Consider the following 282,027-nt stretch of genomic DNA (forward strand, 5'->3'; position numbering starts at 1 on the left):
AAATATATGAAATAACTAAAACCAATACTAAAACTAAACTAAACTAAACTAAAACTAAGCATTCAGGAAAAAAATGATAACTAATAAAAACTAACAAACCTGCTCTAAAAACTAATTAAAACTAACTGAATAAGAGAAAAAAAAGTCAAAACTAATTAAAACTAAACTATAATTAAAAATCCAAAACTATTATAACCTTGGTCAGTAGCTGATTTTTGTCACTGGTGACTGTGATGAGGCAGGGTTCAAAGATGGACAAGCCCATTCCTCCTAAAAACAAAAAAGGTCAAATATTACAGTGATATCTGTAAAGACTGTACACCAACAGAACTGCAGGTGCAGAGGTCTTGTGTAACCTCAGACCGCTTAAGATTTCAAAATGCTGGAGGGTTAGTATGGAATTGATGCTCACTGATGGCAAACAAATGTCTACACATGGACATGAGAAGAGTCTTATCAGGATGTAGATAATTCAAGACTAGTAGGGAACCAAGATAATACTGAACATAGCCATTAAGTAGGAAACATACCACAGTCCTCTGGAATGTGACTGTTGACCAGACCGAACTCCCATGCCTTCTTGATGATGGGGAAAGGATACTGTAGAAACATTTGAAGATTACACAGACATATTATTACCTCTACCAAGGAGATTATGTTTTCATCAGGGTTTGTCTGTTTGTTTGTTAGTTAGTTAGTTAGTTTTGTTTTTTTACTGTTAGCAAGATAACTCAAAAAGTTATGGATGGATTTTCATGAAATTTTCAGGAAATGTTGATACTGGCACAAGGAACAAATGATTACATTTTGGTGGTGATCGGGGGGACTGATTATCAGAATGATTATCTCCCTTTGCACAGCATCTACTGTTGTTTCGTTTAACTTTTGTACAGTCTCCTCATTTTACATTTGCTGGTCAATGTTCATCTCCTGTTCAATTGAAGGCTTCTGTCCACGTGTCGAAGTGTCCTTGAGCATGACAAGTTGCTCTGGTGTGTGTCTGTATTTGTGCGGTGTGAATAAGGTGTGAATAAACTTGGACTAAAATCGGGGTTGAATAAGGCTACAGAAGTACATCCTCTCCCATATTAATTTGTGTTACCTTTTGGAAAATTCCCTTTGTGGATCTGTGCCATTCAGTAAAATGCCAAGTGCTCAAATGACAAAAACTGCTGTAAAGAGTAAGATTTTGGCCATGATGTAAAAACTAGAGCCTATAGATTATATTGTCACACTGTATATATGGTCATATTGTACAGTCCTCAGTAATAATCAGCTCCTTTATTTGAAATTCCTGTTCATTCTTTGGCCTTAGAGCCACTGGAAAGCTACCAGCATTCCTTTGCATCATCCAGGTTAAATTGCAGGGGGAATGAATTGTACTATCAAATGAAAAATGAGTAAGAGACAGTAGTAGAAGCTGTCAGTAGTGTCCTGGAATAACATCATTTCTCCATGGGGGATATCACTGCAACCTCATACAACCTGATCTTTTAAAACCCACAAACAGCAGCACAGATTAAAGTGATCAATGCTGGCTTTAGCAGACTACCACTTATGTTATAAGTCATATGGTATGCAGGATGATAGATTGAGTCTGACAAGGGAAAATAAAATCATTCAGCTATGGGGTGCCCATAGATAAGCTTCAGAACAAAACTATACATCTTAAACGGTGGAAGAATTAAAAAAAGAAAAAAAAAAACATATATTTTAATTGCCTGGGCTTGTGTTAGAGACATACCAGTGATTGATAAATGTTGGCCAGGGATTGCTTTCTGAACAAGCCAGTGGATTAAGTCGGACTGTTTTTATTTTGAAATGCGAAGACCAAGTCGAGTAGTAATGTCCACTGCAAAAGATTTAAGTGTAAGATTTAAGCTCTAGTATAAACCTGTCTGTGGACAAAATATTTTTGTGTTCTGGGAAATTCAGTCATCAAAGGATCTGAAACCATATATCTGCTATGATAAGAATTATTGTTGCACGGGTGTAGATCACACTTAACGTTTCTGTACATGCACTCTGTTTGCCTTACTAGCTGAGACATCCACTCCTGTGTCCCACAAATCAAATTATGTAAATGCTACGATACGGTGTGAGTGCAGGAACACAGAGCATATTCAGTGCTCACATTTGTTTTATTGATAGAGACCTGAGGTGAAAATTCCATATTTCTTTTATTACATGTCGAATTGCTAAGAATGTGAGCTAAAACATCCCATATGCAGGCGGCTTTCATTTCTTTTTATATAAATGCTTTTGATTTATGAGCCCACAATGTCTTTTTCCTGCATGAAATAAATTATGGAGGTGAATTCCAAAAAAAAAAAAAAAAAAAAAAAAAAAAAAAATGGAAAGGGAAAGGGAAGGGAAGCAAAGCGAACTGAAGGGAAAGAGAGACAGAGAGTGAGAAGTACTTGAACTACAGTCAGAGAAAGACTAAGGAAGTCCTCAAATCAAAGTCAAACTATCTGCCAAACTCAGTGCATATCAGCCGTCAGGTTTTTATAAGAAGGTATGAATATGAGAGGGAAAAAAAATGGGACCGTTTCAGTTGTTTATCTTTCTTCTGCTTAGCAAGGAGATTAATGAGGGAAGTGGGTATTCATTAAACATTTACAAAAATAAACTTTGGTGAATTTTATCATGAAACATAGTTCATGTTATGAAAACATTACATTTAGGATATTCAGCTGACACACTTATCCAAAACAGCTGAGTGAGACATTAGCGTCTCCGTATGTATATTCAGACAGAAGGTAAATGACTGTGCTAATGTGGGAGCGGGTTGTGTTTTCAAGGCTTTATGTATTAACACTTAATACTTTTATTATCTATAAATTGAAAAGTTTCCTATTTAACTTAAAGTTTCCTCTCTAAACCATGAAACGTCAAGGCAAATTAAGAGATAAATTGGAAATTTTCTTTTGGACATACCTAGTACGTTTAAACGTGCCAAAATAGTTATGATATACATTAAGCAAGTAAATTGTTTCGCATAGTTTTTCTTTGTGCTGGCGTTGCACCAAGAAGTGGACGACAAAGATTAATCCATACAGGCATATAAAATGTCATGAGTGTGTGAAACAGAAGGAAACCAACATGTTATGCATTTACCGTGGACTGTCACAGCAGGAGTGAAGCATAAAATTAACCCCAGGAAAGACCTGAAAATGCCGGATCACATAACTGGGTTCATACAGTCGATCTGAATAATGGTCTGTTTCATAGTGTTTATACAAAGAGGAGTTCATATCCAGCATATATCATCAAATTTGACTCCACTCACACATGTAGTGAACTGACTTTTTTTATGTCGACATATTCTTGATGTAATAATTGTACGCTGCTTAACCTTTGATTCCTGAACAAGTGGGTTTGATATTTTAAAAAAAAATTGTGGGCTGTAACGTCACATTGTCAACTTTGATCAGTGTGCGTAACAAAAGTCAAACTGTCCACCTGGGTCCAGTTTGTGTACCCGCTGGATCCGAGTGACAGGGTGCACACCTGGCTGACACATATTTACATACTCGTGTGATAGAAAACATGTGGGTCTGCACCTGGCACAAACATACCTGCTGGTGTTGTCAGAGCTGCTGAGTACTGACAGAGCACTGACTCAGAGGCCCATGAGAATGGAAGCTGGATAAAAGTAAATAAAGAAAAAGTGAAGGAAACGAACCTAAAAACACAACCATTCTGTTACAGGAAGCAGAATTCTGAGCTCTGCCTGAGTCATACTAAAAGCCTACTTTCACCTTCAATTCACCTTCACCCAAGGGCATAATTTACATTTCAACTGTTGGGTAGAAATTCGGGAACTACGCAAAAACCTACAATTAAGGTTGAATTCATGCGCAGAACCCACCACACACAGTACACTACACAACCCTTTGGAGTTCAAAACAAATGAGTGGTATAAAAATGTTATTTCTAACAGATGTTGATGCAAAATGTTGACATTTAGGATGTTAAAAAAAGGGAAAATATTACAATCTGTGACCTTTGTTGACAGATAAAAATACTTTGGTACATCACATCTACTGCTGTTAAGACTTCCCATTGATTTAAAATATTATCATGATAAAAATGTTTATGCCAGTTGTCAGTTATTATCATGATAAATGATGAATATCTTTTCAGCTGGAGGGCTGATTTTTCTACCTAAACAAGAATTAAAGAAACCAGATCATTACTTTTGATTTGAAAGTTTTATGATCAGAATGGGAAGAATACACTGCTGCCCATAAAGTTGGAATATTTTGTTTTCAAATACATTCTTCTTTTCATTTTTATTTATACACATCAGTAATTACCTTTGACCGGGTATAATGATTACATATTGAGTTCCAGTTATACTTTATTTATACAGTAAAAAACAGTGTCAATTTAACTCTTAGAGAGTTGAATTTAACTCTGTTTCAGATAACATTTGGCCCTACTCAAAATTAGAGTTAAATTTACTCTATGGCCAGATATAGAGTTGTTTTACTCCTAATTTAGTTTAAAAATGACTCCATAATGTGTTAATATTGAAACAATGTATATTTGGGTTTCATAGGTGGGAGTCATGAAATGAATTTCAGTAATTTCTTGACGTAGCTGTTTGATTTGTAACAAATTACACTGGTCAACAACAAATTTATTGTTTAAGTTTTTTGAGCTGATTTAGGATAATTTGGGTGTGCTGAATCCAAAAATCACATTAATTTTGCTCAATCAGGTCAACTTTCTGAACTATGCCACATATTGGCTTTTTAACATTTTTGCTTACATTTATGGGCATTTTCACATCATATGATACAAAATTCTTTCATATTTCTTGCAATAAACAAGTTCTGAAGATTTTACTTTTGCCAATTTCTGATTAATGTTTTTTTTAATATTACAGGTGAATGAAATGGCTTTTGACTAGAAGATCTTGCAAAAATAAGCCTGACGTATTCTGCTACATCTGCGGTGAATACACCAATACACCATTGATTGATTGATTTTTTTTTCTCTTAAAACCTATTTTGGGTGAGAACTATATAAAAAATCAACTGATAAAGTTACAAAGATGTAATCAATTTTGTGAGAAGATCAAATTTTTCAAAATCAAATTAGCAAAAAAACCTGACCTGACCTCATTTTTGGATTTAGCGGTGCAAAATGGTCCTAATTCAGTTGAAAAAACCTAGACAACTTGCAAAAAACATTTTTTTGTAACCCAGTGTTATTAAATAGACGACTATTACACATGAAAATTAAAAAGAGATTGCTTGTTACATGGATTTCAATCACCCCCAGGAACTACACCTATTTTGTAAGAAGTGAGTCCTCATAATAAACGCATCTGTAGCTTTACAGTGACAATCAGGTAAGGCATTGTTTTGCCTACAGGTTTAACTAACGGTGTCACATTAATTTAAAAAAAGTAAACATAAATAGGCCAATAAACGTTGTAAAACCGACATATTAGCCTAAATAAACATTAACATAAACCCCCCTTAAACCCCTGCACATAAAATAGAACACAAATAGTAAAATGTCCAATACTCACAATGCAATGCAGCAGACTGGCATTAATCATCACTTTGTAGAGTTGAATTTTACACTGCATCTGTGCTTTTTTTTTTTTACACTGACTTTTAACTCTACTGTTAGAGCTGGTTTACTCCTCATAGAGCTAAAAATAGTCTATCTAGGTTAAAATATTTTGACACTGCATTTTTTACTGTGTACCATGAATAAATCACAAATCATTTCATGAGAAGAGGTAAAAAATATTTTATTCCAACTTTATAGGGAACTTTATAGTGTATTTCAGAAATCTAAAGTTAGAGCACTGAAAAAAATGATAATGTTATAAAAAAAAAAAAAAGTTTAGTAAAATTAGGAAAAAACTGAAGCATTTAGTGATCTTTTTAGATGACGCTGTAAACAAAATTAGCCGTAAAAATTTAATAACAATGTGTATGACAATATTTATCGCAACATAAAATTATATCATGACATCTATCTTTATTATTATCTGATCCAACCCCCTATATGCAATTAAAAACTGACCTCCAATGCAAAGTTTAGTAAAAAAATAAAAATAACATGGATTTGATGTGAATGTATTTGTTTGGTTCAATCCATCTTTTATCCTAAGGTGAAAAAAAAAAACTTTAATCACTGGGTTATCATTATACTCACACGAGAGTGCATTTTCTTAGAAGTAGCAGAGATTCGATTGTTTAATGGAGCAGGCATCTAGCGCTCGCAAACCACACACACTGTTTACACCAGGGAGATTGTTAAGAAGTATATAAACAGATGCTGGCCAAAATTACTATTGTGACTCAACTTGTTACCCTCAGTCCATAAATACACACTTTATTAGGATCAGGCCCATTTCTTCTCCATCAACACAATGGCAAGGCATTTGGAGGGTGAGGCTGGTTTGGGCTGGTTTGAACAGTTTACAAAGGAATTATTTTGTCAGATAAACAGCTCCAGACCTCAGAGCTGATTGGGAGGTACTGCAGTCAGCCAGAGCTCCATAATCTGTCCTTAACCATGGCTCTACCACTGACAGTGAAAGGAGTGTGATTAGAGGTCTGACATGCTTATAGGCCTCATGCATCCATATGGTGACTCCATTCTCTAAGGACTTACAGGCCTGCTGAGCTCAGATTTAACCCTTTATCGGGCAAGTGACTATTTTTGGTAATTTCCACATACATTACAAGACAGTGACAGCAACAATTACAGTGAGGACAGGGAGTCAACGATCTCAGGTCCAATGTGGTCTACAGGGTCTGTAAGGTCCACCTCTGCATGAACAGTGAGTGGACCTGCTTTGTTAGGTACCATGAAGAAATGGTACTAATGTAAGGAATGATGTTCAAAGGGAGAATGTGGATGTGGACAGGGGTCTGGATCAGCACTAATGCTGGTCAAATGTTCTAAAAGTAATGTTCTTTTCACCTTACATGTGTATTTCTCCTATTTTATATATATGTCAGGGTAGAGACTGCGATCTGGTAGGATCGGCGATTCTACCAGTAGAGACTCCGATCGTTGTCTCTACCAGTAGAAACTCCGATCGGAGTCTCTACTGGTAGAAACTCTGATCCTACCAAACATTTAATAGGATCGGAGTTTCTACTGGTAGAAACTCCGATCCTACTGGTAGAAACTCCGATCGGAGTCTCTACTGATAGAAACTCTGATCTTACCAATACAATTGCCAACTGCAAAGTTAATGTTGAAATTCCAAAGGTTTTGAGAAAATTGTTGTCATTTTATATTTCACAAATGGTTTTAATATTTGGTGCTTTCCATAAATTATTTATATATTATGTGAGCATGCTGAGACTAACTAAAAAGTCCAGATGTGGGTTAGGGGTTAGGGTTAGGGTTAGGGTTAGGTAGGTAGGATCAGAGTTTCTACCAGTAGAGACTCCGATCGGAGTTTCTACTGGCAGGATCTGAGTTTCTACCAGTAGAGACTCTGATCGGAGTTTCTACCGGTAGAGACTCTGATCGGAGTTTCTACTGGTAGAATCGCCGATCCTACCAGATCGCATTCTCTACCCTGACATATATACTTCTTGGAATTTTTCTCCATTTTTTTTTGCCATGCAAGGAACCAAATATGGTAACTTCACTGATCTTGTATTTTATACATATACTTTATTTCTTGGAATTTTTCTCCTTTTATTTTTTATTTTTTTGCCTCGTAAGTAACCAAATATGGTAACTTTACTGACCTTGTACTTTATTTAAATACTTTACTTCTTGGAATTTCCCCCCTTTTTTTTTTCCGCCACGTAAGGAACCAAATATGATAACTTCACTTGTATTTTATATATATATATATATATATATATATATATATATATATATATATATATATGTATATGTATATATATATATATATATATATATATATATATATATATATATATACTTTACTTCTTGGAAATTTTCTCCTTTTTTTTTGCCACGCAAGGAACCAAATATGGTCACTTCACTTACCTTCTAGTTTATATATATATACTTTGCTTCTTGAAATTTTTCTCCTTTTTTGTTTTTTTGCCATGTAAGGAACCAAATATGGTAACTTCACTGGCCTTGTATTTTATATACATATACTTTACTTTTTGGAATTTTTCTCTTTTTTTGCCACATAAGAAACCAAATATGCTAACTTCACTGGCCTTGTATTTTATATATATATATATATATATATATATATATATATATATATATATATATATATATATATATATATATACTTTTTGGAATTTTTCTCCTTTTTTGCCACATAAGGAACCAAATATGGTAACTTGACTGACCTTGTATTTTATATATATACTTTACTTCTTGGAAATTTTCTCCTTTTTTTGCCACACCATATATATATATATATATATATATATATATATATATATATATATATATATATATATATATATATATATATATATATATACACATTACTTTACTTTTTGGAATTTTTCTCCTTTTTTTTGCCACCTGACAAATCAAATATGGTATCTTCACTGACCTTAATTTTCTACATAACAATAAAAAAATTCTTCTTCTTCTTCTTTTTCTTCTCCTTCTTTTTCTTCTTCCTTTTCCACTCTGTCTTGAACATGCTGTATATATATGTCTTTCTCTGCCTAAATTACTCTTTTCTATATCTAATCCCAATTTAATTTGACAAATCATATCCTCACCTTTATGTCTACCCTAAAACAAATACATGCATGCACATATGTATGCAGGTATACACACACACACACACACACACACACACACACATACACACACACACACACACACACACACACACACAGAGAGAGAGAAATGCACAAACACATATGTCTTCAACACCTTCTAACTGTTAAAATGTTATGAGTCCCTGCTTGTGTCTGATTCATCTTGTCTTCATCATTTGTATGCAAAGCTAGTATGTTGTCCTTCACTTGTCATGTTCTGCCTTGCATCACTCAATAAGAAAAAAAAAAAAAAAAAAAAATTTACAAAAGCAAAAAAGTCTTGTTATATCCTCCAATAACACACTAAGGTTGAAATTCTGAATTTCAGAGTGTATCAATGAATGGCCTTTCAAGAGTTAAGAATCAAGTCACTAAAAGACAAAAACAAAAGTTGCAAGTGTATTCTTTTATGGGTCCTCCCGACATTACATTCATACAGCACTTGGTTAAGTTTAGGAAATATAGGAAAAAGCCTGCAAATATGCTATAAAAATGACAGTATATTCAGCAATATTTAACCAAACCATAATCTATTCCCAAGCCTGTGTGGTGACAAAGTCCTGGATTTTGTATATTGGCCACCCTCTTCCAACCACCTCCTGCCCGCTGAGGAAAATTTTAAAAAGCACAGCAGCCAAAATGCAGGGACATACAGAATATGTAAAAATGTTGATGTGAATTTTTAGTAGTTGCATGCATTTTTTCCCCTGGTGACCGGGTTGGATATAATACTACACAAGAGGGGGTGGGGGCTTATGCACAGTTTGCGTGTTAAGTGTCTCCTGCTGAATATCAGATGCAGCTCCAGTTCAAGGTCAAGTAGGAAGAGGAGGAAACAAGGTTGACTAAGAATGGGAGGACTCATCTGCGCTGTTCCAGGTATTCCAGGGGAAGGACTCGGCTAAAGCGTACTAGCAGATGTGGCGATTTGGGCTGAACTAGGGAGGAGACCGGCACACAGAAACACGTCAAGGTCACAAGAGTGCATTTAATGTGCATGGATGTGTGGGTAATTTATCTCACACATCTCAGAAGTGATGACGGCATTTCATTAGGATTACCGCAGTTCTGTACACCAGAAGAGCACCAATGAACCGTCTACCCTCACTCCCCTCATGCTCAATCCCGTTGTTCATTTTTCTTACCTGCCTTGCTCTCTTTTCTTCCATATTTTTGGGCTGTATCTGCTTCATTCTCCCAGTAATGACACACTGCAGGATTTTTAGATCATTCAGCTCATTAATAATATACCATATACACCCACCCATAAGTTATATCGATCACAAACACACATATGTCCACAGACAACCCTGTTCTGCCTCTGAGACGCTTGATCATGATTATTTTTAACCCATAAAGACCCAAACATAGGTGCAACAGCCCAAAAAAATTGTCCACTATAAGGAAAAAAAGAGAACAGCTCAAAAAAATCCATATAAGAAAAAAAGAGAACAGCCCAAAAAATTATCCACTATAAGAAAAAAAGAGGACAGCCCAAAAAATTATCCACTATAAGAAAAAAAGAGGACAGCCCAAAAAATTATCCACTATAAGAAAAAAGAGAACAGCCCAAAAAATTATCCACTATAAGGAAAAAAAGAGAACAGCCCAAAAAAATCCATATAAGAAAAAAAAGAGAACAGCCCAAAAAATTATTCACTATAAGAAAAAAAGAGAACAGCCCAAAAAATTATCCACTATAAGGAAAAAAAGAGAACAGGCCAAACAATTATCCACTATAAGAAAAAAAAAGACAACAGCCCAAAAAAATAGCCACTATAAGAAAAAAAGAGAACAGCCCAAAAAATTAGCCACTATGAGAAAACAAAGAGAACAGGCCAAAAAATTAGCCACTGTAAGAAAAAAAAGACAACAGCCCAAAAAATTATTCACTATATATTTTTAAAATTACTATTTTTAGCGAACCAACCTCCACTTCCGGTGAGTTACTTCGTTAACGTTAGCCACATTAGCTCAAGGCCTTAAAATTTAAAATTTTATTTTTTTAATTTTTTTTTTTATTTTAAAAATTTTTTAGCCTAGGCTTTTACTTTTTTCTGGTGGCCTTAATTTTAAAGCAAGAGACCTTTTGAGTAAACAGCGCCCCCTTAATTAAAAAGGTGGATGATGCTTTTTTTTCTGATACTGGATACATTTTTTTTGGGCTGTTCTCTTTTTTTTCTAATAGTGGATAATTTTTTAGGTTGTTCTTTTTTTTTCTTATAGTGGATAATTTTTTGGGCTGTTCTCTTTTTTTTCTTATAGTGGATAATTTTTGGGCTGTTCTCTTTTTTTTCTTATAGTGGATAATTTTTCGGGCTGTTCTCTTTTTTTCTTATAGTGGATACTTTTTTAGGCTGTTTTCTTTTTTTCTTATAGTAGACAATTTTTTGGGCTGTTCTCTTTTTTTCTTATAGTGGATAATTATTTAGGCTGTTCTCTTTTTTTTCTTATAGTGGATAATTTTATAGGTTGTTCTCTTTTTTTTCTTATAGTGGATAATTTTTTGGACTGTTCTCTTTTGTTTCTTACAGCAGATAATTTTTAGGGCTGTTCTCTTTTCGTTTTTCTTATAGTGGATAATTTTTTTGGGCTAGTGGATATTTTTTTGGACTGTTCTTTTTTTTTTTTCTTATAGTGGATAATTTTTTGGACTGTTCTCTTTTGTTTCTTACAGCAGATAATTTTTAGGGCTGTTCTCTTTTCATTTTTCTTATAGTGGATAATTTTTTTGGGCTAGTGGATATTTTTTTGGACTGTTCTCTTTTTTTTTTCTTATAGTGGATAATTTTTTGGGCTAGTGGATAATTTTTTGGGCTGTTGCACCTCTGGACCACCGCACAAATATTCACTGGCGACCAAATCATCTACTGATCTAAAATGTTGATGCACTAATTTTATCAAAACATGTCAATAATTGGTGTAAAATGCAGTTTGTCATCTTTTCATGGTCATCAGATATGACCCATTTGGACTGTAAACCAACAAAGTGGAAGTGCTGCTGGGTCTTCTTGGTGAAAATCCACAGGTGCTCTTTGGAAACTTGTGGTGTGTCTTAATGTTTGGAGTCAAGAAAAATCCACATTCAGAGGAAGTGACTGTGTAAAAAGATTGGTCCAATGGAAGACTTTCTGGATTGTAGAACTGCAAGCAACAAAACATCCAGGCCTTAATGGAGATGTGGATCCCTCTCCTTTTTTGTAGAGTGATATTTCATGAGGGGTATGTCGTTTTGTGGGACTGATAATGAATTAGCATGAAAACATGAGTTAAACAAGATTTTAAAGTATACTGTATTTGACCATGTGGCACTAATAATAAGACCTAACTTTAGAAGTGTGAGATTTAAAAAAAAAAAAAAAATCTTTATAAATGTATTTTTACATTTTTTAAATGTATTTTTTATTTGTTTTATTCTTAAATTTCTTTTTCTTTTCTTTAGTTTTTTTCTTTTTTATTCTCTTTTCTTCTCTCTTTCTCTCTCTTTCTTCCCCCTCACACCTCCCTCCTTCACTTCATTAAAGTGATTGTGTGAAGGTGTGTAACCCACTGGTGAAAAAAGTCCTGATGTAGCCCAGAGGCCGCTTCACATTGGTTGTATTTTAAATGAATGCCATGGAGAAATAAAGGCATTTTATTTTTACACAAATCCTACAGTGTGCCTTGGAATATTTTTGGAAATCTTGCATGTTAATGTGGATTTTTCTTGACTCCAAATAGTATGACCCATTTGGGCATTCAGAGGCTCCGTAGTGAACATGGAAACACCGTCATCCTCTACAACATTGATTCACCAGTAAAACCCATGGAGTTAGATCAATGGCAGTGGATGGAGATACTTGTTTTGCTTCTCAGTTATTGATATCTTTGCTGAAAAAGTCCCTTTTTCTTTAGTTTTCTCTGTTTCTGATATAATAAACTATGAATTTACTCTGAGGTTTAATGAACATCTGCATGATCAGTGATTTAAATATAGGAAAATGCATGACTTACATTAAAAATGTAAAATACAGATATTATAATAAATGGTGATAAATCGCTTGAGAAAGGTTACGTAGACAGAACAATTCATTTGGGAACTGACACAATAGTAGCACTGGGTCTTTATGGGTTAATTATTCAATTCAATTTTCAACTTTATTTATAGAGCACATTTCATGCACAAGGCAGACTCAATGGGTATGGTTACATGATGTTTTTAAATCTGATTTATTTTTCCAGAAGAAATTAATTCGGAACTAAAGTATTTTCTCTTCTGTTTACATGGAAATGTTAAACCTGAATAAAGGTTTACATGAGGTATTAATGAGGTAGATAAGTGAGCAAAAGGGTTTGCGCTGCAGTGCTCACGTTGCCTTGTTCTTGCAGCCCTTCTGTTAGCTTAGCTTAGCATAGTCACTGCATTTCCATGGTCACACATAACCAGTTTTTTAAAGGTGATTTGTTGTCTTTTGTAAGTGATTTTCTGAAACCCGATTCTCCCTAATTATTTCTTTAGATCCGCGACTTACTGCACTCATACAATCTTGGGACTGTTGTGTTGACGGAAGTTGGAAATCTTTTTGTTGGAAGGGATGCATGCGCTAAATTAGCTTTGCTTTACCGTTTTAGCTTTGCATTAGTTTTTATTTCCCAAGATTTTATTAGTGCAGTAAGTCACATCGCCATGATTTGAGCCTCAATTTGTGATCATATTGACCCCACCGGACTAAAGTAATGATTAGGGAGAACTGAATTTCACAAAATCACTCATAAAATACTACGGATCACCCATGAAAGCCTGGCTACGTCTGACCATAGGAATGAAGCCATTATGCTAAACTAGGCTAAGCTAAGCTAACGGAAGGGCTGCGAGAACAAGGCAGTCGGTGCACTGCAGTGCAAACTGATTTGCCCATTTATCAAACTCATTAGTGCATGACAAATGAATGAATAAAAAAACAGGTGTTGAACTCTTCCTTCAGGGTTTTAGAGGCTGGTAGATCCCATCAGAATAGCCCACTGGAACGGTTTGGGTTGACTAGACTGCATTGCATATTCTTCCGCCAGCGCAGAATGTGTGCGTCATCGCGACAAGACAACGAGCATGCGCAGAATGGCAGGAATAAAGTCCAAACGGAATAAAGGAATGTCCGAGGAATAATTTAGATCGGAATTAAAAGGGGATTAAACCAGTGACTTTATTTGGAATTAAATTTATTCCGAACTGTTCTTTTTAAACTGGAATAAGGTGTTTACATGGTCATCTTAAATAGGATCTAACATTTATTCAGATTAAACCAGGAATAAAAGTTGTCATGTAAATGCATGGAATGTCACAACAAGTATAAAAACAAAACAAAATTTAAAAAAAGACACACAGGGCTTTACAGAATTAGTTGGATATGAAAGCAAACAACAGTCAAATAAACAGTAGACGAAGAATTTATAACATGGCCTTTAACTGTAGAACTGCAGCAGTTACATAAACGCTAACCCTGATCAACCAGCTCCCCCAGACCTCCGTCATAATGCTAAAAACAAACACAAATCGCCTCCGCCACAAAATGCACGTCAGCATCCAGTGTTACCCCGCCGTGATGTCATGTCCTCTAAATGCTCCAGACGGTTACGGCGAGAGAGAGTGAGAGCAGGAAAACCACATACATGAAACAAACTCACGCAAAAGGCCACTCTAGCAGCCTAAACGTAAATGCTCTCATGTGCACTGATTCGATTCAACATGATTTTATCTACATGGCGCCAAATCACAACAAAAAAATAACCTCGGTGCACTTTACACTGCAAGGTCAAGATATTGCGCTATTACAGAGAAAAACCCAACAAATCCCTCTTGTGCGTGCAGTTGGAGACAGTGGGAAGGAAAAACTCCCTTTAACGGAAGAAGGAACCAGGCTCAGGGTGGGCGGCCATCGGCTGTGACCGGTCAGGCTGAGTGGAGAGAGGAGAGAGGAAGGAAGATACAGAAAAGTGGTGATGGTGGTTACTGAGGGAGAGCAGGAGGATGCACAGGGTTGTGGTCGATGTCATGAGTGAGGCCTTGGATATTCCTACGGTCAGGATGGTAATGATGGGTGAGGGCAGGATGAGAGAGGGGTAAGAGAGGGGTGAGTGGCGGACACTAGGGCATATAAATGTCACATTGCAGCAGTGATTTTTCTGTCAGGGTCTGTGGTTGAAACCTTAGCCTTCCTTTCACTGCTCTGCTATGCAAAATAAGGGCGTTGAAGTCCCAGGGCCAGGCATACACAGAACATGCGGCTCATCTAGTGGCCAAACACACACACGCAGACACACACACCTTTGGTTACTTTGGTTATGCACTCATATACTCAAATGGTCATATATAGATTAATATAAACCACACAGAAACTATAAACTTAAACCCTTACATTGTACATGTCCCTGTGCGTGTAATCAGTAGTTCATGAAAAAAGCCAAACCGACACACACACATACACACACACATGCACACACACTAATGTGCCAATAAGAGCAACCATTTAGTCCTGTCCACACTGAGTTCATAGAGGGTTAGCAGGAGTAGCTCTCCAGATGGGGTATAAAGATACAAATCAAACACGACAGATGGGACACACACACACACACTTTCTTTCTCTCACACACACACATACACAGACTTCTATAAAAGTTTGATGTAACCACACCGTGCCCAGAGACGCCATGTACAAAAAAACACTGCATCAATTATCACATCAACATTCAGCCTTCATCAGCACGGCAGGGATTTATAGCAACGAGGGGGCCAACAGCCAACAGCCAATAGTCCTTAACTCATTGATTGCCCTCGCATCCAAGACAAACATGGTGATGCTGATGAGCTGTGATGCGAGGAAACTCTAAAACGCTCACAATACTTTTAGCGGTTCTCAATCTCAATCCAGTGCAAAGACCTGGGGACAAACTGAGGCTTGGAGCCAATGGTGTTGCTTATTTTGAGCTATGATATCGTGAGACCACCTACTCCGCTGCAATCTGCCGGCTTTTTCCCTCCGTTGCCTCCCTGACCTCCAATCTAGCTTTACTACTTCCCTCCCGCCCCTCTTCTTTCTTCGCTCCTGACTGTCCGTTCTATTAAGCTGGCTTGCACTTTAAAAACAGCCTGGGTGCATTTGAGTGGCAGAGGCGAGGCAGGGGGCTGCTGGGTCTCCATTTAGCCACTTCCTGTTTGAGGGAGCCAAAATGTATGTCCCTCCAGGCCATTGCTCAGTTTGCCGTGTGTAACCGAATGAAGCTCCTTCGTAGACTGGCAGAGTTCAGATTATAGCTACAAAGACTCTGCTGAATATGCTAATGTTGAAAATTCTCCCTCAGCTTGTTTGCACAAACACACAGAGGAATGCTAAATATATGCCCATGATTTGTTCTGGTTTTGTTATTCAATATTTGGCAGATGAGGGTAAGCCGCCTGTCTAAGAGAAAATTGATGAACTCCAAACTGATGATTTATGTGTATTCCTCTCATAAATATATACCGTTGGCTAATCCTAATCAGAGCGCAAAAACAATGAGATATAGTTTCTCTGTTTCTCACACTTACTCTCGTAGTTTTTCTCTTTACACACACAGTATTAGTACAGCTGGCTGTCAGGTCCTCGGGCTCACCAAGAGGTCTATAAGTACTGAAGGCTTTTCTTCCTGTCACAGCATGGGGTACCCAACCAACTCTGTGTATGTGTGTGTGTCAGAGTGTATATTTTCAGCTGGCACCTCTCAACCTTGGCAGCGGCTTGTCTCCTGGCATCCACAGGAACAAATTTGTCTTTGGGGTTTGGTTCGGTTTTCGTCTCCGACGTGTGTGTGTGTGTGTGTGTGTGTGTGTGTAGGTGCATGCATATGTGGGTGAGGTAGTCGAGAGGTCTGGTCATTATCACCACTACAGCCTAGCGAGCATGTGGCCAGAGCTTCAGGGAAATAGGTGAAGCAGGGTGGAGAAGAAGGAGGTAAATCAGGACATGACTTCAAAAAAAAAAAAAAAAAAAAAAAAAGGCGCCCCAAGCAAAGCAAATATGGATTCGTACAGATTTCACCGCAGATGCACAACCAAAACAATACGACACAATCATTCTGAGCAGAGGAAACACCACATTGAAGTATAAATACCTCATGTTAATTCATTTTTCTTCTCATTGTTTTAGATATTCCTCACTGTAAGCCAATCCTTAAAGAAAACCTACACACACACTGAGTTGCAGAGGCTGAGATTGTGCTTGTCACCCCATGGAATGCCAGCGGAATCGTATGTGTGTTTTCCCAGCTTGTCTTAGCCGTGGCGTGTTGTGGTCACCGGGCCTGTGTGTGGTCCTGGTGTGGTTCAGCTGCTCAGAATCATTTCCATTTAAACATATCTGTGGTCCTCAAAGCAAACCACCAATGTTATCCACTCCATTGGAGGTAACACCAAAAGCTTTGCCCTCTGTGTGACCGCTTGTGTGTTTGCATGAGTGTGTGTGTGTGTTTGGCGATATAGCTTACATGGTCAAAAGTGTGAATATGTGTGCGATTCACTGTCATCTGTCTTCGAGCATATTAAGAGAGGAGATTTCTCATGTAGTCAAGATAATGGTGAGCAAACAGGGTGAGTTAAATGTGAGTGGTGATGGATGGGGCTGTTTTGAACTGCAGGGCCCCTTGGAGGCATTGTGTCTCAGTGATCAGTGACTCCTCTCTCAGGGGTTCCTGCCCACCACAAACAGCAGCAAAGATCATTTCATTGTGAAGGAATGTGGACTCGACATAAAATACCTCCAGAGATGTTTCCTTCAATTACAAAATGTGTCTCTTTGATGGACGGTATTATGGTTTCAACTAGCTTGTCTTAGTGGATCTGCTGCAAACATGTGTATTTCACTTATAGGTACCTTTTAAAGTGGATTTTGAACATATATAGTTGTTTATAGTGAATTTAAGTATTAATTCTCATTTCTTATTAACCCATAAAGACCCAAACATCCACCAGTGACCAAAAACGTCTACTGATCTAAGATGTTTAATACCTGTCAATCCATTAATCCTATCAAAACATGTAAATAATTGGTGTAAAATCATCTTTTCATGGTCGTCAGATATGACCCATTTGGATGTTCAGACACTGTCATCTTCTACAGCATTGATTCAACAGTAAAACCCATGGAGTTGTATCAATGACAGTGGATGGAGACATGTTTTATCTTCAGTTAATGACATATTTTTACTAAACAAGTCACTTTTTCTTCAGTTTTCTCTGTCTCTGATATAATACACCCTTAACTTTAATTTGAGGTTTTATGAAAATCTACATTATCATTAAATTAAATGTAGTAGTAGTAGTTTATTTCGAGTACATAGCATCATCAGATAACAAAGAATCATACAACATGGTAAAAAAACCAAAACAAATCAATACAATTTTTCTGCGCTCGAAAAGGAGTGGGAAGAAGTATAACTTATTGACTCCCACCCCCTTTTTACAAACTAATAACCAAACTAGATCCGCTTCCTTTGCTTTGTTAACACACATTTTCCTCTGTATATTTTTACAATAACACAAAACATCCATACAAACCATTCATATACATGTTTTCAGTCACCTCACACACAATCAGATTTGCGTAATCAACCGTTTTTAACATAAACTATAATATTTATATACACTTGAAATATTTACTCCAAATACAATGATCAAAAAATATGATAGTATCTTCTTATAATAATAGCCAATTAACTACAATATCTTATTTTATGCGTACTTCTATAATGTTCTTTATTTTGTTATTATAGTGGATTTATACATCCTTTTAAATCAAATTGAAGAAGACATTTTTAAGTTTTTCTCCAGATTATTCCGCAGATGTACCCCTCTAACAGGGATACATTGGCTTTTTATGTTAGTTCTACACTTAATTTTCTTGTAGATTTCAGTTCCCCTTAAATTATAATTACTTTGCCTGTAGGAAAATACCTTATTTTTCCTGAAAAAAAAAGTAAAATGTGGAAGAGAATATTATCATAAATGGTGATGAATAACTTAAGACAGGTTGAATAATGAGAAAAAAAAAAAAAAATCGGAACTGACACAAATGTAGCACTGGGTCTTTCGTTAGTTTCTTTGTGAGTTGTGCGTACTGTTTTCTGTGTCTTAGAATCTAAATGGGGTGCTTTGTCCTTTCCCTGTGGGTGGGGATACCAGTTTTACAGAAAACAGAGATGTGCATGTATCACCCCGTGGTGGCAACAGCACTGACACTGTGGCAGCTCTGCAGGAAGAACATTGCATTTCCAAGTATGTCTTTTGTACACGCATTGGATAGACTTTCCCATAACTCATCTGGCAAACAGGAAGGAATCACAGCCTGGATTGGATGTGTGTGTTGACCCAAAACAGCTCCGATCCCATTATGCAGTGATAAATGACTAGTCGGGGAATCTTTGGACCATAGAAAAAGGAAGAGCAAGAGAAACTGGGAATGATTAGAGTCACAAAGTGCTGCCGGAGGGATAGGATCGTGAAAAGATTAGAGAACAGATTACACTGCTATGACAACGACCTCTACCTGCTTTAAGGGAGGCAGAAGCGTATTATACCCTACTATTGAGACTTTTGTGTTGACATAGAAACCACAACAGAAACCCCTTCTAACATTGACCCAGGTCTCTGAGAATTTTTCTCTCGTTTTTGTTGCTTATTGTACATGCACAAGCACAGCAACATTGGCCTGGCATAGTAATTGAACCCCACTTTTGCATGTATGTGTGGCTTCTATGGTTTGTCAGAAAATGTTGGCTTGTTTGTGTCTGTTTCCTAAAGAAATACAGAAGTATGTTTGTGGTCGGCCTTGGATTTGTGTGTCGTGGTCCTTATTGTCTGTACTTGCGTGGGGGTAGACCTCTGGGGCAAAAGTCTACATGAGTGACAAAAGAACAAAACCCCAGATTTGCACACAGACACACACTCACATCTCTGCTCATGTGGAGGCCAAAAACAGAATCAACCACTACACTAATCAGTCAAATCTGCCAACAACAATAGAACTATATATGAAAACTGATGCTTCATATTAAGTATTTGCTAAGAGCCTTTCAACAACATGACTTTAACAAATTCATAAATTTTGAACAACATTTTATTTCAAAAGTACACAAACAGGACCAATATCGTTCAATAAGGCAAAGCTCAAATATTAACAACCACTCACATCAGAGGACTCAAAATCTCATAGTCACAGTTTATGGTTACCACTTGCAAATCATAAATAAAACTCTTTTTTAAAACTCTTTTTTTTTTCATCATATTTATACTAGAACATATTTTTTCTTATCATGAAAAAAAAACAACAGACAAACATTTCATTACAACCCCAGCCACTTATAATCTTCTTCAACATCAGTATTTTTTTTTTTTTTCATTTTATTTTCATGATTAGAATTGTCCGTGGAAAGTGTGGGCCAAGGGGAAAGGTGCGTTTGTCTTTCTCCGCATGGGTGTTACGTGGCTCTAATGTCAAATTCCAAGCCCAGCCACAGACCCCAGCCCTTATGCTACCTGAAAGGACTGAACATAGCGCTCAGAGTGTCTGTGGTTGATACTAGACCACTTGTGCAGTTTTTAAGCTACTAAGTGCATTGTTAGCATTAGGTTATTACTATGTTCAATACTTTGAGTCTCCCCAAAAACGTCCTCGTGTAGCTTACGTGGAATTGCTAAAGCATCTTATTAATCACTACTTTGCAGCTGTAATAGCTATCCGTTATCAATCCTTTCAAATAAGTGTCTGTTAGGGATCGTACTACTTCAGGGCTAGGGGCTTCGTAGATGGTGTTTTGGAATTGGGCGCAAATTTATAAGGGGTGTCGTTTTCTGTGGCGTCGTTGCGGTTCTTTTGCATGCCGAGCCAAGCCGATCCATGTGAGATCTGGATGGAGGGGCGTGGCCAGTTGTGGTCACCTAGGGAACAGCGCCAGGAGGACACAGAGCAGTGTCGCTGTGAGGGATGGAGTGAGACCCACAGCACCTCCACACTCCATCGAGTTCTCCTAAAGGTGAAAGACAGGCGTGGAATATTACGGAAAGAAAAACGACAACACAGTAACAGTCGGCTCACATGATGGTTTGTGCAAATACCTCTGGGTGGAAAGGGTGGCAAGTGTCTGGGCGTCTCCTGTCCTTTTGCATCTTCAACCTCTCACACTTGAGAGATTCATTATGTATGGATGAAGTTAAGGCGATAACACAGTTTGAGTTCCCTTCTGTGCCTCATGAAAAGAGGTTCTTTTTGCACACAACATAGTGTAAAATTACTACAGATTTATACATTGGGTAATGTTTGATGAGTTTTCTTTAGTCGCATAGCAACAGGACAGCAGGATTTATGCAACAGCAAGCATTCCTCAAAAAAATAAACAGTGGTGGACGTGTATACATAACAGACAGAACTGCATAAAATATCAGGAAAATGCACGCAGTTCATGTATTCAGCCTGTGTTTGGGACTAAGCGGCTTCGGTCTAACTCCATTCTGATCTGTGCCTGTTCCTGATCAGTGTCCCATCGCAGCTTGGACTGTTGTGTAACGGTCCAAACACAGAGACATGCAGACACACAGGGCTGTGAGAATAACTGGTAGAAGGCTTCAAATCTTGTCTCCCACAATGTATTAAAGTCTTTCATCCACCAGAAAGGCAGTGGGCAAACAAACTCCCAAAAGCCTCCCCGCAAATTAAAACAATCTACTCTCTTACATTGCAGTCACATCGATGGACACGTACTGACTTTAATGATTTTCACTCTGAATCACATGAAGCTGAAGAGAATAGACCTATCCACTCTTAAAAACGTAATCTGGTAATACTGTTAATCTTCTCAGTCGGGTGGAAGGTCAAGCTGTCTGGAATGGGTGCACAGTCTGGAACTGTAACTCTGAAACTGTCCATTGTTAACGCTTTCTTTCTTTCTTTTTTTTTTTCCCAAGAATTAAATTAACCCTCTGGTATCCGGGTGCACCTTTTAGGCACACTTTTCACTTCATTTTAAAAAACTTCATATTATTTTTCATAATTTAAATAAGGTTAGAATTCTAAAGTTGCTCATTTTTGCATGATCTTTTAAATTCTGGCCACCAACTAAAATTTGCACATTGTAAACAAAAGAAAACTAGAAGCACTCGGAGAGCGCAGACCTCCGCCAAGGCAGATCAGTGGCCCCCCCCGTGGGCCCCCCCACCCCCGATCACCACCAAAATTTAATCATTTCTTCCTTATCCCATTTCCAACAAACCCTGAAAATTTCATCCAAATCTGTCCATAACTTTTTGAGTTATGTTGCACACTAACAGACAGACAAACAAACAAACAGACAGACAAACAAACAAACAGACAGACAAACAAACAAACAGACAGACAAACAAACAAACAAACCCTGGCAAAAACATAACCTCCTTGGCGGTGGTAATAATTACAAGACTAGCATCTGTCTCCCAAGTGTGCCTAAAATGCACTGTTTTCTTCCATTTGATATGTATGATTAGGGCTGACCTTGATTTACTAAAATAAAATCTAATTAGAGCAGAAAAATAAACCAATATATAATATTTAAGTTTGATTTATAGGTGTGCATTTTACGCACACTTGGTGACAGATGCTAGTATTTTTTAACATTTGACCTAGCGCCAAAAATAATAATGCAAATTAACTATTGTTGGAGTTAATCATTGACATATGCCAGGCTGCAAAAATCAAATAATATGTGATCCACTTTTTACGTAGTATATTGAAAAAAAATTTTTTGTTGTTTTTTTGCATCCAAAAAATGGTTTGTTTACATTACAAACAGCATTTAAAGGGTTAAAAAATGTGACAGTTATTGAGTATTTGGTATTTTTATTTACGGCTCAAGTTGATGAAATAGAAAAAAGTGTAAAATAATTAAAAACAAACTGTATGAAAATTTTTTTTTGACATTATTCCACAAGTGTGCGAAAAAGGCACACTTGGTTCTTAGTAAGGGTCTTGCTGGACAGGATAGTGGAGGGTTAATGAAAAAAACTGCTAGTTTTTTTTCTGTTCATCAGTACAAAACCAAGGAATGCCACAAAAATTCCACAGATTTTTAATCTTATGAAATTTTAAGCAGGAAAAATAACTAAAACAATCTACCTCGTTATTCTTAAAATGGCTGATTTATTTGTTCATCCATTCACCAGAAAGTGAGTGCAATCTGAACATGAAAGTTGATCAATCAATTTCGATGGTATAAATTACTATTCATTTTCTGTGCAGTTAAAGAACTACTGTAGGGTTATAGGTACAGTACTGTGCAAAAGTCTTAGTCCAACATTAAGTTTGTTGGTTTAGTGAAGTTATAATGATCACACATATGCATTTCTCAGTCTCTGTATTAAGATATATGAAGTATGTACAGCAGAAAAAACAGTTTCCATAAATCAAAGTGGTCGTATTTAGTGTGACCTCCCTTTGCACTTAGTATTTAACCCTTTTGTTCAGACAATAGGAGATTTATTGCATTAATTTTCTGATGTTTTACACTAGGTTTCAACACGTCAGATGTTTCTAATTATTTGTGCTGCTTCTTGTCATGTGTCAGGGGTCACACTAATAGTGCCTTTAACCTTTAGAACCCAGTTAGTTCAGTTTTTTGTGTGTCTTTTAAGGATATGCACATATTTTTTGTATTTATTTGCTGTATCTGAAGAAAAGAGAATGTGAAATAAATATACAGTTGTGGAAAAAATTATTAGACCATTAAAAGTCATCAAAAACAATGGTTATGGAATCAAGTACTAACTCCTGTGTGTATCATGTGACTAAAACAGACAGAAAAGAAAACATGGAATGCCTAAAAGCACTGTTTTTGTCAGTACAATGCCACAGATATTGATGTAAGAACTTTAGTGATTTTGGTTATTATCAAGAAAACATGGAAAATGGTTAGATACCAACTCTTAAATTAAACTCTTATGAGCTATTTTTGCTGTTATCATTATATTTATACCTTTTGTTGTACCGGGCATTAAAATGAACAAAAAACTGAAGAAAACAAGGGTGGACTAATAATTTTTTCCTCGACTGTATATGCTCATTTCAGCCAAGTAAAAACAACAAAGATAACAGTGGCCAAATACTTTTGCATAATACTGTACATGTCCTCATATTCCTTTCTTTTGCACAAATCTCGATTCAACATGCAGTCCTCCCCCCTTTTGGCCTTTAGTCAATAAAAGGATATACATGATTTCAATGGGGTCCATGGTGATTGGCTCGAACATGCTGCAGTCACACTTGTTGTCCACCACCACCATGAAGAGATTACTGCTGGGGATCTGCTGGATCACAAAGGACCTGCCAATCAAGCGAGAAACAGAGCAATGAGGAAGGAAAGGGGGAGAATCTGCACGAGGGGAGAGGAGGGGGAGTTGAGAGTTGGATTGGCAAGAAGACAAGACGCATGGATGTGATGTAAATTTCCATGTGTCAGAAGATTTGTGTTATGAGTATTCACATTCTCCCCTGACGGAAGGGAGATGCACTGAGGAGACTCAACTGGACGCACGTCAAGACGATGACTTGTCTCTCCACCAGCTGTCAATAAACACACAGACAGGCTCACACATACAGTTAATGTACACACTCTTCCCTGACTCACTCTGTCCTTTTCTTTTCCTCATTCTCTTCCTTTGCTTTTGTCTTTGTTATGTCCTCTCCAAGGCAAGCACCAATGAAGTGTTGCCGAATATAAAACACTCCAAAGAGAGACAAATGAGAACCACACTTTTGTGCATTGCAGCTTCCCATGGTTATGTTTTACTGGCCTGAGAGATCAGGCCTCGCCTCGGCCTCCTGGTCAGTGATTTATGACCATGGATAAGCTTTATGAAGAAGAGAGGTCGTAAAGATGATCTCTTCTTTCTGTCACCCTTTCTTTCTTTATCTGTTGCTTCACTCCCACTCTACGGCTGCAGCTGTGTGATTTATCGAGTTCACTGAGAAGCATTTATCAGACACGTATGAAAACATGCATATGTGACTGAGTGAACACACCGATGCAAAATACACACACATATAATTTTCTTAACTTGTGAGGGAAAGCAGGGAGTAAGTCAGAAAAGGAGAGACCTGAGAGATTACACCGGACCAAGTATCTACAGGAATATCTCCATCTATTCTAATTCAATACCATGACCAATTTAGTCTGACCACAAACAGCATACAATCCCTGAGTAGCACCAATCCACCACACACTAATGCAGTTATCCCACCATGACCAACCAAACCCCACCAAACCAGCCCAGCAAATAGACCAAGCCAGTCCCAATCAGGATAAATTAGGATCTGCTGATATTTAATAATCCGTGCTCACCCCTGCACAGCGCCAGGCCGGCCGAGCTCTGCCTGCTGATAGAAAGCAGAGCAAGTGTTCTTGGAGGAAAGACCTAAACACATCCTGACAGCCCAGCTGCTGGCCTTGAACATACCCAGTGCTGGGAAAGGCAGCAGTGCACCGCATATGAATGCAGGCATATACACACTACCACACACAGAAGGATGTGTACAGTATGCACAGATACATAAAGGTATACTTACACAAATACTCTGACAGGAAAGACTGGACTTTTTTTTAATGTTGGCAACAACTGGGACCACAATGTTGGCAAAAGAAAAATGGACCACAGAAATGTCAGATAATACATTTTGTATGTCTACGAATGATAGAGAACGATAGGGAGAAACATGTGACTGTTTGACTGACATGAAGACCTACAGAAAAGACAAAGCTGTCAAAGAAAAGACACTGAGAGCTAGATAAGCTGATGTACTGCAGGAAAACAGGAAAACATAAAGACACCGTGACAGAACAGATCTCTTCTCAAAGTTCTGACAAAATGAATCAAACAAACTGCAGCTGAAACTAAAAGAAATTGGGCCTGCTTATCAACACTTCTTGATCGTGAGGAAAAATACTTTATCTTTCTAGTGACAGTTGTGTTGAAGATAAAGTTAGACATTTTAGGGCTACACTAACATAACAGGGATCCACAGTATACTTTATAAAGTTTGCATGCTTTGTTTCTGATGCAGAACCGTAGCAAATTTTTAGTACCTTTCATGGTTAAACCTATTCTGTGCTCAGTTTTGAGTAAATGTAATATATTTGTGTGTCCTCTTGAGAATGTTCACATTTTTCCAGTGATTTAATCCTTGCATAACTTAACCATAACCATAACTTCAAGGATAGTATGGTTTTCAGAGACATCTGCCATCAGAGTTAGGAAATTTGACCAGTAATTACTGTGTGCAATTTAACAATTACTAATTCAATGAGTTGAAATTACTCCAATAAAATCTCAACAAACAGACTGGCATGTTTTCAGAGCAGTGCTGTCATTTTATTTCCATTTCTCCTATTACTTTTGCAGAAAAAAAAAACAAAACCCGCACCACTATTCCAGTAATTTATTTTTAAGCTTTTTCACACGTTTTTCATGGTTCTATTAGAGAATCTGGCAAAAACATTTTTTGAAACTTTATGCCAAGATTTTAGATATAACCTTTAACAGGCTGTGTGCGCAACAAGAAGCAACAGAACAGTAAAAAAACAAGAATAAAACCCCCCCAAATCATTAACATACAGTGGATGAAAAACTGCCATTTTATAATCTGCCAAAAATGATGAAGTTGGACAGAAAGTTGGTTGAAAATGTATTCTAAAATGAAGCATTTTGGGTAATTTGGTATCTTCAATGTGACATTAAATGTACATTGCTAGTATAAACACTGACATGTAAAGTGCTTTAAAATATTAATTTACACTGACACTGTTATATCTGTGTTTCTATGTATTTTAGAATATATTTAAAAAACATATTTCTATTATAATTTTATGTTTATGTTCATTTTCTGGTGAAACAATTTATGAATTTTATTTGATAAATGAACTAATACAACTACTACAAATCTATCATAATGAGGAGCAATATATATGTTAGTGTTAATGTATATAAAGAATATCCATCAAATAAAACCATGAGTCAGTGTCTGGCTGCAGAACTGGGGCTGCAGTTCAATGCAGCTTTGAACCTCTCTGTCTTTTTGGGGTATGGCTCATCTGGGATGTTTGAGAGAAACAAAAGGAGCATGTGAAGGGGTAGGATATATGGCCACAAGTATTGTTGCTAATAGTCTCCACAAAGACCTTCACTGGTTAGAGACATGACACACACTTCGTCCTAAATCTCATGTTACACTCTACAAAAGCTCCAATGCAGTAATAGAGGTTAAATCATCTCAAAGAGCCACTTAAAATATCATATGATTTCAACGTTTCTAGTGTTCCTTCTCTATTTTTCATCCAATGGGAAGTAATGGACAAATACAAATACTGACATTACACACACAGTCAAAATACAGTAAAGAGAGCTTTAGCAGTTGAGAGCTTAGGGTATATTTCCTCGAACATAAAGCACACACACGTGTCCCAATGAAAATATGAGAGAAAGACCTAAGTCTGCCTCTAACGTGAAACAGATGTTTATCACCAATATCCTCTATTACTAATATGAGCTATAAAATTCCATATAACCGAAATAAAAACTCCATTTTACTTTGTCAAATTCATTGTGCTTTAAAAAAGATTTATTCCAAGGCGACATGTTGTTCTGAGCACAGAGCCACGGCAGCTAATCCCTGTTCTGGTGTCATCATTGGAGATGAGGCCATTCCTCTCTGTCATGTGTGAGTCTGTGTGTGCGACGGTGCTCTGTGTGTGTGTATGTGTGTGTGTATTATGTGTGTGTACAGTATATATGTTTGGGTCTGACTGTATCCCCAACCGCATTTTACTCCTGGCACCCAGGGCAGTGGTTACCCTGCTGACCTTGTGGCGCAGACACACAAGAAAAACACACACTCATATGCACACACACACACACACACACGCACACATATATACACACACACAGGACTCTGAGCTTCCCTGGCAGTTCCACAGCTGGGAGCAATGAAGGGCCCATTGGAGGGATCCAGAGAACACCCCACAATTGCCTGACAGAAAAGCCCAAATTGTTAATGGGGACCACACTCATTTTCCCATTTTTAAAGGAAGCCTTTTTTTCCACCTCTCTCCCTCATCTCTAAATGCCTCGTATTTCAAACTGCCTGAGGAGAGAGTGAGTGTCTGTATGTGTCTACATGTGTGTCTCTGATGGATTGCCGGGATAAAAGTGTTTTCAACAGACAACAAATGATTTAAATGTGTTTGTCATTATCAGGGATTATGCAGACGAAAAATTTTTGGCCAAGATGAGAGTTAACAAGATAATTCATTCTGCATTGTTAACTTGCTGTGTGGACTGTAAAACTTAGCTGATTTCTAATCTGTTTTGTAGTTCAAGTGTCGTCAGTGCATTTCTGTGCGTCTCATACTTAATGCAGCCGTCACAGTCGGTGTTTCCTGTGTTCTCCTTGATGGTCCTCTCGGAGACGAAGGCTGGGTACTCTGTATCACATGGTACCTGCATGGACCGGCCTATCCTCTGAGCTGGAGAAAAGAAAGACAGGAAAGAAATAAAGTAAGACAGAAAAGAGAATGGAACAAAAAAAAAAAGAAGAAGCCAAAGAAAGAGAAAAATAAATGAAGAAAAACATAGGAATAACAGGGCAGGAAGGGAACTGGTGAGAAAGTCATGAACTATCCAATTCCAAGTCAAAGTCATTTAAAAAGTTACGCAAATAAATTGCAAGAGAACATTAAAACACACCACATCCTTGCAAATATACACGTTTTGAAAGAGAGCAGCGCTTCTAAACCAGAACTCTTTCTTGTCCTGCTCAACTTATTTCCAGCGCTAATCTAGGCCAACCATTCACACTACATTGCTTGAACTCTCCTGCCACCCAGAGGTTTGAGACAATTCTGCAGGATGAAAGAGGAAGCACTTTTCTATTTGGGTCAATATTTTCAAGGCTCTCAGCTTATTAAAGGCAGGACTGGTATAATCCACATTTGCATATTAAACGTATACATCTAAAGACATGGTTTTAGTTCTGTAAGCCCCATTTTATCAGAGTGCTCTACACATTTTTTCTACAACGCGTACAGATTTCTAAAGATGGTGGATTATGTGTTTGATTCGAATGAAGTGGTTTAATTACTGGGTGTCAGCAGAGCAGCATTATTGTGTGAAAGTATGTATATGTATGTGTGTGTGTGTGTGTGTGCACGTGCGTACATATACAGTTGTATATAAACTATATGCCTGTAAGAAACGAAGCCTACAAACGTCTGGGATTAGTTCAGCTTGAGAGGCTGTGTAGATTAGGTTACCGGCTGCTAAGTTGGGGTGTTTTAGCTGTGTGTCACAGGCCTGTGTCTCTATTGTAAAAAGATATAGAAAGTGCTGCTAAGACCTGAGGTTAGCCAGCTGTGAAATTGTCTCGACTGCTTGGTGAGCAGCAGTGCCCGGCCTCACTTCATTTGGGATAAGCGTGTGCAAGGAAAGCATTTTATAGACTTCCATTTTGTGGTCCTTCACTGTAACTCTCTAATTCACTGAAATATTTTCATATTAGTTTTGGCTAAAATTAATACTACAATATGATGCTGCTTATAGAGTCTTAAATTTCAGACAGGCAAACAGTATTCAACACTCCATAAAGCATCAGGCATCATGGTGTTCATAACTTGGCAGGAATAATATGAGTATGTGTGTGTGTGTAAAGTGAGCAAAAAAGAAAAGAAAAGACATAAAACTAGAGAAGGAGAGATAGAGTGAGTGTAAAGCAAGACAGAGGGGGGGCTTTTTTCTCTTGTTACAAAGCGGATATTGCTTCCCACCACTACCAATATGACACACATCCTTGCAGATCATAAAACCATCAAGTATAACCCCTCTGGACACACAAACAAATGCAAGTGTGTGTGCAGACAGACACACACTGTGTAACACTGAGGTCACTTCAGGCAATCTTATGTTCTGCCATTTTTACATTTAGGTTTTGGATTGTGCCTCTTTATTCTGTTTTTCCAGTGGTCACACTGACTCAGACTGAGAGGAAATGAAGGGGAGATGGCAAAGATGAAGACAGGTCACTGCTGAGGACACTGCTTGTTTATTCGGTACGCAAATATGGTTACAATTGTTATCTTTTTTAAATGACATGTTGGATGGATAGGATAAATATAAAAGGATAACATTCTTTTAATGATCAAAACCTAAAATTTGCTTAATTTTCATGTTTGCTCTGTGAAAGGAAGGGCATTTTTAACAAGTTTTTAAAGTCAGAAAAATAAAAGAGAAAAGAAAAACACAAACTTTAAAAGGAAGTTCTGTCTGTTTTTTCTTTATCTGCCCATTGTTTTTCTTCTTTTCTTCTTACGTTTCTTGGATTTAAAAAAAAACAAACAAAAAAAAAAAACATAGTCTTTCTGGTGATATTTAACCTTCTAATGGAAAACAAAGCCACATTTTAGCTCTATTTGTATTTTTAAAGACATTATCATTATCACATTTTCAAAACCTGTAACGGCTGCTGAGCTGTTCTTTTTATAGCTTTGATGAAACACATTTTTATTCATAGCTGATGTCTGTGAAAAAACTCTTACTTCCAAAAATGTACAACAATGAGCCATTTGAGTATTGGGAATCTGCAGAAATGTGTGTTTCTGAAATCATACACTTTTGATTAAAAAATATCAAGCTGTGCTCTTTTGTGCATACGTTTGCATGCATTTGAATGCTCATACAGAGACAAACCAGCAGCTTTCCAGTGAGTGCATTTTTACCTTTTGCAGTGAGGTCAGAGTACCACCAGCTGTACAAGTTGAACTCAACCAGGAATCTAAACATGGAGACATCGAACCATTATAATGCACTTATATGCTTATATAACACACACATAATGCTCTGTAGAGTGTGAAAATCATTCGAATGCACAGCGGAAACTTCAGCGGAAATAAAGAATAATTGTTTATATTCATTCGATTCGTTTTGATGCTTTTACAGCATTAAATCAAAGTTATTCACTGGATCTTTTTTCTATACAATGCAGTGCGACTCAGACAATAATCTGCTGAAGCCTGCTGTTTCTGTGTGTTCTATGCCTAATTGTAAGTCAGCAGGGTGAAACTTGTGTTTTTCTATTTAATAAAAGTGATTAAACTGAGCCAAAATCTCATAACATAAATCTATTCTTTAGTAGCTCACATACTCCTTATTCATATTATTCTCATTTCATATAATACGGTGTTAATTCAACATAATTAAATATCAGTCATATTAACTAACTGTATTGTGAATTTACCCATAATGCTCTACAGCAGGGGTGTCAAACTAATTTTAGTTCAGGGGCCACATTCAGCTGAATTTGATCTGCAGTGGGCCGAACAAGTAAAATAATAACATAATAATATATAAATAATGTCAACTCCAAACTTTTCTCTATGTTTTAGAGTGAAAAAAGTAAAATGAAAATCTTTACATCTACAAACTATCCTTTCAAAAGATGTGAATAACATGAACAAACTGAAAAAAATAAGTGTAATTTTAACAATATCATGCTTCAGTTTATCATTTATACATGTACAGTACATTATATATAACTTACAGATCACAGTAGGTCTACAAATACACATTTATTTACAGGTGGAATATTGTTAAAATAGCACTTCTCTAAAGGCATTTCAGGTTGTTCACATTTTTTGGGGGGGAAATTATACTTTGTTTTAGTGTAAATACATGAAAATATTTACATTTACAAAGAGAAAAATTTGGAGTTATGAGTATTCATAAGTTATTGGGTAGTATTTTACTGATCTGACCCATTTGAGATTGAACTGGTCTGAATGTGGAACCTGAACTAAAATGATTGTTAATATTTTAGTGGAATTTTAGCATTTCACAATTTCATCCCAAGGGCCAGACTGGACCCTTTGGCAGGCCGGATCTGACCCCCGGGCCGCATGTTTGACACCTGTGCTCTAGGGTGACAACAGACCACCCAAAAAGACTCTGAAACCACAACCTGCCATCATCACAGGAATATCTGAACTATATACATGTACAAGCACCATCTGCACACATATGGATGGAATTAAAAAGACAAAATTAACTCATTTGGAAATGCCACCATACAAGCCCTAAAGACCTTATGCATGCAGCGAGCACATGTTGTTAGGGATGAAACACACATAAAGCGCAGACTTGAGTCTTACATGACAAGTTCTGTTAGGATCCATTTAACAGCAGAGAAGAAAGCAAAGTAAGGCTACAGAGAAAGAGAGGAAAAACACATCAGTTAATGAGAAAAGTAGAAGCATAATGTGAGTATTATCTGGGAACTGCGTCAGACGGCACATAGACAGGTCGAACAGTGTGGGAAAAAATGCACAACTTACATCCAAAAGTGTGTGTCCACTGCCACTGCTCTCTGAATACACCCAGCATAGAGCCTGGTAGTCATACAGGGTGACCCTTAGAGGAAAAAAACAGGAAAGAGAAACACAAAGGGTGAGACACAGACAGCAGAAAATAGTGATGAAGTGACGCAGTAAGAGAATATTTTTATAGATTTGACTTTCCATAAGTAAGGCTTTTGTCAGGGTGATAGAGGCTGGATGAGGAGATATAAGTGTTGATTCTCTCTATTACATGCCTGCGGGGCCTGTTGGACTGCTGTGTGGGAGCAGGAAGGAAAGATCCCACCTCTGCTGCTTTACCTACAGATAATATATTGGATGGATGTGGCAAAAATGAGAAAAGGAAAGCAACTGAAAGCCGAGAGCTTCCCAAGAGGTTCCTCAAAGTGATGTAGGAAGGTGGGTGTGTGCGTGTAGATGATTTGGGGATATTGAGGGGGATATCACTGGATTTAAGGGCTTAGTAGACCCTGAGGGTGTGAGGTCCGGGTCTGTCTGGGTGAGGTTATTGAACGGGTTCCTAACACACATGTATACACTTACGCACAAACACTGGACACTCTTTCTCATCGCATGTGGACAGGTCCGATGGGCTCGACAATTCTTGTGTGTGAATGTGTGCGCAGGCATGTGTGTGATGTCTGAGTGGGCCTGGTCTATCCGCAGCCCTGGGCCATGTTCAAACCTCAGTCAGTGTCGGTGACACACAGCTCCGACACACCGCCAGGAACCAATTAGCACTAAGCCAGGCCGCATAATAGCGTTAGCAGCAAACTTAGACCGGTGTAATATGTGTGAATTAGCATGAATGTGTGTGTGTGGATCAGTGTGCAATTATTTCATGAGTGTGGGAGCATCATATCAACATTATGAAGGTTTTGCATTATTTTGTTTGAACTCACTTGCAGGTTAATTCTTTTTTTTTTTTTTTTTTTAAACTTGTCTTGTCCAGCATCCTAACAGCAGAATGGTAGTCTGGCTGCCTTTTGGTGCTGGACAAATTTGCTTTGCCAAGGGAAACTTCATAAAGTATATGAAGCTCCCCTTGATATTCTACTGTGTTTATTATGAGTTTTGTTGAACCACATTTTGATGCTGGACCTGACATGGGAGGGGTGAAGGGGAGACAGCAAGAGAGAAGAAGGTGGCGAAGACCCTCACAAGAAAGTATCAACAATACAAACAGTAACAAACATGGTGATAATTATAATGGTAACAGTAAATACAACCAGAATTGAGTAAACTGGGCAGACAAGAGAGAAAAACAAACAAACAAAACTACAAAAAAATACAATAAAATACATAAGACCTTGCAGGTTGATTCTAATTAGCTTATTACATTTTTAAAATTTCTTAAAAAATGCTTAATTTCAAGTGTTATTTTCAGTTTTTTGGTATTATAAAGAGTGCCGGACTGAGGAAAAGAGGAGTAACACGATCTCAAGACAGAAAAAAAAAATTAAATTAAACTAAGCAAAAATAAAATTGTAAGGTTAATTTCATATCCACATAAAATACTGAGTGTATATGAAAAAAGATGTACATTTTCTAACCAAATGTCACAATTCTACAATTAGAATTAGTTATAGAGTTGTTTTTATTTCTATTCACTTGAAAAAATTGTTGACACTTTTCATTATTTTGTTAGCTTTCATTAACACTAATAATCCAACTTTTTGTTGCATGTTTAAAAAGATAAACACTCAAAATAATTTGTCATCGTTTGCCATCATCTGACGTTATGATGCTGACAGAAAAATCAAGGCTCATGTCACGTCTTTAATCAAGACAAACACTAGAGTGGGTCGTCTTTACGTATTAATTCTCTACAGATGGCATTGGGTTAAGACAGACCGTACTGGATTCATTAATGCTAAGATCTATAAGCTGTATTACTCATCATGCTAATACTTCACTGACACAAGTCACATTATTCATTTATCATACGTCGTCTTCAATATTAAACAATCCCTCATCATCTGAGATTAAAGTGAAAGCATTTGTAGGCCTCTTTGTTTTTACCAGTGGGACTGTAAACCATTCGCTGTCATCTTTTGAGGTTCATCCCTGTGATAAACAGGCGTAGTTTTCTGCCTGTGTGATCATTTGTCACCCATGATTTTTATACACTTAGACATCACAGCAAAGTCCTCCTCAGCCATGCACTGACAGCAGAATTGAATTCTGGGTAAGCGCAGCTGCAGCTCTGGAACTGTAAGCTTCTGTGCAGTCAAAACGTATATATTATTATATATTATATATGCAGGTGAGTTCTCTACAGGTTTATACTTACAGCTACTACTGTAGTTTGTTTCTGCAGTCAGCTCCAATGTCTATTTCTGTCACTTTGCATTTCTGTTCTGCAATAGTGGGAGCGCTATCCTCCTGGGTTAAATTTCCAAATTAATTGCAGAAAGTTGCCACCCACTGCTCCTGGCATTTTCCAGGAGACAGTGTGCTGCAACAGGCAGTGTATGCGTGAATGTAAGTACGTGTGTGTGACTTCCAAGTTTCTCCTAATTCCTTCGTTTCAGGAAAAGATTTGCTGTAATCCCCTAACGGAGAGCTCTGCTGAGCGAGGGGTCAAGGTTCAGCGATGAATAGCTCAACACGATCAGCCAAGTCAAGAGCTGTCAGCGCGAGGGGAGACATGCTCTCATTCTGTGGCCTGCTTGTGTGTCTGATATTATGCACATACATTTACACATATTCAGTTGCATATACACACACACACACACACAAACGTACATACGCTTGTGCTGGCATGTTTAAGTGCACACTCACACTCACACACACATACACACACTCTGAAATGCTTACCTCTTGAAAGAGCCCATCTGCAGAAGCTTATTCATTACAGCTCCCTCTGCTTCTCCAAAAAATTTTCCTGTCTGAAAAAAAAAAAAAAAAAAAAAAAGACGTTTTCTTTAATAAAAGAAGACATGCTGCATTTACTGCCTTTTTGGGGACAGTACTAAAGACGGAGTATCATACAGAAACTTAAACTGTTGTCGTTTAACAAACACATATACAACAGTCTCGCCGCTCACAAAAGCGACATCTACCCCATCTTTAAATTTAACTGAGCTGAGTTTCATATTCAAATTCTTATGAAGGCAGTTAGGAGCTACACAAGAAGAGCCGGAAATGACATGGAGAGCTTGATTTTCTATCCCACACACCTTTAGTAGCATGCAATATTTTCATGCCTGACAAAGATGAGATGAAATAATGTGACAAGCGTAACCCTGGGTGCTCTGTCACAGCCAAATTAAGATCAAATAAAAGATACAAGCCAAAAAGTGAGAGACGTATGAAAAGAACATACAAGAGAAGGCCAATGACTGCCAGCGGACTGGCTTCTAGATGAGCCAAAGCCAGAGTGACAGCATGTCTGGTGACAACTAAGCACAGAGTATATGTTGAGGCCAGCACCAAGTCTCCTTGAGAGCAGTCGAAGCAACAACTTGCATGTGAAAAACTGTTACGTAACAAAGAAATGAGTATCAAAGTTAAAAATTAAAATTATTCTCAGCTCTGGAGTACTCAAATTCATTACTGTCTCCTCATAATTTGGAAAAAAATCTCACTGGGATGTCTACATTTTAGTTGGATTAAATGACTTCTGCATCTGTATTATAACTCCGAGGCAGAGCAGGCATGAAAAACATCATAAATACAGACTCTGGAAATGTGACACTGTGATGTGACTGTCTCTGTTGTGTCTAGTGTCGGTGTGTTTGTGAATATCTTACCAGAGTATAGTCCTCTGCAACCAGAATGAAGCCGTTATTGTCGATGAGGTAGCAGTTAATGTTCTGTTAAATGGAAATATTGTCTTAAATCACTTATATGCAGAAAAAAAAGAGAGAATTATTGGATGATTAATTGAGAAAATGAAGGCTGACCGACCTCATCATCACAGCTTATGGAGCACTTCCCATCTAGAGCTGCACACTTGAGTATAAGAGAGATTCACAGTGTCAGCACATATGGGTGTCACATCACATATTCAGGCTGTTTGGTCCAGATGATAGATGGTAGCTGATATCCTTTAATGTTCCTACCAATCGTTCAAATCTTCTTGATAGTAAATGAAATGGTGATATTTACATGTCAAACATTTTGTTGAATCATTAAATATCAAAGGGATGCAGAGATGTCAAGTAACAAAGTACAAATACTTTGTTACCTTACTTAAGTAGAAATTTTGGTTATCTATACTTTATGGAGTAATTCTTACTCTGAAGAATGTTTTACTTCTACTCCTTACATTTTCACGCAATTATCTGTACTGTCTACTCCTCACAATTTAAAAATAACCTTGTTACTCCTATTTCATTCCAGCTTATCATCATTCAAACAAAAAAAAAAATCTATCCAGATAAATGGAGCCATCTGGATAGAGTGAATTGGATTGTGGTTAGATGAGAAGTATAAACATATACCATTCCGACATCCTGTTGGTTGGTACCTGAATTTTTGCACCATTCCAATACTTATATGCAACTTGTCATCATATCTTCTGCTCCGTAAACATGTTAATGCTCAGTAGTGCACATATATGGTTCTTTAACCCTTTCATGCACACTGGTCACTACAGTGGACAGCTATTCTACAGCTGTTCTCTTGTATATTCATGGATTTTATTGTTCTTTTCATTGTTCATTTTTTTTTTTTTACACATATCTTTATTAAAGTTTTAAGACACTACATATCTTTTCTGGCATGAATTGGTAACATTATGTAGATCTCTCCTGAGCATAAAGCCCCAGAATCACAAGCCCTCCCCATAGTTTTCACACAATTTATCAGTAAATACATATTTCTGTGTCAAAAATTAAACGTGTGGTGTCCAGCTGAGTGGACATTTTTGCAACTTCATGAAAAATAGGTTCATAAGATTTTTTTTTTTTTTTCATTTTTTTAATTATTTTTTTTATGTATTTTTAAATTTTTTTAAAATTATTATTGTTATTTTTTTTTTTTAATTATTATTATTTATTTTTCAGAAGAAAATTTTTAATCGCATTGTTTTTTTCATGCCTAAAGAGGAATAAAAACACTCAGGAAAAAATTTTGATTAAGGTTCTAATAATTCGTGCATGAAAGGGTTAATACATCTGCCTTGGACTAAACTGTGTTCATATGTGCATCTGAAACAGGTGGCCTAGTGCATCCCAAATGTTTCAACATTAATATTTTAATAGAACATTACAGTCATTATGGCCTTTAGAAAAATGTTTTTTTGGGGAGGTGGGGTAGTGCACTATAGGCCCCTGTGGCACCGCCTAAGCTTTTGTCCTAATGGCAGTTTTTTCCCCTTAAATTTACTTTTATACTTTAAGTAGTTTTGAAACCAGTACTTTTACACTTTTACTTGAGTAAAAAGCTTGAGTTGATACTTCAACTTCTACAGAAGTCTTTTCAAACCCTAGTATCTATACTTCTACCTGAGGAATGAATGGGAATACTTCTGACACCTCTGCAGGGATGAGTACAGTCAAATGTCACTGAAGGTACAGATGTGTGTTGTGTATGTTTATGCACCTGTCTGCTGGCTGTCCAGAACTTCTTCTGAAAGAACTCCAGTTTCATCTGGATGCCGACAGCTGCAAGATAGATAACATATCATAGTCATCATCATGTGTAAGTGTGCATGGTCTTTTTTTTTTTTTTGTCACTAATATAACCCTACAGGCGGGATCTGTCATATTTAAAAAATGCCACAGACCAGCATTTAATAACAGAGGGAGAAGGCACACAAATGTGTACGAAGCAGCAAACCCCCTCTAGACAAAGTGGGTCAAAAGGGCAAATGCAATCATACATGTGTCAGTCAGACTAAATGTGTGGGGTGTGTGTCGTAATGCATCTGCACACATGTGCACAGTTCTAGCTAACCACACTCAAAACGCAGTTTCAACCAGACTTTTTTTGCATGCCCACATGAAATCCATCTCACTCCTCAGTCTGCCTCCCTGTTGTTATCCCAAAAGGCATTTCCACAGTTGGTACACAGAGCTGCTCTCACTTCCATAAGCTTCATCCCAGCAGGTCCTTAAACGTACAGATCTGACCAGAATTTTGTGCTTGGAAAAAAACAGTCTCTGACATTTATATGCGTCAGCTTTTTGAGAAAAGATTGACACATTAACCACAGGCTTTAGCTTCCCTCTACGTCTCATCATCCTCTTCTCCCACTACCCCCTGCTGTTAAGACTTAGAAGACCCTAACTCTGTCTCAGCAGGAGTTTGCTAAGCTTAAGGGGTCTGTAAGTATTTCCAGAAACAAAATTAGAACCTCATTCAAATGCAGAACAACTTCCAGGTAGTAAAATGAACACATCAGGATATATAGTATTTGGTTGTTCTTCACAGGTTAGAAATTAAAGTAGAGTAGATTTACATAGAATGGGCAAAGGAAAACCTGTGAATTTAATGTATTTGTTCATAATTATCATAGTCATAATACTGTTTTGTGCTGCTATTACATACACACCAGGAAGAAAGTATATCTACTCAATAGAAAAATGCTGCTTGAAACACTGGGGAACGTAGAAATTACATTTTGTTGCATTCATGACACTACTGTGAAATAAGTTTACAAACATGGGAGTGCAAAAAGAATATGAAGAGGGCAGCACTGATGGAATATTAAACAGTGTAAAGCAAAATTTTAAAATTTCACTTTTAGTGGCACAAACTGTAAAATTTAGGCTACACAGCTCAGTAACTGCATAAGTGGGTATTGTGGATTTAATATAACAACACTTGCAATAATAAAAACAATAGTAATAACAATAATAATAACCACAACAGCAACACTAATACTAACACTACTTGTACTTCTACTATTACTACTACTACTACTACTACTAATAATAATAATGATAATAATAATAGCCTAATAATAATAACAGTTCAGTAAGACTTAATTACAACATCTGCATAAAATAAAACAGAAACTGAATGTCGTCATAAGGGAAACATTATCATCAAGAAAAATATTTCCTTGCTTTGCACTTCTTTCAGTGTGATTATGTGTTTGTGTGATTGTTTAAGTGCAGTGGGGTGCTGCTGTGGCCTGTTTTAGCCCTCGCCCAGAGGAACAGGTGCAGATTATCCCGTCATAAGCTTTGCCAGATCCTTTCAGCAGCCCACCATTTCTACACCCACATGGAAAACCCAGGAGGAGAGGCTAAATTAAGACGCTGGGCAACAGCAATGGAAACACACATGGTATAAAACCAGGGAGAACCTAGATCATTACGCCAATAAAAGATGCAGGATCATTTACTCTAAAAAAGCTGTAACAACCAAGGAAATACTGACTTAGAAAGAAATCAATATACGTAATAAGATAAGGCAGGTATATGGAATTGTCAGGAAAACAGTTAAAAAGGAACGTACGCCCTCTTGTGATTGAGGGGGAAAATAATATAAAAACAGAAGTAAATCTGGTACGTGACATGTAGAAGGTGCATGTCTGTAAATTTACAGGGTTTGTCCTTGGTCCATCAGCTTTAACAACAAACTAACTAGAATGCCATTCCATAAGTGCATACCTCTGCCAAGGCCTCAGAGCTGTGCAATGCAATTAAATGCCTTGCCATGCAACAAGAAGTAAAAAAAAAAAAAGACAAACACATGGTGACAAACATAGTATACCTTGCAGAGGTAACAAACAAGGCAACAAAGGAAGGATGCAATACACGATTTCTGCCAAAGTGAGAATAAAAACCCAAGGAGGTGCAAAATACACACAAATAATAACACAAAATTTGATCTCTTTGACAGGGTAACAAAAGGACCAACTGATGCAGGTGATTGGACTCCCTCCTTAGTGGAGGTTATTAACAGGGTTCATTTAGAGCCTTTCCGTCTAAAAATGCTATTAGAGGTTAAAAGTGCTCTGACGTTGGCTTCTCCTGGAAGTCAGCTGAGAACAAAAAGGCTAAAGCCCAAATCAGTCTCGCTAATGCTCAGGAATTTTCTGTACTATGGGGGAACATTTAATTTCCCTAGGTATGATTTAAGAACTTGGGGGTATTTATGCCCTGAGCTGGGTTTATGAATCCAAAGATGAAGAGGCAAATCCACTCCAAATCCAGCACATCACCAATCTCCTATCAGTGCAATCCCAGGCAGCGGGAGATGACAACTGGTTTAAAGCCTACAGATATTTTGGATTCTAATGAGGATTGTATAAACATATACGTCCATCAGCTAAAAGCTAAATCCAGGTGTGTGTGTATGTGCTGTTATATGCAGCAAGGTCAAGCTTAAGTGATGATTATATAGCATGTGCGTGTCTGTCTCTTTATCTGAGTGTGAGGATACATCCGTTCACATCCCTGTGATGGCAGAAACACCTCTCAGAGAAGCATACACACACATACACGTGTCATAAACACACAGACCTCTCTGAGATGTGATTTGCAAATTTGGTGGTAGATGTGTTCGGCAGCGTAGCTCCGTGGCAGCTGTACAGTGCAGGGGTGGATCATGTCAAGATGCTGAGTAACATTCAGAGGATGAGCAGAAAAGGAGGCTGTTGTTGAACACAGCAGTCGTCAATGCTTGGGCTCCACTGACCTTTCATCGTGTGTGTGTCTTTGTATAGATTTAGACATGACTGCTTTTTGATTTAAACCAGAAAAAAAGACAGGACTATAAATTTTCTAAATATGAAAGCAATTTTTAAAATGTATCTCTATTGATAAAAGTGTATAAATCCTCTTTGTGGTTTGCCCATGAGTCAGATGGTGATAATAATAATGGGAAACAGGTCAGAGGATGAAGAGTGGGGTGGACTTACTCATATTATTTATTTATTTATTTATGTATCTTTTTTTTGATGCCTAAAATTTTTTGATGTTGTAGCACAAGTACAGCATTGTGCCAGGACACATAAATCATATGGGTTTTAGTAAACACAAAGGTCTCACTACACATTTCCAGATGCGTGCGTGCGTGTGTGTGTGTGTGTGTGTGTGTGTGTGTAGGTGTACACTTCTACTCAAGTGTGTATGTGCACAGATGCTTGCACATGCATTTATGTAATGCATGTATGCATTAATTGCTCAGGGCTACTAACTTCACACCTCTACCACAAAAATCAGCTTAATATAAGCTGGTGATATAAGTGGCATATATTTTTTACATGACAGAATCAAAATAATAGAGCCCTTCAGCTGGATTAAAGATATAAATATGAAGTGACAGGAGGGCAAATACCAGAGAAGGTACAAGTCAAGGTCAGAGTATAGGCTTAATCATATTCATCTTTGAAAATAATTCAATCATTAATCTCTTCCTGTCTAACTGTCCACTTTTGCATCTCCTTCAAGTGACCCATGAGCTCATATAAGCTTAAGTGTCAATCCCTTTACAAGCAATGTCCAATGTACATTTGTTGCAACAGCTTAGTATCCTGCTGTGTGCGTGTGTGCATGCGTATTTGTGCATTCGTGCGTTCTGTGTTGCTGTGCTGGGGGCGTGTTCTGCCAACCCTTCTGCCCACGGCTCATGCATAATATCAGCAGAGCATGCCACAGCAATGGGCATCCTCTGACTGCACTCCCTGTGTGCTGAAGTATTCAAGTATTTGTATAGACGCACTGAAAAACCAGATCTAATTTTGTCTTGTCTAACCCTGCCAAAGCAATAGGAGGTAAAGTGAATGCCAGGTTGTATGTGTGCATGCACTGTGATTTAAGAGGCACAGCTGGGAGATGACACACAGTCACACTCACCAATACATGCATAACTGGGTACAGAGGCAGAAAAAATAGAGAGAGGGAGGGGTAGAGCAGAGTAGACAAAGTGTTGATTTGTATCTAAGAATGTGAGTGAAATAATATCAAAAGAAGTCAAGTGAAAAGAGAGACAAGGCACAAAATCAGCATGAAGAAAAACACAACAGAGAGAGGTTGGGAGATGGTAGAGCGCAACAAAAGAGAGAAAGAGGGAGAAAGAGCGAGGGAGATAGAAAGAAAGACAGAGAGAGAGAGAGAGAGAGAGAGAGAGAGAGAGAGAGAGAGAGAGAGAAAGAGAGAGAGAGGCAGAGCTCCCTAACTCCAGTGATTCCCAGACTGCCTGGCTGGCTGACAGCAAGCTCTGTGCTCTGATCTGGCCGCTCTGATGGGGTTTCATGCCCGTGTAGGCAGGGTTGGGGATCCTAAGGGCATCACAGGGTTCTAATGCAGATCTCAGCCTACACAGGTAAGAATCAGAACATCTCATCTCAACCTCACAGACTGGCTGATGGATCATCAACCAACAACCATCACTAGAATCCAAAAAGGGAGCTAAGAAAACACCAGACTACAAAGCTCAAAGGACGACTGGCAGTTATGAGAGGTAAGACATTGATCAGTTATCAGTGTCATTATAAGTGCATATGGGTTTATGTGTGTATGATTGTGATTAGGTGGGCTGTTGTATGTGGTTGAATGTGCTGTATGATCTGTTGTATAATGAAGTGATACCAAATTTCTCACTGTGCACCTTGATTTCAACTTCCTGGATTGTAAAATGTTGGAAGCGTCATCACACTTTGCTTGTCAGAATTACATTCTCAGTTTTTCTTTATACCTTTACATTAGTATGCTTCCAATTACAAACCTAGCTGATTTACATGATTAGGTTGTGTATTCATGTCATTACAAGCTCCTCTGTGTGTACTTGGTGGTGAAAGGACACATCAGAGCAAAGAGCCATTGCCTTGTTCTGACCTCATTCTGAAGCTGCTGTTCCAACGCTCCACTGGGCTGATGCTCTGTTTATGTGTGTGTAGGTACACATTGTATGATCAAGTTTGTTTATGGCTTAATGCACATATGTGTAAGCACATCTGACTGCATGCATGCTCATTTCACTAACAAGGATGTGATTATCACAGAGCTTTGCACTACACTACACTAAATGTCCACCCAGCCATGATCTCATATTTTTGGTTGAAGCGAGCAACATAATATCGTAACAGCAACAGTGCCAAAATCAGTGTACCAAACTAACACCTAAGGTTAGACCTGGAAGTACAGTTCATTAAATCACACTTCAGAGCACAAAGTACACCATTCAGACAAATGAGCGTAGCATGATTTGGAATGAAAAATGCTCTCATTAGTATGTTTTGTTAGTATAATGTTTCAAGTCTGTGCTCCTGTTGAGTATCACTGTTTTATGGTCAAATACTAAAAGCCTATAATGTTTCTCTTTAACAGATAGGGCTTCAGAGAGATAAAAGTTTAGCTATTTTTCTCCAGTGATGCTAAATACTAGTTAGAAATGACAGTGGTATGACACAGAAATGTAATTATGATGATGTTCTGTCTAATTTAACTTCACATCCTCAGTGGTTGGTCAGTTATCACTGTCATTATAACCCTGGAAGTGTATCTGACTATGATTCTAAAAAACAAGTAAGATATAAGACTTGAATAGGAATTCATCTGAGCTAATATTATAACAGGAGATGCTGCCTGAGATGGTGGATAATATCCATTTGAGATAACAAATAGGAAAATTGCTTTGATAACAATTTAAGCTGCTTTTCTCGTGGATGTAAACATGCTGAGCGACTTCTATCTATTCCGGATCTGTGAGTGTAAGTTGTGAGCATGCTACATTCCCAGGCTTAGGTCTGAGCTTCATTTCATTGAGCCTCGAGCTAGTCCAGCCAGTGCTATAAATACTGCTGCAATGTTCCAGAAGGAATGGACATGTGAAGTCATCTCAAAGGGAATCAGACACCCAATATCTGCTGTGTATGGATTTGTGTGTGGGTAGAGTGTGGGTGAGGGGTTATGAAGCTTTGGTAGGGTCATCACAGGCCACTGTTTGAGGGGAGTGGGAGGTAGGAGTTAGCATAATGGTAACTCCGTCATGAGATAGCAACAGTAAATAAATGACTGAAAATGAGGGGAGAAGGAGATGCTGAATGACATGCAGTTAAGCTTCCTAGCTGGAGGCCTTCCGCAAATGTTTTGGCTGGTGTTTATTTATTTAAGATCTAAAACTGATATTATGTTTACTTAAGTCATTTGATGTCAGTTGTGGGAAAAGCTGAGACTGAACTTCTCCTTTCTCCTGCAGTGGTACCAGTGTGTGCCCTCCTCCCCCTCCTCCTCACTTTGTCACATGCCTGTCCAAAGGAGTGTACCTGCAACAGCAACACCAAAGTGGTGGACTGTCGGGGTCGAGGCCTCTATGACATCCCCCGACGACTGCATCCAGACACTCAAGAGCTGTACCTCCAGGATAACCGTATCCGAGGGTTGGGATCCATGGCCTTCCGGGATATTCCCCTTGTTCGCATTCTTGATCTATCTAATAACTCTATAACATCTATATCACCAACGGCTCTGCTGGGTCTCAGAACTTTGCAGCGCCTCAGCCTGGCCCACAACAGCCTCAGAGAGCTCGACAAGCGGTTGCTCGGACCTATCCGCTCGCTTTCGCACCTTGATCTCTCACACAACAGGTGAAGAAACAACACTATAACTGTTACCACACTTTAAACTAGAACATGAAGGCACATGAACTCATTCCTGTTTTGTTTCCTTCCAACCAGCTTGTGGGGTTTGCATGGAGCCATGGGAGAGAGTCTAAGAAATCTAAGCCATCTAGGCCTGGCTCACAACAGGTTAACAAGACTGGACCGGTCTTTGTTGGAGAACCTGGGCCACCTAGACAGCCTCACACTGCGAGGCAACCCCTGGAGGTGTGACTGCCAGCTCATAGGCCTAAAACTCTGGCTGGAGACCTACCTCTTTAAAGGTTAGTCCACTAGTAGCTCTAGGCGGTTACTATTTTCAATTCGATGGAGTATATCGTTTGAGATTATGTTAATATAAAATATGGAAATGGTAATACTGACCTTTACTGTAAGCAAGTATTCCTCAACTAGTTTAGCTAAAATGGTTGCACTCTTAAAATGAAGTTGGATTGTGAGAAAGGAGGCCTTTTAATGGATTAAAAAACCATTCAGTTCAGCTCCATAAAATGGGTACCCTTTAATTCAGTGGTTCCCAACCTTTTTTGGCTTGTGACCCCATTTTAACATCACACATTTGTGGCGACCCCAGACATTCAAAACGGACTTTTTTTTTGTGCTAAAATTAGTTTTTGATCGTGTAATAGTTTGTTATACTATGTTGCAAATAAACATAAATTTTACATGACATTTAAGCTATATAATGTATATAATGCAGCGTTTTACATTTTTATTAGGAAAAGTGTGTGGTGTTTTAATTATAATGACATATATTGAATTATTCAAACATATTTTTTATAAGTAATTTTTTTTCTTTTTTTTTTTTTTAAATCAATTACTAGAAATTTCAGGCGACCCCATTTGAATTCCAGGCGACCCCACGTAGGGTCCTGACCCCAAGGTTGAAAAACTCTGCTTTAATTCTTTAGCAATATAGATACAGTGGAAATAACACATGGCTAAATCCTCTACATTATGTAACATGGTAGAATAACTGTGTCTGTTCTTGTGAACTAGGCCATTTTAGATCCTATACTATCATTAATATTTGATGAGTACCCACTAAATTTGGGAAGGACTCCACATGCATTTCAGATGATAATATAGTGATTAACAGATCTGCATTTTACAGCACAGTCTACATATGAAACCCATCAAAAGCTCTGATAAAGCCTTAAGGATTTTCCGTATGTTGAAGCTCATGCTGGTGTTCTGGAGATCTCTTCAAACAGATATACAGAGAGTGTGAAGAGGATTAAGAGTTAAATAGCCACCCTCATTAGTTTCCATGCTAGAACAACCCCAGCATGCATTAGATAACAAAATAACCACTGTACAGTGAAATCTTGTGAAAAGCTTGTGGTTGCTTTGCCCTCCCACATGCCTGTGTTACCCTGACACAGCTTTCGTTTTACAGGCTGAAAATTCTAATTACTGCAAAACAGAACAATGGTGCCTGATACGATGATGTGCTGCTAATAGAAAGCTACTAGTTAATCAGGGAGGCAGGGAGAACGCGTGTGACAGGGTATGCTCTACATGAATACTGAGGGAGAAATAATAATAAAGAGATTTATGGGACACAGAGGCCAACTGATGAAGTCGTCACTCAGCACTTCATTCAGAAGCCTCAAATCATTCAGCTGCAGCGATTCAACAGAGACTCCACTTGAGCTGTTAATCATATCACACATGCTAATACACCCCATTAGAGTAAGCCATTACATCACAGATTAAAACATATCATAAGTCATGGATTGAGTTAGTTTGAGTTTATGAATGTGGCCTCTTCCAAAAGGCAATGGGCAATTAGCTGGAGGTAATGTGGCTCTAAAACAGATCCTCTGAGTGATGCATGGTGCTTCCTTTCTGTCTGTTTTCTCCTACACCAGTTTGATCTAAGTTTATCTCTGATCATAAGGTGGAGTGGTGGATGAGGTGCTTTGTTCCCAGCCGGCGGAAATGAGGGACAGAGACCTGCAGAAAATCCCGTACCAACTTTTCCACGCCTGCATGACCACAAGTTACCACTACCTGTTCGCCAACATACATCACCTGGAGTCTGAGAGGCTACTGCGAGGCCACACCCACGGCAACCATGTTCATCCTTCAAGCCACACCCTCCACGTCCCCATGGCAATCGGGGAGGGCTTTGGTGGTGGGGTAGGAGGAGGAGGGGGTGGGGGGAGTATGCCAGAGTGTGAACCAAAGCAGAAGCAGAGGCCTGTCAACTTGCGCCACGCCATTGCCACGGTGATCATCACCGGCGTAGTGTGTGGGATCGTGTGTCTGATGATGCTGGCTGCAGCAGTGTACGGCTGTGCCTACGCTGCGATCATGGCCAAATATCAGCGAGAGCTTAAGAAGAACGAGGAGTTGGCAGCAGCGCAGGGGGCAGATCACGCAACAGCAGATGAAAAGGAACCACTGGAGAACGCTATCGCCTAAAAGATAATAAAACAATCCCTGAACTTAAAAGCTGGGTCTCAACCCTTTAACCTAAAGTTCCATGGATGCCATGTGTGTGTGAGAGGAAAAACAACAGAGTGAATGAAACATTAATGTGTGTGAATACGTGTGTCATATCATCTGAGACTTGGGTAGCTAAATTCCACATGTATCTGACTATGCACTGAAGAGAACTGATACTTCTACTGTATGCGGGTTTAAAGGGGCAGGCCAAAGACGTGTCATTTCCATTTTATCTGAAAAAAAAAAAAAAGAAGCATATCAAAGATAAAGGCAAACTGTTCTATATTTATAAAGGTGTATTTGTAGGTATATTAGTAAAGTTCTGGTATTTTAAAGAAGTGGATTTGAAATTTTTTTTGTCTTTTAATTGTAGTTCATAGTTCTGATTTTGAGTTCATTTGGGAAACTCATAGTAGGCAGCTGTCGGTGAATTCTGTCCTACGTTGTTCTATAATGATTGGGAGTGTATGAAGAATGTGAGTTTTTGTGTCTGTACATTATTTGTGCTTGCGTGTTAGTATGCACATATTTAAAGAGATTTTAAGAGACTGTGCCTAATTATTTACATAGTTTAGAAGGGAAAATGATTTTTTCTTAAAGCGTATTTTTCTGATGACTGGAGCGAAGGGGAGAATTTCGCTGAAGCAATAATGAAACAAACTAAAATGAAACGAGAAGTAATTGTGGGCTTCTTGTTTTTGTATGAATATAAAGAGTCTAACTTATTATTCTGATACACAGTCACACATAAGCTGTTGCACAAACATTTTTTAAAGCAAAGTCATGTTTGGGAGACAGTGATTATATAATGGTAGTCATGTCTTTCACCTGTATTATACGAAGAGTAAATAGAAACATGCTACCTGATCACTGCGCTAAATTAAACAGAAATATTTGAAGCACGTGTAATATTTTGCAAGGATTTTGGAAGAATTTCTGGGTTTTTTATGTTTTTTTTTTAACCTTTGCCATATCTGCAACCTACTTGATCTGCTACATCTGCAAAACCGTGTTAAAGATCTGAAACTTTAAGGTAAAACCCCGAAAATGCCCTTAATTTACAGTGTTTTAGAGATAATCTAGAGATCGTAATCACATGGAGATTTGAGGTACTCATGGTTATATTTTGACACTTTCAATAAGATTTTATGAAAAATTAACTGTGTGGCTGGAACTGTGACATCTTTGTTTTTTTATTTTATTATTATAATATTATTTTTTTTTGGCTGATTACATTTCTGTACAATTGTATTTGTGTGAAATAACTTGACAAGACAAATGCTGAAACAGGCACCTATTTCTATGAAAACATTGTGGAATATACTATATATAAAATTTAATTATTTGATTATACATAAAATAATATTCAAAGTATGGTATTTATGACATCATATTTCTGTAACATTAGATGATTGATCCTCTTCATTTCTGTCTCTAAATTATTTTTATATATTAAAATGTTCACATGTAAGCCTGTGTTTTTAGATTTCAATTTAATGCAGTCATGGTAAGCACTTACATTATTATTTAGATTATTTTATCGCAGATTTATCATATATGATCATAAGCCATTACATATGATATAGTTAAGTGTTGAAGCATTGTGTGAAAGCACATAAACGTGCACATATGTGTTGGTGTTAATGCCTGAGCTGTCTTTTGCAGCTCTGTGTGTGTTACAGCAGCACACTCACTGCACGTGGATGAGGATGTGACTACAGACAAACACACAGACACACACATTCATGGATGTGCGCACACGGTTACAGTGTGACTCAAGCGATGTCTGCAGGGCCCGTGGTGTGTGATGTCATCAGCCTGTCCTGTTAAGTTAGTGTATTAGCGTATTCACAAGTCTACAGCTCAGTGGAGCGCAGGGCAGTGAAAACTGGCCCTAACCGGCCCACGCTAAATTTGCATTCTAGCCTACATCTCTCCTCCCATCTGAGTCTTATATAAAATCGTCCGAACAGACATCCCCCGATCTGTCGAGCACGATCACTATTACTGTACTGTACAGCCACTGAAACCGTCTGACTGATTAGTTATATGTATAGATACTATATATGATTTTAAGGAAGGGATCTCATAAGTGATCAGGCTGATGGGATCCCACAGCGGTTGTGGGCTGGTGTAAACTGTGGGTTGATTATGTACCGCTCTACTAGAAATATCATGAGTGTTCTGTGCATGTGTGTGTGTATGTGTGTGTTTGTGTGTGCATGCTGTGGCACTGCACAGACTCTCCCATCACTGTCCTTCTGCTCCAGTGGTTTCCCCCAGGCCAAGGGTACCCACAATGCACTGCTTTCATGTCAACGCATTCAGGCACCATGAAATAATTTTCTCTTCCTCTGCCCTTTTATTTCCTCTCTTATTTTATCGCTGCATTTCCAAAAAAGATTTTCCTCTTTCTCCTGTCTTCAGTTTTTCTCTCCTCTGTCCAGATCTTTCTCTGTGATTTCTCTGCTGGCATTGCTAGCCCTCAATCGTTGACAGGAGAGGTTACATAAATGATCATCTCAAGAGGTTTGCAATGGAAGGGAAACTGTGCTTCACATTGGTCCTCTGTGCATATGGCAGTGGAAAGCGAATTGTTCCTATAAATGCGCAGCAGATGAATGCAGTAAGTAGGGCTGCAATAATGATTACTTTTTAACTATCAGTTGTGATTTTGTCAATGAAATGTCTGAATTGTAAAGACTTAGACTAAAACAAGCATGCTACTATTATACCACTATTATTGTTCTTGTTTTGGTTGAATACTTGAATGCCCGAAAGGTAGTGGGTTCATGAATACTGAATCCCTGCTTCTCCCAAACTTAAGAGTAGGAATCTGAAATGGGTCACGGAGCTGTTTATATTGGGGCATTGAAGGTTATGAATAAGGCCCAAAGCCATGTGAATAACAAAGAGATAAAGATGCAACAACAACAAAAAAAAAAACTTAAAAGAAAAGACAATGTAAAAGATGAAGCAAGACGAAACCATGTAAGAGATGTAAAAGATAAAAATGACTTAGAGGCACTTGGAACACGAGGAACGGATTATTTGGCGTATTCTCATAATTTAACAACTGGGACAAACCTCAAATAAATAGCTGCAAATTATTTCCTGTGGACTGTCCATTACAATCTGCTTGATATGTCTGTTTAACTAATTTGTCCACATCACAAGACGATTGCATTACATTTCATAAGCAAAGTTTACGTCAATTTCTACTGCTCTCATAAAAAAATACATCCATCCCAATCTGTCTATTTCTGTTGCTGTTACACACTACAGTAAGAGTGGCTAAGCGTCATCATGTACCATAGGGAGAAGTGGGTAATAGATGATGTCACATCACAACTTTCCAAAAAATAGAACCATAACTACTGTGAAATCATGCATATATTCCTCTGCCCCTTCCCTTTTTCCCTTTTATTCCCTTCAATTTGCTTTCCCTGCCTTCTATACGTAACTTGATGGCTAACAGAACAAGGGCCACACTTCAAACCATCAACTTGCTGATTGCACTGAGTTGCATTATATGGGCGTAACATTCTGGGGCTTCTGAGTCACCAGGACGTGAGATGAGGCAGGCCACAATGAAATCCTCTAGGCCGCAATATTCCTTAAATAAGCACAGTGGCAAAAACACAAACGCGAGAGAGGCGTTTATGAAACAGGATTCTATTAATATATGTAGGCATGCATAAATACTCTTGGATGCAAATGTCTGCGCTATCAGTATACTGCATGTGGGCAGTGAGTGTTTCAGCTCAGAAAGAGGAAAAGAAGGACACAAAGACAACTCAAGACCAGAAAAGCCTGCATAAAAGTGTAAAAGAAGAGCATATTATGAGTTGTGTAATTGTAGAAGTGTGTGTGTGAGAACGAAAGGGCCTCTTGAGTCCTCACTTACCCGCAGCTATGGGTGATTTCCTCTCATCCAGAAGTTGAATGGCTGTGCTCGCCAGTACAACACTCTTGTTTTCTGATCCTAAGGCACACACACATAAGCAAACACAAAAAGTTCACATCACAGTCGAATCATAATTTATTGTGTTAGTTCTGAACTGACCACAGGTGACTGGAAAAGAAACACTGAACATAAATACCGCAGACTACTATTTCATGGCTACAGCAAACTGCCACAGTCCTGAGAGGAAGAGTGCATCCAAGGCAAGTCCGGCAAGTAAATAAGAGGCTTTCAGATCACTTGTATTAGCTGGCTCTAATGGAAAGCCTGAGGCTGAGGACAGATGAGAACACACTCTCCCTTTGGAGGAAAAACCATTTCTTAGAGACGTAGTTAAACTGAATATGCGTGAGGTGCTTGTATAAGTATATGTGTGTCTTTTTTTGTGAATTGTGTGTTTGTGTGTGTCTATGTGTTTGTTCTGGCCAAGTCACTATGGAAAGGGCTGAACCTCCTCCTAACGTATCTTATTTCAACCCACAGCAATCAGTCCTGTCCACAAGAACACAGCCCAGAATTAATAAGAGAGGAAGGGGTGGTAGAGACACATGGTGCAAGAAAACGACCAAATACGGGGAAAAGAGGAAAAGGAGGGATGGTGAAAATTCACAAATACAAGTTAAAGTTCTATCCGTGTATTTGTTTGCATCGTTTTATTGTGTGTGAAAATGTTTGATGGGTTCATTTTCAGTGAACAAAGCATCAGATTTATGACATGACATGTGTCTTATTGGACGCTATAAAGGCTTTAAAACAGGGGTGTCAAACATGTGGCCCACGGACCAAAACTGGCCTGCCACAAGATCCAATCCGACCCATAGGATGAATTTGTAAAAATTACACTGAAGATATTAATAGTAAAGGATGCCAAACTCATTTTAGTTTGGGTTCCACCTATAGACCAATATGAATTCAAGCAAAAATAATAACACTGCAAAAATCTAAATCTGAACAAGTGTATTTTTCTAATTTCTAAACAAAATATCTCATCACACTAAAAATAAGACATAATCACCTAAAGAGTAACTTTTCAGTGAGATATAAAAACTTATTTTTTTGATTAATTCAAGCAAAAAAAAATATGCCAGTGGAATACGTGAAAATTATCTTGGTAAGATTTCTTGAAATAAGATTTTCAAGATCTATTGTTTAAAAATATTACATCTCTACATCTCACTAAAAAGTTACTCTTTAGGTGACTATGTCTTATTTTAAGTGTGATGAGATAGTTTTACTAGAAATGAGAAAAATACTATTGGTAAGATTTAGATTTTTTTCCAGTGAACATAATAATCAATAAATAATAATGACTCAAATTTTTCTCTTTGTTTAAGTGCAAATATAACAATAATATTAAATTATGAAAATATACACATTGACAAACTATCTTTTAACAATTAAATGTGAATAATCTGAATAAATATGAACAACCAGAAATGTGTAAAGAAAATGAAGTGCAGTTTTAACAATATTCTGCCTGTTACTAAATGTTTTGTGTCCTTGTATATGTATAAATGACAAGTTGAGGCATAATATTGTGAAAATTACACTTACTTTTCCTAAGAAATTTCAGTTTTTTCAAGTTATTCTTATCCAAACTTTTTTGTTTTGACAGCTTGTAAATCATCATAATTTAATGTTATTTTTGTGCACTAAACCAAAGAGAAAAATTTGGACTTGTCATTATTTATAGGCTATTATGTTATTATTTTACTAGTCTGGCCCACTCAAATCAAATTGGGTTGTATGTGGTCCTTAAAAGAAAATGAGTTTGACACCCTTGCTCTAAAATAACTGAATTTTTCTGTGAATCTGAGGGGAAGTTTAGTTTATTATCTTTTCCAAAACTGAACCACTAACCTATATTAAAAGGCAGGGAGTAGACAAAGGTACCAGGAACTTGTTCTGCTGCTCTCTTGTACCAGAGGGGAAAGTGATCAGCGTTAAACACCCCCTCTTTGTCTTCAGCTGTCAGGAAGTCTCTTGAAGCAGACAGGAAACAGAGGTGATGATACAGATGATGAGCACACAGAACACAATAATTCATGAACTACACACACAACAGCGGAGGCACTAACCACTCTTACTCGTACTTACTGGTTCGTGAGCTCGTCGGGCACCACAAAGAGGTTGATTCTAGAGAGGCCTGTCCTTGTACCCAGATAGGCGATCTCCACCCCTTTGTCAGAGTTCCTGCACAGTTTTACAAATGTATAACAGGATTTTTATGCTGCAATTTCTGTTTATTATCACTACTTTTCACTAACTTTACTGGTACTTTATTCAACATTTGAGTCACTAATAGAGAAAATTATTAAAATGTGAGTTGGTGCTTTAAGATACAGCAAAAAATGAACTAATGAGAGAATGGGTATTGATCAAAAGAATGCTTCAGAGCTAGAAATGCATACTATACAATATTAGTACAATACTAGAATACATTCATTTTTCCGATTCCTTCCATCTTTCTTATAATATATATACAGGGTGGGGAAGCAAAATTTACAATGAACATTTAGTTGTTTTTTCTCAGCAGGCACTACGTCAATTGTTTTGAAACCAAACATATATTGATGTCATAATCATACCTAACACTATTATCCATACCTTTTCAGAAACTTTTGCCCATATGAGTAATCAGGAAAGCAAACGTCAAAGAGTGTGTGATTCGCTGAATGCACTCAGTCACACCAAAGGAGATTTCAAAAATAGTTGGAGTGTCCATAAAGACTGTTTATAATGTAAAGAAGAGAATGACTATGAGCAAAACTATTACGAGAAAGTCTGGAAGTGGAGGAAGCAACAAAAAAAGTACCAAAGCTTTTATTAAAGCTCTCAAATCCAAAATCCTAAAGGATCCAACCAAATCCATGAGAAAAATGGCAATTGAACTTGAGGTAGACAACAAGATCGTTAGAAATGCAGTAAAATATGATTTGAAGTTAAAATCTTACACAAGAACACCAAAACACTTGTTGACAACAGCAACAAATCCAACTTTAGCAATTTTTGGGAATCATGTTTATGGCCGCCTTCTAGCCCAGATCTAAACCCTCTGGATTATGCTATTTGGGGCATTTTAGAACATGCTACCAATAGAACATCACACAGCAATGTCGACTTTCTTAAAGATACTATTAAAGAAGAATGGGAGAAGTTGTCACCCACATATTTGAGGAACACTTGCGCAAGTTTCAGGAAGTGTGTGAAGGCAGTTATTGAGAAAGAAGGAGGACACATAGAATAAAAACATTTTCTATTATGTACATTTTCTTGTGGCAAATAAATTCTCATGACTTTCAATAAACTAATTGGTCATACACTGTCTTTCAATCCATGCCTCAAAATATTGTAAATTTTGCTTCCCCACCCTGTATAAATGTATGCATAAATATAATAACACTTCATCATATATTGTGAAAACATCAGCCAACTGGCACTTTCAGTTCATCACATCAAAGTATGCAAGATAATGTTAAGATCATTTCTTAAAAAAAAAAAAAAAAAAAAAAAAGTTCTCCAGTGTAATGCAAATAAATGTTGTCTAAACTCATTTCTAGACATTAGCATGATTAACCTCAAGTGACATACATATTTTAGAAAATCCCTGCTGACCATGACATAGACATGGGTCAAATAGAACAGAAGGAAAATATTTTAATTAAAGTATGATGGTGTAGGCGTGCATATTAAAAATAGCAGATGGACTCAGTGACATACTCAGACTTATTAAGCACCAAGCTGGTCCAATAGGCCTCCAAGGGGGCGGTCACTACTGCATCGAAGAGCACCTCCTGAATCAGCTCCTTGTCACCTAAAAAAACAAAGTAAATTACATATTTATATTTATTCATTAAGAGTATTATAAATGTGCCCATTTTATGAACTGAGAGAAAACATGGCTGACATTGTAGATGTGGTTCATGTCCACTGAGGTAGAGTTTGATGGCTTCTATTTGCGACAGGTAACGGTGCTCTGGGTGCTCATCTGTGTTGCAGTAAGTCCTGTTATGTAACAAAAAACGGGCAATGAGGACGCTGGATGCAAAACCACACAAAACATGAATTATTAGACCATCAAAAGTCATCAAAAACAATGGTTATGCAATCAAGTACTAACTCCTGTGTGTAGCATGTGACTAAAACAGACAGAAAAGAAAACATGGAATGCCTAAAAGCACTGTTTTTGTCAGTAAAATGCCATAGATATTAATGTAAGAACTGAAGTGATTTTGGTTATTATCAAGAAAACCATGGAAAATGGTTAGATATTAGCTCTGAAATTAAACTCTTATGAGCTATTTTTGTTGTTATCATTATATTTGTCCAAACAAATCTACCTTTAGTTGTACCAGGCATTAAAATGAACAAGAAATTGATTGGTCTAATAATTTTTTTTGTGACTGTAATATGCACCAATAAAAGATCTGCCATAACCCATAAAGACCCAGTGGTACTTTTGTAGCAGTATCCAAATTATCTTTTCTCTATATTTAACCTTTCTTAAGTGATTTATCACCATTTATTGTAATATTATCCTCTTTGGGTATGTTCCTATACTCAATTCACTGATCATGTAGATGTTCATAAAAGTTCAGAGTAAATTCAAAGGTTATTCTATCACAAACAGACAAAACTGAAGAAAAAGTGAGTTTTTTAGTAAAATCTATCATTAACTGAACATAAACCAAGTGTTTCCATCCACTGTCATTGATCAAACTCCATGGGTTTTACTGATGCATCAGTGTTGTAGAAGATGGCGCTGTTTTTGCACGTTCACTACGGAGCCTCTGAACATCCAAATGGGTCATATCTGATGACCATGAAAAGATGACAAACTGCATTTTACACCAATTATTTACATGTATTGATAAGATTAATAGATCAACAGGTATTAAACAGTTTACATCAGTGTTTGATTTTAGTCACCGGTAGATGTTTGGATCTTTATGGGTTAATAAGAATGGAGGATAACTATGTGTTTACTATTGCAATCACAGCTAAAGCTTGCTCCCATAACCCAGTTGCTTTTGTATTCCAATGTGTCAACAATGAGTCAGATCTGAAGTAAAACAAAGACGGTTTCTCCATTTACAAGCATTAGATTGAAATGCTTTTACTGTAATTTGTTTAGATGTTGCTTCCCAATGTTGGTGACCACAAGTCATCAAGTGACACAAACCATCACGTCAAAGTTTGACAGATCCACAAAATGTTGTATAATTATTGTAGTAGAGTGAAATCAAAACAATACTTGATTTTATAATTCGGTAGTATAATAACTATATTCCAATCACAATAGAACATGAATGAAGGGCCAGCATGATATTATCAGAAGAACACACAGCACTGTTGAAACACTCACCATTCGTCTGCCAGCGCTACATCAGGATGCTCCAAGTCATGAAGTCCTGTAACAAAATAAGAACTATATATCTCAAACTAAATAAGCAGAAGTGCTCAATCTGAACTCATAATAATAGGGCTAAGCATCTACACTTCAAATGCACATTCACTTAAACACACACATACACACACCAGTGGTGAAAAATGTGTTTTTTGAATGGTTGTGACAGGTCTGATTAGATCAGGAAGAGCCAAGTCATGCTCAGAGGGCTCTGCATGATGGACATGTTTAAAGAAACACACAGACAGACACAGAGACGCACACACATACACCACCACATGAATATTAACATGCATGAGGCTGGACATGAAAATAGACACAAAGACGGAGGCATACATAGGCAGGGGCAGATATAGACTACACACACTGTCAAGACACGGAAAAGTACAGCACACCTAAGGGGCCACTAAAGAAATATTTAACTTCCTGTCTAATTGTGGCTTTCAAGTTCAGTATATACCACTAATACCAGAGCCATAGAGAGAAATCGAGAAGAATAAAGTGGGCGAAAAATTACCGAAAGTTAACTGATCGTGTTTCTTGTAATAATAATGAATGAGAAGAGACGATAAATTAACTTTCCTGACCGTTTCTACTGCCATTTCAACATCACCTTACATTATTACTTTAAGTTGAGTAGGTAAACCACCCATTTTGAAGCAATGTATGCTTGATAAATTGCAAGTTAACCCTTTCATGCATAGTGGTCACAACACTGGACAGCTGATCAAAGGTGTTTTCTTGTGTATTTATGGATTAGTTGTTTTGTGCATCATCCCATATGCTGCAATTTATACCATTACTGTAACTTTGGTGTTCTAGATAAACCTGATCTGTAGTAACATGTTTGAGTGTAAAAAAAAAAAAGCTAATTGTTACTAGACTGTAACAAACAGTATTTTTTTTTCTAAACAAAAAGTTGTTTGTTTTTTTGCACATTATCTCCATGCAGGTATGTTAAAATGTGAGAAAACATCAGATTAGCACCATTAGCCTCCTCAGACCCAGCTATGGGTTTTCTGTCCACATTTGTGGACAAGAGTTTCACAACTTTATACTAAAAAAAAAAGAAAAGAAAACTGTCCACCACAAAGGACATTCCATAAAAATGTTCAAAACTGCATCTGACAAAACTGTTGCATTATGATGTTTCCAATATAGGCACTTATTTAATAAAAAACAAAAAAAAGCTTGCACGTTGCTGACATTTCCTGGGTCTTAGGAGGTTAAAATGTTTTTATTTCATAGTTGTTATGTAGTATATCAGTAAATACATGTTTCTTTGCTTCTAAAATTAAACACATGGTGTCCAGCTAAGTGTCATCAATCATAAACTCCATGATTAAACAGATTAATAAAAAAATCCATCTTATTGTTTTGTTTTTTCATGCCTAAAGAGGAATAAAAACACTCTGGAAAAAAATCTTGATGAAGGTTCTCATAATTCATGCATGAAAGGGTTAATATAATGGATGTGTCATTGAAAACATATACATACTTAAAATACTGTGTAAATGACACCACAAGTAAATATTTTCAGGAGGAGGTATCAGACTATTCCATACTTTTTTACTTCCTCTTCTCACTTAAACAAATGTTTTGCAGAACTTTCCGAAAAAGCTCTCTCAACTGAGTCCAAATAAAAAGACTAAATATAGTAAATATAGATGACCTGACGTTATTTCATGCCATTATGGAGCTATCTGAAATGAAGCTATTTTTCCCCAAGCTTCTATGATGCAAAGTAGATCAGCAGAATCAAATCCAGGCCATGTCTAACACAATTTGATCAGCGATTGGAAATGACAGCTGGCAGTCACGTATTGACACCCCCCACCCCCCTGTCTGAAAATGCCTGCAATTGGCCAAAGTCCAGACAAGAGGTACAAACAGAAAGTTGATGCAGGAGTCCCAGTTGATTTACTTTTTCTTTTTTTTTTTTTTAAACTTGTCTTGTCCAGCATCATAACAGCAGAATGGTAAAAAAAAAAGGTCTGGCTGCCTTTTGGTGCTGAACTAATTTGCGTTGCCAAGGGAAACTTCATAAAGTATATGAGGCTCCCCTTGATATTCTACTGTCTTTATTTTCAGTTTTGTTGAACCACATTTCGATGCCGGAGCTGACGTAAAGGAACAGGGGGACGGAGAAGAAAGGGGGAGAAGAGAAGGAAAGAGTGAAGGGGGGAGAAAAAGGAAAAAGAAGGTGGCGAAGACCCTGTCAAGTAAATATCAGCAATACTAACAATAAGAATCATGGTGATAATTATAATGGTAACAATAACTAGAACAAGAACTGAGCAAACCGGGCAGAAAGTCCCAAATGATTTACAATATATTAAAAGGTCATTACTGAGACTAAAAATGTTCCAATGCTTCAGTGTTTAAGTTCAACAATCTGAACTTGTTGCAGACACTTCAGTACAGGTTTGTAGTCATCCTATGTAATAACTATAACCTTTACACAGGAACAGATGTTATCAGGTGGTTCCCAACATTCACTGACTGTTTCAACTCCTAACCACGACACTCTCCAGCTGGTGGATCGGCAGTTGTGGCCGACTCACTCTCTTCTCTCTTCTACAACCATCCTACTTCTACTCCCTTTCATTTCAACAATAATACCACTTATTACTGTGAATAACATCCTTCATGTTTGTTTTAAATGTGTACAATGCTAATTTATTTGGTCACTTTGGAAATAGATTCTGTGTCTAAGTCACCCTAGTGAACGTGCCTTTAGATACACTTTTAACAGAAACCTTACGATATTAGTGAGTAGAAAATATGATACAATATAATGCAGTGGTTTCCAACCTTTTCTGGCTCGTGACCCCATTTTAACATCACAAATTTCTGGTGACCCCAGACATTCAAAATGGAGATTTTTTTTTTTGCTAAAATTAATTTGTTTTTGATCATGTAATAGTTTGCTATACTATGTTGAAAATAAACAATCTTAGACAACATTTAGTCTATATAATGTATATTATTATGGACGGAGGCAGAAAAGCCAGGTGTAGATTACTGCACAAAGTGAGGATTTTATTTTCCTTGGTCAGGATATGTACAGTCAGTCCATCTTGGATTTATAAGGCTGACAATTAATACTGAACAAACAAGAACTCAAACTATGAATTATGAAAGAGCTGCAGCATCTGAAACTGACCACAATGAACATTTGAAAGATAAACAGTACCACAGTGCTTCAGTTTCAGCTTCACAGTTTGTCATGTATTTTATGTATTGGGATTGTGTCTCTCAACTCACCAAGTAATTTTTATTAGTAAGTTGGGTTTTTTTTAATTATTTTTATCAATTACTAGAAATTTCAGGTGACCCCACGTAGGGTCCCAACCCCAAGGTTGAAGAAACACTGATATAATGACATCTGTTTGTGTTTTTGGTGAACATTGTTGCAAACCATTCCCTCTCTCTATTTCCTCCTATTTCCTCCTATTATTATATTTTAGTGTTTAAAGTGCATATAATTGGATTCACTGTGGCATGTTTCAACATTATAATTCAGCTTCAGTCTTCAGAGATTAGTAATAATAACATAAGGTCCAAGCTATTTAGTGTAATTTTTAATACTAGATTTTAATATGAGAATTTTGCTGATCTGCATTTCAAAGTTAGCAAAATTTACATTGTTATTGACCTGTTTAATTTATTTATTTACTTTCTTTCTTTAACAGCATCAGAATGCACTGTCTTCACTGTCTATTTAAGCGTGTCTTGTTTGTATTGTATTATTTTTTTTCCCCTTGGGTTCTGTTTATTTATCATGTCCGGTGTCAACCTCTGTATCATGAATACATTACTTGAAATTATAAATGTTATATTTGTTAACTGAAAAGTTCTATAAAGTTAAAAAAAAAAAAAAAAAAAAATTAGCAAAATGAAGACTTCATGACTTCATGTATTTCCAAAACACAGAGAGGTTCTGCAGCTCAGAAAGGAATGTTAGACAAAACAAATAATTAGGGTGAGAGAAGAGGGGGATAATAGGTGGATGCAGTGCAGCAGAATAGAAGGGAGAGTTTCTAACCTTCTTCCACTGTGACATTCCCTCTGAAGAAGAACTTCCCGTGGCCTCTGGAAAGAGCTACCCCTAGACTAAAAATAAACATTTGTACATTAAAACATACAAATCACCAGTTGTTGTGCAAAGGAAGCTGGTATTACTTGCTGACATCTCTTCCCTATTCGCTGAATATACCTCTCACCTGAAAGGAGTCCCCTTGATGTCTGTGTAGTAGTAATCATTATGTAACACCAAAACACGTTTCTGAAACAGAAGAGATTAGTAAACTTCAGCGGACAGTGGGTTGTAGGATTCTAGTTATCTGATCTGATGTCCTGCAGTCTGGCTCCATCTAGTGGTGAAAAGAGGCATCAGTGTCACTAGTGTGTCACAGATTATTGCACAGATTGAAGTGTTGTGTGTTATCAGGTCGAGTGTTCGTGTAGGGATTATGAATATGCATACCTGTGTGTGAATGCATGTGCAGATATACATTTACATATTGGATGCTTAATAATCAGACTGATGCTCCTTATTAAGCTTTGAATATCAAAAGTAGGCACACACAGACACACACCTGAACACGACACTCTCTCTCTCTCTCTCTCTCTCAGACAGGCAAGTAGTAAAAGAGAATCACTGGGCTGCTGTCTGTCTCATATTCAGCAACATGTGCTCAGTGGAGATAAGGGGCTCACACACACAGACAGACACACACCCATTCATGCAGTGCAAACCAAATCAGAAACAAAATCCCCAAGTCAATCCCATACATCACCGTGCCAAGTGTTACAACCCCTTGGCAGAGTGGATTCTCCCTGCTGAGTATTTTCTCTGGCGCACCCTTTGGGACTATCAGAAAAGTGCTTGTTTGTGTGTGTGTGTGTGCGTGTGTGTTTTCTGCGTAACCGCTCACCCCTTTGTCGACACTCTTCGTCACTTCCATGGAGAAGGTCCCCGTCTTCCTGTTGACCATGGCATTTCTCAGCTATCAATACAAAGCACACCAAGCCTCATACATCCAATATATAAAAGAAGAATTGTGAGGATGACCAGTTTAGGGTTTTCATGAGCGTCTCACCGTATCATCCTTGTCCTCCCATTCCACTTCAGAGAGATCCACGCTGCTGTAGTTTGGCTTCCTTCGTTTCTTTCCGTCACCATACTGGACATCCAAATACATACATGAACACAGAAGATAATGAGAGCCTTTCCTTTCCTTTCCTTTCCTTTCCTTTCCTTTCCTTTCCTTTCCTTTCCTTTCCTTTCCTTTCCTTTCCTTTCCTTTCCTTTCCTTTCCTTTCCTTTCCTTTCTTCTACTATGCCTACTATATGTGTCTGTGTGTTTCTACTATGTGTGGACCTGTGTGTCCTCCCCTCCATTCTTCTGTCAGTCAGGACAGCCTCCCAGCCCTCATTAGCTGCTAAACACTATTCATTAACATCTTTAATTATCCCACTATTAAACCATCTGTTTGTCTGTCTGTCTGTCTGTGTGTCTCACTATCTTCTGTTTTTTTTCCCCTCGCCTTGTCTGCCCTCATCTCATCCTTCTATGTCTTTGCATTTTCATCCCCCGTTGCAGCCTGCTTTGTCACCCTGCACCTATTCTAATATTATTAAACAGGTTCCTTGCTCTCCTCAATCTCCCTCTCTCCATCTCCCTCCTCATCCTCTTGTGAGAGGACCGGCTGAGTACAATAGAGTTAATCACAGCCATTCAGTGGCTGTATCTCTGTCTATTCACAGCACCGTGGAGTCCTGGAACACACTCTCCTCATCTACATACCACCACACAGCCAACACACATACAAGCGCGGTGCACCTACACTAATTTTCAATGTCAATCGACATCATAATATGACGATGAAATACGGAATTGGCTTGACATGAACTCAAGAGTGAGCTGCCTGTGCAAAATAAATGAATACATGCGAACTCCGAGCTCTGTGCCCTAAAAGAGATTGTTATGAAAATCAGATTTGTAGTACGTAAACGTGTTATACAGCATCTGAGCAGAGCTGGAGGTAATACTCACAAGTGGCCGTAGATCTGGGTGGGTGAGGATGTAGCCATTGTTGGTGATTGCGAAGGCGTAGCCATGAATGCCCAGCTACAAGAACACAAATAGATGATGACAAAGTCTGCATATAATTCTAAGTCTGGGCTAATCAAGGTCTTTGTTTTTCTCTGGCTGAATCTGGTCTGGTCTTTCTAATAAAATATAGCACTAATAACCCCAGCACATAAGGCTAAGTACTCTGACCAGACAGCTTGTTGGAGGTCCTGTGGAAGTACTACGGCCAACCACTTTCACATCTTCTGGGACTGTCCTTCTGTGCCTCCATTTAGGAGATGTGTCCTGGGCCTCTTGGAGGCTGTTTTCAGTTTAATATTTGTTTTGACTAAAACCATGTACCTCAGTGATTTAGAAGAATTCAAGTGTGCAAAGAGAGATAAATGTTTATTGAGATTATCTTAGTAGCAAGTAAGAAGGCCCTGACCAGAAAATGGCTGAAAAGAGACATACCTGCTATAAATGACTGGATTAATGTCGTTTACAGTATATATGTTATGGAGAGAATCACATTTAAACTGAGATGTAAAATGGATAACTTCGTTGAAAATTGGTTAAAATAGCTCACTTACGTTTCAACTGTAAGGCCTGATTTTGTATGATAACAACGTACCCCTAAGGGGGGGGGCATATCCTCAAACTTTACCATAAAGAAGAAAATTAATATGGGTATATGAGCATATTGATGTTTGTGTGGACTAAATGTTACTTGAATGTTGAATTCTAAAGAAAAAAAAAAAAAGAAAAAAAAAAAGTATATACAACACTCATAATCTACACAAAAGGATGACATCATTAACAATAAAAAAATGCGAAACCATCAAGTAAAATGAATCATCATAGTAGATGCGTTGATGTTAGGTGTTTAAACATACTGTGTACCCCCTCTCTTAGTTCAGTTAGTCCATCTACTATATTTTGATGATGTGACATTTTCCTAGAGGGCTAAAAGTTAATATTTGTTGGCATCGCTTTTAAATAGTGTAAGCTGAATCTAATGCTTGGGGTAGCCTTCCACAAACTTCACACAACTCTGCAGGAATTTTGGCCTTTTCCCTCTGGCAAAACTCATCCAACTGACTCATGTTTATGGGCCTCTTTGCACAAACCCACTTTTTTGGTTCTGCCCGCAAATTTTCAATTGGATTAAAGTCAGGGCTTTATGCTGGCCACTCCAAAATGTTAAACCATGTTGTTACCATTTTGCGTAGGATCATTGTTCTGCTTTAAGACCCATCTGTGTCCAAGCTTTAGCTTCCTGGCTGATGTCAGACGAGGTTTCAAAATACCCACATAATTCTCTTTCCTCATACCATCACTTTTATGGGGTCCACAAGTCCCTCTGTAGCAGAACCACTCACAACAAGACGCTCCACCCCAGTGTTTTATAGTTAAGATGATTTCAAGCTTCAGCCTCCTTCCTAATATATACCAGTGATTTTTACGCTAAAGCTGTTCTACTTTTGCCAAATATGACCTGAGAACATTCCCCTAGGAGGCAAGATCTTTGGGTCCAATCAAGCGGTAACACGTGGACACATTTGGTGCTCAACAGTCTCTGTCATGTAAGCAGAGTAACTTACATGCATGTATTATACATATTTGAGTAGGTATTTATAAGCACTTTAACATAATGCATAACAAAATTTGGGGAGACAAAACTTTTAGGTGAAAAATGTCAAATTACTGCTTGGTAACACGTGGACTTGAAACAGAAATTAATTTTTTAAGCTTTACGCAAACATTTAAAACGTGGTTCTCGGCAGAAACTAATATCAAGTAGGACAAAACCTTTTAGATATTATGTTCAACTATGCTGGAAATAAATTTTGAAGTAAAATATTGAAAAGTTTCTGTTTTATTGACATGAGAATGTGGTAACACGTGGACAGGCTGCCATAGTAACATGTGGACGACTCTTTACCATTGCATGCATCACCCAAAATGTATTAAAAGATCATTACTTTCTGAAAGTTTCACTCAAATATCTGAATTATCAGTAACTTCAAAATAAAAAAACTGGTATTTTTGTTAACATGGACAGGGTCTTTTTAGCAACTCACAAATGTTCAAACTCATAAATATCAATAATAGTCACAAAATAATGAAAATCTAGTACTTGAAACTTAACAACCACCTATATAATCAACAGACTGAATAAATTTTCACATTTTTTTTTAGATACAATTTTAACATCAGGTATGGCTATGGTGTAAAAAGTACAATTGATAAAATCAGTTGAAACTTTTTGTCTACAATGGGTATTTTAAAAAGGATAACAGTTCCATAAAATAGAAATCTTCAGCTAAAAAATGAGCCCACTTGATAAATGATGAGTACAAATTTACTTTTTCATGCTGACGTTCACTTTTGGTTGATCGGACCCATTTGTTAAAGTGCTCATGTGCATACTTTAGCCTTTGGTAGTAACTTTCCCTTTGAAGAACAAGCTCACAAGCTGTTTTGTTTGTGAAGTGTCTTGAGTGTCCAAAAAAGCGCTATATAAGTGTGATGTATTATTATTATTATTATTATTATTAAGATAGCACTCTCTTTACTGTAGATGATATATATTTTTATCAGTTACCTCCAATAACTTTACTAATTCAAAGACTGTTGACAATGGGATGGTTTTGAGACTGTTGCACCAGAATGCATTAATTTCTGAATGCCAGTACACATACCCTTCCCAAACAATTCAATGGCTGTCGGATCCTATTATGTTTCTACCTGTGTACAGATGAACATTTATACATTTCTCTAACAGAAACTAGCTCATTTAATAAAGTCTTATTATCTGATTTCTTTAGCTTTTCCCAATATGATATATAAAAAGACCCCGGGTCTGAGGGATAGAACTACATGCAGTAGAGGACAACCTGGTTGATTTAACAAAAAGGTAATTGAAATATTCCCAGACCTGTATTATACTGCATGGCCTAAGGCACTGTATCCAAATCTGTTATTTAGAGAAACATAGCTGAGTGATATTAGGTGTGGTACCTTATATTTGGGGATGGTCTTGAGCAGCTCTGAGACAGGCACATCAGTTCCAACCACACCCAGCAGGATGCCTCGGTTTCTCTGGAAGCACAAATATATGAAATATATGTGAGTAGCAATTAAAAGGTTAGTTAAATTGTACAGTCTCTCTCTATTATGTTTTCATTTAGTCATGCTCTTCTGTTTCAGTATAATTTACTAAGTCAAATTAAACTGAAATTAGTGTCCATCAAATACAAACATAATCATGATTTCACAATTTGTGTCTATTCTCTCAAAACCTAATTCCTTGTGATTTATGCAATAAGTAATTGCATAGTTTTTCAATTATACTGCAACTCTGTTTGGACAGAATTATTTGAGATAAACATGCTGGCAGTGGAAATGAATGTTCTTGGTTTTTACAGTACTGTATGTGCACTTACAGTTTCATTCTTTGTACTGAACACTGGCATTGCCACTGTTGTCATCAGAACTGGACCTTGACCATCGTCCAACTGAGTCATAAGAAACGGACATTAAAGGACAGAAAAAGAGAGAGAGAAGGAAGCTACTGATGAAACACTATTGATGCTAAAGAAATGCATCGGAACAGCATATTAAATAACATCATGCACATGTAGAATCAATTCCACACGAGACAACTCAATGATTAGTGAGTGATAAACTGCAAAACACTCATTCCTTAAGTAGCCAACCTGACAGGAAATCTGCAGCAGTTCTAGACATATTATCTTCTTTGGGGAGCTGCAAAAGTTCCATGACATGTTTTATTCATGTTTATTATTTGCCTTAAAATGTGTTCAATCACAGCCTGGCTTTGATCTGTAGCAGACTAAGGCAGTGCTTCTAGGTTGGATCAGGGTATCTTCCCTCCCTTAAGACTGCTGGAATAATTATGATATTTATCTTTCCAGCGGCTGTCTGTATCTAAAGATGATATCCATTAGAGATGAAAGCTTGACACTGTTATGAGGAGATCGGTGAAAGACTTCATACTCTACAAAAACTGCTCTGTCCTTGTCTACCCAGGAAATGTCAAAACTGTCTTAATGTCAGTCACTCATTCAGCTTGTATTTAAGTCCCCACAAGTAATTTGTGCAGTCAGGGTGATATGAATTATTTAGACCGGGGGTGTCCAATCCTGGTCCTCGAGAGCTACTATCCTGTATGTTTTAATAATAATAATGGATTAGATTTATATAGTGCTTTTCTATGAACACATACACATTCTCACTCTGGTGGTGGTAAACTACATATGAAACCACAGATGCCCTGGGACAGGCTGACAGAAGTGTGTCTGCCAGTTCGCTCCGACCACCACCAAACATTCACACGCATTCATACCAAGGTTATTATTGTTAACGAAAACTAACGAAATGACGAAAACTAGAACTGAAAAAACATTTTCGTTAACTGAAATAAATAAAAACTATAATTAAAAGAAAAAATGACAACTAACTGAAACTGTATTGCGTGCTTACAAACCTAACTAAAACGTATAAAAATTATGGATAAAATTCCCTTCGTATTCATCTTTGTCAATGTCAGATTGATGCGAAATCGATTTATTTTGCTCTAGAAATTTTAGCTAGTGGCACCATACGGCGCTTCACAGTCCATCACTTCTCGTCACTTGTGGTTCAGAGTCGTCTTCTCGTCCCCACTCTACCTGGAAACATGGAGACTAAAGTTGGGAGAAAGGAGTAGAGTCCTGTATGGGATTTATTTGAATATGACAGCGAATAAGATAAAAGATATGACAAAACTAAAACTAATATTACAACTAAACTAAAACCAAGCATATAGAAAAAAATGAAAACTAATAAAAACTAGCAAACCTGCTCTAAAAACAAACTAAAACTAACTGAATTAGAGAAAAAAAAGTCAAAACTAAATTAAACTAAACTATAATGAAAAATCCAAAACTATTAGAACCTTGATTCATACACCAGTGTGAGTAGCAGCACATGACTAGGACAGAGCAGGATTCAAACCACCAACCCTTTGCTTATTGGACGACCCGCTCTACCATCTGAGCCATGGCCACCCCAGATGATTTAGATGTTTCCCTCTTCCAGTCCACCTGACAGTCGTTATCGGGCTTCTGCAGAACTTGATGATAGGCTTATCATTTGAATCAGGTGTGTTGGAAGAGGGATACGTCTAAAACCTGCAGGATAGTAGCTCTCGAGGACCAGGATGGGACACCCCTGATTTAGACGTAGATTTTTTTTTAGGCTGCAGCATGGCTTTATGACTCCATTTAACCAATAGTCTTAACTGAACTTAGCATGCCTTCTGTACACTCTCCACCCTCCAGAACTTGTAGGCCTTTACCACCAGTAATAATAGGTAATGACAGGAAACTGCTAGCGTCCATTCTGTCTCCCTCAGATATTGAAGAGAAGGGAATTGGTGACTTGAGCTTAGACAAACTGGTAATAGCAATCCAGGATATAATATTGGACATCAAAGAGAGAACAAAGCACCCCTAAGTACAGCTGCTGTAACAATGAACGGGCTTGCTGCTGGAGATTGGGATCGATCAGAGGACAGGAGAAACAAGCAATGCGTCATCTAAAAATACAAAATCTATTTCCAACCTCCGGTCCATTGGGTCATATATCACTAGACTGTAAATGTAAAGACTCACATCTAACATGTCTCCCCATGAATGGTTGAACAGTCCCATCAAATGTGTTCTCTTTGTAATAACACTAATCTACAGTAAGTTTGCAACACATTTGCAACGTGTGCATTTGGTAAAAGAAAATCAGGCTGGCCCAGCTGCTCTGACCTACTGTAATTAAGCAGATAACAAGAGCTGCATAGAGAACAGGAGACAGCAAGTGCATGTGTTGGATTCAACCACACAGCTCAGGAGGGTCCTCGCTTGCCCTACCCAGGAGAGAAAAGACCTTTAAACCTGTGCTTTATTATCCTAAGCCAGCAGAGGATAGAGATGATTCCTTGAACCCTAAATGAACGTCCTCCAACGTGAGCAAGCCTCAACTCCCAGAGGGAGCGTTCCGCATCTGGAGTTTGACTTATCATACATAACCCACAACCTCTAACGCAAGGTCAGGACTCAACACACATTTGGGCCAAATCTGCATAATCATTGCCTCTGCGTCTGTATCAGTATCAGTCAGAGCAAATGAGGTGTGTAAGTCCTTTCCCCCACTGTGAGTCAGAGAATGAAAAAGAGCCCTACTGTGTTATAATGCAATATAAATACACACACATATACTCACAGTTATACCCTTTAGAGGGCTCAAATACACACCCCTGACCTGTGTTCGGTGCCTCATAGGACACCTCGTAATCTAGGTTGCTGTGACAAATTATGTGCTGGTGGATGAGGTGACCCTTGTTTCCTTGGAGACTAAGTTTAATGATGTTGTGTGTGTACCCGCTGGAGTCAAAAAACTCTCTGTGGAGAAAAGTGAAACATCCCCGATAGGGACCAAAGTTGGCACAAACTCAGCATGTTTTTTGGGTTTTTTTTCTTACTGCAGGTATTTTGGGATTACCTCTGAAAGCTCTCAATTTCTTCAATCAATATTATCACTTTTGCTTTGAAGTAGTGGAGTTTATTCATCCACCATGACATTTTGAACAGCTTAATACTACAGTTTTTCATCAAAGGAAATGAACCTCTTCCAGCTTTCCTGTTTCTGTTTTCATCCTTTACAAGTATCAGTCTTGTTCTTTGAACTTCAGCACAAAAACCTCCTCTCAACCCTGCATCACTCTTTATATCCTTTAAATTCTCTCTCAAACTTGGACCAATCTTCACATCTCTTTCTCTCATCATCCTTACACCTGTCCTCAAATATCCCCCCCCTCAACATGTTCCTCTCACCCCCACCTCCCTCCATTCATCCCTGAGCTCCAGTGTCAGTTTATCCGACAGAGTGGGAAACAAAGCCAAATGAGCCAGAGAATGATGGATGAAGCTGGTGAGACGAAGGATAGGCCGAAGAGAGAGGAGAGAGGGGGGAAACAGGGGAGGAGGGAGAGCATAGGTGGACGAAAAAGCTGAAGAGGAGACGCAAAGTGAAACAGAGGAAGAAAGGGGAGATGTTGTTAGCAAGAAAGATTATTGGGTTTCACTGAGAAGGATAAAGAGGGGAAAGATAGGAGGGTACATTTGGAAAGATGATACACATCAGCCCTGCACACAAATCCCAGATGCTCATCACTTTCCACATGTAGCTAATCCCGGTAGTTTTACTAACTTTTTATCATTATCATCTTTCTGTTACTGTCTGTTTTACTTCAACATGGCTGTAGTGTATGTGCGCTCATAGAACATAGTCCAAAGCTGTGATGGAGTGATTTCATGCAAAGAAGCACTGCAGATTGCTTCCTAATCCCCATTACCACGTCTGACAATGTGATATCTATTTCTGTTTTCTGCTGAGCCCTTTAGATGTCAATCAGCTCAGGTCTATCACACCATCAGTACTATGTCAGACATATGGCTTGCCAGCTGTCTAATGGGACTGCTCTGTGCTCAGCTCATGGTGATAGGGGGGCAGAGCACTCTTCTGTTGCACAATCATCATTGTTATGATTATAGAGCTGCTTATCTCAACCCACATATGATTCATAAAACACTGAAAAATAAAACACTGAAAACGATAAAAAGGCATCAGAACAGATCATCCTGCCAGTCATTATAGGCTATTGGATTTTCACCCAAACAACGACAAAGCAGATTATTCTGGAGAATTCTGCCAAAACAAATAACACAGGCAATCTTGCTTTCACACCAAAATCACACAGGCAAGAGAGCAAATGTAGCCTCACATTTACACACTTGATCACACTGCTAGTCCCAGAGATACTGGCAAAGCACAGCCAACACAACATCACCACTGATGAATGAGTGTGAGCGTGTGCACAAACATGTGCGTGTGTTTCGAACGGACGTGCAAAAGAGAGCAATCAACGGAGCCCACAACGACGACTATGCATGGCTTGAATCTGGAGGTTGAAGAGCACTGACAGACAAACAAATGCCATGGGTCAGTATGGTAGTTAGTTCACCCAATTACGCCTTCATGTTGCAGAAGAGATCTGAGACCAGAACACACATGCACATGAACACACACCAGGCCTCGACACAGCACAATACAGCGATGACCTCATACCAACTTTTTTTTACCTTTTGTGCTTGGGGGAGCTAAAGAGAACACATTACAGAGGAGAGGAGGAGAGAAAGGGTCAGTACGTTTGTGGGTACATTTCAGCAAGTGATCCAGTTCAATATCCACTGAATGGAGTGCCATTACCAGTGGGCACACTAAATCCACTGATAGTGGCTTTGGTGGCAACTTTAAGAAGCACCTACTGTGTCAAGAGAGGAGATTTTTGGGCAAGAATAAAAATAATGAATAAAAAAGTGGCACTTGGGTAAGTGTGAGGAGAAAAGGAAAGAAATAATCAGGACAAAAAACTGTAAAAAAAAAAAAAAAAAGAAGGATATGAGGGAATAAAGGCAAAAAAAAGTGTCAGTTTTCTTAGTAGTAGTGTAGTGTTGATAGCCTGTGCATATGTCGGCTGGGTCTCCTTCTAAATCTATTCAACTAGCAAAGGACAAATGATTTCAGGTCATTCTCTATCGTCAAACACAATAACTAAAAAAAGATATATATACATAGATATAATGAATACTGTAATTTGTGGATTTCAGTGAATTCTGTCAGACATTAAGAGGTTATATTTTGGGGGTGTTTTAGTTTAGTGCGTGTTGACTATAATGCACACGAACATTCACAATTCATATGTCCTTTAAAGTGTTTGTTTATGGAATATGACATGAGTTGTCTGTCTGTACAAGTTAGGGTGGGGTTAAACTTGAGACTGATAAACTCAGATCTAACTCACCATTGTGACCCAGTATGTTTCTACTCACGCTACACAACTCCCAAACACACACAGGAGGCTCATTCACTTAATGGTCCCATCTGCTGCACACACACTTTCGCACATTCACATTCAGAGACATTTAAATGCAAAACACATTGCCAACCTTCTGCTTGCTTTATCACTACTACTCGTTTCTGAAGAATATATTTCATCTGTTGTGAAAATGCAAATGTACTTCTGTCATCACAAGCATAAACAAAGCACATTATGGTTTCTTAATTGAAATAAACTCTCAAAACATCAGAGAATGGTGTGAACATACAGTGCATATAACAGACTAGGTGTTTGTGGTCAGCAAGGACTGTAGCAACAGGAGTCCAGTGCCATGTGAGGGATCAGAGACCGCTGTCCACTCACAGTGCTATCGATGTAGGCCTCGGTCCAAACTGTATCATGCTCCCGGTCGATCACCTTGGGACGACTCAGTACGTGGAGATACTCCATCACATTCTCTTGCACGTCAGCTAATGTGGAGATCTGAGTGAAGTAGCCTGTTGGGTAGAGAGTGAAGATAAAAGAGAAATGATCACATTTAGACTACAGCAGATGAAAGGAATGATTTAACCTAGTCTGGTCTCCCCACTCATTCAGTCTTTGTGACTCAAAACAGCAATCTAGAGTGAAGTTTCTACCTCCAGAACTGTTTCACATTGCTGTATGTGTCATATCCAATATCAGTATGGATTTATGGAGCCAGCAATTTTTTTTCCGAGCCATCACTTCCATTGTACTTACCTTAGTATCAAAGCATAGAAATTACATCTGGAACACAACACGGTAGACAGTAGATATTTGCTTGATGAAGCAGATAGAAACCTGGATACATGCATGAGTAATAGCTGAAGAATTCCCTGCAGTGATGTACAAGTGAGAGCAAACCAGCATGGGTTTGTGAATGGGTAAGTGGTATGTAAATGTAATGGAAAAACTATCTCAGTTAAACCAAATGTGATGCCATTTCCTACAATGGTAATGCTGCCATTATGATGCTAATGTGCATGTGCAAGAGGGGATATACTGTTATCTCAGCAAGGGATGGAAAAAGAAAGAAAGGGAATAAGGATAACATTAAGACTGAGAAAGAGAGGGAGAGAACAAGAAGTGACATGGAGAAAGAGGGAAAAAAGAGAGACCACCACATTTTCACCCATCCATAAAAACAGCAAACTGCCTCCATCACCGTGAGGCAGTCAAGGAGAAAATCATAGCTGGAGGAAATAGATTTTAGGGTCATCGTTTCTGGCAACGACCTTTACACCACAAGGAGAAAAGATGAGTCTAGACATAACACTAAGAACTATGGGAAAACCACATGGACAACAAATTAACTATATGAATCTGTCACTGATAAGCTTATTTTAAATTCGTGACCAACTCTTTAACGAAGTGCCAAAAATCAGGCACTTTCAGTACATTAGGAGAAGCAAAACCACTTAATTACTGCAATCACCATAGCAACAAGAGTGAACTTCACTCCAGACTTGACCTGGAAGTGAACCTTGACAGATTCCTTCTTTCAACTTTAGAAGAATTCAAATCCAGCCATTATTCCACCAGACAGTACAATGACATTGCGCACATACAGACTCACATCACATACAAAGCAACCTGCCTCAGTGTAACTGCATCGTTCATCACAGTGCTGAGTGAAGAATGACTACTCCCTCTGGAAGGCTGAGGGCGTCCTTCGGGCTAGGGCCAGTGAGATGAGCAGGGATGAGAAAAAAATGAGCGCTCGCTGCTTTTAGTGACACAGTACACCTGTCGTACATGCAGGACAGGACAGCCACAGCATGGTCTGGTCAGAATGCAGCAAGTCATACATTTAAAAGGACCTTGGGTAAGGTGATATGAAGTGAAAATACATGGCCTGGTGTGCAAAAGTAACAGACGAGGCCTATGAAACTAAAGCCACCGTGTGACACATACAGTAGCTATAGAAATGTATGTGAATGCGCTTACGTTACATCTGTATGTGAATGTTGATTGTCTAATTTCAACACTGTGGGACACTTGCTGCATCTGAGCTCCCAACAAGATTTTGCACACCAGCTGCAGGGATCTGGTCCCATTTAGCCACAAGAGTCATGAGCGAGGGACACTAATGTGTGATAAATCCTGGCCCACAGCTGGAGCGCCAAATAATTTCAAAGAGTGTTGGGTGGAGTTGAAGTGCTGGTCGTTTGCAAGCCAGATGAGTAAGTCCTTAGAAAATTTTGGAAACCAGTTCTTCATGGATCTTTCTTTGTGCACAGTAACATTGTAGTGTAAGGATAGCGTTGCAGACTAGCTTAAAGTGTTAACTGTGTGCTAACTTGGCAATACAAAGTGATACATTCAATAAGAAATAAATAAAGCAGATGGAAGATGAAGTTCAAAGATGGAAAAAGTCATAGGAAATCTGAGTCCAAACCATGATATATTCTATATTCTAGAGGAGTTTATACATGACTGACATCAAAGTGTTTGATACTGTTCTGTTTGAAATGACATATACATCCATCCGTCCATCTTCTGAACCGCTTTGTCCTTGAGAAGGTCACAGGGATGCTGGAGACTACCCCAGCTACCTATGGGCGAAGGTGGGGTACACCCTGGATGTGTCACCATTTCATCGCAGGGCTGACATATAGAAACAAACAACCACTCTGTTGGACAATCATAATATCAGACTATTCTGTGTAAATACCAGGTGTCCAGAGCACGAATCATGGATGAGTTGTAATGACATCTTCTGTAATGTCTAATGTCTAAACATATCCACTCAGGATATGTCTATCATTTCTTCTCTATCTGCCTGTTTCCCATCCAGTTTGGGACCAGAGTGGCCTGTTGCCCTTGGGGAAGATCAGGCCATAGGTGGGTGGGGGAGGAGTGCAAACGTGGTCACTGAACCCATGCATCACCATGTTTTGGATCACTAAGCCAATGGTGAACTTGATTGACATCATTATGTTTGGACACTTGGACCAATGGTTGTAATATACATGTTCTTTTATAAGATCTTAGACTTCCTGGTGTTAGTCAGTCAACCGCTGCATCTTGCTGTATGTACTTGACTCCTTCCAAGTAAAGTCTTCTGATTCCAGAATCCAGTGACTCTGTCTTTTGTCTCAGTGTGTATCACAGAATTTTCCTATCACACTCATCCTCACATTCACACATATATTGACAGTTTTAGCTTGACCAATTAACCTATTAGTGTACGTCTTTGGATGGCAGAAGAGCCCCCGGTACTCCGCACAGAAAGGTCCCCCCAAGGAATCGAACCCAGGACCTTCTTGCTGCAAGGTGACAGTGCTAACCATTGCACCACCGTGCTGCTCCATGACATATACAATTAGCTTCACAATTGCACTACTATCATAGCTCTCCAAGTTCAGCTCAGTTGCTGCTGAGTTTCTATGATCACAGACTCTATAATGTAAAACATACTTATAAAACATACACATAGACATGACAGCAGTTGCAGTTTGAGAGGTAGTGAAACTAGGACTGTTCTACACTGTTCCTGCAGGCAGGAGACGATGTCACTGTCACAAGTCTGTAGCATCATCCAGCACAGAAACACAGAGATATTTACTTAATAAGACAGACACACACACGCACGCACGCACGCACGCACACACACATAGGTCTCATCATCACCACTAACACCCTTAAACTGACAGGATGGATTCTCAGATATTACTCCAAAGCAAAACTGTGGATTCCCTTGTCCTCTTATCTGTACACATACACACACACACACACTGTGCACACCTTTGTCTGACCTATGGCTTGCCTGTCTTATCTATGGCAGCCTGAGGAAATGGAGCCAGACTGCCTCTGTCACCCACCTCAGCTAAATATAGAACCTGAAGGAAAGTGCTCCACACACTGAGACAGCCATGACCACACACAAAGCAGATGTAAAGTAGTGGATCTCTAAGATAGTTTGGACTCTACGGCTTAGAAGAAGATGTAATGTGACATATCTGGTCTGTGCAACTGGTACCAGCTGCCTTCTGTCGCATCCACGTGTTAAAACTGATGAGCACTGACAAACACATGTCTGTGCAACCACATGCACACACAGACATAAACGCCAAACAAACCAAACAAATCCTGGTCTCCATAATGTATTCAATCTTGCCTGGCTGACAGCAACATGCAGGAACTTTCTTCTTGGGGAAAAAAAACAGATTATAAGGGGAAATAGTGCAGCGGCCAGTGAATATGTTGTAAGATCCCACCTTTGTTAGCACATGCCATCCATTTCAGATTATCAGCGAAGGCGGACTCCCGACCAATCAGGTAAGGGAATATGCGGACCTGCAGAGGGAAGGCAGATAGCTTCCGTCAGTCATTTTAATCGCATTTCGATAGGGCCCACCACACCAGTATAGAGCAGATAACACTGTCAAAGCCAGGCAGAAGACTCATTCTTTATCTGCTGGTGATTAGCAGGCCCTCTTTCCACATTTAATGCAGTCAATTATAGACTAATAAAAGTTTCAACTTTGTCTATAAGATTTTATTTTAATTCTAAATAATTCCGATCATTTATCAACTCCCGAAACTGAAAATAGTCGGGGATTAAAGATAAGGGTTTTAAAATAAGATAAGAGCATGGAAAAACTCTAATTAGAATGAATAAAAATGAAAGACACGAAGTAAATATTTTTGAGCTGAAAAAAAAAAAAAAAGAGACAACTCCAGGTTTTATGTACTCAATGAAGAAACCTTCTCAACTCTCAGCTGCCAAAGCCATTTTTGCCCAGCAGTGTTCAGTTGGCTCTAACAGCAGGTGTAGTTGGCAGGTGAGTGTACGTATGTGTGAGTGTGTGTGTGGAACACAGGTTGCCAGATTGGACCAGATGCAAGCCTCTGGGGGCACAGCTGCCATAGCTTCCATGCCTGCATTTTTCACTGCCTCCCTTCACCCTGACAGCATGTGAGTCTGTTTGTGCATTTGTGTGTATTTGTGCATACACACAGGTAAATGTGTGTAGAAGTGGACATCTCTATATGATTTGAACAACTGAATTTGAAGGCATTGAAGATTACAGAAACTTAGTTTATATGTTAATTTCTTTTTGAGGAATATTTCAGTATTCAATTAAATAAATAAACTAGAAGCACTTGGAGAGCACAGACCTCCACCAAGGCAGATCAGTGCCCCCCCCCCATGTTTGTCTGTCTGTCCGTGTGCAAGATAACTCAAAAAGTTATTGACGGATTTCGATGAAAATTTCAGAAAATGTTGATACTGGCACAAGGAACAAATGATTAAATTTTGGTAGTGATTGGGGGTGGGGGGTGGGCACTAATCTGCCTTGGCGGAGGTCTGTGGTATATTTTCTAGAAAAGCACTCGTAGAGTGCAGACCTCCACCAAGGCAGATCAGCGGCCCCCCACCCCCGATCACCACCAAAATTCAATCATTTGTTCCTTGTGCCAGTGTCAACATTTCCTGAAATTTTCATCCAAATCCGTCCATAACTTTTTGAGTTATCTTGCACACAGGCAGACAGACAAACAGACAGACAAACCAGCGCTGACAAAAACATAACCTCCTTGGCGGAGGTAATAACAAATTAAATAAATAATAAACTCCTACTATGACTAAATAATCTCATTGTTACTTCCATGCATCATAGATAGAACTCCTTCTAAATTTAATATTGATAATGGCAACTTTAGCTGACAAAGATACAGTACAAACCACAGACGGCTAATTCAAGCCTCTCACTTTCTAGCATGGATAGTGTTGGTCCATTGTCAAGTGTAATGAGTTTCCCAGTGAATAAGTGCAGTTGTCAAACTGTCATTTTTAAGCAGCCCTCATCATCTAGACCATAATCATCCTCTATTCATACAAACCTCAGCCATCTGAATGATATTAACAGAGTGACAGAAAAACACAACACGACCGATACACTTATAACTGCTGCATGTGGGGCTTTGGGCAAGAGACTGGGATTTTCTGTTAGTGGTGACATGTTTTCCTTCACTGGTATCCAAGACAGAGGTCAAGCTGCAGTAAACTGCTTATTAAATATGAAAGAGGTTTACAGCTGAGTTGAGTAGAGCCAGGACAAAAACTAGTCGAGGCTCAAGCCTTGGCATGCAATCTTCAACCTCCCTGACTGCACATATTTTATATAGAAATAAAAATGCATGCACATGCAAGAATGCAAGCACAGATGTATTAACGTCCACACTGACTATTAATATAAGGCCATGGCTAACCCGGTCACATAATCTCTAAATGATGTACTCAGCACTTCACTCAATAAATTATTAAGTTGTTCAGTGTGAACATCCACTACTTGTGCAAGGCTACATGTGTCTTCATAACCATAACATCATACTATGCAGAGTTATAACTACAGATGCTATCAAGTAACAACAGGATAATTGTTTTTCTGTTTCTAGCGCTATGTAGAGGAGGGCGGGTGCTGGCAACTTCCGACAGGGACGGTGCCAACACAAATAAACCTTTATGCCCTAACACTGCAACATTCCACATCACTGTCCACTTTCACATTCTCTATAAGATCATTTGTTGTCAATGCTGTTAAAAGATTAACCTGAGGCCATAGGAGCATTAAAATGTATGTGCAGCCTTATGGTCACAGTCCTTTGGGTAAGATGTGCTCATACACAATGCTTGGAGTGTATGCATGTATGAACCCTTTTGAGTACATGTAGCATGAAGCTTTTAAAGGTAAAGACCCAGTTAAAAACTAGATGTGATTTTACATACTTTGGTAAGACATGCTTTCATATACAGTACTGTGCATAAGTCCTAGGCCAACATTAGGTTTGTTGGTTTGCATATGCATTTGTCAGTCTCTGTATTAAGATACAATCTGGATATATGGGAAGTATGTACAGCAACAAAAACAAACGTTTCAGGGAAAAAAAAACAGCTTCTAAAAACCAAAGTGGTCGTATTTAATGAGACCTTCATTTGCACTTAAGATGTCGCTTTTGTTCAGACAATATGAAATTTATTACATTTATTTTCTGATGTTTTACACCAGGCTTCATTCAACACCTCAGTTGTTTCTAACTGTTTGTACTGCTTCTTATCATGGGGTTAGAGGTCACACTAAATACTGACTTTAACCTTTAGAATCCATTCAGTTCAGTTTGATTGTGTGTCTTTTAAAGCTGTGAATGTATTTCTTGTATTTTCTTATTGTATCTGAAGAAAAGATAATGAGAAATAAATATAGATGTTTATTTCTACCCTGACAAAAAAATTTAGAAGTGGTCTACACAGTACTGTAACTCATCATCCTACACAAAGGTTACAACTGCTGACACTATCAAGTAACAACAATTAGTTTTCTCCTTTTACAAATTTTATGCAGTGAATTCAGTCAGGCGAAGCTCCCATCTATGAATAATTAGTATATTTCTTAGGATACTATATGGGGAAGCAAAAGCTGATGATAATGTTACTGTTAAGTAGCATTATGGACAATTTAAAGTTATAAATGACTGTTTTCTGGCTTATAAGAACTAAAGAAAAAAAAATACATTTCAGCAAACTATGTTCCAGACAACAGAAACACATGCACAATTTATAAATTACATAAAATTACAATTGCATTTTGTTTTTTTTGTTGAATGAGTAAAATCTCCAAAGAAATTCTCGTGATTTTGCAATTTGCATTTTTCACAGAGCAAAACCTTGATCAACTGAATTAATTCTACATATTGCCCAGATGTTATTCTGCTTAAAACAAATTAATTTACCATAATAATGTGACTGCAGCATTTTAAAGCTTAATATGTCATAGGCATGTAGTTTATTCCTTTAGCAGTTGGTGGACACATGCTTTCTGTGATTTTAATTATTTTGACAGAGATGGAAAAAAGCTAACAATGTATTAAAGCATACATTTTATTGACTCAGAATGAAAAGTACACAATTTCTAAGAAACACTGTTAAAAACCAAACTGGTGACGCTTTGTCCAAAAGTATGCTGACTGTATCTACCAAAATGGACACTGGACATACGGTATGTATAGTGTATCAATGCCTGCGTTTCCATAAAATGTCAAGCAAATTTATTCTGACTGGTCTCTGAACACACCAGAACATCTAGTTCTTTCTGTCACTTCCCTCCAGTTCCTCCTCTTCTTCTCTAAGTGTGTGAAGCAGACCAGAAAAGCCTCAGGGAACAGTATCAAGTTGCTCGACCTGTCTCTGAATCAGATTGTCCTCCTCGAGACGTTTTACGCCCACTTGTAGATTTCTATTGATTTTTGTATGCGATCACACTGTCTCTAAATTGCACATTCTGTCTGAACACACTAGGCAACATCAAAGTGGCTTCTTCATGGATGTTTGATCCATTTTTGGTGAGGTTCAAAGCATAAAAATCTGCTTACACAGAAGAATAACACATAAATGAGATGAATTTGGCTTTCCAAGCTTTTCTCAGATGACAGTGTCTCTAGTGGTGGTGGCTCACTCTACACTGTTGACTCTTACATGGAACAGGCACATGTATCTCCAGGATCCAGGATCTGGGTCCCAGGGTCCAGTCCCTCCCGAAGGTCCTATCACACATGTACCTGCTGCCACTGTTTCCCATTAGTGGAAATGAGCCCAAGGATTCCCTAACAGACTACTGTGTTCTAGGTGTGCATTCAGATATTTACAGTTATGGGAGAACAGAAACAATACTGGCTGAAGGTGTGTTTAAGGACCCATGATGCATTGCCAAATGGTAGCAAGAGATAACGTAGGGACTGTGCATAAAGAACAGGGTGTCAGTGGGCATGTGTTGAATAGCCTTGTTTCCACTGGGCTTCCAGAGCTGAGGGGAGTGGGGGTGGGGGCCAGAGTTTTACCTGTGGGAACACTTCAAACATCCAGAATCAGCCCCGGCTCATGTCGTCAAAAGTGTCACATGACTCCGGTCAAAAAGTGATTTTTTTACAATAGATTTTCCCCATACACTTCTGTAAGTCGACCTCAAAAACGTACCCACTAATCAGTTTTATTCAGAATGAATTCATTCTTTCTCGGGGCATTTTATTCAGCTCTAATAAGAACCAGTAATTGTCCAATCCAGGTTTTTGTCCTCAAGGGCTCTCCATGTACCAAAGTCAAACAATCTGTCATTAGAGCTGCTTTTAACAAAGTTGTCCAGACCCGCTGTACCTCCAGGGCGGTTGGGAAATGTGGACTAAAAATGACCAGTCACTTTGAATCAAGGGAATATTACCAGCCAAATATTTGCAGAATACCACATGTTCTCAACATTTTTATAATCTGAGACAGTTCACATTTATTTTTCTCAATGTCACCCACTGCAACCAATGATCTGTAAAGGCTGCTCTGATCTGAATGTAGGGAGCAGCGAAATTTTTGATGGGTAAGAGTTTGCATGAGGTTGGAAATTAAACACTTTTTCTCAACATACATGATGTGTGGTAGGATCATGTGACAAAAGATGTGAACATAAGACTTGAAAAAAAAAAAAAAGATTCTGTGCATGTCAGTTGAATGCATATATTAATGCATAATGTCTAAATACATAGATACTATATGTGCAAACATCACAGTGGCAAGAGTTTCTTGACCCATAAAGACCCAGTGCTACTTTCGTTAATGTTTCTCTCTATTTTACCTTTCCTAAGATATTTATCACCATATATAATAATATTATCCTCTGAATTTTATATTTTTTCCAGTGAAAACCATCTATTCTCCTATGTTTGATTCACTGATTATGAAGATGTTCATAAAAGCTCAGAGTAAAGTCAAAGGTTATTATATCAAAACAGAAAAAAATGAAGAAAAAGTGACTTTTCCAGCCATAATCCCAGTGTGTCCATCCACTCTCATTGATCCAACTCCTTGGGTTTTACTGGTGAATTAATGTTGTAGAAGATGACAGTGTTTCCACGGTAACTACAGCGCCTCTGAACATCCAAATGGGTCATATCTGATGACCATGAAAAGATGACAAACTGCATTTTACACCAATCATTTACATGTATTGATAGGATAAGTGGATCAGCCATTTAGATCAGTAGATGCTTTTGGTGGACAGTGGATTTTTGGGTCTTTATGGGTTAAATGATTTATTACCATTTATCACCATTTACTATAATATAATCGTCTGTATTTTGCATTTTTTCAGTGAAAATCCGGTATTTTCCAAGGCTTCATTTACTGATTATGTAGATGTTCATGAAAGCTCAGATTAAAGTTTAGGGTTATTATATCAGAAACAGAGCGAACTAAAGAAAAGGTGACTTTTTCAGCAAAGATATCAATAACTGAATGTAAAAACGAGTGTGTCCATCCACTGTCATTGATCCAACTCCATGGGTTTTACTATTGAATCAATGTTGTAGAAGATAACCTTGTTTCCACATTCACTATGGAGCCTCTGAACATCCAAATAGATCATATCTGATGACTATGAAAAGATGACAAACGGCATTTTACACCAATTATTTACATGTATTAATAAGATTAATAGATCAGAAGTTATTAAACATTTTAGATGAGTAGATGATTTTGGTCGCCAGTGACTGTTTGGGTCTTTATGGGTTAATGCGTACATGATCATATTTCTTAAAAGTACAGTGTACACGATGTTAATTCCAATTACATCCTGAGTCCTTTGTTGAGTATTATCTGTCTATGTTTTTGTGTTACGGCTTTATGAGGCTGCAAAAAGTTAAGTAAAATCAAAATGTTTCTAAAGCATTCTTTATCTACAAAAGGCAGATATGACAGTATCTCTGAAAATAATCAGTGATAAAACATCAAAGAACTCATTATGGAATGATTTTGTGTTTCAGCATTTTTATCAGAAGATACCGATTGTTTTTCTCAGTAGTTTCTTTACTTTCTTTTTTATATTAGGTGTTGGATAATGAATATTAACTGACATAATTTCTGACTCAAAAAATGGCTTTTCTTTCCTTTTTTCTGTCTAAATGCCATCTACATACAGATTTGCATTTATTTTTTTCCAAAGCACATCCTTATATTTAGTGTGATGGTATACAGTGGTGAGGCTGAGAGGCTTGTTGGAAGGAAGCCATTAAAAAGCAGCCACATTGGAGGAGAAAGGGAGAGACAGAGACTGAAGAGAGTGACAGAGACTGAAGACTTCTATTATCAGCGGGGCTTCTTCTAAATGGAACTATCTAGCAGCCTTGTCCCCTCTCCACTCACTGCTGTTCAGCCTTGAGGCATGAGTGAGAAGGGAGGATGAAGCGGGTGGGAGACAGGGGGGAGAGTGGGGAGTGCTGGCAGTTCCAATAGGGATGATACCAGACACACATAAACACATGGGAGGCACTGCATTAGTTACAAATAGGTACCTTTATGACTTAACATTGAAATCGACTGCTATATTCCACAGCTCTATCCACTTTCACATTCTCTGTAAGATCATTTGTTGTTATGGCTGTTAAATGATTAACCTGAGGCAATGAAAGCATAAACTGTATGTGCACCCTCATGGTCACAGTCTGTTGGATAAGATGTGCTTATATACAGTGTTCAGTGTGTACGCATGTATGATTGCCTTTATCCTCAACCTTTTAAGGGCGAAGACCCTGTGGGCTTTCCTTTACAGAAGAAAATGACCTGAGAATAACCCCCTTTCTTCCTCTCTATCACTTCTCTCCCTGTCTCCTCCCATTTCATTTCATGGCCTGTCAGAAGAGCACCACAATTACATAGCAGGACAGGGGAGAGACAGCTCAGTCCTCAGAGACAGGACCATATTTAACTGTGCTTTAAAGCCCTCAGAAAGGACCCCGTACTGGGCCCACTCAATACTGTTTGCTTGTCAAAAAGTTTTTCTAACAATTCAGCCAATAGTAACACTTAGCAAAACACACAACAGCGGTGTGCCCATACAGGAAACAGTGACACATTCATCCACAAGTCCAAGTGAATGTTTGGGCCAAATTTGAAGAAATTTTGTCAGACATTCCTAACTTATCATATTCACAAGAATAGAACAGAGGATGGATCCATCCTGCTGGATGGATGATCCAAAACCATAATGTCTCCAGTCATGGCTGCCAATGACATAAATAGTTATGAGGGCAAATGAAAATTAGTATTCAATGTCTAAAACCCAGCTCTCTTAAATGGTAGGTCATGACCCAAAAATGGGTCATGGACTCGCTCCAAGTGAGTTGTGGGGAAAAAAACAACAACTTTTTACTGCCTTTTACTGCTTTAAATGTAATCTGATGTCAGACTTTTACTCAGACAGACATGCATCAAAGATATGCAGTACATGACTTTTGCTCTGGTAAAGCAGATCAGCATCTTTCATGCAGAGAGATTTCAGTTTTAGTTTACTTTGTCATTTATAGGCAAAATACAGTGTGAATATGATCCAGATAAACATACAAATATAAACATACAAATATCAAAAATAAAAAGGAACTAATATTCAAGTCTGTTTTGTGTGCCAACTCATATGTGCCTTTGCAATATTCTAGTGATATGCACTGAATGCACTGATAAAAATATGTGTATTAAAACAAAATCCTCACACTGATACTGAACACGAACCAATGTAATGTGAAAATAGGCTCATAACTATTTTTCAAAAATGTTTTCTTGGTTTGGCGTATCTGAAAGACCAACTTGATGACCATGTAAAAACAAGAACCCTGAGGCTGGACCAGTACAGAACCACTGATCTAAATTGTTTTAATTCCAAGTGGATTTCTTTTAACTGACATTTACACAAAAATACAACTTTTATCCAAAGAGGTTGTAAGACATTAGTTAACTGCTCTTAGTTGCTTACATTGCACCGATACACATGGTTTCAGATTAATGAGCAAGGCATAATAGGAAACTGAGCTTAACCAACCTCATGATACAACCTCCTGCAACACAACTCTATAATAATGTGACGTGTGTATTTGAGGGTTTTATACACTACCTTTCTCTCTGGCCAGTTGTATTTGGCAAATATGGCGTCATATGTGTCCACTGCCCCATCTGTCACCAGCATAATGGCCTGGCTACACACACTGCCCCTTCCAGTCTCATTGAACTGCAGAGAGAGGCATAAAGAAACCAAAGGATGGACAGACAGGAGTTACTGCAGGTGAAAAGTGACAAAATGAAGCTTTCCATCGATCAAAATGGAAACTGACACAGTTAAAATCAAATGTTGTTTGAATCATTAACAAATATTACATGTACAGGTCATGATGTTGATTCTCATAAGTGAATTTAATGATTCTTATAACTAGGCTTGTCAGAATTTCTACATATTTAATTTACATATTCAATTATTTGATCAGTTAGTTTACATAACTGTAATAATCTATAGTATTTCACCTATGTAAAACAGCCAAGGGAATTAATAGAAATATTTTCTTTTCTTTTTTTTTTTATTTCCACATTGTTTTCCACTGTCTAGCACATTTTCAATTACATCAACTTGTTGCATCCTGTTATTCCTCATTTATTTTACTTTTTGTACCTTGGTCTGTTCCATATTTTAATAATGGGCTATGTATATTTAACTTATATCATATCTGCCACATTAACTTTTAAAAAAAAAAAAAAAAAATATTGTTTTTCCACAGTGCATGGTTTATTTTGATTTTGCACCTTGGTGGAATATTTCCATAATGGGCTTTGTATATTTAAGTCACATCATATCAGCCATGTTCAGTTTTTAACAAAAGGACGAGCGAAAATATAATTAATTTTCCACTACATGTTCCTGAGTTCTATGCCAATCAATGCTCTTCTTCTTCTTCTTCTTCTTCTTCTTCTTCTCCTTCTTCTGTATAAGTGGCCCGTGCATAATTAAACTATTCTTAGACTTACACTACAGTTGTGGCATCAAGACAAAAGAATAGACGATCATTTTGTTAATTGCAATTATATGTATGACATTCATGACAGCCCTAGTTACACTTAAATAATTATGCAGTAACATGCAGTAAAGATAATAGCATAGAGTAATAATAACATGCATTGTCTGTTACATGCACACACATGCACCCAAGCTGTAAGTCCATCTACTGTGCAAGTGTATAACTACGTCTACACTACCGAGAGCAGTTATTAACCACAACAGAGACTCAGTGCATACACACACATATATACGTGGTTGAATTATAAGTGCATGAGTGTGTGTGTGCCTGTGTTTGATTAATTTCTGATTCAAAATGAGGAATGTCAAACAAGTAACCTGAGTCATCAAGTGCCTTGTTTACTTGGTTTTTGCATGTTTTTGTTGATTTAGTCATTAATTACAGCACACTAATTAATTTTGTGCATGAGACGGTGTATTCATGTGGGTGATCATACATTAGCGCATTACTTACGTCGCTGAGAAGATTGAAGGCTTCAGTCAGAGCGACGTCTAACATTCCAATGCCTTGAGCAAACAGCTTGTCGAGGTGCTCCCGGAAATGCTGGCGAAATAAATTTTAAGAACAGAATCATCAGGACAAGAGTATAGAAGAGCTGCAAAAAACAGGTACTGATACGTACTGAAAAAACAATGTTATTCAAGTCTATGGAGAAGAAAAAGAATGTAACAAAAGAAGAAAAGATATGGGAAAAAATGAAAGAGTTAAAATTTGTTTTCCGCACAATGCAAAAACCACAATACTTCACTCCATCAGCTGTTCCATCATTCTAGTGTGATTGCATCAATGGTCTAATAGGCTCTTTAACTTTTAACTCAGACCTGGGCCACTGTTGGCAACAAATTGCCACATTATCGTTAAGGGAAATGTCACACACAGACAGAAGGAATGAAATGTTCAATTTTTTCCTCCAACACCTTTTATTTGACAAATCTCTGTGTGTGTTCCAGCGTGTTCACATGTGCTTGGGTCTGTTCACGGGGGTGATTACAAAGGGTACATTACCTCTGGCAATTAATGATGAGTTTAATGTTGTCAGCAACCTAACATCTCATGTGCATGTCTCATTATTTGCAAGAGTCTGGAAGCAAAACACACAAACACTCACACAGACTGTGGAAACAGAGTCCATTATCCTCATCTATTTTTAGCCGTTTGGTTGTTGGCATTTGCAACATTTCCTGATTATTCTGGCTTTGTCTAAATACTTACAAAAGCCATTTCCTTAGAACTTATGCATGTTTGAAACAAAACGAGCTTTGACACAGGTATGATGTTACATGGATAAGTTGTATGATAAGTAATACGACTCTTTTCATGTACCCTCTGAGCTAGATGCATAATGCCCAAAAAGATGACACACTGTGCAAAGTAAATAAAAAACAGAATGCACTGATTTGCTAATCTCCTTCCTCCCTATCTTTTGAATCTACTTTATCTTCACTAGAGTTGCAGGGGGTGCTGGAGCCTAACCCAGCTACCTATGGGCAAAGGCGGGGTACACCCTGGACGAATTGCCAGTTCATCACAGGGCTGACATATTAATTCACACTTATGGGCAATTTTAGCTTGACCGATTAACTTTGGGTGGTAGAAAGAAGAGAGCAGAGGATCCACACAAACACAGGAGAACTTACAAACTCCACACAGAAAGGTTCCTGGTTGGAATTGAACCTAGGACCCAGGACCGTATCGCCCGATTTGCTAATCTCATAAGGGTCAAAACATGGTATTCAAAATCTCTCTGATGGGACATTTTGACAGATTAGTGTTACTAAATGACCCACATTTGTACTTTTAAATTCATTTTTGCTTTAGTTGGACCATAAGAGATTATCCAAAACAAGGAGCTACTTTATATTGAAACAAATGTTGGAATGGTAATCAATTAAAGTTTGCTTACTGTGTTTTCACCCATAAAATGTTATTTATAATAGAACATAGAAAACATATCAAATGTTTTAAATGAGAAAATGTACTATTGTAAGAGGAGAAAATAGGTAATTTTGTACTTGATGGCAGCAACATGTCAAAAACTTGGGGCAGGGGTAACAAATGGTGGGAAAAGTAAGTGATACTAAAAAAAAATAGCTATTAGAAACATTTAGCAACTAATCAGGTTCATTAGCAACAATTCAGCAACACCATTAAGTATAAAAATGTATCTTAGAGAGTGAAGTTTCACCAATATGCAAATGACTGCATCTACCAATTCTGACACATTTTCAGAATAATATCAATGCTGGTTTTTAATTTTACACAGTCCCAACTTTTTTTGGAATTGGGGTTGTACATTTTCAGAATAACCCCACCTACATTGCCATTCTCCGCCCCTTCATCTTTATTCCTTGTACTCGAGTCTCCTCAAGTCTTTTTCACTTTCTGATGGGTTTCTCATGGTGCATAGCAGGGGGCAAGAACACTGCATGCCATATCAGAGCATGCATGCATAGGAGCGAAGACAGAAACAGGCTTAGATACCTGCCAGTTACTAGTTGACATGTGCACAGAACAACCTCAAGTCTAACTAGATCCACTTTGGATAAAATTTTAACCCTTAAAGATCCAGTACTACTTTTGTAGCAGTTCCCAAATGAATTTTTCTGTGGTCAACCTTTCTTAAGTTATTTATCACCAATTATTCCAATAATATTAACCTGTATATTTGTCATTTTTCACTGTAAATCATGTATTTTCCTATATTTAATTTACTATATTTAATTTAGATATTCATGAAAACTCAGAATTAATTCAAAGGTTATTATATCAAAACAGACAAAAATGAAGAAAAGGCAACTTTTTCAGTAAATATATCAATAACTGAATGTAAAAACAAGCATCTAAATCCACTGTCATTTGTCAAACTGGTGAATCAATGTTGTAGAAGATGACGGTGTTTCCACGTTCACTACGGAGCCTCTGAACATCCAAATGGGTCATATCTGATGACCATGAAAAGATGACAAACTGTGTTTTACACCAATTATTCACATGTATTGATAAAATTAGTGGATCAACAAGTATTAGACATTCTAGATCAGTAGATGCCTTTGGTTGCCAGTGGAGGTTTGGGTCTTTATGAGTTAAAAATATTAACTAGTCAAACAAAAGGTTCTACCCTGGAGCACATCAACCTTTTTATATATTTACCTTTTGTATGATTGTGTGTGAGTGTGCGAATTAAGATCAAAGTGATATGTCTCAGCACAGCGGGCTATGTTCAGTTCCTGGCACAGCAGTCGGCTGAAGTGTCAGACCCAGAACGTGTATGTGCATGTGTCTGCTGTTGTGTGCATGTGTCTACAGTTGTGTGCATGTGTCTACAGTTGTGTGCATGTGTCTGCTGTTGTGTGCATGTGTCTGCTGTTGTGTGCATGTATCTGCTGTTGTGTGCATGTGTCTGCTGTTGTGTGCATGTATCTACTGTTGTGTGCATGTGTCTACAGTTGTGTGCATGTGTCTGCTGTTGTGTGCATGTGTCTACAGTTGTGTGCATGTATCTGTCGTTGTGTGCATGTGTCTACAGTCGTGTGCATGTGTCTGCTGTTGTGTGCATGTGTCTGCCATTGTGTGCATGTATCTGCTGTTGTGTGCATGTGTCTGCCGTTGTGTGCATGTGTCTACAGTTGTGTGCATGTATCTGCCGTTGTGTGCATGTGTCTGCTGTTGTGTGCATGTGTCTGCCGTTGTGTGCATGTGTCTGCCGTTGTGTGCATGTGTCTACAGTTGTGTGCATGTATCTGCCGTTGTGTGCATGTGTCTACAGTTGTGTGTATGTATCTGCCATTGTGTGCATGTGTCTACAGTTGTGTGTATGTATCTGCCATTGTGTGCATGTGTCTACAGTTGTGTGCATGTGTCTGCTGTTGTGTGCATGTATCTGCCGTTGTGTGCATGTGTCTACAGTTGTGTGCATGTGTCTACAGTTGTGTGCATGTATCTGCCATTGTGTGCATGTGTCTGCTGTTGTACATACGTGTGTGACTGTGTGCGTGCATGCTACCCTAAACGTGCCCAACCTTTTGTACTGCACGACAAGGCTCTATAAAGTACATTGGACATGAAGCTCTTTATGCTGTAGACACCTTTTGTATTTAAGAATGATCACAGGAGTCAGCTTAATGAGGCCTGGCCACACGGAAATTATACTTAATGAACATCATTTTCTACTGTATGCAGTTTTTTCTACTGTGGATTTTCCAAAAATTTATTTATTTTACTGTTGTAGCTGTCTCAGTAATGTAAAGCTCCTTTTTCATTTACAGGGCGTAAGAGTCAGGAATGTAACTAGTTAACAAAAAGCTTACTGGCACAATTATGAATATTTAAAGAAATTAAAGGACATTAATAATATTTGACTAAAACTGCTGTGCATATGACATTTGTAAAAACCCAGAGGACAGATTTCATATTGGCAATTATGATTAGATAAATGACTACTCCTGGTGCAGTAATCACATAATTTTATGTTAAAACTGCACAGTCCAATGCAAGCTTGACAACAGGTGTTTATGACCTAGTTTCAGTTTGTGTCTAACAGGTTTTTTGGAAAAGACAGATTGGTTTGTTTAAGTCTCCAGCGTGACAGTCACTTCCTGCCCCCAGCTGAAGTAAAAGACATTAGCCTTATCTAATAGTGCAGACTGCCTTCTCCACTTGGCTGACTGACTCACAGTACATTAAACTACCATCTGGAATTAAATACATAATACTAATCCATATGCATTAGTGTACACTCACTTAGAAATAAACAGAAACTAACTTAAATCCCAACTGGCAGAAACACAGATACGTTCACTCACATTTTTAAGCAGTACTTGCATGTGGTGCATGGAAAATAGTTGCTCCAAAGTTGGGCTAAGGTGAGGAATTCAGTGATTAACTATTCAAGACCTAGAACAATTTTTGTGTAGACTTCCAAATTAATTTTGCTCTATGTCTAACTTTTTGGTGATTTATCACTACTTATTACTTACTGCATTTTCTAGTGAAAATCAGGTATTTTCCTACATTTAATTTAGTCACCATGTAGATGTTTGTTAAACATTTAAAGTTATTATATCACAACAGACAAAACTGAAGCATAAGTGGCTTTTTCAGCAAAATATATCAACTGCACGTAAAAGCAAGCATCTATATCCACTGTCATTTGTCAAACTCCATGGTTTTATTGGTGAATCAATGTTGCTGAAGATCATTGTTTCCATATTCACTACGGAGCCTCTGAACGTCCAAATGGTTCATATCTGATGCTGGTGAAAAGCTGAGAAACTGTATTTACCTGAATTATTTAAATGTATTGACCGTGGGTGAAAAGTTACTGAACATTTTAGATCAGTAGATGCTTTCAGTCGCTGGAGGCTGTTTAGGTCTTTGAGGGTTGGTGTTTTATTTCTGGACTTTCAGTGAGCACCTGGAGATGAAGTCTACATACAATAATCCAGACTACATGAAAACACCACAGCAAGAACAGGTTTATCACATCATCATTGTGAGTCGTATTCCAGAGTGGGTTGGCCTGCCCTGTCCACCAGGAGGCTGGGAGACTGGTACACCTTTATTTACAAGGCCGTACTTGGACTATTGCCTTCCTATATCTGTAGTTTAATAACAAGAAGAAGTGTTGATTCTTAATGTCTGTGATCAAATGAGCATTTGTTCCTGTTTGTGCCATTTGCCCATACAGAGCGGGGTACAAGGGCATTTGTCTTCTCTGCTCCATGCACATAGAATATGATGCTAAAAGACTGGAAACTGACTGAATTGATCTCCTTGAATGCTTTTAAATCCAAACTCAAAGTGCTAGAGACTAATGCAATGACTTGTACTTGTTTTTCATAGTTTGACCTGTCCTGTAAATTATTGTATGTTGTAACTGTATGTTGTAACTGTGTTTTGTATTTCATGCTGCCTCTTGGCCTAGACTCCCTTGGAAAAGAGGTTCTTAATCTCAATGGGATCATTTTTTTCCTGGTTAAATAAAGGTTAAATTAAAAAACAAAACAAAACATGCATATCCTTGTGTACATGTGTACCAGTGGTGATTTCTCTAAGACTTCAAGGGAAGCCCGGCTTCCCCTAAAATTACGAAAATTAAATGGTTAAATATGTACGGTTGTGTTGACATTTCATTGACTACAAATGTGTTAGAACATGTTCATCTCAAAGATGAGTTTGTTCAGAATCAGCTTTATCACAAATCAATGGACTGGATGTTGTTAACTTCTCATACATTCCCGTTGCGCTGTTTTCTCATACGATCTATGGTCAATGCATTTGCTCGTAGACTCCCGGCATCAATGGATTTCAATGGGACTGAGTGGAACAGTTTTTTTCATTGCCTCAAAACTGGACGGTAATTGGATAAATGCCATGATGTTGTCCCGCCCCCGGATGCTTGGCGTCTCTGGGGGTGAATGGAGCTGTGGGCGGAGCTCGGCCGGGCTGGACGCAAGGATTCCACATGCTGATTGGGGGATCAGTCGAAAGGCTGAATCCCGTTTGATTGACAGCGAGTTTGAGATCTACCCCTTCACTTGACAGAGTTCAGTTTAATACCGCATTCTGCTGTGAAATCAGAGAGAAACCACTACGAAATTACTTGTTCATTTCTTGCACTGTAAATAAAACACACTCATTGTACTTCCTTGTTTAAATTTAACATAATTTCAGCGTTTTCTTGTTTACTTGGTACGATAAGGTCACTGACCATTTTCTTAAAAAGGAACGGAGGGCCGAATTTATGTTTAAATAACTTGACTTTTTTTTGATGTAAGCCGACAATGAGCTTCCCCTCTCTGAAAGACGAGCAGCCGCCACTGATGTGTCCACAGCAAGACAATCATAAACATCATAAACACATCTGCGGACACAGATTCATTATAATTCTCTTCCACTAACCCTGAACCTGGTCAAAACCTTGGCCTCAAAAATGGTTATTGATTCTTATCTGAGGTAGAACAACAAAACAGTAGGGGACACACACAGAAATAAGACTCACATCTTTGTTGGTGACATCTGCCTGGACCAGAGTTCCATTCAAGCACGGCTCCACATAATGCAACTCTTCATTGTACTGAAAGAACAGAAGAGCAGTCACAACAAACAAAAGTAAATGGGTAAGATGGTACAAACTTCAGTCATCCTGATGAAAAACACCCAGATACACACATGCACACACACATGTGTACTGTACACAATGCACTCATTGCCTGCCACTCTGTGATAAAACTCAACATTTAACGCATGAGTGTGAATTAAACTTCAAAGTCCAAGAAAGAAAATGGATGTGTGTTCTTTCAAACCCAGCAGTTTTGCCCTTATTTGAGCTACTACTGTATGTATTAGTGCGTCTGTGTCTTTGTGTGTATACTGGAGCATAAAATCACACAATGAAATTTTATTCTCAAGTGTGCACACAATTTGTACCCTTACTGCAAATACATAAGCCCAAACAATTCATTTCAAAAGTTAACATTAATAAAAAACTCAGTGAAAGGAAGCAAGAAGAAAAAGATTAGTTAAAACAACACACCCTTTTAAAATTCTTCAACAAAACAATATGTTTCTGCCTGATTGTCTAAATCCGCTTTTTCTCCATTTTTCAAAAGAATAATTTTCAAAATAATACGATTAGGATATCAAATGATAATGTACACTTTGTTCTGCGGAAAGAAGGAGTGGAGGCTGGCAGTGTGACTAGGGATGTTTTGATGTGAAACAGCATCAGACACACACATGTGCATGGTCATGTGCACACACATACACAAACACTCCGAGTTTCATCAGGCTGAGATGCGATAACAATGGTTTGGGTGCCCGAGGCAGGATCCAATCACAACTGTCTCTTTTGCAATTCAAATCTTCATACAGCTGACTGCTAATTGGTTGTGAGCGTGACAGGGGAGAAAGCTGATTTGTTCCAGCATTTCCTCTGATCTGTGTCTGTGTGTGAGTGTGGGTGTGTGACTGAGAAACATAAAGGTTAAGTAGCTCATGTACCCTCCTTATAACTGCAGACATACAGTGGGGATGAACTTACAGCAATAATGTTGAAGAAGTCATCATCTCCAAGAGTGTCCAGTATGGAGGAGACAGTCTGTCTGGCAATGGTCAGTCTGAGGCCTTTCATGCTGCCGCTGACGTCCACCAAAATTACAACATCCTTTGGAGAGGTGGCCGCCTGGATGTACCACTTCCGGTTACGACAGTCAAAAGCAATGACGCCATGTTCGTCTGGCTTCCATTTGATCCCTTATACAGACAGAACACAAGCATGAGGAAAGGATAAATAACTAGAGGCAGTTTTGGACAGTTAGAGCAGTTTGTGCAGAAGGAAAACAAATATACAGTGTTGGAAAAAATCTCCCTTTTAAAGCCCTTTTGGCTAAAGTAAATTACTTTGGACTGTTTATTTTACAGCCATTTTAAAATTCCTCAATTACCCCTACCGCTATGAAGTCGCAAGAAGCTCTGCAGATAGTTTTAGTTATGGGTTTATTTACACACACATACATATATATGCTGCTGACAGTCGGGGACCTGAGTACAACGTTTCATTTCTGTGTATTCTATATGCTGAAATGACAAATAAATATGAATCTGAATCTGAATATATATGTATATAATTAGTCCCATTAAAAATGCAGTTATCGAGTTAAGGATTTTCTATGATGAACCCTTGCTATGATCAAAGTAGTCTGAATAAGTTAAAAAATACACACAGTCCATGTTTGCAACCCCCTATAACATTAACCAAAAATGTAAAATAAAAACATTTCACTTGAAATTTATTCATGGGAGAGTTTCCTGATTTTGCTCTGACACACAGCATCCCTGTTACCATAGTGATTAACTTTCACTTTTGCCAGTGTGTGCAGATTCGCTGCTTCATCTGATGGATGCCTTATGTTGTGTCAGTGCTGCCTTTTTGCCCCATGAAGTTGTCATTTCTGAAGTTATTTTCACCCCATGAGAAAATGGACATTTGGTATGAGAGATGGTACATGAATTTACATCTTAACCTCCTGAGACCCAGGAAATGTCAGCAAAGTATTTTTTTTGTTTTTTATTAAATAAGATCCTAAATTGGAAACATCATGATGCAACAGTTTTTTCAGATGCAGTGTTTAAAATTTTTATGGAATGTCCTTTGTGGTGGACAGTTTTCTTTTCTTCTATTGCTGTGAAACTCTTGCCCACAAATGTTGACAGTAAACCCATAGCTGGGTCTTAGGAAGTTAAAGCAAGAAATTGGGTGGAATCAAAATAAGCATGGACCAATTTCTGTCACTGTATTGAACACACAGACTTACACAAAACACCTGTTGGCTTCAGAACTTATTTGCTAATATATGATAAATGTTAGCAAATTTTTCGAGGGGAATAATATTTATGATTTTCCAAAGTACAGCATTGTTAATGGTACTGAGTTTGTTTGCTAGCTGCTTTGGAGGCACAACTAAGCTCACTGTAACACACCAATCACCAAATACTGGATAATCACAAAAGATAACTAGAGAGCAAATAATAATGATGATACTGTTTGTCAGTAACATTTATACTTTGCTTATCTTATTGAGTTAGATTGATTTTTACATTACACCTGCAGCTCTCATGGTTCAGGGTCTGGCTCGGTTGTGTGTTATATTCACAGGCATGCACACTCATGTATATATTGTAAAATGTTGTTTATGTGGTTAATTTCACTTTCATTGCTATACAATGTAATTTTCACAGCATATCACAAATTTGTCCAAAAATTAATTTACATTATTAGCAACATGGTTAAGTGAGAGTCTGCTCGCCATTGCATTTGTGGTTCCTTATCAGACTGACATGGAGGAAAATAGCCTTTGTGGGCTGCCACAGTCTATATCATTAATGGCTAACACTGCAGTCCACTGTTGTCATAAAATATGGACTTTTCACTTCATTCTGTAAATGAAGAAAGAAAAAAGCTTTTGCATTTGGATGAAGTGATTCTGAGCAGAATTAATTTTGTAGTCTTTATTCAGCAATGAGATTGGAGCCCTCTAGGTTACAGAGCTGACAATAGACAGTGGAGAAATACTTCTGATTGCCAGAACGTACTGTACATGACAGATGTAGACTGAGGAGTGCTGAATTATTGGAATAATGAGTGTCAAAGGTCAAAAGATTAAAATAGATAAGAGATGAAAAAAGGCTTTTCATTAATTTCACCATTTACATTTTCAAGAATATGTATTCAACTCCAGTGCACCACTCAACGGGCTACTTTTCTTAATTATACTGCTTCATTGTACTTCACCCTCATGTTAATTCAGCTTTTTTTTCCCATCTAATCTCCACAAACTCTCCCACCTGTCTCTCTACACTCCGCCTCTCGCTTCTTAACTCGACTCCCCTCCACCCAACTCTCACTGTGCTGGCCTCTAGTCTCCAGCTGACAGTCACCGAACACTCCCACACAGACCCTCTTTATGCTTTTGGGAGACAGTGACTTAATTACAGAGACACAAAAAGCCACTGTTCAGTACACAACAGCCCACGCAAGCAAACACATACACACTCACAGACACTTACCTGGGTACTGTCTGAAAAAGCCTTTGGCACTGCCAAAATATTGCCAGATGAGTGATGGGTCTCTCTCAAAGTTATCCACAAACACTTTATTCAAGGCCTCAGACCAGTACACACCGTTGACAATAGCAGAGTCTAAAAATGAAAGGGAGAAAAAGGAAGGACAGAGACAAACATAGACAAATACACAAAGCACTGTTTGAAAAAAAAACACAAAAAAACAACTCAACACTGATCATCAAACCTGAAGCTGATATTACATTCACTAGTGTCCGCTCTTCCAGTCATATCATGTCATATTCTGCACCAAAGCAGATCATGATCAGTCCCAATTTTTTTCAGAGATACAAGAAAATGTTGCAAGGAAAAGTGACAGAAAAAATGAGACTAGAGAAAAGAGAGGAGAGATAAGGACTAGATGTGCGTGGAGAGACTGTAGACGAAATGTAAATGTGTCCTGTAAACAAATGCAAGCAACGCAATGCAACAGGATGCATTTATATTGTTTTTTATTCATTCTTTCACTCATTCGTTATCCAAACTGGTTAATCCTTCAGAGGGTTGGCTTTGGGTTTGTATCACAAAGCTGGAGGACACCCTGGACATACTGTCAGGAGTTTTGTTTTTTTTTTTTTTCCCTTTTTTTCCCCCTCATTAAAACGTCTTTTCAATTTACAAACTGAAAAGACCATGGAGCCAGTGAGTTAACAAGGCCTACTGCCAGAAATTTGGAAATACAGGAGTTCAGGAGTGGAGCAGAGAGAAAGAAAGTAAAAAAAATATATAATCAGAGAGTCCTACAAAAACAGTCATATAGTAGGACTGACGCAAACCTTTGAGAGAGAATAAAAAAGGCATCAGGAAAGGCAGACAGTGAGCCTGGCAGAAAATTACAGAGAGACAGACAGAAAAGCATCTAATGGACAGAAAGAAAGAAAAGCTGATAACAGATTTCCCATCATCTCCTATGCTTGCAACATTGTTCTGCTGTCAACAGTCATGCCAATAAGCCGTGATTGAATTAGTCTTCTGGAGGCTAGCACACAATAACCCTCTCTCGATAGTAAACACCCATCCACCTCTATGGAGTGGAGTGGAGAGGAGGCTGGATTTGATCCAGGCTCCATTTACACAACAATACATTTGTGTGGCGCAGTTGGAGTGTCTATTACGCTCTGAACTCACCACGACAAGGGAGTGAGTGTACGGGCTCCACTTTCCCTCTAAGCCGCCATTTAAATTCATCTAGATTAATGCACTTTTCAACTCAATCTGAAAGAAGCTCACAGAATTCTGCAGGTACATTTAAAAGTGAGCTATGTAGGTTAAGCACTTCACCAGTCGGAACAATCTGAGCTGAAACAAACTTCTCCTCTATTATTTTATTAATGATGATTAGGCTGATGATTACAAGAGGAGCTGAAAGCCAGGAGTGTGTGTGCTCATCTATTCACGGTCACTTCATCTCAGACGTCGTAAGAGAAAGTGTGTGGACATTACGCTATCGACCTGCTGTAAATGTGCATACGGCTTTGCTGAATCAGTGGTGCATGTTCTTGTCATGCAGCCCCATAAAAGATGATGGCACGGGTTGTGTTTTAGTTGTGGAAGATGGATGTTTGATGTAGCACGTTCCTCCTGCGATTAATCTCCAGGGGCACGAAGCTCTCCGCCATCATGGACTTAACCTACAATTCATCACTGTTGTCACCTTTCCATTTATTAAGTGTACGTGGCTCTGGTCACATACACGACAGCATAAAAACATGGGCGTACATGACAAAATGTTATGGGATGTCACACGTGTGAAGGGTTTCAGGAGGAAGAGTCAAAGAATGTGGCTCCCTGTTGATTTCAATGAGACCACCGCATTGGCGCAGGAGAACAGAACCTGGCTTTTTGTCAGGAAAAATAATGTAATATGCGGAAACACACTGCGCTGGCAAATAATATATATGCAAGGGTTGTAAAATCTTGCCTCATAAAGCACAGTGCCGTGTTTTGGGTTCCAAAATGCATTGAAACTTGTGACATATTACTCAACCAGGTCTTGATGGATCCAATTTCATCCTCTCACTGAGCATCTCGCCCACACTAAAGCAAGTCCTTTCTTTTAGTTTTTTTTTTCCCCCTCAATGCTATTTGTTTTAATATTGGCTCAAGTCATGGTGGAAAATATTAGTGCAAGAGCAGTAAATAAAAATAATGCAGGCATTGGAGTATTCTGTCCCCATAATAAATACATACATGCACATAAATCTCAGTTACAGTTCTAGATACAAAAATACCATATAGGGAGTTTGAGGTGGTGTAAGGAGAGTGTATACTTTATGGAGGGATATAAGGTTTAAATGCTGCTGTTGCGTTGTACACTTGCTTGGATATGATTTATTTTGTGAAACACATGTGGAACAGCTAAATTCGAGCGGCGTACAGAAGCACGGTTCTGTCGTCTGCCTGCTCGACTGCAGCGCCTCATTGAGATTCATTGCTCACTATACTGATAATGCTGTACTAATAGACATGCAAGCTTTGGCAAATGTATTTCAAAGGAGAATAATTAAAGTCTGACAAAAATGTTTCCCAAACTTTTGAAGAAATTTCACAAACTGCTTCCTTTCCCCTGTAGCCAAGCAGTGCTTTTATTTTTTTCTTTTCTTTTTTTTTTTTTTTTATAACTCTTAGTCTTTTCGTCTGGAGAACAGTCAGACTTTACCCACCAATGGGCTCCCTGCAGTCCCAGCCAATACATCCACGTTATCACCGCCAGTGAACAAAGCCTGCAGATCTAAAACTCTTATTGAAGGTCCTCTCTTTGTGTGTGGATGTGTGTGTGTGTGTGTGTGCGACTTGACTCATTTGCCTGTGAATCAAATCAAAATTACTCTTCCCCTCCTTGTATCGGGCTGCCAGCCTGCCAGCTTCACTCTCCTAGCACTTTCATTCAATTCCTTTCCATTTCATTCATTCCCGTTCTGTCACTCTCACTTACTTTTCCTCTTTTTTTCCACCTAGCTGTAATTAATATGTTGCTCAGAACTTCCATCAGTCTGACTTAACCTACTTTCTTTCTCATTTAGTGTCTCTCTCTCTTTTCCTTCTGCCCCGTCTCTCTCTCTCTCTCTCACTCTGCATATAATTTCTCTGCCTCTGGTAGCTGGGTTAAGCTGACATGACATTCACTCTGTCCACTGAGCATTGTACAAGGCCATGACTTCATTGGTCGGACTCGAGTGCATGGTAAATTAGCAGAATGTCTGATTATTTAACTGCTAATTAAGTTAGTGTGTGGCAGGGATGATCCAAAGAGTTACAGTTAATGAACTGAAATCCTCCTTCTGACGCAGGCGAACATCCGTGTAAACGAAGACAAAATGGTTTTATTTTACTGGATTTCCAAAAAGCAGCAAACCTATAAATTTCATCTATCTTGTTTTCTATGTTTTTGGGGTTTTTTTTTGTTGAATGTGTTTTTTTTCTGTTTGTTTTTTTTTCATTTGATTTTTTCCACATCTTTATTTATATATTTTCTTGTAAACATATCCTGTTGTATCACTGTGGGATGTTTGATGGGTGAAGGGAAAGAAAAAACAATAAAAAGCGAATTACAAAAAAAAAAAAAAAAAATCATCTATCTTTCCTGCTCATTAAATACACTGTACCTTTGTTGTACATGTTGGTGGGCACTTGGACGACGCTGAGGCTGAGGTTGACCGACAGATTATTAAAATGGTCATTCGGCTGTAGGATGAATTCTCCTCCCAGTTCTACATTGTTCCCCACCTCATCCACTTCATTGATCAGCACCGCATTGAAGTATTCATACTGTAGATAAGAAAAAAAGTAGATATGAGACAGACAGAAGAAATGAGAAACTGAGAGACAAAGTAGAAACAGAGATGAGATTACATATATGCCTAATCTTTCAGAACCAAGAGTCTCCATTTCAGTGTATTTGACTTGTTCTTGTTATCAATATATATGACAGGGTCACTTCAGTGCTGAGTCAGAGGAGTTCGCGAACTGAGGTAACCTGAATCCCTGGATCATCCAAGACGTGCTTGTTGTTTCGGTCAAAAGCTGCTGAGTTGACAAATCCATCCTCAGCCTCTGCACAGTTTCTTCACAGCTAGATGCTGCATGTGGTGCTCTGCCTCAGATGTATTTTTAGTCCTGCGCATACTGGGGAGACTATTAATAAATCATAAAGCTAGATAAATATAGAGCACATGACTGCCTGCATCCCAGAGACTCTGAAGTTTGAGATGCCACACAGGGACTGCACAGGCTTACCAAAGCAAAAGAACAGATGACAAAGAGACCGAAAAATGGCTAAACAAAGAAACGTAACTTGATATTTTAGAAGCAGAAAAACAATGGAGGCATATTTTCAAAGTGTAGATGTAGCTGAACTAAGCAGCAAACTTATATATTAAAATAGTCTTGTGTGGTGTTGTGACTGTAGAGGTTGTTACTGTTGTTCGGTATTCAGTCTTAAAGACATGGCATATTTAGAGACAACAGTCGCAGGTGCAGTCTAGTAAAACTGTTACTAACTTGGCCCAAAAAACTGTTCATGCTCAAGTCAGGATTTAAGTTTGTGCAACCATTAATCTGCACGACATCTGAAAACAGAGCTCTCAACTGACAAACCTGAAGTTTGTTTTTAATTGGTAATGAATGCCTTAAATTGAGTTCAATACATTTTAAGTTATGTGGGTTGTTGGAAATATCTTTAAATGTTCTTTCTGCCAATAACTATGGCAGGTGAACTGTGGTGATTACATGGCTTAAGGACACATTGATTCCTCTTGTAATGACCAAAAGAATGGGATTTGAAAGGAGCCCCTGAAGAGGATGAATTGCTATTCTGCAGTAGTTCGATACACAGCCTCAGTACATGTACTATCACAGACTCTCTGGGCTTTGATTTCTTAGAGTTTTCTAAGATGGGAGTGAAAAAACTCGATATCCAAATAATACGTGGATCTTTACTGAGAGAACAGTAGAGGATGCACACGTCAAAGTCACCATGCTTCATTGATTCATCACCACTGGATCCTGACACAAGCTTTTAGACCATTTTAAAAGCCCAACCTCTTAATGTACAACAGTTTTCTGTTTCTATTTGCAGGAAATCCCCTGCGTATCTCAAAACATCATTTGGGCTAAATATTTCCAGCTCCTCCCGAGGAACACCATCATCTTCACAAGCCCATGCAAAACACAGATAAAGCTATCAATTAGGCTGGCAAATGCCTCACCTATCGGTGTAATTAATCAGGCTTGATTAGGCTTATTAGCCTTTTATCAAGGGGAACACTGCCATTTCAAGGTGAGGGAGCACAGGGTTGCATATTTCAGCATTATCTCCCCTCCCACTTACACTCTTCTACTCTGGCCTGGACACAAAACCTGTTTGTTTGTTTGTTTGTTTTTTTGTTTTTTACAGCCTTTTACTCTTCATTATATTCTTTCTACTTAAAGATTTAACAAAATACTAAACCTGATAATGAGGAGTTGGGTTTGTCCATGACTAGAGACTACAAGTAGAATTTAAAGACAAACTGATGGCTACCACAAATAACATCCAGTGTAGAACAAGGACTTGTTCAGTCAGCATTTTAAGGAACATCAGTGCAAAACATTAGTATGCAACACACTACTGGGTCCTGACCCTCCAATTGTGAAAAATCTGATCTACATTGACCTTTAAAATGTTTGGGATAACAGCCATTTTTACAACCAGTATGGTACTTATTTTGAGTGCAACAGTTCGAACAGAATACAAATGAGCTGACTTTGACAAGGACTTTTGTTTGAGTTGTGTTGCACGGCAGAGCTAAGATTTTTTAAAAGATAGAATAAGCATACGGTACATAGTGGAGGGAGAATGAGGTGTGGTAGAATGAGACAGGATTAGAGCGGCACAATATTTCGTTTGTGCATCATCATCGCAATGTACGTGTGTGCAATAGTCACATCGCAGGTCCAGCAATGTAGGAGGCAAATGACCTGAATGTGTTGTCATCTAATTTCAAGGGTACCTGACACTTTGCACAGTGATCCACCAATCACAAATCGTTCTTAATCAGTTTGGAGTGAGTTGCTGGTAACAACACTGAAAAATGAGCAACAAACAAGAGAAAATCACTGTTTGTTTTTGGTGCCAAAAACAAAAGCAATATCAGCTATCTGCAATTATTTCGGCTACAAGGAGGATGATACTGAAACACGTGTTCTGTGTCGATAGTGCCTTACACCTGTTGCCACAACGGGAGGTAACACAACTAATTTGTTTGATGATTTACGTCAGCACCAAACAGCTACTATACACTCCTGAGTATTTTTTCATATCGCAATATACATCACAGGGTTAAAAAAATTGCAATGTCAGTTTTTTCAAATATCATGCAGCCCTACACTGGACGGAACAGGCTAGGTAGCTGAGTAGATTACATAGTGAGTTAAAATAAAAGGAAAACTACATTTTAACAACTTATCAACCTGCATAATCACACATATTACATTTACTTCCTGTTTTTTGGTCTTACAAATAATATATGTAGGATTGTTTCCAGCCTATAAATTGGATTAAAACCTGTGAAATGATTCAACTGTATAAGCATCTTATTTTTTTGGACTTTTTGTCAAGAATCTAGACATTTATTCGGTGTTGTCTGCTGGATTGCAATGGATGAATGAAATGAAAGGATCCTATTTTGTAGTATAAAACCTGGTGAGTCTGCAGGAATAGCAACCTTCACTGCAGGGGAAAATCTGGCACAACTGTTACATGTCCGATTCACCTCGTATTCACCCCTCACTCTTGGCTCCTTTTGTACCTGACTTGCCCTCCTTTGAGACTGGTCTCTTTATCTTCACTGCCAAGAAGGCCATGGAGTACAGAACCATGCTTAATTAAGCCTGATTACCAACTAACAACCTCCCCAGCTCTGTTTCAGTCTATTTCTCTCCAGTTCAGCATAAAAAAAGAACACATGCAGTCAATAAACAAACAACATTTCAACTGACAATGTGACCTTGCTTAATCACTTTCCTTTACAGACATTTTTCAGAAACCTCCCTGTAAATGGTGTTATCATCAGTACTTAGGAGAATTTTAGGAGATTTGGTGCAAACTCTTCAATGGCCGAAAACAAAATCAGGATAAAAACACAAATGTACAAAGGTAGAGCCAACTGCACCTGCCGCAGACAAGCCCTCATTGTGTCTATAGCTCTGTTCCCTTTCTGCCACTGTCTTATTAGTACCTGTTTTATCATTCTTTTTTCACTTCCTCTGTCCCCCTCCCGACCTGATCCATCTCTTTCCTTTTCTAGCTCACCCTGTTTCCCACTGCTCATTGTTCAGTGCCTATATACGATCCTCTTCAAACTCCTCAGCACCCTCCCCTCTCTCTCCTCCCCAGTATTGAACTCTTACGCATGCAGCTCTCATTTGCGACATTTGACTGTTCTCAGCTATAACTGAGACCATTGTTACAGTTGCCCAGTTATCTCCATCTAGTCGTACTTTTCACCTGTTTTCCTCTCCAATCTCGCTGGCTGTGCTCCTGCTTTAGTCTCTGCATGTGCCAACAGATGCATGTAACAAGAAATGAGATAAATCCCAGTCATGTAACATAACTTACTTCTATGATTGCAACTCTGTTTAAGTTTTTTCAACCACACACAACAGAAAAGAAAGGTAAAAGGGCATTTCATCATGTAAAGACAACTCAACTGAGAAATATTTTTGCATAATCATGACAATGGTCTCTATTCATCTATATAAAAACAGATAGATGGAACTGACAAACATATCATACCTCCGTGACTATTTTCATATAATTTCCCACCATTTTAGATTTGACATGTCACTGCTCTGTTATCTTGAGGCGCTTCTTTTCTATTGGTTCCTGTCACTATCAAATCATTCTATGTATAGCTCAGTGATACCTTTGTATATTTATATTGTGTATGTCAAATCTACCCTGTGCAATTCTCGTTTAAAAAGCCAAGAGGGCAAACAGAAATGCAGCTTTAATTTGTGTTCCAGTTTTCAGTGCTGAAAAGTGAAGCCAATGCAGTAGTGTTAAAGTCTGCAGTAACTGGACTGTCCACTCGGGGCTGACTCCACAAGTGAGTCACTCCCCACTGACCTTCATGTTAAAATGGCCAACTTTACAGCAAAAATAAATAACAACGATTACAACATGGTATAAAAATGGTTTTGGCCTCTACAGTCCATTTCCTCTTCCATAAGAACTGTACAGAGTGAAAATTTGGCCTCCGTGTTTATTGAATAAAAGGGTTTTTTTTTTTCCCTGACAGACGGCTCTGTTGTAGCTGCGTTTAAGGAGATGCATTCACTACACCGTCAGTGCATTGTGCTGTTAAAATGTTCTTTTGTTGGAAAATTCAATGCATATCACTTTTATCATCCTTGCAAACTGATCTTCAAATTCTGGGCTGACCCCCTTGTGCTAGGTGGGCTAGGTCACAGAAAATGGAATAGTGTCATCTGACTCTAAAGTCAAGCAGATGTGATACCTCAACTCTATGTAAAACCCCACATTGACAGTGTTTACGTCTTATCTCTTGTTGTTTACGATCGTCTGTGGGCATGTGTATTTAAAAGTGTGCCTAAGGTAAGTCCTGTGATCATAAATCTGTCAGTTTAGTATGTTGACCAAGATGTGACCTATCTAGTGACACAAAGGAATCCTAACTAATACTGACTAATATGTGATTAAACTTAAGAATTCAACTATCTAAATTAAAATAATATTTCAGTGTCAGGAAGTTATTGGTATTTATAAAAATCGCAGTAACAGCTGCATTAGCGGATGTTAACATTAATATAGAGGTACTAGCGCGTTCTAGATGTGGTATTTTTATGCTGGAGAGAGCTGACTTTTGGGAAAATTTGTTGGCCTATATTTAATAAGTACTGACATAAAAAATGTTTGGTATATCATTCTTTAAAATGTATTAATACATTAATACCAATATCTAGGGACTGAAGCTAGTAAATGCAGCGTTGCTGTTTTTAACTTCATTTCCTGTCATGCAAGGCTGATGGGAAATATATAAACATAGACACAGACATAGACATATATGGTCTGTTGGTTGGACTGCTAATTAGCTCATTAGTGTGTTCATACAATTCATGACTTTGACACTGACTATTAACAAACACTGTTTGTTTTTTTACTAAATAGCTGAAATTACTTGATAACATTTAATAATAAAATATATATATATATACATCAAATATATATCCTGCATCTGCTGATAGTTTATCATAGCTTTGTTAGCTTAGCTCAGTTTTTAGGTGGTTTCACTGCCATTTCCTGCATCATTTGTGTTGTCAGTTGCTGTGCTCCAGATCCAGATTTTAAATCGTCCAAACTAGGGATGCACCGATACCACTTTTTTCCAGACCGAGTATGAGTACTTACATTTGAGTACTTGCCGATACCGAGTGCCAATACGAGTACTTAATAACCCCATTCCAGTTCTTAGTTCCTTTTGTAAATGTGCTTTATTGTTGTTGTCATTAGTCTGACTGGAAAAAAGTGCTGCTGCTGACATTTAATGTGTTGGAATGAGCGTTTCTCAATTAATCCACCAGGGGGCGCCACTCTGAATTAACCATACTGGACAAATACCATGAAGAAGAGTAGTTTTTTAAGAAGAAGAAGAAAGTCAGTAATAACAAACATGGAGACGACAGAGGCAACACTAATGTGAAACTAGTATTGTAGTGTTTTCACTGGCAAGGTTTAAAAGCTTAGCTTCAGCAGAAGAGAAAAGATATATGAGCGATAAGTTTTGTTTTCACTTCTGTTGGCGGCAGTCCGCACCGCTCTGTACATCCGCTGGTATTCTCATTCTGTTTATGCATCCGCAAGCACCTGGAAAACAGATGGAATGAATGCTGCGTCCGTATCTGTCTGTGTCTGTAACGTTACTTGCAGTCAGCGTTACTTTTATCACCGTCATTTATTTTGAAAAATCTCTACACTCTTCACACTCCCCACTCATTATTCCACTGCCGCCTACCTGCTGCACTGAACTGGGAATGTCACAAGTGGTATTGGTGCATTTGTATTGGATATCTTTTACGAGTACGAGTACAAGTACACACTGAGTATCGGAGCATCCCTAGTCCACACATCAGAACTGTCATAGGTTTGAAAACAGCAAACTTAGCCAACATAATGACTTAATAGCTTCATGAGCTTCATGATGATTTATTTTGAGCATCAATCTTGATTCTTTTCCTTTAGAGCTGTGTCCAGTGGTAGAAACAACAGCAGGGCTTCTAGCTTTTATCATTTTGTGACTCTTTCACTGGCTGTTAGCACATCTTGTCATGTTCTCATTGACTGATTTTGGTCAAAGGCCCAGTGGCATTTTCTACACTACGAGAGGCTGACAGAGTGACTCCCTACTCCCTCTAGTGGTCACATAACTCTGACAGTGCATTTGTAATAGATTTAGGAAGTTCACAAGGAAGTCTGTGCTGTACAGTTTTTCTAAGGTGTGAGTGTGTTTAGTTATGTTTTTAGATTATAACTGTTGTGACAAAATCTGGAAATGGAGTTCATTTTCTTTACGTCACTGTTTTTATTTCTCACTGTTCTACTTGCTTGTGTAGTTTTGGTTTAAAGGTAGAGTGTATGATGAGTTCAGTAAAACATAATAAGGGAAAGGGTAAATATGGGAAAAAAAAAAAACAAAAAAACTCACCAGAGGCTTATGCATAGTATGGAGAATTTAAAGGAAAGTGTAAAAAGTAAAACAAACAGCAGTTAATTAGTCTGCGAACAGACATATTTAAATTCACAGCATGTGGGTTTTAATTGTGATTAAAATTGCAGCGATCAGTTTTTGAGTTTCATTAGAGTGGGAGTAATGGTGTGTGTGTCAGTGGAAGCTGGGACAGACCATACCGTATGCCTATGTGCGCATCCATGCATGGTCCTGATTATCATCCTAGGCTGTGTGTAGAAATGTGTATGTGTGTGTGTGTGTGTGTGTGTGTGTGTGTGTGTGTGTGTGTGTGTGTATAGATGTGGGTGTATGTGTCAATTATGCCATTCCGGCATTACAGTGAAGGAGTGCCTAGTGCCACTAATGCATTCCCTGATCATGGTGTTAACGACCTGATCTTTAACGCTGCAGTGCATTACGCTGAGAGATCGCACACATACCATCAGCACCCACTCACTCAGTGAGGTAGAGAGAGGCAGAGAGAGAGAGGATGAGGAGGGCTTAGCAAAGGTAAACAGTGAGGCACATTTCAGTTCACTGTATCAAAATATAAACCAGGGAAACAGATCCTTTTAGGGTGATATGTGTACTAATTTAACACCAAAATACCATTGATGTCTTCAATATTCATATATGGTATACTGCATGTTGCTCTTCTAAAGTTGGTATATTAATAAAGGCCCATACTTATATATTCTTTCTTAGTTCTTTGCATTACAAATTACCACATTACCGATCAGCCATAACATTATGACCACTGACAGGACAAGTGGTTTTAAAACTGTTTAATTCATCACATTGGGACCTTTCGGTGGGTTGGATATATTAGGCAGCAAGTGAACATTTAGTCCTCAAAGCTGATGTGCTGGAAGCAGCAAAATTAGCAACATAAGGAACTGAGTGACTTTGACCAGGTCCATATTGTCAGTCATATTGTCAGAGCATCTCAACATCTGCATGTCTTGTTGGGTGTTCCTAGTCTGCAGTGGTTAGTACCGGCCAAAATAGACTAAGGAAGGACATCCCAATCTCAGGACAAATGATCATCTGTGGGAGGTGTTGGACAAATAAATCTGATCCATGGAGGTCCACCTCTCCACTTCCAGGACTGCAGGGATCTGCTGCTAACGTCTTGGTCCAGATACCACAGCACACCTTCAGAGGTTTGGTGGAGTCTAGGCCTCAGGTCAAAAATGGTTTTGTGGGAAAAATGGGACCTACACAAAATTATACATGTAGTAATAATGTTCTGCTCCCACAGGTGCTTGATTGGTTGAGATCTGGTTGTTGTTCTTTAGATACTTTTGGTAGGTTCTATCAACTTTACACTTTTACACTGGGAATGAACAACAACATCTGAGATGCTCTGACCCACTGATTTGACCATCACTATTTCTCCCTCGTCAAAGTTGCTCTCATCCCTATTCTTGCACATTTTGTTGTTTCAAACGCATCAACATTGAGGGCTAAACACTCACTTTCCGCCTAATATATCCAACCCACTGACAGGTCCCATTGGAATGAGATAATCAATATTAATACCACTTTGCCTGTCAGTGATCATAATGTTATAACTGACCTCAGTGCCTTTGTGGAAGAATAAAAATATCAGGATTTAAACATAAAGACCTATGTGGGAAGCTATTACACACATCCACATTATTAATGTTGAATTTAAGTATTTGTACTTCCATTCAATTTCAAAGGTAAGTAGCTGTCATTAGTGATGTTCAATACCACGGATTTCCTTCCCAACCTGATACCAAGTAAAATATAGGCTGGTATCGTTGATACCAATCCAAGACTTTGTACAAATACACTTAACGTCTGGAAAATCCCCCCCAAAAAAGTGTATTTCAAATCATAACTTCATAAAAAATACAAGATATGACTGCAATTACTGTTTAATTATTAAGAACTATTCTAAAAATGAAAACTTTCATATAAATTTATATTACATGAACGTGTTAACATTAAACATGAAAATACTAAACATGTAACACTTCAACAAAACCATCCAACATCGACACGTTCCCTCATTCACAAGGTTTTGTTAAGGAACAATAGCATATATTACTGTTTTTCCCTTTAATCTGTTCTGTTTTTTGCTTAGTACAGACTAAGTGAGTCAGAGTTGACTGACACAGTACACACTTACACAGGTGGAAGAACAAGTAGTTCCCACCAATCACATATCATTTGGACCAGATCCCAATAGTTTAGCTACTTTCCACTGTGTTCCTGATGTACATTACCTCAAATGACCAAAGTATCAAAAGTATCAATATTTTCATTTGTGAATCGATTCTAGAGTGTAAAGATCTGGTTTCGGAGATATCAATATTTCAGTATCGATCCGCACATCACTAGCTGTCATTCCAGTGTTGACATCCAGCTGGTACATGATGCTGCTTACTAATAGAGTTAATTTGGATGCTAATGGTATTTGACCATTTTTTTGTTAAAACATCTGGGTTATTGTTCAAATTGCAGCAGTTAGTTGGTTAGTTTAGTTTTATTTCAAGCACATAAAATCATCAGATAACAAAGCACCATACAACGGACTCAAATACAGTTTTTGGTGCTTCAAAAGGAGTAATGATAGACAAAATTGTGCTTTCGGTGACAAACATCTGAACTGCAAAAACACACATGCTTACACTGAAAAGAGGGTCCATGGAGTTTTTTTTTTTTTTTTTTTATCTCACCTGCACAAGCAAAATCATCAAAGCCCTGTGTGCATACCTACTTACATACTGCATGAGTGCAAAGTCACTGTTAAAAGAAGGGGAAAAAAACTGTTTATTTTGATAAATAGTCCTGCTGCAATGAGCACAATAGCCTCAAGGGAGAGAGAAACAGAAAAGGGACCCCATGTGAAGCAGGGGTTTGACCGTGACGCTCCACCTTCTGGTGTTCACTTTTAACTCTCATCTCCAGTGAAACCCTCCTCTTTTCATCATCCACCTCCCTGCCTCTACTTCTTCACGGTGAGGAAAGGAGAAGACGCCACTTTTGGGGGGTGGAAATATGACTAAAAAACAACCAGGGGGCTTGGATACAGGTAATCAGTGAGTAAACAAGAAAGCAGATTGAGTGAATAACACAGAGGAAAGGCAAAAGAGGGGTTCATATGCTACGTTACACAACTTAACATTGACCTGAAAACAGGTCTGCTGCAAAGAAATGAGCAAATGTGCCACTTTAATATCAATGATGATAATATTATTATAAAGCTGGGGATTATGACTGTACAAAAAGTGCTTGAGTGTTTGAATGTGTGTGGTGTATTTGTGCATTATGACTTTTAAATAGCTGGATCAAAACTTCTATCAGTACATCACTGGCCATGGAAGTAGGTGGTAAAGAGGATTAGAGCTGCACGATATATCGTTTGAACATCGTCATCGCGATGTACCTGTGCGTAATCGTCACATGGCAGGTCGTGCGATGTTGGGGGCAAATGAACTCAACCTGTTCTCATGTAATTTCAAGGGTACCTGACACACGGCGATCCACCAGTCACATTCAATCTTAATCAGTTTGCCGAAGCAGAAGAACACCCCCCCCCCCCCCACCAGGCCAAATTGAGTGCGTTGAAAAATGAGTAACGGACAAGAGAAAATACGAAAAAAAAAACCAACCCCGAAAACGAAGACTTGGTGCCAAAAAGAAAAGCAACATCAGTTCTCTAGAATTATTTTGGCTGTAAGAAGGATGATACTGAGACACATGTTCTGTGTCGACAGTGCCTTGTACCTGTGTCCACAACTAGAGGAAACACAACTAATTTGTTTGACCATTGACCATTCACCATGCGGCTATTATATCCTCCTGAGTATTTTTTTCATATCGCAATATATATCGCAGGGATAAAAAATTGCAATGTCAGTTTTTTTCCCAATATCATGCAGCCCTAAAGAGGATATACAGGGACACTCGCCTCAAATCATTTTTGCTAATAAAAACAGAAGTAAATTGGCAAAGACAAGCATGTAGCCACTACTCTAAACTTGGCGGTAATAACAGAGGAAGGGTACTATATGAACAAAAGGATGTAAAAAAAAAAAAAAAAAGAGAGAGAGAGAGAGAGAGAGAGAGAGAGAGATTAAGCATTTCTCTCCTACTGCTCCCTCCTGACTGGGGCTACATTTTCAGTCAACATCAGCCTTGGCAATTGGTTGTTTGTCTCCAACCTCCAAGGAAGGATTTCATTGGCTGCAGAGGGCATGGGAGACTGCTCTCTGCTTTCCTATTTACAGTACATGAGCAGTGCGGGTAAAAGAGCGAGGGAGGAAAATCGCAGAAGATTACCGTGCCAATTTCACATGGAAGCAGAAGAGCTCTGGAAAGGATAGATAAGGAAATTCCTATCAAACCGCTGCCAGCCAAATATGTATCCAGTAGCAAAAAAACACACAAACATTTTATAATAAACCCCAAATAGTGATGGAGGAGGTTTCACCCTACAGCGTGGATGTGGTATTTTTAGCACAGCTGGTGATAATTACCATCTATTCACCATGTTCTGCAGTAAAAAGCACTATTACAAATGCCACCATCAGAGCAGTGCAGACACAGACACAGACCTGCACACCTACACAGGTGCACACACAGAGCGCACACACATGCAGGTATACACATGCATACGTACATCTGAACTGCAACACAAAAAACTACAGCTGTTTGACACATCTAGAGAATACCTAATGATTTCATTTTATGCTCAGGCAATTCCAAACACAATTAGTGATGAAAAATTAACAGCTGTAACATAATTTGCCAAGAAATACTGAAAAACCTGCTTAACTAAGGATAAACAAGAACACGTAAATGTCTTATAGATGTGCACACACATCTCATCATAGGCACATGGGTTACATGAATGCAGAATGATAGCCATGTGAAAACAATTTCTTATTATTGCTATTATGAGTGAGCCAGTGAAGCGGGAATTAATTTGTGCTGCCTGAAAAGGAAGCAGAACCTCCCACAGTTGGACTGGGATCTAAATGCTGATTCTGGGACCTTTTTGTGAGTATGAAGGTTACGTAATAAATTCCATAAAATATATAGGATCTGTATGGGATCTTACTAATGTTAAAAAGGTTACAAAAAGGTTAACTCGCATTATTATCCCTGTAGGGAAATTCGGCCTGTGCATTGTACCCATGTTAAAACACACAGTATCTACCATTAGCATTTGAACATGGGAAACACAAGGAGTAGTGAGCTGCCCTTGAAGGGGCTTGGAGACCGACTCCAGATCTACATCAGCACTGAGGTCAGGGACACCTGTATGTAGTGGTTTTTAGTGGTGAGGGAAACCGGAGGACCTGGAGGAAACTCACACACCATGGAGAGAACAGGTAAACTCAACACAGAAAGGCAGACTGAGAATCGAACCCTGACCCTTAGCTGGGAGGCAGAAGTACTAAACCACTATACCCCACCCAACCCAACCATTACAACCCAAATTCACCCAACTTCAACTTTCATCAAATTCAAAATGATCTTACTTTTTTGTTAAATTGTACTTAGTTTAAACACTGTGTTAAACATATATCAGTGTATGTAAGTTAGGTCAAACAGAAACATGTTTTCTATGTCCTACTGTGAATACAATGGGGATTTATGACAACTGCAAAGCAAATCATGCATTTTACACTTTTTTTTTTTTTTAAATGGGGTTCTCCATACTGTACCAACACTTCATTTAAAAATAGGACCAATGGCCCTGTAGCTTACCGGCCAAATTAAAAGCTCTGGGAAATGTATCCAGATGCCATTTATCACCCAGTTATGCATATTTATTATATTACAGAAATAGCCCATGTTTTGGTCATATTCCAAACAGATCTGTAAAAAATTCAAATTCCAACTTGATATCATTGATACTGATTTACTGCATCAATCCACTTCCTATCTGTTATAATGGGAAAATTTTTCAAAGTCGCACCAAATCCAGAATCAGATCCAGATTGAAATAATTTCAATACCTTGTGTTGACATCATCATAAAGAAGCTGTATACCAAGTTTGAAGTCAATCAGAACTGGAGTTTAGGAGAAGAAGACGATTGAAATTTTTTCCCCATAAGCGCCCATGTTAAATTTTCCATAAGTTCCCAGATCCAGAAGAAGATCCTGATCAGCATGTGGACATTATGTTTTGGTCATCTCCCCATCAGAGCTGGACTGTAGAAATTTACACTGGATATCATTTATATTTACTGAGTTATTGCAGCGATCCACTTCCTATGTCTTATAACGGGGAAATTTTTCAAAGTCGCACCAAATCCAGAATCAGATCCGGATCCAAATAATTTCACTAACTTTTGCTGACATCATCATAAAGAAGCTGTATACCAAGTTTGAAGTCAATCAGAATTGTAGTTTCGAAGAAGAAGATGATTGAAATTTTTGTAACGGATGACAGACGACGACGCCGGATGCTGCATGACGACAACAGCTAAAAAGTAGCTTTCCTTGTCAGTCATCCTCTTTAACTGACCTAACCAAACAAGCAGCGTAAATAGGTAAAGTGTTACCAAAGTGCTTGTGGTAATGTTAAATCAGTGTCACTCATAGCAGACAATGAACAATAGGAGGATTATACAGACAGGATCTTGGAGTGAGACTGAGATAATGATGAAAATGAGAGGAAAGTGTGATGAAAGAAGAGTGGCTCATAAGAATCTGTAAAGGGTGCTTTTCTCATCAAGTAATCTGCTGATTATTTGGATAATTCCGTGATTGAATTCTGCATTTAACTTCAGAAAACACAGGGGAAAAAATCCAGAACTTAAAGTGATATGATGTGCTGTGTTTTATCTATTATTTTATTTTGTTGTATTTTATTGTATTGCATTTTATCTCATCAAATCAACCCATAGGTGCTCATACATACTGATATTTATACACCCAAAGGAATAAATGGGAATATTACCAGATTTCTTTGTCAGTACTTTTTTTGACTTATCAATAACTTATTTACTCAAGTGACAGTTTCTTTACCACTAACTTTGTATGTGGAGTCCAATTTTTTTTGACTCAGGGGCTGCTCTCTCCTTTTGGTTCAACTCAAAGATTACATACAGTATAAAAACAGATGACCTGAGAACATTTCATGCTGCCGTGGAAGAGAAAACCCACTTTTCCAAGCTTTCATATCAAACTACAAGGTCAAGGAGTCGAGGGTCTGACTGAACCTGATCAGTGATCCGTAATTGGGTGCTTCTGTGAAACTGGTCCCTAAAAACAGGACATAGGGGCAAAAAATTCAAGCCAGATATAGAATAATGTTATAAAGCAAGTTTGGAAGCACTTTGGGTCTGTTTTAAAAATAAATATTTACTGAGATAAAAGAGAAACTTTTTTCAGAAAAAACACATTTTTATATTATTTTTATACAAAAATCCACATGTAACAGTAAAAAGGACATGAAAATTACATGCTACTGTTTTTTGGAATATCCTTTCATTCTCTCACAGGTACATTTCAGGAATCAAACTTATTATGAAAGGCAGAGTGTTTCACAAAAATGACCGCTGTTGCAAAATCATTCACGATTTATATGTGTTTAAATGGGCAGGTTCCACATGTAACGCCAGTGGACACAGTGGGTTACACGCGGAACTTGTAATGACACATTCATAAAAAACCCACGTCTGGATTAGAAAAACCACTAGGATCCTTATATTTAACACATTGGGCTAAACCTAGTAAGATCCCAATTTGCGTGTAGTAATATGCTTGCGCAATCTAGAATTTTGCATGTGGGGTGTGACCACGGTTTGCGGGTGATTTATAAAGATTGCTTGTGCAAATTACAACAGGTGCAAAGTCTTGGAGACCACCCTATTTAAATGAGAGTTTTGCGTGCGCTACTGGAGACAATATGCTGTAAAAACTGCTGTGGGATAAACCAGCACTAATGGGAACAGTGACTGAATGATCCAGATGCACGGAAACGTAACGTTGGAGGAGTTTTGTCATAGACGGTATTGCATGACTCATTCATTCATTCATTTTTTTTCATTTTAAAGGTGTGTGTGTGTATGTGTACGGGGGGGTAGTTGGATTGAATGACTGTCACTCGCACATAATTTTGTCACACTGTAGCCGAATGTCAGTGCGTATTTTTAATTACAATCATCAGGAGTGGAAAAGAGTCCCGTAAAGTGTGTGTGTGTGTGTGTGTGTGGGGGGGGGGGGGGAGGGGGGGGGGGGTGCATATGTCTCAATTATTTTCTCTTCCATCACTCCAAAAATGTTCACACAAGGGTGAAAAATGCGTTCTCTGCATCTCATTTCATCATTTCGATGTCTCCTAACTGCAGCCACGTGTGCACAATTACGCATCCAAACCATTTGCACCTCCTGTTGAGACGTGTTAAATATAGACGCAGTTTCTATCAGCAAAATTGCTTTCGGGTTCGATAAATCACTTTGCGTGTGCTAAATTAATATATTTACATTTTCTCCTCCCAGCACACGCACAACTCCGTGTAAACGCCCCAGACTGCATATTCATTGTGGCAAATGTACTAACTGGATCAGACGTGCTATTTTGCACCTTTGAAAAACGCAACCCTTACTGCGCACTGTTAGTAAATCAGTTTGTACATTTTTTTTGCGTGTGCAATGAGTTTGCACATGTTTTAATACGCGCAAACCTTTGATAGATCTGGCCCATTGTCTTTATTTGTAGCAGTATATAAGACAATTTCAAGCCATGTTTTCCAGATCAAATGCACTGACACCTAGGTAGTTTTTCATGTCCCAATTTTGGCCCCAATATTTTATTAAAAATTCATTAATTTTGGGATGGCTCAGAGCAAGACTATTATTTTTTTGCATTTATCTGAGGTCATCATTAGGTACATCCTGGGGGGAAATATGTCTAAATTTCTCTTTTATTATTAGGTCTAAAAAAGCTGGCAAAGTACCAGGTACCCAAATTAACCCAGTTTCATAGTAGCACCCATCTCACTCTTCCATAGATGTGGGAAAACCCTATGTTACAGTAGAGATTCTCCATCAGCCCTGTAGCTGTGTCATTAAGGCTGAAACAAAGAGACGATCACTTTTCTGGGTTTATCTCGATGCTCCAAAGTAATTACTGCCATAAAGCACCGCTGTGAACAATGTTACTGTCCCTGAAGCTACACAAATGGATTACACACATACTGACTGATATGTTTAGATGCACATGCAGTGTTCATGATCACACTGTTTATACTTATACTTTCATTTCACTAGCATGGGCAGGGTACTAGCTTACGTACTAATGTATGTAAAGCACTAAGTTGCATGAGAGCATTTTAATTTAGTGTGTGTGTGTGTGTGGTGTCCATTAATATGATGATATACTGAATTTAAAAATAGCGCTCAATGAACCTACTATAATAAGCTGTGATTGATTGTACAAGTGGACTCCACATGAATGTACTTATGATGATAAAGAGACACGATCTGACCAATTCATAAAAAACACCTTTCAATCAAAAAATTTTAAGTGGCTGCATTGTTTTAGGGATTCATCTTATTGCTTATCTTGGACTTTAGATAGAAGCAGGTGATGTCTTCCTATATATTAACCCTTTCATGCATGAATTATGAGAATTTTAATGGGTCAAAACACGGCAATGTCCAGTCAGAGAGCGAATTTTAATTGATTGCCATTCCAATGTTTATTTCACTATAAAGTAGTAAAGTAGCTCCTTGTTTTGGATAATCCCTTATGATCCAACTGAAGCAAAAATTGGTCAAATTGTCTCTAAAATGTCCCGTCAGAGAGATTTTGAATACCATTTTTTGACCCTAATCAAGATATTTTTCCCAAGTGTTTTTATTCCTCTTTAGGCATAAAAAACACAATGCGATTGAAAAATTTTTTATGAACCTATTTTTCATGGAGTTGCAAAAATATCCACGGGGCTTGACATCACGCATTTAATTTTTGAAGCAAAGGAATATGTATTTACTGATATACTGAGCGAAAACTATGAAATAATTGTTTTTAAATGCTGCTAATTTGTTGTTTTGTCACATTTTAACATACTCTAATATTAGTTATTACTCACTTTATTGATAATATGCACAAAAAAACTACAGTCTAATAACAATAACAAACAGCTGATTTGCACTCAAACATGTTAGTGCAGATCAGGTTTATCAAAAACAGCAAAGTTACAGTAAAGCTATGAATTGCAGCGTATGGGATGATGCATAGGCGTCCACTGTATTGGTTGATATGGAACTAAAATAATAAAATCCATGAATATACAAGAGAACAGCTGTAGAATAACTGTCCACTGTAGTGACCAGTATGCATGAAAGGGTTAATTATCAGTCTATCTGCACTTCATGATGCAATAGGATGCTTGGATAAATGTGAAAATAATACACCATTCAGACAGAACTGGATCACAAACAACAAGTTTAAATACTCTTTGAGATGTTACGTAAGCACCAAAGGAGGGAAAAATCAAGTAAGTGACCAAAAGAGAGGAAAGAGTGAGATGAAGTGAAGAAAAAGAGGGTGCTATGAGAGGGAGGGTTCACAGAGGGACAACAGTAAGGGGTAAAATTCAGTAATTGATCCTTAATGGTGCATGACAGCAGAAAACCACAGGGCATTCACTGTAATGCCTTAAAGAGCTGACAGAATAAACACACACTCACCACCACAGGCACACGTAACACACACGCTGTACAGACTTCATAAGTAGTTTAGCAGAAAATACTCCCAAGTCAGCTTAGCATCATATTTCCTCTTTAAAGCTCAAATCTGTACTGTTGCTCCTCCTACTTTAATAAACGCAATTCAGAGATGAGCGTGATGTGCACAACTCCGGCAAAAACATCACACATCCACACTCACACTCACACACACACACATATACCATGCATCGCTCTCTGTCACACATACCCTCACACAAAAAATTAAAGCTGCTCAAATGGATTTGAGGCAGAACTATGCGCGCAGAGGCTGGGTTTGGGGGTGTGCATACAGATATGATTAGGTAAATACATTTGCACTTCCACAAGTGTTTAGAACTGAGGGTGCAACTCAGGGAACAGTCTAAAAATTTGGTGAGCGTTTGAGTAGGAATTTGACTTTGATATAATGCAATAAATAATTCATGATTTATGTTTCAGACTGAAAATGTGTTTGTCTGACAAAATAGTTCAGATGCTTCCCACGTACATTCCATCTTGGGTTTGTATGACACATTCGGAGGCTTCATCATGACACCTTAACTGACAGTTAGATTTGTTCTACTGAAATTTGGGGGTTACACTGCAGCATAGACAATCCATGTTTTTAAAACAAATGTGGTTTAACCCAGAAAGAAATTCAGAAGGAAATTCCAAAAAAAATTTTTTTTTCTCTCTCTATTTAACCTTTCTTAAGTGTTTTATCACCATTTATTATAATATTATCCTTTGCATTTTGCGTTTTTAAGTGAAAATCAGGTGTTTCCTTATACTTAATTTACTGGTATCATAATGGTTTTGCATCATTTCGTCAGGTATATATTTTCCTATGTTTTGTACTTCCTGGACATGTAGTTTTGCGCTTGGTTTTGTATTCATTTTGTATTATCTTTGGATGTATTTTGTTTGGTGTGTCTGACTTTATACAGTATGATTGTATAGCTAGTTGTGTATGGCTAACCATTAAGGCTATTATTGTTTAGAGGGGGTCAGGAAATATAAGATTTTCTTCATCCTGCTCCTTTTTGAGCATGGGTGTGTATATGTTTGTTCACTCGATGATTATTGAATGTCTGCTGATGAAATGCACAACCATGAACAAAATAAATGAAGTGAAATGATCACATAGATGTTCATAAAAGCTCAGATTAAAGTTGAGGGTTATTATGTCAAAAAAAATCAAAGAAAAAGTTACTTTATCAGTACACGTCATTAACTGAACATAAACCAAATATCTCTATCCACTGTCAATTATCAAACTGGTGATAAATTGTAGATTTTTACTGGTGAATCAATGTTGTAGAAGATGACGCTGTTTTGCACGTTCACTACGGAGCCTCTGAATGTCCAAATGGGTCATATCTGATGACCATGAAAAGATGACAAACTGTATTTTACACCAATTATTTACATGCATTGATAGGATTAGTTGATTAGTCTGCATCTGATTTGAATTTTTAGGTACCAGTTTCATAGAAGCATCCATATAGACTTTCATTATTTTAATTAACAAAGCAGTGAATCACAAAATCAGACATTATGGGGGTTACGCTTTGTTACATGACTTTAAAAAAAGTTTTGTTTTCATCTCACTGTTAGTTTCCTTAACTTTCACAAAACACAGCCTTTAAAATTTATTGTGGTAATATCATAATGACAATGTTTATTGTGATATCATGGTACTTTTGCCATGACACCCAGATATATAGTAAATGTGATGATATTTGTATGTCCAGGTTGCATATAAACATACATACAAACTAACACATACCTGTAGGTTTGGATCCTCTTCATGTTGTAGGTGGGCCTCTTCTGCTGCCTCCACCAGCCTCTACAGAAAAAAAAGAAAGAAATATAAATGTAATAATTTTATTTCAAAGCTGAATTGATTAGTGGGTCAAAAATAGGAGCAGGAGCAACATCCACATGAAAAGTAGCTTTCCAGCTTCCATTAAGTACCCCTTAGAGCATCACTGAAAACCCCTCAGGACGCCACACAGATACACTTTTTGCCATCTCGTGTAAAGAGCCTATTTTCCTAAACTGTTCGGTGGTCGAGGAAATGACTGCCTCAGGTTCTTTGGACACTACTACAGCAAACTCATCATCGGTTTATACTGTTTTACACATGCACTCTGTTTCACACACTCAAAAACACCAATAAACATACAAGAACCAGCCGTCATCATCATCCTGCTGCTGTGTGTCGGTCGTGTGTTGTTGGTATCTGTGCGCCTTTAAATTAGTGTTATGCCTTTTCTATTTCTATTTCTCCTTTTTCTTTTTCTTGCTCTTAGGTCATCAATCATTATCTGAAAACAGTTTTTGTAAAAAGTAAGCTACATGTTACTACTGTCATCACAATAGACAGTAATCAGAGTGAAATAGCCTTCTTTGAAAGCAAGGTTTTCTCACTGTTAGGGAAAAAAATCATGCAAAAAATTGAGGCAATTTACAGTGATATTATACATTTTTTAGCCAAAACAGAGCCATATCTAAAACAGTAATTTCCATGCATAATTAGTATTTTTTCTTTTTTTTTTTTTAGTTTAGTTTATTTCAAATATGCACCAAGATAAAGTAATCTTCCTTAGCTCTAGAAATAAAACAGGTGGTAAGAAGTCATGGAAAAACAAAACAAAACAAAAAAAAACTTATACATATACATGATTTCATTTGCACATTTGAAGTATAACTGTTATAATGGTGTGCAAAGTATGTGTCTGTGTATTCAACTCAAGTGAACATTAGACCTAACACACAACTTAATTAATTATGGACCTCTTGATGAATTAATCCACAATAATAATGTTGTAAAAGTGTTAAAACAATTCATGCCTAGCACCACTACACTAGCATTACAACTAAATGAACTATGGAATAATTTTGTCTTTCTGTCATGTGCTCTCTTTCTCAGACACACACACACACACACACACACACACACACACAAACACACACACAAACACACACACACACACACACACACACACAAAGGCACTTCTATCTACTTCCAACTGTGTAAGTTCTCATAGTAAGTCATTTCTCTCATTCACAGCTGGCCCTGGTGTCCATGAGTTTTGGTAATGCACTTTCCTTTTGCATTTCCATTCAAATGGCTTTAGCCATAAAACTACTGCAATCAGCCAGCTTATTTCAGCTTGGCCACATGTGTGTCTGTGCGTGTGTATGTTGTGCAACAGCTTTGTGTGCGGGCAAGCCTTTTTGGGAAGCGAACACTATAATCTAGTGCCTGGCCAATCATTTCCTTCACCATAGCAACACACCTGGTCATTGCATATTGTTGCATTTTATTTTGCGCTTTCTTCCATTCCACTATCAATTCCTGTATACATTAGTTCTGCTTCCTTCCCTCTTTCTGGCATGCTGAGACCACCACCACAAAAGACGCAGTGTACTCCTCTATGTCCTCTATGGCAGTAAGGGCATGGACTCTTTCGATTTTATTTAGAGTCATGTTATATAGTCTCGTGGCTGTGTCAAACTATGTGAGCGTGTATGAGTGTGAGCAGCAGAGCATTAAGAGGCACCGCAAAACCCTGGGCAGGTGCACATGCTGGAAATCCACAACAAAGCAAGCTCCAGGAACAAACAGAGATAAGGACGGTGGAATAAAGAAAGGATGAGAGAGGAATGAGAGAATAACATTCACTAAAGGTCTGAACGCTTAGCCTCACACTCCCAGCGAAATGTCAGACAGTGCCTGCAAAGCGGGTGTTGATAGAAACACACTTTTAAGCATTTCTGAGTGGGTGATGCTGCATGTGTATTTGTGTGCATGTGTGAGCGCTAATGTATTTCTCAGTTGACACATGTTAAGATACTAGCCCTTTGACCTATTCTGCCTTGCAGCCGTTTTTGTAAATGCCAATCATTGAATGTGAGAGTATGTCAGTGTGTGCATGATAAAAACTAAATGCACATAAAAGACTAAATGTATGTATGTGTCAATATGAAGCTGTGAGATGGCAGTAAAAAGACCACATTGTAGAAAGTAAACTGAAATGAGGCCTTCTAGTTATGTGCATGAGTACGAAGTAACCTGCTTTAGCTCATCTCATAAAAGCGACACCTGCCCCTCAATCTGTCCTGCACTCTGTTTATCATTTAAACGTTTTATTCTGACTTGCATGTAATTGGTTCTGGCTTATTATTCATGTTGTGTAATTTAACATGCATGAGGATTTGAGTTAAAACTCTTGGGTAAAAATAACTCCCATGCTTGCAGGGAGTTTTTCCAATTGAAATATAGATTAGAGATAAGTAGGTGCTTTTCCCTCCTGTGAATTTCAATTTCAACATATCACAAGGATGAGCACTACAGGTGGTGTGTTTGTTTTCCTGTTACTGTGGGTGTATGGAAGTGTGACTTGGCTGACTCTGAATGTGTTTGCGTGTGTCACTTATATTCAAATGGGCCTGCCATGTCTTTTTATCAATAGGTGGTCCTGCCAAAGTGTATGATGCAATTTAAAAAGAGAGAGGAAATGACTTTTCTTCTCAAGTCATTCTGTCGAGACGCAGGCTTGGTACGAGATGACAACAATAATTAAACTGACACAGTCAGAGAAGCAGGGCCTGTTGTTCTCCTAGAAAACACACACACAGAAACATACACATTCACAAGCCTTCACTTCAGCTGACAGGGTAAAAGCTGAACACACAGAGCTAACAAGACTTGCTGTGGTAACTGGATTAGATTTGTTAGCGCTAAAAGAAGAGTCTGGCATTTCCCTGATGTGCCTCTGCTGGTCTGTGTCTTCACTACAGAGCTTTGATTCTTGGCACAGACCTGATTAGACCCAACCTGGATGGTCTGAGCCAGGTCAGACAGCATTTTCTCTTAATTCCCTCAGGCTCATTTTATTTGTCTGTTTGTTTCTCTGAGTGGGAAACAATGCATTGAAAGTTCACGCATTCATTCAATCAACCTTTATTTTAACTCAGAGCATTTTAAGGTAAAGGCCTCATTTACAATGGTGCTGAGTGAATAATCATACTCACATTGCGGAGAAAAAAAAAAACAATTCAGAAAAGCAATAAGCAAAATATCAAGGAAATTAATAAATCAAAACACAGCTAAATATTAATGAATTTTGGAATGCCCTAAAGATGAAGGACAAAGGTCTTAATTTAGTGACTAAACCTGGATTTTCCTATTTAGATATTTACATAATTTAATCAAATGAAAAATGAGGGTCCATATTCAAAGACAGCATCTACGTTACTTTTATAAAATTGTATCATCAGCATAAAGATGCATAATATACTAAGATACAAGAAACAAATAAGAAACATTTATAAGAAGGGAGAATAAAATAAGCTCCAGGACTGAGCCTTCAGAAATACCTTTTGCTTTTGATACCTGTGCACAACCTCAGATTTGACATTTCAAAAACCAACACACTGCTGTCTGTTCTTAAAATAACTGAAACCATTTATAAGCAGCTTCATCAAATCTCACACTATGAAGCCTTTTTAAAAGTAATGCATGATAAATAGTATTGAATTGAAAGATCAATAAAAAAGAGCTGCACCATGTTTAATCCTATCCAAACCATTATAATGTCATTTGAATTGAAAGTGGTGGCAGGAATAGTACTGTGTTTTTCTCTAAAAGCTGATTGGTGCATTCTATTACATTCTATTTAGGACCTCATCAGACCCCGAAGATACATATAATAAAACATAATATACAGAATATGGCCAGTAAAAAATATCAGCGATCATCAGTTACATTTTGGTGTTGTTCTGATTAAAAAATTGCTTATCATATAATTCCATCCTTAGTCAGACTCAAGGTTGAGTCTGACTTGTAATTAGCCTCAACTGTTGAAAATATTCATCCACAGTTCCTTTGTATAAATTGAGGTGATAGCTTCTTCCCCAATTAAACACAATCCCTGTTCTTATTTCATAATTTTTCATTCCATCCCTTTCTACCCGCCCAGTCCATTTCCCTGACATTTGTACTTATCTACCCCCTTTCATTATCCGACATCCTGTGATTATGATTTGCTTGACAAAGGATTAGGCTTGTTTACACTTTCAGAAGTTCATAAACGATCCCCCTCATTTAGCTGTCAACTTGATTGGCTTATTGTTCTTTCAGCATTCTCGTGGTGTGCTGGCTTTTCTGACAGTTGAAGCTGCTGACCTTAACAGATGCCTATCCATTATGAATGCAACACCAAACTCGTAAAAGTTGGCGAGAGCTGTCATATAGAGCTGAGCTATGCGAACAACTGCCATCAGAGAAGAAGAAGAGGGTCGGGAACTTGGTCACATGCATTATTGACTGGTAGCACAAGTCTAGGAGTTTTTTTTTTTTTCAACCAGTACATTAAGTCTTGCCTCTGCACATTCCCCTCACCAAAGGGAGGGGAGGGCAGTGGCCTGATTCTGAATGTTCTCCCAAGGTAGCATAGAACAAGACCATAGTCAAATAAAGTTCTAAATAGGCTCAAGAAAAAAAAAATCCCAGAGGTGCTGAGTGCTGTCGGCTCAGCAAGCAAGAGTGCATGCATTTGTGTTACTTTGGGTTGAAACTTAAATTCTTTCCATAATGTATAATCTACTCTTGGAGCCATCATCATGTGCTTTTTTATTTATTTTTGATGATCAATGAATTGATTAATTTAGAAAATAATACAATATGATCATAAAATATAAGACAAAAGACGGCTAAAAGTATCCCTGTTGTGCACTCAGTAGAGAGCCAGATATTTCATACCTTGGCCTTCAGTGGCATTGTACCTGACTTAAAGCACCTTGTAATATCATTGCGTTACAAAAAATGCAATATAACAGCACATTGCATCACAGACAGGTATCTCACACATTGAGAATAAATGCTGTTACCAACGCAAGAAACACAATGAACACAACTGAGCAGGTCTCCTGTTACTACAGCCACAGCTGCACCACATACATCATCTCAAGCACAATCATTAATATTTACTGAATAAAAGGACAAAAACATAAATGTTCATAAAACACATTAGCCTATACTTACCAAAACTATTGCTTATTTTTTAGTATGTCCGCTTAACAGCTATTAAATTTAAACCAATATGTTTCAGCTCATGCAAGTTGCTACAGATGTGGTTTGCTAGCTGAGTGTTCTGACTAGTCATTCCAATCACATAACATGAAAATGCCAGTTGTATTGTACATCTAGATAGATTACCTCCATGTGGTCAACATGAAATCTGATTGGTTAAAGCAACAGGTCCATTGCCCTTTTATTTTAAATGACAGATCCTGCACAGTTGATTCTGGAGACCTCAAGGCAGATTTATTTTACTCAGGAACACATAATGGCTGAAATATGATTGGACAAAGGCTCTCCAGTGGAAGCGGTGGACCAGGAGAAAAGCTACCAAAGAAAGAGAATAGACTATTGGGAATAATTTAAAATAAATAATATAAATATTGGTCAGTGATTCTGATTCTTTGGACCAACAGAGAAGGCCTTGCTGGACCACCACTAGTATTTATACAGCAGAGTAGCTTACATAAATGGTGTTTGACAAGATGTATGATGTGAATATTCCTTGCTTGTCCAAGGAGATGCAAGCTAAGGCTTGACCCACTGTATTAGGGCAGGTCCTGGGGGTCCTGGTTCTGCCAGATGCCAGATCCATCAGGACCTAGGCTGGACTGAGCTGGATTGGCTTGGTTCAGGCCATCAATAGCAGTGGGGACAGCAATTAATATTGTCAAACCAGCCAGTGGAGAGTTGCAGCATCAACAAAAGAAAAAGTGCTTGGTGGCACTTCCTCTTTTTTTTTTTTTTTTTTTTTTGCACATTTAGATTGGGCATATGCCAAGTAGACAGAGAACGGTGGAGAGACAGATACAAAGGAAGACAGTGAGAGAGAAAGACAGAGAGGTGGGGGAGCACTGTACTTTGAAACATCAGGTCCCAATAATCAATACTTGACAAGTTCCCAGAGATTCTGCTGACTGAAAGGAAATATGAAGCTCTTAACCACCCCGCCATCTCTCTCCTCTGAGCCTTTTATTTCACCCATTCTCACACTTTGTTCACTTTTACTTCATGCCAAGACTGAACCTCTGACTGATGTCTTTTCTTGACATTGACTTTTTCCATTCTTCTTGCCTACATTGTCATTTCATCACTCCTTGAGAACAATTCCTGTTCTCTCACTCTGATCCCATGTTGACAGAAAAACAACCAGAGAGGAGCTGGGAGTCAAAAGGGTTGTTGTCGTTACATTAACTGGATGGTTCCACTTTGCCATTAGTAGCCATCACTCTCACCAGACACATGCATTCAGACACAAGGATGTGGCGATGATACGAGACTGAGGACGGCTAATGAAATGAAGGAAATGAGGGAGCGGTGTTGGCAGCTCAGCTTGACATTGTGGTGTGTCAGGGAGGAGAGACGATGAGAGGAAAGGGCAAGAACAGGCATGACTCCAGGAACAACCACACCATTATAAAGCTTATCAAAATGATAGTCTACACCAACTAATGAGCACTTTAGTTGGTTAGAAAACATTGAAATGGCAACAAGACAATAAATGAAAAGGAGGTTTAGCTACAGTTTGTATTAGATTCAGAACTGCCTTAGTAGACAGTACAAAAATGAAGATGAATTGAAGTGACTAATAAGTCTTTCGGTGTGTATAAAGGCCTAAGTGTAGTATGTTAAGGCATGAGAGGATGAAAGCTACCCTTTCAACACTGTATTGACTGAAGTTGCTGGAAACCTTATGTTCTAAGAGTTTTGAAGTCTTTAGTTTTTATTTTTCTTTCAGTTTTGTTTTTGAATTCATTGAAAAAAAATCTAGGAATTTTAGTTACTTTTTGAGGTATTATGAGGAAAGCCTTCATTAATAGAAGCTAAAAAAAAAGGTAGGATGATCAAATGCATTACAGTAGATATGTTTATAAAAGGTTTTTATTAAAGGTTGATATTTTGCTATAGCTTTTACACTATGACCCTTTAATACGAGTGTTAAATGAAAACAACGCTGATTCTGTTGTATTCATTATAGTTTTTTTTATTAGGTATTAGCCTTAGTTTTTATTAATTATACTCCACTGTGAAAAAATTCACACTGATATAAAAAGGAGAGATCAGACCTGTGGTTCCCAACCTTTTTTGGCCCGTGACCCCATTTTAACATCACAAATTTCTGGCAACCCCAGAGATTCAAAGCAGAGACTTTTTTTGCTAAAATGAATTTGTTTTTGATCATGTAATAGTTTGCTATACTATGTTGCAAATAAACGTTAATTTTAGATGACATTAAGTCTATATAATGTATATTATTATGGACGGAGGCAGAAAAGCCAGGTGGAGATTACTGCACAAAGTGAGAATTTTATTTTCCTTGGTCAGGATATGTACAGTCAGTCCAGCTTGGATTTACAAGGCTGACAATTAATACTGAACAAACAATAACTCAAACTGAATTATGAAAGAGCTGCAGCATCTTTCATCTTTCTGACCACAATGAACATTTGAAAGATAAACAGAACCACAGTGCTTCAGTTTCAGCTTCAGAGTTTGTCATGTCTTTTATGTATTGGGATTGTGTCTCTCAACTCACCATGTAATTTTTATTAATAAGTTTTGTTTTGTTTTTTTTATCAATTACTAGAAATTTCAGGCAACCCCATTTGAATTTCAGGTGAATTCCTGACCCCAAGGTTGAAAAACACTGGATTAGATCGATCAGAATTGTTTTAAGTGGTGAGAAAACCAATCTGTATGCCGACACGTCAGATGTTTAAGCAGCATGTTAAAATTGTCTGAAAAAATATTTTTTTCTCCATCGCTCTCACTCATAGAGCTGTCACTACAGTGACTTGTTGATTATAAAGTTATCATTCCTAGAATTTCCATAAACTAGTGATAATGTTCTGCTCTAAACAGAAAATCCATCCTCAGGAAAATCATCTCCCCCAGTGGATAATTTGCCTCTGATAGCTGAAATGCTAAACTGTCATTTGGAATTCACACTGTATTTCAGAAAATGAAAACTATTCAGAGAAGTTTTGCAGATGGAGAATTTTTCATTTAAAGTGCTTTTTGTGCCTTTTATTTTAACATACACCCATGCTGACTTCACCTGCTCTACACTGGTAATCACGTTGAAGACTACAGAGGCGTAGCTGCCACAGGTAAATGATATCAGCAGGTACAGAGCAGAAAGTGAATGCCATTACAGGAGAAACAGCCCTAGCAGCAAGGCATCCACTCTGCTTTGAAGTGCATTTGTCACATGAAACACAGCCGTGCTTGACTTCAAAGAGGGCATTACAATAGCTCCACGCCTTTCAACTTTGATAACAACATGTTCACTGTTTCTTTAACCATGTGCCGTTGCCATCATTTCCAGCTTGCAGAAAAGCTGAGGAGAGGAGAGGAGAGGAGAGGAGAGGAGAGAGGAGAGAGGAGAGAGGAGAGGAGAGGAGAGAGGAGAGAGGAGAGGAGAGGAGAGGAGAGGAGAGGAGAGGAGAGGAGAGGAGAGGAGAGGAGAGGAGAGGAGAGGAGAGGAGAGGAGAGGAGAGGAGAGGAGAGGAGAGGAGAGGAGAGGATGCTACCAAGAATAAACTAATAAAATTACAAATGCACACCTAAAGATTTACATATCAAATAAAAGTCAAGGGCTCACACCATATCCTTTGCAGCACCAGTTCACTTTCCAACATTGTTTTAGTGTTTTTTTAATTATTTCAAATAGGGATGGAACCATATGAAAATTTCATATCACGGTAATTGTGACCAAAATTATCACGGTTATCATTATTATCGCGGTATTATTGAAATTGTGCTCAAAATGTTCAAAAAGTAATACACACACTGAAATAATTTAACCAAGTTGTATTTTGAAAAAAACAAAAAAACAAAAACAAACAAACAAACAAATAAATAAAATAATTGGCACAATGTACTTTCTGTTGGCACAAACATTCAAAGTTTAACCCTTAGGGGTCTGAGCCTATTTTGTCTGTTTTTTTAGTACTTTTGATTTTGCCTTTATATACTATATAAACAAATGTTTACTGTACTGTTTACTATGTTTGGTATCTTTATTTTCAACATAACTTCATCTATATCATCCGCCTATTATTTTTTTCACTTTAACCTACTATAAAACATAAAAGGACAAAAAACACATAAAATATTAAATCTGATCTGAAAAATTTATATAATTTATTGCATAAATAACACAAAGATGCTTAATGAACCTTTTCAAAGACTTTAAAAGTGAATATTGGTTCCAAATATTAGGTATATAAAATTAAAATTGTAATAAATTAAAACTATGCTCAAATATTTGACATAAAAGCAGATCTTTACATAGGCGTTTTTTCCTCTAAAAGTGTGGTAATCCAACATGGTTATCATGATAATTAGAATTTAAACGGTAATACTAACCGTCTGCAATTTTACCGTGGTTTATCGTTATACCGGTAATCGTTACATCCCTAATTTCAAAATGTCGAGCTACTATTGGCTGAAGCTACTGCTAATTAAAACTGCTTTTGCTAAAAGTTTTTTTTTTTCTCTCTCTCTCTCTCTCTCTGTCTCTCTCTCAGACTGAAAGGGCCATGCCTGCCACAATAATGTGATGATAAGTGAAACACAAACACAATCAAACACCAATTCTAAATGCAATTACATGCATGCACTCTATTGCTACCCCTCTTTTACAAACATACAAACCCTTCTACAGTGGTGTAAAGTGTTTTGAATTAAAGTCAAATTTGGCACAAATATTCCTTTTTAGTCACTATTCTTTCACCAAATCAGGGTTTTATCTCAACACACACATATTCTAGTCCAATCCTTCTCTTACCTAAACACATTTTAAAAGAATTACATCACATCACATACCATACACATACACACTTACAGGTGCACCCTTTTACTGGGGCTCAGGCTGCTGTCTCTCAGCAGGTGGTGGTGAGCGATAAAGAGGGGGAATCGACGTGGAGACGTGGAGATAAAACCACGTTGACAGACAGGGGAGAGCGCCCGCACGGAAATTGAATTGCTGAAGCGCCACATATACTTTAGCAAAACGCAGAGAGATGGGAAGAGGCGGAGAAGAGAAGGGAGAGACAGACAAAGGAGAGATAGATGCTTAAAGAGAGCTGGAGTGTGCACAGTTGGCCAGAAAAATGAGAGTTTTTGTCATAAAAGCACAGAGAAATTGGAGAAACATAAAGGTGAAGAAGGAAAAGGCCTCATGGACACTTCCATTGTGTGTTCATGTCTAGAAATTCAGTCCATGGTCAGTGTCTAAAATGAGGAGGATGGATGTGAAGTGGGATCATGGTGGATCCTGATAAAGGTTAAATTGTCCATGGACTTTTGCATTGAGTCCTTCCCACCTGTGTGTTCATTCCCCACTTTTATCTAATCTTTTCCAGCAATATTTAATCTTCCTCTTCCTCCCACAACTTTCATCTCTCTTTCCTAAAGTGCAACCCCATTACCTCTGTGACCAGTATTTACTCTCATTTTCTCATCATCTTCTCATCGCCTCCTTAACTTTTATTCCATGCACACACACAAAAGCCTACACATACCCTTGAGATGCACAATTATTGGGCACACAGTATCCAGCTGACAGTTGTAGAGAAACCATTAGCAAGGCGAGTCTTCATATGTCCTGGGATTTAACACACTCTCAAGGGGACGGCACATTTACACCATGATATTAGTAGACTCATATTCAATAAACTGTATACACGCATTTATATAAGTCATGGAAAAAATGAGGTACATAAACTAAATATTTTAATAGTGGTTTAGTATACATCCAGTAGTGGATGCAATTCCAGGGAAATATTCATTATTGTTATTAGAAAAATGATTATAATCTGTTTTCTGTTACAGAAACTAATAAAACCAAAAACAATACCGAAATAGGACCTTGCTCTTATGTCAGTATTCATTTTGTAATATTATTTTGAAATGTCAGATGACTCACCATCATGTAGCATACTTTATCCTCACTGTGTGCACTAAAGAGTACAACACACATGGACACACAATGTGACAGGTTTTAAAGTAAATGTAAAACTTTGAAAGTAGACATGGTCATGCAAATATGTCGCACATAAGACAAGGATTACTGCACACATAGCATGGAAATAGTTTGTCACTATCTGTGCCCCGGTCTCTCCCTCCCTCACTTTCCTTTCAGCCTGCATTCTTGGACCAGACTCTCAGAGAGAAATCCAATTTCTGTTAACAGCATCATGTTGTCCTGATAGGATCTATCACCTGGAGCTAGAGCTGTAGCCAGAGAGGCAGAGCACCATGGACACATCCTGAACTGCACCTGTTACAACACCAACTCACACAGATACAAATATGTGTGCACACACTGTAGATGTACTTACAGAAATGGTCTAAGCACTCTGTGATCCTTTTAAGTGATAAACAGGTTTAATTTTCTTCTCACCAGTATCAGGATTTGATGTGCTCCTTCAATGTAATGAATATGGCCACTGTTGTGTATTCTAAGTTACACACACAATGTGTTAAAAGAGTGTTTGTTTTGTAAAAGGTTTCCTATTTAGACTTGGTTTTATTTACAGCTATCAACATTTTAGTAGCATTTGAATAAAACATAAGAATTGTTTGATGTCAGTGCTTTAATGGTTCAGTGAATTAATATACAGAGCAAAAACAGACAATGTAACATCTAACCATTAAGGAATAAAGTATAGCATTACACTGGTCCATTCACTGCCATAGAGGACATGAATGTGCTTACTGACATCCCATTGACTTGAAACATGAAGAAAGAGGCTTTTACAACACATATGTGTACAATAAAATATAACATAAACATGAAACACTGTTGTTTGTCAGAGCAGATCAATAAGGTGACACCGATGGGTGTATCATAGCCTCTCTCTGTCTGTCACTTCACACCCTCTTTTTCACATATCTTTCTCTCACACAAACACAAACACACACACAAACACACACACACTAGCTCAAGTGTTGGGTTTCACTGCGGCAAAATGACACTACAGCACTTCTTTAGTCACCCAATAGGGTCATCACTGTGGTCAGAAATGACTTTACTGAGTAATCACTGAGCCTCACTCAATAGCTTTTAGCTTTTTTAAAATTCATTCATTCTCTTTGGGAAACAAATACTACGTTTAACCCAAAATGTATTGTAATATATTTTGTTAGTTTGTAGAGCGTTCCCTTAGCCTAATAGCCTTTTTCAAGACACTTTCTGACTCGTGCGTAAACGTTTAGATAAAAAATGGTTTTGTTTTCTTCCGTTGTGTAGTTTTTGTCTTCAGGTCTAACAAGAAAAAAAACCTTAGGAAGGTGTAGTGTATGATCTGTGATGGATGAAAACTACCATAGACAGTACCTTCATTGCCTGGGCTTTCTTGTGAAACATCTCCTCCATGTCTTCTGCCAGTCTCTTTACCAGCCGCAGCCCATCTATCTCCTCCACCCGCACTGCTCGCTCAAACTCCTTGTATTTCTACAAAAAAAAGGAAAAAAGACACATTTAGACAATCAGGTTACACAAGTTTCTGTGACAGATAAATTGGTTAGCGTTGTGTTTCATTATTCCACTTATTAGTCATTTTACCTTGCTTAACATTTAATGCTTGTAATAAGATCATATTTGATACTGAAAAAAATTGCAGGTTTTTAAAAATACTTCTGTTGTGAAATACTTCAATAAGTATATATCGTTTGTGTTGTCAAACCATTTGAGCTGAGTTAGAAAATCTCCACAGTATACTTTAAAAATGGAAATGAGATTTAGAAAAGTTGCTATGAAAACCACACGGACGAACCAAACCAATTATCTCAGCCAAGCGCATTATCAGCCACCTACAAGTTTCACTAACCACACAATAAGCGTCGATGGAATGCTGTTGCCCTCAGTATGCACTAAACTAAATCACATTATTCTGCTATAAAACAGGGTTCATGACTTACCCAGTGCCTGAACTTGGGACAGTGACATTAAGTCGCGCTAATTCCACACCCATGCATACCGCACATACACATGTACATTCACAGGGCTGGTCTAACCAAGGGAGCATACTTTTATGATAGAAAACGGAAACAGAAAAAGCAAAAACATTTTCAAAATCTGTGCTAAGCCGCAGGCGGCTGTGTTTCACTCTTGGGGGATTTAACAGAAGATTACCTCCATATCAAATGGCATGGCCTCTCTAATGTTATGCCAACCTGCTTAGACACATGCTCTTAGCTGCTCCTGTTCAGCAACACATGAGGAGAAGGGTGAGGAGGGAGGCTACAGTAGGAGGGGAGGAATGGGGACAGCAGCAGACGCTCAGAAGCTTTTGGATTTAGGCGATCATCTGAAAAACTGCAGGACATCACAAAACAGAGAGGATCATTTTTCTTCCTCACACCGAAACATTTGATAACGGGGAATTTCTTAGCGGTGGCTGAACGTGGTTAAACGCTGAGAGCTGAGCTGCATGTACTGTCACTTCAGTATTTGTCACCTATGAAAAGGAAAAGTACATTTATCACACAAAGTCAATGAAATACTGAAGCTAAAACAGTTAAACGCAAAAAGCAACACTGAGAGGGAACACTGAATTTGATCACTGAACGCCATCTTCAAAGTTAATTATAGGAAATGCTCTTTCTAATAGCTTGTGTTTGTGTGTGAAAGAGGATCTGACCACCCTTGCATTTCTTCCATCTTGAGAGAAAGACCCAGCCAGCCAGACAAACAAAAGAGACAGAATGAGAGATAAAAGAAACAAAACGAGAGAGGAAGCGAGATTGAGAAAAGACTGCGATAGGGAGAACAAACACTGTGTGGGTGCGACAAGATGCAAAGACAAGTTGGACGAGGAAGAGATGGAAGGCGGAGAGATGTTAAGGGTGAGAGTGGAGGTAGAAAGTGGAGGAAAAGGATGATGGATGGACAAAGAGAGCATGGAGAGATAATACTGAAGTGGGAGGTTGAGAGGGTGGTGTGAAAAGCAATCTGTATTTGCCGAGCTGAAGGATGACAAGCAAAGGGAATCTGGTTAAAATCAGTCAATTTAGAAGCAGCTTTATATTTTGTAATTGTACGTGGAATCACTTGCACTGCGGAAGACAATAGATTAAGTTCAAAACCGGTGATTACAGCATCCATCATTACAAGCAACCAATTAGAAAAAGTGCAAGGGCCAGAGACTCAAAGTTCAATATGGATGGGACGCCTCAATTTTCATGTAAGAGAGAAGTGCCTTAAAAAATTAAATAAACAGGTGGGATGGTGTTTTTTTTTTGATAATGATAATAGTGCAGTGATTAGAGGAAAGAGGTTATGGTTAATCAAGGTAATATCCAACTTTGAGTAAAATGGAAGTTGGAGTAGGGGTGGGTGATGCGGCCAAAAGAGCATAACAATTATTAATCCTCTTGAGGGTTAGAGGGATGGTAGAGCCTATCCAGCATACTAGGTGAAGATGGGGTAAACCCTGGATGTGTCGCCATATCATCGCAGGGCATGACCTAACCCTAACTAAGTAATTTGTTGACCTTCGCAGACTTCCTAAAACACACATAAAGATAATTGGGCTGTTTCTGTCCCGATTTCCCCCTTTTCTGACCAAGGCAAATGCCAGATTATCTTGTGTCTTATAAGAGACATAAGGTCTGAGGTGTGTTAACAGTGAATTTGTCCCGATAATTGGCTCCAAAACGGATCGGGGCTGACAGTCATAAATATTAAGCTTGTTCAATATTTTACGACCAAAAATCTTCCTGTGTGTGGGGAAAGCCAACAACCCCCGAGTCATGACTCCGTGATTTGTGACGTGGAATGGAATGTAGCCAATTAAGAAGCGAGCTGACTGAGGAACAAGGAAGCAGGCGTAAAATAAAAACAAACATGGCCGACCTGAAACATAAAGTTCGGTGGACCTCAGAAATGGAGGACCAGCTCGTGGAGCTGCGGGAAGCCCAAGAATGTCTACTCAACGTCTCTGCCAAGTCGCACCACAACCGAAACGACATGTTATGTGTTGCGTTTTCCGGTTGTTGCTATGTTTCTTCTTCTTCGTTTTGTTAGATTATGTTTGATCACGCAAGATTTCTGGTTTGGAGGACTACATTCTAGATCAGTGGTGGGACAGAATTGTTATGTGTGTTGTATGCTATGTTGAGATTTTTGGAGCACACCACACACAGTACGATCAAAACTGTTCAATGCCTGATTTTTTATCTTCATGTGTGGGGTCTGTAACAGATAAAAAATCTCTTCAGATTTAGAAAATCCTTATGTGTTAACCCCGCGTAAACTCAAGCTGAACTAGTGCTATCCGCTGTTGCTGCTGTAGAGGAGCAGAAGAGCGGGACCAATGCACATTAGTTTAATTGAAAATCCAAACCTGGGTCCTGTATATAGGCACTAGTGAACAGGATTGGATATACATTAACAAAGATAAGTGGACAAGGTGAACATTTTTAGATTTTGATCTGTTCACACATAGGAAATAAAATATAAATCAAATATTGTCATTCAGAGCAAAATGTAAAATTTATGTGGACCTCTATACCTTGATGGCCCTCAAAGTGCTTTACAATGACTATGTTTATATGCACAATAATAATTACTTATTTCCTGATTCTGACAAAGATAATATTCTGAATAAGCGGTTTACATGGACAATGAAAATGAATATTCCTCTCATAGCTAATCCTGTTGACATCCAGCATATCCCAATAAAGATAATGATTTTAAAAAGTTTTCCACAGATGGAATGGATATTCCACCATGTGAATTCAGCCTTTTCTCTTTTGTTCCCTCAAATATCTTCTGGAAAAGGACAGCTTTTAAATATTTGCTCATTTCCATAAACCTGTTGATATACTCTGTCGTAATGTTTAACAGTAGGTGTGTTTCTCATTGCCAGCAGAAGTGTGGACTTTTCTTTGAAGCATCCATCTGTAGCAGAGGGGATCTTTGTCTCTTCGCCAGCTGACCATAAACTGGGACATGTGTTGAAATCTGCTGTAAAATGCTCAAATTACATTTATTTTCTGAATGCGCTCCCTACAGGTCCAAAGACTCCTGATAAAACCAGAATTATATCAACAAATTTCACATGTCTGTTCCATTCAGAATATGCTGTTTATAATATATGACACCTGTCAAATTCAGTATAATACAGAGCCCAAGTCCTAGTTTTTCTGGTGTGTCCCATGAGACTTAACAAAAATAATACTTTTGATCCCATATGAAATGTGTTACAAGTCAGAGAGTGTGGCAAAGACATTAAAGACACATCTGGTTTTATGTGAAACAGGTCACCAACACCATAGTTGCTACAGCCTTGGTATATATCACCTCAAACTTCAAGAGCGAGGTGAAGTCTTACAGGAGAATAAATTCACCACAGTCTGGTCATGTTGAAACTCCAGAGACATCTTCATTGACTCAGAACAGACCGTGGAGTGAAACAGTCATGATGATGCTACCTCTGTAACTTTCAGGTCTGTGGTCTTTCTACTTACATACTTTCACAGTCTGATAGTTAAAACTTTTTTGACCGTAAACTGTGACTTTCCTGACTTGTAAAATTATCTTTTGAATTAACAAACACCACAGGAGCAAATGATAGCAGAACTCAACAGGGATCAAAGAACTGATTGTCTCTCACCATTTACTGCAATGGTGTTTTGTTTTTTTTTTGTCCCTGAAATAAAGTTCCATGGGGCATAACTGGAAGGGGTGGGAGTTTGTCTCTCTATGGTGGAATATTATCGTGCAGATAAATGCACTCAGTGTGTCAGATTCACCCTTTTCTACACACAAACATCCATACACTAGTGAAGGAGTCACTGGGAGCAAATTCACTGTAAGACCGGATAAGTTGGGTTTACTTAAAAAATTTGAGGAAACCAGTTGCCTTAACAAATTTAAGTAATGAGTGATGAAAACTTGAGTGTATTAAACTTAAATGCTTGATTTGAATGTAATTGCTATTTTAAGTACAACACACTAAATGCCAAGTTAATTTAACTTAAAATTTGTTGCAATGATAATTGCTTTGTATAATCATTAACTTAATATCACCACTTTATTGTACTCAATTCCAGGTTGATTTAAATTAGAATCTTTTGTAATGTAAATTGTGTCTTATAATTATTCAACTTAATATATTGTAGTGTGGACAGAAGTTAAGCAGGAAGTTAGCTCAATGTACATTGTCAGTACAGGAAATACTCTTAATTTAGCAAGGTATAAACATTTATGTTAAACAAAAATGATCATAGATGAACAGGAAAGCCATTGTTCGGCCTATGGCTCTCACTCATGGTGCAGTTCTACAAAACTGCAAAAACAAACACAAAAAGGCCAATAATAAATAATAAAAATTGCCATACACACATTAAGTAAAAATTAACCTAACACCACAACCCCGCTGAACCCCTGCACATAAAAATAACACATTTTCAACAACATGCCCAGTACCCACAATGCAATGTGGAGATAAAAAGGAGTGGTCATAACTACAACTTAGTGATTTAAATCCATTCAACTTAAACTATAAATTAGTAGAATATACTTAACATTCTATAGTATTGTAACAAAATTTAAATCATTTAAGTACACTGTAATTAAAGCATTTTAGTAAATACAAAGTCCAGGCTTACAGTGTTGGGTTCAGTGTCTTCCTCAAGGACATTTCAACATGTGGACAGACCATAGGGTTCAAACCACCCAACCACCTGACCCACCAATCTAAAGTGCACATCAACACACACCTCTTTCTCAAATACAACTAACTATTCCTATTTTACAACCAGGTCTTTGTCTACCGTCTATGCAGCTACTCAAGTTGCACTGCTTACATGTCTGTCACACTAGAGAGGAAATAGACAGGATATACACCTCTACTGGATTGTTGATGTCAGACCGATCAATGTTATTAAATGCTCTTGGAAGTCGCCATGTGAAATTTGGAAACAGGAGCAGGACGGCATAAAATGACGCATCCTCTTCAATGCATTGAAATGAGATATTGAAAAGATCAATCACAAGATCAATCGCAATATAAGATGATCATATCGCCCACACCAGGGGTTGGGGTTAGAGATTTCTCCAAACAGTATGGAGCCAAAAAGACAGCTTTAAAAGGTAGGCGGAGCAATGAGAGGGAAAGCGTAGGAAAGAAGTACTGACACAAAGAAATAAAGAGACACTAAAATCTGTTACATAAAGGGAAACACTCAAGAGTTTTAGCTTATGATATCTGCACATCATAGTATCGACACACTTTTCACAGCCATAAAGCTCAACAGCCTGCGTGTCTTTGAATTGCTGCCGAAGTGGTCCATTCACTGCCAAATTCATTTGCATGTCATGGCCAAACAGTTTGGAGTATCAAATTCTGTTCAAAAGACCTGATGCAGGCATCCAAAAATGCTATTTTTACACATATGGTAAACACTGGATCACACACAAAAAAAGAAAGAAAGACAGAAAGAAAGAAAGAAAGAAAGAAAGAAAGAAAGAAAGAAAGAAAGAAAGAAAGAAAGAAAGAAAGAAAGAAAGAGAAAAATACAAAATCAGTAGGAGCTTATACCTGAACACATGCTGCTTTAGAACTGTCTGTAGGTTTTGTATAAAGACACAAACTATTGCACAAAACTTACTTCTTGCAGACCTAATTAATTGCAGCCTCAGGTAACATTTTCTGTGGCCAATCAAAGTGACTGGATGATGACTAAGAAGCCAAATCACAGCAACCGTAACCGTACAAAACTCTGAGCGATAATCCTATAGCTGAATGACAACAGCAGTATTTCAAAGGGACAAAAATAAGTCGGTGACAGATCAAGCCGGAACTGGCCTCAGTGGTTTATCAACAATTTTTTTTTCCTCTTTCTAGTTTATATGTTGGTTTCCTGAGGTTTTCTTCCCCCGCTTTCATGTCTACATCCCATCAAATACATGCCATCCCTTCGCTAAAATAAAATATATAATAAAATAAATCTTGTACCTTCATGGGTGAAATCACAGCTAAGAGTTATCCTCTTTAAAGATTTTTTTTTTTATGTTTTTTAACTGAAACCACTGCGTCTATCTACAGCGTCACTAAATCCTTGTCCACAAACTGGCCCAGAACTGACAAATATTTCAGACCTCACGAGGCATAAGGAAAGCACAGAGAGCCGAGGGCCTGAGCTGAAGTGTTTATGTGTATGTGATCATGTTTGTGTGGTCAGTGAGAGGCTAAGACGGTCCAGCTGACCACAGGCTGTCTGCAGCGCTATGTGCAGTCAAGCTGACCAGAGCCGACCAAGCCCAATTAGCCTGAAGCCATTCTCTTCACATCACATCATCGTCACAGAAAAGCCAACTGACATACATCCAGATCCACCACTTCCCAAGAAAGGAATGAGGAGAGATTCTACTAAAGGCTTCAGTGGCGCTGGAAGTTTTACCATCAAGCAATACAACAAATGAGAAGATAACCAGTGGAGTCGGATTCACTGACCCTGACCTCAGTTTAAAACAGTCACATGGTAGGTATTACAGTTTATGTGACATATAGACCTGCTATATGTTTAATTGATTTATTACTATTTCCAATTTCAAGATATTCCTGATACCCTTGATTTGGGTGGGCCAAATGGTTCCATCTAACTGTGTCAAACTAATTTCAGTCCAAGGGCCACATACAGCCCAACATGATCTCAAACAGGCAGGACCAGTAAAATAACATAATAACTTGTAGATAATGACAACTCCAAACTTTTCTGAGTGAAAAAAAGTAAAATTACATTATTAAAATGTTTACATCTACAAACTGTTCTTTGAAAATGTGAATGACATGACTGGCTATGAATAACCTGAAATATCTCAAGAAAACTAAGTGCAGTTATAACAATATTATGCCTTAGCTTAACATTTACACATATGACAACTTAGAGATCACAGTGGATCTACAAAGGCATAAAACATTTAGTAACAGGCAGAATACGGATAAAATTGCACTTATTTTTCTTAAGACATTTCAGGTTGTTCATGGTTGGTCATGTTATTCCTTTTTTTGTGAACTGATAGTTTAGTAATTCTACTTTTTTACACTAAAAAACATTATTATGATAGTAATTCACTGGTCGGACCCGCTTCGATCGAATTGGTATGTGGACCCTGAAGTGAAATGATTTTTGCACCCTTGATTTTTAATATTCATTAATTCGTTCATTCATCTTCTGAACCTGCTTTATCCTCACTAGGGTCGCAGGGGGTGCTAGAGCCTATCCAAGCTACCTATGGGTGAAGGCGGAGTACACTTCGGACAAGTCACGAGTTCATCCCAGGGCTGACATATACTGTAGAAAGAAACAACCGATGACTTTCACACCGATACCTATGGGTAATTTTAGGTTGACGGTGCATGTCTTTGGATGGTTGATTGTTAGTATTTTCAGTATCATTTTTGCGTCTCACAAATGCACCCAAAGAGCCAGATTGGATCCTCTGGTGAGCTGGTTTTGGCACACCTTCACTAGAGGGTACCAGGTTCAATTCTCCATCGGACCTTCGTAGACCCTTTCTGTGGTGGTTTACCAGTGCTCTCCACACTGTAGGGGTTTCCTCCAGTGTCCCCTGGCATCAAAAACAAGTATACATAGATTAATCCTCCTGTCAGTTCCCTCCCACCCTCTTCCGAGTTCTTAAGTTGTAGCTCCTTGGGTTGACTCCTTGCCTCAACTCCTCGGCCCACCCACCATAGATGCGAGTGGTAGAGTTGAGGGAACAGGCATTAAACAACATGAGACATCCTCACCTAGGAGCCGTCGTGTTAAATAGATGGCAGTTAAATATGACATGTGGAACAGCTGTCTGTTAGTTTGTTACAATGTACCGCTGTATTTTGATATGTGACAGATGAGTGCTAATGTAAACTGATTAACTTTTAATTCAATTCACAACGTGGCATAATGTGTCAGTAGGAGGTGCAGGAACATGATGCATTTTTTTTTACCTGACACACATTTGGTCAATCACTTGAACACTGTAAATAACTTGTACAACTTCAGATTGAAGGAGACTTCTATTTTTAAAGTCCTGCTCCCACATTCCAGCTGTGTATCATGCCTCTTTTACATGTCACAGGTCTGACTAGCAAACAGGCCTCTATAGTGCAAAACCTTATTATAATAATTTCTGATTCAGACTCCACTTTATTGTCATTCGATCAATGGTACATGATAGAATGAAATATAGTTACCCAGGTCTCATTTTTTTTTTTTTTTGTTTTTTACTTTATTTTTATTGTTTGATTTCTGTATAGTACAAAACAAAAATAAGGGACAACTTCAATCAATCAATCAATCAATCAATCAAATTTTATTTATATAGCGCCAAATCATAACAAAAGTTGTCTCATGACACTTTACATATCGAGTTGGTCGAAGCCAGACTTAATTTACAGAAACCCAACAGAATCCTCCAGGAGTAAACACTTGTACATTTTGGGACCATAAAAAAACTTTGTGCCTATCATTTGGTTTTAGTAATGTGACGCTGAAATGAAAATTAGCAATTTCTCCCATTTATTATAACACTGTTCTTCTTGAGTCCTCAATCTGTGGGTCAGAATCTCCATCTCGAAAATTCCATTCACAATTTGTAGCCAGTCGTTAGTTGTAGGAGGTTCTAATCTGCACCATTTTTTGGTAATACCCTTTTTACAGGCTGCTAATAATATTTGAAACAAATATCTATCATTTTTTTCTTACATTATTACCAATAATACATCTAAAAATACATCATCAAGCATGTTTTAGGGATTGTATAACCCAATAACTTAACAACTGTTTAATGTACATGATCCCAAAATGACGCAAGTTTAGGCGCAGGTCTCGGTTTTGTAGCATAGAGGCTAAAAGGATAAAATATAAAATAAAATATATAAAAGTTAAATAGGGTAGAATACAACAACCATAAAATAGGCAATCAATTTTTTTTTAAAAAAGATAATAAAATAACTTCTTAATATGAACTGTATGTAATATAATAAGGATACCCAGATGTATCCTTGATCGTAGCTCCTCGGTCTTCGATTTGGTGCATCAAGATCAATTTCCAGGTAACGATCAAACCTTGAGGACTCTGGAGTTGGACCCTGAGCGCCTTCAATGGCAGCTCACTGCTCCTAATGTTTCAAGTGTTGATGCTAATTGCTAATCCTAAAGCTAAATACTGTTTGTGTTAGGATGGTTAAAATACAGAGACCGAATCCCCCTTCAGGGAAAACAAGTGAAATAACGTTAACCTTTCACCTTGCTGGATTTTGTAGTTGTACTTTGGAGACGATGGGGACCATGGGGTGGAGCGCAGCATCATGCTGGGATGAAAGACTCAGCTGTCCACTCATGTTGTGTCTGCGGAACAGTGACTGCGTCTTGGGAAAAGTGCGTTTGTGTTTTGGCCTGATCATGTGTTTGTCAGATTGTGTTTTATTTAAGGATTGTTATGTCTGTGGAAAATAGTTTTATTATTTCATTTTAACCATATCTCAACTGTCAATCGATGATGTGAAAAGGTTCCTCTTTGTATTGATGAATATTTAGTAGATGGTCACCTCATGTGTATTTTGGTCATATCAGGTAGCTGCACTGAAAAAACCTCTCCAAATGCTGCTTCTCGACAGCGAGTAGCGGACAGGGAAAACAACTGATTGTGAACATGACTGTGAGCATTTAGAGGCTAAAGATGGATGTTTCCCTTGGGAGTTTGAAGAAACTGAAACCAGAGGCATAAAAGCATGAACAACAGAGGCCAGAGACTCAGCTGCTCTGTAAATAACAACAGTTTGCTGATAGTTCCACTACATCAGTTTATGTCAGTTCTGCATTTGCATCTTGTTTATGCAACATACAAGTTAGAGCTACACAATATATCGTTTGAGCATGGTCATCACAATGTACGTCGTGTGCGCAATAGTCACATCGCAGGTCCTGCAATGTAGGAGGCAAATGACCTCAATGTGTTCTCATCTAATTTCAAGGGTACCTGACACACAGTACGCACTGCAATCCACTAATCTCAATTGTTCTTAATCAGTTTGCTGAATCAGACCACGCCCCTGCACATGGAATGAGTCGCTGAAAAATGTGCAACAGACAAGAGACAATCACCAAAAACAAAAACTTGGCGCCAAAAAGAAAAGCAATGTCAGTTATCTGGTATAATTTTGGCTACAAGAAGGATGATACTGAAACATGCATTCTGTGTCGGTAGGGCCTTGCCCCTGTTGCCACAGTGAGAGGTGACAACAAATGTGTTTGACCATTTATGTCGGCACCATGCAGATATTATATCCTCGCTGGGTTAAAAATAATCGCATTGTCAGTTATTTCCAATATTATGCAATATTGCTCCAATAAAGTTTGCAAGAACATACATATAAGTCAGAATTCTGAGCTCCTGTGTGTTTTTGTCACCACAAAAAAAAACAAAAACATGAATTTCAGTGTTGATTAATATTTCAATTGTTTCATCCAGACACCGACTAATTGTTTGGTCCATAAAATGGATGTAAATGCTGGCAAAAACACAACATGGTGTCCTCAAGTGTCCAAAACCCAATGATAGTCACTTTACTGTCATTGAGGAGGAAGGAAAACAGAAAATATTTATAAAATAGAATCACAGTCAATAACTAATCTGCTTTGGTTGCTACTGAACAGCTCCAAAACTAGATAACATTAGGCTGCCGATAAAGTCACAGTTATATTTACATTTCTACAACGCTGAGGAGAGAGACAGGAACGGCTGCATATATTTGATGATCTATGGTAACTCAATCCTTTTCCTTTACTCCCCCTCACCCCTCTGCTGTGTTGCATCACATGAATGAGCTGATGCTTGTTAATCTGTCTCCCACATAGTGTGTTTGGGCTATGAGACAACAATCAGTGGACAGGATCTCTATGTCCAGGCTTCAGTTTAATACACAGAGCACTAATGTGTGCACAGAGGACAACACACACGTACACAAACAAAGACTTATCGCACATATTGCAAATTAAAAAAGAGAGAGCTGTTATATTAAAATGTACTTTCATTATAGACGATACAGTATATTTCACCTTTTGTGTGGTTGGTTTAAATAAACATCCAGTCCTCATATTCAGGTTGTGTAAGGAGTTGGAACAGGTGTAATTTAAATCTAGTGATATGATAAAATAATTCAGATAATTCTGATGCCAACAGTTCACTGTAAACATGATTTTGTATAAAAGTAACATCCAGGAAAGTTCTAGGCCTCAAGGAGCAAAGATGGGCTGAGGAAGCTTGTCAACAAATGTGTGAGAAAATTACTGAAATGTTCCTTAAAAATAAGGGGGAAAAACCCACTGTCCTCAAGTGTCCAAAACTGATTATTGACTACTCATATTTATTTATTTTAAAAGCCAACAACTAATCAGCTCTAGTTAAAACTGAAATTCTCTAAAACTACATAACATGAGGCTGCTGATAATGCCAGTGTAAAGTCATATTTCCTCATTCTAATGCTCAAAAACAACGTTCCTCAAAAAAAGACTGGGAGGAAACAGGATGATGACGATGACAAGTTTGTATATTTCAAATTCTACACCAATAAACCAATCCAAGGAACCTGAATGTACAGTATTTCAGTGTAAAGGATAAGGGCATGGGTCTACACTGAACACCATGACCTCTGATCCCTCGACGGAAACTGCATCAAGAACCTTCATTTATCAATAGAGCACTGAACTCCAGATCCTTCTGCTGTGCCCCTTTGGATCTAACTTAAGAAAAATAAAATCTGAATTCTGCTACCATTGAAACATATGGGCTTTTATGTCCTTATAATTTTACAAGTCAAGAAAGTCCCAGTTTGTCGTAAAGGCAACAATAAAGTAACATCTAGTTTGATGGGAAACAGCTCAGTGGAATGGAATTACAAAATAACAACAACACTACTTGTCAGATTTCATTTTAATTTCTTTTTTTAGAGGAATGTTAACAAGTGTTAAACGAGGCTAAAAACACCATACATCTGGTCATGTTGACGCTGGAAGACATCATCAGCAAATTAGAACAGACTGTGGAGAGAGACAGCTACAGTGACCTCACCTCTGTGGTGTGTAGTCCCTCTATTCTAGAATAAAATTATCTATTTTTTTCTTGTTTTAAAAACGCTTTCTGTAAAACATAACATTGTCTCAAGAAATGTACATGTCCACACAAAACTGATGAAAACACTGTAGTATATGCATGACATGTAAGTGACAATGCAAGGCTGCCACAGAAACACACCAAAAACAGAGAAGATGACATGGAGCACAGGTGTCAAACATGCGGCCTGGGGGCCAAATCTGGCCCACCAAAGGGTCCAATCCGGCCCATAGGATGAATTTGTGAAATGCAAAAATTACACTGAAGATATTAACAATTAATAGTGTAAAAATCAGTTTAATTCAGGTTCCACATACAGACATATACAGACCAATATGATCATAATAACTTGTAAATAATGTTTTTTGGGGGTTTTTTGGTGTAAAAAAGTAAAATTACATTAAAAGTTTACATTAACAAACTATCCTTTTGCAAAAATATGAAGAACCTGAAATGTCTTAAGAGAAGTAAATGCAATTTTACCAATATTCTACCTGTTACTAAATGTTTTGTGTATTTGTAATTGTAATGTAAGTTGTAATGCACATGTGTAAATAATAAACTGACAAACTGAGGCATAATATTGTTAAAATGGCAATTGTTTTTCTTAAGACATTTCAAGTTGTTCATGTTATTTATATTTTCCCCAGAAACTTTGTTGATATAAACACTATCATAATATAATTTAACTTTTTTCACTGGCATTATTTGACTGGTCCGGCCCACTTCAGATCATATTGGTGTGAATGTGGCCCCTGAACTAAAATGAGTTCGACACCCCTGACATAGAGCATGTGAATAAACAACACTGTAACCTGCTATTGTTGCTGTTATTGGGGTGTTAACAGAGATGGGGCTATGGCGTCATCATTTCAGATAAGATGCGTATGGGATGTAAACACTGAAATGGAATTCGACCAGTCATTTCTTGAGAAACGATGTTTGAAGAAACTGCTAAGAAAGACGATGACAATGAAGACGACAACGGACACAGTGCTTTCACAATAGATCATGGCCTATCTGCTGGTGAGCTAAAAACAGGAAAGTCCATAAATCAGGGTCTGCTGTGGTCTGAGGCTGTGTCAGTGAATTTTGGCAAAGGTCATTGTCACTTCTGTGATGCACTATTAATACTGAAAAGTACTCTGGGATTTCAAAGTAGTACATGCTGACTCCAAGATGACAACTTTTCCAAGGACACACATGAATATTTTAAGGAGACGATGTAAAATCACATTCTGACCATTGCAAAGGCCTGGCAGAGGTAGGAGTGGATGCAGGTGATGGACTGAGGTGATGCAGGTCCAACTTGACCCCAGTGGAGAATGTGTAGCACACACAAAATACAAACACCTTGTACTGTTGCACACGTGTCTACAGGACGAATGATGCTAACTTTTACCTGACACACTTGAGCACTTTGTGTGTTCTGTCACTAACTGTGTTTTAATTTTTGTAAAAACAATTTACATTATTACAAAGTGGTAAATGATTTACCGTTTCAACGTTATCTTGAACAATGGTGGATTTACCTACCGGCGCCCTCGGCAAAAAAGTGTTACTTTGGCTGGGAATCAAACCCCGGTCTCCCTCATCGCAGTCCAAAGCATTACTGATTGAGCTAAACCCCAGTTGTTGTAAGCTCAACCTATTTGCTATTTGTTTGTCTTGGTACTTTTCGGGATGTGACGCCTACTCCTGTGGGTGGTGCTTGGACACTAAGGCCCAGTCCCAATGGGCCTAACTTTTGCACCCCAAGGCCCACTGATCTCTTGTATTGGAGGAGCGGGTAAGAATCTACTGCGCACGCACCATTTATAACTAGCATTTTTTATGGCAAAGGGAGTTAAATCTGAACTAGACTACATTCTAATAATCATGAAAAGACAATTGTCTATTCAAGCAGCATTTGGGTCGGCATGAAAAACCAACAGGCAGCCACAGCAGGTATGTAATGTATTATTATACAGTGTCAGAACAAGTGTATTAGGCAGCAAGCTGTGCACTCATGATTTGCATGGTTAAGTTTTGAAAAGCACAGCCAAAAAAACTGGTGCACGGCTTGTTCAAAGCCATGTTAATTATCAATATATTGTTCTCTTACCTTGTCACGGGTATTACCCTGTTGAAATGCAAGCGGTTGGACTATTAGAGTGTTTCTCAACGGGGGCAATATGCAGTCTAAAGACCTCGTGTAACCCCCCCACCCCACCCCCGTCCAAAATTTGTCGGGGATGCTCATGATGCCGTTGCACTATGTGTGTCGCTTTTATGTACGCCGGAATATTACACACCCTGTTTTTTTTTTGGTTTCTTTTACACACCCTGTTCCTCCATTTCTCTCTAATACACTGGTCAGAACTATAGAACTGCATGACATTTGCCACATAACACAGTCATTGATTGAGAGAATCACACAAAGTTGTCAAACATTGGCCTATATCTAACTGGTGTGTGTAGATAAATTTGACTGGATTTACTGGTTGTCAGACATGTGTCAGCATCTTGTGAATTGTTACTGTTTTGCTTGACAGATCGTCAAGTATTCTACATGAACACACACATTTTCTTGTATGTACTAGTATACCTACTACCAAGTAGAAAAAGCCTCAGGGTCAGTTATGATTAAAGTGTATATTGTGTTGTGAAATATGACTGTAATGCATAGTATGCTCTGTACACAAATCAAGCATTCCAGGAATATGACAATTTGGAGAAGGATATCACATACATATGTATATATAGCAACCCCCTCCTTCCATTTCTGGATCTGCCACTGTTGAATATGTTGCAGCCTGAATGTGAATGCACATTTAAAAATGAAATGAAGCTGACCAGACACAACATGAAATAAGTTGTGTTCACGCTCTCTGCGCTGAAATACAATTAAAAGTCCATTTCGATACTGCTGCTTTCTTTGCGAATTTGTATTTTCCATACCCTTCAAACTGTTTCTGATTTAGGAATATAAAAGTGACATAAAGGAAAGATACCGCAGAAGATCATTGCTCCCGTACCGAACATTTTGCTGCAGTTGCTCAGACAGGTGCCCATTTATTTGTCGTCCTCAATAATGGACTGTTAGAGCGAAGACATGTGAATTACATAATTTGTGTTTGTATCTATGTATCTTGTTTCTTTGGGGTTTGATAATAAAGTGTTTAATGAAGGGGAAAAAGTTCATTTCACACTAAGACTGAACCCCTGTCCCCCAAATCCCAGCTCATTTTACGCACCACCAGATCCCACTTTACCAGGGCTGATTCTCTCTCAGCATCACAGCTGTTGAAGCTGAATTTCTTTCTTTCTCTTCATCTCTCTCTCTCTCTCTCTCTCTCTCTCTCTCTCTTTCTCTCTCAAACACAGACAGACACAGTTATTGGCACAAAATTCACATTTAACATCTGCGTACAGGCACAAATACCTTTTTACAATTAACAACACAGAGAGGGATAATCATTATTGTCTTAAATTGTGAATAAAAATTGGAAATGTAAATGCCTCGTTCTCGCTGGTTTTTATTCATCCTGGCACCTAAATGAAGCTGAACATTCAAAGAAGAAAAGGAAAAGCAATATTTGAAAGCTTCTGCCAACAAGCCATGCCTACTACCCTGAATTACAAGTGTGTGTGCTACAATATCCTGTTTGGTTCAAGCTGTGTGTGTGTGTGTGTGTGTGTTGTGTGTGTGCGTGTGTTTTTTTTTTCCATTCACAAAATACAGCCCTGTTTGTTTTGTCTTGCTTCAGCGTGCTTGTCTCACTACAAGTGGATGAGTCTGGATTGATGAACAAAAGAGTCTAAATGTGTGGCGTGTGTGGAGGCAAGGAAAGTGAAAACGCAAAGACACACAAAGAGCAACCAATCCACTTAGCAGACTCTCTGATGTTAGGAACCCCTGACATGAGTAAATATCTGGTGTGCACAGGTAAAGTTTTTAGTATGCAGAAAAAAAAAAGACTGAACATTTACATTTGCATTTCACTTCAGGGGTTTTCAGTGGACATGTGCAGGTAATTGTAGAGAAAAGGCTGAAAATGGACAGAACACTAAGGTCTCCCTATTACTCATTTCAATTACAGTCAGATTGTCTTCTTTCAACCTCATACATGCAGTACTTCGATATTTAGTTAAATATATGGCACTGTTCATAGGTCATTGTATGTACAGCATTAAGTTTGAGGAAAAGAGCTGCTTCTAAAGACCAAAGTGTCAAGAATTTAATGTGACGTCTCTTTGAATTGAATACGGGTGCTTCTATGAAACTGGGTTCATTTTGGTACCTGGCACTTTTTAGACCCAATAATAAAAAAGAAATTTAGACATATTTCCCCCCAGGATGTACCCAATGATGACCTCAGATAAATGCAAAAAAAATTATACTCTTGCTCTGAGCTGCCCCAAAATTAATGAATTTTTAATAAAATATTAAGGCCAAAAATAGGACCAAAATAGGGACATGAAAAGCTTACTTGAAATGGTCTTACATAGCACCATAAATAAAGACACTGTGTAAAATTTGATAATCCTAGTCATTTTTCTAATCCAGACATATGGGTTTTTCATGAATCGGCAGTCTCATTCCAGGTTTCACGTGTAACCCATCGTGTCCACTGATGTTACATGTGGAACTTGCCCATTTAAACACATATAAATCGTGAGTGATTTTGCAACAGTGGTCATTTTTGTGAAACACTCTATCTTGCATAATTAGTTCAAATCCCAAAATGTACCTGTGAGAGAATAAAAAGACATTTGAAAAAATAGTAGCGCGTAATTTTCGTGTCCTTTTTACCATGTTACATGCAGATTTTTGTATAAAACATAATCAAAACAAAATATAAAAATGTGTTTTATCTGAAAAATAGTTTCTCTTCTCAGTAAACACTGATTTCTAAAATAAACCCAAAGTGCTTCCAAACTTGCTTCATAACATTAGTCTACATCTGGTTCGAACTTTTAGCCCCTCTGTCCTGTTTTTAGGGACCAGTTTCATAGAAGCACCCAGATGTTTTTAAGTCTTTTATTCAGACAATATGAGATTTTCTGCATTCATTTTTCTTGAACCCTTCATCGGGCAAGTGATTATTTTTGGTAATTTCTGCACATTAACATTAAATATGGGGCCAGTCTCGTGCCTCAATCAGGTCATGAAGCATGTTGTTTTTTTATAACATCATACAGTGATTCAGAGAAATTTTATAGAAACTTTGAAGCTGTAAATAATGAATATGAGTGATTTCCGTCAGTTTACAACTTTATAACTGTTGTTTTACTGCATGTTTTTACTTTTTAGGAAATTGACATTTTATAGCAAGAGGAGGGAGACTGTTGTCACACCAACGAGGAGGTAGGTGATGATGTCCAATAACACACGAAGGTTGAAATTGTGAATTTCAGAGTATTTCAATGAGTGCCCTATAAAGGGTTAAGGTTTAATTTAGCACGTCAAACATTTCTTACTGTTTGGGAGAGAGTGAGAAATAAATACATATGCTCATCTTTACAAAACACTGCAACAACAAAGCTAAAGGTGGCCTAAGTCTTTCATTAGTATTCAGATTTTATTGCCTTTAGAACGCAATGTTTACTGCATCACAGCAGCATCTGATATCTGTTCTTTAGCATAAAATTCATTTGTTCATTTTCTGAACTGCTTAATCCTCTGGAGGGTTCCAGAATGCTGGAGTTTATCCCAGGACTCCATCAGACTAAGGCAAAGTATATTTAACATCACAAATTCATTTAGAGCAGTGGTTCCAAACCTTTTTTTGTCTCGTGACCCCATTTTAACATCACAAATTTCTGGTGACCCCAGACATTCAAAACAGAGACCTTTAGTTTTGGCTAAAATTAATTTGGTTTTGATCAGGTAATAGCTTGCTATACTATGTTGCAAATAAACATCTTCAAGGTTTTGTCCTTAAGGATAGTTTGTCCTTCCTTTAGTCACAAAGTTTCTGCTCATTGGGTTTTTTTCTTTTGTTTTTTTAAACTATAATATTATAAGGCCTTGATCCTACCATGTTGAGTGCCTTTTTGTCATAATTTGGCACTATGTAAATAAAATCCAAATTAAAAAAAAAAAAAAAAGGATTTAAGTAAATGTTTTATCATTCTTAAAAAAACCAGCCCCTGATTTCAATAATGTTAATATACATAAGAATACTTGACATTAAAAAGACTAAACCCTCACAGCAGAATCCACGTTAACATTATGTGGTGAATATGATTTATACATGAATTATAATATTTAATGCTGGTTTTAAAACATAGGAACTGTGTCAGAAACAGACTTTGGTGAATTATTTAACTCGACCCCTAAACGAGAAAGTCATTTCCCTCTAGATGAAACACAGACCGCTGTGTGGGTATGCTTTTAGGTGTCTGTATGCATTATTACTGGCTACATCCTGATGCCTACAGTACGTTCTGTGTGAACATGTATTCTGCTAAAACATGTTGAGGAGAAGAAACGTCTTGCAGTGTCATCATTTTATATAAAGCGCAACTGATTCCCCAAAGCCATGTTTGTAATTACAGCCAACGTGGCTTTGGGGAAGAGGAGGGAAGCGAGGGTGGAGAGACAAGGATAGAGGAGGTGTAGAGGAAAAAAGAGGAGAGGTGGGACCCAGAGGTGTCACGTGGCAGAACTTAATTCTGTTTTCTGTCGCCGTGCCACTGGGACACTACTGTGTGTGTGAGTGTGTGTGTGTGTGTGTGTGTGTGTGTGTGTGCGCATCAGTGCACAGAAAAGAGGTGAAAAGAGATGGAGAGGGTAAAAGACTGCCTGAAACAATTGCACTTTGACTGATGTTGCATTCCACTTCCTGTGAAACACCACGTCTGTTGCTTGAGCAGGAACGGGAGCATCAGCCCAAATCCACAGCAGGAAATCACTGCTGGATCACAGAATCTCGGAGGAACGTTGAATTGTCGCCATGCCCTCCTCCTTTCATACCCTCCCTTGTATGCCACCCGACAAATTGTTCCCTCAAAAGAAGAGTGCTGGCCGGAGATGAAGTGGAACAATTAATTTCACGCTTGTCCTCCCTGCCTCAAAAGCATGTTGGTCTGGGTCCCATATCTGGTGGCACAGAGACACTACCCGCGGATTGTAAAACACACACACACACACGCACACATACACACACACACAAAATGTAAATTAGACACGTACTGTAAATGCTAATCACACAGACATAAAAACAAGACGTTTATCCACACATACAATTCAAGGTTCATAAACTTTTCTTAGCTGACTGGCCACGCTGTCAGAGCTGTTCCATTCACCATTCTCTCAGTCGGGGTTAAATATGGTATTGATCAGAATGTGGAGATGTCCCAAAGCTGGATCAATTCTCCGTGAGTGAACGGGGAGGATTGTGAGAATGCATGCACATGCCCACAGCTATGACAGACCACTCAATCATAAGGTGAGAGGATGGTGGACACTGATAGCAAATAGACCGTGCTGTAAAACAAGAGCTGGTGGCTGCTTCATTGTGGTCAATTGCTGGCCTCTAGACAAGTCCACAGTCAGAAGCAGCCAAGACACAAGCAGAAAACCAGATGGTGATATAATAAACAGCTGGCAATCTGATCTCATTTTTCAAACAAAAATATAGTTTGGTCACATCTGAAAGCATATACAAACCACTGTATATCTTTTTTGCCTGTAAGCAGAATTATATTATATTAGATTAATAAACTTACCCATTTTATTCAATTATTGATGAAAATAAAAGATAAACTGACTTCTGGTTTGTGTCAGGCTTAATAACAATGTTCTCTTCTCTTAGATTGATTAACACTGTTAAGTCTGGACAGATAACAACAGATAACTAATGATCCTACAAGTCTTTCTTTATCATCCCTGTTGCACACTGGTTTCTGCTGACAGCAATGACAGCAGCAGTAAATGTGTTATCATTAGAGGGGCCACAATCAGAAATGGATGTTGACTCATTTACAATGAAAATATGATTTACGAGGAGTCATTAAGTGAACTAAAAGCATATGAACTCAACTGAGTAATGAATTTCTATTGACCAAGAGATTTTACACTGTTGTGCACAAAAATAAACTGGAATTTAGAACTTCTGACATATTTTTTGTCAGATTCACAAAAATAAACATGTACAGTTGACTGTCTGACTTGTCTTGCATGAGACACAATATAAGCATTAATAAATTTTAACTAATTGCAGATGGGACCAAAAAAGATAGGTTGTCAAAAGTGCACACATCCCCAGGGCCTCAGTTGTGTAATTCAATGAAATACACAATACACAATAAGGTTGGAAGTGTGGAAAAAAATCCAGAATATGCCAGTTTTTATGGATCTTTTTCAAAATTTTAAGAGGTTTTTCTGTGCCTCCTGTCCTATCCTACTATCTGGTTTCCTGAAATTCAGTGCGGTACTTTTTCATAATCCCATATTAGGAATTAAAAGGCCTATCACAGTTATTACATGATCCCTTTAATGCAGCTATTTCACCTTTGCATAATTAGGAATGAAGATATACGTCATATCATGTGACATATCTGGAGGGCTGTGCCATTTTGAACTTACAAGCTATCGTTTGTTATGGACAACAGCATAGTACAGATGAGCAGGAAAGAGCCGTGTAAATCAAAACTTAAGAAAAAAAATAGATAAGGCGGCGGTGAAAGCAAAGGGTCCCTATCAGGAGACGCTCAACGTGACTGCTAAGCAAAGGTATTTGGAGAAGATCAGAGATGTTAAGGATATAGACCCCTACGAGCTACCAGTGTTCACTGACGTACGTCCCACTGGCGGAGGGATCTGGACTCTGCCACCCTGTACCTACATGCAGTTAGTTAACTATCTCATTTTCAGCATAAGTTACTACACAGCGCATGAATTCAAAAGCCATAAGTCCCCTGACAGTTATGAACAGTTTTGCTGTGGCTGGGTTCAAGGTTTGGAGATCTACAAGCCCGGTGACTGTGAAAACACTGTGGTGCTGTCAAAGGTCAGCCCCTGGATAGTGACGTGTTTATGTGTTGTAGTCAAGAGGGTAGTAATGGTGAAACACTATCGACATTGTTTCATAGTCAATAGACAGCATCATTTATGTTTTTAATATTTCCTCCTACATTCTTCTATGTTTCTGTGAAGTGACTGGGGTTCCATTCTAGTTTAGTGATGGCCTGGTTAGTGTGTTGGGTGGGTTAGTGTGTGGGAATTGTAAATGCATTAAACTAGTTGGAAACCCAAAATAACTTAACTCCGGGTCTCTACGTTTGCTGTGCCAATTATGGGAGTAACTGGAACAGTTTTTAACGCGGCAACATCTCCCAGGCATCTTCAATCAGACGAATTTTACAGACAATTTACCACAACAATGAATGCACTGCTATGGGACTGTTGGCGCCTGTAAGTTCAAAATGACGAAATGGGGCGGAGATGCTGGTCGTTACGTCATCTCCTCAATCCTAATTGTGAAAATTGTCTATATTTTTTCATTTTGCAACATGTTGAAATGTAACATTGTTAATAGAGGAAAATGTAAAAAATGCCATCTTATGAAGGTTCTGGGTCGAAATATCACTGAATAGCATGAATATTAAATAAAAGAGCAGACTGAAGTGTTTCAGAAAAGGATGATATCCATGACAGTTTATAGTAAGGAACATTTTAGTACCTTTCAACTACTCAGACATTATAACAGGAGAACTATGTTAGTAAGTGTGAGTAAAAAAAACACTCCCCAAATAACTAAACACACACCTGTTTTATATTATGCAACTGTGTTGTCTAATACATAACAAAAGCTAATACGATTTTTTTTATCCTGGAGTTTAACTACAAAATATTTACTTCCTATTCATCCTGTTAGCAATGGCCATGTAAGTCTTTTTATTTCAGCATAATTGAAACCACTTACACGCCTCACCCATTTAGCTCCTCAACACAATTCATCCACCCGCAGCTTCTGAGTGTGTGTGTGTGTGTGTGTTTCTGCAGTGATCAAGTGTTTAAAGGCTGCCTGAGGGCTATTGAGAGGAACAGTCGAATAACAGCTGTACACTAAAAAGATCACACACACTAAGCCTCATGGCGTTGCTGGTGGCAATGCTCAGGGGTTCATCCCAGGGTGTACTGCGTCTGTTGGGTATGCACCATTTCCCCTCAGAGTGGGTGCCAAGCCCCTGTTTTCTCTAATGACCGCCATCTTTCATTGTCCTCACATGCCATGCCATCATGGTGTACCCCCCACCTACACACACAAAAACACACACAGAGAGAAGCTCCTAGAAGGCTGACATCATCTGAGCCAGCGTAGAAACACTTCTGCTCAGAAAGATTAGGGACACAAACCTTCCCCATTCCAAACTTGAGATGAGAATACACGTAGCAGCCGCACTATCGCGCCCACTCCACTTTTTCGTACACTCATAATTCACTTTACTAAAAAACATAATAGCAGCAAGCAGGTCTAATCTGTTCACATGGAACTGATTAATAGTCCACAGTCTATCTGTAGTTGCCTGCATTCACTTGGTTTCAGTAGAGTCCTAGAAAACATTTTTCATGCTTAGTAGCACACACAATATGGCCTGCTGCTTCCCTATTCCACTCCATACATTCTCACAGTCTGAAATTGATTCCAGCAGCAGTTGGCGTGAAAGTGGAAGGGGAGAGCAAAAACATTGTGGTAGATATATAAAGGCAATATTCATCCTTGCAAGTAGAGATTTATTATAGGAAGTTACAGTTTTGAACTGCATTTCCATTTGAGTTTGCTTTGAACTTGTCATAAAATATGGGGGAAATTAATGTGCCACCTACAGTGGAGAAGAATCCTTTTAGATCTACTTAAGGGTCATTGGGTTCTGACCTGTGCACACAAATATAAGAAAAAAAAATTGAGATAAATATACTCAATATCAACTATAAGTTATATACTGTTCAAAGAAGAGCAGGTTAAACAAGTTGCTTCATTGTCCCTATATAACAGCCACATGCTATTAGGGTCAAATTTGTTCTGATTTGACATTTAAAAGCAGCAAAAACACACTAAATTATTTTTTTAGTCTGATATTTGACAACTTTTGCTACAGTGGCCCAAAATATGCAAAATTGAAAATATTGGATTGGACTGAAATGAAGTTCAGATCCACCAGAGTGGGTCAAATTGAGGAAAATTGCAGCTTTACACAATTTTGAAACTGTGAAACTGTATATATCACCATTAAATTAGGGAACGTAATTACATATTAAGTTATATTTCCTCCCACTCCTTCTCGAATATGTGAATGAAGTCATATTTTGTTTTCATGTAGATATATGTTTTTCATGTTTTCTTGCAATCTGTTTTATTTCTAATAGTGCTGCAACTACGAATCGATTAAACTGATCCGAATCGATTCTTAAAAGAGTTGGCAATAAATTCAGTCGATTCGTTGGGTCTTGATCACGTTAGTATTGAGGCATGTACACTGTGTAGTGTAACAGGAAAACACAGAGGCGTGACTGAGGCTTCGGATGCCAGGCAGCCCCATTTGGCTGAAAGGTAGAGCACTTTTTATGTAACAAAACTGGAATATGGAAAAAAAATGGCCAAAATCCCAAAGCGCATTACATTTTGGCCAAACGGGGCTGTTGTGGCTAACGGGCACGTAATGCATACCTAGCTTAAAATAGCGTATGTGTCATGATTATTTTAGCCCGCTAGCTAGTTGTAATTATACTACATCTCTCCGGTATGAGGTTAATGTTTATTGTGCATTGTCCCTGACTAGATAAATAAAAATAATAATAATAAATTAATTAATTATTAAGTTTTCATCCATCTCCGTTTATCAGGCCACCAGACTAGCGTTACCTATTGTTGACCGGAACTAATACATACAATGCTACTTTGATAGCCTATAACTGGAGCTAGTTGAGTATAGTTTGCTAATCTCTAGCAAAACAAGTCTAGGTAGCGGGCTAGTGCTCGCTAACTATACCCGAAGCTATTGCGGGGATGTAGCTAATCATTATTAATGACCTGTCTGCAGCCTATATTGCTTTGGGTTAAATACCGATCTTTGAGAATTGAGTCTTTTGTGATTATCCGATGAATCGATTAGTAATTAAAATAATCTACAGATTAATCAATCGTTAAAATCATGATTAGCTGCAGCCCTAATTTCTAAGGATTAAAGTGGGATTATTTTTTTTGTTTTGCTGCATATTCAAAATAAATGGAACTGAAATGAAACAAAATGAATCATATTAAGCCAAAAATTATATCAGTCATTTAAGACTGAATGTTGTGACCAAACAAATAACAATGGCGGCAAAACAGTTGAAAAAGACAGTTTCTGACGGTTGGAAATGTAAAATAAATAAATAAATAAATGTTACATCTCCAGAATTTTCTTGCTATTTTTAGTTACAATAAAAATCATAATGCTTAGACAAGACAAGACTTGAATGTGTGGTGTAAAACTTGCTTTAGGAAACATTATGTAAGAATTAATCAGCTTTTTATTAATATCAGCATTTGGTACAAAGACGTCTACTGTGAAGGTTTAGGAAATAAAAAGAATGTAAAGGTTAAATGTGACATGAGGCAGAATTATTTACTGAAGGCTGAGGATTAAAGTGTTGCATTTCAGAGGCGACAGGCGTCCATGTTGACATGTCGAACACTGATTATGATCTTCTGTCCTGTTCCACATCATCTGACAGAGGCTTAGTGAGCTTTTCTGATTGTTTGGACTACATCACAGCCCCTGTGAATCTCCTAGAAGTGAACCAGTAGGACCAGCATCAGTGTCAGTAAATGAGTAGTCAATAGAATGTCATTCACTGTACAATTATTTATTATTAGGAGGAAAATCCACCCTATGAGCCCTTTGTCTCTGAGATACCCATCAAAAGTTGAAGACATTTTCGAGACTGAATGGTTAAAAAAATATAAACAGTAAAATAACAAATTCCAACAGAGTCCAAAAGAAGGAACAATAAACAGACAAACAATGAACAATCTTCTCCAACGGTAAACACTGAATGAAATGTCTGAGGCAGATTCCTCTGAAGCAAAAAAAGTAATAATAATTCTGAATAGTTTGTGACAGCTTGAAATAACTGAATGTTTGTGATTATATGCAGCATGAAAACAGCTCAAACCCAAAACGAAACAAAGCGATGATTAAAAATTCAACAATTTACTTAAAACACAGCCTATTATAACACTAGATAATTCATTTTCTATTACTGGGACAAAAACATTTATTGGATTTTTATGCTGTTTAAGCTCAGTCTTATAGTGTTATATTTGGTCCTCATTTCTGAGTGCACAATGGGATGTTTTGAGCACATGAATCCAAGCAGATTAAACACATTTTGTAAATAATATTTTAACTGAGGGAATGATTTCACTTGCTTGTTTTCCTTACTTCCTTGTTCAACACCGCTGTTCTGTGCATGATCAGGTTTGCCTGCACCGTTGCTCAAACTTGACAAGGTGTCACACTGTGTAAATTTGCCAGTCAGCTGATCGGAAAGCTTGCTCTGAGAACTGAAGTACAAATATAATGCTGAACCATATGAATTGGATATTAAAAATTCCTTCTTTGCGAATGATACATTGATGCAGCGACTCACTTTCTGCGCAGTGTTTGTCTTTTGTTACTGCGCGAGGCAACAACACCACGCAATCAATACAGTTCAACATTGATCCATACTGATCCTTGGCGTCTGAGTAATCATTTGTCACTTACCGAGTGCTCAGCATTTCCCTGGTGTCATCTACACATTAGCCAATGCCGGCGTCTATGCAGTAAACGCAACAGATGACAAGGAGACACAAGGAACACTAAAATAAATCTGCTCTGATTCACTAAGGAAACTGTCTGACATTAACCCATAAAGACCCAGTGCTACTTTAATGGCAGTTCCCAAATGATTTTTTTTTTTTTTTACTTTCTACAGTGATTTATTACCATTAATTGTAATATTATCTTCTTTGTTTTGCTTTTTTCTGTGAAAATCAGGTATTTTCTTGCATTTAACTTACTGATCATATAGATGTTCATAAAAGCTCAGACTAAAGTTGAGGGTTATTACATAAGAAACAAAGAAAAATTAAGAAAAAGTGACCTTTTTCAGCAAAGATATCAATAACTGAATGTAAAACCACGTGTGTCCTTCCACTGTCATTGATAAAACATCATGGGTTTTACCGGTGAATCAATGTTATAGAAGTTGACGGTGTTTCCATGTTCACCACAGAGCCTGCAAACATGGAAATGGGTCATATCTGATGACCATGAAAAGATGACAAATTTATGATATTATTCTCTGTAGTTTGGATTTTATCAGTAGAAATCAGGTATTTTTCTGAATTTAATTTACTGATCATGAAGATGTACATAAAAGCTCAGATTAAAGTAGAGGATTACTATATCAAAAGCAAAGAAAATGCAGGAAAAATGACTTTTTCAGTAAAATTGATCATTAACTGAACATAAATCAAGCATTTCCATCCACTGTCACTAATCCAACTCCTTGGGTTTTACTGGTGAATCAATGTTGTAGAAGATGACAGTGTTTCCACGGTAACAACGGAGCCTCTGAACATCCAAATGATGACAAACTGCATTTTACACCAATTATTTACACATATTGATAGTATTAGTGGATCAACAGGTATTACACAGTTTGCATCAGCAGACAGTTTTGGTGAGCAGTGAATATTTGGGTCTTTATGGGTTAAATGTTCATTGAGGTAGAGGTTGTCCAGTTTCTAACAAGAAAAGGCAAACTGAAGTTCATGTGTGTGTGTGTGTGTGTGTGTGTGTGTGTCACACTGCTGTCTGTAAACGCTGTAGCTGTATTCCTTCATATCCCGCTTGTGTGTGAGATGGTATAGTGCGAGATAGCAAGTGCAGGTGAAGGTCATCAGGAGGAGGGGTGGTTTGTCCCACTGAGCTGGATTTGGCAGCACTCTCACAGTTGCGAAGTGTGGTGCAAATGGGGTGCGGCGTCTAACAAAGTGTGTGTATGCGTGAGAGTGTGTGTATATGTTGACAGAGTTGATGTAGAGGCGGAGAGGGTGACTTGGGACACATATTGAGGCCGGCCGAGAGTGCAGAGAGCAGTGCAGGACATTGTGCTAGGCCAGCGGAACTATTTTTTGCGGGTGTGGGCACCAACACTTGTTCAAAACACCAGCGTGTCCCAAGATCCCCTCCCATGTATTCTTTAGTGCCGTAGCTGCATCCTATCCATTATTAAAGCACAGAGAGGGAGCGGAGGAAAGACTTAAATAGAATGTATGGGAGGGGAGAAGGAGAGAAAAATAATAATGTGAGGGAGGTAAAAACACACAGGTGTAAAGAGTTGACAGGGAGGCTGAAGGTAAGAAAAACAGAGAAAGTTTGCGACGTGAAAAAAGAGCCGGTGTGCCAGTTTATCTTAAAAGGTTAGTTTGAACTGTTTGATGCAGGGTCTTAGTATGAGGTACTTCATCTTGTCCTATCCCATCTAAAAACAAAAAATCAATATCAGTTCAAGTGTACGCCAAAGAATATTTTCTGCGCTTTACCGTACCGTCACACAGCCCTTTCCAACAGGGAAATGAAGCTGTGGAGCTCTTATCAAAGCCACCAGACTCCCTCACACAACTCACAACTTATTGGTCCACAGTTGCCTTGATCTGTGAGGTGGTTTGTGCTATTATGGGACTTTGGCGTTTGACATGTCAGGTTTAAACTGTCAAACTTACTCACTTAAAGATGCAGAAGTAAACCTGCAACTACTGTGTCCTTACAGGAAAAATCAGGGGTTTTGTCTGGGGAGTCTGGTGGTTTTGAGGCGATACATTCCCCATTGGACAACGCACTCTGACTAGTAGAAACATTCTAAATATAGCAGGCTATCTCCAATCTAGTGTAGGTAATACAGTGTCTGGCTAGCACCTCACATAAGCCCACTTCAAATAGAGTAATCTGAGCTAACACTTTAGCTTCTGAGGTAAAGCTTTATATATAAGGCAGACTTATTTAAGCATGCAGAGGTGCAGGATGTATTTGGCATTGATGGAGAAGCTGCAATGAGCCTCATGTCCTTTTGTCTTATCCAGTGTATTACTTTATAAGGGCTGTCTTTACCTACAGCACACAGGATGGACCCAAACAACTGCCAGAATGATTGATGTGGACGGTATCAAGTCGCAGACAGTCCTTCACACAATCCTGCACACGTTAATGTGCTTAATAGTAATAACCCCGCCCCTTTACCAACTTGGATAATGTTTACTCTCTGCATGCAATCTAGTCTAGAGTATACCAGGTGAACAATCTGTCATAATTACAGAAGTCTTTCCAAGTGTGTGTGTGTGTGTGTGTGTCTCTGTGTGGATGTATACATGTGTGTGTCCATTAATGTCCGGTGTAGCCACGCTGAAATGCTCTTTATCTGCAGGCCAGCAGAGGCAGAGCCAGACCTGAGCAGGAAGATGACAGTGGATATTTATCTTCAGCATTCACATTTATCATCCTAACAGCATAGAGCACAATGTGTTACACTGTATGCAAACAGTATGTGTGTATGTGTGTGCTCGTCTGTGCATCCTCTGCAAAAACGGACAGAAAAACCTGCATCTCTACAATCATAAATTAAATACTGAATGTAGCTAGTGGCTCAAATATTTTTCACACCACCAAATGAACCTATAGAGACTGGGGATAAATCAAAGAGGTAAACCACACAACAAGTCATCGAAAGACACTTGATTTTCTAAGCTCGCAAACACAACGTCAGCACTTGTGGTCTTTAAGAATTTAAGTTCTTTAATCCCATAGCAAAGGGCCTCGCTCTCTGCTCCTGAGCTCTTTACAGTAAAGACAGGGCGTTTGATTCACACTGGCTTTTCTCGTGCTTTTCTCACCAACAAAGCCCTAATTACAGTATGAGTGAGTGGCTGTGTTGGCTAAAGCTGGCCTGCTAGGACTTGAAAGGATAGCAGCACAGGCTGCACTACCGCCTGCTAACGCTGTAATTAACTCTGTGACACGGCATTCCCTCCTTCTTTCCCCACTCACTTTCTCTCATTCTCTCTCTCACACACACTACCGTATAGACACACACACACACACACACCTCTTTCGCTTTGCTCTCTGTCTATAAGCAGTAGAGGAATCAAATTTAGCAGGATCATGCTTTGGTCAATGAGAACAAGAGGGGGAGGGAGAGGCAGAAGCAAGAGAAGAGATGGGAGGGTTAGTCAAAGCAGGACAGTCTTCAGTACACACCCCTGCACACCCCCTTCCCTCACCTCATCGCCAGCCGTGCTGAACCAAACCTGACAGCTATTCAATTTTCCCAAAGCTAAATCTAATCTGCTGCCGTCTCCCCCTCACTGACACACTGTTACACTGGAACGCCTCAGCCATCACCACCCTTGGCAGCAGATTGGCACCATCACACACACTTCCCCTTCCACTTTAACACACACATACACACAAACATACACTGAGTCATCCATGGGGTGAGAAAGGCAAATCGAGGGCAAAAAGAGCTCAAGTAAGTACTCCCCAGATTACTGTAGTTTAAAGAACGAGTGAAAAGTCTACACCAAAATCACCCCAAACAGAATGGATTTGGTAAGAAATAACTGAAGTGAGTGCAGGTGTAAAAACCAAATGGTAGAGCTACAATGTGACATTTAAAGGCATTCAAATGCAGAAATGGATTGTAATTGTCATCATTATGTGGTTGTTATTATATAGTCACTTAAAAATTACTGTTGTGCTTTTGTTACATCGGAAAGATTTTTTACATTATAAAGGGAGTGGGTTACACATATGTTTTTACAGTAGCTCAGAATATATTTTCCTTTTTTCTGTTTTTATAGCAGGTGTCATCAAGGGTTAAGGTGTATTAATGTGGTGTATTACTATGTCTGACCGTGTTTTTAAAAGGACGGTGGAGGGGCGTTCAGTTAGTCAACACAATACGTATCACTTTGTTTTCAGCAAACAGATAAACAGATAAAGATAAAGAGCAGTTTAGGGGCATTTTGGGGCAAGTGCAGACAGTGGAAAAAACAAGAGGAAACAAGGACCATGAAACAACAGCAGTCAGAGAAACAGACACTACTGTTCATTGACACTGAAATATTAGATCCCCAAATCCCCCAAGTCACATATGAAGAGAAAAACACTCCACAAAACTAAAATGAGTGAATTTGTAGAAAGAAAACTCTTCCTGTAACAACTAACAATATCTACCCTCATCTTCAACGGTAGCTACAGCACATATATATGCAATTTACCTTCTATATTTTAATACATGATCTTGTTTTCATTGGTTTTTACAAGTTTTGTTAAGGGTACTCAGCTTTAGAACTGTCAAACTGCAAAGCAATTAAACTAGATTAATTCTCTGAACAAGTATCATAAATGCATTTCATTTATAAAAGCAACACATTTGCCCAAATTAAAATTTTGAGGATGCTCTATTACAAGTACGAAGTGGAAAATCTAAAACATTTCAGCACCTCACTTTGCAATTTCCCACACAATGAAAGTCATTGTTTCACAAGTCGTTGTTCCATCCAAATATGTAATTAATTTTAAATGAACATGAAAAAAAAATGCATAATGCATAATCATTTCCACTTCTAAATGAAACAATTAGTCATGCTCTTAAATCTTAGTGTGACTAAAATACATATTAGGAACAAAAACTGATCTTTTTTGCCAAACACAAAGGATATTCTGTAGAAATATTAAATGATGTTCCTTGCTGCAAATCTTATTAAGATACTGGTGTCCGTTCTTTGGAAGTTTATAGAACTGATGTTTTTTCTAATCATCTGATAAGGTGATTAGTATTTTCAGGATTTTTCACGATGGACAATTCTTGATATAGCATCATACTATCCTACATAGGGTGAAGTGAAAATGTTACTACTATGTTTAACCCTTTATCGTGCAAGTAATTTCCACACACATTGTAAGACAATGACTGCAACAGTTACAGTGAGCACAGTGAGGGAACAATCTCAGGTCCAGTGTGGTCTACAGGGTCTGTAAGGTCCACCTCTGCATGAACAGTGAGTGTACCTGCTTTGTTAGGTACCATGAAGTAATGGTACTAATGTAAGGAATGATGTTCAAAGGGATAATGTGGATGTGGACTAGGGGTGTGTATTGGCAAGAATCTGACAATGCAATCACAGTACTAGGATGACGATACAACATAGGCTATCACGATATGTCATGATACTGTTAAAAAGGCAATTTTTTGTTTGTTTCTTTATTAAGAATGATTATTTCCTGGAAGAACTGAATTACACCAGAAATATGCACAAATACTAAACACATTTTTATCTGATCACAACAGGATCTAATGTTATATCACAAAATTTTCCTGTGTTAAAACTTAAAAATATGTTTTGCAAACATTACAGTTTAAGATCCTGTTCAAATGTTCATATTCTATTAGTTCATAACTAACATCATAACTTTATTTTTGTGCAATCTCAACAAAGGAACTAACATCTGCCTCTCAAACAGTAAAAAGTGCTTTTAGGATGCTTCAAATAACCATTATTTAATAAAACAGTGTTAAATAATAATGAATAAAATATAAACAATAAAGAAAAACATAAAACAAAAATGAACCTCAGCCATATCTGCATTTGAATAAATACCTAAAAATATCAAAACAGTACTTTTTAATATCGATACAGTATTGTGAAATGAAATATCGCGATATATTGCAGAACCAATATTTTCTAACACCCCTAATGTTGACAGGCGTCTGTATCAGCACTTATGTTGTTGTAATACTCTAAAAGTGACGTTATAATGTTCTAAAATACATGCTCCCTTCACGATACATGTGCTTTTCTTGTATTTTTTTTAAATATACATGTCTTGGATTTTTTTTTTTTTTTGCCACTTATGGGCAAGGAACCCAATACGGTAACTTCACTGACCTTGATTTCCTACATGACAATAAAAAATCTTTGAAAAATTTCACAAATGTAATATAGTCTTGTTATGTTCTCTAATAATCTCCTAATCTCAATTGGACTTCATGGTTAAATAAAGACAAAATAAATAAAAAGGTAAAAGGTGAAATAAATCAAAATAACACACTAAGGTTGAAATTTTGAATTGCAGAGGGTTTCTATGAATGGCCTATAAAGGGTTAATTTGACATCTCTGTATGTATTTAATGCATATTTCTTAAGTTTCTTTGTAGCTCATACTGTAGCTTCTCACTTCACTGGAAGGAATTTTTCATTTTATGTCCTTTTTCTCTCTATACCCCATAAATCCAGCATTGAATGTAGCCGAGCAGCTCTTCACTTCACTAGACAACTTCAATATTCATATTTATTTTCATCCGCTGCCTCTTTTTGAGACACCACTTCACTCTGATTTCTTTTTTTTTTTTTTATATATATATATTCTTTAAGGATATTAACAGCAATCATGTCAGTGGCACTAAGGTCTTTGGCAGTGAAGGAAAATAACATGCCACCATTCTGTATCAACAGCAGTACAGACCATATAGCATAAGTCTTCCTTTCTCAAGCAAATCGATTCCAGCGTACTCTTGTCACACATCATTACACCCTCCTATCAGCCTCTGCTCTTTTGCCTCTGAGTGCGAGAGAGATGATGTGTGTATGTGTGATTGAGCATGCTTTAAGTAGGTATGCAAACTTAACACACATACACCTACTGCCTATTTCTCGCCTCTGGGTACAGCTTATGCTTTTAAAAATTGGAAAGCGGACGAGCACGGCTAACTTTCAGACAGCCACGGCGCCGATCTCCCAGAATGATTATTTGTCTTGTATCTTCCATTACCAAGAGGCTTGAAGTTAGTTCAGCGTAGCATAATGTCCCACTGCTGATTCCAGGAGACCATAATATCAGTGAGGTGAAAACTGGTCCAGCCAACAACACACTCGCACACATAGACATACACATAGACATAGACAGAACCATCATAGACAGGCTGGTGCATATAGACAGGTTGCTCAATGACACATGAAATTAAAGATTTCAGCAGAATAGCAGTGAAGAAGGTAAAACACACAAAGCTAATTTGGACTATCAGTGGGAGATGTTTAATGTATCTGAAGCACAAGTCCTGCACTGGTAAGGATGTGCAAGTACACACAACGCAATACACATGCGATATGTACCGTGTATTGTACATGTAATAATGAGTATAATCCTAATATCTGACCTAATTGAAATTAAATGTTTATTGATCATGTTTTTTTTTACTTTAGGTACACATGCATACAAAACATACACACATACTCGCGCACACACACACACACAAACACACACACACACACACACGTCCTGACTTGTATAACCTTGAAACAAGAGCCGTTTCCAATAGTTACAGGAAGCGGGCTGTGGCGTGGGAAGAGAGGACAGATCAGGACAGGAGAGGAAAGGGGAGAGGGGGGATCGGAGAGTGAAGAGTGGAAAACAGGCTCTTTCAACTGGATGCATGTTTTCACATTTTTTTCTTTAAACGCAGCAGAAAACAAATCCATCTAGCTCATTTATATTAAAACTCATTATTTAGATTCATATCACTTCCTATCTTAGCGGTCTCTGGTGCTGGTAATTATGTTGTTGTTTACTGCCTGGGCTGGAATGTGTAACGGAAACATATTATATCAATATGATTTAATAACAAAAATATAAGGATTTGATAAGGACTTTGATAAGGTCTTGGTTTGGAAAAATTTAACAATTAATTGCACTGTTTCATGTTGATTATTACCATTGATCGCACATTTCTCCTATTAAAGGTGATCATTTATCAGATTCATGCATCATCAATAATTAAAAAAAAAAAAAAAAAAAAAAAATCAGCAAATAAAGTCCAGTTGTAGCACTGGTAAGAAATTTTGAAAAAAACTATGGGACATTTTTTTTCTACCTACTGTGGCTTAACTGTGACCATCTTCATCTTTTTAGTTAAATGCAGTAAGTAAAAGGATAGTGCACATTCAATAAAACATGAAGAACAATGAAGCAAAATCTAAGTATTTCTAATGTGTGACGACAATCTGCTCCTCAAAAAAGATTCAGTGCAAGTAAAGGGTTCTGCTTGTGTTTGTGTGCATGTGTGTGTGTGTGTATCAAGCATGAATCAGGTCATGTTGCATGGCTGCATGCATTTGTTTGTGCACATATGTGTGTGTGTGTGTGAGTGCGTGTGTGAAGACGTGCATGTGCGTCTTGTGCAGAGGTGGTTATTTCCAAGGGAGTTTTGTTACGCTAGGGTCAGAGAGATAACTGAAGAGAGGCTGAGTCCATCTGTCCCCAGCCCAGGGGAAACACACACAAACACACGCACTTTCACACAAGCCTAAGTCTTTTCTCTTCAGTATCATCCTCCTCTTCATGCACAACAGTGTATATCCCTCATTCTTTTTTTTGCCTATTTAAAAGCATAAGTTCCCTCAGGGAATATGTGGTCCCTTCTCAGCTTTCCTGGACAAGAGCTGCTGGTCAGACTGTACTCTGAACAAACAGCAAGGCACCACATACAGCACACTACTGAACTGTTGTCAACGCCAGTTTTGGAGTTATATGTACAAATTTATACAACCTGTATATTTGTAGAAAGTCAGCGAGTGGACACAGTGAATGCTGCTGTGAATACGCAGATATACTTGCCAATACCGTACAACATGCCAGATTGGGGTGAAAAGATGCACTTTTCTGACAAAGAGGTCTCCAGTCTTTTTCTTAGCTCAATTAACCCTGCGGCCTTCATTTGCATTTCATAAAGAGGTCGTCACTCTGTGGGAGGGTTATCTTCCTTTAGGAGGCAGAAAAAGATGAAAAGGGGGAACAGTTTTTATCCTGTCAAAGAGATAACACTACTCCTCTGCCTTATCAGCGCCTGATGAAATCCACGCTATATGAGCCTGTGCGTGTCTGTGGCTGTGCATGAGTGTGTGAACTGTGCATACATTTATGAGTTGGCGTGGAATAATGTGTATGATCCATGCGTTACTGATGTAGGTCCTGGCCGCTGATCTCAGGTTTCTCTTGTGTGACATCCCACACACCACAGAGCATCCATAAGAGCCTTGACCTGCCTGCCTGAAACACAACTTTGTATCTAACGATCCACTGAGAGGTTAACTCCAGACTGGCCTTTTGTGCACCACCTTTCCATTAGCCACTTTAATTCATGCTTCATCAACTGACCCTCTATTAGGAAAAATTTGCATTCCATCATACTCGAATCTTGCATTAATGTCAAAGAGTGTGAGAGGGATGTGACCAGACTGAAGAGAGGTGCAAAAAGAGGGAGAGGGGTGTTAGAAATGTATCTGCAGTGTAAGGAACACACAGTTATGGAGAAAAAAAAAAGCCATTTCCAAAGAGTGTACCTGTGTGTGTGTGGATTTGTGTGACGTCTGAGTGAGTGGCTGGAAATTGGACACATGTTTTGAACAAGCTTTTAAATTTGTGCCCACCTCGTCGACATGCATTACCGGTTCTCAAGTGGCTGAAAAGCACAGGTCCTGCAGTTAAAGAGACGAAGAGTGACATATCTCTTCACTCCAAAATTACTCAACACCAATCACTTCCACTCCTAAACTGGTCTTTCACATGCACACAGCAATTTCAAAACTCACTCAAAAAGGCACCTTTTGTATGAACTGTTACTTTAGCCACAAAATCAGATCATTCAGCTTTATGAATATCTCTGTGAGACGGTGCATGTGGGGTGGAATAGCGTCTCTTTGAAAATTAAAACCATTCGCATATTAATAGAGTTTGCAGATCTACATTTAAAATTAAAATCACTTTCAGTTATTTTCTAAACCAGTAAATATGCACAACCAGAAGAAAAAAAAACTACCTAAAGGAAACTCCAAACACTCTGACCAGCCTTTTCGGGGTTTCCTCTATGCACTTTTCTCCTTCTACACATGAAATGGGACTCAGACAGTAACAGGGCTCACCTTCTGCAGCAGCTGAGAGCCAGAGTACTTTGCAGAAATAGACTTCATCTCCCCACCAAACGCTGAAGCCCACAGCTTTACCCTGCATAAGACACAACCCCGTGCAAGTGAGAAACCAGTTAAAATACATGCATATGAGCAATGCGTATAAAGTTTCTGCTGTTTGTCAGATTTTTGAATTCAGTTTAGAGAAGAGGAATGTGCAAATAGTTAACACAAAAATGAATATAATGTGACATAAAGAACAGTTATAACATAAAAATAGTTTCGAGCATGCTGCATAAAAATATGTCTTAAAGACTCCTAATTACAGTTTGGGAAAGGAATGAGTGAGTGGCACATTTGCGTAAACGGACGTGTACTTACACGGATGGAGGGATGCTTTGGTGGGAACTTCCCACCTCAGTGACCCTGGTGCTGAGAGTTGAGAAAAGTAACAGCAGACACGCACACCACGCACTAGAAAGCACACAGCTCCGATCTACATGCATCTTGGGCAAAAAGAATACCCTCCCTACACGCACAATGCGAGTTTTAGGTTTGTGTTGCCACCGTGGATTTTTGTTTTCCCTCCAGAGATTTCAGTGATGAAAATGAAGGAAATAAAAACAACCAAAAAAAAAAAAAAAGAAAAAAAAGAAATGTGAGATAATCAAAAGTCACCTAAAATGTCTGATTTCAGTCATACATGGTAAAGTATTCAGTGGTTCTTGGTGCGGGACGCGCCTTGGATGCGAGCGGCAGATCCACAGCTGTGGGTGGGAGTTATCCAAAGTGGCGCGGCGTGGCCCCGCTGACCGGTGCGGATCACACGGCTCTGCAAAGCCGGCGGAAAGTCAAGCACGACTCCTCCGACAGGTAAAGTCTGCTCAGTCGCTTTTGTGTGACCGACTTCAGCCACAGATGAGCAGGGAGTGGAATTAGGGGGAAACCGGGGAGATCATCAAACGATGCAACGCGCAAAAAGAGCACGCCTCCTCCTCCTGACTGATGCGACCAGCCCCGCGCTCTGTCTCTCTCTCTCTCTCTCTCTCTCTCTTTCTTTACTTTCTCTCCTCCTTACTCCAAGCATCTGAGGATAGGCTCCTGAGGATGCTGTTATTGTTGTTGAAGAATTACGCCATACCTCTCTCTCTCTCTCTCTCTCTCTCTCTCTCTCTCTCTCCTCTCTCTCTCTCTCTCTCTCTCTCTCTCTCTTTCTTTCTCTAATACAGACTATAATAGCACAGCCTTTTGCCTTCATGTCAGATCAAGTCAGACACTGTATGACCAGTTCACTGAAGCAGGAATTACCGGCAAAGTGCTGACAAAAGAGGGAGAGAAAAGGAAAAAGTGTGTGTGCGTAAAGAGACAGAGGTGGTGTCAGGCTTCTGGGCGGAGGGAGGAAAGGTTCTGATGATAAGCACGTCAATTAAGGGCAGTTTATAGCACTGATGTGGCACTGGCAGTGTGTGGAAGTGTGTGTGGGCATGTGGGGAATGAAAGAGGATGAGAGCCCCCAGGCGACGGACCGCATGTGACAGATCGAGTTTCATAGAGCTGGAAGGATTGTGGAGATGCACTGGAAGTGGATAAACAGTGAATGAACAGTGTGTGCAGGGCCGTAGCACCAAATTCTGGGCCCATACACAAAAAGTCCTGATGGGCCCCCGCACACACACGTCCACCCATCGATTCCATGACAAATGCCCACAAGACAATTGCCCACAACCTTAATGAAAAAAGAGACAAATGCCCACAATTTGTAATATGGCATTATTCCAATGGGGGAACTATATGAAGCATGCAAATATTGCAGATATTTTAACTACATTTGTACTGCAGATATCTACATATGTAATTAGTATTCAGTTGTTAAGCAACAATAGTCCAAATAGTTATATCATTGTAACATTTTTGATACAGGATCTGAATTAAGCTTTTATTAGATAATAAGTCCTGCAATGAACTGGCAAAATGTCCAGGGTAGGTAAATTAATCTACTTATTCGTAAATAAGCTATTTCTACTACTCAAAGCTGAGTCTTTGTAGACAGAAAAAACTGTAGTATGTATACATTGTTACTTTAATCTTAATTAATCAATACTAATAAAACACTAAACAAGTTTTTCAAATGTGATGGGTGACTGATCTGAGTATTTACATAATTCTTAGAGGTTTCTTAAAAAAATGTCTGAAAAACAAAATCCTACAAACAATTTTCTATTTGATTTATTATCTATTCATTTATACATTATCTGAACCCGCTTTATCCTCACTAGGGTCATGGGGGTCGCTTGGAGCCTATCCCAGCTACTTATGGGCGATTCAGATCCTGTATCAATAATGTTACAATGACGTAAAAATTTGGACTATTGATGCTTAACAACTGAATACTGATTACATATGTAGATATCTGCAGTACATATGTAGTTAAAATATCTGCAATATTTGCATGCTTCATATAGTTGCCCCATTGGAACAATGCCATACTACAAATTGTGGGCATTTGTCTCTTTTTTCATTAAGGTTGTGGGCATTTGTCTTGTGGGTATTTGTCTGTGCACCCCACCCATCTGCCAAGGGCCTTACCCACCAACACAATGGCTATGTCACAGGGCTAACATTATGATTTAACCATAATTCACAAGTCTGCTTAAGCTACTGTATAAGAAAACATTACCACACAAGACTGTATTTACCCATTATATTTCGTGAGTGAACAAGAATGGGCAAAATTTTTCAATAGCCTATAATAATATGTCATAAAAGGTAACCAAACAAAACATGACTCAATTGTCATTTTCCTGTAAAGATACAAAAAAGGCAAAAACAAACAGATTTGAACAAGTATTCCAAAAATAAAAATAGCACAATTCTATACATTCCAGTTTAGTTTACAGAGAATGCCCACTGACGGGTCTTCTTGCTGGCAAAATCCCTGATGAGGTCTTTAAAGTCCAATGCTCTTGCCAATGTGCTTTCAATGGCGAGAACAGCCTAACAAGCAAGGTGCGTTTCTCAAACTTCGTGTGGAGTGAACCATTTTGCGCTTTTCTCAAGGGGTGTTCACACAGTAGTGACAGCAGTCTTTACTTTTTTGGAATACAATAATATACCAGTTTATAAAATCTAATGCATTAAGCTTGATATATATAATATAGGTTGATATTTATCATGTAATTTAGTTGAACAACAGGAAAAAAAAAAAAAATTAAAAAAAAAAAAAATCTTAACTTCCCATGGGCCCCCCTCTCCCTTGGGCCCCCCCACAGCTGTGTAGGTGAACACCCCTGATCAACAGCCATGTGTGTGTGTGTGTGTGTGTGTGTGTGTGTGTGTGTGTGTGTGTGTGTGTGTGTGTGTGTGCAGAAGGGGACACTGTTGATATGAGGTCCCCACGCTTACACCTTTGCCATGGGGTTAGTCAGACTCACACAAGAACACTGGACTTGTCACATGAGTTGTTAAACCAAGCAGACTGTACATAAAGTCATATAATGTATTTAGTTGAAAACGTCAGCACTATAAGATTCTCTATTAGATTATTAACCCTTTCATGCATGAATTATGAGAAAATTAATCAGGATTTTTTTCTTTATTCCTCTTTGGGCATTAAAAAAACATTGTGATTACATATCTATATATATATCTATATATCTATATATATATATATATATATATATGTGTGTGTGTGTGTGTGTGTGTGTGTGTGTGTGTATGTATATGTGTCTATATATATATATATATATATATATATATATATATATATATATATGTATACATATGTGTGTGTGTGTTTATCTATTTATTTATTTATTTATTTATTTTTTAATGAAGCTATTTTTCATGGAGTTGAAAAAATGTCCACCAAGCTGGACACCATGTGTTTAATTTTTGAAGCAAAGACATATGTATTTACTGATATACTGTGTGAAAACTGTGAAATAACAACATTAAATGCTGCTAATTTGATGGGGTTTTTTTCACATTTAACATACACTACAGCCCAAAAGTTATGGATATTTTTAATTTTTGGGCAATTTTTTTCAGTTGGGATGATTGCACAACGCTTTTTACTTTTTTGTGTGTGAATTGAATTGAAACACATTTTTTTAATGACCAGATATAGTTTTATTTACAAATGGCAAAAATCACAAAAAAGACACACACACACAAAAAAAAAGAAAAGAAATATCCTTAATTTTTTGTTTGTAGTGTACTCTAATACCAGTCATTACTCACTCCATGGACATAATATGTCAAAAAAAAAAAAAAAAAAAAAACTTTTGTTGTTAATTACAGTCTAATAACAATAACAAGGAATTGATTTACACTTGAACATGTTAGATCAGGTTTATCAAGAACCACAAAGTTACAGTAATGTTTTCAATGTCAGTGTTTGGTATGATGCATGAGCGTCCACTGTGTTGGCTGATATGGAACTAATGGAACTAAAACAACAAAACCCATGAATATACAAGAGAACAGCTGGAGAATAACTGTCCACTGGAGTGACCACTATGCATGAAAGGGTTAAAATGCACTAAGAGGTATTTTATTCATTCTCTTTGGTGTTTTCACTGTCTGTGTTTATTATTTTTTTATTTAATTGTATTCAACCTTTACTTAACCCATAAAGACCCAGCGCTACTTTTGTGTCAATGTCCAAATAAAATGTTCACTATATCTAACCTTTCTTAAGTGATTTATTATCATTTATTATAATATTATCTTCTGCATTTTGCATTTTATCCGAATAAATCAGGCATTTTCCTGTATTTAAGTCACTGATTATGTAGATGTTCACAAAAGATCAGATTAAAGTTGAGGGTTATTCTATCAAAACCAGAGAAAACTGCAGAAAAAGTGACTTTTTCAGTCAAATATATCATTAACTGAACATAAACCAAGCATTTCCATCCACTGTCATTGATCCAACTCCATGGGTTTTACTGGTGAATAGATGCCTTTGGTGGGTGAAGGTTATTTGGGTCTTTATGGGTTTACCAGGTACAATCCACTGAAATCAAGATCTCATTTGCAAGGGCGACCTGGGCAAAAGGTCTGCAACACTTATCATAATAATGAATACAAGTTAAAAGACAGATTATAACTGTGTCCAGATGGATGCCTAGTCTAAGGCAATGTTCACACTGCAGGCAAAAGGGGCTGAATTTGACTTTTCGTGTTTTTTTGTTGTTGTTTTTTTTCATGTGCACAAATCAGCACAAATCCAATTTTATTTTCAAATCACACCCAGGCCACTTTCATATGTAGTCCTAAACTGGATAAAAAATCTGAAGTCTGAACAGTCATATAGCATAACTTTTACTTCATTGAAATGCGAAAGACATCCCAATTCTGTGGTGGAGGAGACAGGACCCAACAACATCCATGTTTACTTCTGTAACCACAGTGTGTGGGTCACTGAAGGGGCCTACCTGAAGGGCCATATAGCGACCAATAACGTAATAATTGCCAATTATGTAATAAAATGTTGAGACATAATTAAGGAAAGGGAGTGCTGCATAGTACATAAACTACAGATATGACTATTCCAATCCACTATACCTATGTTGATAAGCAAACCACAGAAAAACTAAAATTTATGTCCAAAATATGCAGTCCTACATAAATACTTGTATATTATCACCTGCAGTTATTACTTTTATAAAGTTTAATGTTGTGCCAATAAGTTAGTAACCAGCTAATAATTTGTTACATTAGTTGCTTTATTACATTATTGGCAAGTAATTTCGTTATTGGCTTTGTAACATTTATAATGGCCAAAATTAATCAAAATGATTGGCAGGTATTACATTATTGGAGCCGTAGAGTGTTCATACATGAGTCTGATTGCAGCTGAACTTAAACTATAAGGTGAACAAACATGCAAAATATTGGATTTCAGCAACAACAACAAAAAATCAGAACTGACCATTAACACCTGTAGTGTGAACATAGTCTTGGTTTGACGTAGCCTTATCTGAGAACATTCAGGGTTTAGGTCCAGATCACTGTAAACCAGGTTTTTTTCTGTTTCTATTCTCTTTACTACTGTAAAGCTACCAGTGTTTTGATGTCAATAAAACAGATCCCAAGTTTCCTAAATCAACAGGACTGGTCTAATGAGAATATAATGAAGTCAGCCTGGTCTCAAACACTTCAAATGTGTAGGCCTGGCAGTGTGATGGAGCACACTCAAACACACATTTTGAGTAAACCTCTGAAACTGAAAAAAGAATGTAACATTTTGTGTCATAAACACTGTGGTAGTGTTGGTTGCTGCATGCAAATAGTAATTTATTTTTTTTCCATCCCTGTAATGTTTCAGTGTGAATCCTGCTTGCATCAGCTAAAAGTTAAGTAGTTTGAAGCTCAAAATGCTCATAAATTGATTTTAACCCATAAAGACCCAGTGCAGCTTTTGTGTTAGTTCCAAAATATTTTTTTTCCTATATTTAACTTTTCTTAAGTGATTTATCACCATTTACTATCCTGTTATCCTCTGTATTTTGCTTTTTTTCAGTGAAAATCTGTTATTTTCCCATATTTAACCCTTTCATGCATGAATCAAGATTTTTTTTCCTGAGTGTTTTTATTCCTCTTTAGGCATGAAAAAAACACTACGAATGGCTGAACCTATTTTTCATGGAATTGCAAAAATATCCACTCAGCTGGACACCATGCATTTAATTTTTGAAGCAAATAAATATGTATTTACTGACATACTGTGTGACAACTATGAAATTTTTTTTTTTAAAACGCTGCTAATCTGATCTTTTGTTAGATTTTAACTTACTCTAATATTAGTAATTACTCACTTTATGGAGATAATATGGAAAAAAAAACATTTTTGTTAATAAAAAAAACCTGTTAATTACAGTCTCATAACAATAACAAGGAATTGATTTACACTCAAACATGTTCCTGCAGCTCAAATTTATCAAGAACAGCAAAGTTACAGCAATAATGTAAATTGTAGTGTATGGGATGATGCATAAGCATCCACTGTGTTGGCTGATATGGAAATAAAACAATAAAATCCATGAATCCACAAAAGAACACCTTTAAATAAAAAAAGCTAAAGCAAACAACACTGACCGGAGAGGAATGGATCGTAAGGTGCCACTGCGGGAAAGTCTGCAGAAGTACCAGGGGACTCAAACAACACCAGAGCAGGTCCAGGTGTGGACCATCAGCAACTCAAGTGCAGCGCACAGGCCTAGAGTCTGGTCAGACGATGGAGAACTCCAGCCAGGAAGCACCCCACAGCGCAGGAGATCTCTCCGCACTCGAGCAGCCCCAGCACCATGGACCAGTTCAGGAGAACCCATTCCCGGTAACCCCAACCTATCCAGCAAAGAGAGAGAGGATCCAGTGGCCAAAGATGTCAGACTGCAAGGTCTGGACGCAGCTTGACAACGACCTAGATGGCATCTTGGAAGCAACCTTATCAGGCCCAGTTCAAAAGAAGGTTGATTCTATCGCAACCATTGTTTACAGCCTCGCTAGGGAACGGTTCGGCACAATAGAGCAGAAAGGCCAGCTTCAACAGCAGCAACCGAACAGGAGGGAGAGGGAGATCCGTCACCTGAGGAGTGAGATCAAAGCACTCAATAAATTGTTCAAAACCAGCTCTCCGACTGAGAAAGAAGGTATCAAAGACCTAACAAGCAAGCTGCGAGGACAACTGTGCAAGGTTAGGAGAGCAGAATACCTCCGGCAGCAGCGGCGGAAGAAAGAGAAAAGGCGCGCACAGTTCCTCAAAAATCCGTACAACTTCACAAAGTCTCTTCTTGGCCAACGAAAATCTGGCTCACTCTCCAGCTCAAAGCAGGAGGTAGAAGAGTTCCTTTTGGAAGCCCACAGTGACCCCAACAGGAATCAGGGCCTGGGAACCCACCACAAAATCTTTAGGCCTGGAAATCCATCAATTGAACTGAACAAGAAGGAGCCCTCTTGGCAGGAAGTTCAGGATATCGTTCGCAGAGCCAAATCATCAGCTGCCCCCGGCCCAAGTGGTATACCATATAAAGTATACAAGAAATGCCCAAAACTTCTGCGGAGGCTGTGGAAGATCATGAGGAAGATCTGGGCCAAAGGTACAGTTCCATCAAGCTGGAAACTAGCAGAGGGATGTTTCATTCCTAAAGAGGAGGGGTCCTCTGCAATCTCCCAGTTCAGGACGATTTCCCTCTTGAGCGTAGAGTGCAAAATCTTCTTCTCGGTGCTGGCAAAGAGGATCATCTCCTACATGACGCAAAACCGTTACATCAATATATCTATCCAGAAAGGTGGAATCCCAGGCTTTTCGGGCTGCCTAGAACACACCTCGATGATCAGCCACTTGATCCAAGAAGCAAAGCAGAAGAAAGGCGACCTAACAGTTGTCTGGCTAGACCTCGCTAATGCTTATGGGTCAATTCCACATGACCTCATCCGAGAAGGACTCGACCACTATCATATTCCGCAGCGGATTCGAGACATGATTAACAGCTACCTTGCTGGATTTAAACTTAGATTTTCATCAGCCCTTTTCACCACCAACTGGCTGGACCTCCAAAAGGGGATTCCCAACAGGGTGTACCATCTCCCCCATCTTGTTCATTATAGCAATGAATCTTTTGATATCCGCAGCAGAGGGCATAACCCGGGGCCCAAAGTTGGAGTCGGGCATTGTCCAGCCAGTGCTGCGAGCATTCATGGACGATATCACAATAACCACCGTGACCCACGTCCAGGCAAGATGGGTACTGGACACTTTGGGCAGTGTCGCGTCGTGGGCAGGGATGCTATTCAAAGCGAGGAAGTCCAGGCGCTTGATCATCAAGAAGGGCAAAGTTACCAGCAAGTTCAGTCTCCAAGTCCAGGGTGAGGTCATTCCATCGATCGAGGGCAACCCAATAAAGTGCCTATGAAAGTGGTTCAATGCATCACTGACAGACGGTGCCAATGTTGACGAGGCAGTGAAGCAGACTGAAGAATGGCTGAGGAGGATCGATAGATCTCTACTTCCGGGCAAGTTCAAGACCTGGCTGTATCAGCATGGCCTCTTGCCTAGGCTCCTTTGGCTCTTCACTGTTTATGAGTTTCCCATGACAGCTGTAGAGACCATCGAGAGGAAGATCAACAAGTATCTACGAAGATGGCTAGGCATTCCCCCAAGCTTCTCTTCAGTGGGCCTTTACATCCGGTCTGGGCAGCTGCAACTCCCTTTGTCATCAGCTGTGGAGGAGTACAAGGTGGCAAAGTGTAGAGTTGTGCTGAGCCTGAGGAACTCCAACGATGAGCTGGTTAAACAAGCAGGTGTCACAACCAGGTCCAGGTGCAAGTGGGCTGCCAACACAGCTGTGGAGCAGGCAGTGAGCTCTCTGAAGCTCCGTGACATCATTGGCAACCAGTGCGTCCATCGGCAAGGCCTCGGCACTGCTCATTTCCAGACCTGGAGAGATGCAAATGTAAGGTCGAGACGAGATATGGTGCAGACAGAGGTCCGGAGCAGGGAGGAAGAGAGGCGGATAGCCAGGGCAGTGGAACAAGGCTCCCAGGGGGCGTGGACAAAATGGGACCTGCCCAGCCATAAGGTCACGTGGGCAGAGCTTTGGCGACTGGAACCTTACCGCATCTCCTTCCTCTTGAGGTCCGTGTATGATATCCTTCCTTCACCATCACATCTGCATACATGGGGGCTGAGAGAGGATCCACTCTGTAAGCTCTGCAGCCAGAAGGGAACTTTGGCACACATACTGTCTGGGTGTAAAACAGCTTTAACCCAAGGACGGTATAGATGGCGCCACGATAAAGTTCTCCTCTCTCTTGCTGATACCATAGAGCGGGAGAGGGGCAAAAAGAGACCAGCCGGGGTTGCCACAAGGAGTGCAATCACCTTCATTAAGGAAGGAGCTAGGCCAATCCACACCATAAAAACAAAGTCCAACATTCTCCAAACTGCAAGCTCCTGGGAGATGAGGGTCGATGTAGGAAGGCGGCTGCAATTCCCGGAGGTGGTCCAAACAACCCTTCGGCCAGACATTGTGTTGTGGTCCCCGAAAGACCAGAAGATAATTCTGGTCAAACTAACAGTGCCATGGGAGGAAGGTTGTGAGGAGGCCCACGAAAGGAAGGCCTCAAAGTACCAGTCTCTTATCCAGGACTGCAGAGACAAGGGCTGGCAGGCATGGTTGTTCCCGGTGGAGATCGGGTGTCGGGGCTTCCTAGCCCAGTCAGCATGGCGGTTGCTGTCAGCTCTGGGGTTGGACGAGCGGAACAAGAAGCAAGCGGTCCGCAGGATGGGGGAGGAGGCAGAACGCGCCTCTTGTTGGATTTGGAGTAAGCGGGAGGAGGAAAGCTGGAGGCCAGGAGCAGGTGGGCAGTGAGCTGGCCACTCACTGCCGGCCCACCAAATGGAGAGTGTTGTGGTTGAGGGCCGAAACACTCTAAGAAGGTTGTGTACCACCTGTTGACACCTGCTCCTGGTCAAAGGCTACAGCTACCTGCTAAGGTAGCTGAGAAAAGCACCCAAAGTGTATGTAATAAATTCATGGAATTGCAAAAATATCCACTCAGCTGGACACCATGCATTTAATTTTTGAAGCAAATAAATATGTATTTACTGACATACTGTGTGACAACTATGAAATATGTTTTTTTAAAATGCTGCTAATCTGATCTTTTGTTAGATTTTAACTTACTCTAATATTAGTAATTACTCACTTTATGGAGATAATATGGAAAAAAAAATCATTTTTGTTAATAAAAAAAACCTGTTAATTACAGTCTCATAACAATAACAAGGAATTGATTTACACTCAAACATGTTCCTGCAGATCAAATTTATCAAGAACAGCAAAGTTACAGCAATAATGTAAATTGTAGTGTATGGGATGATGCATAAGCATCCACTGTGTTGGCTGATATGGAAATAAAACAATAAAATCCATGAATCCACAAAAGAACACCTTTAAATAGCTGTCCACTGTAGTGACCAGTATGCATGAAAGGGTTAATTTACTGGTTGTATAGATGTTCATAAAAGCTGAGATCAGAGGGTTATAGATAGATAGATAGATAGATAGATAGATAGATAGATAGATAGATAGATAGATAGATAGATAGATAGATAGATAGATAGATAGATAGATAGATAGATAGATAGATAGATAGATAGATAGATAGATAGATAGATAGATAGATAGATAGATAGTACATGCACATTTTGTTCTGTACTAAGAGGCTGTTTTTATCCACAAAGCTAAAGTGTCCCCTGGGAGTTAATGTGCACAGGAATACCACTGAGCAAAGCAAGTGAAAGCACCATTTCACTTGACACTGCTATGTGGTCTGAATAATCACTGGTACTCCAAGTGGAGTGAAAAAACATCAAATGGAGAATCAAGAAAAAATATGCCCAATTATGCTCAAGGATGTCTTCAGTATGAGGGTAACTACAGTAACTAGTGTAGCAAGGAAGATTTTTCCTCTTCCTTTTACTTTTGCCCGTCCCGTCATGAAATTGGGTAAATAATAAAATACAATGAAATGAGTCTGAAACCAAAAATGTCAGATGAGAACACTGATGCTACATATAAGTTGTTCATCCTCCAAAGGTGTTTTCTCTCAGCCCGAGACAACAGAAGTAGTGGTGTGTATTGGCAAGAATCTGGCAGTCCTACTATATAATACACTTTCTGTGTCCGATCGATCAATGTTGCAGCGCAGGAGGTTGTTTGTACAGATTTTCCTCAGCCTTCACAGGCCCGATCGCCGCCAAACTCACCAAATGAATAGAAACATTACCTGACTATCTACTAGGCACAATTTTATGTCCGTATTCAAATGTTGTGAGGTATGCTGGGTGATTTTAGCCTCTCTCTACTTTGAATTTTTCATCCCTGCCGCCATACTCCATTTTCAGAAGTGGTTATGCTGCCGTTCATGAAATTTCTACTGCTAGCAGACGATGCTACAATGTGAAGTCTGCAGTTCACTGCCGCTGTATGACTTTAATCACGCTTGACAGGCCAAACAAATACATGCTCTTCCATTCATTTCTCACATGTTGGCTCAAATTATTACCTGCACAATGCATGATTAAGTGGTAGTTTACAAATGGATAGTGGTGGCAGACAACTTCTACTTATCATGCTATAGTGCAATGGCACCACGGGTACAATGCCGCTAGTACGATACAAATCACAATACTGAGATCACGATATATCACGATATATCATGATACTGTTAAAAAAGCAAAAATTTTTTGTTTGTTTCTTTTTTTAAATGATTATTTCCTTGAAGAGTTGAATTACTAATTGAAATTAATACTAATTACTAATTGAATTAATATGCACAAATACTAAACACATTTTTATTTGATCACAACAGGATCTAATGCTAAATCACAATTTTTCTTCTGTTAAAACTTAAATGATGTTTTGCAGACATTACAGTTTAAGATCCTGCTCAAATGTTCATATTCTATTAGTTCTTAACGAACATCCTAACATTATTTTTGTGCAATCCCAATGAAGGAACTAACATTATTTAATAAGAGTATTAAATAATAATAAATAAAATATAAACAAAAAAAGAAAAACAAAAATGAACAAATCACGATACTAGGATCACGATATGATACGATATATCACGATATACTGTTTAAAAGGCCATTTTTTTGTTTCTTTTTTTAAATGATTATTTCCTTGAAGAGTTGAATTACACCAGAAATTTGCACAAATACTAAACACATTTTTATTTGATCACAACAGGATCTAATGCTATATCAAATTTTTTCCTGTTAAAACTTAAATGATGTTTTACAGACATTACAGTTTAAGATCCTGCGCAAATGTTCATATTCTATTAGTTCTTAACGAACATCCTAACATTATTTTTGTGCAATCCCAACAAATGAACTAACATTATTTAATAAGAGAGTGTTAAATAATAATAAATAAAATATAAACATAAAAGAAAAACAAAAATGAACCTCTACAATATCTGCATTTGAATAAATATCTAAAAATATCGATACAGTACTTTTTAATATTGATACAGTATTGTGAATTGAAATATCACGATATATTGCAGAACTGATATTTTCTTACACCCCTAAACACAAGCATTTAACTCTCCTGTGAATGTCATGCACTATCCCCTTGCACCCCAATTCCCATCATTCCACTCACTTTTCACCAATAACTTTTGCACATAGATTTACATATGTGAACTAGTGTTATCACCCCAGGGATTTTCTGAATGGATGGGGTGGTGAGGTAGGGGGCTAAAGTCTGGATTAGCTGGGGATTTTGTGCACTGTATAGTCAACCTTGAAACAAATGTACAGCATAGAGTGTTGAGAGGGAGAAGGTTATTAATGTGGAGTGAAAAATGTACAAATAACACATGAATTTACACTTTCATTGATAAAATACTTCTGTAGACTGTAAACATGTGCACACACAAGCCAACACAAGCTGATTCTGTTTGCTACAAATGAAGATGAGCATGAGTCATGAGGGAGAAAAAAAAACATCAAAGACTTTCCATCTTCACACACCCACGACCCCTCTTGTTTCTCCTCTAAACCCTCCATTTCCTCAACAGCAAATGCTGTAATCACCCATGATTTTAGAGAGCACAACGTACCCGCACCTTGGGTGTACCTGGAAAAGAAAAAAAAAAAAAAAAATGCTGACATTTTTCAGGTTGCACTTCTCCTCTCCATCCACTATCGGTGTCCTTAAATCACCATCAAATATATGCAGCGTCTTGGCTTTAGGTTGATGCTGCCAGATCATTCTCTCATTTCAGTATGTTTCATTTTAAATAGATGTTCATATAAAATCTATTTAGCATACATACAAATAATATGGGTGCTTCTATTAAACTGGGTTCTGGAACTTTGCCAGCTTTTTTAGACCCAATAATGAAAGAGAAATTTAGACATATATCCCCCCAGGATGTACCTTATGATGAGCTCAAATAAATGCAAAAATTTTTTTTTCTTGCTCTGAGCCATCCCAAAATTAATGAATTTTTACTAAAATATTGGGGACAAAAATGTTATTTATTATTTTAATTCAAAGAGTCTTTTCTGCTGCATCTCTGCTCCTATACATCAGTTTAAAATGCCTAATTATTTGCACTGTATTGTATTTGAATGTAACTTTTGCTCTTGCCTATATATATATATATATATATATATATCCCCACAACTTTTAAACTTCTTTATATTTTTTATACTTATTTTCATTTGTATTACTGTGTGACTATCCCCGTTGAGTTTGTATTTTTCATTGGTTCAAAAAAAAAAAAGTACCTGCCATCTGCATAGTTTAGGACCCCGATGACATTAGAATCGGCCTCGCTGTGCCTGTTAAAAACTCTGTAATGACAAAAAAATAGCTACACAAACAATGTCTTGTTTTTGTCTAAAAGTTTATTCTTGCTCGGAGACATCCCAAAATTACTAAATTTTTTACTAAAATATTGGGGACAAAAATTTGATTTATTATTTTAATTCAAAGAGTCTTTTCTGCTGCATCTCTGCTCCTATACATCAGTTTAAAATGCCTAATTATTTGCACTGTATTGTATTTGAATATAACTTTTGCTCTTGCCCATATATATATATATGTATATATATATATATATATATATATATATATATATATATCCCCACAACTTTTAAAATTCTTTATTTTTTTATACTTATTTTCATTTGTATTACTGTGTGACTATCCCCATTGAGAGTTAGCATTTTTCATTGGTTAAAAAAAAAAATGTACCCACCATCTGCATAGTTTAGGACCCCGATGACATTAGAGTTGGCCTCACTGTGCTTGTTAAAAAGTCTGTAATGACAAAAAAAATAGATACACAAACAGTGTCTTGTTTTTGTCTAAAAGTTTCACATTCTGCATTGGGGCTGGGGTCCACCAGTTGGAGACCGCTGATCTACAGCAATTCATCATATTCTGTAATGGCAGTTCACAACAGGGGGCCCGCGGCCCTCCAGGGGGCCTCAGAGAGCTACAAGGGGTCTGGAGATGACTGAACGTTTCTGAAAAATACTCTAATGACAAAATAATGAGAGAAACAACCATATAACTATACAAATTGTTAAACTGTTGTGCGTCAGATGTCTATAATTACAGCCTAACCCAATAATAACATATAAATAAACTGATCAATATGCAGTGTTGGGGAGTAGCAATACCATACATATGACTGAAGTCCCTACAGTTGAAACCTTGGTATTTTTTCCTGATGGCTATATAAATAAAAGTAGTGAATTGCTTTGAACGACTTATCTCTGTTGCAGCAAAGACTTAATAGATCATGTGTATTTCCCTGTGGTGCCCATATGTGTGGCTCTGTCATGTAAAGGGGGTCCTGGAATTTTTAATTAGACGCAGGGGACCTGAGCAAGTGAAAGGTTGAAAGCTACTGTTCTATAGACGAAGAGCAAATGAAAACAAAACAAACAAACAAAATACACTAAGCCCATAGGGGGTAAACGTAGATTTTCTTTTTTCTTTTTTTTTTTTTTAGCTCACAAGGTAAAATCACACAACTTGAGCATGATGATGGAAGAATTACTATAGTACTATAATCCACATGAACAGGTTCTGTACTCAAGTTATTTGAGTGAAAGTACATGTATTATGTATCATCAAAATGTAGTTAAAATGGTCATTATTCAGTAAAATTATCTCTGTCAGTATTTTATTATTATATGTTCATGGATTAATTTTAATGCTGCATTAAGTATAAAACCCAAACATCCATCGCCGACCAACAATATCTACTGATCTAGACTGTTTAATATTTGTTAATCCACTAATCCTATCAATACATGTAAATAATTAGTGTAAAATACGGTTTGTGATCTTTTCATGGTCATCAGATATGACCCATTTGGATGTTCAGAGGTGCCGCCATTACCATAGAAACACCGTCATCTTCTACAGCATTGTTTCACCAGTAAAACCCATGGAGTTGGATCAATGACAGTGAATGGAAATGCTTGGTTTATGTTCAATTAATGATATATTTGACTGAAAAAGTCACTTTTTCTGCAGTTTTCTCTGCTTTTATATATATACTAACCCTCAACTTTAATCTGAGCTTTTATGAACATCTTCATAATCAGTAAATTAAATACAGCAAAATACCTGATTTATACTGATAAGAAACAAAATACAGAGGATAATATCATTAATAAATGGTGATAGATCACCCAAGAAAGGTTAAATATAGAGAAAATTTAATTTGGGAACTGATATAAAAGTAGCCCTGGGTCTTTATTAGTTAATGTTTATTTTGCATTTACTGCAGAAGATGTTTAAGGTTGAGCTCTTGTTAACTCCTATAGATACTGCTGTGTGGTTTAATCAACAGCAGTAAATCACATCTTATAAGATCAACATAGTTTGTAGTGTTGTCCTGTGGGACTACTAAAATCAATTCTTTTCAGACAAACATGTTTTCAACTTTGCTTGCATTTTCCAACTAATGCAAGGTCATTTTAATGGTTCATCATAAAATATTGGAGATATGTGGTTTTCACTGGACATGGAGAGTGTGAAAAAATGTAACCTGAAACAAAAAGCTATCAGATAAATGTAGAGGATGGGAAAGAAGAATAGATGCCTCTGATGTTTATGTTTATGCATTTGGCAGACGCTTTTTTCCAAAGCGACTTGATGTAGTGGAGTAGAACCAAAAAGCTGCATAAAATGGAAATACTCGAGTGGAGAACAGGAATCTCAGATTTGTCTTTAGCTTTCCTCCACCTCTGTCTAAAATCACCTCCTATTCGTCATCTGGTCAGTAACTGCCCACCTCGCGTGACACATTATGGTTGAGATTTTAGACTTTATACTGTCCATGCTCGTTCTATTTACACTAAAAGAGCGAGTGTATCTAAGCATCGACGTTCCTATCTGTATGGACAGTGATGGACTCAGTCCCTTTAGAGCCTGGGAATTTCAAAGCACTCCATAAATAATTCTTTGTTACCAGGCCCAGAACTCACCTTGCTCCAGAAATACCTCCCTTAATTCAATTAATAATGAGATGCCAAAGACTTTCCTCCATCAGCACTGGCAGAGAAACAGATGACTGTATCTGATGAGATGGAACACAGCTGCCTGTGAAATATGCACTGTCATGGATCAAAATATCCACTGTATGCAAGATTCATGGCCTCGGAAAACAAGGACAAACTGAGGAGGGTTTGCCATTTAAAACAGCAGGGGGCGACAGCAGCCTCAACCGGAGAAAGGTGAACTTTTTCAGTAATTACAGGTGAATAATTACTGTTATATTCCTGTAAAGTATGTTCCAGAAGGGGACTTTTCATCCTTTTGCTTGTACTATACTGCAGTAGTGAGTTCAAGTATGACTTTGTGTAAATGTGTGTTTTTTATTCGTGTCTTATATGTACTACTAAAAATTACAGTGAATGTTGACTAAAAGAACATAAAACCAGTTGGAAAGTGAAACAAGACCGATAGAGGGATCATATTCTGTGGATAGGCTGTCAACATACAGAACGCTGATGAATAGATGATTAAAAAGCTTATGCTCACAGACAGACTAGGACTCTACTCCTCCGGTGCTGGTGAAAGGTAGCCTAATTTTCCAGACTGACATCTCTTCCTCGCAAAATTGCTGAGGATGTTTATATGCAATTTTAACACATTTAGAAACTAAAAGAGATGTATCCCCTACTGTGGATCAGTCCTATTTGTGAAATTGCTCATTTAGTAAAAAGTCTCAAGTCTAAAGTTTTGATCTCTATCATGACAAAAATCCAGAATAACAGTATTTCATCAATGAATATAACATGCACTCTCATTTGTTGGAGAAAAAATAGTACCTTCTGGAAGTTTAGAAATTCTCCACAAGGATAAACTAAGGGTGAAACCATCTATCATGATATTTTTACCTGTGAATTTGTGCACCCAGCTGGCCTAAGGCATAAGCAGACTACAGTAAGCAGCTGCTTAGGGCCTAACAGCCTGGAGGCACTTCTCTATTCAGTTTTTTTTCTTAATAATTTAGGCATTTAAATTAATAATTTTTAAAAGGTTTTCTCTTTTTTTCTTTGCATTTGTACTTCGCTGAACTTTTGCTGAAAATATATACTGTTCCAACAACACCTTCCTGTATTTGGCGTTAATATGCTGGTGGTAGTGGTGATGATGATAGGGCTGGTTGTAATGGTAGTAATGGTATTGATCATGGTATGGATAATGTTACTGGAAATAAGATACAATTATATGGATGTTGTTGTGATGAATGTAATGATGATGACAATAGGAGTAATAATTGTTGCAGTTGTGATTATAGTTATGGGTGTTAATATTGTAATTTGCACAATGATATGACATATGTAATATGATTGAAGAAGTTATTTATTTATAATAATACTAAATATAATATGTATCATGTGTCACTAAGGAAATAGCAATGATTAAAATTTCGCCATGACATCACCCACTTTTGAAGAACAGCACCATTAGTGCTAGGTGTTTTCTATTACCATGTATTTTCTTGTTTTTATTTTGTAATGTATGTATGTATTGTATAATTTTATACATGTACTGGACCCCAGGAAGAATAGGGATCCTAATAAATGAACAAATAAACCAACCTCAACATCACATTTACACAGGGAATCTTTTTTTTTTTTTTTTTACAAGTATGACATTTTATGTATTTTATTTCAAGCTTTTAGAAACATTTTGTTTCAAACTGTAAAGCACTTTGTGATTTTATCTGTGAAAAGTGCTATATAAATAAAATTTACTTACTTACTTTTATGAAGCAACACATTACTTACCAGGACTGGATGATATTACACTATACAGGGCGTCCATAAACTCTCTTTCCAATTTAACAAATTAATTACAAAAGCAAATGAATAGACAAATCTGTGGAAATTATTACAAAATGAAAAGTAGATATTAAAGGGGTTTTTTGCCTCCTTTGATACACCTCTATATGGACCCCATTAGTTGCATAAAGCACATCCAGATGGTACTGGATTTGTTTCCATGTTGGCTGTAGCGTAGACTCATCAATGGTGTCAGTGACATCAGGGATCATTTACTTCAGGTCGTTGATGTCCCTTATCTTTGTTCCCACACGTTATCTTTAACATAACCCCATAGAAAAAAATCCAGGGCAGTGATATCTGGTGAATGAGGTGTCCCGGGAATTGGGCCATCCCTTCCAATCCACTAATCTGGAAATGTTGGATTTAGAACCCACCAAGGTTATTACCATTAACGAAAATTAACAAAATGATGAAAACTAGAATTGTAAAAACATTTTCGTTAACTGAAATAAATAAAAACCATAATTAAAAGAAAAAAACAATAACTAACTGAAACTGTATTGTGTGCTTACAAAACTAACTAAAACATATAAAAAATATGGATAAAATTCCCTTCGTTTTCGTCTTTGTCAGTGTCAGATTGATATGAAATTGATTTATTTCCCTCAAGCAATTTTAGCTGTTGGCACCATATGATGTTTAACGGTCCGTCACTTCTCATCACTTGTGGTTTAGAGTCAGCTTTTCGTTCCAACTCTACCTGGAAACATGGAGACTAAAGTTGGGAGAAAGCAGCAGAGTCCTGTCTGGGATTTATTTGAATTTGACGACGAGGAAGATAAAAGATATAAAAAAAACCCTAAAACTAAACTAAAACTAAGCATTTAGAAAATAACAAAAACTAATAAAAACTAGCAAACCTGCTCTAAAAACTAATTAAAACTAACTGAATTAGAGAAAAAAAAAATCAGAACTAAATCAAACTAAACTATAATGAAAAATCCAAAACTATTATAACCTTGGAACCCACCGACATGCAGTCCCCAATGTGGTGATGCACCATCTACCTGGAAAATGATGGTTGGTTGAAGGTCATCCAGTTGTGGTGACACATATTCAGTCAAAAAGTCAAGGTCAACATTTGTAGTAATTGATCTCTCATTGAAGTAAAATGGACCAATGATTCAATTGCACATGATCCCACAATGTGATTAAAACCTTTGATAACCACTGAGTACATAGAACAAATCTGATTAACATATCTCATCCTCTGCTTTTGTAATATATTTCTTAAATTGTAAAGAGACTTTGTAGACACCCAGTATATCAGTCTTTCACTTGATACATGTGGCTGGAAATTTGCTAGAAACCAATATAAACAAACATAGAGAGAGACATTTCTTCATTCAGTTTATAGAGTAATTACTGTACTGTGATATATACTGTTAACCTGAAATAAGTACTATCAGAGGATGCCATAACCCCAATCTAAGAGACTTAGAGATAGGTGGTCTTGGGTTATCGATCTTAGTTTGGTGTATGAACTTCTTTTCAAGGGTCTGTACAGATACTGTTAAAAATAAGTAACTTCTCCATAAAGCTGTCCCACTGTAATTGTGTTTTAAGTAACTTGTTTACCTGTTGTAACTATATTATCTTACAGAGAGCATTGCATTAACCTGTGGGTGATGCCACTAGTATGAGTCATGAAGTTACTGAGTTTATTTCCATCCATTTGTAAGAACACGTGAAGTTTTTAGTCCACTTGTAGAACATGTTGTTTTATCACTGCTGAAAAAATAATGACAGACAAAATGGCAAATTCAGGCAGTGATGCTGTCAGACCTGTGAGTCTAATTTCTCAGATGCTTTAGAATTATGTAAAAAAAGATGTTGATTCATTGTAAAACTCAATAGGGACAAATGGGCCACAGTCAAAGCAAATAATTGGAACACTGCAGCTGTATGTACAGGACAATGTGGACTCATGTTTTCTTCACTCCGTGATTGTAATGTTATTAACCTATAAAGACCCAAACATCCACCAACGACCTTAACCATCAACAACTGTAAAATGTCTATTTATTTATTTATTTAACCTTTATTTAACCAGGTAAGTTAGTTGAGAACTGATTCTCATTTACAATAACGACCTGGCCAAGAGGCAGCACACAAACAGAATGAGTAGCAGCACAGGTTGAATGTACAAATGATAGAACAGATTAAATATACAACAAACAAACAAACAAACAAACAGGATGGACAGCAGAACCAATCACAATGACATCTAACAAATAGAAAAGCTAAAATTTTGTATAATACCTGTTCATCCACTAATCCTACACTGTAACAAATTACTGTAAAAAAAAAAAAAAAAACAGTAAATTTTGTCAGTATCATGCTGTTATTTGTAAATACAGTATAATGCTGTAAATAATTAGGTCTTTAAGGTGCAAATTTAAAACAGTAAGCTACTGCAAAATTTGACAGTATTCTTCAGTATTTTCTTCAATTCCTTAACTGCTGTCCACCCAGAACTGGTCTGAACAAAATCATCTGGTATCAAATCCCATCAGCTCATTTAGAAAAGATTCAATCCAACGAATGTTAACTATAGACTTGCTGCATCGAAGGTAAGTGGTTCTTTTTTGAAGCAGAAGGATAAAATAAAAAGAGAAAATATCTGAGGATGGCTATTTTCACCTGGACTTAACCCCATACAGCACAGGAACAGAGGTCACCTGATGCTTCTACCAACACTGCCAGAACTCCATTCTGCTCCAGTTGTTCATCATTTATCAAGGTAATTGTGATTTTATCAACATAACTGTGGCATTTTGGGTTTATTAAACATTAAATTACCTCCATAAACTGCGTTCACACCGGACGCAACTTGCACAGTATTACATGTGTGATAATACTGCTTCATATTTAGGGGTGCTAACCGTATGTAGCAAACATGCAGCTAATTTAAGTTGAAGCATACTTGCTAGCTGCGAAGTGGACACCGTTAAACTAAACAGCGTGTCAGTTTACATGGTTATATATAATAAAGTCATCTCTTGTTTGAGCTTTTTCTAGCAATGTTTATGATTTTGTATTTTAAAATGTAACTTGAAATGTTAAAATCCTAGCTTTTTGCTGTGTTATACCGTAAATATTACATTAAATACGTTTTACAGTAATATATTGTTTCTTGGAATACGGTAGTTACTGTAAAATGCAGCAACTGTGGCTAACAGTATTTTACTGTAAAAGGTACGTTATGTACAGCCCAGTACCGTAATACTTTTTACAGTAAGAAACTGTAGTTGCAGATTACAGTAGAGATACTGTAGAATAACAGTAACATGCTGGCAACTCTAGCTGCCAGTATTTTACTGTTATTTAACGGTAAAATTTGTTACAGTGTATCAATACATGGAAATAATTGGTGTAAAATACAGTTTGTCATCTTTTCATGGTCATCAGATATGACCCATGTGGACGTTCAGAGGCTTCGTAGTTCTGATTTCCTTTTCTTATTTGTCAGACAGATGGAAAAAGAGATCATTCTTTTACCTTGACATGTTTCAGCTACAACCTGTAGCCTTCCTCAGAAGGGTCACTTGTTCCTGTGACGTGTCGCTACCATACCTAGGATGCTGTCCTCTGTGGGATGCCAGACAATTGGGGGCGTAATCACCCCTGTTGCCTGGCAAACCAGGATAAAACAGCTGACAACGACACGTCACAGGAACAACAAGTGACCCTTCTGAGGAAGGCTACAGGTTGTTGCTGAAACATGTCAAGGTAAAAGAATGAACTCTTTTTCCATCTGTCTGACAAATTAAAAAAGGAAATCTGTTCTAGTAGACAGTATGAACTTAACTGGGCTTCGTAGTTACCGTGGAAACACTGTCATCTTCTACAACACTGATTCACCAGTAAAACCCACGGAGTTGGATCAAAGACAGTGGATGGACACACTTGGTTTATATTCAGTTAATGATATATTTGCTGAAAAAGTCACTTTTTCGTCTGTTTTCCCTGTTTTTGATATAATAACCCTAAACTTTACTCCAAGTTTTTATGAACACTGACGTAATTAGTAAATTAAATGTAGGACAATACCTGACTGCCACTGAAAAAACACACAATACAGAAGATAATATTACAATAAATGGTAATAAGTCACTTAAGGAAAGTTAAATACAGAGAAAAATTCATCTGGGAACTGACACAAAAGTAACACTGGGTCCTTATGGGTTCATATAAATATAATACAAACTACTATTGTTTTATTGTTGGTTCAGAAATATTAAAAATGCAGATAAGATTACAAAAACAAACAAAAAAAACCACATAGCCAAATCCTCCACAAACCATAAAAAAACTAGACAAAAAGTCACAGCTTGGTTGTAACTCTACATTTTACAACAGAACAGAAAATTGTGATCATGGATTGTGATTCTACTTCAAAGGATCATCATCTGCTTTTCTGGCCAGATCGTTCTGTGCTAGTGGTTCTTATTGTGGATGTTCAGTACTGTGGGGGCCCATTTTCAACACACAAATATCAGATAGAAGTTACAGTAAATCCTTTGATATTGGACATTAACAACATGAATGAAATGATATGTTAAGCATGATGATGATGTTAAGCAGATAAAACTCTTGGTTGGGGTCAGGTCCCAGGAGACCAGGGTTTATTTCTATTATTATGTCAGGCTATTTTGATTATATTGGTCCGTCATATTATTTACCAAGTTATTGACAGCAGGGTAGCTTTTTCTTTAATGTACAAAACACAAAAAGTGAGGCTATGTGGGAAGATGACTCACTGAACCCATCTCTTTGTTACGCTGTATGTCATTTATGATACACTCCTAACAAAATAAATAACCCATAAAGATCCAGAACTCCTTTTGCGGTGATTTCCAAATGGATTTTTCTCTACACTCAACCATTACCAAGTGATTTATCACCACCGATAATAATATTATCCTTTGTATTTTTTCACAGAAAACGTATGTTCCTATATTTAATTTACTGACCATGTTGGTCTTAATAAAATCTCAAAGGTTATTATATCAAAACAGAGTAAATTGAAAGAAACATTACTTTTTCAGCAAAATATATCATTAACTGAACATAAAACAAGCTTCTACAACCACTGTCATTTGTCACACGCCATGGTTTTATTGGTGAATCAATATTGCAGAAGATAACGGTGTTTCCATGTTCACTACAGAGACTATGGATGCATCCAGAAAAGTGCTGAAAAGATGACAAACTACATTTTACCTGCATTATTTCACTGTATTGACAGGATTAGTGTTTAAAGAGGTATGAAACAGTATAGATCTGTAGATACTGTTTGGTCTGTGAGGGTTAATGTCAAATATTTAACAGTGGTGTTTATGGTGCATTCATTGTATGTGTTCTGACATTAAAGAAGCATCATTTATTTTCTTTTTTGCATTAGTGTGTTCTGTCCCTGTGTAAGATAAGCAAAGTTTTAAAGGGAGCAGTCCTTCCCTACTGCCATCGGTAGGCCTATCCCTTAGCAGTCCAGAGGAACAGAGCAGAGCTGAGGCAACGTGTCCAGGTGCAGACCATTTACACCAAGTGCATTTTATTCATATTCACCCAAAAGACAGAAAAGTATTTACAAAAAGACAGCAAAAACAAGGTTTAAAATACGCAAAATGTGCAAAAAGGAATCATCTCGGTTTCGTTTAGGCAGCACTCCTCTTGAACAATGGAGAAAAGCAGCCTTTTATAGGCTGGCCTATCCACTATACCAGTGTTTTTCAACCTTGGGGTCGGGACCCCACATGGGGTCGCCTGGAATTCAAATGGGGCCGCCTGAAATTTCTAAAAATTGATTTAAAAAAAAAAAAAAATTACTTATAAAAAAATATATGGTGAGTTGAGAGAGACAATCCCGATACATAAAAGACATGACAAACTCTGAAGCTGAAACTGAAGCACTGTTGTACTGTTTATCTTTCAAACGTTCATTGTGGTCAGTTTCAGATGCTGCAGCTCTTTCATAATTCATAGTTTGAGTTATTGTTTGTTTAGTATTAATTGTCAGCCTTGTAAATCCAAGCTGGACTGAATGTACATATCCTGACCAAGGAAAATAAAATTCTTACTTTGTGCAGTAATCTACACCTGGCTTTTCTGCCTCAGTCCATAATTATATACATTATATAGACTTAATGTCATCTAAAATTAACATTTATTTGCAACATAGTATAGCAAACTGTTACATGATCAAAAACAAATTAATTTTAGCAAAAAAAAAAAAAAAAAGGCTCTGTTTTGAATGTCTGGGGTCGCCAGAAATTTGTCATGTTAAAATGGGGTCACGAGCCAAAAAAGGTTGGGAACCACTGACCTATACTATGCTGGAGCACAGGTAAGTTGACTTCCACTACCATTAATTATCTAAAATTACACATTTCCACAAAGTACCGAGATGAAATACATGTCACAAAATTGTACAAAAAATATATATTTTATTAGGTTAACAGTATGAAACTTAAAATATCAAATGAATTTGGTGGCACTTAAATTAAACACCCCTGCTACTGATCCCATAGTGTTCCCTCCCAGAACCTTCTTAAGGTGCACCAGCTCCCCGGGGATAAATTTAGTGGGAACACCTGGGACCAGATGAGAGGGAAAGGGTAAGTCCAGTTTCCACACACATAATTACACTATTTACCTTTAGTTTTACTTATACATTATTTCTTTTGTGGGTCTACAATTCCCCCAAAAGCAAGACACAACAAAATAACAAATAAACATTTAGAAAATATATATAATGTGCATGTTTCCTTGTCTAACTGATTCAGTAATGGATTTGCTAAATTACACCCACAAAAGACAACCCACTGTGATGGTTCTGCTTGAAACCATTTAGGTCAGGGGTGTCAAACATGCAGCCCAGGGGCCAAAACCAGCCCCCCAAAGGTTCCAGCCTGGCCTGCAGGATGAATTTGCAAAAATTACACTTCAGATATTAACAATTAAGGATGTCGAACTCGTTTTAGTTCAGATTCCACATACAGGACAATGTGATCTCAACTAAAATAATAGCATTATTACCTATAAATATTGACAATTCCATATTTTTCTCTTTGTTTTAGAGTAAAAACTTACATTAAATTATGAAAATATTAACATTTACAAACTATCCTTTAACAATAAAATGTGAAAAACCTGAAATTTTGTAAGTAACATTTTAACATTATACTTCCTGTTATTAAATATTTTGTGCCTTTGTAGATCCAATCCATAATATGCATGTATAAATGTTAAGTTGAGGTGTAATATTGTTAAAATTGCACTTATTTTTCTCAAGAAATCTCAGTTTTTTCAGGTTATTCATATCATTTTTGTTTGGATAGTTTGTAAATGCACATATTTTCATAATTGAATTTTGATTGCACTAAAACAAAGAGAAAAATTTGGAGTTGTCATTATTTACAAGTTATTATGCTATTGTTTTACTGGTCTGGCCCACTTGAGATCAATTTGGGCTGAATGTGGCCCCTGAACTAAAATGAGTTTTGACACCCCTGATTTAGGTGGAAAAAGGTTCTAGGTAGAATATTACTCAAGGGTCAGTTTCACTCCATAAATTTGGCATAGTCCTTTACAACACAGGGATCTATGTCAGATTCAGGCTGGAATTAATACAACTGAACCAATGTTTTTTTTTTTTTTTTGTTTTTTTTTACCACAACAGCAGGCACAACTGACCAACAATAAGAGTAGACTGGGCTTAAAGAGATGGGAGCTAAAATAAACTGTTTTCAGGCAGTGGAAAAGCAATTCTGGGAGACTTCCAAGGTAAAATTATAAACCTGAAACATAGCATAATAAGTTCTCTTTAAACTAACCTGAAACTAAAGCTGAAAGCAAACCTGCCATTAAAGAGATGGACTGTGATGAGACAGAGCTGCATCTCCAATGTTCTGACAAGTGGTCAATAATGACAGAAAGAAACAGCTTGTTCAGCAAAAGAAAAAGAAAAGCACAAGGCTCAAGGAGGGACGATGTCTTGTGAAAATCAAGAGGAGGAGGACAGAGTGAAGAGAGCTTCAGGCTTCCTTAAAGGACACCAGAGATGAACTGTCATCAAAGAGATCTACAGAATGGGATGCATATTAGTGGACATAATTGTGTTTTAAAGCAATTATACAGCAGTCATTTCATTTGCCCTGTGATAAGGATCAGAACATGGATTCATTTATGAAACTGAAATGAGCTGATGTAAGTCTGCAAGTCTTTTATTGGCAACAGGACGTACAGTATCAGTGACACAGCTCTGGCAAAAAAGACCCATGTGAAACAAAGAAATTAAGTCTGGGCAATGAATGATGAGGAAGAAGAAGAAGAAGAAGAAGAAGAAGAAGAATTATGCTCATAAAAATGAGTGTGACATACATATTTCCTCTCTCCTTTTAGTGTATGTTGTTTATTTTGCCAATTAAACAGTTAAATTAAGTATTGTACAGGATTTTATTTGTCAACATATTATAGTTGAAGTGGTCTGAGTGGAGATAAGATATATACATCTACTCCTTCCCTGTGTATTCAGGCTGTAGAAAATACACTGGGTGATGTTGGTATTTTCCAACAGGTAATGATCACATAGAGTGACAGCTGCAGTTTCTGATCATTGTTGTGATTCCATCAGATGTTACTTGGAATCTTGGAAAAGTGGCTCCACTGAAAAGAGACACTTCAGTGTTTTGTTAACTACGATTAAACCCATCAGTTCACTGCCATTATGATTCTAACAGCTCCCCTTTACCAACATTAAATAGGATGTAATGGGATCATTTCAAGCTGGAGCCAGAAGGCTGAAAGTCTACTAACCTTAGCTAGTACTAGTTAACTATCTGATGCTTTACCGGCCACTTCAGTGATATGCCTTTCAGTTCTACTAGTGCAGCTCAGACTGGTTTATGTAATATATGCTTGTGCAATATCACTAGCACATTGAGTTAGTACATAATGTTTGAAGAATAGCTCATATCGTATAGTAAAATAAAACACATAAGTATGTGAATCAAGAATGTTATTTCTTTACAATGAAAGTGGAAAGGAAGACAAGCAGAGAAAGCAAACAAAAAGTGATAGATATCATCATTCTGACAATGTTTAAGTCCAGGCTGAAAACGCTTCTGTTCAACTGTGCATATAACGACTGAAAGTGTTCTATACGCATTCTTCTCTTTTACTTTATTTTAATTGATTAATATGTTTGTTTTTTTTAAACATTCTTTTTATTGAGCATTTTCAAAATTATACAGTCCAGCACAGTACATACAGGTTGTATGAAATATATAGCAAATCCAAAATACATCCACAGCAATGATCTCAAAAGGCCTTCTTAAATCTATTTCAGGTAGTTCCAGTCTGAGTTCCCAGATACTCCAACACTTTGCCAAACTTTGCTGTAAAGATGTCCTTCTGATTGTTAATATAAAATTGTAGTCTTTCCAGAGAAATATGGTCTGATATCAAAGATTTCCACAGATGTATTGAAGGAGGTTCTTCTCCTACCCATTTGGTCATAACAACCTTTTGGTCAAGGATAAAAAAAAAAAAAAAATGAACAGTGTTCTTATGTGTTCTCAATGATTCATGGATATATCCTAATAGACACAACAATGGATTAGGCTGTAACTGATGTTTAATTACCACACCTAACCTCAACACATATGGTTTGCCAAAACTGTTGAATCTTTTTGCATTCCCAGAGGTAATGAAGTCTTGTCTCTATAATAGTCTTACATTTTGGGCAGTTTGGAGAGGCCCCTGCTGTATTTTCACTGTACATATATGGAGATACTGTATATATACATTTTGTAAGATATTATATTGCATTTCTATCATTTATGTTTTATTACCTCTGTTTTTGTCTGCTAGCAAGATACCTCAAAAAGTTATGGAAGGATTTTGATGAAAATTTCAGGAAATGTTGATACTGGCACAAGGAACAAATTATAGAATATTGGTGGTGACTGGGGGAGGCTGATCTGCCTTGACGGAGGTCTGCGCTCTCCGAGTGCTTTTTAGTTGATTATGTTTTAATTTTGTGTTTTTAACTTGTCTCTTTTCCATTTTTGTAAAGCACTGTGAACTACCCTGTGTATGAATTGTGCTATACAAATAAATTTGCCTTGCCTTGCCTAAACAATGGCAATAAAATCAAACAAAATACACATGTAAAAAGTGTGATGCCACTGATCATATCAACTTATATGAACATTTTTATACTGATTTCTGTCCATATAGCAAAGCCCTACACAGCTCTTGAGAAGTTATGATAATTATGCACTTCCAATATGATTCACTAACTGGCTTGTGTTGGTTCGACATGCATACATAATGAACCAAAGTGCATCTAAGCCTGTGACCTATATGGAGCAGAGAGGATGTCACAGCACCCATGACCTTCACGTCCATCATAAAGGAGACCAGATATACTTCAGCACAGACGGTGTTGCAGCTAAGAACCTCAATTAGCCAAGTAATTAGGTCATATATCAAAACAATAGAGAGCCTGGGTGAGGTGGGACAGAGATGGTCAGAGAGGAGTTGAAAGAGGAAGGAAGAGAAAGATAGATGGATGGATCTATCGTTCTGGATGGATTGAGCTTAACGAAGGAAGAGGAAAACAAGGACAGACATGAGAGCTGAGAAGCTAGAGAGAGAACGAGGAAGAAGAGCAGGACATGATGAAGGAGAGCGGACGCAGCCATCAGATTTTTAAACGGCTGAGAAATAAGATAAAGGAGACGGTGTTGAAAAAGGACAGGCGGGTAAATTGAAAGCAACTGGAGCACAGAGGTAGAAAAAGAGGAAGATTTGATGGGGCAAATAATCACAGGCTCAGAGTGGATCAGTGAACGTCACAGAGGCGACAAACCATCAGCACTCTCTACACTTTGGTGGTTTGTCAGGGAACGCAAGAACCACATCCTAGCTGAATTATTTCCTTCGATGATATTAAAGAATTTGCAACTTCCAGCAAAGTATCACTGCACACGTCTTTTTTTTCTCGCCATTAAAAATGCAATAGTGTCCGCCGATATCACTTTTCCACCAGAACAGGCAAATCTAGTCAAGCCTGAGCTGCAAACCGAGCTGTAATATATTGTATTTTGTAGAGAAATAAAATAATCCAAATGCACTTAAATGTCATTTTGCACCTTCATCATACTGAACATTACAGATTATTTTTGCACCTTACAGTTTAACCCATACACTACTTTTGTGGCAGTTTCCATATGATTTTTTTCCTCTAAATTTACCCTTTCTGAAGTGATTTATCACCATTTATTATCATATTATCATCTGTGTTTTGCACTGTTTTAGTGAAAATCATGTCTTTTGTTATATTTAATTAACTGATCATATAGATGTTAATAAAAGCTCAGATTAAAGTTGAGGGTTATTCTATCAGAAACAGAGGAAACTGAAGAAAAGAGTGACTTTTTCAATAAAATATATCATTAATATCATTAACTGAACAGAAAACAAGCATCTCCATCCACTGTCATTTATCAGAGTACATGGGTTTTACTGGTGAATTAACACTGTAGAAGATGACAGTGTTTTCATATTCACTATGGAGCCTCTGATGACTAGAAAAAGATGACAAACTGTATTTTACTCCAATTATTTTCTTGTATTGATAGGATTAATAGATCAAAAGGTCTTAAACAGTTAAGATCAGTGGAAGACTTTGGATGCCGGTGGATGTTAGGGTCTTTACCGGTTAATTATTCATCAGTTTTTTTTTCATCCAAGTCTCTTTTTAAACTTATTATTATTATTATTATTATTATTATTATTATTATTATTATTACTGTTATTGTAATAATAATAATAATAATAATTATTATCATCATTATTATTATTATTATTATTATTATTATTATTATTATTATTATTATTATCATCATCATTATTATTATTATTATTATTATTATTATTATAACAGGGGGTTTGTTGGTGGTTAATGGTTCATTCTTTATAAAATGAGACAGCAGGATGGAGACGGACTACTTCTTAAACAGTGCTTCACTTGTCACATACCATAACTACTACCACAACACTTCCTGACACATCACATCACCTGACCAAACTAACCAATCAGGAGCTACCAGTACTTAGATGGTAAATGTAAGTGATTTAGAAAGGCACATTCAACAGATAATCTTAGCTGCTTGTACACTACAAATGAGAATATTTAAATGTGTAAATAATAATTCTGCAAATATAAATGTAAATAGTTAATTGGGTAAACACTGTCAATATATTTTTTAACAAATACATGAATTAACTTATTCCCTGTAATTTATTTCATGGTTAAACCTTACATTTCTTCAACATAAATTACTTTAACTTCTGAGCCTTACATTATTATAGATTATGTATTGTTTTGCTCTTGTGTTCTGTTTTCCAATTATTTTACACATCCTGTTTAAGTCGCGTCACAGTAACGTTTTATGCCTGCAAGGTTTTATACACTGCCTAGTCTAAAATAACAAACAAACAATATTTCACTGGACCGCCTATAGCTTTGACTACATGACACATTTCCTGTGGCATTATTTATGTGATAAAATGCTTATGCAATGTCAAAAAAAAAAAAAAAAACTTCACAAAACAGTTTTTCCTTCTGTAGAACTTTTTGGCAAGATCTTGTATTGCTGATGGGAGAGTTGGACCGCTTCTCTATCACATCCCAAAGATTCTTAATGGGGTTCAGGTCCAGACAATCCATGTGTGAAAATGACATCTCATGCTCCCTGAACCACTCTTTCACAATTTGAGCCTGATGAAGCCTGGTATTGTCATCTTAGAATACGATCATGTCATTGGGGAAGAAAAAAATCCATGGATGGTAGTCAGCTGAACTCACTTTTTTGGACACATAACGTTGATGAACTTAGATTTGACAGACTGAAACATCTTCGGCATGATGGGTAATCACTTCATCTTTCTCTCCTCTCACCCTGATATGCCCATCACTCTGGAACAGGGTCAATCTGGATTTCATCAGACCACTTTTTTTTCCTATTGAAACACAGGCCCAGTCCCAATTCACCCCTTGGCCCTCCCCCTTCCCCCTCCCCCTCCCCCTCCCCCTCCCCTTCGTTTTGTGCTTACATGTGGAGGGGTAGTGTTGTCCTGATTCCTGATTAGATGGAGGGGAAAGGCTAAGGCGGAGGGCTGTGTAGCCTTCGAAACTGAGATTTTTCAGGACCACACTACGAACAGAGGAGTTGGAGAAATTTCCCATAATTCTGTTCGAATCATTGGCAAGGCAGAGGTAAACACAGCTAAAAAGTGCAGCAGTGTGATGAAAGAAACACACAAATGTGTGTACTTTCTTCGTAAACAACTTAATCATTTGGTCAACTGTTTGATCAATGTGTTGTAGATCACATTTCTGTGGTTTAGATTTGATAGCTACGAAAAGATGATCAAAGCCCATGCAAAAGAGACAGTTACAGCTGCTGACGGCATGGTGAATTCTTTCGGCAACAAAGTTGTTGTATCTGTTTATAGTGGCACCGATGACTGCTGATGAAGTAACAGGACAACGTACTGCATGTATTTGGATGAAAGTGATGTTCTACATTGCATATGTATATAAAAGTTATTTATTACAAAAAATGTTTGTTATAACTGTGTAACAGCACAACAGGAAAGAGAAAAACTAAGGATCAGGCTCTCAGGTTGTGTGACCCTATACTGTCATTGGCTGATGTTCTGTGATTCTGCGCTCTCATTGGCTGACGTTCTGTGACGCTCCGCTCTGATTGGCTGGCGTTCTGTGACGCTACGCTCTTATTGGCTGACGTTCTGTGACGCTGCGCTCTCATTGGCTGACGCTCTGTGACGCTCCGCTCTGACTGGCTGGCGTTCTGTGACGCTACACTCTTATTGGCTGATGTTCTGTGATGCTGCGGTCTCATTGGCTGACATTCTGTGAAGCTGCACTCTCATTGGCTGACGTTCTGTGACGCTGCACTCTCATTGGCTGACGTTCTGTGAGGCTCCACTCTCATTGGCTGACGTTCTGTGATGCTGCGCTCTCATTGGCTGACGTTCTGTGACGCTGCGCTCTCATTGGCTGACGTTCTGTGACGCTACGCTCTCATTGGCTTGTGTTCCATGACGCTTCTCATCACTTGTGGTTTAGAGTCGTCCTCTCCTCCCCACTCTACCTGGAAAAATGGAAACTAAAGTTGGGAGAAAGCAGCAGAGCGACAACAGTGAAAAAGATAAAAGATATGAAAAAACTAAAACTAAGCATTTAGAAAATAACGAAAACTAATAAAAAGGAGCAAACCTAAAAACGAGCAAAACTAATTAAAACTAACTGAATGAGAGAAAAAATGTCCAAACTAAATAAAACTGAACTATAATGAAAAATCCAAAACTATTATAACCTTAGTACGCACGTGCGCATTTCGGGCAGGGGGTGGGCTCGACTGGTTTCCGTTATAATACTTTGGGGGTATGGGGCAGTGCGGACGTGAAAATGAAACTTAACGCTCATTTATCCTTTCCCCACCTCCTGAAGCTTCGCAAACTTTCATTTGAGGGAGAAGGATGTGTCGCTGCACCACGGCAAAACCTTACCAGCGGAAACATTGTGTTGTTACTAGCGACTCACTCCATGTGCAGGGGCGTGGTCTACTTCAGCAAACTGATTAAGAATGAATGTGATTGGTGGATCGGTGCACACAGTGTGTGTCAGGTATCCTTGGAATTAGATGAGAACATGTTGAGTTCATTTCCGATACCTCCAAGGAAATATGCACAAGTTTTTGATGCTATCCCGTCCGGTGCGATAATGCTTCTCAAAAATTCTGCAGTTCAGGAATCACCTCTGTTGAAATTTAACCTTGCTGACTCTGAAGTTGGACAAATTTGTTTTTCTGGCCAAAACAGAGTAAACAACCACAATATATGTGGTTTATTCCAAAAAAATGTGGTCTCTGTTCCAAATGTGATGTCTTATTGGAATAATCTCTTTCCAAACCTAAAATGGAAGAAAATCTAGTGTTTACCCTCTAAATATTAATAATAAACAAGATTAAAAAAGTTTCTTTCAAATTAATTAATTGTTTCTGTCCTTGCAAACTGTTCCTACAACGACATAAAAAAGATATCAGTGTAGATTGCTCCTTTTGTAATCAGTCAGAAGAAAATGTATATCATCTGTTTTGGTCCTGTCCCTTTTCAAATATTTTCTGGCAAGATGTCTGTTTTTTTATTTGTCAAAATATAATTTCTGATTTTTCTTTTACTTATTCAAAAATATTGTTTGGTATCTGCTCATATCCTGCTAACAAATCAGATCAACATTACATAATCAGTCTATTTATATTTTTGGCAAAATACCACATTCAGAAATCCAAATTCTCAAATCTCAAACCTTCTTTTTTAAAATTTTTTAAATTGAGCTTACCTAGTATATTTCAAACATTCAATACTCTAAAAATAGAAAAGCTATCAGAACCACTGATTTATGTCACAGATTTGAACTTTGTGTAATTTGATATATTGTTTTTGTTTGCATGTTTTGTCCCCTGGCTATGTTCTGCTCTGTTCATGTCATGTTAGTATATTAATTTTGCATTGTACTTGTCATGTCCTTATTGTACTTTGTACAACATTAAATAAATAGAAAAAAAAAAACATGTTCAATTCATTTGCCTCCAACATCACAATACCTGCGATGTGACTATTGCGCATGCGTACATCGCGATGACGACGCTCAAATGATATATCGTGTAGCTCCAGTTTTAACCTCTACACCTTGCAGTTCCATTTCAGGGGGTAGTGCCAAATGCAAGGGCCAAGGGGTAGGGGTAAGTGGGAGGGCCAAGGGGTGAATTGGGATTGGGCCACAGTCCAATCTATGCGCTGTAAAAAGAATGCTGTTTGAGAAATGAGAAAATTCTGTATCAGTTAAATAATGTTTAGAAATTGTCAAATAGAAGGAAATATTTGTTTAGTTAAATTCAGGTCAGGACTTTTTTTGCTGGGTAGCACATAATGTAAACAAATATATGTGCTGAAAACAGCAGTTACACGACAAACCAAGCAGATGTTTCCATGCAATCACACAACCCATTTTGTGTTTTCACAGCATTCCAGCTGATTGCTGCCACTGTTTCTACCACTCAGCAGATGTAACTGCAGTGACTTCCACTCTACTGCCACATCATGTACACACTCAAAAAAAAATAAATAAATAAAAAAAAAATCAATGCTCAACTAATACTTTGAAATGTTTTCAATCAGAAGCCCAGGTGCGGATGTGATGTGCATTTGCATGTGTTTGTAGGTGCACACATGATCACCTCCTCCTGTCTGACTTTCTAAACTGTTACGTTGGTTCTGCTGATCCCCTGCTTTACTCATTGTCCTCATACTGCGCTTGTTTTTGGCCACAAAGCAGGACAGGTAAATAAACAGACGACAGGGAGGGTGTTGTGTGTGAGAGCGATAATTCACACACATACACACACATCGTCTTAAATGACAGTAAGACTAAAAGCGCTATGACAACATTTATAATTAAAGACAGTCTCCCTAAAAATAGAAGAATGGGAAAGAGAGAATGGAAACAAAAGAGGACAGAGGAATGTCCAGAGCAGTAATGAAATTTAAAGGAAGACGAAGCAGAATTTTGTGTGGATAGTCTGACTTTTGTATTAAGGAATAAACTTGTCAATTTTCTTTTCCGTCTTCAAACAAACAGTGTGAAATGACTCAAGCAGCTGTCTGATTGCCTGGAAGAAAAGACTTGATGGGAGAGCCGGCTTCATTATGTGGAGGAATAACAGGCAGGCATCGAAGACGTCTGTGATATTTGCATTATTTTGTGCAGCAGATTAAAAAATGGCGCTTAAGTGCTCTACATTCACAACATGCTCACAATTGATTTGCCCAGAGCGTCCCATTCCATTTTACATTTCCCTTCCACTTCAATTAAAGAAAAAACACCTTGCTGTTACAAGCCCTTTCATTCCTCCAATTATTCTGTCTCTCCTTTACTTTCCTCCTCCTTACCAACATCGGCTTATTTCAGATATGCAATCTCCTTTTTATCTTTTTTCTTGTGTCTTATTGGCTGTACCTTAGTGCACCTTATTAAAATGTATATTTTCAGACCATGCTTCAAAGACAAACTGTTTGCTTAGTGAACCTGAGGCATGACCCTTTTTAGAGGAAATTATACTGAGACAGAATAGCAGTTTTATTTTTCATCAGCGGTTTGGAAACAAAGTGCTACACAGCTGGACAGTGACTAACTTATTACTGTACTTTACTGCAGTTCATCTTTGTTTCTATTACTAAATTAGAAATGCAGGAAACAATCATTGTTCCCTACAAAAAATCCAAACAAAGTATGCAAATTCATGAAACAGCCAAGCACATCTTTAAAGAAAACATCGGAAGTCCTCTGATCCACCCTTGGACTGTTTGTTTAGGCCCCGTAGCCTAAGCTGTCTTGTTGATAACCAACTCATTTGCAATGATAACATGCCCAAGAGGCTAAAATGAGGCCATTCACTGTAGCTGTGCTGATAGAGGATGAGAAACTCAGGGGTTGTGATTGGCTTGACTGTGATGTTCAATTAATAGTCGACTCACCGAGTCTTAACGCACATCAAAGTGCCCCATTGGGCCAAATCAATGATTGACAGTGTGGAATAATCCCAGGCACTGAAGGGCTGAGGAAAATTATCTCTAACTATTTACCCCTGCTGGTACACCAAACACAGAACACAGAGAAAGGAGGAAGTGATGATGAACAAAAGAGAACAACTGGAAGCGGAGTCCTGTGTTCTGCCAATATCATTTTTAAAGCAGAATTGACAAAAAAATTTTAAAAAGGCACTGACTGTCTGTGTAAAAAGCATCTGAACAGATTCTTGAAAAGGTCCAACTTTACCCACCTACCATCCTTAGCATCCTTCCCATCTCTTGTGCTACTAGAATGCAAAGCAGCTTAGACAGTAGGACCCTGCCACAGTTTGGCTGCAACAAAGGAGTAGTGCCGAGTACCCTGCGGGCCTGTGCTTTCTGGCTGGCAGCTTTACATATAAAACAGGCAGGCCTATCTGTCTCTGCACAGGCTGCGGCCACAAAGCATCCCCAGCTTTGAGCGAGTTCTCCCAGTGCAGAAGTCGCTCTGGAGTTCTGCACAGGAAGAGATTAACAACAAGCACTAAACATGACTTTTCTGTTTATGTTTTAGTCAAGAAGGGAAATCACCATGGGAAGCTGAGTGAAATAAAAGTCTCCAGCTTCACTGACACAGAGTCTGTGTTCTTGCTGTTTGGAAGTTGCTGATGAATCAACTTTGTTCAACACTTTGTTAGTTAGAAATGAAGCTTTACTTCCTTTACTTCCTTTACTTCCTTTACTTACTTCCTTTACTGTCTTTACTTTTGCCTTGGATAGTTAAACATCTTATTATGAAGCAGTTACAAGATGTACAAACTAATGTACTGTAAATATTACATTATACTTATGTGCAGCCAAGAAAAATATGAAATAAGCAAACACTGACATCTAGAGGACATTATATAAAATCACACACTATAAAGACAAATTGGGCACTTCCAAATATGTCTACTGGACAAATTATGAAAAAAAAAAAAAAGCAAACCATATTTTTAATCATTTACTCTATAACTGAATGTATTTCACAAATATATATAACTTATTATGCAACTGACAATGTTTACAGAGCTTACAGGAAAGGCCTGAATGTCATCAAAAACATAACGATGAGAAAATTGTAACATGCAAATATGTCTGTCACCACATTAAGAGCAACAGAAAAGTAGCTTTTATGCGCATGAATGCATAGTTGTTCTCTGCAGTGCAAACAGATGAATGAATTGCTGGCCTGACCTCTAGTGGGTGTACTATGTAGTTACAATTGTATTCTGGTGGCGAAAACACCTATTTTGTAATGGTGCATGTGAAGTTGTAAGAGTCAGTATTGAGTTACCGCTAAAGAAAACAATTGCATTTCTTAGACGGCAAAATATTACAGGTATGAGGGTAAGGGTATGAGAGGTAGACAGAATGGATTGGAAGAATACAAAATTAGTTCAATCACTTTAGCTGAGAGAAAAAACATAATTACTATAAGGCAGGGGTCTCAAACAAATTTTAGTACAGGGGTCACATACATAATACACATAATATGATTTCATTTTGTATCAGTTAAATAACAGTGAAAAAAAGTTAAATTACATTAAGAGAGTGTTTATAATAAACCATCCATTAAAAATGTGAATAACATGAACAACCTGAAATTTCTTAAGAAGAATAAGTGCAATTTTGACAATATTATGCCTCAACTCATCATTTACACATGTGCATTACAACTTACAGATCACTACAAATGTGTAAAACATTTTGTAACAGGCATAATGTTGTTAAAATGACATCTGCTTCTCTCAAGACATTTCATGTTCTTCATATTTGTTCAGATTATTCACATTTTTTGTGAAAGTGAAAGATAGTTTGCAGTTGTAAATATTTTCATTTAATTTTTACACTTAAAAAACAGAAACATTTAGAGTTAATTTGTCATTATAATATTATTTATAGGTTATTACGATAGTATTTTAATGGTCTGATCCACTTGAGATCACATTGAGCTGTATGTGTCTTCAGTGCAATTTTTGCATTTCACAAATTCATCCCAAGGGCTGGATTGGACCCACAGGCTGTATTTTTTTACACCCCTGCTGTAAGACCTTGAGCAGTTGCAGTGACCACTTTTGGACACTAGATGTCCTCATAGAACACAGACATGTTGTGGTACGCCACACTGTATGGTGTTATCACGAACCAACTCTTGGATGGAAAAACAAGGTCATTAATGCATGCATGTCTCAAAGAAAATGTTATTTATTTAGTTTTATTGTCAAATTTACATATTGATTGACAGGAGGAAGCTCATTTAAGTTCTCCATGTTATATTTTGGTGGCACTAAGTCAATATTTCTTAGTATATTGAATTTGTCCGGTGAATGATTTTGTCTGAACAAACTGAAAAAACCTGTAACATATTGTTTAGGATGAGAATATAATTCTTCTTTAACCCCAAATCAAAAGAACAGAAGATGCACAAAATTATGGAAACTGCTGTTTCTACATTTAATTGTTTTGTGTGTGAAGACAGTATATTTGATATTTTACCTTTATTTTTTGTATATTTACATCCATTAAATCCATAACACATTTGAAAGGAATATCACTGATGCATTTGTGCCTAAAGATTTACTGTGGCGGAAAAATTGTTAGACCACCCCTTGTTTTCTTCAATTTCATGTTCATTTTAATGCCTGGTACAACTAAAGGTACATTTGTTTGGACAAATATAATGATAACAACAAAAATAGCTCATAAGAGTTTAATTTCAGAGCTGATATCTAGCCATTTTACATGTTTTCTTGATAATAACCAAAATCACTTCAGGTGTTACATCAATAGCTATGGCATTGTACTGACAAAAACAGTACTTTTAGGCATTCTATGTTTTTATTCTGTCTGTTTTAGTCACATGATACACACAGGAGTTAGTACTTGATTGCGTAACTATTGTTTTGATGACTGGATGATCTAATAATTTTTTCCGCGACTGTATGTACTGAACACACTGGCATTAAACAGTTCATGCTGGGTTTCCTCTTTGGAAAATATTTGAACTAAAATTTGTGGTTGTGACTAAAGGTTTGTGGTCCATGTGGAATACAACTAAAAGATAAATGATGGTTCTGTTTCAGCTTTTTTAATAATTGTACACAGTAGAGGGTGAATAATCATAATCCCTTTCTATTTTTCTTTTGAGGAACAGTGTTATTTATGATTTTGATATGCATATAAGGGCAATTTTGAGATTTTTTACTCGGCTCATCTCTACTTATTAAGGATGAGACTTTTTTCTGAATTCTGCTTTGGACCAACTTATTATTACTCAAAAATTTTAGCTTATTAATTGTCCTGAATTGTTTTGCAGGACTGAAAGGTAGAAACTGATGTTTACAAATAAAAGTTCACAAATAAGAACAAAAAAAAAAAAAAGAAAATTGAATATATTCAGACCATCTGCAATTTAAAAAAAAAGCCCAAATAATTTTCCGTATCACCAGTACTCTTTTTGATTTCAGGTTGTACTTATAAATAGACAGATGGAAAATCTAGGATCATTTTACCCACAACATTTTAGAGATTGTAATGTGGAACACATTGTATTGTTGTTGCAGTCTTTGAAGTATGCATATGAGCGTTTGACTGGATCAGTGCACATCAGGCAAACTGTCACAGTCAGGGAGAAGTGACATTTTAGGACAGAGAGAGGTGAGAGAAGAGAGCAGATGGTTCTCAGGAGGGGAGATAAAAACCTGGCAGACTTAGACAATAGGTTGGATTATAATTAAAAAAAATTAGAAAATAACATACCATTTTAACTTGTTTAGTCAGTGTTATCAAAGGCAAAACCTGCTCAGCTGTTCACCACTGGTCCCCTGCACGCCTTACATCACAAACATATGAACGCAGCACACCTTTTTCTTCTGAACATCATTTATTGTTCAATCTACATCAGTTGGTCCTTGGACAAACTGCCTCCACTCAGTTCATAGTTTGTAAGATACATTTATGACCAAAGAACACATTTCACACTGCTACAGATTGACAGAACTGCCATATCGAATGTTAAGATATCTATTTACTGTCATGCTGAGTGTTTTTATCAGTAGTAATGACTTACTGATGCTGTTACTGCTGCTAGTGTGGCCTCTGGAATAATAATGGCATCTATAAGTCCCAGTGGGTGGACGGCATTCCATAGTATCGTCCTTCTATGGTAGGAATTTGTACTGTAATTTACAGTTCGATGAAACTGGACCTTGCATTGTCTGGTCCAGCTTAAAACAAATAGACAGACAGTGTAATATGTTCATACTTGGTAGAAAAAAAATCATATGCATTGATACTTTCACCAATCCTCATAGCACAATGTCTTACTTGTACCTATGTTTATTAGCTGTGCAATATTTGAAGATAGTAAACAGCTATGATCATATAGAGATCTTAATGTATCTACAGCTTTGTATATCCTTTTGGTTATGAGGATTAGCATAGTCATCCTGTACCTATTAATATTTCATGATTACATTGTATATAAAAAAAAGACCTCCGCAGAGTGACACTTCTGTACATGTGTTTTTGTTTGTTTTGTACATAGCTGTAACCCCTAGCTTTCATTTTCACATTATCTCACTCTGTCTCTCACCATAATTTATGGCAACTCCTTTGTAGCTTCACAGGCAGTCAAACCCAGTGGTGTGGATGGAGGACCCACGGCCTCCCTTGTCCAAATGCCTGACCCTCAGAGAGTCAAGTCATCCAGAACCCGCATTCCAGCGCCATGCCCACAGACAGGCTGACTTGTGCAGCATAGTTCCATGTAATAGTCTTTAAAAGTTTGTTGTTAGTGCTCTTGCAGCTAACCAATGTTGTGCTAGTTTATAGAACCCCCTTTGTCTGGCTGGTCTGTAAAAGGCCGTTTCACAGTTGAGTCCCAAGCAGCAGGTTTGTTCAGGGGTGGGCAAAAGGTGCCAGAGGCTCTGAAGGGTTCGTAGTGCTGGTCCGTTCACTCCAGCCAGAGGCTAGACCAGTGGTTCCTGATAGTTCCCTTCTCTTTCTCTCCATGAAGCTTTTCAAGCTCCTTCTATTTTGTGCCAGATTTATTTATTTTAAGCTGCAACTCATGCAAGAACTTCTGGATCCATACAGTATTATGAGGAAACACTGAGCTAGCCTAGCAAGACTAGCCTTTTGTGGCATGCAGCTAATACCGCTATAAAACTGGCTGTTCGACATATATATTTCTTGCAGAAGTATTCGACAAAGTACACTGTAATGAAAGCTGGGACGACTTGATGTGTGACAAGCTTGTGATATGACACTTGTGAACCATGTAATACATACTTATAATCAGGAGCATCTGATGTTAGCTGTATTAGCTACAGTTGCTAGCCTGTTGTGGTTTTAATGCCTGGCTGGGGTAAAGGCCTAGATTTGCTGTTTCCCTTCAGGGCCCCGGGATTGTCCCTGACCTTTGACATTAGGATCATGAACCACCTCTCGGTCTTGAGCATCCAAAGGCCTTATTCAAAATATGGACGCCAAGATTCAGGTCAATGAGGAAAGAAGAAAAAGTATCCAACCACGGTCTGCGTTTACTCAGTTAACACTTACAAGTTGTTTTTCTTTTTTTTTGTTTTCTTTTATATGAACAGGTCATGTTGTCATTTTCTTAGACAAATTTTCTGTGGTAGATACTTTTTTCCTCTTCTATTCAATGGCACTGCCCTCTGCTTTGCTTTTCAGCTTTCTCTCTCCCTTTCGCCCCTGTTGTCCTCCAGCTCCTCTCACAGGCTGTTCTTGTCCGGCAGCTCTGCCTCTGGGCTACGGGGAAAGTAGACCGTGGCTTTGTGCTCCTCGTAGCGATCAATGTGCTTGAGGTGTACCACCATGTGCAGGGCGTAGGCTAAAACAAGGAGTAGGATCAAAGATGTCACCAGCCCCATCAAGATGGCTGGCGTGAGGAAAGTGGCACAATCGCTGGCTGACGCAAACTTGTCAGACTGTACATTGAAGGCCTGGATCTGCAAGAGCACAGAGAAGGCAGAAAGATCAGATTAGCCTAAACTAAAGAGGACAACTGGCTCTTACTAGGTTTACCAGGCAGTGAGAGACTCTGGGCAGATGGACAGGTTGAGACAGGCTAGCAGATGGCTAAACAGACAGTGTACAGACAGATTGACAGACTGCCAAACAGACGGTAAACAGACTGACTGACAGAGAGCCAAAAGAGCAAAACACAAAAGGAAATAGCTGGCAAACATACAGACACATGCACACATGTAGAAAAAAAGAGGGGAGGGCTATGTGATAGCGGTGAAAGTGGTGCAGACATAAGAGAGTTATGAAACACAGCCTGTGTACTTTGCAAAAGAGGGTGTACCTGGAAATCAGTGAAAGTGATGTGCCAGTTAGCAGATGTGTCAGTGTGGGAACTGGGCACTAGCAGGGTGTCATATTTGTGCAGGCTGCTGACGTGCTGGCAATGGTAGGATGATGTGGCCGGAGCGTAGACCTCGCTGGCGTTGAATGTAGCCTCCTGGGTCCAGTTGTAGTGGATGTGAACACTGTCTAAGGTAAACCAGTTCTGACCTGCAGCCTCATAAAAAGTGTTGGACATCTGAAGCCTAGTGAGAAAAACAATGCAACAGCATATTGAACTGACTTGAAAAGCTTTGTACTCTATATCTTGCAGAAGTCTTTGTAAACCATGAAAATGCAAGACAAGGCTTGATATTTTTATATTGTGGAAAGAAAGTTGCTTTTACCTGATGACTAGACCACGCAAGTCCTCCACATCACCAAACCTTAATGACAGCCTGTATCACAAAATAATATTCAGATTTAACATGGTAGCTCAGAGAACTGAATGTGATAATGACCAGTCACTGAACAGAAGTGTTATTGGACAGCTCCTTTGTCTTTGTGATTGTATAAATGATCATTACTTGAACAATAGTTACACTATGTTAAAGTTCAATTAACAGTCTATGATCCTCAACAGGACTGTCCTCTTTCTTCTACTTGCTGTTGATGTGGATACTTACGTAGCTTTCTCCTTAGTGCAGATGGAGCCCTTAGTGTCTACAGGTGAGTTTGGGTTAAAGACCCTCTCGGTCAGGTCAATGAAAGTGTGGTTCCTGTAGCGGATTGCCAGGCGCTTTGCTTTAAACAAAATGCAGGTCTTCCCGTTATAAGATACACTCAGTGGGCCATAAGGTCCCATCAGTGACTGGAGCAGCTTCCTCTTACTATGAGACATCCCTGGCTGGTGCCAGTTAAAAGGCTGCAAACACACACAAAAAAGGAATAAAGCATAAGAGGTGTACAGTATAGAAGCTGCAGTAGTTGGCAGCCAAAGTGCAGACAGCAGCAATATTGCATTCTTTTACTCTTCTCTAGAGGGCGATCAGATAACCACTATGGAACATACATGAGCTTTGGCCCAGTTCAAAGGATTCTTTAAAGGAAATGGCCCACATAGGTGGCCGACCCAGTGCTGGCTGGTCTATTTCTCTGGCATAAAAACAGTCTCTTCCCAAGTTCACACACTCAAATTGTGATTAATTTTTTACTTTTAGAAAACTGAAGCTGGACAAAAATTGTTAATAGGGCGGTAAACTGTATATATATATGATATAGAATGCAAACCTTAGAGGTTCCAACCCCTGTGCAAAGCCAGACAATTACAGATGAGGTACATACAGTGTATTAGAGCTTTTCTGTTCCTCATTCAATATGGACCACATAGTGGCTGTGTAAAGTGAGTGCGGCATAATGGCGTGAAAATAGAAGCTTTCTGAATTAGCACATAAGGGCATGGTGGCTGTGAAACCACTTTGACTGTACTGTGAAGATAAAAAATGTGAAATTGCACCATTCAGGGTTAAAGTCTTTGCTCAGAGGCAAATGTCATTGTTGAGCATCTAGGGTAGTCACTAGGTTATTAAATATAAAGTACCAGTGATGTAACTATTTTTATTTTTACAGCATAAAGTGTTGGATTAATAAGTAAGAACATGATGTAGGTTAATACATAGCGCAAGAATTCTGTAAATCTATACTATAATTCATTAATGTAATACTGCCAGATGCATCTGCTAAGACAGCATATGGTTTCACTGCGTTTTTAGAGTGGTCCTTTGTGAGTGGGTGGCGCGGATGTTTTACCTCTGGTAAATGTGAGACCAACAATATGCCGACATTCAAGGTCAAGCAGAGGTGTGTTTAGTATGTGTGCATGTCGCTATGTGTCTGTGTGTGCTTGTGCATGTGCAGAAATAGATAGAGGGCTGATGGTGGAGATAGAGGGAGAAACGGCGATGTGTACCTGCAGTATTCTCCTGAGCGGGTTTTCATCTTCAGGCGTCAAAATAACTTCTTCACTTTCTAAGCCGTACCCACCATCTTGACCTGAAAACATGTCCATACATTACTGCACCATGACAGATTATAACTGTATAGACGTTAAGATGATAGTAAAGCTGCTTTGCTGATGGCGACATAATCATCAAAGTTCAGCTGATTTCACACATACACACAAGCACTCATAGATGGTGCATACACCTCGGTGCTCAGGCTCCTCTCTATTTCCAGTTCTTTGCGTCATCACAGTGACTCATCAGCACTTTATTTCACAGTTACGGTAGTATTATTGTGTTTACACTGCTGTTAGATCATTTTCTTTGCGTGTCATATGATTTACAATCTTATCATTTTAAGGAATATCTTCATTGTTTTTTCAGCCGTATTTCTGAAGATGCTCAAATTTAGCCACTGAAGTATATGGATCATCACTCACATAATATGTTTCAAAACCTAGAATCTGAATTATGATGTTACAGAAATGTCTTCTTCAGCGTTCTGAATAACATGCTGTTGTCAGGCCTATCTACCCAGCACGTCAGCATCAGAATTACCATGGCAGGTTTGATTGAATCAGGTCTTGTGTCATGCCAGATTTGTTACTTACTTGATGTGACTCTTGTTGCTTGTTTGGGGTTGTCTTTACTGTGGAGCAGAGGAGAAGATAGAATAAATTGTTACAGTCACAAGGTGGGAATTGTATGTGTAGCAAACACAGGAATAACAACCGACATCTGCAGACTCTTCACTATAAGGAGGCATCACAGTGAGTAAGAGCTTAGTTGGTATTTTTACACTATGTTTAATTACACAGATAAAATAAGATAAGAAAAGAAAAGAAAAGAAAAAAAAAAAAAGAAGACCTTTATTTGTTCCACAATGGGGAAATTGCAGTGTTACAGAGTACAAAAACAACAGTGAAAAAGAGTTCCAGGATCAAAAATATTTAAGATAGAGTAAAAAAATATAAGAAATATAAAAATAAATATAAACAAAGAGTGCGCATCTAAGTTTAGGCTGTATGTTGTTATTCCCACAAGGCTTAAGGCTTAAGTGCATTATGTGCACAGATCTGAAGCCAGTGTGGTCAAATGAAGTAGTCTACATTTATTTCTGTTTATCAGGGTAAAAATGTAAAATTTTTGGACATATGAATAATAAAATTAAGTTCTTCTGAGATTTAACAGTCATTCTGTAAGCTGCTAATCATAGTTGTAGATGGGTCATGTCATCAAAATTTTACAAAACAGCCATTAAAGAAAAACTGAAAAATATTACAAAGCCTCAAAAATGACAATTGTTTTGACAAAATTGAAACTTCATGAGAAAATATAATGCAGAAGTGCATTATTTTAGTAGTTTAGTCATTTCATTATTTTAGTATTTTAGATAAACTAACATCTGGGTTTATACTTTTTGAATATGGAATGTTATACGCAAAATATATTAACATCTGTGTAGAAATGTAAAAATAATCTACATGTACCAGTCAAAGTGTATACAGAGGATAAAACAAACATACATGAAATATTTTGTGGTGTAAAATATTACTAAAATTGCCGTAGTAATGATTTCTAACAATGCCATGTATAAACAAAACAAAGTGCATACTACCCATAACAGGCATAATTTAAATACTATTTGGCAGATTCAAGAGGATTTCAATATTTTTTTCTTTTTTTGTTCTTTATTAAACTTGCTCAGTGGCTGATGTCTGATTCGGGACTGACCTATATCGTGCACAAAGGAGACAGAAGACAAACAATTTCCTTTGCCTTCACGTGTCTGTACTAGCTGTCCTGCTCTCAGCCTAACGACACAGTCTTGGACGTCTTGAAGCTAATCTTGATCCTTTTAACCGTCTAATCAAATACGTAATACACCAGCAATTGGCTTAAAGAGCGGAGCTGACATGGCCACTTTTTGCTTGTTGTCATGGCCCTGCTCTGTTTGTAGTGATGATCTGGGTTTCCTTGCTAATCTCTGTATAATAGGCGGTTATTAAAGTAAACCGAACACCCACTGGTATAATATATAATGTTTGGGGTTTGTGGTTTGTCAGGAGGTAACACCTTAGTCTGATTTTTCTTCTTTGTTTTGTTGTATCTGGACACTACTTGGGCTGCCTCATATATCTGTGGATAAGTACAATGTTGAATATATTCATTTTTCTGCAGATTTAACCTTTTCATGATGAGAATGATTTGTTATTACAGTCCTACAAGGGTTTACCTATTTTGTATTCTTCTACAAGTAAATTATTCTTCTTCAATTAAAAAAATAAAATATTTTACATATGTTTTTAATCTCAAACAGGGCTGATTTTGGCCTGATTTAAGGAAATAATGGATCTCATCAAAAACATTGTTGTCTGACTTTGTTCCTTGATTCTTATTTGACTTGTTGGTCTAGGTCAAGTAATGGAATTGCAGCTCAGACCACGGCGCACACACACTTGGCCCGGCTGCTAACAAATGAGAATGAATGAGCCTGGAAGCACCGGACTCTAAGTTAGATCTGTAGTGTGGGTCGACAGATGATTCAACGCCAGCAGCCTGGAGGCGTTAGCTTCCCCCGTTTGGTGCAGTTTCCACCTGGGGAATATTGGTTAGATTGGTGCCAGATGGATTAGGATTAGGGGTAAGCACAGGCTAGGTCCAGTGGAGCAAAATGATGGAGAGACAGACACAGGCCGCGAACAAGATGAAGAGATTAAGGCTGATGTCAGAGCCGGTGGCATTCTGGACAGTTCAAGTGCTAATTAACTAATCTGAAATAACCTCTGAAATTGTGATTTACACTACACTTTTAGGATTAATTGAACTTTAAACCATGTCCGGGATCGTCTAATATTACATATCATCTACCTATTACAGCAGAGTTGTAACTCATATATATTAAATACAATGGAATGAAGGTATAAGTCGGCTCTGCTTTATTTATTTCTGTGAAGAGTGGAGTTACTGCATCACATTTGTCTGTTTAAGGTTGATATTGTGTTTTTGTTTTGTTTTTTTTTATTCTTTTAACAGTTGAAAAGTAGAGTATTAAACCTGCATACAAACTGATTCACATGTAGAAAATAGATATAGGCTGATTAATCGATCAATCGTGTGTTTTGCTCTATCATTGATATTGTTGGAAGTCGCTGCCTGTAGTTAATATTAAGCTTCAAAACTGGAATAAATGTCTTTGAGGGACTTCAAAGTTAAAAAACTGTTTCCACTTAAATTTTTGGCAGTTATTTTGATATTCAGTTACACATTTATTTATTTATTACCTTGAGTTTGATGTTCATTTATTCAGATTTATTCAGGTATTTATTGTTCTGACTGTAGTTCAACACTTGTCTGGCTTGTAAAGTTACACACAGTTAAATTCAGTCATTCATAATAGGTTTTCAATGTCAAAATTTTGGGGATGAAGGGCAAGGATGAAATCAGCCAGTTGATCAGTACTCTGCTTTTATGTGCTCCAAAAAAAAATAAAATAAAAAAATCCACAATTATTAATTAAATCTTAGTAGAAAGAGAAGCTCATCGTATGCAATTATGCCACATTTTGATTCATGTCCCTGAATTAATAACTGATTATTTCTCACACCTCTAATTAGCTCATTAGATGCGGAATCTAAAATCAGCTTCATTCAGTTTTCGGTCTGTACGCTGGTGTGATCAGCAGGTACTACGCTGTCATTTCTCGTTGTCCTTCCATGCAGCAGAGCTTATACATCTGGGGTTGCTGTGCCAACTTAAACGTCAGTATCATGATTGGCTAAACTGTGCTGTGGAAAGCACTGCAGGTATAAGCACTTTCTACGTATGTGTATGTGTATGTGTATGTGTATGTGTGTGTGTGTGTCCATTACAGCACTTGATAATTCTGCAACTATAAGGCCATAAGTGGTAATGTCACAGTTTACTGATATTGTTAATTGCACATGTGAATAATATGTGTGTGTGTCTGTGTAAGAAAGAGCTTCCAAAAGCTGGATGTTGTGACTGTAACCTCAATGGAAGTTACTGTTCACTTATCGCCTGCGCAGACACGTGAAGAGCTACCAAGTCTTATAAAAAATACAAGAGCATCTATCTGGTAATCTTACTTCATATCCCACTACAGCTGAGGATTAACTGTTTGTGCTGTTGTAAACAAAGGCACGGCTCCATATGGAACTCCGAATCCCCGACGCACAAGTGAATAAGCACTCCTTCCTCTGCACCTACTCAGGACTCAGCTGGCCAGAGAAGTCTGTATATGTGTGGGAGCGTGAGTGTGTGAGTGCTAACTAAAGCCCAAGCGTTTGTTCCTGTGCCAGTTTAGCGAGGTCAGCAACCCAGGACTGCTGCGGCCCCGTCATTGGCTGAGCCCGTCACACGGTGCCTGGGTGCTGAACAGGCCCTTTATATAATCAAAGCCATGCCAGAGCCACTCCTTGGCTCACCTCAGCCCCTCTGCATATATTCTTAAATATGTCTTCACACACACACTTCCACACCAGACACACCTATACACTGCATTATGATGATTACTAGCCTAGCCAGCTGGGAATACAATTACTAATGATAATAAATTAACTATTAACAAAAGTGCAACTGGGATCGTCCATACTCATCGTAGTATCTCAAGTAATACGTGTTCACTGAGTATTACCGGAGGCTGCAGATGGATAGCTGATCAGTATCCCCTCTGCTGTGCTGCTGAGCAGAGGGAAGGTGTGGTGCCTGCTTCACAAACTTGTAAACAAGTCCTGTTCGCCTCTGCTGAGCCACTGCACTACATCCTATGACAGCACAAAACTGTTTCCAAGCAATAACCAGCTGTTAATTTTGTCTAGGTGTTAATTGTTTTCACATGACAGTACATGTATCCTGTCTTAAAGTATTTTTTTAAACTAAGGATTTTTACAATATGGACCTTTAGCCATTAGATTGTGAATTATCAGCAATTGTCATTTTGCATATCAATACTGTGTCTACCTCATAGTAATGTGTTATGTACTCATATTTCCTTGTATTGTATTCCTTGTGTTTCAAACCCAGCTATGATAGTATTTCACAATGTACTGAGTGAACTACCTTTGCAATACAATGTTAACCTCAGAGACGGTACTATTTGGGGTAGATAAGATGTAAGCCACCTTCATTTGCACTCAGTAGTTTAGATAGTTTATTGGGTCCCTGACACAGCAACAAAATCTTAATCCTATACTGATCAGGTGCTAGACTATTAATAGATTTATTAGTGCAGATTAAGCTTTAGGTGTTTACTAAGGTGCTTCAGACACTGCTGCAGTTTCCACGTAGCTTGGTTGCAGCCTCATACTTGACCTCAGGTCAAACGCCTGAGTTGTCTAAATCTTCCTACGCTTCCGAGATGAGATAAGCTCTGATCTTTACGGTAACTATAGGACTGACTTTAGAAATCATGTTGGAGGCTGTACATTTAATGAAGCATTTAGAAGTTTTACTGACATGATAAATTAACATCAGTTTGTCTGTGATTTGTCTTGTTTTAAGAATCTGTCAATAATAATAATAAAAAAACCATTCATTTTTATGTAAAAACGTTATGCAATTACATTTCTAGGTATATTTTTAAAATTAGTTGTTGACCTTCATAATCCTTATAATCTTTTTGAAAAGTTCTTACTGATCATTCTTCCACTGAAAAGCCAATATATGACCTTTAATCTGTGTCTATAATTGGCACGGTTTGTCAGTGTTTAACAGGTTTTAAGATAAATCGACAACATTGTAAGTCCAATTGAATACCCACCCAAGGATAAACCCTTAAAGCTTCACACAAAAAGGTTTAACCCAGACCCAGAGATAGGAGTAGTTATAATTACAGGACAAACAAGCACAAACCATGCAGTTCAACTCTTAGCAGTTAGGCATAATTTAGTTGGCATTAAAGTGATTGACTGAAGAATTTCATAAATTCATGTTATAAGAGTTGAATTTGATAGATGCATACTGCACAAGCCTCAAACTTAAAATAATGAGGCCAACCCATTTGGTGCCTGTAAATGTGTCAGTGGTCATTTGTGTGACTGAATTAATGTAATTTGAGTTTAGGATAGCGGGAGTGAGAATGTGGGTCACAGAGTTAGCCTATAAAACACTAGATCTAAAAATTTCCAGTAGTAATTTAACAAAATTAAGAGACATTAGCACATGAATGTTTCATATATAAGTTTCCCTTTAGTAGACTCATTCATTCAGAATCAGTTTGTTGATATTTAATAAACACAACCTGTAGCTGGGAGTGTCATATGTAGAAATATCAGCTATAACATCCATACTCTAAAGTTGAAGTTATTTTTACTCAAAACCTGTTTGACAGACATGCAGTTTATTTTCAGTTGTTCTCTTTCATAGCAAAAAAGGAGCTTTTTCTGTAATTTAAAAAACATCAATTATACAAAGTGCAGCTGCCAAATCTCATTTTCCAAGTTTTCCTTCTGTTTTTGCTTTTACTGTTGATGACTTTTAAAAAGGTTTTCAAAATTACAACCTCTTCACCTATAATCTCTACTCACATTTGGATTATATTAATTTGCAGCAAAATGGGTTGTTTTCTAAATATTGGCAGAGAGGAGGTTATTGAACTAAGTATTTTATTTCACACTGACTGGGGCCATGGATTATATATAATAGGCTATGCCCTTTTCTTGGACAGTGTTTTATTTAATTTTTTACATTTTTAAGATTGTTGACAATGTCTTACTTTTGTGACACTACTACACACAACTCCCAAAAGATCAGCGTCAGGTGCTCCTCATTCATACCACAATCTTTTTTTTTTATTTGCTACATTATAAATAATATTACACACTCTACAGGGCCTCTGAAATGAAAGGCTGCTCTTATATAACAGTATCTTGTAGTGTGTCACAGCTGAGAATGGAGCTGTGACGGGGGACTGGAGCTGTTACGTTGCAGAGTTACATACAAAGTTTTAGCTACGGAATAGGCTCCAAATCCCAAAAGAAATTAACAGGGCTGCTCTGTCTCTGAGCAACTGCGGTGAAAAGTTAAGATACAGATCTGTCAGGGTTTCTCGAACGTTAGATTGAACTAGAATGAATGCAGTCCCAGGAGACTCTGAATATTAAATTCTAATGCCAAGTTATTTGTGCCCCAGACTTGCGAACATGTGTAGAGATAAGATTGTTTATGTAATCATGAAAACATGACAGCAATAATCTTTAATTCTCTACACAACCAAGTGGTATTATTTTGTTCCAAGTGCAATTTTTATGACACTAACAGATAAACAGTGTATACAATGATTAATGAGCACTGTACCAGAAACTGCAGCGTATTATAGCTTTGCAGTGTTTTTACTATAGAGGATTTTGTGAGCCATCATGCATGGCATAGTTTCAAGTGCCTTACATGGCTTTGGCACAGTATTATAGGTCTTTGCCCTGATGTCTCTATAAGCAGGCAGGAACTGGAGCTAACAAAAGCCTGGCTCTCAGTTCATTCCTGTCCCGGGGATACTGTAGAGAGTGCCCCTATGTTTGGGCCCTGAATATTTTATCCAGATTTGACCTGCAGGACTGCATGTGCATTATGCAGACATGGCCGGCTAGAATTCCCTTCTCCACTCTTTCCCTCTCTCTCTCTCTCTCTCTCTCTCTCCCTCTCTCTCTCTCTATGACTGCATCAGTAAACAGACCCCAGCAGACCATCCCTGATGCATCCTCTCCTCTCCTCATTGTCCCATCCTTGTTTACCTTTCTTCTGTGCTGCTGCCCCTCTTCTCTTCTCTCCTTTCCTTTCTCTTTGTACCTCTCCTGCAGGCCCACTGCCCCAGCCTTATTTAGCTCCCTCCTGCCAGCCCAACATAACTGTACAGAGACAACATCCATGATCGATGAGCACCGTCTGATGCAGTCCCCAACACTGAGACAAACAAAGGCTGGCGGTTCAGCTCCCTCACACACCACCACAGACAGCCTGCATTCATGTTAGTAATACACCCAAGGTGAGGGGGAGAGAAGGAAAGGGAAGGAGGAGGAAAGAAAGAAAGAAAGACCCTGAGAGAACACATCAGCATCCCAGCATCCCCGCATGCATCTCAGCATCCCCCTCCCCTCCCCTCCCCCCTCCTCTGCTCACAGCCCTACAGAGGATGCTTTTACCTTCTGTCCAGGATTTCAGGCACTTCATCATAGGTGAGTCCCGGCAGCAGCTCTTCCTCGAAGGAGAGACCAGGCCGGCAGAGAGCGGACAGCAAGGCGAGGGAGCACAGGAGGAATGCGTGTGCAGCCATTGAGACAATGAGAGGAGACTGCCGCTGGTTGAGCTCCGCTTCATAATCTGCTCTCCTAGCAGTGGCTGCCTCTCGGCTTCTGTGACTGGCAGGCAGCTCAGCCAATCAGCAGCGAGCACAGCCGATCAGTGTGCGTCACAGTCCCCTCGCTACACCCCACCTCCCCTCTTCATCCCCTCCTCCTCCTCCTCCTCCTCTCCTCCTCTCCTACTCCCTTCTCTGTCATCCTCCTGCTGCCTCTCTCACTCTGCTCACCCTCCCACGTCCACTCCTGTGCTCTCTATCTTCTCTTCCTCTCTTTCATGCACACATAGCCGCAGGCAAGCCCTAAGTATAGACAGGCTGATTCTTTTTCATAGCACTACCTATGTTACCTACAAATAACACACTCATACCCTCACACATGCTCACTCATACCTACGCATGCTTTTCACACACGACCGTGCACACAAACACTAGGACAGGAGCAGACGTACACACACACACAGTCACACACATACACACACACCTCTGTGGAAAATCACCTGGTAATGTCAAGGTCAGCTCCTGTAGGAGGATAGGAGGTTGTTGACTTGACTTTAGGTGGCCACAGGAAAAAAGGAGCCATGACTACATGACCTAGATCTGCAGTGTGCTGCCACAATAGCAGAATTAATTCACTTGATCTATGTGTTGTTGTGAGCACTCAGAGGGCCTGCAGCTGAGGAAATTGTCCACTGAGGCTGCAAATATGGATGACAGGAGCAGCTGAGCAGCTGTGGGATGAGACAGGAATGAGGGTCCAACCCTGATGACCCTGACGGCTGATCCTGATTCCTCCTCATTATATTGCCCCCATGCATGAGACGCCTCAGGACTTTGGTGCATCCTCTCATATCTTTTATTTCCATATCAGATGATATTGTGATTTTTCGGAGCAGAACATTAAGAGTGCTTATATAACCAAATGTTGTGACCCACTATCATCGTAGACTTTCACATTGATGCCAGGCAATGATTCACACAAAACACGTCTATGCAGAGGAATATTTTAGATCCACCGTGTCGTTTCTCTGTCAGGATGCAGTCATCAAAATCAGCGTTGATTCTAAAATAACTAAGCATCATGTTAGAGACATCTGTTATTTTTAAATACGGTACAGATTTTCTTTGCATCATCAGTACTTTAACATTGCAGCTGAACATTTAACAAACAGGCATGTCAGTGGTAAATTATATTTAACTTGACAGCACTTACAGAATGTCCTGCCTCTACTGCAGTGATGCCACACTAACTGAAACACACAATTTAGGGCCATTATTTGATGGTTCAAAGTTATTACATAACAGAATAAAGTCTATATTCAAGTAGATTAGGTTAAATGAGGTTACATATGTTAAACATGTTCTCTTGTGATTCAGCCTGTGACATTTTAGACTGTGTTTACTCATTTTTACTGTTAAACATCATTTAATGTTTTTTTTCTACTACCTGTGGAACAGGTGTCTATCAGAGTTTAAAGGTGTGCTATCCTGAAACCAGAAAAACAAAGTGAACAAACAAGCAGACACACAAATCAATGACTTTTGACTAATGACTTTAGAATTAAAATTGATGATGTACTTCTTTTTAACCAAATGTCAACTTTGTATTTTCTAACACTGTCAAGGACACTGTTTTACTCCTCATCTCTTGTACTATCTTTGTGCGATGATATGTAGAACAACATACCATTTTGCGTGTACTTCTTTGTGTGTGTGTGTTAACAGGGTAAAAGAGGTCAGCGGTGTCTCCTAGGCCATACTGTAACAAGAGGTGACTAAAGGCTGTCTCAGCCCTCTGCGTCTGCCTGCCACAGTCACTTCAGCAGGCCAGTGTGTCAGTCTACTGCAGGGAAAGTGCAAACTAAACTGTCACTGCTGTCATGACAGTGACACAATCACAGGAACATCTCAGATAGACATCCAGGTGCTATCTGATGACTTTAACAGATAATTTTGTGCTTTACTGTCTCATAGAATATACGAATGCCAGTGCTTCAGCCCATAAACCCTTCCAGTAACTGTCAAGGTATGGGGTCATATAATGGGGTTATAAATGCGGTAGCCCATAAATTTTATTTTCATTACATGCTATAATGATAATGTATGGTGGGAGCTGCATGTTATTTGGTTTTAATATGGTATCAGTGCCAACACTCACACTGTAAAAGAAAGAAATCTGCATTCATGTTCATTAAGCAGTAAATGCCTCTGATGTAAACGTGGCTGTATAATTAATGAGGCCCACTTTGGTGTTGTTTGGCCTCGGTCTGTGACTTTGTGACTGTTTGGGTGCACATTGGTCCTCTGTTGGTGAGTCATTCAGTATTTGAGATTATGAAACAGATCGAACATACACAGCTGGGGGTTACTGTCTATTTATAGGTATGAGCTCATATCCAACTTTTTAATCCTGCTCTTTTTGCCCGCATCGAGCACCGAGGCTTGCAGTGCACAGGGTGATGTAACAGGTTAGTGCAGTTTCAGATTGCTTAGCAGCATGTGTTGATGATCATATATAACTAGTAATCTACCAGATAGCGTGAGACTCTGAGCTCTGCAATCCATAAATTGCAGCAGCATTAATAAAAAGCCTAAAGCAGGTTGGCAAGTTCTCTAGAGTGCATCGCTTAAGTGTAATTATAATAAGCATGTATTTTCTTATTTCTATGCTTGTATGTATTTATCTAGTAATAAATAGACATATTTTTCATTTTGGGTTTTATTGGTATACACACAGTATTCCAACTCCATCATAGTTTACTGCTCCTCCTGCCTTTTTTTTTTTTTTTCTTGCTGAAGTTGCTTTCTACTCAGCACACATGAACACCACACACACACACACACACACACACACACACACACACACACACACACACACACACACACACACACACACACACTGCAAGTCTTTTATCCAAGAGAGAAGGTCAGTAAATAAGTCAGCCTAAGCAGAAATATCATGGTCTTTCTTTATATCTTATGCATTAACCATCATTCACTTGCAATGGGTACATGAATGTCACATATTTTCTGTCAAGTGTTCCTGAACTATTACGTCAAAAACTGAAACTGTCATTAATAACAGAATGAACACATGATCAGATGAGCACTTTAAATAAAAAAAAAAGCTAACATGTCATTCCAATCCTGTTCACTGTACCTTATTTACTGTGTCTTTATAAAAACTAACCATTCATTAAATATAGAAAACTCTCCAGTTAAGTACAGTTTACAGATTATTAGCAGAGTTGATCTAACATCCTTAAAAGCTTTCAGTGTGTCACTCATTTACATCTTAAACATTGTCTCAGGCAATATGATAAATGGAGAATATACTATCTATTGATATGCAACTAAATATAATATAAAGCTAAGAAATTAGGCCTTGCAGTCTATCTATGCAATCTGTCAAGACAATCTGTTTAAAACAGTATATTCTCATAAATAAACATATGTAGATTCTTTCTATAAAACTATATCCATTCATAAAACACTCCCCATATAGTTTTGATTCTATAACAACAAGTAGAATTTAGAGTCGCTGTACTCCTTTAAGCTGGCATCATCATGTGATTCTACGCAAACCAAAAATCCTCCACACAGAGCAATGCAAAGATGTGATTGGCTGAAACCTGTGAATGGCTGATGTTGGTAATTAACATTCATGTCACAACACTGCAGTCTCAATCAGTCCTTGTATTTTCTTGGCCGGACCTATTTCAGACTGTGCCACTTGAGGGCACCCACACACCTCCCATTGATAATGTTCAATATGGTCTGTCTTGATGAGGCACAATGTTAAAATACAGATTATGGAGGTAAAGGGATGATGGAGTAAAAGGTTTCAATTCCTACAACATATGCACAGCAAAAACAGTCTCTCATTGACTTCATAAATAAAACAGTAAATGAAGTACATTCAGATGAGCCTAAGTCATACATACATATTAGCATAATGAAACACAATTCCACACCATATCATCTGTGTTAAAGTTTGTCATTTTTCAAGCTATTTAATTATAACCTTTTTCAGATCAGATAGCAGCAGGATATTCTACATCCTATGACTGAATTCAATCACCTCCCTTTATAAACTCTCACTTTGCACAGGGTAAACTAGAATGACAACTCACAATAATACATTCCAAATGATATGGAAAAGAAGAATATCTGACAGATGATGTGAATTTTAGATTATACGAGTATACAATGACAGATCTGTCAACACCTACGGTATATGTATGTCCTGATACAGCAGCCCTCACAAGATAGGATTCATTTTCAATCTCGTTTCCTTACTTCAACCAAGACACAAAAGATTTGTTCTAGTGAGTGACATTTAGATACATTGGGCTGTTTTGCATTATACTGAAAGGCCATCTGTAAAGACGTCTGCCTCCTAGTTAAAAGCTGACCTAACTCTATGCACAGTGCTTTATTGTAACTATGACCACTTTTGATATTTAACACAATCTGAAACTGGCAAATGTGCAGTCAAGTGCCTACAATATCGTATGCAGTTATATTTTTCCATATCTGACTAATCTAAAAGAAAAAAAAAAAAACTGAAAATCACAGATAATACCAGAAGCATATTTCTATCCATGTATTGAGAGTAATAGTCAGACTAGACAACAATTATCATGCCAAGTCTATGGATATCTGACAGGCGTAAAGATAGTCATGATGATATTTCCTTACTTCGAAATGTGGGTGGAAACAGTATGATTTGATTGTCTAGAAACTAAAATTAAGAGGCACCAGACTGTAAGGAAGGACAAGTTCAAACAAAACAGTAAACAAATAAAGAAGTCTCTCTATATAAATATAAACTCTAGAATTCAGCGAGTTGGAGTTGGTCAGCGCTTAATCGATGCACACAAATATAAAACGGCAGTCCTGGAGCAACTTGTTTACTCTGATCTGAGATCGTATTTAGCCTCCTTGCTTTCTATCTTTTTTCTTTGGGGCAGCAGAGGTAAAATTAACCCCCAGTTCAGTTTGTAAAAGCAACTCTATCAGTCTATAAAACGCGCATAAAAGAGAGAAGGCACAGAAACACAAACCCACAGTGGAGTGGGGTGGACTGACAGCAGCAGTTTTTTGGGAGCAGACTGGATGAAGCTGCAGGTCCGCTGGCAGCAGATGTGTTGTTTACAACTTGCGATGTCTGAAAAAAGAGCAGAGATTTATATATTTGCTGTCCCGTGCTCGTTTTTAGTTTGTCGGGACCGTCTACGTGGATATGACTGAGTCGGTCACTGAGTATGACCACACACATCTGACCCGGAGTCGCATTCAGCGGATGAGAAACGAAGAATACGTGACTCGGATGTGTTCCTGAACGCACCCCTGCGGACAACTGCAACGTCATTTAATTCATAGCATGATGTAAAAACTGGCTGAGCAGATGTACATCATTCAGGACAAAATAAATGGAGAAGCCACTTTATACTACAGATGTGATGCACTTCCTCTTTATAATCTCATCCTATTTCATTACTCCTGTCTTCTCCTGTGTCGTTTGATTTGCTGCCTTTGCCTGTGTTGGTTCTGTCTTTTTGTCAACTGGTTTGGCTACAGTCATATTTGCTGCAGCTCTGTTGCTCTCTTTTCTCTTCTCCTGTTCAGCTCCGTTCTTGTTGGTGTTTTGTTGGGTAAGTGGTGCCATTTTAACCGACACCATTGCTTTCCCCTGGGGCACATGGGGGTCCTCTCCAATGTTGACGGTCAGGTTGGTGTAGAGAGGTTGCAGTTCCTTGGAAAGGAGCTCATACGTCAGAGAGTTAAGGCCATCGGAGCGCCAGTTGAGTCTGGTCCTTTTCAGGAGATCAAATCTAGAAAAATCACACATCATAAAATATGCATCAGAGGGTATGCAAAGACAAAAAAATCATCTTTTATCTTTAAGACTGCCATTATAACAGGCCGCCTAGGTGTCTTCATGTTTTCTGTGCAATACAAGTTTCAGAAAATGTATTTTTTGCCAATTCTTTTGCACCTTTGTTTTTAGGAAGAACTTAACTTTCAATATCTATTCATTAATCATCATTATTATATATAATAAATGCTTAAAACAGTGCATTTTAGTAAAAAAGAAAAAACAGTCTTGAAGTTTTTAGTATATTTATTATCAAAAACAATTGTAAATGGTCTCGGTCTCAGTCTCAGACATGACCACATCAGGACTGATACGAAGAGACTTTAATATATCCAAGCAACTTTTCGAACCACCGTAGATCACTTAAATAACTGTTACACTTAAATCACTGTTTCACTTTATATCACTGCCCTGAAATGTGTAAATACAACCAGAAGCCTTTATTTACAGTATTGTACAGGAAGCTCTTTTAAAGGTAGTTCTTTAGTTCTTTAGCAAGTGTCTTTTAGAGTATATATACTAACCCTAATGTCAACCTGGCTACTAACCCACTGTTGGGTTGTGTTTTGGTCTGGGTGTTTTTTGTCTTGTGCTGTATGTAAAGGTGCTGAATACCTGAATTTCCCTCAGGATTAATAAAGTATCTATCTATCTATCTATCTATCTATCTATCTATCTATCTATCTATCTATCTATCTATCTATCTATCTATCTATCTATCTATCTATCTATCTATCTATCTATCTGTCTGTCTGTCTGTCTGTCTGTCTGTCTGTCTATCTATCTATCTATCTATCTATCTATCTGTCTATCTGTCTGTCTGTCTGTCTGTCTGTCTGTCTGTCTGTCTATCTGTCTATCTATCTATCTATCTATCTATGTCCATAACAAAACTTTTTGAGATTGCAAAAATAAATTAATTTTCATCTATGTTACATCTGCTCAAACATGCTTTTTGGTCTTGAACATTCAGTATCCATATTATGGCTTCATATTTTTCATTATTTCCAGGTGGTTTTTTGCCTTTTCGGAAGTCTCTGAAAGGGTTTCTTTCACTTAAACAGAGTCCCACATTGCTGTTGTACAGGCTTGTATAGTTTCGGAAAGCTCAGAATCTCAGCTTTCTCATGTCATTTGAATTTTGTGGATAGCGTAAATGGTTCAGGAGTTACAGTCATTTGAATGCTGTAAGGTGTAAAATGCAGCACCGGAGAGATTACAGTTGTTAAAGGGTTAAACAGGGCAAGCAGTTGATTTTAAGATAAGTTATATTTGTCACGCACACAGAAAATGACACTGTTTACCTTTAAAACCATAACTTTAAATATAAATGTATACTATAATGTATGTACACAAAAATCCATCTATTATTACCCAGTATGTCAGTGTATTCTGATATGCATGAAACGTTTAGCTCTGTAGCTAAATTATGCGGGTGTGTTTACATCTTAAGTACTTCCAGTGAATGATAGGCATGTGTAATTTAAGTCACAAAACAATTCTGCACAGTGCCTGAGGCATGGAGAATTGTTGGCATCACAATACCATCACAATCAAATGCCAACCGCAAACAAGCAGAATGTCAACAAAAACAGAACATCAATTACTGTATGAAGTCATCAAGTAACTGATGAAAAAGGCTGCAACAGCTGTAGGAATATAATGTAATTTTGATGCCTCTCTTCAAGAGAGGGAATAAAGTCAGGCCGAACATTAGCAGGACAAAGCAAGATTAGTTGTAAATTTGCAATGCAGTTGAGTGGGGTAGTTAAAAACATTACACTCAAAAGGAGCAAATCAGCAAGTCAAAAATATTAGGGGGAAAAGTGTGCATGTTTGTATTAGCAGAGGTGTCAAAGTACAAATACTTTGTTGCCTTACGTAGGTAGAAATTTTGGTTATCTATACTTACTGGAGTACTTATTTTTCAGCTGACTTTTTACTTCTACTCCTTACATTTTAAAAATAGCCTCATTACTCCTATTTCACTCCGGCTTGTCATCATTCAAATAAAAAAAAAAAAACTATCCAGATAAATGGGACCATCCGGATAGAGTGAATTTGATTGTGGTTGGATGAGAATTATAAACATATACAATTCTGACACCCTATTGGTTTGCACATGATCCATCACACCTGACTTTTTTGCACCATTCCAATACTTATATTCAACTACTCATCATATCTTCTGCACCATAAACACATGTTAATGCTCAGTAGGACACATTTATGGTTCTTTAATACATTTGCATTGGACTAAAATGCGTTCATTTTCAATCTTCATATATGCAGCTGAAACAGGTAGACTAGTACATCCCAAATTTATCAGCATTAACATTTTAATATAACATTATAGTCATTATGGCCTTTAGAAAAATGTTTTTTGGGGAGGTGGGGTAGTGCACTATAGGCCCCTGTGGCACCACCTAAGCTTTTGTCCTAATGGCATTTTTTCCCCCCTTATGTTTACTTTTACACTTTAAATAGTTTTGAAACCAGTACTTTTACACTTTTACTTGAGCAAAAAGCTTGACTTGATACTTCAACTTCTACAGAAGTCTGTTTAAACCCTAGTATGTATACTTCTACCTGAGGAATGAATGAGAATACTTTTGATACCTCTGTGTATTATTAGTACCTGCGTGGATTTTGCTCGTTGCCTCTGTCTCCTTTATGCTTTATCATCTTGTAATGACCGATGGCCACTGGAGGGCGTACAATCTTCATACCAGACAGGCGTACTCTGCAAAAACAGCACAAACCAAGCGTCACTGGGAGAAACAGATTCCAATTCACTGCATAAAGTCAAGAAACTACATCTCAGAATCTACATAATAGAAAAAAAAGTCTGAAAGAACATCTATTACTCAAAGCAACAACACTATTTAATCTAAGACTGTGATTTAGGGACAATTTATTCATTCAGAAATGGAAAAATAAAGATTACAGAGGATTCTATGAGGACAACATACTTATATGGCCTATAGGTGGTGGAAAACACTGTGGTTCCCTTTTCCATCTTTGGTCCTTGCGCACCACTCCAGTCATCTAGGTCAATCAAAACATGTAACTACTGTTGTGCATGTCCTGTATATGATGTATTAAAAAAGTTGCAAACACCATGCACAAAAGGCAAGGATTGTAAAAAGTCAGGGAGGAATAGTTTTGGTTTCATTAAAAATTTATGCAAGCTTTCAGATCTTTGTTTTCCTGTTGCATTCAGAGCCTCTCATAACAGTTTGGTAAATGCTTTAGGGCCACAGAGTGGAGAGAAGGGACCGCAGCGTAGAGGTAAGACAAGCCCGAAAACAGCCTGAAACTGTAAAGCACACAGCCCAGAACCAGCCCAGAACCAGCCCAGCCCAGATATGCTAGTTAGTCTTTGCAAACATACTTACTTAGCCCACTCCAATAGCAAAGCCACAGCAGTAGGAGTGGATGTCAAGATGAAAGATGACATTAGAACACATGATTTAAAGGGAAAAAAATGAAGAAAAGGAAAACATGTGGCGCTAAAACAAAAAAAAAAACTCTGCAAGAAAATAAAAAGAAAAGTACAGAGTGCAAAGGGGTTGAAATGTCTGCATGCAGAGTTGATGCTAATGTGAACACATGCACAGCTCTTTCATCATGCAGGATGGGGGCTGCAGTCCATGTCCTCACCTGGCAGCGATGTCATCATCCTCTCCACCCCAACCCCAGTACTGGTTAGGAAAGCCATTCATCTTCATGTACTGATCTGGAGTCACAGCTGACACCCCACCGAAATACTGTGGGTACGGCAGCCTGGAAACGGGCACATTAATCATGAGCAATACGGACAAATAAAAGGATTTCACTGTCACATGTTCAAAGTGGTGCTTCTACCTGTATCTGAACTTGTCCATGGCCACAGACAGGTGTGTGGGGAACTGTTTGTGGCAGGTATAGGTGTTGTGATCATTCTCGGGTAACAGATCCACATCGTGAAGAAAGATGCAGCTCCAGTCTTCATCTCTGAGCGCCTCCCGTACGCCGACATTCAGCAGTTTGGCTCGGTTAAAAGTACTGTTCCCCCACTGAACCAACAAATAAATGCACACAGTAAAAACAGGATTACCAGTGAGTGATTTGCTTCGATTAATTTTGTTACAGCAATATTGCGCAATAATTATAAGATCAACAGTGACATTTAGTAAGGGTGTAGCATCCAACTAAACACTCCGCCTTCATTCTCAAAGACGGTGACTGCAAAAATGCCAAAATCCCACATAAGAGTCAGTGTTTGTTTTGACTGGGCTTTGTAGTTATGGGATATTAACATTGGGCTACAGTTAAACATAACGCTGGATGCAACCCACAATAAAATGCTTTAAAAAACAAGAGGAAGTCTGTTCTTAGCGACTGAAAATATGTCAGACTATGAACAGCTAAAAGCTCCCTCCCTGTGTATGTCCAAGCTCACAAAAACAAAACAATTCCCTTTTTTTTGGCCACTATACACTAATGGAAATATATATATTACATATTATCAGTAGCAGCTCATCAATAGAGAGCACTAAGGCACCGCCCCACCTGTCCCACATTCAATATTTTACAAAAACATTAGTATTTAAATAAACAAGCTATCCATGATACAGCCCCTAAGTATCATGTATAACAGGGGTGTCAAACTCATGTTAGTTCAGGGGCCACATACAACGCAATATGACCTGCAGTGGGCTGCATAATTAAAATAATAACAAATAATACAAAAATAATATCAATTCCAAAATGTGTGTGTCTAATTTCTATGTTTTAAAGCGAAAAAGTAAAATTGTATTATCAAATTTTTTACATCCTTTAAAAAAATGTGGAAAAACATGACCAACCATGACCAAAATTAAATTTATTAAGAAAAAAAGTGCAATTTTAACAATTTATGCCATTATTTGGCCTCAGCTTCTCATTTTCACATGTTCATTACAAATTCCAGATCACAATGGATCTACAAATACACAAAACATTTAATAACAGACAAAATATTGGTACAATTACTCTCAATTCTCTTAAGACATTTCAGGTTGTTCATATTTGTTCAGGTTTTTCACATTTTTTGTAAAAGGTTAGTTTGTAAATGTTAACATTTTTGTTTAATTTTACTTTTTTTTACACTAAAACAAAGAGAAAATTTTGTGGTTTTCATTATTTATAGTTTATTAGGATAGTATTTTACTAGTTTGACCCACTTTAGATGGAACTGACCTAAAATTATTTGGACATTCTTGATTATTAATATCTTCAGTGTCATTTTTGTGTTTCACTAATTCATCCCACGGGCTGGACTGAACCCACTGGCGGGCCGGATTTTGCCCCCGGGCCGCATGTTTGACACCCCTGGTGTATAATCTCAATCAATCAATCAATCAAATTTTATTGATGTGGCACCAAATCATACCAAATGTTATCTCATGTGCCTTCACCCCTCTTCTAGCTCGTAGACTCATATACTACTAAAATGGAAAGATAAACAACCCCCAACATTTAAATCCTGTTTTCTGGATCTTTTACATCATTTAACATAGGAAAAAATTAGATATTCTATAGGAGGATGTGCCAATAACTTTTTCAGTACCTGGCAACCTGTTCTGAATCACATAAAAGAGGTAGATCCCTCACTTATTCCTGAGTAGTCTTATTAATATGAGTCTGTGATTAATATCTGTGTTCCTTATTTTTTATTTATTATTATTGTCAGTTATAATGTTTTTTATGGTGCAACAGGGTGGGAATGTTCATGGGTTTGGGCATAAAAAAAACAACAAAAAAAACAGTGTCTGTATTTTGCTTTTCTGGATGACTCAATAGGTAATAAAAACACTTTGAACAAAAAAAAGTTATCTCATGACACTTTACATATACAGCCGGTTGAAACCAGACTCTCAAGCCAATTTACAGAAACCCAACAGACTCCAGGAGCAAACACTTGTGAGTGGTGACAGTGGGGAGGAAAAACTTCCATTTAACAAGCAGAAACCTGGAGCAGACCCTGACTCCTGGAGGATGGTTGTCTGCCTTGACCAGTTGGGTTTAGAGATAGAGGGTAAAGGAAGAGAAAAAGAGGGGGGGGGGGAACAGGGGGAGAGGGGGAGAAGTTCAACAGTCTGGGTTGAAGTGTAATGTAAAAAGGTTTTCGTCGTTTAGTGAATAGTCAAGTCCTGTGTTTCCTGTTTGGGGTGCAAAAAAGACCTCCACAGACTCTGGTTATTAATGGCACATGCACAGTGGACCCCACTCCAATACAAACAAGAAAAGCACTCGGAGAGCGCAGACCTCCGCAAAGGCAGATCTGCACTGCAACCCCCCCCCCCCCCCCCCGATCACCACCAAAATGTAATACTTTTTTCCTTGTGCCAGTATCAACATTTCCTGAAAATTTCATGAAATTCTGTCGATAACTTTTTGAGCTATCTTGCTAACAAACAAACAAACAAACATGCACGCAAACACACAAAGCAAAGTAATCACAATACCTCCTGGCGGAGGTAAAGATAGGAGAGTCTCAGGGCGCAAAAATTTGTACCCAAGCACCACCTACAGAAGTAAACATCAAATCCTGAAAAGAATCAAGACCTCCCTCAGGCATACAATGTCACACAATACCCACACTTTTTGGCTTGTGAGCTACTGTTAAAATGACCAAAACAAAATAATGTACATCCACTATATTAGTATATGATTGACTGATTGATTGATGGATTGATATTAGTATATACCAGCGGATACCTCAGTCGATAATATTAGTGTTTTTGCTAATGGTTGGACAGCTCAGTGGGTAATACTACTGACTACAATGTGGGAGGCAGATGTGGTAATAACATCATTTAACCCAGTGTTTTTCAACACTGGGTTGGGGTCAGGACCCCACATGGGGTCGCCTGGAATTCAAATGGGGTTGCCTGAAATTTCTAGTAATTGATAAAAATAAAAATAAAAACTTCGAAATAAAAAATATATGGTGAGTTGAAAGAGACAATCCCAATCCATAAAAGACATGACAAACTGTGAAGCTGAAACTGAAGCACTGTGGTTCTGTTTATCTGTCAAATGTTCATTGTGGTCAGTTTCAGATGCTGCAGCTCTTTCATAATTCATAGTTTAAGTTCTTGTTTGTTCAGTATTAATTGTCAGCCTTGTAAATCCAAGCTGGACTGACTGTGTCACGTCTGCCACCAGACCTTAGTCTGGTTTTGTCTGTCTTGTGTGTTTTGTCTGTCACTTCCTGTTTTAAGTTCTCCTCATGTGTCATGTCTGGTGTCTTTGCTTCCTTTCCCTAATCATTTCTACCTGTGTGATTACCTGTCCCCGCCCTGATTGGTGCCACCCGTGTCTCATTGTCTTCCCTCCCTCTTGTGTATTTAAGCCCTGTGTTTTCCCCTGTCCTGTGCCAGTTCGTAATATCCTCGTGTGTTACTTACCAGCGTTTTTGGATCCTGTTTGTCTGTCTGCCTGTTTTTTCACCCGGATTGCTTCTTAGACCACTGCTTTTTGCCCGACCCTTGTCTGTGCCTCTGCTACCGTTGATTCTACGTGTGTTCGACCTTCCTGCCTGTTTTACTGGTACGTGAGCTTGTCTGTCCCCTATGTACTGTTGCCTTTCCGTCTGCCTGCCTGTGTATGACCTGGTCTGCGTACTGACTTCCCTCTGCTCTCCCCTAGTCGGATCCCCGACGTGTTTTCTCGGTTCAGACTGTGCGGGTCCGTATCCGGTCCACTTCACGAGACCCGTGAAGAATCCTGAACTCTGTGGCCTCAAGATTCTGTTAATTATCACTATCAGAGACTTGTCTGTTAACCTTGTGCTTAATAAACCCTGTAAACTTTTACGTCTGCCTCCGGGTCTTGCATGTGGGTTCAGTCTCCGTACTTTGATGATTACACACTGTACATATCCTGACCAAAGAAAATAAAACTCTCACTTTGTGCAGTAATCTACACCTGGCTTTTCTGCCTCTGTCCATAATATACATTATATAGACTAAATGTCATCTAAAATGAATATTTATTTGCAACATTGTATAGCAAACTATTACATGACCAAAAACAAATTCATTTTAGAAAAAAAAAAGTCTCCGTTTTGAATGTCTGGGGTCACCAGAAATTTGTGATGTTAAAATGGGGTCACGAGCCAAAAAAAGGTTGGGAACCACTGATTTAACCCTGTACTCCTGGTCTAAATGCATTGTCCTTTCAATCAGTGGAAAAGACACTTGTTGGGGACATGCCTGACTTTAACAACAGAGTTATGAAAACATGTGCAAGGGAGGATAGAGAGGTGAAATTTACATATAAAAAATAAATGACTGAAAACACATGCTATGTATTTTTAATTCAAATCAATATTTCAAAATGGTGGTGCATACGCTAGTAGTGATATGTGGTTATAGTGCATCCCAAAACTGACTTGGATACTGCACCCCACTTAACCCATAAAGACCCACTGCTACTTTTGCGGCACTTATAAAATATATATATTTTTCTATATTTAACCCATTTATGAACATTTATTATAAAATTATCCTCTGTATTTTGTGGTTTTTCAGTGTAAATCCAGTATTTTCCTATATTTAATTCACTGATCATGTAGATATTCATTAAAGCTCAGATTAAACTCAAGAAAAGTTATTTTTTTCAGCAAAAATTTCAAGAAATGAACATTAAAACAAGTTTGTCCATCCACTGTCATTTCTCAAACTCCATGGGTTTTACTGGTGAATCAGTGTTGTAGAAAACGAGTGTTTCCTCGTTCACTACGGAGCCTCTGAACGTCCAAATGGGTCATATCTGATGACAATGAACAGATGACAAACTGTATTTTACACCAATTATTTACATGGATTGATAGGATTAGTGGATCAAAAATTATTAAACATTTTAGATCAGATTTGGTCGCCAGTGGAGGTTTGGGTCTTCATGGGTTAAAAATAATTTCACCAGCCACCACTGCATATTATATTTCATTTCGGCAATTGCCATATCCTAAACTCCCTAAATCTTACACACTGGACCTTAGAAGTAGGACTACACTTCTATTACAAAAGTCACAACAACAACAGTAATAAGTTAAATGCTGAGTTACAACCTAATTACGTAAGTGAATGTAATTGTTAAACACTCAGTGCACTGAACATTTGTGTTAAAATATTATAGAAAATGAGTGAACATACAGTGAACAGACTGTCTGTTTCTCTGGCTCAGTGAGACAGAGAAATGCAGATACTTGTGGGAAACTGGATGAGGAAATGGTCTGTGTAGGTGACACTAACATATACAGTCTGTGGTTAGCATGCCCGCCAGAACTGGGTACAACAATACTTTGGGTTAGAGCACACATTAATAGTGAAAGTAAGTTTTAACGCTTCTGTGAGAACATTTCATACAGGTGCAATGTTGGCAGGCAAACAGAAAACCAGACGTGGTTTTAGCATAAGCAGTAATTTTCCATTAGACAAATAGTACACAGTAGTACACTTCTAATATGCAGGCATTATAATACTGTTGTAATAATAATGCACATCTTAGACAGATATTTTATTATATGGCTTTGCTGAGTAGTTGATTGTGATTGGTATGTTTTTTCTGTATGGGAGACTTAATATTGATATTGATAGGAAAATTGATTATCGTGTAAGTAGTCATGTAATAAGCAGGAAATAGACCCATCCAACAATGTAAAAACATTATTTTACCAATCAGTCATCATTTCACAACAAGGAGAGTTTTGAATAATGGGACCCACGTTGCAGCCACACAGACTTTTACAGACATTCATTCATTCATTTTCTGAACCAACTTTATCCTCACTAGGGTCATGGGGGCCGCTGGAGCCTACCCCAGCTACATAGGGACGAAGGCGGGGTACACCCTGGACATTTCGTCAGTTCATACTGTTACATCCTTTGACATGTGTGGCCCCTCGGCTTTGGCTTTTCAGCCACTCCTTTTAACTAGAGAGACAAACAATCATGCTCACATTCACACCTATAGACAATTTAGATTAACCAATTAACCTATCAGTGCATGTCTTTGGATGGTGGGAGGAAGTCGGAGAACCTGGAGAGAACCCATGCAGACACAGGGAGAACATGCAAACTCCACACAGAACACGGTGCAGTGGATAGCACTCGTGCCTCACAGCAAGAAGGTCCTGGGTTCAATCCCAACACTAGTCGATGTGGGTGGGACCTTTCTGTGTGGAGTCTTTTATCGACAAATAGACATAAATCATATAGAATCTGACCTGCTGCACTATGTAGATGCTGTAATGGATCTGCTGCCTCTGGAGGAAGGGGTGGAGATGGTAAAGCAGGGCTCGCAGGTGGGTCTGCCTGTTCCGGTATGGGACCACTATGGCTGTGTGGTGGCGGGGTTCACAGTCTGGAGGCCGGTAACGTCCACCTGGCAGCACTAGTGGATTCCTCTGTCTGATCTCCTCCAGAGACAGAGGAGAGGACAGATGGACAGACACAGGTCCGACTGGAGATTGACAGGACATGAAAGCCTTTTAGGGATATTGATCAGGCCAACATTATTCCCTCTTCTTTTTACTTAGTCTGTCATATCCCGTTTATCCCGTCTTACTTACCCAAGAGTGGGGAGGGGATCTGGCAGTCCTTCAGAGGTGGTCCTGTTGCAGGGGGTCCAGTACCAGAATTACGTGGAGGAGGAGGCGGAACACCCAGATGACTGAGGTTAGTGTAGACGTCATGTGGCCGAGAGTAATCGAACTCTGGTTCTGTGGTGTGCACCAGGACAGACACCAGACCTTTGAAGCCCCCCAGGGAGAAATAGAGCACAAAGGCAAACTGGAAGCCCACCAGCAAGGCTAGTGTGCAGGGGGAGTCCAAGGAGCGACCGCAGCCCGCCATAATAAGTAGGATTATAAAGCAGTGAAATCCCACAAGGGTAAATTGGAGGGATAGATAGGAGGGGAAAAATAAGTGAGATCTGGATGAGGAGGGCGGAGGAGGAGGTGGGAGATGTACAAGGAGAGGCAGAGGGAGAGGAGGGGAAGGAGGCAGAGCTGAGGGCAGGCTCAGGTGTACAGGAGGCGGGGGTCCATCTGGAGGAGGGGGTCACTGTAGTGGTGAAGCTCAGTCTGCATTTCCATCACCTCCTTACCACACAAGTCGCTGTGAAGGAAGATGAAAACTACCGTTAATTACATAAAGTGCATTTTAAAAGAGGGTTAATCTGGATTAGGGTTGAAACAGCAGAGCTTTTAACGAAAGTATATGTTAGAAACCCCGCAACCCTAGTGAGGATAAAACAGGTTCAGAAGATGAATGAATATGTTAGAAAATATCAGGGTTTCACTGTATCCATGTTACAATATTACAAGTAGTAATAGTGCCGGTAGTAGTAGTATCAATTACTAGTATCAGAATTTTAAGAAAAACTGCTTTTTTATGGTTGAATCTTAAAACCATGTATAATACATAAAGGCTAAAAGAAGCAGGTGCTATGTGGTGTGATGATATACACAGCCTGGTCAAAAACACATCCCACAGTATAATATTTTGTTTTGCCTTTCGCTTTGATTGTGTCATGAATTTGTCATTTCATCATTCCAATATGTTTATGTAATGTCACATTTATTTCTGTCATTGTAGGGGACATAATGTTCCTGAGCCTAGACCTGACCAACTGAAACAACCCCAGACTGTAACACTACCCCCACAGGCTTATACTGTAGACAGTAGGCATGATGGGTAATCATTGTCCCCCTAATGCACCCATCACTCTGGAACAGGGTCAGTCTGGACTCACCAGACCATATGACCTTTTTCCAGTGAAATACAGTCCTATTGTTATGCTGTCTTTCAAACCGATGGTGGTTTATGACATTAGAAGCTACTCACTGCATCTGTTAGAACAAAAACACTTGTTTCTTACCTATTTGTTTACAGTTTGTTTTTTTTTTGGCCAGGCTGTGTATATCATGGGATGAAAGAAAAACATGTATGTTTTATTTATTAACCCATAAAGACCCGAGCAGCCACTAGTGACCTAACCCATCTATTGATCTAAAGTGTTTAATACGTGTTGATCCACTAACCCTATCACTACATGCAAATAATTCTTTTAAAATGCAGTTTTTCAGCTTTTCAACGGCATCAGATGTGTCCTTTTTGGACGTTCAGAGTGAATGTGGAAACACCGTCATCTTCTACAACATTGATTTAGCAGTAAAATCAGTGACAGTGGATGGAGACACTTGGTTTATGGTCAGTTAATGAGAAATTTTACTGAAAAAGTCATTTTTTCTTCAGTTTTCTCTATTTCTGATATAATAACCCTCAATAACCCTGTATATATATGTATAATGACAAGAAAGGCATTCTATTGTATTGTACTGTATTGTACTGTATTGTATTATATTGTATTGTATTGTATTGTATTGTATTGTATTGTATTCAGCTTTAATGAACATCTAATCAGGGTTGACCAATCCTAGTCCTCGAGAGCTACTATCCTGCATGTTTTAGATGTATCCCTCTTACAGTCCACCTGATTCAAATGATAAACATAATAATAATAATAATAATAATAATAATAATAATAATAATAATAATAATGGATTAGATTACTATAGCGCTTTTCAAGGCACCCAAAGCGCTTTACATTAATATCAAGCACTGCAGAAGTGTTGGAAGAGGGAAAACATCTAAAACATGCAGGATAGTAGCTCTCGAGTATTAGGATTGAACACCCGATACATGATAAGTAAATTCAATATAGGAAAACACATGATTTTCACTGAAAAAATGCAAAATACAGAGGATAATATTTTAATAGATGGTGATAAATCACTTAAGAAAGGTCAAATCTACAGAAAAATGTATGCAGTCACAAAAGTAGCACTGGGTTTTTATGGGTTAATGGAAGCAGTCTGAATAGAATTGAATAAATAATATGATGAAATATGAAGATTATGGTTGCTTTTAACAACTTTTTAGTTTAATTTATAAATCAACTTGTGTTTTGTAATGTCTACTGTTACTATGATATAACACCAAATGATCTTTTAGTGACCTTTGTATAGGAATAGGTCAAACTGCACATTTAAAAACCATAAATATGAGAGTGATATGTACATGCAAGATGAGATTCACTTTATTTATGCACCATAATATACCTCCAAACCATAAATGACTGCATTTCTAACCTGCATATATGGGTACCTGATTTTGCAAGAGTCAAATTAACATTTTCTCCGGACCAGGAAGGGCTCACTCCACCTCTCTCCTCCTCTTCCTCCTTTCATAGTCAAGCTTTCTGCAAAAACATAGAGAGTATAACAGCAATGTGACAGCACTCCCACTACTATCACAGTGGAGTCTGCTGCAAGTTAAAATAACCTGGCGAATGACGAGCAGCTACAAACAAATGTCACGTCGTTGCTTTATTTAGAAGCAGTGGCACTTGCATGGGGCGTATATATATGGAAGAGATGCTGATGTCTGCGGATCAAACACTCTCCGGTTTGTGCGAGCAATTAAAGAATCTTGCAGCTATTTTTATTCAATAATCTGATGATGGATTTTAGAGGTAGAATAAAAATATGGATCAAACACAGAGCGGAAACAGAGCCACGGTTGTGATAGATAGACATCCATTCAGGTGATTAGCCTATCAGAAGCTGCCGTTAGGCCGAGGCATGTACAGTATTTACATGACTAATGCGCACACTGGATCGCAATGTCCGTGATTTATTTCATTCTAAGCTGCATGCATTCTCTGCTCCTGCACCATCCGACTCACCACTGCATCCCTGCGACCTTCCAAATCCAGTCCCTGGCTTCCACTGGCACTCGACGGGCCTGTGCCACAAAGATGATCCACACGATACCGTATTTATTTTTTATTTTTTATTTTTTGGATGCTCGCTGCTGCTGCTCCTCCTCCTCCTCCTCCTCCTCCTGCTCTCCCTCCTCTCTTCCTCCTAATCTCTCATCCAAAGCGAAATCTCTCCGTACCTTCTTACAGACGGCTGCAGGCGCTTTTACACGCCAGAACATCGCCTCATATCCGTCCGGTGTCAACACAGCCGAGTGCGCTCCGCTCCATCCAAACACGCTTGTATCGTTGAGTCACAGTCAGATGGGCCGAGGCGCACCGCGGTGACGCACAGAGCGCCACTTTTGAAAGTGAAAATAACGGGAACAACCACAAGCTGTGTGCAAAAATAACCATACGAGCAGCTCAAAACTCAGACGCATATAAAAATACATTTGACATCATCTGTGTGCATAAATACCTGTTTAAGACCCAGAATTGTTCTAATTACTTTACAATATGGGCCCAAAATGTATTTGAGGCTGACAATAGTATAATATATGGGGGAAACTAACCAACTAAAATACACTGGTCTAACATTTTATAGAAATGATCTGCCTCAGAGATGAAGTGTGCGAAATCCTATATGTTTTAATAAGATAAACTGGAAAACAAATGACAAAAGTGCTGGTTAGATGATGTTTATCCTCCTGAGACCCAGCAATGCATTCGTAGGAGACAAAGGTTTGACAGTTTCACACACAAAAAAAGCTGTCCATTGGAAAGGACATTCATTTAAAAAATAAATAAACAGATAAAAATTAGTGCCACTGGATAAAAAAGGTCCAATATATTTGTTTTAATATTCTCAGAAACAACTCAGAATTATGAGATTAAAGTCAATTCTGAGAAAAAAAAAGTCAGAATTATGACAAAAAACTCACAATTCTGACTTTTTTCATCAAAATAATAATAAAAAGGATATATTAGACCTTCATGTTTTATTTATTTTTTCCCCAGTGGCCCTAATCCTCCTCCATATTAATGCAGTTTCCAATCAAGGCAAGTGTTTAATGTAAAAAAGTCAAAATGTTCACTCCCCTGGGTCCCAGGAGAATAGGAAAAAAAGAAAAAGTTATTACACATACACTGTTGTCCATAAAATTGGAATAAAAATATTTTTACCTCTTGAATTGATTGTGAATGTGATTTAGTGTGTATGTTCATTATGTATGTAATAATTACACCTTGTTATAGGTGATTACTGATGTGTAAGAACAGGAATAAAAAGAAGAATGTGTCTGTGAACAAAATGATCCCAACTTTACAGGTAACAGTATATATATTAGTTTATGTACATTAATGCAATAAATTTATAAATCCTCTAAGAACCTGAAAAATGAATGTATTGTAATGTACAGACAGTGTTTTGCATAAATCTGGTAGCTCTGAAACATTCCTTTTACAATTTCACATTTTGACCTAAGACTGTATTTTGGAAAGTATACAGCAAACCAGCATTTATGATATATATATATATTTTTTTAGACCAGACCAGTTTACATAAACTTACACACAAACAAGTTGTACCTCTAAGTCTCTGAGTGCGTCTTAGTCCATTTTTTATTCTGTTTTATCGGTAGAGAATGCCTTATTCTCTTAAAAAAATATTTACATAATATGTGGAATGAATAAAAAAGCCTTATATCCTCTGACCAGCAAATAATTAGGATAAAATATAATCACACTTAACATGGATTCATGTTCAATTTGAGGACACTTCAAATCATTATTAAAACACCACATGTCCATTGTAAGAACTATCAGATGGGACTGATTGTTTTAACTGCATACAGTGTAATTATGTGTTTTTGCATCTTTTCTTAAAAATTCCACATCAGTTTACCTTCATCAACTGTATGATTCATTCATGAAATGTTTTCCATTTTTGATATTTCCTCTTTATTTCTCACACAGCATCCAATCCAGGGGTATCGGTTGTTTTCTGGCTTAATGCAGCTAAAAATGTCTTTATTCACATGCAGCAGTAGCTTGTCAGATTACAGAACAGAGACAGGACAGAGTATTTATGGCTAAAGTAGTACCATATAGGTCTACTAATGTAAACAGGCTAACCCCCCCCCATCCCCCCCCCAAAAAAAACCCCAAGCAGATGAAGCGTAACAAGAAACAACTGTGCAAAACAATGCATCTACACTATTGTTTGTAGCACTGAGTGAACACACTGCCTTCATTGTCTCTAAGCAAAATGAATGTGTGTTTCCTCCATTGGGTTTCCCCTCGCTAACTCAGCGCCCCTTATACCGTGCTGAAGTATCTTAGAGACAGAATAATATTTAGTTAAGGCATAAAAGAGACTCTTTACACAGGCAGGCTGGTAGTTGAATTACCTCATATCTATAAGGAAAAATGTTTAGCACTGATGAAAGGACTGGAAGAATCAACTCCCGTAATATAGATACATTTATGCTGCTAAACTGATATTTAATTTTAATTACAGTTTCTACTTCTGTTTAGTTATTCACGTGTCTGTAATAATGGTAGAATACAGCCTTAATTCTGTGAATAATTGTTAACATTAATACAGTACTGTATATTGTAATCACAGTATTGAAGGCTACAAGACAGAAACAGAATGTATCTCCCAAATCATCACACACAGAAAGTCTTACAGAGCACCTTCTTTTATATATAAAAACATATAATGCATCGCTTTTCTATTTTTTTTTTTTACTTATTATCTCATCAAAAGAGTTAATAAAAACAAAAGTGACCTTGATCACAATAAGATCTAAATTGTGAAAAAAAAATGAATGAAACAGTTCACAAGTTTTCAGGGCATTTTTTTCATCAGGCAGGTGAAAACATTCTTCTCAGACGGTTTCTTCTCCTCTGTGTCATTATTTTCAATGGGCAAAACAACTTATCCTCTAAAACGTTAAATGCAAAAAAATAAAAAAAAAGGGAAAATTCAGATGAAGTATTGCAAGCACTTTTTTCCACCCTCTTCAAGTTCTTTGTGTTTTTTTTCACTTCTCTTTCTGATTCATCAGTTTGATTCCCAGCTCATCACTCACTCTTTTGAAAAAAACAATAATAATAATAATAATAATAATAATAAAAATAATAATCTTCTTAAGTGTTAACTCCCTTCCCTCCATCTCTCAAGTCTTATCATTAGTTAAATTATCTGCTTCTTCTCCAACTTTTCACATCTCTCCCTGTCTGTCTCCATCTGTCCTTATCGTCCTGGCTTTACTTTTTGTAGTTGCCAAACTGAATGGCCAGTCGGTCACTGACACAGCGGAACGTCGCAGGCTGAACCTCCCAGTAGTTGACGGGGTTAGCGAACAGGCTGATGCCGTTATAGAAAGTCCTCTTCATACCAAAGCCACGTGGGCAGAAGTCGTCCAGTCCCACCTGATTGATGCTGTTGGAATGGAGGTACACCACCTACACAGTAAAAAACAGAGAGTCAGTTTAACTTCTAGAGAGTTAAATTTAACTCTATAATGCCAAATGTATCATATTTGATACATGAGTTTTGAAGCCCTCTACATGATCAGTGTGATTTTTTTTTCTTGAAAAACCTGATGTATACAATTCAATACATGCAATACACAGATAATCCACCAGGGGGGAGGAATTCATTCACCAGAGGCCTTTCCAGTGACACTACAAGACTGTCATTAATGAGGAAGGAGGCAGAACTTTGCCAATTTTGAAAAGGAATTACCAATTTGTTAAAATTTTTTGTGTTATATTAGTTTTTTGTTTGTTCAGAAATAATAATATTTGAGCACTGAGACCCAATGTATCAAATATGATACAAAATTGAAACTTATAAATGGAATTTGAAAAAAAAGAATGTTTGGGTTGTTCAGATGGACCAATAAAGGCTCCAGTTTCAAAGAACTGGAATTTTCTGTTAATGATTTAATGGTTCAGGCTTTACAGGGTTAAATCTGTTTCAGATAACATTTGGTCCCACTCAAAATTTTAAATTTTAAAAATTTTCCGTGTTAATTCTACTCTACTCAGTGTCAAAATGAACAATGAAATGTGTAAAAATATTTAACACTGTGGAGTTTTCACACTGTTAAGAGTAATATGATTACACTTTGTAGAGCTATTTTTTCTCTAAATTTAGTTTAAAAATGATTCTATAATGTGTTAACATTTATTTTTCTGCAGTGTCATTTTCTTCATTAGTTCAAAGTCCTCCCTGCTTGGAAAACTATTATTTAACAGTAATAGTCAGGTAAGGCATTGCTCTGCCTACAGGTACAGGTACAGACTAATGGTGTCACACTAATAATGATAAAAATAAACATAAAAAGGCCAATAAACACTGTAAAACAGACATATTATCCTAATAAACATTAACACAAACCCCTCCCTCGAACCCCTGCACATAAAATAGAACACAATGAGTAAAATATCCAGCACCCACAATGCAATGCAACAAACTGGCACTAATCATCACTCTGTAGAGTTGAATTTTACACTGCATCTGTGCAGAACTGACTTTTAACTCTACCATTAGAGCTGGTTTACTCTCCATAGAGCTATAAATACTCTATCTAGGTTAAAATAACTTGACTCTGAAATATTGACACTGCATTTTTTACTGTGTACAAGGCAGGAGTTAGCAACAGCAAAAGGTGAGTCATGCACCACATTTAATCTCTGACACATATATGCTCACATATGCTGCGACACACCTGTAGGTATTTCATATCTGGGAGGCCTTTAGGGACACGAGTGAGGCGGTTGTTTTCCAGATGCAGCTCTCTGAGCATGGGAAGGTAAGACAAACTGCCATTCTCTATCTGGCGGATATGGTTATAGCCAAGGCCCAACCTAGAAAATATGAGACAGGGAAAATGTGAAATAAGTGGAAAACGTGGCATTGTATGGTACATTTAGCAGAACAGCTTAATGTGTAAGAGCTGCAAAGCCTGCAGATTCCAGTGATTACAATTACTGCAAGAAAGTAGCATTAAATCGGGTGAAATTTGGGGTCATGACAGCCTGGCAATGATCCAGGTAATATAAATGATGCTGTTAGAGGCAAGTATGTAAAAAAAAACAAAAAACAGAGAGCCTTAAGTATATATTACTTATAATATGTACAAGGGGCTCTCCTCACTGCAAAACACTGAATATTTCTGAATTAACCCTCAGCCACCAAAGGCATCTGCTGATATAGAATGTTCAATAGCTTTGGAACCACTAATTATATCTATACATTTAAATAATTTAGGTAAAATTAAGTTTCTCAGTTTTTCAGTGGAATCAGATATGATCCATTTGGATGTTCAGAGGCTTTGTAGTAAGCACTGATATTCTGTCATGTTGTGCAACATTGATTCACCAATAAAACCCATTTACTGTTGGTACTTGGACAAATGACGGTGGTTGGAGATCATGTAGTGATATATTTTGTTGAAAAAGTCGACTTTTCTTCATTTTTCTTGGTTCTGATACATTAATCTTTATATTAACTGTGAATTTTATGAACATGTATATGGTCAGTAAATTAAATACAGGAAAATATGTGTTTTTGTACTAAACAATGCAGAGGACAACATAGTAAATGGTGATAGATAGATAGATAGATAGATAGATAGATAGATAGATAGATAGATAGATAGATAGATAGATAGATAGATAGATAGATAGATAGATAGATAGATAGATAGATAGATAGATAGATAGATAGATAGATAGATAGATAGATAGATAGATAGATTGATTGATTCTAGGACAGGGGTGTCAAACTCATTTTAGTTCAGGGTCCATATTCAGCCCAGTTTGATCTCAAGTGGGCCGAACCAGTAAGATGATAACAGTGAAAAAAGTAAAATTACATTTTGATCAGGTTTACATCTACAAAGTTTCCTTAAATATCTGAATAACATGAACAACTTGAATTGTCTTTTTAAAAAAAAAGTGCAATTTTAACAATATTATGCCTCGTTTTGTCAGTTTATCATTTACACATGTGCATTACAATCACATAAAACATTTAGTAACACGCAGATTACTGGTAAAATTGCATTTACTTTTCCTACGACATTTCCGTTTGTTCATATTTGTTCAGGTTATTCACATTTTTAGTATAGTTTGGTAATGTAAACATTTTCATGTAATTTTGCTTTTTCACACCAAAAAAGACAAAGAGAAAATTTGGGGTTGTCATTACTTACAGGTTATTATGATAATATTTTACTGGTTCTGACCCACTTGAAATCTAATTGGACTGTATGTGTTTGTATGTGGAACCTGAATTAAAATGATTTTCACACCATTGATTGTTGATATCTTCAGTGTAATTTTTGCATTTCACAAATTCATCCCATGGGCCGGATTGGACCCTTTTGGCGGCCTGGATTTGGCCCCCGGGCTGCATGTTTGACACCTGTGTTCTAGGATTTTGAGGATTAAAACTACACAAGTACAAATCATGAGGGTGAGAAAATGTAACTAACTGGTTCAACAGTGGTTTGTACCTGAACAGGTTTTTGTAGCGGCTCAGGTCCTCCAGCTCCACGGCCTGGATTTGGTTGTGGTCCAGATGAAGTTCATGGAGACTTTCTGGGAGTTCTAAAACACAGACATGGCAATCTGTAAGACTCCAGTCACTGCGGACTTTGTAATTTGCATTTATTGTTTGTTTACTGCATGCATAGGCTTTCCCACGTTTAACAACTGTTCTCTAGCCACAGCTGATTGAGTACAGCAAAAAGTAGAGTGATTCATCCATGATAAATGTGTTTGCATTTAACACACATGCATAGATTTTTACCTTTGGGCACCCCGGTCAGTTTGGCCTCTGATATGCGCAGGTAATTGAGTTTTAGTCCCTTAAAAGCTCCAGGCTCAAAACCACTGTTTGGTATTGGGTTTGCTCCCATCTCTGTAAAATAAATAGAATATTTGTGGCATGTGAAAATGTCATCCCTGTAATTTACAAAATCCACTGCCTTTAGTATACCATGGTAAAGGCAGTGGTGAGCACCACAGGATGCAGCCTAAACTTTAGAGTCGCTTCTGACCTATGCAGTTCATGTTGTTCAGTCCTGAGAAGGCACCAGCTGGGATCTTCTTGATGCGGTTCTCATGGATCCTCAGCTCAACCAGAGAAGCAGGCAAGTTCTTGGGGATGGTGGTCAGGAGATTCTTGGAGAAGTAGAGCTTCTGCATATGCTTCAGAGGGGAAAATGCCCTGGGGTGCACTTTGGAAATATGGTTATTCCTCAGAGACAGACCCTGAATGAAACAAAGATCGGGAAAGATGCATTTAAATAAAATATATTAAGTTTTCATTTTCATAGTTGTTAATGTGCTACGGAATCAACGAGACATCAAAGCATAGTCATGTTATAAGCTAAGGGGCAATTTTTTTTTCCCTTTCAGTTATCTTAAACTATTTCCATGCATTGGTGTCCCACATTGTCCCACACAAACATAGTCTTTGTCCCTCATCTGGTGAGTTGGGATCTGGTCACCTTAACCCTTTCATGCATGAATTATGAGAACCTTAGTCAAGATTTTTTTCTAGAGTGTTTTTGTTCCTCCTTAAACATAAAAAAAAAAAAAAAATTGCGATCGAGTTTTTTTTATATGGAGTTACAAAAATGTCCATGCATTTAATTTTTTAAGAAAAGAAACATGTTTAAAACCCAATATCAAAGTAAAATGAAAACAATGAAATAAAAAACATTTTTAAGGCTGCTAATTTTATGTTTTCTCACATTTTAACATACTCTAATGTCAGTTATTACCTCATATAATATGCAAAAAACAACTCTTTTTGTCTAACAGATAACTGATTTACACTTAAACATGTTAGTGCAGATTAGGTTTATCAAGAACAGCAAAATTATAGTGACGGTAAGAATTGCAGTGTATGAGATAATGCATAAGTGTCCACTGCGTTGGCTGATATGCAACTAAAACAACAAAACCTATGAATATACAAGAGAACAGCTGTAGAATAACTGTCTACTGTACTGACCACAATGCATGAAAGGGTTAACATAGGTATGTATGTAAAACAACTATTTACACAGAAAAATCCGTAATGGAACCACCAAAGTTCATGCATGGATGTGTGGATGCATTAAATGAAAATATAAATACAGAAAGAAACCAAATAGAGACCAAATTTAACACTTCGCTGAATGTGAACAGGTAGCAAAGAAACAGAAGAAGAAGAAACAGCTAAAAACCCAACACCAAATGCACCAAATGTTTGTTCACTGTCTATTGAATTAAAACAGACCCAGTTCACAGCAGTCCATCATTCAACAGACTGTCTTTCCTCCTGCATTGGCTGAAAAATGGAGACAGATGGAGGCTGGGGCAAACAGACCTAATAGAGATGTTATTGTATAATGACATGTCAGGAGTTTCCTGTACTTCCAAGCTCAATATTGCTTTTGGTCAGCAATCCTGAATGGAGGTCAAAAGTGAGCACAGTCTTTCTGCAAGAAGAAGCATGTATACGAGCTCGAATACTCCCATTTGGCCTCAGGCTCAGATTTTAGACAATTAAAGCTCTCAGAGTAAAAAGTAATGGAGGGAGAAAAAGAAAGGAAATGGGCTGAATCTGTAGGGGAAACTGAGGGCTATAATGATATTTCAGACTACAGTAGCCAATATAAGCTGAGCCGTGTCTGTTACACATCCTCAAGAGATGCTGAGTTAATACTAAGAGGAACTTAATTAACGTGAGTGTGTGTGTGTGTGTGTGTGTGTGTGTGTGTGTGTCTTACATATAAGTTAGTAAGGCCTTTGAAGTCATTCTCCTTAAGCTCTGTTATACGGTTGTTCTGCAGGTCCAGGAACTTGGTGTCTGGAGGGATATTCTTTGGCACCTCGGTCAGACCTGAAGACAAGACCAACAAAAACAGGGAGGGGAATCGTACTCCATTAAATGCTTCCATGGGTGACTGTGAACCAACACCCTAAAGTCAGTTTGTTTTTAATGGGCACGCTCTTACAGTGTCTTAGTCAGACACAGACCTTGGAAAATAAACAGTTACTGTGTGTTACAAAGCTAAAAATTAAACCAATCCCATTCCCACACAATGTCAAAATGGGCACTTAGGGGTTCCTCGTCTATTATTTTAATGAGAGGTGGACATAGACACAACCATGGAGGTCACATGCAGACGTCAAAGCAGCACATAACATTATGGGTTTGTCACTGACACACACACACACACACACACACACACGCACACACACACATTATACACAGAAGCACACATTCCCTCACACCAGATGGGGACACCAGATGTTTTCCATCTGGTTTCCATTTGACAGAAGTCGAAAAGGATGTGACTTAAATACCATCAGAAAAATCACACATCAAATAAAAGGCAAATCCCTGACACATGCAAACAGAGAAATACAAGCTGTGTGTGTTAATGTGCGAGTGGTGAAGTAGCCAAATCATCCGGGGTTCGTAAATGTCCAAATGTCGGTTTCTTTGTGACAGAAACACCTGCCGAACAGTCGTCGTGATGTGTTTGTGGTTAACACCGAAAGAAAAGTGGAGATAAACCTAAGAATTATTTATGTATTTTGTCCAGAAAGAAGTTATCTTATAAAAGCTAAGGAAGGGTTAGAAGGAGTTGGACAGTGTGAAGGAATACACCTGCAGCATTCCAGTCAGGGATGTGTCTGGAAAAATGACTCAGCACACGCACAAACACAGAAACCAGTGATTATTAACACGACCACATCACAGAGCCACGTGGACAGTAGTATCAGATGTGGCTCAGACAGGCCACGGTAGAAGCGATTCCCAATACCTCATCTAGACTGTGACTGTGATGCAACCAGGCCGGACGGAGAGCCGGTGCCAGCTGTCCCACTGGGATCCAGTCTGCCACCGACCACATCTGACCCTGGGGACTCAACCCAGAGCTGTCCATCTAGAGTTAAGTTTAGATATACGGCTTTGGCTGCACTGAGCCACACCCTCCCTGTCACCACACAGGATCAAACCCTCAGCTGTTCCATCTCGCATTTGGTTAAAAACCGCATCCACATAGTGCTGAGAGATCTGGTGCAGTGGCAAATTTATGATGCAGCCCTATAAGATTTTGTCTTAATCAACCAATAATTTATAGTCAGTTTGAAAGAGATTTCAGCTTTATATATAGACTCAGCTTCTGCAAATTATTTGATCACATTTCCAAGTTATTCCAGCTGCTGTTAGAGTAATACTGGGAACATACACTGCAAAAAATCCAAATCTTACCAAGTGTGTTTTTCTCATTTCTAATCAAAATATCTCATCACACTTAAAATAAGACACAATCACCTAAAGAGTAACTTTTCAGTGAGATATAAGAACTTATTATTAGACAATAGATCTTGAAAATCTTATTTCAACAAATCTTACCAAGATAATTTTCACTCATTCCATTGGCAGATTTTTTTTTTTGCTTAATTTAAGCTTTTTTTTTTTTTTTGCTGCTTAATTTAAGCTTTTTTTTTCTTAGTTCAAGATTTTTTTTGCTAATTTAAGTTTTTGGTTTTTTTTTTGCTTAATTCTAGATTTTTTTTTGTTGCTTAATTTAAGCTTTTTTTTTTTTGCATAATTTAAGCTTTTTTTTCTTAATGCAAGATTTTTTTGCTTAATGCAAGATTTTTTTAGCTTAATGTAAGATTTTTTGCTTATTTCAAGCAAAAAAAAAATCTGCCAATGGAACAAGTTTTTTTTCTTGAATTAAGCAAAAAAAAAAAAAGTTCTTATATCTCACTGAAAAGTTACTCTTTAGGTGATTATGTCTTATTTTAAGTGTGATGATATATTTTGACTAGAAATGAGAAAAACACACTTGGTAAGATTTAGATTTTTGCAGTGTATGTTCCCAGTATTACTGTGTAGGCAGAATGTAGGCAGAATGGTACCAGATGGAGCTACGATATTGGAATTATTTACCATTGAGTCGACACCTGCAGTGCACAACACGAGTCCTGCCGGCTGGAAACCTTCAAACCTGTATGCCTGCATCAAACTGACACAACCATAATAAACAAACCTGAGAAACTTTCACCAGCAGCCCCGAACGTCTGATTCCTTTAACCCCCGAAACCCCAAACCACAAGGCTGCATTCTACTTCACCAGATATCTCCCACAAATCTCCAAACTGTGACCACAAACTGACAAAACTAGCACCTTCTTAAACCCTACTGCCCCTAAACACAAATACTCCACATCGAGCCGGGATGCACAGTGAACGGAGACAGACGCCACCGCCAAAATACATCTGTTCTAAATAAGCACTTGACATCTTGGAAATTATACGCTTCCACATTTACCCACTGCAGAAATCCAGGGACAGTAAATATATGGAGCTTGTAAAATGATGATTCGACAAAACCCTTATGTCTAAACACAGACAGCCTATTAGAGCATAACATAATGTGAAGAACCTTTATATCTATAAATACAAGTGAATAAAAATTAAATTATGCAAAGCAGGGAAATTGTGGCATTCTCTTAATAGGACACGTGACTAAAATGAAGCCACAGACAGACTGAGAGGATACTGGAAATTATATTTGTTCATGCTTATTGCTGCCGTGAAATCGTTTAATTGTGGTCTATAACTGAATTTAACCATCTTGCCTTCAATAAATACGAATTGCTTCTACTTTAAATATAATAGCATAAAAATAATTAACTATATTATACTTAAAATTCCACCAAATAATGTTCAGTCTTTCTTCATAATTATCCAAATCATAACAGTGGATATTTATAATCCATGTTTATACTAAGAACACCTCTGGAACACTTAAATACAGAGCTGTTATTTCTCCTCTTAAACTCTGTCATTTATTCCTTTTCATCCACTTATCTCTTAATCTTCCCATTTATTTTCTCATATTTTGCCACCTCATTACCACTTTATCTCCCTCCCTTCTCTCCTCACTTGATCCCGTTCCATCTCTCTGATTTCCTTCCTCTTTCCTCCCCTCCACTCAGACTTTTTTCTCCAGTTTTTGTCTCCACCGATCGTCTCCCACTTCCTTTCCCACTCCAAGTCAGGAACACAAAATCCCTCAAAGAGATGCCTTTCCTTGTCAAAATACACTCAGATTATCCCTAGAGAAAAGTCCCTCCCTTACATAACACAGCTCTGGAAAAAATAAAGTGTCCACTCTAGAGTTCCAGACCTGAACCCCACTGAAAACCCCTGGAATGGGATCAGAAGGGAGATGGACGGTCACAAGCCATCAAACGAAACTGGGCTGCTTGCATTTTGGTGCCAGGAGAGACATAATGTACCCAAGAGCAATGGGAAAAATGACTGAAGATCAGGGTTATTCCATCAAATATCAATTGATGAAGTAAAAAACTTCAGTAATGAGTTTTTTAAATGATAATGAACTTGTTTTCTTTGCATTTGTTAAGATCCAACAATCCTGCATAGTTTATTATCTTGATAAGTTATTTATTTTCTCCTCTAAATAACTGCATAATCTGGGAGAATTGTCGTCAGTACTTCCTAGAATAAACATCTTTTAATGTTTTTCCAAGCTGTGTGTTAAGCTTTATTCTCTGAAGCTATAAAAGTCATGCAAGGATCAGTTCATGCTCACACTCATATCACCCTTTACTCATTCAACAAACCCATAAAGCTAGACATGCTGATAGGGCAGCACCAGATAGACCTGTCTCTGTCATTCACACATTTGCACTGACCGAGGTCAGAACACTGGACGACCCTGAGCCGACAGTGGCAGCCAAAGGGGCACATGGGAAAGTCAGGCGAGGGGAGCTCCTCTACGGCTGAACCCTCTTCTTCGTCCCTCATCATCGTCATCATTCCTCCGCTATCCATGCTATCCAAGGCAAAATCCCAGAAGCCTCTCTGCTCAAAGGGTAGAGCCGAGGATAGACGTGCTACGCATAGCAACAGCAGGAGGGAGCCGTGTGGAAACATCTTCAACTTACACACCTGTGGAAAAAAGGAAGGAGAGTGGGATCAGAGACTGTCTTGGCAGGATTTGTTCAGACTGCTTTTGAGAGCTCTTAACTTTAAAATGCAATGTGACATATGTGAAAAGATCTATATCTATAATGGCTTTTTGTTTACAATGTGCGAATGGATGCATTATTTTTCTTAAAAAATAAAGCTCTGAGCATACATGATAACAGATAACAGCCTGTACACTGATTTTTATACAGAAAACCTTGGTTTCTGCAAAAATTCTTATCTTCATACCAATCTTCTTCTCCTCTACAGTGACAACAGCTAATATAAACTTAAAAATGTACTTAAAACATAAACTTGATTGGATTAACTTCATTGACTTTGGTTAGTGTGATTAGACACAAATAAGGACAAAAATATTGAAATCAACAAAACATATTTTTAAAAAAAGCTAGATTAACAAAAGTGTTTGAGGATCCCAATTCATTTTACTGGCTTTTCCATCATTTGCTGTAGAGTTAGTTTGGAAGACAATTTGATAATCTGCATGTAAGAGGGTCCTGCATTGTTACTCAGTCTTGTAGAGAGCCACGAGTCAAAATCTAGATTTTACCGTTAAAATTATACTGTGATAATATGGTGTGCTGTTTTAAATAAACATGCATGTTTATGCATTCAAAACCACCACACACTGACAAACAGGGAAAGCTGAGGTCCAGGGTATTGTTCATATATAGGAGCACATGTTGCTACTTTGGTTTCATGGGAAATTCGGCTACTGTATTGTTTATTCTGCTGTGTGCACTGTATTTAATTAGAAACTGGTGATGACATGTGCATGTACATGGTACAAGGACCAGGTAGTGTTGGTGACGGATTAAACGAGCCATGCCCACAGTGGAAACCATATTGCGGTTATTGTAATAAATAATGAATAGTGGTCAGTGAAAAATGGACTTTAAACATGACGAAATGGTCTGCTCATCCCTAATTATAAAACCCTGCTGTATGCACCACACCTAAAAGGCAGACCTGAGCTGCAGACTGGTGAGGAGAAATGGACTCATTCCCCCCGTCGACTCGAAGTGACTTTGGGAATGAAAGTCATTTTAAACCACCGTGACAAAATGTCACTGTCTGCTTCCTCCACTCTGAGCTTATTCCCATGAGAAAAAGCCTTTTTACTGAGTGGCCAATCAGATAGTGTAAGAGGACATCACCTCAGCGGTGGAAAACTTTATTCCTGCAACCAAGCAGTCAAACAAAGCCACCATTCATTTAGAGGGGAAACCGGGTGTGCAAGTGCTACTGCAAATATGTCTGCATGCATGAGTGTGTATGTATGTCATGAAACACAAACTCCATGATGTCATTCAAGCTGCACACGCACACACACACACATATACACACTCACACAGAGACAGCTAATTGGTGTCACCAGACATATGAGCATGTGCGAATGCATGCTTATTTATATTGATTTATCTTCCGTGCACTTACTGTTAAGCCCACTCACTCCCCTCCAACTAACCTCAAAACTAATTCCGAGAAAAACAAATTATTACCAGGCCAATTCTCGCCTAAAGCCGGAAATTTTGACCTTTAACCTCAGGTTAATCCTATGAAGCAAAGCCCAGTCCTACACAGTGGTGACCTAAAACCCTATAATCTCTAACACTGTCGCTTTAATTCTATCTCTGATCCCTAGCTCCTTAATCCTACAGGGAGCTGAAGCATCTTGATGCCAACAGTTGGTGTGTTGATGGATTTTTAACAGAAGTATAAGGATGCATGTTTAACTTGGAAGCAACACTTTTGAGTTTAAGCACTATCAGGTCCAACAATTTGATGAAAACAAGGAGAAGGTGAGGAAAGGAAGGAATGAACTGAGTAGAATTAGTGAAACCAAAAAAAAAAAAAAAAAAAAAAAAAAAAAAAAAAAAATATATATATATATATATATATATATATATATATATACACACACACACACACACACACACACACACACACACAAATACATACATAATGTGTGATAATGTCATTTTTATGAGACATATGGCTTCATTGAGATATATGCAATCTACTTTATCTTAATGTGTTTTTCTTCACTGTGGCAGTGTGTGTAATATCTATGTAAGTACATTTTCTGTATGTGTTGTTAAATAACTTTGGAGTGCAACACTTGAGTCCAAGGCAAATTTGTCTCAGAGGACAATAACATATATCACGTTATATTGTATTGTATCGTGTTGCATCATTTACTGAGGAGCTTTAAATGAAGTAAAAAAAGCATGCATTATGAAATAATAATAATCTATTATTAGTTCATTCTCCACACACTTTCATTCATATATCTAACTTGATTGCATTAACACACTAGCTTTATGTACAGTATGTCTGGTCTATTTCCCTTTATGTCCAATTCTGCATTGAAAGGCCTATAAAGGATAAGAGGGGGTTTGAGGGTTTTTTGTGTTCAGGAAATGCTTTTCATTCCACAGTTTCATTCAGAAAGCTGTCTTTAAACTGATGCTCATCCTAAGGGCTTAAATTACAGCAGTAGCAACAACACTTCACAGAGAAATCCAAGATTATGGCCAGAGTATATACAGTGGTGAGTGGGTGAGGAATTAACAACACATGCCTGCCACTTCAACTTCATCACTTATTGACCACATTCATAACCTCAGCGGTGAGTTGAGTAGATTCAGGGGAGTGATGAGCAAACATTTATATAATCTCAAAAATTAAAAACAAATGCCAAAAAGACATGGACAGAGTAACAGAAAACAGACTGTTTTCAGTCTTTAAAGCTGCTGCTGCTGTCTGGGAGTATTGTTGTTTTATTCAGGAAAATTGAAATGTTATTTAGGGGTATTAACATCAGTAAAAACAAAAGGCCTATGACTGAAGTGGACCTGGCCAGGAAGCATAAAAAGGCCCCTTCAGTCTGTTTCCCTGCAATAAAAATAGCAGCCAAATTATACCATTTTGCAGAAAAGAAAAAACACCACTGGCCTTGGCTTGGCCAGAAGAATGCAACCAATGGGACACAGCTAGGGCATATATAGGCAGCATCATACAATGACACGCGACACACAGACACACACTAAAGGGCTGGAATACATACAGAAGACACCACTAGAGTTATTTATACACCTACAATTTCTTTGTCTGTGTCATAATGTGCAGTCCATCACCGCAGGAGGTAAGACAACTGAGGAGCATAAATCTAAAACCGTCACAACAATATCATAATCAAAGAAGGATTTTCTTCAGAAAAGTGACGATTTGTCTGTCATTTGTTGAGATATTGCAGTGAGGTGTTATGAAATTTGCAGACAGAGGTGTCAGAGAAGATGAATGAGAAAGGAAGGGAGACAGGAACAACAGGAGACTGGTATGATCCATGAATGAACAGCAAAGCTACTATAAACACAACATGATGATAAGACCTAAACTACATCCCACAATCAAGCAGCCTCTTTGGCTGTAATATCCGTTTTATCTTCCTCTGGTGTGAGCCTGTATAAATTCCTCTCCTTTCATTCTAGTTAAACTGTGAACTGTCAAACATCCGGTCTGAGACGGAACAAACTAAAGGCTTCAGTCTTAATTGTAACTCCCTCGGGTCTCTACCCATCTAAGGGCCAAGGGTGGTTTAATAGATGGATGGTTGGGTGGCTATTCCTGTCTAGCTCTCTGTGTTCGTCTCGGAGCTGCCATGGAGTGTGTGGGAGGGGGGGTAGACAAGTGAATGGAAAACGGAAAAAAAACAAAATTAGTGTGCAGAAAGAAAAAGTGGGAGCTCCGCGTCAGCATGTGGACAGCAGATTTAAGACGAATAGCTGCTAAATGATAGATGCAGTGCAGTGAGAGACACATATAACCTCTATCATACACCTGCAAGACCAAAAGGAATGAAAAACTTCCAATACATTTGAGACTCAATTAGTGAGTCTCAAGGCACTGGAAGCCAGATGTAAAGCTTTACTGTAGACTGCAGGCTCTTCTAGTGCAATATTAATGGACTCAGATATGGAACTTGATATTCAACACATGTGGGTGTTATGCTCAAGCTCCATACACTTCCATACAATTCTCACAGAGGAAATTGAACATTTTTTCACAGAACCCCACCTGTCATAAATATGTGTCAACATTAGTCGCTTTTCCATTGACCCTCAAATTGCACAAATATAACATGTGCGTAAAAATTTACCTAATGGAAAAACGACAATTTGGCCAAAAGTCTCATTTTTCGGTTAAAAGTTTTTGCGCTGGCAAGAGGTGGTTTTTTGGGCATAGCACACATGGTATATCACACAAAACTGCAATGGAAAGACCTTTTTTTGCAACTAGTCAGGTGAACTAAAAAAAACTGTTGACGTATGTTACAACAAGCAAAGAAGAAGAAACATGTCACAGTATGTGTGGACACACCAGGAAACCCAATCAATTTTTAATTTAGTACGAGACAGAGGGGTAATAATAATGAATATCAACACCATATCTACATTCGCATGTTTATGGAATGACTTCTTGTGTCATCTTGCGATAATAAATAAACAAATCATTGCATTTGTGATTTAATGGAAAAACCGACAGACTTCTGTTTTTTTGACATTTAGTAAATATTGGTAAAGTTTTGCGTAGATGTCCAATGGAAAAGTGACAAGTGTCTCATATGTGTACAAAAAACACACAATATGTATAAACTGTTGAGATGTTTGTAACTGTCATGACAGGAAAATGTGTATAATAGTATAAGATGTGAATCCTAGTGGGTTTCTAGATGACAACAGGAGACAGATATGAGACAGGATTCATTATATGGACACTGACACACAAAGAACAAATGGACAATCCGCTCGACAGGTTGTTTGAGTTTCCCACACACGGAGCCTGTGATTAGCTTTACATTTCCTATATGCACTATCCGTCAAGTGTTGGATACACGTCAGGCCTGCCATCCACCGCAATTACTTTGATGTGACTGGAGTTCCCACAAGGCAGCTTTTGCCCTCGTCAGGCTGAACAAACATATATTTAAACTATACGGTCTCTGTGGTGCCAAGAACAATCAACCCCTCAAGATACTACAATGTTTGGTCTCCCAAGACCGCAACTGAGAAAAGGCAATTACTATTACTTCTACTGGAGTCACACACAAACTCCCATCTATTAAAATGAACTGTTGCCACCTGCTTTTCTGTCAATTAACGATAATTTTTTTCTACATTATGCAGAATCTGCTAGTGAATAATGTTTAGTGTTGTCATGAGAGAGTATGCAAATGAAGAATAAGCCCTGCATTATCAATTAAAAAAAAACAAAACGCTGGTTCAGTGTGGTTATATCATAGTCAGGAACACATCACTCTGCTCCTTAGATTGCGTTGGCAACTGTGTGAGCAGAGTAAGGTGGGGCAGAGAGTTCACCAAAACTGCCAGCTGGCGCCACAACACTTTTGTATTGGCAGCCGCCACGTCAACACTCTGTGGCGATTAACATCACATGGTGACTAAAAGTGATCTCAGTGCTGACTGCGCACAAACTATCGACAAGGTTTCGAATTAAAAAGCAAAGAATGAATCTAATTTTGTTAACTTTCGCCTTCCAATGGAATTTTGTTTTGTTTTCATTGAGTTTTGTATTTTTTTAAACCCTTCACTTTTATCCAAACAGGCTTAAAGCTCCTGCTTAAACTCTGCCACCAACATAAAACAATATAAATGGAGCAGTCACACATGTGTTTACCTTCAGGAATAACACCCAGCTCCAAATATATACAGATTCACACATATGCATTATCCTTCTATGTATTTTGGTATCACAATCAGATGTAAACCTCCAAAATGTGCTGGTCATTTCTCTGGCCAACTTCATTCCTTCATCCCATGTCTGTGTGTGAATCCGCACACACACACACACACACACACACACATAGACACACACACATAGACACACACAAAACTTCTCAGACATATAGGGCTGTTAGTGCTAGGCGGGTCCGGTAGGAGCATTCGGGTGGAGTTAACTGCCCCAGCGGCTGTAATTTGGTGACTGCTATCCCTAAAAAAAGGAACTGTTTGGCAGCTTCACTGTTGCCGCCAAGCTTGGATGTGGTGGCAAGCTGTTCAACACTGCAGGGCAGAACAGAGGGCAAAGAAACAGAACAGAACAGAACAAAACAGGCCAAGTCAGTCAAGAGCGTGGGGACAGTTGACTTGTGCATCCATTCTTGTGGGCAGATGAGCCTCAACATATTTTCATCAGCATATTTTCATGCCGAGGAGAAAGTTTCCAGAGCAACATTTTTAACCTTCTGTTCAAGTTTGAGGTCAATTTTTAACCACAGATTTGTTTAAAAAAAAAAATGAAATCAGTAAAAGTAGGAGGATGAGTGTACAGGTAGGAGGATTTGAAGTTTAGAGTAAAGTTAAGGGATACAGGTGGATGGTCAGACAGGCAGTGAGGTTTACCAAAACGACAGACAAGCAGGTGTGGGGTGGTCAACCCGCAGGCTAACTAATAGGCAGGCGGGCTCGACGGTCAGGAAACAGACAAATTTAGCCCATCATTTTGACTGTCTGACCATTGACTCGGCAGTAGCAGTAGACTGTGCCTGAACACTGTGTCCTGTCTGTACATCTAAGGTGACTCAGTTAAGTACCCTGGTATAGACGTCCACATGGTAAGTCACCATTGGTGGACATGAGCTCATCTGCAGAAGACAGAATGGGGCCACAGTCTGGAAATACCCCTACTGTGTATTTGTACACATCACATTATGGGACCAAATAAAACACTGTGAGAAAAAAGAGGCGATTGTTATGAAGTTATAATAATCCTTTCTGCCAAGTAAAGTTTTTTCAAGCCGCACTTCTCTCAACACGTGTCAATCTGAACACTGTTTGTACAGAGGTTGAATTTGAGGGTTAGGGTAGGCCTGTGTACCAGAGTTGACTTGACTGGCACGTTTTCACTATAATTATTCTCCCTGAATGATGATGCGGAATTTGGAGAAGGAAGGGGGGGGGGGGTGCCAGTTATGAGCGCAATGGGTTTACCTTCAGGGCTGGATAGGAGAAGAAAGGTGCATTGTTTTCAGGGTAAAGTCAGCGGAAAGACAGCATTATCAGAATTATAATCCCATCCTCTCATTCATGGTTACTACCCCACGCCCCACGCAGACTTATGAGGCTATTTGCGCCATCTAGTGTAAGTGATGGCGCAAAGCTGAGCGAAAAATGACAGCTGCGGATCCACCGTGCATGCACAAGAAAGGTGCAACAGGTTCCGATAGATAGATAGATAGATAGATAGATAGATAGATAGATAGATAGATAGATAGATAGATAGATAGATAGATAGATAGATAGAATGTGACGGTTTAAGCGCAAATATAAATATAAGTGCAACATCTGGTGAAAACATGCGCAAAAGTACGCATATGTGCGTAAAATTCTACTTTCAATCTATATAGCAGCATTTCATTATTATACAGAAAGCATATTTAAGGCTACGTCAAATTTGCGAAAAGACAATAAATAAATAAATAAATAAATAAAGTCACTCATTAAAGTTTTAAGTCTTATTATCATATCATAGAATAAAATAACCCAATTCTAATTTTTGAAATAAGAAGATGGGTGTCAAATTAATTCATACTAAATTTTAACTAAAGTTACAGTAATTCATTATTCATTTATTACACGGATAGTATGTTTAATAAGTAGGCTACGTCAATTTTGCGCAAAGACAGAGGAAATAATAAAGTTACCCATGAAAATTTTAAGACTTGTTATTATCATACAACAAAAATAACCCAATTCCCCTACCTTTTGATATAAGATATTAATTCCAAATTCCAAATTCCAAAAAAAAAAAAAAAAAAGAAAAAGAAAAAAATAGACTCCCTTAGTGCATCAGATTATCCTGGAAGTACTTGTCCTATCTTTTCATCACATTTAGGGGTAATGTCAGTATGTCCCTGGGGTCCTGTGACATTCAGCCGCAGCTCCTCCACCACTGTGAACAGTGTCAGGGCACCGTGTGTGCCTGACTCAGTTAAAACCGAGGAAATGACTGAGAGCTGGGGGGGTCGAGCCCATAAAGTTAACAAGCCAGCCTTCTTTCTCCCCTTTTTGGATGGAGGAAAGAAGAGAAGAAGGAGGAGGAAGAGGAGGAGGAGGAGGGGGTGGGGGGGTGAGTACAGAACTTTTGTGCTATCATAGAAGCTGCAATAATATGCCTTTTATAAGCTTTGTTATACGTGGTAGCCTTATAATTCCAAGCATATGTACTTAATTATAGCAACACTATAAGAGTAAATAAATAAATAGAAACCCAAGAACATACCCAACAATAAAAACATTTTGCACATGGGTGGACATAATAAAAGGAGCATCTTATATACGTATAAACTCCAGTTAAGGGACTCCTCAAAATTCCAGAGTAAATAAAAAAAATCAGTCTGCACCCACGCACAAGTTTATAGCTTGTGTTTATATCAGGGCTGTTGAACTGGAATTAACTTTCATTGCAGACAACATTCCTATTAATGAACTCTTAAGTAAGAGCCATTATGTGCTTAACAGAAGTGCTTCCTGGAAAGAGAAGAAGAGGAGAAGCAGAGTCAGATGCTTGAGTCTCAGTTCTGTAATTACCATGAATTGCTTTTGATACAAGTTTAGATTAAAGACATTGTAATCTAAGCCATGATAATCAAAATAGGAGGTGCAGTCGTGGTCTTAACATGTGTCTGAAATGTCATGGATGTGATGTCTTTTAATATCATATTGTTGCTACGATAAACCAGCAAAACTTCATTTAACCACTTCATTTTTATAGTTCAGTCAAACCTCTTGAGGGAGTTTATTAATTATATACACCCAAATAGTTCAGCAAAAATCAACAGAGAAATGAAGCTGTGAAAGTGTGTGAAAAAATCAGATGTTTTATTTATACATATAAATATGGGTGGGTAGTCTGTGATGTCTGCTGAGTCAGTGACTTTATATTTTAATGATTTACTACTCGTGAGTAATTGCAAAAAAAAACAAAAAAACAACCCAAAAAACAGGTTCATCTGTTATTAATTCTCAGAGGGAAGAGTGTGACACCAACAAACTCCGGTAAAATCATGGAGAAAATATATTTCCAGGACTGTGATTACAAAACGTATGATTTTGTGTCTTCTCACGGTTTTCTATTAAATTTTGCTTTGGCAGGATGAAGTGTTCTTTCTCACTGACTCTCTGATTTCCTCTGAATTTCGCCAGCACCCAGAGAGAGGCAGCAAACTTGGCAAGCCACACCATCTGGGAACTTTTCCACCCTGTGCAAAGTCGGCCACACAAATGTTTGCAGTTATCTACACATTATCCATGCAGCACCAAGACTTTTTTGTGTGTGTCAAATCATAATTATTCTCCTCATCATTCATATCAATACAAACAGTGGCAGACTTTGCTCTCTGCATTTATATGCATCTCTTTGACTCTCAAAGTTCAGTATCCACAGTGGCAGAGAAGGCATGCAGACTGTCAATGCCCTGCAGGGTTGTTGGCCGAGGACAAAATTTTGATAAAGGCTTTTTGCAGATAACATTCCTGCTTTTGCCGCTTCCTCTCTCTGGCTTTGTAAATTCAGTCTTTCTCTCAGTTTCTCACTCTTTATTTCTCAGTCTGCCTGTCTCTCCCTCGCTGTGGTTCAGTTGATTATGGTGTTGGTCTGTAGCTAGAGGGCTTGGCATCCAAATTAAACTCTTTTTGTCCTATGAGTGTTCAAGTGTCTCCAGAGATTAGCACACCCACTTGTTAGCTCTTGCGTTGGTGTTGCTGTACGGTTGGCCAAGTTGATTTTTTTTTTTTATTTTATTTTTTTCAGGAAAAAGGAGAATCATACTGACAAAAATGCTCCCTTGGATTTTCTTCACTCTGAAATTCAGCCAAAATAAAAAGTTAATTCCTAGTGTCATTGGGACAGGAGGACATCAGGGCTGATGGCCGAGTGGTTTCCTTAATCTGACCTCTTCTCCTACCCTGCAGAAACTATTTTTGTTGACCCCCAAATAGTCAAATAGTTAACCCTTTGCTCTGGTACAGAACTGTCCTCACACTCTGCTCCTTAATCCCCTCGTCTGACTTTATATGTTTTCTCACTGATGTTCATGTTAGTCAGGAACAGGAATTCTTCAGCTGCCTCTCTCTGTGTGTGTACTGGTACTTTTTATTTTATCAGCCAGTACCCCCCTCCCTCCTCTAATAACAAACACAGGAAGCTGCTGTCGCTGGGTAGAACAGAGAGAGCATGGGAGAAGAAAAGCTTTACGCCGCTTGCTGGTCAACCTCTAACACACAGGCTCTGGCCTCAGCGTGATGGGATGAGAAACATCTGTTGCGTGTGATGGGACGTCAGTTTAACATTTTAATCATGTCACATATAGTATGACCGACAGCGCTGAAGCAGAAAGAACACATTCAGTATAGCTTGCGTAGGTTTCAGGGTTTAAGGGGAAGCTGATAAAGGAGAGCTAATGCAGACTGTGCAGAGCTTAAGCTGTGCCTGTACGTGCAGGAACTGCAGTATAAATGGGAATGTGTAGTTTCTTAGACAGTAATGTGCTGTTTGCAAAATGACTGTACAATTATGGAGAATGGAGACTACACCACATGCACAAGACAGAAAGCAGAAATCTAACATGTGATTACACGCCCAGGCAGAGTGTACGTGTGTATAAATATGTGTCCGTCTCTTCATATTACATATTCAGACCATGTATGGGCTATTGTACGATTTCATAACCACATCAACTTTGTCACATGTTCTCCTCTCCACAGCCCCTGCCTCAGTCTCTCTTTCTCATTGACTTATACTGTCCTTCTCTGCCTGGGTCGTCCTTCCTCCCTCCCTCTCTCGCTCTCTCTCTCTCTCTCTGTCTATCTTCTGAGTGTTTGTAACTCAAGTGTCTACAGGGGACCTTCTGTTCTTCATTTAGAGCTGCAGAAAAGCTGCTGAAACTTTATACCTGGAGCCACATAGAGAACACAGCAAGTGCACCGCCTGTAAATTACGACATCATACACTGAACGCTCAACATTTTATCATTTTAATTATATGCATTACTTTATGTGATATACTGTGTGCTGTATTATGTCTTTGCAAATTAAAGACTGCTTTAACACTGAATTGTACAATTGCTCACACTTGCATCAGCTCTAGTAAAATATTTAGCTTGTTGATTTTTATGAGTGAGAATACACGTCTATAAGCTACATATTATGTTTCTGTGCCGGTATGCTGTCTTAAATTTTCCCAATAATCCAAGATAAAAGAATAATAGAAAAGGGATTTAGATCAGATTGCTGTTTTAAAGAACAAAACAAAGTTCCTAGTGTTCTTGTGTTTTTTTTTCTTCCTCTGGTTATGTTCTGTTTCTCCACAACAAACACAAATATAATAGACAAGGCATTTTACACATGATACAATCACACACTCTAGAGAGATCAAGTCATCTTGGAAGGGGCAAGATCAGAGATGTTAAAACAGAACAAATGGTGCATTGTTATTTATTTTTTTTATATACATAAACTGTGCAGGAGGAGGCAAAAAAAAAGACAGAGCATGAGGAGGGGGTCAAACAGCTGGAGAAACTGACAATAAAACATAGTAATGAGGACTGATTGACAAAGACAAGGCAGAGAGAGCGTTGAGATCTGGGAATTCACTTAGTCAATAAGGATGGCAGAACACCAACACTCCAGTGGCTTCAGTTCCTAAACGGGAGAAAGTGCCCAGAAAATTGTGCAGCTCTCTGCCTCTCCACCCAGTTCATCCTCTCCCTCTGTTCCAAATCTCCTCTCCTCTCCGTTTTCAAGCCACATCTTATTGGACTCAACTATTCATGAACTGCTACTTGTCTCATCTTTCACTGATCAGCTTAGAGACTCTCGATGAACAATTGCTACATTGTGCATATAAATTCAGCTCCTTGATTGTCCTTTAGCTCCACTTTCCACCACATATAACCCCCCCCCCCTCCTCCCCCATCTCCCCCACTGTTAACCCAAATAATCTCACACTCTGTCCTGCAACTACCCCGGTCCTGACACGCATATACATACTTTCACCCCATTTACCATACACAATCCTACAGAGCCTGACGTCACCTCTGCATGTTTTGAGGCCCTGACCGGGGTCTCATTCAACCACAGTGACCCCTGTGTTCTTTTCCTGAACGGTTTTTGCTGGATGTTTATGTTGGATCTCATCTGTGTAAAAAGAACATGCATGATGTTTATATTTTCCTTCCTAATGGGCTCCTTTGATCCATACTGTGTCGCAGACATTTTCACTTTCTCTCAAGGACCCCGAGGGTGCAGACCCAAGACACGACTGCTTCGTGACCTCCTGACATCACTGTCACATCCAAACAGGCCGACTTTATTCACGAAGACTGATATTACAAGTCCCACACTAGTGTTTCGGATGCAGAAACAGAAAATAGGGTTTTGAGTAGCATTAACCTTTTTGAGTATATAGAGATATTTTAATGAAGACTGTGTAATTACATTTTCACTTTCATACATTTTTAGACAGTAAAGTCTTTGTCTGAATAAAATATAAGATGTGAAAAAAGAGGCCTTCAGATAAGAACACTGCAGCTTGATCTGTCTACACAAGCTACATAATAAATCAACAGAACTGGAAATGTAGAACATAGAAAAAAGTGATGTAACTATATCTGTATGCATTGAATTGCATGTACATGTATGTTTATGTACTTCATGGGTGCACTGGAAAAAATCAAAATCTTACCAAGTGTATTTTTCCTCATTTCTGGTCAAAATTTCGCATCACACTTAAAATAAGTTATAATCACCTAAAGAGTAACTTTTCAGTGAGATATAAGAACTTATTTTTAGACAATAGATCTTGAAAATCTTATTTCAAGAAATCTTACCAAGATAATTTTAACTTGCTTCAGTGGTAGATTTTTTTTTGCTTGAATTAAGCAAAAAAAATCTTGAATTAAGCAAAAAAAAAAAAAAAAAAAAAAAATCCTCCAATGGAACAAATGGTAAGATTTCTTGAAATAAGATTTTCAAGATCTATTGTCTAAAAATAAGTTTTTATATCTCACTGAAAAGTTATTCTTTAGGGGATTATGTCTTATTTTAAGTGTGATGAGATATTTTGACTAGAAATGAGAAAAATACACTTGGTAAGATTTTGATTTTTTCCAGTGTGTCCCCCTGAGTGATCTATTTGTTATTTGTGTGTCCTTTCTGTGGCTGGAGGACAAGTCCCTTGGCATCAGTAAGACAGGTGAAGACATTCTGTGGAATCTTGTCCACCTCCAGCAGGTTATTCTCCATGTGGACTGAAGCCAAGGTGGTGCCAGGATTGCGAGGATGACATACTCCCCACTGCCTCAACCGCCTGTGAATAACACAACAACAGTAAGTTTATAGTTGCACAGAATACGCCAGAAACTGCACTGAGGTCTGTTTTGTGTCTGTGCATTCTTTAGCTGAACTGTAAACAACTAAGAGGTCAGAACAGCAGCTTTTATCTTATGGGTTATTACAGCAAACTATAAATCAACGTCATGAGTGTGTTTTGTGTCACCAGTTTTAATCTAAGTTTGATCAAAAGGGCAAAATCCATGCTGCGGTTAATATTTTTAATAATTTTTTTGACAGTAGCAATAGAGCATCCATCTTTTGTTGAAGAGTGGGTTTGAATAAATGTGTTTGCGTAAGAAAATTAATGTGCCAAAATATCCTTTGCTTCTGGGCCACTAGCAGATCTAATGGTATTAGGGCTGGGACTGAGTAACAGGCGAGCGCAGGGCTTATCCCTGCATTATGAAAATCACATTTTACTGTTATAAAAAGACTAAGCTTAATGCTACCTGATCAGGTTGTTGTTGAGTCTGAGCAGCTGCAGGTTCTTAAACTGTCGCACACAGCGGGGGACCTCCCTCAGACTGTTGTTGTCTAGGAAGAGCTCGCCAAGTGAGCGGTATGAACCCACAAAAGAATATCGCTGTACACCCTCGTTGCTCAAAGCGTTGTGGGAAAGATGGAGGGACTGTAGGCCAGGCCGCAGGTGACGGAATGTGAAGGCGGGGATTTGAGTGATGTTGTTGTGTTGCAGGTCTAGTTTACGGAGAGGCCGGGGTAGATTCATGGGGACAGAGGTGAACTGGTTGTGGGACAAGTCCAGGGTTTCCAGTGAGCTAAGAGGAAGAAAGGCAAGGCACGGCAAGTTTATTTATATAGCACATTTCAGCAACAAGGCAATTCAAGGTGCTTCACACAGGACATTGAAATACAACAACAGGGAAAAAGAAACACATTTAAAACATAAAAGAAACATGTAAAAGGTGATTAAAAACAGCAAGTAAGAAAAGAACACATAAAATCCAAAAATATAAAAACACACACACATTAAAGTAAGAGTTGCAGTGCAGAGTTTAGAAAGAGAATAAAAAAATGTAAAAAGTAAAAAGCCTTTTAGTCAAAGGCAGCAGTGAACAGGTGAGTCTTTAACCTTGACTTAAAAGAACTCAGACTCTCAGCAGACCTGATATTTTCTGGTAGTTTGCTCCAGATATACGGAACATATAAACTGAACGCTGTTTCTCCGTGTTTAGCTCTGTCTTTTGGGAACACAGAGCAGACCTGTACCAGACGACTTGAGTGGTCTGGATGGTTCATACTGGACTAGAAGGTCTCTGATGTATTTTGGGCCTAAACCATTCAGTGCTTTATATGCTAGCAGGAGAATTTTAAAGTCTATTCTCTGAGAGACAGGGAGCCAGTGTGGAGACCTCAGAACTGAGAAACCTCAGAAGAAACGTAAAACACACATGAGAATAAAAAGAGAATGGAAGAGAAAAATATGCAGGATTTTTCTTACAAAGGTCATTGAAAGAAAAGTCATTTGAGATCCTTCTTTTGAGGCATAGTAAAATAATGGCTGTACACTCCCCCCTCTCAGCTTTCAGGGCTTCAGACTGTAGTGGACCTAATGTTTTATAGTTGCTAGACTCCTGCACAGCACCGGTGGGGCGGCAGGAGCACAGAGCAGGAGGCCAAGCTGTGGGGATTCGTGGGGGAGCAGCAAGAAACAGTAATGGGTTTTGAGGAGGCACGCTGTAAGGGGGATGTGTGGCTGATAAAGGTGAAACACCGCTGGTTTTTGTGGGCGAGAGAATGAATGACTATGGAAGGAGGACCGGATTTCAGGGGTCTGGGGCAAAGGTGCAGTAGGGGTTTGGTGTTTTTGTTGGATATCCCACACGGCTGTTGTGAGTTTACAGCAAAGCTCACAGCAGGAGGGAAAAGTCATTTCCTGTCTAAATAACCACGACTCGTACACCTCACTGAATAGCTTGGACGCAATTAGGTGTCCGGCCAGTGAGTGCATGGTTAATTGAAATGAAGACCAATGAGGTGAAAGAAAGCAAACAGTTATTAAAGTGTGAGATGTTTGGACCAGCATCTGCTTGACTGATGTTGGGTGTCTCAGCTTTTCTGCTCCTTGTAAAGGTGACTTACTATAAGACTCCTGTATTAACCGTCCTCCCTTTAAAGGCTGCTTGAGACATAAGGGTTTCTGTGGGATTTGTATCACCATGAGACTGAAACGGATGATTTCTGACAGTGAGAAGGGGTTTAAGTTCTTTAAGTGGATCCAAATGTTGATGCACTTCAGTGATTATTTATCTGTATGGAGCAGAAATCAGTAGTCAGACAGTGTTCACAGTAAAAGTCTAATAAAACATAACATTAATACCATAAATGTTTAACTGAAAACATAGTTAAGGCACATGGGAGGAAGCTCTTAGACAGATTTACCGCAAAATATGTAATCATGCATACCAGCATACACCAAACGCACCTCCAGGCTTTTTGTTTAACTTGCACATACAGTGGCAGTTATGGATGACTGTGAAAATGGAGCTTATGCATGAATTCTAAGCCCTGAAATATATCTCTCCTTTTGTTTTTCAGTACCAGTTTAGACCAGTTGTGTGCTGATTTGTATTCTAAATCCTTGCCAGGAAGCTCAGCAGCAGCCCACCGCTGCTCAGAGCTCCACATGGTATTAATGAGCAGAGGGACACACAGTCTTCTCTTCTTAAAGTCCCCCACCCACTGGCAACGGCACCTACACACATACACACACACACACACACACACACACACACACACACACACACACACACATACACACACGCACACACACACCTACACACACACACACACGCACACACGCACACACACACACACACACACACATACACGCACATGCACACACGCACACACACACCAACACATGCACGTCCACATACTTGTAAAATGATGCGAGGAACAAACTATAATATACGTAACCATCCTGAGATGCAGAAATGAGCATGAATATGAACAATAATGTATGTGTTCAGCTAATTCACAGGTTACATATATAATAATGTCCTCTAGATCAATTAAATACCTCATGGATAGGTATAGAAATATACAGTTGTGGAAAAAATTATTAGACCATCTAAAGTCATCATAAACAATGGTTATGCAATCAAGTACTAATTCCTGTGTGTATCATGTGACTAAAATAGAAAGAAAAGAAAACATGGAATGCCTAAAAGCACTGTTTTTGGCAGTACAATGCCATAGCTATTGATGTAAGAACTTAAGTGATTTTGGTTGTTATCAAGAAAGCCATGGAAAATGGATAGATATCAGGTCTTAAATGAACCCTATAATGGCAAATGTATCATGTTTGATACATGAGTTTTGAAGCCCTCTACATGATCAGTGTGATATTTTTTTTCTTGAAAAACCCGATGTATACATTTAGATGCATGCAATACACGAATAATCCACCAGGGGGAGGAATTTGTTCACCAGAGGCTTTTCCAGTGACACTACAAGATTGTCATTATTGAGGAAGGAGGCAGAACTTTGCCAATTTGGAAAAGGAATTACCAATTTGTTAGACATGTTTGTGGTATATTATGTTTTTGTTTGTTCAAAAATAATATTTGAGCATTGAGACCTGATGTATCAAATATGATACAAAACTGAAACTCATACATGGAAATTGATATTTGAAAAAAAAAAAAAAAAAAAAAAATTGGGTTCTTCAGAAGGACCAACAGAGGCTCTAGTTTCAAAGAACTGGAATTTTCTTTCAGTGATTTAATGGTTCAGGCTTTACAGGGTTGAACTTTTATGGGCTATTTTTGTTGTTATCATTATATTTGTCTAAACAATTGTATCTTTAATTGTACCAGGCATTAAAATGAACAAGAAATTGAAGAAAACAAGGGTGGTCTAATATTTTTTTCCACAATTGTAGATAAAGACAGATAGATTGTTGTATGCATGTGTCCATGTTTTTATGCAAAACATTGCCAAAATTGATCAATCTGACAGTCTGCTCATCCCCAGGGTGTTGGGTTTAATGAGAACCAGCACATAGAGCAGTTTGTCTTTTTCTTACACACAAACACATACAGAAGCACTAAGAAGTACAGCCTGACACATACAAGCAGTTCCATATGTGCTGAGATCACTGTGCCAGCGCTACACAAGCTGGCCTATGCACTGTGGAAACCGAACCAGAATAGGTAATATAGCCAGGCAGAGCAGCTGTGCCAAGCAGGAGAGACAAACCAAGACTGGATATAAAAAACCCAAAGTGATGGATGAAGAATGGCAGAAAGAGAGAGCATTTTGGTTATATCATGTCCATGGCACAGACTTCTATGTGCACTGAATTTATGATCAGAGGCAGATATCTGGAAATATCTTAGGGCATTTGTGACATCTGTGAAAAACAGACTGAAGCATATAAATTTAAAAGCAAAATGTGGCTTTTTGTGGTTGTATTTGTATGCATGTAGGTTACACACCAGTCTGCCAGACTATAAAAGCTTCCATTTCAAACACATGTGCCTGTAACTGAAGAAACTTTTAAATAAAAAACAAAGAGCGCTTAAATTAAAGTCAGAGGTTTCCACTTGACATCAGTGTAACATTATGACACAGTGGGTGAGTTTTAATGTGGCAAAGGGTGCTTGTGTTCTTATTTTCCCCATTTATGTAAGCTTATTATGAAACCGATTTGTAATGGTCTGAAGATAAAAGAGTCTTATCGGGCTCTGACACGTCATAACATAACAAAACACACACATCTCTGGTGTGATGATCACTGAACCTGCGCCTCCATGCAGTCAGTCTGAGCCTGCAGCAAGGATGAATGTGCACAGTGCTCCTCTCCAACAGCATTCCCTCTATCACACTGAAGGAGCAAAGACAATACATAGGCTCAAAACAAGATCTAATCTAATCAAACAAAACTAATCAAATCTAATTAAAATCACAGCTTTAATCTCCTTTTTAACTGGTGCACTACTGGATGGTGTATTAAAGGGACAATATTTAGTAATTCTTCTTTAAAATAAAAGTAAAAGTATGGCCTAAATGTATTGTATCATTACAGTGTTATGCCAAAGACACCAGTATATTGGATTATACAGATACGAACTGAATGGATTTATACTCATGGTCCAGGGAGTTTACATAGAACCATGGGGCCAAAGTGTCAAATTTAATTTAAAGTCAAATAAAGTGACAAAGAAGCTCTGTTGTTTTCACCACAGGACACAGAACTAAGTGAAAAGAATGGAGTTTGATGATGAAATCACAGTTTATTCTACACGGACCAGTTTGATTATGAAGCTTATAAAGGTATATTAGTAACTCTAAGTTTGCCAGTTGTTGATTCACATAATAAACTGTGACACTTCGGACCTTCTTTGGACAATTCAAAACAGATATTTTGTTCAATTACTGATAATGTAAACCATATGGAAAACAGAGGTGATTGGTGTTAATACTGAGGTAAGATTATAACACTGTAATAAAAAGGTAGAGTATAATTTGGACCAGCTGTTAAAATAAATACTTTTGAGTTTTTCATTTGAAGGAGTCAGCTATATTGCAGATGAGTACAGCGTCAAACAAATTTTGGCATGGATCCAGCTGATGTCAGCATATCAACTGCCTCTATATGTGCGCCAAGTTTGAACAAAATGGATGTTTTTATAGACATGTGAAATTTTGCCCATTATAAGTAAATGGGAGAAGAAAAAAACGATTTAAAAAAAAAATCACAAAAATTTGAACTTTGACCTACTTTTCCCAAAATGTAACCACATCTATTCTGGGTCACTGGCAGTCTATAAACTCAATTTGGTATGAATTCAACCAATTGTTTTGCTGCTACAGACATTTGAAATTTTGCATATTATGAGTAAATGGGGGAAAAAAAGAATGAAAAAATTCATAAAAAATGTAAACTTTGGCCTATTTTTCCAAAAATGTCATGACATCTATTCTGGGTCACTGGCAATCTTAGAACCAATTTTGGTATGAATTCAACCAATAGTTTTGCTGCTACAGACATTTTAAATTTTGCCCATTTTAAGTAAATGGAAAAAAAAAGATTTAAAAAATGTATAAAAAATTTTAACTTTGACCTAATATTCCCAAAATATAATCAGATCTATTCTGGGTCACTGTTAATCTATAAACCCAATTTGGTATGAATTCAACCAACAGTTTTGCTGCTAGAGTGTAAACAAACAAACAAACAAACAAACAAACAAACAAACCAAACCAAACCAAACCAAACCAGAAAACAAATACCCCTTGCCTCCCCTTCGAGGGGTGGGGTAATAATGCCCTTCACACCTTGAATGTGGTGGAGAACGTAACCGTAAAACATTGGTTTTGGTAGCCATAGGTGCATTCTGGAGCATGACTTCACCCTGCTGTTGACACTTTGGAATATTAATACTACATATGACCTCTTCAAGGTTATTATGTTAAGCTTCAGAAGGGATTACGGCCAGAAAATCAATAGAGTCTTTTAACAAATAAAGTTAGATGACAGAAAGACTTAAAAGCTGCAACTGAAACCATATTACCCATAAAATATGACTACGTCAGGCTTTTAGAATCAGAGCTGCATCTATTGCTTTACAAGTGTAAGTAATCTAAAACATGTTTAGTTCTGTCAGTGAACATGTGGTGCTGGGAGGAGGGTCTGTTTACTGGCAGTATTATGGGATTGGGTATTTAAGACAAGAAGTTATCTAGGTTGACAGATTCATAAAGAGTCAGGGGAGGAGTGCAAATAGGTGTATGTGTGTGTTTCTCTTTCTGGCATGAGCATCTGTGTGTTAAAAGATGAAAGTAAAGAGGCTGTTAGTTGTAACCCCTAAGGAGAGACAACTCATTTCATGGCTGTTAGTGCAACAGCATTAATTGGATGCTACTGCAGAGCATGGTTATGTAACACGCGTGTACCTGGATGATCACGCACTCATACGGATGATCACTTGTTGAGCATGTGTTCATGTTTTGCATTGGCTATTGTGAACACATAAGTGAAAAATACAAGCAGATGTAGGGGAAGTTAACTGAGAGCAAAAACACAGATTTAAAAAACTCTAAAAAAAAACCCTAAAAAAACTAAAAAAATAATGCATTTATCTATACAGACACACACAAAAACACCAGTGACATATATTTACAAGGTACATAATAGAAGGGGTGCTGGCAGTAGGACCCGTCTAGGACACGTCCCCGGTCCAAGCCTTATTCCCCAGTTCCATATAAACTCTGATATTGTCCAATCAGATTTTCAATCCCAGCAGGCGGCAATAACAACACTGACTCCATGACATGGAAAGAAGGCGATTTACTAACCAGAACCAGCACAATAATGTTTACTTTATCATCAGGCGATTTATATTCAATTCATGTTCTGCTGTTTTCCCTGCCTGTTTCTCAACTGCAGTTTGTTTTTTTGCTGTTACTTCATGCCATTCGATTACATGCAGTCCAGTAAAAATCATGACATCTACAGAATAAAGCCAACAACAATGAAGGGCTGTGTTTTATGGATTCTGGCCTCATTTTTGACCTTTGCCCCCCTAAGAAATTGTCCCGCGGTGTGTTTGCAGAGTTCGGGTCAAGCAGAATTTGCACTCTGTTGTCTGTGCAGCCCAAAGAAAGCCATTTTAAAACAGTGGAGGTGCTATTAAGCCTCCAGAGCCAATGGGAAGACTACTGCCCCCGCCACTAATGAGGTCAAGTGTCAGGCATGGAGTACAGTACATTTAGAGCCCTTTTCTTTCCACTGTGTTTTGTGTTGCACTCTTTTCACTTGAGCGATCTCTGTTGTTTAACATCCTCTGCACATAGACAACCAACTACATGCATCTATCACACATTATTGATGAATACACTTCATTAATTTATATTTTCCATCTCTCTGAAATGTACTCTTTGTACTTGATCAGAGTCACCCACATTGTATTTTTCTTCCTTTTTTTTTTTTTTTTTTTTTTTTTTAACATTTTCATTTCTTTACTTGCCTGAAGCTCCCATTGTGGTTTAAAAGGATCGCAGAAAGCAAAGAAAAACCCACTGGAATTCACTATATTTAAACAACACACACTCTCACATACAATGCACTGCACCACAAACACATAGAGACACTCAGTGCACACACACGCACATGCAGGCACACACACTTGCCCCGCAGCTACTTCTCATATGACGACTCATCTACGTATACGAGGTCAACTGTCACAATCTGTGACGAGTGTGTGTGAAGCATGTGTGTATCTGAATATAATATATGGACAGAGACAGGAGGATAACAAGCATGGTTCCTTAGGTTTATCTGTGAAACTATTAAAGTGAATCACATAGTTATATGGCATTGATAAATATCCTGTAAACAGGATGGTAGATGGTTCATGTTTGTAAATTTTCTTGTAGAGGTTTTTTGATACTAGAAGTGTTCAGATTTCTAAAAAAAAACACAAAAAACAAAAAAAAACAAAACAGGAAATCTACCCTCTTGTGGCTGATGGGGGAACTACAAAAGCTCACTAAGAAATATATAGATGTTATGTGTGGATAAATACATGAATATATAAAATATATATATAAAAAAATTAATATATAGATGTGATGTGTGGATACCTCCCTCCCTGCTTTACCTCCCAGTGTTTTACTTGAAAGTGCAATAAACTGGTCTACCTCCTAGTACTTTAAATTGAATGGGCAATAACCTGCTATACATCACAGTACTTTTAATTCTAACGTGCAGTAACTTGTTTACCTCTCAGGACTCTTATCATTACTATTACCCCTTTTTATATAATACTGTATTGTTAGAAATGTGCATCTGAGCTGTATATGCAATAACTGTTCTCTTGTAGGTTTAGCTATGTTTTATGCTTTGTATCTGCCTGTTTTTTTGTCATATCTTCACATTTTGTTCAAGCTCCCTTTTCTGACTCAGGGAAACGCACAAGAATTCCAATGCGCCTATACTGCAATGTATCTGTGCAAATGACAAATAAAGTCTATTCTATTCTAAATACATGAATATATAGATGTGATGTGTGGATAAATATGTGAATATATAGATGTGATGTGTGGATAAATACGTGAATATATAGATGTGATGTGTGGATAAATACGTGAATATATAGATGTGATGTGTGGATAAATACATGAATATATGGATGTGATGTGTGGATAAATACATGAATATATAGATGTGATGTGTGGATAAATATGTGAATATATAGATGTGATGTGTGGATAAATACGTGAATATATAGATGTGATGTGTAGATAAATACATGAATATATGGATGTGATGTGTAGATAAATACATGAATATATGGATGTGATGTGTAGATAAATACATGAATATATAGATGTGATGTGTGGATAAATACATGAATATATAGATGTGATGTGTGGATAAATACGTGAATATATAGATGTGATGTGTAGATAAATACATGAATATATGGATGTGATGTGTAGATAAATACATGAATATATGGATGTGATGTGTAGATAAATACATGAATATATGGATGTGATGTGTGGATAAATACATGAATATATGGATGTGATGTGTAGATAAATACATGAATATATGGATGTGATGTGTGGATAAATACATGAATATATAAATGTGATGTGTGGATAAATACGTGAATATATAGATGTGATGTGTGGATAAATACATGAATATATGGATGTGATGTGTAGATAAATACAAGAATAGATGGATATACCGGGCATGTCTCCAGGCATGGGGGTCAATGCCTTGCTGATGCAGCAGATTATGACTCATGTCCAGAACTCGCAGATGAATACAACCTCTCAGTGCTTGTTCTGTCACCTCCTCAATCAGATTTTCATTAATCTCCAGCTCCTGTACACAAAGAAAGACACTTAAACCCAGAGTCCTGCGGTTCCATTTTAGCTCATAAAGACCCAAACAGCCACTGGTGACTGAAATCATCTACCGATGTAAAGTGTTTACTAACTTCTGTTACACTAATCCTATCAATACATGTAAATAATTGGTGTAAAATACAATTTATCATCTTTTCATGGTCATCAGATATGACCCATTTGGACGTTCAGAGGCTCCGTAGTGAACACCGTCATCTTCTACAATACTGATTCACCAGTAAAACCCACGGAGTTTGATAAATGACAGTGGATGGACACACTGGGTTTATGTTCAGTTAATTATATATTTTACTGCAAACTTCACTTTTTCTTCAGTTTTCTCTATTTTTGATATAATAATCCTTAACTTTAAACTGAGTTTTTATGGACATCTACATAATCAGCAAATTAAAAATATAAAAATACCAGATTTTTTACTTGATATTGGAATAAATTGTGATAAATCACTTAAAAAAGGTAAAAAATACTGAAACTTTCATTTGGGAACTGACACAGAGGTAGCACTGGGTCTTTATGGGTTAAGGAGATGCATCTGTTATTGAAGTGATATTACCTGTAGGGAAGGTGGGAGGCCCACGGGGAGAGATCGGAAGCGGTTGTTGTCCAGCTGGAGCTCCAGAAGCTTCTGTAGTGGTCTGAAGGCTTGAGGTGACACACTGCCCTCATGGAGGCCATTCTCCTCCAACTCCAGATTTAAAAGACTATTCAAGCCTAGAAAGAGGATGCACTTAAATTTATTGACAATTTGTACACAGACATAAGAGTTACAGAGCACAGACGTGGGTCCTACCTCTGAAACAGTACGGTGTGACTGCACTGAGCTTGTTTTTGTTGATTTTTAGCTCCTCCAAAGAGGAGGGCAAGGCCGGCACCCTGGTGAGCAGGTTGTTGTCTAGGTTCAATTTCTTCAGAAAGGTCAAGTTCTGCATAAGACGCAGCAAAATCAGGGTTAAAGAGCCCAGAGAGATAAAACAGACAAAATAGATACTTGTCTCAGACTCCATAATTTCCATCCCAGAGTTCACAAAAGTACACCAAATGAGAGAATGTCAGCTCTGTGCATCTTTTCCATGTCATCTATCATGTTGTATTTTTAGTAAAGCCACTCTGTGTGGCTCCTCATTGGAAGCTGCTGTGGTGGATGTGTGTCAAGTAAGTGGACTGAAGCCTTTGCTGTATTCCTCTAGCCAGTCCATCAGTTCTCTGTCATTACTGCAATGTGAGCACAAAATAAAAAAAATAAATTCTCTAAAAATATTTTTGTCTTTTATTCTCCACATCATTGGCTCTAGTTGGTTTCCAACAGGTCTGTCCAACCAATACTGTGAGAGTGTGCTGATGGTAGCGTGTGACGATTGGTCGGAGTGTGTTAGGCTGCCTCACTGTGGCCTGTGGTCATTTAGAGGTTATAGACCAGAGGTTATTCTTAGAAAGGATTAGTTAATGCACTTTTCAGTACTCTTATATTACTGTAATGACACAGGATAAGGCCTGGTTTTTATTTTAATTAGATGCAAAGTTAGTTATAAAACTGGCTTGTAATTCACAAACTCACTCATTGGATTTGAGCTGCAGCCTTAGGATTAAGATCAGACTAGTTCTACAACACTAACCTCTACCATCTGTGCAAAATAAAAGGTGTTTTCAGTTTTTCAGTACAATAGAGGGGATAACACACAACAGCTCCCCTAGATCAGCATTCAATGGGCTCGAACTACGGATGCAATTTGCAAGTTTTAAATCTAAAATAGTCCACAAAAAGCAATTGTTACACACATTGCCTGCAGAGGGAGAAGCTGAATAGGACTTGCATGTCCAGAGGAGTGTTATGTGAGGTACGAGCTTGGACAAGGCCAAACACATGCACTCAGAACAGTTACTCACAGACAGGGGGTTTTGGCTGAATGATTCATCATCCAAATTGTTTTTGCTCAGATCCAGTGTGTCCAGGTTGAGCAGGCCCGAGAAATCTTTTGGGGCAATACTTTTGATCTTGTTATCTGATAAATGATAAATCAGATTATATGAAATGTAATGCATAATGTATGTACACTGTTGTCCATAAAGTTGGGAGAAAATGTTTTTACAACTTCTTTTGAAATGATTGTAACAGTGTGATTTATTCTTGGTAAAGTGTAACTGGGACTCAGTGTGTAATCATTGTACCCAGTCAAAGGTGATTACTGATACTTTACTGTGTGTAAATAGGAATAAAAAGAGGAATGTATCTGAAAACAAAATTGACCAACTTTTTGGGCAACAGTGAAGTATGTGAAAGCACAAGAAATGATCAGATTCAATAAGTATGATATGTCACATTATATATCATTTAACATCACATAATGGTACTTTTTACATGAAAAGACAATTAACCTATTGGCCATTATATATTTTGCTTTGACATGTAAATAATAAAATAAGTGGCAAACTTTTAGTTACAAAAAAAAACAAAAAACAATACAGTTTAATATTTTATATTTTTAATCAAACTACATACAAAATAAAACTATATATAAAACACACTATTATTACAATTACTGTATTCTATTGTATTATCAAAACAGCATCAACATTGAGCATAATGGTTTATTAAAAAGGCACTTAACATGTAATCAGTGTCACTGCCGTGTCACCATAGTGTCCAGTTATCATCTGTACAAATATACACACACTCACCTGCCATGTCCAGCTTCGTGGCTTCCGGGTCAAGGATGATTGGCAGGTGAGTCATGCCGAGGCCCTTGCAGTTGATTTCTCTGTTTGCAATCCGACACTCACCAGAAGGAGAAGTAGAGCTGGAGTGGGTTTCTGTTTGATTGCTGGGAGACTCAGTTGCTTCTTCTTCCTCTTCTTCTTCCTCTTCCTCTTCTTCCTCTTCTTCTTCTTCCTAGTAATAAATAAGAAGTACCATGATGTATCACAGCTAGATTAATGAATTTTAAATTAATTAAATTAATTAATGCAAATCATAACCTCCTCCTCCTCCTCTTCTTCCTCCTCCTCTTCCTCCTCATCATCATCGTCATCGTCATCATCATCGTCGTCATCGTCATCATCATCATCATCATCATCATCATCATCCTCATCCTCTTCTTCTTCCTCCTTTTCTTGGGTCTTTCCCTGATCCATCAGCTTCCACTTCTCTGCATGAAGTTCCTTTAGAGCCTCCATGAGTGCAGTGGTCTCCTCTCCTTTTCCACGTGTCCTCCACCCTGTTAGAGGTCGCCCAAGCCCAGCCTGCAGCAAACAGCGATGAACCACTAAATCAGTGGTTCCCAACCATTTTTGGCACATGACCCCATTTTAACATCACAAATTTCTGGCAACCCCAGACATTCAAAACAGACACTTTTTTTTTTTGCTAAAATTAATTTGCCTTTGATCATGTAATAGTTTGCTATACTATGTTTCAAATAAACGTTAATTTCAGATGACATTTAGTCTATATAATGTATATTATTATGGACGGAGGCAGAAAAGCCAGGTGTAGATTACTGCACAAAGTGAGAATTTGATTTTCCTTGGTCAGGATATGTACAATCAGTCCAGGTTGGATTTACAAGGCTGACAATTAATACAGAACAAACAATAACTCAAACTATGAATTATAAAAGAACTGCAGGATCTGAAACCGACCACAATGAACATTTGAAAGATAAACAGTACCACAGTGCTTCAGTTTCAGCTTCATAGTTTGTCATGTCTTTTATGTATTGTGATTGTCTCTCTCAACTCACCATATATTCTTTATTAGTGAGTTTTTATTTTTATCAATTAGTAGAAATTTCAGGTGACCCCATTTGAATTCCAGGTGACCCCATGTCGGGTCCCGACCCCAAGGTTGAAAAACACTGCACTAAATGCAACTACTGTTTTTCATCAAAATGATACAGGGGTTGGACAAAATAATGGAAACACCTTAAAAAATCAACAAAATATAATTTAATATGGTGTAGGTCCACCTTTTGCGGCAATTACAGCCTCAATTCTCTGAGGTA

General features: G+C 38.1%; 6 protein-coding genes and 2 long non-coding RNA genes across 13 annotated transcripts; 2 read left to right on the plus strand and 6 right to left on the minus strand.

Moving 5' to 3' along the window:
• Window positions 1-228: 228 nt before the first annotated feature.
• Window positions 229-9,849, minus strand: LOC115422330 (uncharacterized). Its single transcript, XR_003935829.1, has 4 exons — window positions 9,839-9,849; window positions 7,639-7,647; window positions 531-600; window positions 229-270 (listed from the first exon to the last, which is right to left on the minus strand). It is a non-coding gene; the product is annotated as an uncharacterized LOC115422330 (long non-coding RNA).
• Window positions 9,850-19,867: 10,018 nt separating this feature from the next.
• cacna2d3a (calcium channel, voltage-dependent, alpha 2/delta subunit 3a) lies at window positions 19,868-169,756 on the minus strand. 2 transcript variants are annotated; one of them, XM_030138599.1, is made up of 36 exons: window positions 169,114-169,756; window positions 168,748-168,829; window positions 131,960-132,076; window positions 119,314-119,373; window positions 99,698-99,860; window positions 96,039-96,170; window positions 93,514-93,725; window positions 92,473-92,547; window positions 85,926-86,015; window positions 84,521-84,634; window positions 75,812-75,890; window positions 71,934-72,067; window positions 66,061-66,132; window positions 65,636-65,716; window positions 62,594-62,668; window positions 61,637-61,720; window positions 61,472-61,543; window positions 60,758-60,819; window positions 60,580-60,647; window positions 56,490-56,535; window positions 55,032-55,129; window positions 54,845-54,938; window positions 53,222-53,317; window positions 52,985-53,106; window positions 51,068-51,145; window positions 37,737-37,798; window positions 36,099-36,143; window positions 35,942-36,004; window positions 35,007-35,077; window positions 32,166-32,241; window positions 31,983-32,035; window positions 30,555-30,610; window positions 28,196-28,310; window positions 24,003-24,115; window positions 20,884-20,966; window positions 19,868-20,795 (listed from the first exon to the last, which is right to left on the minus strand). In XM_030138599.1, the coding sequence occupies exons 1-36, from the start codon at window positions 169,236-169,238 to the stop codon at window positions 20,703-20,705; spliced, it is 3,261 nt and encodes a 1,086-aa protein (XP_029994459.1). In that variant the 5' UTR covers window positions 169,239-169,756; the 3' UTR covers window positions 19,868-20,702. The 2 variants fall into 2 exon arrangements, with proteins under 2 accessions (XP_029994459.1, XP_029994458.1); XM_030138598.1 differs by having other exon boundaries at window positions 54,845-55,129.
• Window positions 42,265-48,071, plus strand: lrtm1 (leucine rich repeat transmembrane protein 1). Its single transcript, XM_030138600.1, has 4 exons — window positions 42,265-42,551; window positions 44,289-44,676; window positions 44,767-44,972; window positions 46,610-48,071. Exons 1-4 carry the CDS (start codon window positions 42,545-42,547, stop codon window positions 47,134-47,136), a joined length of 1,128 nt encoding a protein of 375 aa, XP_029994460.1. The 5' UTR covers window positions 42,265-42,544; the 3' UTR covers window positions 47,137-48,071.
• On the plus strand, window positions 140,798-141,556 carry LOC115422331 (uncharacterized). The gene is made up of 2 exons (XR_003935830.1): window positions 140,798-140,832; window positions 141,460-141,556. It is a non-coding gene; the product is annotated as an uncharacterized LOC115422331 (long non-coding RNA).
• A 39,466-nt stretch (window positions 169,757-209,222) lies between the features above and the next one.
• atp6ap1lb (ATPase H+ transporting accessory protein 1 like b) lies at window positions 209,223-221,997 on the minus strand. The gene is made up of 7 exons (XM_030138597.1): window positions 221,820-221,997; window positions 214,272-214,309; window positions 213,630-213,712; window positions 212,347-212,585; window positions 212,068-212,118; window positions 211,683-211,926; window positions 209,223-211,323 (listed from the first exon to the last, which is right to left on the minus strand). The coding sequence occupies exons 1-7, from the start codon at window positions 221,948-221,950 to the stop codon at window positions 211,087-211,089; spliced, it is 1,023 nt and encodes a 340-aa protein (XP_029994457.1). The 5' UTR covers window positions 221,951-221,997; the 3' UTR covers window positions 209,223-211,086.
• Window positions 221,998-224,929: 2,932 nt separating this feature from the next.
• Window positions 224,930-241,959, minus strand: b4galt3 (UDP-Gal:betaGlcNAc beta 1,4- galactosyltransferase, polypeptide 3). Of its 3 annotated transcripts, none has more exons than XM_030139373.1 (8): window positions 241,638-241,959; window positions 241,058-241,151; window positions 238,459-239,005; window positions 238,114-238,349; window positions 231,723-231,913; window positions 231,519-231,641; window positions 230,494-230,598; window positions 224,930-227,811 (listed from the first exon to the last, which is right to left on the minus strand). In XM_030139373.1, the coding sequence occupies exons 3-8, from the start codon at window positions 238,739-238,741 to the stop codon at window positions 227,466-227,468; spliced, it is 1,284 nt and encodes a 427-aa protein (XP_029995233.1). In that variant the 5' UTR covers window positions 238,742-239,005; window positions 241,058-241,151; window positions 241,638-241,959; the 3' UTR covers window positions 224,930-227,465. The 3 variants fall into 3 exon arrangements, with proteins under 3 accessions (XP_029995233.1, XP_029995235.1, XP_029995236.1); XM_030139375.1 differs by having other exon boundaries at window positions 241,042-241,151; XM_030139376.1 differs by lacking the exon at window positions 241,058-241,151.
• Window positions 241,960-243,539: 1,580 nt separating this feature from the next.
• bgnb (biglycan b) lies at window positions 243,540-262,727 on the minus strand. Of its 3 annotated transcripts, XM_030139803.1 has the most exons (9): window positions 262,557-262,727; window positions 262,490-262,523; window positions 254,411-254,666; window positions 250,457-250,569; window positions 248,735-248,948; window positions 248,485-248,595; window positions 248,189-248,282; window positions 246,398-246,536; window positions 244,929-245,126 (listed from the first exon to the last, which is right to left on the minus strand). In XM_030139803.1, the coding sequence occupies exons 3-9, from the start codon at window positions 254,649-254,651 to the stop codon at window positions 244,929-244,931; spliced, it is 1,110 nt and encodes a 369-aa protein (XP_029995663.1). In that variant the 5' UTR covers window positions 254,652-254,666; window positions 262,490-262,523; window positions 262,557-262,727. The 3 variants fall into 3 exon arrangements, with proteins under 3 accessions (XP_029995664.1, XP_029995663.1, XP_029995662.1); XM_030139802.1 differs by having other exon boundaries at window positions 262,490-262,727; XM_030139804.1 differs by lacking the exons at window positions 262,490-262,523; window positions 262,557-262,727 and having other exon boundaries at window positions 243,540-245,126; window positions 254,411-254,651.
• A 4,502-nt stretch (window positions 262,728-267,229) lies between these two features.
• Window positions 267,230-280,881, minus strand: LOC115422882 (extracellular matrix protein 2). The gene is made up of 8 exons (XM_030139494.1): window positions 280,706-280,881; window positions 279,914-280,029; window positions 278,820-278,952; window positions 278,583-278,740; window positions 277,846-277,985; window positions 268,570-268,896; window positions 267,899-268,094; window positions 267,230-267,442 (listed from the first exon to the last, which is right to left on the minus strand). The coding sequence occupies exons 1-7, from the start codon at window positions 280,758-280,760 to the stop codon at window positions 267,917-267,919; spliced, it is 1,107 nt and encodes a 368-aa protein (XP_029995354.1). The 5' UTR covers window positions 280,761-280,881; the 3' UTR covers window positions 267,230-267,442; window positions 267,899-267,916.
• Window positions 280,882-282,027: the final 1,146 nt, after the last annotated feature.

This window comes from Sphaeramia orbicularis, chromosome 7 (genome assembly GCF_902148855.1).
Source record: "Sphaeramia orbicularis chromosome 7, fSphaOr1.1, whole genome shotgun sequence".
NCBI classification, from domain to species: Eukaryota; Metazoa; Chordata; class Actinopteri; order Kurtiformes; family Apogonidae; genus Sphaeramia; species Sphaeramia orbicularis.

What these genes read in the sequence shown, in the direction of transcription:
- LOC115422882 (XM_030139494.1), bottom strand. Translation starts at nt 280,760, where the DNA reads ATGACTCACCTGCCAATCATCCTTGACCCGGAAGCCACGAAGCTGGAC. An exon ending in CATGCCTGGAGACATGCCCG is followed by an intron (nt 268,897 to 277,845) that starts GTATATCCATCT and finishes TCTTCCTCTTAG; the next exon opens with CTCACTGGAAACCCTGGACT. An exon ending in CTCAACAACAACCTGATCAG is followed by an intron (nt 268,095 to 268,569) that starts GTAGCATTAAGC and finishes TGTTATTCACAG; the next exon opens with GCGGTTGAGGCAGTGGGGAG.
- cacna2d3a (XM_030138598.1), bottom strand. Translation starts at nt 169,238, where the DNA reads ATGCATGTAGATCGGAGCTGTGTGCTTTCTAGTGCGTGGTGTGCGTGT. An exon ending in ACTTCTTCAACATTATTGCT is followed by an intron (nt 92,548 to 93,513) that starts GTAAGTTCATCC and finishes CTGTTCTTTCAG; the next exon opens with TACAATGAAGAGTTGCATTA. An exon ending in GACTGTGACGGCTGCATTAA is followed by an intron (nt 24,116 to 28,195) that starts GTATGAGACGCA and finishes CTTGATTGGCAG; the next exon opens with GTCCTTTGTGATCCAGCAGA.
- bgnb (XM_030139804.1), bottom strand. Translation starts at nt 254,651, where the DNA reads ATGTTTCCACACGGCTCCCTCCTGCTGTTGCTATGCGTAGCACGTCTA. An exon ending in CGTCCAGTGTTCTGACCTCG is followed by an intron (nt 250,570 to 254,410) that starts GTCAGTGCAAAT and finishes TCTTGTCTTCAG; the next exon opens with GTCTGACCGAGGTGCCAAAG. An exon ending in CGCTACAAAAACCTGTTCAG is followed by an intron (nt 246,537 to 248,188) that starts GTACAAACCACT and finishes CATATTTTCTAG; the next exon opens with GTTGGGCCTTGGCTATAACC.
- b4galt3 (XM_030139376.1), bottom strand. Translation starts at nt 238,741, where the DNA reads ATGGCGGGCTGCGGTCGCTCCTTGGACTCCCCCTGCACACTAGCCTTG. An exon ending in GATCCCCTCCCCACTCTTGG is followed by an intron (nt 238,350 to 238,458) that starts GTAAGTAAGACG and finishes GTCAATCTCCAG; the next exon opens with TCGGACCTGTGTCTGTCCAT. An exon ending in AACGAGCAAAATCCACGCAG is followed by an intron (nt 227,812 to 230,493) that starts GTACTAATAATA and finishes TGATTTTTCTAG; the next exon opens with ATTTGATCTCCTGAAAAGGA.
- atp6ap1lb (XM_030138597.1), bottom strand. Translation starts at nt 221,950, where the DNA reads ATGGCTGCACACGCATTCCTCCTGTGCTCCCTCGCCTTGCTGTCCGCT. An exon ending in AGCAACAAGAGTCACATCAA is followed by an intron (nt 213,713 to 214,271) that starts GTAAGTAACAAA and finishes ACATGTTTTCAG; the next exon opens with GTCAAGATGGTGGGTACGGC. An exon ending in CGCTCAGGAGAATACTGCAG is followed by an intron (nt 212,586 to 213,629) that starts GTACACATCGCC and finishes GTGTGTTTGCAG; the next exon opens with CCTTTTAACTGGCACCAGCC.
- lrtm1 (XM_030138600.1), top strand. An exon ending in CTTGATCTCTCACACAACAG is followed by an intron (nt 44,677 to 44,766) that starts GTGAAGAAACAA and finishes CCTTCCAACCAG; the next exon opens with CTTGTGGGGTTTGCATGGAG. An exon ending in GGAGACCTACCTCTTTAAAG is followed by an intron (nt 44,973 to 46,609) that starts GTTAGTCCACTA and finishes TCTGATCATAAG; the next exon opens with GTGGAGTGGTGGATGAGGTG.